The following is a 288358-nucleotide window of genomic DNA, read 5'->3' as shown; positions in this document are numbered from 1 at the left end:
ATTGTAGTTTGTAGAACACAGTTTCCCTAAAATTCAGCAGACTCTGTCCCTAACAGGATTGAGAAGAGATCGTAGATCAGGATTGAGTGCAGATTCACCCCACCCCCCACACAGCAATATCGATTGTAGTTTGTAGAAGACACTGACCCTATAATTCAGCAGACTCTATCCCTAAAATGCCTACAACTCGCCCTGCCTAAACACTCCGACCTGTCCCTCAATTCTATCCGGACACAAATGGTTTTTTCCTGCCTATCTTTCCCTAATCAGCAGCCAGCACATTGATGTGTGCTCTGTCCCTTAGCTAAGCAGCAGAATGACGCTGCTGCGGCGGCTGCCTCGAACTTATAAAGACTTGGTCACATGCTTCAGACGGCCAATCACAGCTACTAAGACATTTGCAGGCATGGCTGGGATGGCTTAAGGCACACCAGTTAAACGATTGTTGATTGGCTGTTGAAAGCCCGCCATGAAAAGAGCGCCAAAGCATGCAAAACCCGGAAATAAAACGACCGAACACGGATTTTTACACGAACATACAGTAAAGTGTCCGTGTCCGTGTTCGGGTAAAAAAAATCCAATTATTCGGTACGAACACGAATAATACAGTCCGTGTTCGCTCAACACTACTTAGGACCATGTGATATTTCAGTTTTTCTTTTTTAATAAATCTGCAACAATGTCAACAATTCTGTGTTTTTCTGTCAGTATGGGGTGCTATGTGTACATTCACGAGGAAGAAGAATGAACCTAAATGATTTTAGCAAATGGCTGCAATATAACAAAGAGTGAAAAATTTAAGGGGGTCTGAATACTTTCCGTACCCACTGTATATATATATATATATATATATATATATATATATATATATATCACAAAATGTGTAATCTGTGCCCATCAATGCAGCCTCCACTTTGCCCATCAATGCAGCCTCCGCTTTGCCCATTAATGCAGCCTCACCTGTGCCCATCAATGCAGCCTCCCCTTTGCCCATCAATGCAGCCTCCCCTTTGCCCATCAATGCAGCCTTACCTGTGTCTATCAATGCAGCCTCTCCAGTGTCCATTAATGCAGCATCATCTGTGCCCATAGATGCAGCAAAACGTGTGCCCTTCAATGCAGTCTCACCTGTGCCCATCAATGCAACCTCACCTGCACCCGTCAATGCAGTCTCACCTGTTCCAGTCAATACAGCCTCACCTGTGCCCATCAATGCAGCCTGACCAGGGCGGAGAGAGTAGAGGAAGAGGAAAGCCAGCTGGATAATCAAAGAGCGGGGATCGCCCCGCTGTTACAGCTTACGTTTGAATTGCCGGCCCCTTGCCATCACACACAATCCCGCCTCTTGGATCGGCTCCTATGATAGATGTCACACGTCACGGCATTAGACCAGTGTTCTGTCTATCATAGAAGCCAGGCCAGGAGGCAGTGCTGTGTGTGATGTTGAGTGTCGGGCAATTCAAATGAAAGCTGTTACAGCGGGGTGATCCCCACTCTGTGATTATCTGACTGGCTTTTCTCTTCCTCTTCTCTCTCTTCCCCTGGGCAATCACTGGGAGAACAGGTCCTGAGGCAGGCCCACACTTGCCCTCAATTATTTTCCACTTGCAAAATGTGAGCAGACGAGTGGAAAATTTGAGGGCTGCCATAATGTGCTAGTATGCACCACATAATAGTGTCAAGATATGAAAATATATGAAGAGCATATCTTTATATAGTCAAAGAGTCCCCTTTAATATACTAAAAAAATATATTCTTCTTAATGCTTAGAATTCTAGTTGGTATGTTTTAAATACTGTGTCTCACGTTGTCCCAGAGGATATGAAATGTTCTGCCAAAGATATGATAAGATTCCCAGAAAGAGATGTTTATGAAAACAATCCCCTTATTACCATAAAATGTTATTTTCCCTAACATATTCAATCTTTTTATTAATTGTCAGACTAATCTGTCACTACGCCCTTGCTGGGTCAAAATGACCCGATGTGTAATTGGGATTTTCCACAAGGAATGTATTGTAATCCGCCTAGACTGTATTGTGAAATCTTGTGAAACCTTGTGTAATCTGTTACTTGGGCTTGTGCACGTTTATGTACTATAAAAGCTGTAACCAAAATGTAATCTGGGTCACATTTCTGTTGGAAGATGTGGACCCGCTGTATGGCGTATATTCTGAGTAAACATATGGAGACGAATGCAAACCTGATTGGCGTAGATGTCCGTTATTTCAACTTAACAATAGCACATTATGACTGACTTATCTTTGAATCAGAGCCCTCCACTGGCATGCTGTCACCGCTCCTGGTGCTTCCATCTTCATCTTCACCTGGTCTTCTGGGTTCATGCTCTCTGGCCAGTTTGCATGGCCAAACCAGAATGATGTAACTTCCATGCATTCATACTGGAGTCATGTTCGTGGGGCTGGACTCTCTGCATTCACAGCACACTAGGGTTGATTTACAAAAACTGGGGAGCGCGAAATATGGTGTAGCTCTGCATAGAAAACAATCAGCTTCCAGGTTTGTTTTCATCAAATCCTAATTGAACATGCTGAAGTTAGAAGCTGATTGACTGCCATGCAGAGCTGCACCAGAATCTTCACTCCCCAGTTTAGGTAAACCAACTCCCTTGAGTGTGCCCTGAATGCAGAGCACACTGCGCATATGCAGTGATGCTGTCCACTTGAGCCAATATGAATACCTCTTAAACAGTGCCGGTTTAGGAAATATTAATGGTACATACAGATAAAATTTAATATAAGCTTAAGTTTAAAATCAGAGTCCACTATCACTTTATAATGCTAGCTGCCTGGCTGTCATGCTAAGCAAACTACTTTTTGGTGTTAAGGAGCTGGAACAAGGATGCAATGCAGAAGTTTAGCATGTAATGTGACTTTGCTTGCTGTACGCTTGTTCCAGGTCAATGCCTGAGGAAGCAGTCAGGCTGGAGGCAATCAGGCAAATAGAATCATCAAAATGAGATCAGCCCCAAATTTCTCTAAATATTGGTTGCTTTTAATATAAATAATAATACAAGAACAGAATTATGTCATATATCCTAGGAGACTTTATGAGCGTGTTCTTTGCTTTCAACTGGAGGAGGGGCTTTCTCAGCTAAGCACATGCTCCTATCTGCATGCTTGAGCCAAGGACTGATGGATTCCAGGAAGTAAATGTTACATAAATCATCTGCCCTTACTCAAGATGGCCATGGCTAAAAATGCTTAAGTGATATCTCAACAAAATAAAGTACATGGATGGGTAAGCTTTCTCTGAATATTAAATACAAGTTAACCACTAAGATTTTACCATCTTCCTGACCAGGCCATTTTTTGCTATACCACAAATAGAGCTTTCTTATGGTGGTATTTGATCGCCTCTGCATTTTTAATTTTTTGTGCTGTAAACAAAAAAGACCAACAGTTTTGAAAAAAATAATTATTTTGTTTACTTTCTGCTTCAAAACATATCCAATAAAAAAAAAAAAAAAATGAAAAATCGAATTTCTTTATCAATTTAGGCCAATATCTATTCTGCTACATATTTTTGGTAAAAAAAATTCCAATAAGTGTATATTGATTGGTTTGCGCAACTGTTATAGCGTCGACAAACTATGAGATATTGTTATTTATTTTTAATTTATTTTACTAGTAATGACGGCGATCAGCAACTAGTAGCAGGACTGTAATATTGCGGCAGACATTCTGACACCAACTGACACTTTATGGGGACCAGTGACACTAATATAGTGATCAGTGCTGAAAATATGCACTGTCACTGTACTAATGACACTGCCTGGGAAGGAGTTAACATCAGAGGTGATCAAAGGTTTAACTGTGTGCCTAGCCTACGTTTTTCCTAACCTTAGGATGTGCTTTTACTAGAGGAAAACATGGATCCTTGTCCCTGCTTTGCAGAGATACAGGATCCATGTCTTCCTTCCTGCCAAAACGTCAGTCTGCCTTGTTTACATACTGCCGTTCTGTCTCTCGGGATGATTGGTAGGTGCCAGCAGACATCAAGTCCGGGGACCTGCTGATCAGGCGTGTATATACATATATGTGTGTATATATACCACTATACACAAGTTCAGATGTTTTGCCTGCCTCCAAAAAGTCCAAAATAATGCCTGCAACAACACACCTGGGCGTTTTTTTTTTGACGCTAGCGTTTTTTTTGGCATTTTTTGGGGTTCTTTGGAGGCAGGCAAAACATCTGAACTTGTGTATAGTGGTATATATACCACTATACACAAGTTCAGATGTTTTTCCTGCCTCCAAAGAACCCAAAAAATGGCCAAAAAAATGCTTGCTACTAAACCGGCAATGTGTGAAATGCGAGAAACCACTAACCTGTTCTATAAGTGACAAAATACAAACAATCTTTTTTTTATGGTTCTGGACATGCTACAGAGCTGAAACTTCACAGGTACACTTTTTAGACCCCCCCCCCCCCCCGATACTAAATCCAAAGAAATTTCTTTTTTTTTTTAATTTTTTTTTTTTTTTCATTAATTGGCTCTCTATCAAAAATGACACTTTTTAAGAACTTTTTTTGTGTGATTAATTGTCCCTGGGGTATGACCCAGAACTCTAGGCACTTTTTAGGGGCATTTATTGGGTTTTAGGGCTTACAAATTGTGTTTTTTGATTACCGAAGTTTGGGTCCCATTGATTTCAATGGGGTTCTGAAATCCGGGCCGAACTTTCGGGAAGTTCGGATGTTCTGGCCGAACCGAACTTTTGAAAAGTTTGATCATCCCTATATCAGACCACCGCAAATCTACGAAGACCTGGCCGTCCCTCTAAACTTTCAGCTCATACAAGGAGAAGACTGATCAGAGATGCAGCCAAGAGGCCCATGATCACTCTGGATGAACTGCAGAGATCTACAGCTGAGGTGGGAGACTCTGTCCATAGGACAACAATCAGTCGTACACTGCACAAATCTGGCCTTTATGGAAGAGTGGCAAGAAGAAAGCCATTTCTTAAAGATATCCATAAAAAGTGTCATTTAAAGTTTGCCACAAGCCACCTGTGAGACACACCAAACATGTGGAAGAAGGTGCTCTGGTCAGATGAAACCAAAATCAAACTTTTTGGCAACCATGCAAAACATTATGTTTGGCATAAAAGCAACATAGCTCATCACCCTGAACACACCATCCCCACTGTCAAACATGGTGGTGGCAGCATCATGGTTTGGGCCTGCTTTTCTTCAGCAGGGACAGGGAAGATGGTTAAAATTGATGGGAAGGTGGATGGAGCCAAATACAGGACCATGATGGAGTCTGCAAAAGACCTGCGACTGGGACGGAGATTTGTCTTCCAACAAGACAATGATCCAAAACATAAAGCAAAATCTACAATGGAATGGTTTACAAATAAACATATCCAGGTGTTAGAATGGCCAAGTCAAAGTCCAGGCCTGAATCCAATCGAGAATCTGTGGAAAGAACTGAAAACTGCTGTTCACAAACGCTCTCCATCCAACCTCACTGAGCTCAAGCTGTTTTGCAAGGAGGAATGGGCAAAAATGTCAGCCTCTCTATGTGCAAAATTGATAGAGACATACCCCAAGTGGCTTACAGCTGTAATCGCAGCAAAAGGTGGCACTACAAAGTATTAACTTAAGGGGGCTGAATAATTTTGCACGCCCAATTTTTCAGTTTTTTATTTGTTAAAAAAGTTTGAAATATCTAATAAATTTCATTCCACTTCATGATTGTGTCCCACTTGTTGTTGATTCTTCACAAAAAAAATACAGTTTTATATCTTTATGTTTGAAGCCTGAAATGTGGCAAAAGGTCGAAAAGTTCAAGGGGGCCGAATACCTTTGCAAGGCACTGTATATATATAAAAACGTTCATTTGAGTGTACGTTTTCGCTGGCAATTGAAGATTCACAACAGTCACTGTACGCATTTGGAGCACCTTATTTGTTTATTTGCACCTTTGCACATGGACACCTTTACTGGATGAATGTTCACTCATCATTTAGTGCAATATTTTATTTGTCTACTTCCGATTTCACGCATTTGAAGCACTTTACTTATCTCATTGCACTAATTACGCATGGACTTCTTTTGAAGACTTTTTCATTATTTGTGCATTTTGTATTATCATTTGTTTGTATTGATACATCATTTCAAGCAAACATCATTTTTATTTTGCACTGTGCACATTGGATTTTCAACCCCCTTTTTCCCTGCGATATTTGCACATTTTTGATCATTGTTTAGTATGCGATTCATGGTGATTTAAGTTTTTGGTATTAATATTTTAGTAGAGTTGTGTTACATCTTATTCATTTGCTTTTTTGCACATGATATTCTCAACCCTTCCTTTGTGATATTCTCACAATTGTGATGCACATGATCACTGTGTAGTGTGCGATTCATGGTGAATCAGAGTGTTTAAAACAAGCTCAATGGCTCTTCCTGTCCTACAGGGAGTTCAGGACCACAGTAAACTCTTTCAGGAGTGCAACAAACTTTGTCAAGGGTAATAGCCCTTATATGTCTCCATAAAGAGAACCTGTCACCTGCCCATCCTATCACATAGAGAGCTTGTTAAATTAAAAAAGTGCTTAAAAATTAAATGAGAATAGTATATATATTTGTATATTATATTATAATTATATTATATTATATTACATTAAAATAAATCTATTGCATAAATATAAATGAAAACAAGTACCCTTTTCCGAAAAAAAGTAGTACTCCTCGCGCCTAGGAGTTAATTTTGTTGGATATAAATATATAAATATGTGAAAAATTGTGTAAAATTATAAGATATAGCAGCAGCAGTAGTATAAAATGGTGGAAATGAAAGAAATAGTCCTAAAAATAGGGCTATCTACAGCGCTTGCTAAAATATATAAAACATAAATCTTTGCAATAATAATACATAAATTCGTAAATTCACAATAAAAGTGCAAATGTGCAAACTATTTGTGCCAATCAATCGTCCAATGTTATCAAATCCGTGTATAAATTAATTAGTAGATAAAATTTTATGAATAAAAGTCCATCTTGTATATAAAAATAATCAAAATATAAATCTGTGAAAAATATTGAGTAAAATATCCGTGAAAAATCCTTTTCTCAGAATATAAATCTGAATAATCAAATAATTTTTGAAAGAGCACTATTTATATATTTTTGAAAGAGCACTTGCACATCTTCTGAGAAAAGGATTTTTCACGGATATTTTACTCAATATTTTTCACAGATTTATATTTTGATTATTTTTATATACAAGATGGACTTTTATTCATAAAATTTTATGTACTAATTAATTTATACACGGATTTGATAATATTGGACGATTGATTGGCACAAATAGTTTGCACATTTGCACTTTTATTGTGAATTTACGAATTTATGTATTATTATTGCACAGATTTATGTTTTATATATTTTAGCAAGCGCTGTAGATAGCCCTATTTTTAGGACTATTTCTTTCATAAATATAAATGATTTGTTTTTTTATGATAGTTTAATTCTAAAAATGCTATAAACATTTTTTAAAAGCAACCCTGTTGCCCTGCACACAAAATGGAATTGTGAGCATAGGGCACGCATGTGTCAGCAGCAGGTATTGCCTACATGTGAGGCATCACCGCAAACAGCAGAGTGAGTGCAGTAACATAAGTCACAGTTAGCTCTAAATTGTTAAAATGTAAAGGTTTTGAAATGGTTGCCTATTGACAATTATGGGCATGATAGCTTTTTGCAATTTCATGGCCATGCAAAATTTTAAGCCTTGACATGTTTGGTATCTATTTACTCAACACAACTGCATATTTTAACTTTTACTAAAAACTGGATATTACATTGTATATGTGTGCACTAAAATTCATAAGTGCCCACAAACACAAAGGATGCGTTTCGTAAAAGTATGCATTTTGACATAAATATCTTAATATTTTATTGTAAGTATATTAACATGTTGTATTCCAGCTATGTCTGTTCATTGGTAGTTGGGGAGATGATCAGCTGTGGACACACACAAAAATAAAATGAGGTGGGGAAAATTCAGCAAATTGGTCACAAGACAACACAATCAAGGTAACGCCTAGAAAATGGGGAAATTAGCACAGAGACATTGAATGAGGACAGGTTGGGAAGGGCAATATTTTTGTCCCATGCTGTGAGAGCCTGAATCTGAGAACTACTATGCATTGTAAAGCAGGCCAGCGTTTTAGGAAGCCAGTTGTTATATGTACAATAATGTAAACTAATGCATCCCCAACCTACCTTACAGTATATATTACCTGAAACCAGAGGTGGGGGACTTGAGTCACATGACTTGACTTAAGTCAGACTTAAGTCACCAGTTTGAGGACTTGAGACTTGCTTGACTAAAATGAATAAAAGACTCAACTTGACTTGGTATTCATGACTTGAGACTTGACTTTGACTTGAGACATATGACTCGAAATGACTTTACTTTTTTAAGTTATTAAATTTTTGCATTTTCTCAAGATGTGTTAAAGTAAAATTAATGTGACTGTTATGTTTCTGACACCACAGTCACTTAAAACACCTCAGTGTGTTCGGATTTTTAGGACACTGGCTGTTTAACAATGGAAATACTTAACATGTTTTTAGCGACTGTGGTGTTGAAACATGACTGGAAGAAGGATTTTGAGCTGTTTGGGCATTCAAAGTGTTTATTTAATATGCCAAGAAAAAAAGCACTAAGCAGTTTTGTTAATGTTGAAAATAAAACAAAACCTTTCCTGACCACTGACTTTTAACTGATTTAAAGGTGAAAATTGGGGTAGATCAGTATTTTGACTTGATTTGTGACTTGACCAAAATAAATGACTTGACTTGACTTGCTTGACTTCTAGCAGGGACTCGACTTGACTTGCTTGCTTTTCGCCACAGTAACTTGGAACTTGCTTGAGACTTGAAGGTTAAGACTTGAGACTTGCTTGTGACTTGCACATGTGTGACTTACTCCCATGTCTGCCTGAAACAAATGAACACTTTACAGCCTCAACCCCTAAACCTATCCCAAATTCTAAAGTGAGTCCTAAACCTAAATGCAAACCCAATCCCTTAAAAGGTATACAGTCTAAAACGTATTAACATACGTCAAAAGTTGTTTTACATCTTTTTAAATCTGCAGCTTTTATAAAATTATACCTAATGATCCTGCATGAAGGACCCTATCCAGCCACTTCCTGTTATTGAGGGACAACTGTCTCCCATTTGTGATCCCCTTTTGTCATCCTGTCACATATGCCCCTAATGGAGACCACAAGCATGCATACACACATTGCACAGACATGGTCCACCATTGTCACTGTGAGGAAGTTAGTCCCGTGGAATAATGTGCTGCCAAAAATGAAGCAAATACAAGTCGAAAAGAAGTGGCTGAAAGGGGCTAAAGAAAACAAGCAGCACTTAGATGAAAAATATATAAAAAAATAAAATAAATGAGGCACCATATTTTATAAAAATAATGTATGACAGTTGTTTAGAATACAGACTGCTTTGGCACAATCAGGGCTACAGTTAGAAATGATGGGGCCCCATACAACCTACCTGACAGGTTCCCCCCCAGCCAAAACTGACTGAGGACATAGATTAAACAGTCACTTTCTCGGCAGCCTCAGTTGCACAAATGAATGAATAGGGAGCACTCTGAGACTTCCTTTTTTTTTGGAATTCCTTTATTGAATCAAAGATTGTGATACAATCAGGAGAAATGGCAGATCATGAGATGACAAGGTACAGAACACATAATGTTAAAGAAAACATATCAAGCTGACCACAAACATTTGAGATTTGAGGCTTCCTGCTCATTCACAACCTGAAGCATAGTAAGAGCAGTTTACTATGCTTCAGTGATAATTGAACTCAGGAGTGATTGGTACAGATTGATCACTGTGTTCATTCAGGAAAGGAAGGGGCCAGTAAATGACATATTTAGCAATTCCTTCCCCAGCTCTCTATCCTGGAACATCGCCCTGTGTGCCCATAGCAGCTGCCAGGGGGAGAGGAGAGGAGGGAAGCCGACAGTGCTGTAGGGGAAGGGACAAACAGGGGGTCTGGACAGAAAATGAAAGGGGCACATGTACCAGGACCAATTCCCCTGCAGTGAAGTCCGGGGGGATAAGAGGAGGAGAATCTGGCAGTCCTGCAGGGGGAGGCAGAAGAGGATTGGCGTCTGTAATAAGAGACAGTACAGCTGGCCCTCCTGCTCAGCAGGTGCCCAGGCCCCCCTTTTGAACTAATAGGGCCCGGGCCCAGTACAGAAGGGCTGACTGTACTGCCTAATTAGCAGCTCTGGGCACACTATATAACATCCAGTGTTGGGGGTAACTAGTTACAATGTAACGGATTACAATAACTACGTTACTTTTTTTGGTAACGTAGTAATGTAACGAGTTACATTTGTAAGATCGGTAACTACATTACTTTACACGGCTTGAGGAGCGCGCTTTCCTGCGTTACTCAAGCCGTGCGATCATCATACAATCAGGGTAGCTTTATTGCCTATATAATAAAACGATTTTAATAGCTTCAGCCTCCCACTCCTGCTTTTACTACCCAGGGCCTTAAATAAGTTAGTTTCCCTGGGCCCCATCTGCTCAAAATAGGGTCCCAGGAGGCAAACTTTTTTCCATTTTCGGGCCGCGTAGGTATCTATCATGAAGAGCCGTGTCGCATGAACCGCTGCACATTATAGTTCCAGCCGGGCGCCGGCCGCCCACTGCCTATGCTCTGCGGCTCTGCCCTCCTCTTCGGCAGAGTGATTCTCCACTCCCTCCGCAGCTGCCGTGGGCGTGGACTCGGAGTGAGGGAGAAGAAGTTTCTGTGAGGTGGGCGGCTGTCTGAGACTGAGAGGGCACAGAGATCACCAGAAATCCCAGTGGCGGATGGCGGACCTGGCGGTGCAAGCGGCAGTCACACAGTGACACAGTGACAGACTGAGACAACAAAGGAAGGTAAAGTCCGCAGACTGAGACTCCCAACGAGGAGACGCGGGGAGTAGGAGGCGGGAGGACCCAACGAGGAGACGCGGGGAGGAGGAGGTGGGAGGACCCAACGAGGAGACGCGGGGAGGAGGAGGCGGGAGGACCCAACGAGGAGACACGGGTTGGAGGAGGCGGGAGGACTCGAGGAGAGTGGGGGACTGAGGAGAAGACGCCCGCCACTGCAGGTAAGTGCACTGGTGGTCAATCTGGGACACACTGACTGTGGTCACTCTGGCATTAAAAGGGGACACGCTGTGGTCAATCTGGGGGCACACTGTGGTCACTCTGGCATTGAAAGGGGGCACACTGTGGTCAATCCTGGGGCACACTGTGGTCACTTTGGCATTCAAAGGGGGCACACTGACTGTGGTCACTCTGGCATTCAAAGGGGACACACTGTGGTCAATCTGGGGGCACACTGTGGTCACTCTGGCATTGAAAGGGGGCACACTGACTGTGGTCACCCTGGCATCGAAAGGGGGCATGCTGTGGTCAATCTGGGGGCACACTGACTGTGGTCACTCTGGCAATGAAAGGGGGCACGCTGTGGTCACTCTGGCATTGAAAGGGGGCACACTGGGGTCACTCTGGCATTGAAAGGGGGCACGCTGTGGTCATATATATATAAATAAAACAATAAATATTGTATTGTTTTTTTGTGCACTACAAATAAATATGCGCATTGGAATTTGTTCATATTTTTTTTAAAAAGTAAAGTAATAAGTAGTGAAGTTACTTTTCAAATGCAGTAACTAGTAAAGTAATCTCATTACAATTTACAGAAGTAACTAGTAACTAGTAACTAGTTACATTTTTGAGTAACTACCCCAACACTGATAACATCCAGTTAGAAGCCATCACTTCCAGCGCTCAGAGGTCCTCCACAGTTAGAGAGGACTATGGGACAACAAATCAAAATGCTTGGCGGATGCAGCCCTCCTCGGATAGGGAAATCCAACGTGAAACTACAAACGAGCAAACAGGAAGGCACAAGCACCAAGTTCATTACCAAAGATTTGTTTAAGAGATAAAAACTGGTATAGGTGGAAACACAAAAGCACAACTTGTGGCATGTAAAATACAAGATGCCATGCAGTGCAGGATACGCGTGATCCAACAACACCCTGCTATGCTGGCAAGCTCACGCATTTCGGGGACACACCCTCTTCCTCAGAGCTAAGCATATCTCTTTAATAAGTCTTTGGTAATGCACTAGGTGTTTGTTCTTTTGTAATAACATCCAGATAGGACTTACATCTACTTAACCACCACCATTACGCATATTGGAAAAAAAAGAAAGGCAGGTATTTAAAAATCCGTCTGCCGTGGTAGTAGACAAGAATTTTCGTTTTTTTTTTTTTTTATCACACATCTCTGTGAATGAATGACATGGCTGTGCAGGTGGAGCAGAGATGATTTCCAAAGTGACAGAGAGAAGAACCCCTGCATGTTGTCACGCGGAGTAGGGAAGTCTAGTGGTGGGTTACCATAAAGGTGTAACATGTTCTTAAACATGGTGAACCTAATCTTTAACCGCTTCCCGACCACCCGCCACCTTTTTACTGCGGCAGGGTGGCTCTCCTGCGCAAACTGACGTAGACCTACGTCGGTCGCGCGCAGCAAGCTAGGGGACAAGCGCGCACCACCGGCGGCGAGCTCCTGCCCCCTCTCAGGCGCCTCCGATTGCCACCTGACACCCACAATCGCTCCCCGCTGAGAGAGAAGAACGGTCAGCTGATGTAAACACAGCTGACCGTTCTTCTCCCTGGAATGATTATAGAGCCAATGTGATCCTTCTATATAGGATCACATGTCTCTATGGTAATTTCAGAAGCCACGCCCCCCCACAGTTAGAATCACTCCCCTAGGTTCACATTTAACCCCTTGATCATCCACAGGGCTAACCCCTTCCCTGCCAATGGCATTATTACAGTAACAGTGCATATGTTTAGCACTGATTACTGTAGTAATGTCACTGGTACCCCCAAAAGTGTCAAAAATGTCAGTTAGGGGTCCAATCTGTCTGCCGAAAAGTCGCAGTGCTGCAAAAAATTGCAGATCACCGCCACTTACTTGTAAAAGAAAAAAAACAATAAAAATTACAAATCTTTCCCGTAGTTAGTAGACGCAATAACTTTTGCGCAAACCAATCAAAATACGCTTATTGCAATTTTTTTACCATAAATATGTATCAGAAAACAAATTGGCCTAAAATGTTAAAAAATTTTGATTTTTTAATTTTTTTTTTTTTGAGAATGTCATATAGCAGAATGGGAAAAATATTGTTTTTTTTTTTTTCAAAATTGTCACTTTTTTTGTTTATAGCGCAAAAGATAAAAATCGCACAGGTGATCAAATACCACCAAAAGAAAGCTCTACTTGTGGGGGAAAAAGGACATCAATTTTATTTGGGTACACGACCGCGCAATTGTCCGTTAAAGTAACGCAGTGCTGAATCACAAAATAGGGCCTGGTCAGGAAGGGGGCCAATCCTTCCGGTCTTAAAGTGGTTAACTAGATAACCATTACAATTACAAGACACAGGCAACCATGACAAAACAAATAGTGAATGATGACAATTTGCAGGCAATAAACAAAAAGATACTTATTTATCCATCTCAGCAAGACTGTTGATATAGCTTCATATTATCTTTCCTGTAAAGGTCCACTGTAAGCTGGCAGTAACCCTGTAATGTTTTATGGTAAAGTGTCAGAGTGCACCATTATGATAATTAGTTTATTATTTCAGATGATAAACAGGCGCACTTGATGGAAAAATGGTTTTTCTGTCCTTGTTATTCTATAGCCTGTTTTCCTCATTGTGCGCTAGCGCTATTATTTGATAATTGTTGATGTCATCTAATGAATGCTGCAATCTCCTGTAAACATTTTGTCTGGGCTCCTTGCTTGCTTTACACTGATTAACACATTAACATTTATAATTATTCCCAGCAAGGAACACATGAGAAAGCGTTGTGCTTAATTGATTACAGTGTGAACGTAATTATTTTGTCCGTATTTATTAAATTCCAAGAAGATAATTAAGTTTTGTACCAGCTCTCGGTGTACATTATAGAGTCTGTTCATAAATATATTAAACATATGTCAAGGAATAAATAGAGCCCTTCTTTGGTTATCAGAATAAAACTATTACAGGAAAAAAAAGAGAAAATGATTACTGTATGTTTTACAAGAGACATCCACAAATTGCAAGTAAGAAATATGGCTTTAATTAACAAGGGTTATACAGCAATTTATTTGGTATGATATATATGAATATGAAAAATCAATTTTTCAAAGCCGTCTCACAAAAATTGTCTTTTATTGAGATTATCTTTCAATGTGCCCTTTCTTTGACCAAACCATGCTTTGTTGCTTTGAGCAGCCTTGGCATAGAACGTTTGTATCCCATGGTTCATCTCGGAAATTAAAAACAAAAACTACTATTCAGAGAACTTATGTATGTTCAGGAAAGTTAGAACTTGGCCCCCAAGGTCTACCTTTAGCTGTTTGGAACAAAATACAACACAAGTGTTTGTGTTTTCTTCCTTTCAAAAAGTCAGGCTCATCGACAGATCACCTCCACTTATAGCTCTACTTTTTGTTTCCATGACAACCAACTCAAAATAATAAAATGTGGCTGAACAATACAGTACAGCAGGACTGTAAAACTAGGGAAAACAAATGTGTTGTACAGTATGTACATTTTTATTTTTTTGTGTGTTAATGGGATTAAATATCAGATCACCCAGGGTTCTAATGGATGCAGTTTGAGGGGCTCTTGAGAGGCTTTTTACCAACCAGATTGGGTTCGAGAGTCCAGAGGCTTTGAAGAGTCTCAGGAGGGTAGAAGCCTCCAGCCATATGTCCAGATTTTACTGGGGACCAGCAGACTGTGTGTGCAGAGCCTTCATATGCAATGGCCTGGCAGTGGTTCAATGCTCCACCTGGGAGAAGAGAGGTCCCCTGCCCAAAGGCCAGGGTGTGGGCCAGTGCAACAGGGAGCTGCAAGAAAGCTGAGAGAAAGACAGTATAAAGTTTGGTGAGACAGCCTGGAGGACCAGACAGAGACCAGCAGTATGAGGCCAGAGCAGCAGCACTGCCAGGATAGGTCAGGAGGCTGAAAGAGGCATTTATGTTGCTGTATAGCATTGAGAGAGGAATGCTAAACACCCCTGCAAGGGTAAGCTTTTTTGTTGTGCCTGTTGTTGAACCTTTTACCTTCTTTTTAAATAAAAGTGGTCCAACAAGCCCTGAAACATTTTTCCTGGCTGGTTTGAACTTGATGGAAAAGCACTACACCTGAGTGAATCCCCCCTGTAATATCACATGTGTGTATGTACGGTGTATATATATATAGCTCATAGAAATGGTACAAAGAAGATCCAGATTCATCTGCTTTCTAGTGGAAGCAGAAGGCATAAATCAGATACTTCATCCTCCAATGCTGTTAATATGTTTTAGGTTTGGTTCAACCCCATTGTGAAGGTGTTTATTATGTTATGTTTCATTATGTTAAGTTATGTAAAATAAAAACAGGTCAATAGGTAATGTTATCTGTACTAATCTCCCTAAGAGCTACCATTGACACATGGCACGTCCACAGCCATGAATACGGCACATCTTTCTCAGGTCACCTGGCCTTTAGTGGATTATTTACATATTTTGATGCTGAAATAATTGCTCAGAATAAAAGTCAAATAATAACAATAAATGTGTCCATACTGGAATCTGGGTTACTTAAGTATTTTGTAATACCACTATTGCCACCAAAGATCATACCTGAGAAGTTTGTAACTCCATGGGCCTAAAAATTGGGTGCATGGCCAACATATCGGAGTTAATAAGTGCATGGTTTGATAGCAACAAGCCTGTAGGATAAAATTATAGTATTAATGTTCCTCATAATAAACAGAATTGACCCCATACTCACACAGATGACACAATAGTAATACATGGGCATATATGACAATCTGCAGGGAACACACTGGTAATTGTAGCAAAACCTGCCAGTACAATGGCAATTGTTGTGGAAGAACCCAGAGCACTGTCTTGTGCTGTGAAAATCTAAATCACGTATATATTTTACACTCTGACAGCAAAAGGAAAGTGCTTGATTTTTTTACCTTTCAAGGATATGATTATACCATTTGCAGTACATCATTTATGCAAAGAAGCTGAATAATAAATGACATAGCCCTTTTTGATACCAGTCAAGCCCACTTATATAACCCTCTACACTTCCAAACTTCTGTAAGTTTCTACAAGACTGTTGACTGTTGAACTTGTTATGGCTCAGCCGTAACAAGTTCAACAAGTTCAAAACCCAGAGTCTCCAAGAGTCTCTCTTGCTTATTCCCATATAATAAACTATACATTTCACATGTCCACGCATTCCTGTTAAAGTGATTCTAAACTCAAAGGGTTTTTTTTTTTAATTTAATGCATTCCCTGCATTAAAGTAAAAAACACCCCACTACCTCTTCTAGCCCTCCCCATCGCTAAAAATGTACCTGGCTCATCTCACCGCTCCAGCATTGTACCAACTGCAGCACCACTCCTCTCTCTTCCTGGTCTCACAAGAGACACTTAGAGCAGCGGGAGCCATAGGCTCCTGCTTCTGTCAGTCAAGCTCCAGTGAAGAGATGCGTGGATGTAGTTTGCTGGCTCTGTGTGTGTCTATGGACACACACAGCCTTGCTCAGGATCGAGCGTGCGCTGATGCCCCCATAGAACATGGCTTGCTAAGGGGGCACCCCTAGAAAGAAGGAAAGGGCAGTGCTGGTGAAGGAATACCAAAGAAGAGGTAAGCAACTGTTAAGTGCAATATCACTGCACATAGCAGGTAAGTACAACCACTTTTTTTTTATTTTATCAAAAAAAAGGAGGTTTTAATGTCACTTTAACTCTCCACAAGTTTGAAGAACAGGACCATAACCACGAGGACTGTAGCCTGACAGAATTTCCCAACACAGTCATGGCACACTGACATTCAAAGTGGTTATAAAGTCACTTGTATTAATTACTTTGATTCTCTCTGTTTTAGGTCCCTGATTAGTGCAGTTTATGTGTTTACCTAAAATTATAATGCTAAATACCTTCTTTGAAGAGCCCTGCTGCCCTGCCATGTGACCTCCCTTTGCTTCCCTTCCCGCTTCCCATGAGTAAGTGAGTACAGTGGGAGGGGCTGAGATGTCCCTTTAATGTATGCAAGCTAGCAGAGGGAGGTCACGTGTCTGCACAGCAGGGCTCTGCAAAGTAGGTATTTAGCATCATCATTTTAAGGAAAACACACAAACTTTACTGAACCGGGACCTAAAACAGAGAGGATCAAAGTAATAAATATATGTTTCTTTACTTTACAAGCACTGGGGTAGCTGCAGGGAATAGAATTACGAGGGGAGGAGAGGAGAGGAGATTGGCTCTCAAACAGACGAAGAAACTGACAGGAAGAGAGGGAGGGGGAGGGGAAGATGCAGAGGCACTGAGGAGATAGCTGGATTAAACAGGCAGCAGCCATGATAAACATGGTCAGTTTACAGAGGGGAAGACAGGAACAAGCAGGATTAGCCAGGTATTGTACAACATAGAAAGGGACAATTGACACGGCAAAAGCACTGTGCTATATCTTGTGCCTTAAAGGGACAGGTGCATTTTTTTAGGGTTATAACCACTTTAAGTCAACATGTGGGCAACACAATAACAATGAAAATTCACGGGGAGCTAAGGTGAGCAACACACTGGAAACTGTGACAGGAGGTGGACAACTCATTTGAGTAAAACGCTGGCAATCATGGTAATAACTGTGCAACAACCTAATAATCCTGGAAAACCAACTGAGTAATCATGACAATACTTGTGCAACAAACAGGCAATCATGACAAATATATGGTCAGCAAAAAGGTAGTCTTGGCAATACATGGGCAACAAATGGGTAATCATGACATTTACCTAGCAATAAATGTGCAATCCTGACAATATATGGGCAAAAAAATACTTGGGTAACAAACAAGCTATCATAACAACACATGGCAACAAAAGGACAACCATAACAATGCATGGGTAAAAAAATGTGCAATCATGACAATGCATTGACAACAAACAATAAGGCATTGCAATAAATGGTAATGGCAATATTAAATAAGCAATAACCTGCAGGAAGCCCACTTTGCCTTTGCCTAACTTTACACCAGGCCTTCAGTCTATTATGCTCTGGCTAAGACAGCTTCAGTGGCCAGTGGAAGAAACTGGAAGAAAAGAAAGAACAGCCCACACCCCAGGGTGCATCCGCTTGGCCACTCTGGCTGCTGTGTGACTGGAGTAATCTTGTCAACTTCAGTATTCTAGTGAGCCAATTAGTAGTTGAGCAAGAGCAAGTTTCCACCAGCTTGGAGACACTTTGATGTTATTGATTAGTCTCAGAGCCAATTGTGCAGAGTGTCCATCCAGGTATGCCATAATCAGTTGAATGGGTGTAATATTTAGAACTTTAGCTGGCTACTAGAAGGCAGGTATAAGTATATTGTATGACCATCTATTAGGGTTCTCAGCTCACTAATCTAAAAAAGCTAAGCTATTGAACAAAACCAGTGTCGCTGCACTGCTTCCTGTCATGCTGTCCGCTGTCAGAGATCAGGCAATGAAGCATGTCTGTGGGAAGTACTCACTTATGCCCAGTGCAAATATCATAAGCATACAGATGAATAATGGTATAAGCCAAAGGAAGAGGAGTGTCAGTGACTGGAGCATTGCTCTCTCAGGCCAAGTGAAAATGGTCCCGGAGAGTCTCAGTAGAAATATACAGTGCCTTGAAAAAGTATTCGTACCCCTTCAAATTTTCCACATTTTGTCATGGTACAACAAAAATGTAAGTGTATTTTTATTGGGATTTTATGTGGTAGACCAAAACAAAGTGGTACATAATTGTGAAGTTGAAGGAAAATGAAAAATGGTTTCCCAAAGTTCTGTCCCCTTTACTCTGATACCCTAACTAAAATCTAGTGGAACCAATTGCCTTAAGAAGTCACCTAATTAGTAAACAGAGTCTACCTGTGTGTAGCTTAATCCAAATATAAATACAGCTGTTCTGTGAAACCCTCAGTGGTTTGTTAAAGAACCTTAGTTAACCACTTAAGCCCCGGAGGATTTGGCTGCTAAACGACCAGAGGGTATTTTGCGATTCGGCACTGCGTGACTTTAACGGACAATTGCGCGGTCGTGCGACGCTGTACCTAAACGAATTTGGCGTCCTTTTTTTCCCACAAACAGAGCTTTCTTTTGGCGGTATTTGATCACCTGTGCGATTTTTTGATCACGCGCTATAAACAAAAAAAGAGCGTAAATTTTGCAAAAATAGCAATATTTTTCCCTTTTTTTTATATGAAATTCCCCCAAAAAAAAATGTAAAAATCAAAATTTTTTAATATTTTCGGCCAATTTGTTTTATGCTACCTATGTTTGGTAAAAAAAATCGCAAAAAGCGTATTTTGATTGGTTTGCGCAAAAGTTATTGCGTTTACTAACAAAGGGAAAGATTTTTGTCATTTTTGTTGTTTTTTTTTTTAACGCGTAATGGCGGCGATCTGCGATTTTTTTTGCGGTACTGCGACATTGCGGCGGACAGATCGGACCCTTGACTGACATTTTTGACACTTTTGGGGTTACCAGTGACATTTCTACAGTAATCAGTGCTATATATATGCACTGTTACTGTAAAAATACACTGGTAGTGAAGGGGTTAACTTTATTTGAGAGGGAGGGGCTGTGTGTGTCCCTAGGGGCGTGATTCTAACTGTGATTGGCTGTGGCTTCAACTGTATGCAGAGTGATCAATGGATCTACATAGTAGATCCATGTGATCATCTCTCATACAGAGAGGAGAATGACAGGCAGCTTGTTTACACAAGCTGCCTGACTTTCTCCCTCTCCCCCGCCGATCGCAGAGTGGCCGGCGGCGATCGGGTCCGCCGGTCACACGCGCGGGGGGGTCCGTGACCACGCGGGAGCGGGAGCGCGCCTCCGGCGGCGCGCGCTCGCTCCCTAAACCCTCACAGGCGAGCGACGTAGACCTACGTCACTTTGCCTGTGAGGGGCTGACCGCCGCCGTAGATAGTCGTGCGGCGGTCGGCAAGTGGTTAACAAACAGAATCAGATGCTTTTCTTCAGCATGGTGGCCAGAGAAGCTGGTCAGAGTTGATGGGAAGATGGATGGAGCCAAAATGTTAGAAGAAAACCTGTTAGAAGCATTTGAGACTGGGGCAGAGGTTCACCTTCCAGCAGGACAACAACCCTAAACATACAACCAGAGCTACAATGAAATGGTTTAGCTCAAAGCATATTCATGTGTTAGAATGGCCCAGTCAAAGTCCAGACCTAAATCCAATTGAGACTGTGTGGCAAGACTTGAAAATTGCTGTTCACAAACGCTCTCCATCCAATCTGACATAGCTTGAGCTATTTTTCAAAGAAGAATGGGAAAAACTTTCACTCTCTAGATGTGCAAAGCTGATAGATACATATCAAAAAAGACTTGTAATTGCAGGGAAAGGTATGTATACAAAGTATTGATTCAGGGAGGGCTGAATACAAATGCACGCCACACTTTTCACTTATTTTTTTGTAAAAAAATTAGAAAATCATTTATCATTTTCCTTCCATTTCACAATTATGTATCAGTTTGTGTTGGTCTATCAGATACAAGCCCAAAAAAATAAATTTTCAACCTCTAGAATCAGCCAAAGAAAAAACTTTACAAGGTTACCATATCAGCACTTGTTCATCTTTCTTCACAGTGGAATAGAGCAGTAGGAATCACAATATACAACCTTAACTAAATAGTCATTTTTCTTTTATCTATATTACTAAAAAGATGAATGTGCATTACCATCACCATATATGTGCAATCTAATTTATTATATGTGTCTTCTTTGTAATGATGAAAGTGCAGTAAAGGCAGAATAACAGGCTGTGTCACTGAGTAAATATCTTCAATATTTAGACTGATGTCAGAGCACTGAATCCACACTATGTCACATACCTACTCACCTGCGAAGATGAATGTGCAAACTTCATTTACTATGCAGCAAAAGTCAACTGAAGCATGGAACTCCTGCGGGCAAATGTCATTTTTTTGCATAGGAAAATCATTTATGCTGTTGATATGGTTTATCCTCCACACAAATTATTGATTTCTCTATTGTTTTCTATTTCAGTTGTAGTCATAGGGTTCACATTTATGGAGCAATGAATGGTTGCTGAATATTTACTGCTTTTCTGTCACTGTAAGGTTCATATTTAACCACTTTACCACCGGAGGATTTTGCTGTCTTACGTCTGGGCCACTTTTTGCGATTCGGCACTGTGCGACTTTAACTGACAATTGCGCGGTCATGCAACGCCATACCCAAACTAAATTTACGTAATTTTTTTCCCCACAAACAGAGCTTTCTTTTGGTGGTATTTGATCACCTGTGCAATTTTTACTTTTTACGCTATAAACAATATTTTTCAAATTTTTTTAAAATGAAATTCCCCCCCAAAAAAATGTAAAAATCTAAATTTTTTATCATTTTAGGCCAATTTGTTTTCTGCTACATATTTTTGGTAAAAAAATCGCAATAAGCGTATTTTGATTGGTTTGCGCAAAAGTTATCGCGTTTACTAACTAAGGGAAAGATTTCTGTAGTTTTTGGTGGGTTTTTTTTTAACGAGTAATGGCGGGCGATCTGCGATTTTTTTTTGCGGGACTGGCGGACAGATCGGACCCTTGACTGACATTTTTGACACTTTTGGGGTTACCAGTGACATTACTACAGTAATCAGTGCTATAAATATGCACTGTTACTGTAAAAATGACACTGACAGGGAAGGGGTTAATTTTATTGGAGAGGGAGGGGTTAATGTATGCCTGGTGCTTACTGACGTGTGTGGGGGGAGGTGACTATGTGACACAGGGACAGATCGCAGGTTCAGCTATGCTGAACCCTGCAATCTGACCCTGCCTGTCACTTAGGAGATCCGCCCGCTTTGTTTACACAAGCGGGCGGATCTCCAGACTCGATTCCCCGACGATCGGGGAAGAGCAGCGGCGATCGCCGCTGCTCCTCCCCTGGCCCAACTCCCGCTGTGTCTGAATACAGCCGGAGCGAGCCTCCGGCGGCGCACGCGCGCCACAGAGAAGGTGGAGTGTCTGCCGACGTAGGTCTACGTCGTCAGACCTACAAGAGCCACGTTGCCGCAGTAGAGCTCTAGTGAGCAGTGGCAAAGTGGTTAAAGTGCATCTCTAGACCCAACCTTTTTTCTACTTTCTAATTTAGCAGGGAAGAGTTAGTACCTCTGTATTTTTTTATTTTTTTATTTTGCTGTTTGTGTCCCCACTAAGTAGAGTTACCGATCTTTATTTGTCATCAGTGGGACAGGAAGTGAAGGGGAGTTTCTAACAGTAAAAAAGAGAGGGTGTTGTATTTAACTATACCCTAACCCTAATCCAAACTCTAAAAAAGGTTGTTGTTATAGCTAGACTTTAATAATCTTTCTCTTTTTTATTTTTACTTAGCTCTTTCAATTTGTTCTATAAACCTGTCAAGGTTTGTTGGTTACCTATTTGTACTAAAGGCCTACTGTAAATGCTACAAAAGAGTATACCTATTTTTCTCTATTGTGCAGGTACAGTTGTGTTTATTTTAATATTCAAAGCTTACAAGATAAATTAAAGTGATAAGATAAAAGTAGGGTCTACTGAAAGTTTGCTGCTTAGTTAATGAGTTATATAGCGTCCTAAAATCTAAGGCTGGTAGGTTAGTCCAAACCTGCGTATAACCTATTATAAGAGGCTTTTTCCTATTCTTATGTAGCACCCTCCTAGGTAGGTGCTAGAGACTTATCAGGAAGATCGCCAGGTACATTTATAGTGCTCTCTGCCTACCAGGGAGCAGAATCCATTGGTAGGGTCTGCTCATGGTGCTCAGGTACAGCTCAGCTTGTCTGAATGTTTCACACTGATCCAATAGGAAGGCATATTGCACAGTGGGGGGGGAAACCAGACAAGTGAGAGCACAAGCATTGTTACAGCCCTGGTACTTGGCAGAGGAAAGTGCCTTGTGCATGCTGGGTGACTGTTTAAATGCCAAGGGCACATGTGCTCGGGGTCTTCGGCTGGAGAGCGGAGTCCCGGAGTGAGAGGAAAGCTGTAAGAGCTGCCATGCGGCCTTGGATAGTCAACCTGAGGGCCTGAAAGTCAGATAGGAGCTGAACCCAGATGTTCTGCAGAGCAGACTGGAAGGGTGACACTGAAAATGATCTCATTCTGCCTACAGTGAGTACCTTTTCTGTGCCATGGGGCCTGTCATATGAGGGCCATCCCTTCAGGTGGAAGAGTTAATGGACGGGTGTCACTCAATGGGAAGCTAGAGAGTGTCCTAAAGATAAAGTAGTTGCATCAAGTTTGCTGCCAAAGAGAGCAAGAAGAGTTTCATACAAGTGGCAGTATGGTCAAAGCAGTGTGTCTGCTTCCACAAAAAATCAGTTGAGGCCAAGTGAGAGTTGTCCTTATCTACTGTTAATAGTTCATTTGGAGTATCCCACTATTCCCTTCTGCCATCCAAGTTCCACAATAAATACAAAAAAATACCCTGGACTGTTTATTGAGTAACAAGCACAATGGGAATAAGGAGGGATATGTGAAAACCACCAGTAACTGTCTTCAGCTAATCAGAGGAAGGCCTAAGAAGTCAACACACAGCAAGCTGTATTGGGACAGTGCTACACCTACATATCTATCAACTGCTACGCAGGTTGACAGCTGAGTTGTAGCACACACAGACACCAGAATGCAAGCAAGACATGGACATTTGGTAAAAGGAGAGAAAGTGCATCAAAGTACAGTATACAGTATATGATACAATTTTATTAAAACAATGGTTATAAATACTCACAGGATCTAAAATGAATACAGGACCATCCAATCTCCAGGAACAGCTTGTGGCAGATGGAACTGTCAGATCTGGTGGGGGGGGGGGGGGGGGCAAGGATGATCGATTTTATCCCAGGACTGCCTTACACCGATCTGGAGCACATCTGGAACGCACTCACAGGTGGATGTGACGTCAGATGGAGAGAATGGCTCGGTGTGACACATGCAGGCTACATGCTCGGAGCCGACTGCTCCTTCTACAGGCTTCCAGGAATTTCACATGGGACTATGTCATACAGACTTTTATCAGCCTCCTGCTTTGCACCCATAATATCCATTTTTTCAGGCATGGACATTTAAGTATTTACATATTCCTATCAAGCAATGAAATTTAAAACAAGCCATTGCTGGCCTCTACTGCAAGAAATCTAGAGCAATTCATCCTCAAAGTTCAAAACAAAAGCACAGAAATCATTTCAGTCATTCTCTCAGGCAACTCTTCGTTGTCTGCTTACCTGTCTCAGAGCTCCTGCTCTGTGTTAAAATATACACAAAAACAAAAATGGAATATACTGTAGCTTACCAATCCTTAGATGTCTTGGATGGATTTGTTTTCTTTTCTTAGACTTTTTTTCCATTTAGTTTCACCTGTAGTAATCCTGCGAATAACACACTTCCTGTACCTGGATGGCTACGCTCACTCCTTTACTGTATTTGTGAAGGAAGCTAGGGTTTCCACTTAGATACGATTTCAAACATGTCTGCCTTTGTTTATTTCCATTACATGTTGGATTGATGGGAGATTAGTAGTTTACTGAATAAAGATAAAGCTGTTTAGCTTCCAGGTCAGCTTGTGGGCGGGGCCACTCATCTTGCACATGGAGATAACTTTCACCGTGAACGCGCTCACCGATGCCTGGGACCAAGCGAGGACTGCGGAATGTGGAAATCAAACATTGAGGCAGTTCCCCGACTTAGAGATGAGCTGTGTCACTGTGTGCAGTAATAAAAATCCAGAGTTCCTCTAAATATTGCTGTACAATGTCACTACATACTGTTGTCTGATGTTGCAATTGGGAGAGACACTGCTGAGCCCACGCCCTCTCCACCAATCCAGCCTACCTCTGCCACCTCAGTCCTAGTGACAGAAAGGGGTCCTCCCATGCACCTAGCGCAGACCTCATGGGTGCATTTGTTAACTCCCTCACTTTCTGTACCATGGGGCTAGCCTAAGGGCCTCCATAACACAAGTTCAGTCCTGGTTGCTACGGGAGACTGACCACTGGGGAGGGAGCCAGACTGGTGGGGATCACCTACACAGGTACCATGTTTCATGACTTGCTGCACCAGTCCTTGGTTACCCATAGCAACTGCATTACTCCTCCTGTTTGCTTTGCCAAGTTGAGTTTTTGTAGTGGCTTTATTTCATACCCCACATGTATTTTACTGAGCCTAGTTCTTTTATACTCCTGAAACCATCATGCGCCCCTTTAGCCACTTGTCCAGAAAATGTACCCCATTCCTGGCCAGGCCATTTTTTGCTATACGGCATTGCGTGACAATTGCACGGTAGTGCAACCCTGTACCCAAATAAGATTATTGTCCTTTTTTTTCCCACAAATAAAACTTTTTTTTTGGTGGTTTTTGATCACCTGTGCGTTTTTCGAATTTTTTGCGGTTTAAACAAAAAACTACCGACAATTTTGCAAATAAACAATATTTTTTACTTTCTGCTATAAAACATGTCCCATAAAGAAGTAAAAAATCAAATTTCTTCATCAATTTAGGCCAATATGTATATTCTGCTAAATTTTCTTGGTAAAAAAACCCCCAATAAGCGAATAATGATTGGTTTGCGCAAAAGTTATAGTGTCTACAAACTATATTATGGATTATAGATATATTTATGGATTTTTTTTTATTCGTTTTTTTTTACTAGTAATTGCGGCGATCAGTGACTTATAGCGGGGCTACAATATTGCAAGGGAAAAATTGGACAATTTTGACACTTTTACGGGGACCAGTGACACTAATACATGATTATTATGTTACATGATTAGTGCTTGGAGGTTCATGGAGGTTTACACACATATACTGTATATATATATATATATATACGTGCTGCTGTGCAGCGCAGCCGCCTTGTAGCAGTAAAAGTGCCATAGGCCAGTCAGCAACTGGTAAAATAACTTCAGATCAGGCTTAGAACAGTTGATGCAACATTTACTGAAACACTTTAGCAATACAGCCCAACGTGAACCCCCAACTATCTAGGAGAATCCCCCAACTATCTCTACTTGGCTACCCAGGCATACCTCAACAAGGTAGTAGTCCATTGTTGTTGCTCTCCAAGGCAGACTCCCATGTCTCTGACAGATTGAAAGGTGCAGCTGTTCTCCTCCATAGCGATCACACCGTCCTCTTCTTGAGCGGGCTGCTGACTCCCCAAACCCAGCCTTCTCCTTATTTATATCACAGGTGGATAGAATGGATTTAAATAGCCCAGAAACAGCACCACACACATTATTTATTTCCAGGAAAGCACAAAATGTATTTCAGGTCTCCCCTAAGGGGGAGAGGAAAAGGGGGAACTCTGGAAGATGGGGATTTGTGTGCCCAAAAGTAAAAAACTATGTTTCATGACTAAAAGGAATGTATTTTTTTTGTTACATACAAGAAATGTTAAATCAGCAAACATATGTTTTACATAAAAGTATGTCATATTATACATACAGTGCAATGCTTTGAGCACAATGTTTGGATCCACACGTTTCACCCGAAATACGGGCTTCTTCAGGATCTGATTTTCAATATGTGTAAACCTTATAGCAGATAAACAAGGAAAATATTATTTCCAAAGTGCATCCATACAACTGTTATTACATATACAAATATTTTTATTGTAATACACCAAGGGTGAGGAAAGAAGGAAAAACAAGTAGTCCTTATATCAAAAATATACAACTTAGATGGAAGAAAAAAAAAGAGGGGGGGAGGTGGAGGGGAAGGGAAAAGGTGTGTGAAGGACCATCCTGTGTCAGCATACTGGGGGGGGACAGAAGGCTGGAGGAAAAAGAAGGAACCCTGTGGCTGATAATAAGTCTTATCTCTAAAACATCATCCACAAGAAATGTATAATAAGGTGTGTTGTAAACATCTATCCTAAAGGATATAAAAGCTTCTGATCTAAGATCGAACATCAATCTATAGTATTGGATCAGTATCTGATGCTCCCCCATGGGAGTGTTGTTAGATCTCACCCACCCTTTCCTCTTGTTGTGCATTTTACTGATTTGGTAAGTTGAACACTTACATGGTTTTCTAGCACTATTTTAGTGTGATTACATTGTAGTGAGTTTTATTTGTGTACATGTTTGGTTTACTTTTATACTTTTTTTCTTGGTATATACCTATACCTTTGTGGATGTATATATATATATATATATATATATATATATATATATATATAATTTACATGACAATTGGAATTTATTTATTTATATTTAAGTAGATGGCTGTTAGCGTTTATACACTTTTTAATTTATTATTTTATTAATATTTAGTGGAATTTTATCTTGTAAATATTTTTGGTATGTGCATTGGGAAATTTTTTGTATCAACATTTCACTTTTCAATTTTGAATTTTTGTTTATTATTTATGTCCATTAGATGTCTACTTTGTTGATGGGGACTTCACCTACAATTTCTGATCCGATACTATAGATTGATGTTCGATCTTAGATCAGAAACTTTTAGATGCTTAAATTTAGTTTTATATACTTTAGGATAGATGTTCACAACACACCTTATTATACATTTCTTGTGGATGATGTTGTAGAGGTAAGACTTATTATCAGCCACATGGTACTTTCTTTTTCCTCCAGCCTTCTGTCCCCCCCAATATGCTGTCTTAGGATGGTCCTTCACACACCTTTTCGCTTCCCTTTTCCCCCCTCCCCCCCCCCCCCTCTTTTTTTTCTTTCTTTTTTTTCTTCCATCTAGGTTGTTGTATATTTTTGATATGAGGACTACTTGTTTTTCCTCTTTCCTTACCCTTGGTGTATTACAATAAAAATATTTGTATATGTAATACCAGCTATATGGATGCACTTGGAATTGATATTTCCTTGTATTGTTTATCTGCTATAAGGTTTACACATGTTGAAAATTGGATCCTGAAGAAGCCTGTATTCCGGGTGAAACACGTCAATCTGAACCTTGCAGGATTACCCAATACTCAAAGCATTGTACTATATGGTGGTATGAATAACATGACATACTTTTATGTAAAACATATATTTTGCTATTTTAACATGTCTTGTATGTAACAATAAAATGACATTGCTCTTAGTCATGATACATGGTATTTGACTTTTGGGAACACAAAAATCCTCATCTTCCAGTGTCCCCCCTCCCCTTAGGGGAGACCTGGAATACATTTTTTGCTTTCCTATTTAACTAGGGGGTTGTGCCAGAATTTATTATGCAGGTGTCCCCCACCCACATTAATTAATTATCACATTAATTATTTCCTTCAACCTGGGCCAGCCACTGTAAGCAACCTGCACTGAATTTTTGCTAAGATCATCAGTTTTGTTTCTGTACTTGCTAAAAATGTTCTTAGCCTGTCATAAACAAATGCAGTCATTGCATTTCAGGATTGCAAAGCTACAATATATGTTTTTTATATTTTAGTAAATATTTAACATTAGAGATTGGAAGATTGCTGGGCTACTGTTGGGAGAAGGAGCAGGATGAGCTAATCTGTTGAGAGAATAATTTAAACAACTTCCACACTTCTGCTGTGAAATATGAGGATGAATTACTCCACAGTGCCTGAAGCTACATAAGTTAGCGGTGGCTCATTGTAAAGCTCTTTTATTGCTTATTAAGAATATGACACTATTTAGATCTTCACAACCTGGCCACAGTCAAATTTCAAAGGGAGGGTCTATAAGAAAGGGTATCAGAATTTAAGAAAGATGGAGACTGATTAATGAGATCTAAAAAAAAAAAAAAAAAAAAGGGTTTGTTGATTATAGCAAGCAAGGAGAATTTATAACTATAAAAATGTAACCTACTTAGTTGCTACAGGTAACAACACAGATTTTTCTCATTCTTTCAGAAAGTCAGCAACATAAATCTGACTGGTTGGGCATATGACTTTGGAAACAGCATCAATTTTCCTGCATTTTTCAAAAATAAGTCTGTGTGAATGTAAACATATTAACTGCAATACACCTACACTAATCCTCCATTGATAAGAATATCCATAAATGACCTGAAGGAAGTAAATTATTACTTTCAAACGACTGTTTTATACGGCATTCCAGAGTCATTAATCATCTGAAGACATTTTGCCTTTGTGGGCCTCGGCAGTGCTGCTTGTGATGACAGCTTGCTATTTGAGAATTGTGATTAGATAGCAAAACAGGGAGAAATATTAATAACTCTTGACCTTTTCCGCTTTATTTTTTTTTTTTTTTCAGAATTGAGACATTCTCAGTCAGGGAAATAAGACTTTGGTGGAAGGTTTTAGAGCAAAAACAATAAAAAGCTGACATTAGTGAGTTGTTAGCAAATGCTGGTGACAGACAAGAGACTGCGTGAGTCAGAATTCTTACCAAACTGTGTAATTTTGTGCTAGGCTTTGGGAATTGCAGAGATTAAAAAAAGAGCCACATAGGTGTGTAGAGTATAAACAGGGTGATCTATTAAAATTCAGTAGAAGTAATGTTTTCAGCAGTGCCTTTTAAACTATAACCGGTGGGAAATTTACTCCATTTTATCACAAAGGTACACAGCCTGGTTGAAAACATTTTAAAGAAGATTTTGCAGGGAAGTGAAAACGTCCTTTTTGTTTGGATCCTCGCAATGTAGCGTCACTTATTTTCCACTCTCCCTAGAACAATAGTACCCATACAGAATCATAGTATTTGCAGCCTAGTGAAAATCTCTAAATGTTGTTCTTTTTTTTCCCCTGTTCTATTATATGATTTTTAACCACTCCCCATCTGTAAGTTGTCATTTGACGTCCTTAGGTTGGAGTGGTGATATCTAAATGATGCCTGCAGCCACAAGCATCATTCAGATATATTTGTTTTCAGCCCACGATTCCCTGTAATGTAAAAGCCACCCTAGCAGCTATTCAGTCACTGGATTGCTTTTACAGGCAGTGGGAGGGGACACCCCCTCCACCTTCTGGTGCTTTCTGGCCTTTCCCATGCGATCACTTCCGGCCTCCTGGGGTGATAGATATGGCCGAGACCATCTGGTCCATGGCAGGCTCTATGGTGATCCGACGACGCCACCAGGTCGTTAATCCCACTTACTGATCACACAGGAAAGCCCAGAATATCACCAGAAGGTGGAGGGGGGGGGGGGTCCCCTTCCACTGCCTGTAAAATAAACCAAGCAATTGAATATTGTAACAGGAAGTCAGCTAAATCTGGGAATGTAGTCACAGGAAGGAGATACATTTCTACCTGATTTAGAAAGTCCATTAATTAATTTAGGGTGTTGGCTACAGAGCTAGCCAGCAGGAAGTTGAAAGGCCTTCACCTGTTCAGAATGAGGGAGTTAAGGCTCTATAATTTGTTCAGAGAAAGACCTATTGTTTGCTGCCTCCAGAAGCTGTGTCCTGAAGCCATGTGGGCTGGGAGCAGGAGGACAGTCAGCGTGTGCCTCCCGACAGGATGTGTGGGCCTGGGAGAAGACCCCCCGGAGTGATGTGTGCCCGGGACGGTAACCAAGGGTGAATACGTCTCAAAGGTGAGAAGACGAACTGTTGATGTGAAAGAAACAAAAGGACTGTGTTGCCCTGTGAAGCTATTATAAAAGGACTATTGAGTGTCCGCTGTAGGACAAGGAAGTCTGCCCGACGGTAGGTTGGAGACAGACACTTAGGCAGGTTCCAGTTGTGAGAAGGTAGCCGCCCACAGAGGCAAGGATTTATTTTCTGTTTTATTTTATTTTGGATGTTTTGCTGCATACAGCCTGGTGAAGAAAACACCATTTAATAAACCACACTGTTTGTTTGCAAGCACTTGTCGGCTACCTCTCTGGGAAAACGCACCCCCCAAGGGGTCATCCACACCCGCCACCGAGCTAATCCCTCACATATGGTGGAGGTATGCAGTGGGCATAAGCAGAGATCCCTGCAATGGAGTGCATATGTTTGATGAACTTTGTCTGGTGCATGAGATTGCACAATCTATGTGTGCAGGAGAGAAGATCCTGACAGAAAAAAAAAAAAGTGTTTTAAAGAGACAGCGGTCTCAAAATTATTTGATGAACTTTGTTGTGTCTGGTGCAAGTGACTGCACAAACTGTGTGTGCAGGAAAAGAGATCCTGCAAGAGAGAGAAAAACTACATGTGTTGAAGAGACAGTGGTCTGAAAATTGTTTGCTGGACTGTGAAAAATTTGTTTGTGGAGTTATTGAAGATGGGGCGATCTAAACGCCTGAAAAATGCAAAGATAGATGAAATGAGAGACCGGATTCTATGGATGGAGGGGATGTTACCGTCTGAACCAGCCCCATCCATGCCTAAAGAGAGTCTACTAAAGAGGAAGGTTGTTGTCCCTAGCAACACTGATGAAACTGCTATGGAGACGCAGTGTGCTCAGATGAAAAGTAAACTCAAAATGGAGGAGATGTTGAAACATCTGATTATATCAAATGCAGCTCAACAGCAAGCAAATGCAGCTCAACAGCAGGCAAATGCGGATTTTCAGCGGAGCTTTGCAGCTCAACAAAAGGCTCATCAAGAGAGCATGGCAGGCTGGAAACAGAGACGCCAGCAGCCAATGGAGGCCATCGGTTTGGAAGAAACCGAGTATGTGTGCAGGGCTGAGTTGGATGCCTTGCAACGGAAAATGGAAGAAAAGGAACAAGCCTTGGAATTGCTTAAAATGGAGCATAGAAACTCGCAGGAAACGAATGAACTACTCAAGTCTCATGTGTTACAGTGGGAAGAATCCACTGCTCTTCTTTTGGTCGAGTTGCAAAAACGCAGAGAGACTATAATGGAGAAAGATACCATCCTCATGGAAAAGGAAAGTGAAATTCAGACTTTGCAGAAGCAAAGTATGGCTGATATGTTGGAGTTGCGTAATCAGCTGGAAAAAAGTCTTCAGTCTTTGGGAGCTACAAAAATAGACCTGCAGGAGTCGCAGGAACAGAATGTTGCTCTGAAAGCGACATTGTCTCTCAGCGACAAAGAGAAAAGTGAAAGAGAAGCTAAATTACTGAGTACTGTGTATGAGCTCACTACTTTAAGCAATGTGGTAGATGAATGGCGTGCGGACTGTGAAAGTTGGAAAGGGGAAGCCCAACGTGTCCAGCAGCAGTTAAAGGAGAAAGAAGCCTGTGTGGCAGAATTACATTCTTATTCCCAGATGCTAGCCAGTGAGGTGAAAGCTCTTATGCAGGGAAAAGGAGAGTCTGAACACAAGAGAAAAAAAGTAGAGGCACAGCTTCTGGAATCGCAAGTCAAGGTGTCAGAAGGTGACCGATTGTGTGCTAAGCTGTCAGAGAAGACAAACCGACTGCAGGTTGAGTTGGACAATGTTACAAATCAGCTTTCTCAAGCAGACAGCAAATCTAGAGAAATTGCGGAAGATTTTTCTATCTTGGAATCGCAGCTGCAAGACACGCAGGAACTCTTACAGGAAGAGAGGTGTCAAAGGCTGAGTTTTAGCACAAAGCTCAAACAAATGGAAGATGAGAAAAATGGCTTCCTGGAACAATTAAAAGAGGAGGCGGAAGCAAAGAAAAACCTATCAGAGCAAGTCGCAACATTGCAAGCTCAGATAGCGGATATGAAAAAACGCATGGAAGAAAGCGTTGGTTCATTACAGTGTGTTGAAGATGTGAAAAAGAAGTTTGATCAGATGCTTGGTGAAGAGAAGACTGTGTCTGCAAAATATGCAGAAGAACGCGCACGTGCAGAAACGGAGGTGCGTGATAACGAGAGCAAAGCCCTGTTCTTGGCTCGCTCTTTGGAGGAAGCTCTAGAGTGTAAGGCTGAACTAGAAAGTGTTAAACAGCTGCGTACAGAAATGGAAGAATTGGTCAGCTCCAAGGATGATGTTGTGAAAAGCGTTCAGGAGCTAGAAAAGTCTAAGCGAGCCTTAGAACAGCAAGTAGAAGAGATGAAGATTCCGTTGCAGGAACTGGAAGAGGAATTCCAGGCAACAGAGGATCTGTCCCAAAGAGGGGATAGTGTGCCTGATGCAGTTTTTAAAAGGATCAGTGTTTTGGGGTCTGTCCTGAGTGAGCCTCAGAAATGTGACGACATGTGGCTTGAATCACCCCTTTGGAATAAACCGTTCCTTCAAAAACTTCAAGCATTGGAAAATGTATCATTAGAACTTCAGCAAACAAAGGAGCTGAGTAAGAAATGTGGTGATTTCTCAGTTCAGGCTGAAAACCTAGTGGAGAAAACTAAGGCTGTTGGTGAAAACGTGAAGCAAATGAATAAGTACCTTTCAGGGAGTGTTTCCAAAATGGAACTGGTGAAAGACGGGTGGCAGAAGTTTGATCGTGATCTTGAGATGCATTCCATGTGGAATTCAGATAGAGAAAAAGAACTAGGTGACCTTGAGCGGTCAAATAGTTCAGCAGAAAGTGCATTGAAGAAACCTGTAAAAGAATGTGTTGCAGTTCCATGCTTCTTCACTGATGCAGAGAGGAGGTCTATAATGGATACCACCCAGATCGCTGGGTTCAACTGTGTTGTTGCCTTTGACCCCTATGTTGGTGGAAGGAAAGTTGATGATGTTCTGGTTGGCTACTTCTGTGAAGAGTTTGGCAAGAAATATAAACTGAATATCAAATCAAATAGTAGGCCTTTACTGCGACTCGCTCAGGAGGGCGAAAAGTTTAAGAAGTTGATGAGTGAAAATGCTTCAGATCCGCCTATGAATATGAAATGTTTGAATGATATTGATATCTCTGGGAAAAGGAACAGGGGTCACTTTGAAGAAATGTGTGACAGCCTGTTGTCTCAATTGGAAAATCCTCTGCACAGCATCTTAGAGCAAGCAAAGCTCAAGAAGGAAGATCATTCCCTTTTACAACAAAAAGTCAATGATTGTGTACAGCTGTATGGAGAGGCAACTCAAGTCACAGAGGGATGTCAAGAGTCCCTACTTGGAACAAAGCTTAGTGAAGCAAAGGTTCTCAAAGTTTTGTGGAAAACATTTATGGATTGCAGAGAGAGGCGTCTTAAGAATGTTGAAGACATTAAGACTAGCCCAATTGAGTTGCCTATGGATCACGGTCCTCCATGGTGGATTGGACAGACGGTTATGAGGGACAAGCTGTCTGACATTTATGAGAAAGCTGTCAATGAAGATGACAGAAACGAGAAGGAGCGAAATGATGCCAAAAATGCAGTTGAAGAATGTGTATATGAGATGAGAGACAAACTGTGTGGCATTTATGAGAAATCCGTCAATGAAGATGACAAAAGTTTCATCCGGAAGCTTGAGGATAATAGGAGGCTTATCAGTGAGTCAGCAGTGCTTGACACATGCGTGCCTGGAAATCTGTGTCCCAACCCTAGGGTTGAAACAAGAGGGGGGGGTATGTAACAGGAAGTCAGCTAAATCTGGGAATGTAGTCACAGGAAGGAGATACATTTCTACCTGATTTAGAAAGTCCATTAATTAATTTAGGGTGTTGGCTACAGAGCTAGCCAGCAGGAAGTTGAAAGGCCTTCACCTGTTCAGAATGAGGGAGTTAAGGCTCTATAATTTGTTCAGAGAAAGTCCTATTGTTTGCTGCCTCCAGAAGCTGTGTCCTGAAGCCATGTGGGCTGGGAGCAGGAGGACAGTCAGCGTGTGCCTCCCGACAGGATGTGTGGGCCTGGGAGAAGACCCCCCGGAGTGATGTGTGCCCGGGACGGTAACCAAGGGTGAATACGTCTCAAAGGTGAGAAGACGAACTGTTGATGTGAAAGAAACAAAAGGACTGTGTTGCCCTGTGAAGCTATTATAAAAGGACTATTGAGTGTCCGCTGTAGGACAAGGAAGTCTGCCCGACGGTAGGTTGGAGACAGACACTTAGGCAGGTTCCAGTTGTGAGAAGGTAGCCGCCCACAGAGGCAAGGATTTATTTTCTGTTTTATTTTATTTTGGATGTTTTGCTGCATACAGCCTGGTGAAGAAAACACCATTTAATAAACCACACTGTTTGTTTGCAAGCACTTGTCGGCTACCTCTCTGGGAAAACGCACCCCCCAAGGGGTCATCCACACCCGCCACCGAGCTAATCCCTCACAATATGTAGAGATGTAAACACTGCCATTTTTGTTTCCTGAAAGGCCTGAGATGGATGTTGTTTTTTTTTGATCTCATGCTTTCCAGATGCCCAGATGTCTCCATAAAGAGGACCTATCATGCCTTATTCTTATTACTAAGGATGTTTATATTTCTTGTAATAGGTATAAAAGTGATACAAATAAAGGTAAAAGTAAATAAAATAAATAAAAATATAAAAAAAATTTAAAATGTTGCTCCCACACAGAATTGAATGCATTCGTAGGTTGCGCCCACATATGTAAACGGAGTTCGAACCACACAAGAACTTTAGAGTGAGATCAATTCTAGATTTTAAGTACCGAAGTTTGACATCATTCCACGAGTGTGCGCAATTTTAAAGCGTCACATGTTAATTACAGTATCTATTTACTCGGTGTAACATCATTTTTCACATTGTACAAAAAAATTTGGGTATGTATTGTTTTATGTTTTAATTTTTTATTCACCAAAGTGTATTTTTTCCAAAATAATTTAGTTTGAAAAATTGCTGTGCAAATACCATGCGGCATAACAAATTGCAACGATCACCATTTTATTCGCTAGGGTCTCTATTAATATATATATATATATATATATATATATATATATATACCGTATATATATTTACAGTATATGATGTTTTGGGGGTTCTTAGTCGTTTCTAGCAAAAAAAATGATGATTTTTACATGTAGGAGAGGAATGTGGTTAAATTCTACGTAAACACACAAAGAAAAATAAAACGTATAGCGTAAAAAAGTTAAAAAAATATTTAAAGAAAGATTACATAAATACCAATGTTATACACAAGAAAAATAAAACACAAATATAAATAATACTAATGAAATAAACAAAACTACTATAACTGAACTATTTCCCACATCGTCTAAATAAGAAAAAAAACACAAATCGGAGAAGAGAGGAAGAAATGGATGGAGGGTTTGCATGACTAGAGGGAAGAGGTTGCGGGTCTTACTGGATTAGTGATTGAGGGTGAGGTGGAAAGGGTGTAGCCACAAGGGTTTTTGCTGTGAACATTGTTGGTTATTTATTCTGCAAAGTTCAGGCAAAGAGGAAAGTTTTTGGTTAGAGTTAAAAAAAAAAGAAAGGACTTTCACAGCAGCTTGGAAGGTCAGTGGGTCTTTGGGGATCAGCAAATAGTTGTGCTGTTCCAAAACGTACTGCTCCTTTGGGATACGGTGCTTCCAAATCTTTAATCATTGGTGATCTCTCAGGAGGCACAGTATGTTTCCTGTGAAAACCTTTGAAAATGTGAGTTAAAAACACCTTTATGCAGATTCACGTTTATGAACGGATCATGGCTGCTAGGGAAGGTTTAGCCAAGTAGGTGGCTACAAACTGGATACCCTGGTGTCAATACCTTAAGTCAGGACACCCTGTGTAATATATGACTTATACTATCCTCTTGATACACTGTTGCCTTTTTCTTTCTGTTCCTATACCCTCCTAAACGGGGTTGTTCTCTGCCCGAGTGCCTACACTTTTTTTTTCTTGTTCCACATCCATGTTTTCTACAATCAGATTTTGGCAACTGTGCGTACTATACAGTATGTATGTTATGATGACATTAATATGTTGCTGACGTTGGATGACACTGTTTGTAACTGTTGTATAAGTATGTTATTGAATGTACTGTTGTTCTTTTGTATTTCTGAAAACCCAATAAAAAGTTAATTCAAAAAACACCTTTAGGCAGGAGGACATGGGCAATTCTAGTTATAAGCTGGGCCTTTAAGGACACCCAAAGACCCTCTCCTGGTTGCATTGACAAAACTGTCTATTGTTTGTTGTTTATATTATTTATTTTGTTTTACGTTTGTAAATAAAAAGGCTGCTGTGGCCATTTAGGCCCCGTTCACACTGGGGCGACGCTACTTTGCCGGGCGACCTCATAGGTCGCGGCGCGCTGCTCGCACCGCAACCTCGGAGCGGCCGGCACGGACTTTATAACATTGAAGTCTATGCAGGTCACTCCGGGTCGCCCCAAAGAAGCTCCGGACACTTTTTCTAAGTCGGAGCGACTTGTGTCGCTCCTATTAGAACGGGTCCGCAGCTTCTCTATGGAAGGCAACCTACGGCGACCTGTCAGGCGACCAGGTCGCCTGACAGGTCGCCCCAGTGTGAACGGGGGCTTAACCCCATGTCATGCAATGTCTGTTCTTTAAATGGTTTAAGAAGGACCAAACTGATTAATTCTTTAGGCAAGTAATAGATTGTTATTTTTTTTAAGCAAAGTTCCCCTAAACAGTTCAATGGCAATAAAAATGTAAAATTTCCACTTTGGTGCGCTTTTTCTGATGGCAAAATCAGTAGCTTTGCACAGATATAACAAAACACTTTCAAGGGTTTATTTAACAGAAGGGCAAAAATAAGAGGTTATGGTTTACAACTTTACATACACTTTATGAAGCAGCAAATCTGACATTCAGAAAACATTCTCTCCTGGTTAACCTTCCAAGTTCATGTATTTTAAATGATAGTGATAGACAATATGGGGTTGGGATGTACAAAAGGATTATGGGTTTTATTATGACAAAGCGCAGTAGAAATAATTCATCTTTAGCTTGTAAATTTCAGCCTGAGCTATTGACCTCTGTAAAAAATAGGCTTATTTCCAGTGGAGGATCCTGGAAGACATGTAAAATGATTTGAGAGCAGCACCTGTTGGATATGAGAATATAAAAAAACGGTTGAAAGGCAATATTTGGTATTTGCTTGTCAAAATAATACTGATCAAAAATGTGTTCTTGGATTTAATTTGTTTTTATGAAAATAACTACATGAATTAGTATTGCTTTGCTTATAGTCTACTGTCCTCTGCACAGCAGCACATACTGGAAAGGGAGGGCCAGCGCTCAACCAACTAAGACGTTGCACAGTAAAGTCTTGCTTGAAGGACATGCTAATAAATTAATAGAGCACTAGGCAGACCTCATACTGCTGCTCCTTTATTGTCCAATCACAAACTGAGGCTCATCCTATCCCAAACGGTGTTGCAGGCAGTATTGCATGGCAGTAAGAAATACCAAACTTGCCACAGACTTGGTTTTTAGAGATGCAGGCTTGTAAAGCCAAGTAATGTACAGTAGATTCACGCCTTTGCTCTTTTAAGATAAAGCACTTATGAATTTTAATACAATGCAGAAAAAAAAAAACTTTTCTATGTCTTTTACATAAGTCACGGTGTTCTTTATTAAAAAGAACAAGTTGTCAACGCTGAATGCTAACAACTACCTAGGTTATTTCATCTTATTATTCCTCATATAGCAATATATCTACATACATTCCCCTCGAAAATGGGAAAGTAACATTTTTGTGAAAGCTCTGCAATTATCCCCCAAAGTTGTCGCCACAATATTTAGCTGGAGAATCACAGCATGTTGACTCTGCGTGAGTGCGGGAAAAAATCATTCAGCACCAGCAGAATTGCTCAGTCTTGGAGAAATACAACAAAATCGCAATTAGGAAAATGTCACTGAATTTTAGATGCATGTCAACTACACAACACACAAAATAACTTTTTCTACTCTCCAGACTAAACATCTTGAGTGGAAAAGGAAAACATTTCTTGCATGCAGCAATAATTTGCAGACCTGTAAAGTGTCCAGGGAAATGTGGTATTGATTACAAATTTAGAGCTGTTTTATCTGTAACTTAAAGAGACTGCCACTTTGCTCATGCAGGGCAAATGAACATTTTTCAAAAAACTGTGCCTTTTATCATTAAAAAGCAGTCCTTGGACTCAAGGCAGTGGCTTTGCCTAAGCTGTACTGATTGCAGCAGAGGCATAAGTGTGTCAGAAACTTGTAAACGCCACCATGAATTTCACAGGCACCAGGGTCATCTCTGATATAGGATATCAAGTACATAGTGACCATAGATAATCTACATAGATTCTCAATTCCTCTGCAGGGAATAGCAGATGAAATCATTGTCTTGGGTAGACATTTCTTTGAAAGGATATAAACACAGAGATTTATAATACATTACTTTGCATTCATGTATTTGTGCACTTAACTTAAAGTGGAGTTCCACCCAAAATTGTAACTTCCGCTTATAGGCTTCCTCCCCCCTTCTGGTGTCACATTTGGCACCTTTCAGGGGGGAGGGGGGAACGGGTACTTGTTTTTGACAGGTACCCTTCCCCACTTCCGGGAGATTGGCCGCAGCACTGTCCCTCGGAAGTTCGACCCCCCTCCTTCTTCCTCTGCCGCCGGGCCAATTATAAAGCGAAACACGCTTCGCGCATACGCAGTTGAGAACCAGCTGTAAAGCCGAAAGGCTTCACTGCCGGGTTCCCTTACCCTGAATGGCGGCGGCGGCAGCACCCGAGAGCTGATGCGAAAATCGGCTTCGGGTGCCGACATCGCGGGAACCTTGGACTGGTAAGTTCTAATATTTAAAAGTCAGCAGCTACAGTATTTGTAGCTGCTGACTTTTATTTTTTTTTTCCTGGGGGACTGAACTCCTCTTTAAACAATGTATTTAATGCTAGATCCACTTTAGGGTACATTCACACCAGGTGCGGTAGGTCTGCATTAGGGGGCTATTCCAGCACTGTCCCTCCACAGGGTCAGAGGTTGTGACATCATCATCCCACCTCTCTGTCTCTGCCAACTATAGGAAGCTTTGTATTCATTGCTAGAATATACAGTATAGCTTTCTCTGAACGGCAGAGCGCCGCTGTGATAGACTCTACTGTGTTCCGGGTATGAGACAGAAAGTCTTGGTTTGAACCCGGAACACAGTGCAGTATCCTATATGTAGCCTGGGCTACATACAGTTTATACCGCACATCCAGCGACCTCACATGTTAGTGAGGGATATCGTTTGGGCTAAGCTTGCCCAAACTAACTATACAAAGTGTATCCACAGCTGGAGTTCAGCTTTAAGTAGTGGATGTGTATGGGTTATTTTTGGGGAAAAAAAGGATATCGCTCAGTGTCACTTTAAGTGAGTACAGTCTGGACAAGGGTTCACTTTAACAAATGAAAAAAAACTAAAATGGCAGATCCAGGGAGGGGGGCAACGGGTCATAAAATATTACCCACTCCAGTCCCAAGTCCAGTGTCTCTCCAGCAGCGGTGCCGAGAGCCCCTTTTGTTGTAGTACCGCCTATACATCCCCTGCAGTGCACTGGTTGCTATCGCCGCCTGGCGTCTAGCAACCAGTGACGTCACGACGCCCTGGGGAGGAGGAGAGCGAGGCCCCAGCATTCAGGGCAGGGCCTCCTTCTCCTCTGCAGCGCGCCTAGTGGAGTGTTGGCTCAACCCACCTCCTCCCTCCAGCTTCATCTGGCTCCAGGCCAGGCCAGCGAGATGAAAGATGCAAGCAGATGTCTGATGCTGGCTCAGCCTGGCTGCCTCAGAGCCTCAGTTGCTCTTCCATGGGAGCTACTTCCTAACTATAAAAGTAAGTACAATTAATACACTCTAATACACTCTATAGTCTAAAATCACACAATACAGTCAGGTATGGTTCCCATAGTTATGAAAAAAAGTACTTATGAAAATCATATGTAGAAAACACAGTTGCAATTTATTATTTGTCTACCCGCTATTCTGTGAAGCTGGACTTGATCAATAACCACTTAGGGACCAGGCCTTTTTCTGACACTTGTATTTCACAAGTTAAAATCATTACTTTTTGCTAGAAAATTACTTAGAACCCCCAAAACATTACATTTTTTAGCAGAGACCATAGAGAATAAAATGGAGATTGTTGCAATATTTTATGTCACACCGTATTTGCGCAGCGGTCTTACAATTGCAATTTGAAAAAATACACTTATTTGCATAAAAAAATAAGAAAACAGTAAAGTAAGCCCAATTTTTTTTTCTCTAATGTGAAAGGTAATGTTATACCGCGTAAATTGATATCAAACATGTCATGCTTCAAAATTGCGCACGCTCCTGGAATGGCAACAAACTTTGATACTTAAAAATCTCCATAGGCTTTAAAAATGTCTACAGGTTACCAGTTTAGAGTTACAGAGGAGATCTAGGTCTAGAATTATTGCTCTCGCTCTAACAATTGCGGCGATACCTTTTCGGGCAGTGCCCCTCCCGAGACTAGACTTTGGATCCGCCCCTGGTTGGGATCTGCCACATTCCTGGGCCAGCACCTGGCTCAGCCTCTCAGCGAGCCGCTGAGAGCCAGAGCCAAATGCTCCTACCCCCTCCACAGCCCAGCGCTCCAGTGAGCACAGGGGAGGGGGGTGCAGAGCAGACAGCAGTGACTGACAGTCAGCAGCTCTTTGTTCAGGGAGCTGTGAGAACGGAGCAATCAGCAGTGTTTGATCGCTCAGTTTTCAGTGTTAGAGGCGTCGGGGGACAGATGCAGCATTGAACGGATGCTGCATCCATCCAGGTGTGTATGATTCTGAAAAAAAACTCTATTTGTTCAGGTTAGTGTTTCACTAGGCAGTGACTGTGCATGCACCTTTAAAACAATTTAGCAGTAACCTCTTCTATATACTTTTATCTTACTTTTATATTTTTACTTTGCTGACATTTCATGCACTTGAAAAAGCTGTGTGGGCTTTTTTTCTTCTGACTTCAGTGCTAGATTATATCTGACACAAATGAGCACCTATGATCAAAGCACGCTATGTTTTGAGCTGTTCTAATGCTGGATCTTAGTTCTGTTATAAACTAAAATACCTAGCACAGGCAGAAAAATTAGCTGTCCTAATAAATGTTGATTTGTATGCATTCATACAGATGTGTACAAAGAGTAAATCTATCTTGTATGCTCAGTGTCTGAGTTTTATGAACACCTTACATCCAGGATACTAATGCATACATACTTCTGTAGGGATCTGCTCCCCTCTACTGTCAGTATTTGTAAGTGGCTGTGCTATCTAATATCACAGAGTTATATATATATATATACACTATATTACCAAAAGTATTGGGACACCTGCCTTTACACACACATAAACATTAGTGGCATCCCAGTCTTAGTCCGTAGGGTTCAATATTGAGTTGGCCCACCCTTTGCAGCTATAACAGCTTCAACTCTTCTGGGAAGGCTGTCCACAAGGTTTAGGAGTGTGTCTATGGGAAGGTTTGACCATTCTTCCAGAAGCACATTTGTGAGGTCAGACACCGATGTCGGACGAGAAGACCTGGCTCTCATTCTCTGCTCTAATTCATACCAAAGGTGTTCTATCCAGTTGAGGTCAGGACTTCATGCAGGTAAGTCAGGTTCTTCCACCCTAAACTCGTTTATCCATGTCTTTATGGACCTTGCTTTGTACACTGGTGCGCAGTCATGTTGGAACAGGAAGGACCATCCCCAAACTGTTCCCACAAAGTTGGGAGCATGAAATTGTCCAAAATCTCTGGTATGCTGACGCCTTAAGAATTCCCTTCACTGGAACTAAGGGGCCAAGCCAAACCCCTGAAAATCAACCGCACACCATAATCCCCCCTCCACCAAGTTATCTGGACCAGTGCACAAAGTAAGGTCTAATGGGCCATACACACTATAAGATTTTCTGAAGACTTTTCCTTTAGACTTACCAAAACCATATAATATGAGGTCAAACCTAAACACTTTCGATTTGTATGCAATCTGGCAGGCCCTTGCACTACATAGAAAAGGTAAATCTGAAGGAAATCTAACCACAAAAGTTGGATAGTGCCGTATCCAGCTTTAGACTAAGACTGGGATGCTGTTAAAGTTCATGTGCCTGGTAATATAGTGTATATATTTATTTACTGTATATAGACGTATATCTGTCCCCTTGTTGTTATTCCACATGCACTGTTTCAGCTAAGTCTGTGATACGGTGTTCGTCTGTAGTGGTCACCGTGCTGCATGTTAGAAGGTGAACCTGCTTATTGCAATAGAGTTTTCAAATGGCTCCTATTATTTCATTTAATCCTGTCCCTTCTGGTCTGGGATTCTATAGCTAGCTTTGGCTCAGGGCTCAATAACCAGCATTGGCTAGAACCAAGTTATACATAGATTGGCTTATTAGGTAGTTAAAGGTCTGGTTGCATGACAGATTAGAAGTTACTGGGGAATAAGACACTGCTATATACTCTGTGTCAAACCATGGTTTCTGAAGGCCGAGAAGCTGCATTCCAGGTCAGTTGGACAATAGTTGGAGAATCTCCCATCATTGCTGATCTTATCTTCAGGTCTTCGGCCTTAAGTTGAATGCTGCATAGTGATCATCCTCAGGGGGCCCCTGCAATAACATTTTGCTGCAATATTCATCTGGCGATATCTCAATAATACCTTTATATACCTGGGTATATGTGCACAATTTTATTAGGACTCCTGTTGGGCCCTTTGCACTTTTGCAAAGGTCCTGGTTCTCCTATTTACCTACAGGTTTAACACACTATCCTGTCTGAGGAGGGTAATTTCTCATAACCCCCCTAAAAGAGGGGTACACCTGAAAATGCCTGAAGTACCAACTGACTCTCGAAGCCCAGAGTGCTCTGATATCCAAAAAGATATATTTTTTTCTCTCTCAAAGCCTTGTTTATCTAAACCCTTCCATGTTTCCCTGTCAGCTAAAACAAAAATGTCTTGATTTAGGAGGAGGTGGGTTAGCCATCAACTTGGTGAAGAAAAGCTGACACCTATTAAAGTTTCTTGGGGCTTCTTGGTTCTTGGGGGCAGGGCCGGACTGGCCTACCAGGATACCTGGAAATTTCCCGGTAGGCCAGCAAGTCCCCCTGCCCTGGGGCCAGGGCCGTCTTTAACGCAGGGCAAAAGGGGCAACTGCCCAGGGCCCAATCATTGTCATGGGGCCCAATGCAGCTGCCCCTTCTGCCCGCAAATAGCATACATCCTTATGATGACTTTGTCTCGGGATCGCAGCGTTGGGCTCACTAGTGTTGCTTCGGTTCCCAGACCCTCACTCTGCACCTTTGGCCAGCAGTTCTGTGGCGGTGGTGGGAGTACAGCTCTGCTGCAGCGAACCCCTCTCTTCACCTCCAGCAGCTTATGCTATACTATACAGTAGGAAGGAGCGTCTTTGTACTACTAATAAGTGTACTGAACCGGCTCCACTGTCGGAGGTGAAGAGAGAGGTTTCGGGCATCAGTATTATCAAGACTCATGACCCAGCTACACAAGGTTCTGTGTGGGCACCGCCCTCTGTGTACTCCTGCTGCCACCAAAGAAACCACAGTAGTCTGAGGAATGGAACAGTATGTCTCCATTGGGCTTAAACAGGTTGCAAAAGTTAGGAGGGTTACAGAAGATGATGCAAGATACAGAGGGGTGAGGGTGCTGTGGATGCAGGAGGGGGGATGCAGAGATGTACTGGGGGGCAGGGGCATACTAGAAGTATGGAGACTTACACGGGGGGCCAGGTGTTCTGGAGGTGCAGAGATGTGCAGAGGGTATAGAGAGGTGCAGAGGGAATATAAAGGTGCAGAGGGTATGGAGGCATGCAGAGGGAATAGAGAGGTGCAGAGGGAATAGAGGTATGCAGAAGGTATGGAGAGGTTCAGAGGGTATGGAGGGGTGCAGACAGGTGCAGAGGGTATGGAGGGATGCAGGGACATGCAGAGGGTATGGGGGGAGTAGTGGGTATTGAGGAGCACAGATGGTATGGAGGGGTGCAGAGATGTGCAGAGGGTATAGGGTTGCAGCCCCTGCATCTCCTGCACCATGTCCGCAGCCTCTGCATCTCCTGCACCATGTCTGCAGTCACTGCATCTCCTGTACCATGTCCTCAGCCTATGCATCTCCTGTACCATGTCCGCAGCCCCTGCATCTCCTATACCATGTTCGCAGCCTCTGCATCTCCTGCACCATATCCACGGCCCCTGCATCTTCTGTACCATGTCCGCAGCCCCTGCATCTCCTGTACCATGCCCACAGCCTCTGCATCTCCTGTACCATGTCTGCAGCCCCTGCATCTCTTGTACCATGCCCATAGCCTCTGACATCTCCTGTACCATGTCCGCAGCCTCTGACATGTCCTCCTGTACCTGTCCACAGCCCCTGCATCTCCTGTACCATGCCGCAGCCCCGCATCTCCTGTACCATGTCTGCTGCATCTGACATGTCCTCCTGTACCATGCCCGCAGCCTCTGACATGTCCTCCTGTACCATGTCTACACAGCCTATGACCACCTCCTGTATCATGTCCGCACTTTTACCACTTTTAACCGGGAATTTGCTCTTATATATATATATATATATATATAAAGCCCTATGTGCTTTCATATCTGTCTTATCTATATATACTAGACTCTTCAAATGAGCTTTAAAATGCATGGTTTTTCCCTTTTTGAACAAGAAAATAATGACGTTATGCTGTTGGGCTGGTATAATGGTGCTATGGGGCTAGTATGAAATTATTTCCCAGAGCTGAATTTTCATCCCAGTCCAGCCCTGCCTGGGCGCACTTGAAGAGGCATTTGCAGCCACCTGGGGATGCCTAGTTTTTATTAAGTCTTGCTCCCTGTGGATGAAGGGCTTGTCAAAGAATGCAAAGCTGCCGAGTCTTAGAAGTTTTAACTTTTATACAGATTGGCTTTATTATCATATCATAACTCTTTGACATAATAAAATGTGACTTTTTAAACTTAAAATAAACTATTTTATTCAGAAGTGGTGCAATTTTTTTGCATGTGTTTACACAGCCTTTCTGGTAAAAATCCCTGAAGGGAAAACGTCAATACCTAAACTATCCTAATGACTGGTGGCATCCAGCAAATAGAGGCAGTTCTATTTCCATCAAGAATGCAGATTTGTTTCCGTGTAGATTAAACTGACTCAGCAATGATATCCAGACTGCCCAAACCAGTCTCATTCCTCCCAGTAATAAGTCACAGGATATTTTAGCAGTAGTAAATCAAATGCAACTTGACTTGCTCACTGTTCCTTCAACATTGATTTCATTTCATGGTAGGGAAATCCATGGCATTTAAATACATATGAGACTCTACAGGGAGGAATTGGGAAAGCAGAGCTTTAAGGACTCTTTGGGCAATAGTAGTGGGTCACTGGGGGGAGTGTATAATATGGGGGGTCCAACTGTGGAAAACAAGGTACAAGCCTTTGAAATGTTCATGGTCCTACATGTTCCTGTGTGAACTAACATGCATTAACCACTTGCCGACTGTCGCACGCCTATCTACGTCGGCAGTCAGCCCCTCACAGGCAAAGTGACGTAGGTCTACGTCGCTAGCCTGTGAGGGTCTAGGGAGCGAGCTGTGTAGCTCAACAGACAGCCAATCACAGCTAGAATCACGCCCCTAGGGACACACACAGCCCCTCCCTCTCAAATAAAGTTAACCCCTTCACTACCAGTGTAATTTTGCAGTAACAGTGCATATTTATAGCACTGATTACTGCAGTAATGTTACTGGTAACCCCAAAAATGTCAAAAATGTCAGTCAAGGGTCCGATCTGTCCGCCGCAATGTTGCAGTACCGCAAAAAAAATTGCAGATCGCCGCCATTACGCGTAAAAAAAAAAAACAACAAAAATGACAAAAATCTTTCCCTTTGTTAGTAAACGCAATAACTTTTGCGCAAACCAATCAAAATACGCTTTTTGCGATTTTTTTACCAAACATATGTAGCATAAAACAAATTGGCCGAAAATGTTAAAAAATTTTGATTTTTACATTTTTTTTGGGGGAATTTCATATAAAAAAATTTGAAAAATATTGTTATTTTTGCAAAATTGACGCTCTTTTATTGTTTATAGCGCATGATCAAAAAATCGCACAGGTGATAAAATACCACCAAAAGAAAGCTCTGTTTGTGAGAAAAAAAAGGACGCCAAATTCGTTTAGGTACAGCGTCGCACGACCGCGCAATTGTCCGTTAAAGTCACGCAATGCCGAATCGCAAAATACCCCCTGGTCAGGAAAGGGGTAAAATCTTCCGGGGCTTAAGTGGTTTTAAAGAGCAGAAACTTGGCTGATGAGGGTACAGGAGCTCCCCTCTACTGTCCAATATCTGTTTCCTCTTCTCACTAGAGGACAAGAGCTGGACAATATTAGAACCCTGCCCCATGAAGCTTGGCATAGTCTGAGGTCTCAGGCAGTGTTAATTTTGGCAGCAAATTTCAATTTAGTTTTAGTCTTAGTCTTAGGACTAAAATGGCATTTTAGTTTTAGTCCCATTTTAGTCTTCTGCAAGTGTTTTAGTTTTAGTCGTATTTAGTCGACTAAAACTCCAGTATATTTAAGTCGACTAAAACGCCCTACATTTTAGTCGACTAAAACTCATTTTAGTCATCTATAATCAAATGGGTGTAGTTTAATTGTAATTTGTAATGCATTATTTAAGCATTTCTCTACAATTTCCAAACTCATTATATACTACTGCTGGTCCTGGAGTGAAAAATCTAATATGTTATTATTTATGCTTTGAGCATGCACCGGTGTTAATTTTTGGCAGCAAATTTCGATTTAGTTTTAGTTATAGTCTTTTGACTAAAATGCCATTTTAGTTTTAGTCGTATTTTAGTCTTAAGACTAAAATGCCATTTTAGTTTTAGTCGTATTTTAGTCATCTGAATTGTGTTAGTCGACGAAAACGTTTTAGTCGGTTTTAGTCGACGAAATTAACACTGGTCTCAGGGAAACCTGGATTTTTCAGAACACACATTAAGGTGTTCAAGTGTATTCTTTTACCTAGCAACATGTTTATACAAAAGGAAGTATTTGGTGTGTTTTTTGTTTTTTGTGTGTGTGTGTAACAACATCTTACACCTTGTTAAACACCTCTGGCTATTGCCTACTTCTTTTATCTGACATTATGGTTAGTAGATTGTCCATCAAGGTTTGAAAAAGAGCTGTCCAGCATAGTATCTGTGTTTGGCTAATTTGGCGCATATTACTGGCTGTCATCCTTTACTACTTGGTGAGTCATGAACCCAGAAAAAGTGTGACATAGCCATATGTTGTTCTAAGCAGTGAATTTGGTAATTGCAGCTCTTTTACTAATTGATTTCTTTATTTATTGTAATTATTCTACAATTAGATGAACAAGCAATGGCACTTGGTTTTATTATCAATACATATGTCCCTCTTTAAAATTACATTAGAACTACATAGGGAATAGTGATTGTACAAACCCAGCCAGTTTGTAAATAAAAAAGAAAAGTGTACACCTCTCCACAGATTGGGTGTTTGTAAGGAAGTCATGTATAGCTTGGAAGAAAGAAGAGACAGAGGGGATATGATAGAAACTTTTAAATACATAAAGGGAATCAACTCGGTTAAGGAGGAGAGCATATTTAAAAGAAGAAAAACTACCACAAGAGGACACAGTTTTAAATTAGAGGGGCAAAGGTTTAAAAGTAATATGAGGAAGCATTACTTTACTGAGAGAGTAGTGGATGCATGGAATAACCTTCCTGCAGAAGTGGTAGCTGCAAATACAGTGAAGGAGTTTAAGCATGCATGGGATAGGCATAAGGCTATCCTTCATATAAGATAGGGCCAGGGACTATTCTTAGGATTCAGATATATTGGGCAGACTAGATGGGCCAAATGGTTCTTATCTGCCGACACATTCTATGTTTCTATGTTTCTATATGTAAGTCAAGGAGACAACTTTTCCCTCTTTATCTGTGCTTTAAGCCCCGTACACACGAGAAGAAATTCGGCCGGGAAATTTTGTCCGACGACCGATCTGCCGATTTTTGGCTTGTTAGTATGGTGCTTCCAACAACCGACTCCGACTTTTCGGCCGAAAAAATCCTGGTGTGCAGGCTATATAATTTTTGTCGACCGTCGACACACGTCCGATTTTTGTCTCGTTAGTACAGATTTCGACGGGGAAAGATCTTACGAGCAAGACTAGGCATGCTCAGAGATGAAAGAACACATAGAAAGCAATCCTACACATGACATCACTTCTGAAGTAGAATTCTGTCATACGGGAAAATTTGTGTGCAGTCTAGAGCACATTCCGACCAACAGACACCACTCTGGACAAAAGACGGACGACCGGTCGGCGGAAATTCGTTCCGTGTGTACGAGGCTTTAGTCCATAGGGTTCAATATTGAGTTGGCCCACCCTTAGCAGCTATAGCAGCTTCATCTCTTCTGGGAAGGCTGTCCAAGTCTGGTGATAAGAAAAAGAAAAAAGAGTGCACATCTTATAGCGCAGTATAGTTGAGGAAGGTTTATTGAAAAAATCAAAGCAATAAAATAATGCACTCACAAGCAATAAAATAATGCACTCACAAACAATAAAATAATGCACTCACAAGCAATAGGATAATGCACTCACAAACATATGAGAGGGGGTGCAGAGTGTGACATATGGCTGAGAAAGATTTTTGCGTACCTAATCTTGTATTGCGCAGTAGCTATATGATGTTCAGGTAGTAAACAACCATTTAAATCCTGCACGCATACCCAGAACCCAGACCTCACAGCAGGTCCATTCATCTCTGCCTACAGTATCTTTTCTATGAGCAGCCTGCGCTTTTCCCTGGCCGGTGGCCAAAGCGGGGGTTCAAGCATCTCTCACACAGACTCTGTTACGGTCATACCCATCTGCCATATTCTGTGTGACAGACCCAACCAGGACAGAGGTTTTTGGAGGGGACTTCAGGGTAGCCTTTTGCCTACTGACTATAGTCCCTGACATTTATGGGAGCTACGAGCATTAAGGAAGATGTCCTTAATATAAAATGCAAGAGGACATGTTATAAGGTGACCAGATTTTTAAAATGAAATCCAGGGACATATTGTTTTTATTGGCAAATGGTAAACTATTTTATAAGCATATTTTCTTTAAATGATAAATGCAGTGTATGTGGTATGTGTTTACGGAATGATTGTATGAGATATACGTTATTTGTCACATTTAGTCCATGCAAATTATGGTAAACCCCCTACATACAATAATAATAACAGAGATGCAAATCAACCAGTGTAATAGAACATAGTAGTGATGGTGTCACCCTCTCTGCAAAAGGTAAGAAATATCACAGAGCTGCAATGTGCAAATAGTGGTGAAAATTCCTATATATAATCATAATAAAATGTACTATTGATGTACATATTTTAAATTTTATTAATATAATATATAAGGGGGGGGGGGGTTCACCACTATTTGCACATTGCAGCTCTGCATGATTTCTTACCTTTTGCAGAGACGGTGACACCATCACTACTGTGTTCTAATACACTGGTTGATTTGCATCTCTGTTAATATTATTGTATGTAGGGGTTTCACCATTATTTGCATGTTGAAGCTCTGCGATTTCCCAAAATATTTTTGTTGAGGGGTGACACCATCACTACTATTTTGCAATACATTGGTTAATTTGCACTAGATATTCATTTATAGGTTTTACCATTGCACTTATATGTCCATTTGTACTATTTTATAGATGAATTGTAGGGCGGTGCTGCATTTTTTGCTTTTTATTGATTCGCGTTAGATGAGAGAACCAGCTAACAAGATTTTTTAGTTGCATGGTAGTTGTTTTACTGGTGTACTGGTAACCACTGGTCCTGCATATTGGTACTGGTACTGGTACTGGTAGCCTCTGTATATTAGTAACCACTGGCCCTGCATATTGGTGGTCAGTTTGCCCCTGTATGCTGGTGGTCAGTTGCCCCCTCTATGCTGGTGGCCAGTGTGCCCCCTTTTTGCTGGTGCTACTTGCAAGATTCAGGAGGATTTTACGTGCAGGGTTCAGGAGAATGCTACGTGCAGGGTTTGGGAGGAAGCTACGTGTAGGGTTCAGGAGGATGATACGTGCAGGGTTCAGGAGGATGCTACGTGCAGGGTTCAGGAGGATGCTAAGTGCAGGGTTCAGGAGGATGCTACATGCAGAGTTCAGGAGGATGCTACATGCAAGGCGCAAGGTTCAGGAGGATGCTACGTACAGAGTTCAGGGCTCTGGAGGATGCTACGTACAGAGGGCAGGGCTATTAACTATTCTTTTTTTTTCTTCTTTATGTAATGATAGTATACATATGATTTTTATTTGTGGGTGTATGTTTTGTTAGTATATCTGTGTATACGTATGTATTTTTTTCTGTGTGTGGATGTGTCTGTGTAATGTCCCTCACATGCAGCCTGTATAAAATCATATACACCTCACATCACACACCACAGAGACACTACAAGAGATGGTCAGAGACTGCAGACACATTATTACAAGAGATGATCGGAGACTGCAGACACATTACAGGAGATGGTCAGAGATTGCAGACATGATACAGGAGATGGTTAGAGACTGCAGACATGATACAGGAGATGGTCAGAGACTGCAGACATGATACAGGAGATGGTCAGAGACTGCAGACACATTACAGGATATGGTCAGAGACTGCAGACACCTTACAGGAGAGGATCAGAGACTGCAGACATATTACAGGAGATGATCAGGGATTGCAGATACATTACAGGAGATGGTCAGAGACTGCAGACATAGTACAAGAGATGGTCAGAGATTGCAGACATGTTACAGGAGATGGTCAGAGATTGCAGAGATGATACAGGAGATGGTTAGAGATTGCAGACATGATTGATTCAGGAGATGGTCAGGGACTGCATTTATGGCTGAACCCAGTGTAAAAGTGTGTAGTATCGCAGGGCTGCTCCACTTAATTTAAATAAACTCTGCAAGATCAAGTCAGTAATCCTCCTTTGAAAGTACAACCAAGTGACAGAAGACAGCAGCACATCCAATTTCCAAAACAAAAATTGCCTAAAAATCTGCCTTATAAACAGTTAACTTATCAAGATTAGTGGAGGACAGTAAACAGTTAATGGGTATGTGAAACTTCTAGCCTGAACCAGCAGAAAATCCTCCAAAAAAACATAAAAAAATCCATGCAGCACACACAGAGCTGTGGCTAAATAGCTAAATGGAAGCTGAAATGGTAAACAGCCTTTTATCCCTGGTCTCATAGAATGCCACTGCAGCATCTTCTTATGAGTGTATTCAGGCAATGTGCAGATAAAAAAAAGTAACCATTGAGACAAGAGGAAGAGGAGGCTGATCAGTAACCTGCACACTGCCTGAACACATAGATATCTGGAAAACACTGCAGCCGACCAGCATTACATGTGACAGTGCTCCCAGCGAGCCTGTTGTTTCCATTCAGCTAGAGTTCTGTGCGCTGCATGATTAGTATTGCTGTAGTGGTCATACTTTCTTGTATCTCCCTCCCGGCGCCCCCATTCAGCCACGCTCCAGCACCTGTTTACAGTCAAATGTGGTGGGCTGGCGAGGGGCGGGGGGGGTTATACTGCCTCCTGAGTGGCTTTGGATGAAAGGGAGGAGGAGCTCTACATATTGGCCCGCCCATCCCCGACATCAGAGCTTCAATTTGACAGCTCTGCTCCACTCACTCTCACTGTCACTGCGTCCGTGGATGTTTACACTGCTGCAGGTCCTGCTAGGCTGCCAGCAATAGGTATGGGCACCGCTCCTGAATCTGGGGACAGAACCAGGGACAGACTTGGTCCAGGGACAGTGTCCTAAGTCTGGGGACTGTCCCCGGAAACCAGGGATGTCTGGTCACCCTATGTTATTACCACATTTAACAGTCAAGGAAGCCATGATGGTCTCTGGCAACTTGAAACTCAGTGAGCAGATGGAAGTGAAAAGAATGCTGGTTAATGAGATTTGGAAAACCCTGGGTCTTCTTGAATTAGAGAATTGTTGCCAGATAGTCTGGGGTGGGTAGATAGTCTGGGGTGGGGACTAATCAAAGCTGTCTGGGTGTCTGGCTGTTGATTAGCTTACTATTAATTAGATCAGTGTTTAAGAAGGTTACTGTTAGCTGCTAACTGTTTATTAGATATACTATTAGATGTACTGATGATATTACTGTTTAAAGTTGACATTGTTATGATAATGTAATCAAGCTCTTAACTGATTTTGTTTGGTATAAATTGTGAATTTTCAATATTGTTCCAGTTTGCACCTGAACTAGTGTCGTCTAGTTCTTGGGTGCAAATCTCAGCTATAATAGCTGGTTTCTGGTTCAAGAGTGGAGGAAGCTGTATCTTGGCGGAGGCATCCAGGCGGGGGACCAAGTGGCTCATCGCATTTAGTGGCAGCAGTGGGATGCTTCCTGCAGTCTGGGATATCCAAACCACCACGGATCTGAGGTCTGGTTAGCAGAGGAGAGGTACAGATACAAGCCACCATGGATGAGGAATTTAGAAGAAGGCTGTGAGAGATGCGGATGCAGCATAGGGGACTAGATTCAGTGCAGGTTCTGCTGGGATGGTATGATTCTGTTCGTGGCAAATTTGGAAGGAAGCACAAGACTGTGAGCAGCACCATAACGGAAAAATGATTTCCTCCATCGAGGAAAGGTACTGGTCGCAGTACAAAGTTCAGGTGCTGTTATTGGGGAAACAACCGCACAAGGAGTGGATAGCTGAGTTATATAGGCTGGTGCAGGCAGAGATGTGGCTGGACGAGAGCTACAGAGCCCTCCGCTGACATATAAAGCCCAAGTGAGCCCTTGGACAGCGGATGACAGCCTGTCAAAAGGCTTTGGCTATGGCGGCTTGGGACTGTTGTACTGGAGGCTGTCAGAGGACCCTGACTTCAGGAGCGATCTGGGCTGGCGTTTGGAGGAAATCATGAATTACAGAGACCGAATGCTGAAAATCTCAGAAGTGCTCTGGGCACAAGAAGAGTTGGTGGTTCTAGCCATTCAAGAATAGGAGTTTGAGATCGCATATAGATGGCTGCTAGACTCTGCTCAGCAGAGAGGAGGTGATTTTCCTCCCTCCCCAGTGGCAGTGCAAGGGCTCGGGAGCAAAGGAAGTCCTCCTCGCTCTACAGCGGGAATCCTGGAGTCCAGGAGATGGAGTGACCGGCTCATCTCCCCAGCCGCAGTTCCACAGTCCAGGAAAGGAGGTAGTCTTCCTCCCTCCCCAGCAGCAGATCCATAGTCTAGGAGCAGAGGAAGCCATCCTCCCTCGCTAACAGTTAGCCAGAGGGGAGGATGTGGGGCCCCCAGGTGAAGCTCTGGCAACCTGATAGAGGGTCCAAGACCTCTGCCCCAAAGCAGGAGCAGTTTCCCAGGGGCCCAGGGAGAGAAGCTGGTGGTTTTTCCTCCCCAGCAGCAGGCCAAGGACCCGGAAGAGGAGGTGGTCATCCTCCCTCCCCATTGGCAGATCCACAGTCCAGGAGAGGAGGTGGCTGTCCTCCCTCGTCAGTGGCAGATCCACAGTCTGGGAGAGGAGGTGGCCGTCCTCCTTCACCAGCAGCAGATCCACAGTCCTGGAGAGGGGGTGTTGGGACTTGTGTTGGGACTTGTGAGCGAAGGAAGTATTCTCACCCCTCATTAGGAGTCCGGGAGTCCAGGAGAGGGAGCAACCAGCTCATCCACCCAGCTGCAATTCCACAGTCCAGGAAAAGAGGTGGTCGTCCTCCCTCCCCAGCAGCAGATCCACAGTCTAGGAGTGGAAGAAGCCATCCTCTCTCCCCAACAGTCATCCAGATCAGAGGAAACTGTCTTCCCTCCCCAGCAAGGATCTATGCACCTGGGAGACAGTAGCAGAGAAAAGTTGTTCCAGCAGCTGGATGAGAGTATGGGAGATGGAGCAGCCGACTCATTTCCCCAGCAGCATTTCAAGGACCTAGGAGAGGAGATGCTGTCCTCACTCCCCAGCGACAGATCCACAGTCTGGGAGCGGAGAAAGCCTTCCTCACTCCCTAACAGTCAACCAGAATGGAGGATGTGGGGTTCCAGCTGCAGCACTGGAAACAGGGCAGAGCGCCGCTGGCCTCTGCCTAGGACCTACCGTGTCTTCACAGCCATGGGGAGTCTGGGCAGTCGGCCCCTCTCCCCAGCAGCAGACTGAGCCCCAGAATAGGAAAGCCCTTCCAGCTCAAGCCCTGGCAGCCAGACAGAGGGTCCATGACTTCTGCCCCACACCTACTGATAACAACTCTTCCTGGTGGCCAAGAATAGAGATCATGTAGACTGACTATGTGGGTTCGCTCTGTCTGACTAATGCAGGTCCAGATCAGGTGGAGGTCTGGGACCTGGTTAGTCTAGCTTTGATGGGAGAGAAATGTGACAGACCCAAGCAGGACAGGGGCTTTTGGAGGGGACTTCAGAGTAGCCTCTTGCCTACTGACTATGGACCCTGGCATTTGAGGGAGCTACTAGCATTCAGGAAAATGTTCTTTTATATAATGCAAGATTACATTTTATTACCACATTTACCAGTCAAGGAAACCATGATGGTCTCTGCCATCTTGAAACTAAGTGAGAAGATGTAAGTGAAAAAAAGCTGGTTAGTGAGATTTGGACAACCCTCGTCTTCTTGAATGATGGAGAACTGTTGCCGGACAGTCTGGGATGGGCACTCCCTGACTAATAAAAGCTGTCTTGGTGCCTGGCTGTTGATTAGCTTACTGTTAATTAGATCATCCACTGTTTAGGTAGGTTACTGTTAGCTGCTAGCTCTTCATTAGATGCACTATTGGATGTACTGATGGTAATACTGTTTAAAGGTTGCATTGTTTAGGATAATGTGATCAAGCTCTTACAGTATCTGATTTTGTGTGGTATAAATTCTGTGTGAATTTTTAATAAAGAGAGTACCAGTTTGCACCTAAGCTAGTGTTGTCCAGTTCTTGAGTGCAATTCTTAGCTATAAGACCTGGTTCCTGGTTCCAGAGTGGAGGAAGCTGTATCTTAGTGGAGGCACCTTGGTGTGGTGCAAGATGGTCCATCACAATCCACACCCCTTCTCATATGTTTGTGAGAGCATTATTTTATTGCTTTGATTTTTACCTTCCTCAACTATACTGCACTATGAGATGTGCGCTCTTTTTTCCTCTTTTTCTTGTCCCATACAGGTTTGCAGCGCTTGCCCGAGCAGCCCAGCAGCACTCTAGCACTCTCACGGTTCAGCATCTAGAGGAATGAGTTAAAGGAATTGTAAAGGCAGGAAGGTTTTTTTATCCTAATGCATTCTTTGCATTAAGATAAAAAGCCTTCTGTGTGTAGCAGCCACCCAAGCACCCCCTAATACTTACCTGAGCCCCCTTTCTGTCCAACGATGTACACCTGTCCTTCGGCTGTCCTGGCACTCTCCCTCCTGATTGGCTGAGATACACCTGCGGCGAGATTGGCTCCCGCGGCTATTAATCAATGTCAGTGAGCCAATCAGGAGAGAGAGGGGGCGATACTGAATGGCAGCTTTGTGTCTGAATGGACACACAGAGCTGCAGCTCAGGTCAGTTCCCCCCATGGCAAGCTGCTTGCTGTGGGGGCACTTGACAGAAGAGAGGGGCCAGAAGCAGAAACGAGGGACCCAAGAAGAAAAAACGAGACTTTACAATCACTTTAATTTCTAGAGGTTTCTGCTTTTTTAGATTTTTTTTTTTTTTAGGCTGTATTTAGCTCTCTACACTGTTTTGGACATTGTGTCATCATTTTTTGTCAATGTATTTTTGGTGTATTTATGTCTTCAAACTATATCCCTCTGATGGTTTAATGTACACCATTTTTTCTTTAGTCTAGGGCTCATCATACAGCTTATCTGAAACCCCTTATATCACACACAAAAAAACTGTGCTAAATATAATAATACAAAAATAAAAAGCTGCAACTTCAAAGTGAGATAAACACCATACAGACAAATACAAGAACAAAAGTTGCGCTAAAGTGAAAAATGAAAAATACAAAATGACAAAAGTGACAAATATTGAAGAGTGATGAAATTTAATTCACCATAAAAAGTTCAATAATGGGTGAAAAATATATATTCAAAGTCCAAATAATTGAAAAATTGATTAGGAAAATTTATTGAAATCCAATCATAAATAGAATAAATATGTGAAGTGAACTTCCACCACCAACGTCAGGTATCCACCACCACACGGATAGCTTGCTTACCAAAAAGAAGGGACCATTATGGGTCAAAACGGCTGGGGATAGGTTGAAATTATGGTGGCAAACGGACCTCTCCTCAGCAACCCTTCAGATGGTACACTACTTGGCACAGGATGTTAGTTTTTAAAAAACACAATAAAGATGCGCCATAGTGTAAAATTGTAAGGTGATTTATTATAAGAAAAAAGTATTGCACTTACAACAAGTTAAAAGCAACAAGCATGAAAAAAGCCAGTTGGCTTTACACTAGGCCCGTCCTTCCTTGATCTCTGCACACCAGATGACGTCAGCACATTGTGAATCCGACGCGTTTGGTCACAAAGGAAGACGTCCTGGGGCATGCTTGTGTCATCCTGGGGCATAATTGTTTACCAGAACACTGATAAACAACAAACTGGCAGTCATGTTCCCCCATGAGTTTGGGCCTGAGCGTGCTATAATTTGGCTTCTTTACATAAGGCTTGCTCACTATGGTGCAAAATGTTGTTATTTCCATCCAAACTCTGCAAAAGAGACACCAGAATTTACCACAAAATCTCTAATCTTGTTCTGAGTGCACTAAATTGTGGCCTCATCATACGGACTGGCTCCCCAAACCATTGCTTGCAATTTACAAAATAAAGAAAGCTTGCAAGGAAAATCTATTTAAATGTCTTTTTTTTTCTATTTATATATGTCAGTTTTGCTGCAGCAGGTTCAACACATGGTACAGGCGCGCCACTTTACAGGCAGACTAAGGGGACCCCCCAGGCACTATATTACAGGGAATTTTTCATTTTTATTATTTCATTGCAAGTATCAGTAAATCACTGCTTAAAAAATATGTTTTTAACAAACTTTTTTTTCATTAATACATGTCAGTACCCAGACCCCCATACCCTTTGTATGCCTAGTAACTTGCATCTAAGCCCTCAAAATGGGCACTTTTGATTTTTCTAGTTTAGGTTCCAAAGACTTCAATGGGGTGCATTGTTCTGCATGGAACTTTTGCAATGTTCCAAAGTTTTAGCGCAACTGAACAGGGGGTTGTTTGGCCCATCTCCACTGGTATGTTAGCGAATTCTGGGTCAGTTCAGGGCAGGTCATCACTGGGAGCTGCAAGAGGACCCAAACCCTGTCCCGTAGTTCTTGGAGAGGAGGGGTGTAGCACTACATTTATATCTTAAAAGAGAATACAGTTTACAAGGTAGATAGGACATACTTGAACGTATATCAACACCAATTTTTTGTCATGCATGTGCAATTCGATGGGACATGTTGAGCCAAAACATAAACTTTGCACAGGTCTTTGATGCAAAACCCTGCAAAAATCTAGTTGGAGACAACTTTTCAATATTTGCACTTTTGCATTTTACAGTGTGTGGACACATTAGATGCATGTTTTATTTTTAACAAATATGTACTAGTATACAGCCATGTGTTTTTTAAACATCTGACCTATTTATAAGGTGTCTGAAAAGAACTGTCTGATGCCAGAAACAACCAATCAGGTTCTTTTCATATCTGAGCTTGCAATGGAATGAAAAGATAGATTGTTCTGGACATCTCATAGCGTGATGGTGTCGTCAGACTGCACCATTTGACAACTGTTCTTATTTATTAATGCGTTTCCATGAAGTATTTGCTGTATTGACCCATAACCACAAACTACATTTAGGCCTACTCAATTATTTAGGGAGAAGTGCAGTGTGTACATGGTGGTTACCTGTACCAACACATTTAGTGTAACCGCAAACAGTCCCTTGATACGTTTATCAAATCAACAGTGAATACATTAGGTGCACTTTAACCAATGGACTTAGATGGCAAACTGAGAGTATATAGCGGTTGACATCTGCTGAATTTCAAATCAAATATTTTTTCAAGACTAAAATATCCCAAGAGGGCTGGATATTTTTCTATCCCCCAGACCAATTTTCCCAAAAGGGAAATTTGACTAAGTGGCACTATAGATACCAAGTAACATTTTGTAGAGCTCATATTGAGGTTGCTCATATTTTTCTGGTTGGAACCTTGACAAAGTGGAAGTTTTACTATGTAGCAAGTTAAAAAGAGTTGAAAACAGAATAAAACAAGAGTCTTCCACCTGATTTTGGCATAAAATGACTTGGTCCTCCTCCAGTTCCTTCTGTAAAATTTGCTGACCCTCGCTAACACCAAGGGATCTGTTCCTATGGATGCCTGGTCCTGGGAGACCCTCTGCTGTCCTGCCTATGATCCCTCCTACCATCATCTGACCCGGGTTGATTCTTGGGTCAGAGATTGAGGTGAGAGGCTATAATTTGAGGTGGTGGTGAATTGAAGCACATTCACGGAGGTGCAGTGTTGGACATCTGTGGGATTATTGGGACTCCTTTATCACTATTCATTTTATATCACTTGGACACATTACATTGTTTAATTATTTGAGCATTTTTTGGATTTTTCCATCTGATATTTGAATATTTTTGCATATTTGGGTATTTTGTGGGTATTTATTGCACATTCATGTTTATTGCACATTTAGGTTCTGGCGCAGTGATGCAATATTAACCCCTAATATTGGTGTAAGTGAACTCAATAATAACTCACAACACTATGCAGACGACGCACTCCTGTATCTCAATGATACCTCGTAATCTCTTATTGCGGCTCTCTCCATTATTGATAGACATGGTGTGTTTTCCGGGGTGCAGGTGAACTGGTCTAAATCTTGCATGCTCCCTCTCACGGCTGGTGGGCCGTGTCGATATACTAAAAATGAATTTTCTCTCTAAATTTGTTTACGTTTTTAGACACACCCCGATTCCCATTCCTGCAACCTTCTTCCGTAGACTGGGTGGGGATATGGGCAGGGACGATCCCCCGCATACCCAGATGGAAACTGCAGTTGCCACTGTCCTTGGGGGGGTTTGGCATTGCCGTGTTTCAAGAAATATTACTGGGCAGAGGTACTAGTTAGGGTTAGGTGGTGTTTTGCCCAGCCCAGGTCTAATCCAGCGGTCACCCTAGAGGCGGCCATTATGGGCTCTTATGCGGCCCTGTCGAATTTAGTCTACAGGGCACCTAGGGCTGCCATCCAGGCAACACCATCTATGCGTACTGTGGTACGGGTGTGGGAACAAATGCTGGTGGCTACTGGAGGGGTGGGGACTGTGTCACCCCACACTCTGCTGTGGGGTAACCCGAAATTGCCTCAGCTTAGGTCTATCCCGGATCCTAGTGTTTGGGCTTGACATGGGGTGACTAAGCTACAGCATATACTGCCGACGGGCTCTCTGCTACCCTTTCCCGAGTTGCGGGAGAAATTCCAGCTCCCGTCTTGGATGTTATTCAGGTACTTACAGCTGAAACATGCGGTGCAGGCGCAGTTTGCGGCTGTGGTGGTGGTTGCCCCTCATAGGGTTGAGAGATTCCTCACCACACGTAATGCGGACAAGATTCTGTCTTCTATCTATCTCTGTCTTACGTGTGGTCGTTTAGATAGGGACCCTCTCCTGTTTGCGCAGTGGCAGCAGGACGTTCCGACTCTTTCGTAGAAGGATTGGGATCCTGGGATCCAACAATACCTGCCCACAGTGATCTCGGCATGGATATGTTTATCCAGCTAAAATTTATGCATAGAGCGTATTACACCCCGCAGCGTTTAGCCAGGATATATCCTCCGCATTCGGAATTGTGCCCTAAGTGTCAGCAGGCGGTTGGGACCTTCTTTCATGTGGTATGGGAGTGCCCGAGAATTCAGGAGTATTGGACGGAAGTGGTGAATGAGATGAGTGTGGTGTTGGCCCTACACGTGCCCCTTGACCCTAGGGTACTTCTTCTGGGCATGGGTGGATTAGTAACGCAGGCTAAATACTTGAAACTGTTATTGTTTTACTTGTCCTTTTATGCCAGGAAGGCTCTTTTGTGGAACTGGAGGGGGTCTGCTCCCCCCACGGTCCCTCAGTGGCGAGCGTTGGTGGACTCAGCTCTTCCGTTATATAAGCTGACCTACATGGGACGTCAATGCCCCCAAAAGTTTTAGAAGATATAGGATGCATGGATCGTGGCTAGGTCTTTGCAGATTTAGATATTCGAGGCTTACCTTGGTGGCAATGAGGTTGATCTGCCACTCCCTGATTTTCCTGCACTGATGCTGTTGTAGACTGCCCTGGGGGACGGGGGGGGGGTGCTGTCGTGTCTTTCCCTGCCCTGGCCCTCTGGAGTCCCGCGCCCGCTTCCCCCCCCCCCCCCCCGGGGGACCTTGGGTATCTGTTGGCCTGGGACTTGACTACTATTTGGTTTGATATCATCTAGCATTTTTTTTTGTATGATATACTGTTCTGGACTCTGACACTTACATGCAGTATCAATTTTTTTGTTCTCTGGTATTGTACCTTGATAGTTGTGTTTGACTTGTTGTTTTATATCAATAGAAAATTTCTGTTAAAAAAAAATAACTCCCAACACTGGTGTCAGTGGACACAATAGCAACCCCCAACATTGGTGCCACTGGATGCAGTAATGGCCCCCAGCACTGATGTCAGTGGATGCAATAATAACCCCCAACATTGGCGTCAGTGGATGCAATACTAACCTTTAGCATTATATCAGTGGAAACAATAACAACCCCCAGCATTGGGGTTAGTGATGCAATATTAACCCCCAACATTGTTGTCAGTGGATGCAATATTAACCCTCAGTATTGGTATCAGTGGACAAAATAATAACCCCCAACATTGGTGTTTATGGACACAATAATTCTCAGCACTGGTATCAACACTATTAATCCCCTTCCCCACATTGGTGGTAAAAGCAGTGAAATTGAGATTTAATCCTCCCATCTCCCTGTATCGGTGGTCAGTGACATTAAAATGACCCCCCTATGACCACCAATGCAGGGGGAGTGGAGTTATCTTTCACTGTTGTGACAATAACTGCAGGCTGTGAAAGTTAAACCCAATCCTCTCCTCCTGCATTGGTGGTCACATCAGTGCAAGTAAACTCTCCCCCCTGCATTGGGGAGCATGGCTTTAAAAATTAACCCCTCTAGCATCCCCCCCATTATTGGTGATCACATACATGATCACAGGCTTCCGCCCAGTTCTTTCTCTCCCCCAATGCCAGGACTTTACTTATATTGTGGGCAGAGTTATCTTCATATTTTAATTTCAGCGTCGGGTGCTGGGACACAGAGAGTGTTGAACAGAAGATCCCAGGAGCCAAACATCAGAACAAGACCTGCTGTGTGTAGACAAGTGGCAGTCTCAGCCTGGATCCCCGCCAGGCCAAGACCCAGATGCGTTTCACTCTGCCCACTGAAGCTTATTCATGGGGATGGAGTTTCCTGTTGGAGGTGGCAGATTATATTCATCATCGGCTCCCACTAAGTGGGTAATGAGGTGTCAGGTGTGTGAGATAGCATATCAGGCTGGTCATGGCGATTGTATCATTAGGAAGGCCTATGAGCAAAGCAACTACAGAGAATCTATTTTCTTGACTGGCCAGCCTCCAGCTTAGTCTGCGCGTGGATGAAAAGATGTGGTGGTTTAGCTAAGATTTAAAATACTTAACCCCCCCCCCTTTCCCCCTCATAAATGTGCCATAAGCTTTACTAGTATACAGTGCCTTGCGAAAGTATTCGGCCCCCTTGAACTTTGCGACCTTTTGCCACATTTCAGGCTTCAAACATAAAGATATAAAACTGTATTTTTTTGTGAAGAATCAACAAGTGGGACACAATCATGAAGTGGAACGAAATTTATTGGATATTTCAAACTTTGTTAAATAAAAAACTGAAAAATTGGGAGAGCAAAATTATTCAGCCCCTTTACTTTCAGTGCAGCAAACTCTCTCCAGAAGTTCAGTGAGGATCTCTGAATGATCCAATGTTGACCTAAATGACTAATGATGATAAATAGAATCCACCTGTGTGTAATCAAGTCTCCGTATAAATGCATCTGCACTGTGATAGTCTCAGAGGTCCGTTTAAAGCGCAGAGAGCATCATGAAGAACAAGGAACACACCAGGCAGGTCTGAGATACTGTTGTGGAGAAGTTTAAAGCCGGATTTGGATACAAAAAGATTTCCCAAGCTTTAAACATCCCAAGGAGCACCGTGCAAGCGATAATATTGAAATGGAAGGAGTATCAGACCACTGCAAATCTACGAAGACCTGGCCGTCCCTCTAAACTTTCAGCTCATACAAGGAAAAGACTGATCAGAGATGCAGCCAAGAGGCCCATGATCACTCTGGATGAACTTCAGAGATCTACAGCTGAGATGGGAGACTCTGTCCATAGGACAACAATCAGTCGTATACTGCACAAATCTGGCCTTTATGAAGAGTGGCAAGAAGAAAGCCATTTCTTAAAGATATCCATAAAAAGTGTTGTTTAAAGTTTGCCACAAGCCACCTGGGAGACACACCAAACATGTGGAGGAAGGTGCTCTGGTCAGATGAAACCAAAATCGAACTTTTTGGCAACAATGCAAAACGTTATGTTTGGCGAAAAAGCAACACAGCTCATCACCCTGAACACACCATCCCCACTGTCAAACATGGTGGTGGCAGCATCATGGTTTGGGCCTGCTTTTCTTCAGCAGGGACAGGGAAGATGGTTAAAATTGATCGGAAGATGGATGGAGCCAAATACAGGACCATTCTGGAAGAAAACCTGATGGAGTCTGCAAAAGAACTGAGACTGGGACGGAGATTTGTCTTCCAACAAGACAATGATCCAAAACATAAAGAAAAATCTACAATGGAATGGTTCAAAAATAAACATATCCAGGTGTTAAAATGGCCAAGTCAAAGTCCAGACCTGAATCCAATCGAGAATCTGTGGAAAGAACTGAAAACTGCTGTTCACAAACGCTTTCCATCCAACCTTACTGAGCTCGAGCTGTTTTGCAAGGAGGAATGGGCAAAAATTTCAGTCTCTCGATGTGCAAAACTGATAGAGACATACCCCAAGCGACTTACAGCTGTAATCACAGCAAAAGGTGGCGCTACAAAGTATTAACTTCAGGGGGCTGAATAATTTTGCATGCCCAATTTTTCAGTTTTTTATTTGGTAAAAAGGTTTGAAATATCCAATAAATTTCATTTCACTTCATGATTGTGTCCCACTTGTTGTTGATTCTTCACAAAAAATTACAGTTTTATATCTTTATGTTTGAAGCCTGAAATGTGGCAAAAGGTCGCAAAGTTCAAGGGGGCCGAATACTTTCGCAAGGCACTGTAGTTCCTAAAAACAAAAAAAAATAAAATTGAAAAAGGGAGAAATAACCTTTAAGATTCGGCTACATAAATAAAGTAGTTAAAGGAGAACTCTGACAAGACACTCTACAAGCTGAGTACAGAGATTAAAAAAAGATAATAGAAAAAAAATAAACGATGGAAAGTAAAATAAAAGATGAAAATATCCTTGTTCACACGTATGCGACGTGGGAAATGCAACTGATCCTGTGCATCTTACGCATCGCAATCGCAGTGTCCATGCAAACCTATCACGGGTGTCAAATTTGTGTAATGACACCCCGAAATAGGTCACAAAATTCAGCGCAACTGCCAGAATTGCAAGAGAAGGACACACAGAGAACTCCTTATGGAAATAAACAGCATTGCCTTAAAGTGGATGTAAACATATGAACAGTGAAGTGAACAATATTGTAAAAGGTAACTGATGCTAAAAAACGTCAACCACCCGCCCGGCGCTAAAATATATATATAAATCAGTGTAAGGTATAAAGAAATAAATATATCTACTCAAAACATGAATAAATAGTAAATAAAATCATGTAGATAAAATCATGTAAAACATGTCACTCTGTGCATCCTTTTAATGCACTAGCTGCCACTGTAAACGTAAAACTTGCAAAATCAAATGTATAATAATAGCCCAATCTGTGCGTCTCAGTTCGTTATATCATACATTCAGCGGCGCTTCAGCACACACAATGTATGTGTGCAAGTATATTAGTCAGTTCCTGCAGTGCTTCAGAGCCTGCAATTGCAAACTAGTCCCAACTCCACAGGATGTGCAGTCACAGCCAGCAAAAAGATTTCTCCTCTGATGTTCAGCACCAGTGATTGTACACACAGTATCACTAATCCTTCACCACACCGACTGTGCACCCCTATGAAGTGGCCACTCACCGAATTGCCCTTGAAATATCGCCTTTATGCATAAGCTGCATGAGCCCTTGCTTCTAGTCGGTCTGTCGTCTCTTAGGCACGTCCAGATCCTATCCGTCCACCAGGGGTCACTATCAGGCTGTATATCTCCTCAGTGCAATTTGTAAGCAAACGACATGAAGTAAGAGAGTAGTGTAATACTGTTTCGACTTTATTAATTAAATAAAACTTCCCTCCCCTTCAGCGTATATGCTTACATTTCAATCACCCTTTGCACGCATATCATAAACACAGAGGCTTTGAAAGGTACCGCCGCTCACCGACCGCGAGCTAGTCCCTGCTGTGGATTACAGCGCTCCTGCGGCTAACAGGCGAGATCCAGAACAACAGCGGTATCCTCCCTTCGTCTCCTCAGCAGCAGCGTACGTGCATCCTGACCGGTTTCGTCTGGTAGACTTCAACAGAGGACTAACGTGCGCTGCTGCAATCAAGATTAATGTATGCAGCCGGAGGACCTCCCTCCCATCATGATTGGTTTACACCACTGATGGGTTCAAACACCTCTTCATTGCCATTACCTGGCCTGAAGGAAATTCAATATGGACATACCATAGAATCATTTTCTAAATACCGGAAAAACAAGATTAATCGATACAAAACAAAGTTTAATACCGCTATTAACTCTCTTATTACTGCAACCAGTATCTGAATGGGTATTCCCCGGGTTTGAATCACATAGAACCCCAGTTTTTTTCAGATTGGCCATCTTTGCCCGATCTGAGCATGTATGTTCAAAATTTCCAAACCTATCGATTTGTAAAAATTGGTCATGGAGTTCTTTCTACCCCTAATTCTACATGCCATCTTGCCCTATCCGGATGCATACATCTTAAGTACTACTAATATTTAAAACGGTTATGCTAAAATCGATATAACCAAAATTTGACACAAAAATAAACCTACAGCACCTGGTATTCCCAGGTGGTCTCCCATACAGGTACTAACCAGGCCCAACCCTGCTTAGCTTCTGAGATCAGATGAGATCGGGCATGTTCAGGGTGATGTGGCCATAGGTAAAATGTAAAGTGCATTCTAATGGTGAAACCATCATGTATGACCACTGTCCTCAAGATGTCATACTTATTACATAATTAGCACATGTCATGTAATTTTTGATATGTTTTAAAACCAGTAAATGTCAAATCTTAAATAAATCATTTCATAAATAGTAGATACATAATAAATAAATACATTAACTTCATAAATAATAGGTACAATTCATATGTTGAGATTACAAGAAAATGTTGTTCATAGAGGCCAAATCGCAAATATAATATATAAAATTCGCTCTAAAATATCTTAGTCCATAACCAATGGTACTAAAGGTTAAAATATATAAAAAATAAAGGCGTGTTGCCATAAGGAATCAATGGTCGAGGCATAATCGTAAATTCGAGTAAAATTGGAGAAGGATAAAAGTATATATAAAATTTTGTATATAAAAATCTATATATAAAATGGAATCCATAAAACGTCCTGTCTAAAAAATATACTTAATAGTTGCTTAAAAAACAGTTCAGGTCAAGTTCTATATTTAACCCGTTGGGTGCCAAGGAGTTTGTCTTGTAAATCCATTCAGTTTCCTTTTTGGACAGTTCTCTTACTCTATGCACCCTCTCCAGTTGCTTGGCATCTTTTCTATACCCCAAAATTTCAGTGCTGAGGGGTCTTTATCATGCTTTTCCCTGAAATGTAGTGGGACACTGTGTTCCTTGAAGCCTGTTGTTATTTTATAAATGTGCTCAGAAATCCTGATGCCCAATTTTCTCTTTGTTCTTCCTATATACAACATACCGCAAGGGCACTCCATTCTGTATACCACGTGGGTCGTGATACACGTGATACACTCCTTTATTTCAAAGGTCTTCCCATTTGCTCCTGAAGTGAACTCCGTTAGACCCCGAAAGTGTGTATTCACTTGTCTGCAAGCCTTACACCTTCTGCATGCGTGAAATCCAAACAAGTCCCAGAACATCTTTGGTGGTCTGGGAGGGTCCAAAACTTTCCTCACCACTCTGTCTCCAATAGTGGGAGCCTTTTTGTATATAAATATTGGGTTATCCGGAATCACGGGGCCCAGAACCTTATCAAGCTTCAATATTCCCCAGTGCTTTTTCATGATAGATTCAAATTCCCTGAACTGGACATTATAATTTGTTATGAAGCCCCATTGGTGCGATTCATTTGGAATCTTATTAGTTGGAGCCAGGCAGGACTCATGTGAAACCGCCAGTACTTCTTTCACTGTCTCCTCCAGTACCTCCGGTCTGTATCCCTTATCGGTAAATTTGTCTGTTATCACGCGTGATTGTTCCAAAAAATCCTCCTCCAAGGTGCAATTCCTCCTTATCCTCAGCAATTGCCCCTTGGGGATGTTCCTTAGCCAGCACGGGTGATGGCCACTGTATACTGGAAGATAGCCGTTTCTATCTGTAGGCTTAAAATACGCCTTAGTGATGATCCGTCTGTTTTCGATCCGCACAGATACATCTAGATAGTTAATTTCTTTTTTGTCCCATGTACATTCTAATTTGATGTTGTGTTTATTTATATTTAAATGCTCAGTGAACTCTGCTAGCGATGTCTCTGTACCAGCCCAAATAAAAAATAGGTCGTCGATGTATCTTTTGTAGAAGACCAGCTGCTCTTTTCTGTGGGCATATATACTCCTATCTTCCCACTCGCCCATAAATAGGTTGGCGAGGCTGGGTGCATATTTTGCACCCATCGCCACACCTTTCTGCTGTGTGAAGAATTGTCCCCCATACCAGAAATAGTTGTGGGTTAAGCAAAAGTCCATAACTATCCCCAAGAATTTTTTCTGGGTATGTGGTATGTCCTCTCTCTTACTTATTGCCCAATTGAGGGCTAGTAATGCATCCTCGTGCTGGATAATCGTGTAGAGAGATGCTACATCAGCTGTTACAAGATATATCTCAGGGGCATCAGGCAGAGTTAGATTGTCCAACAAGGTTAAAAATTCCTTCGTATCTTTCAAATACGCTTTTAATTCAACCACACTTTTTTGAAGGAATACATCCAAGTATTCCCCAATTCTTGAGGTCACTGATCCGATACTGTTTACTATCGGTCTTGCTGGAGGGATTTTTGTGGATCTTCGGGAGCGTATATATGGTAGGTACGCGATTAAAACTAGGGAATAAATATTTTTTCTCCTTCATAGTTAAAATGCGTTTATTAAAACCAAATTCAACCAAATTGCACAAATCCCTTCTATACATCAATGTGGGGTCCTTAGGTAAAATCCTGTACGTGGTGACATCATTAAGCATGCCTATCAGTTGCTCGTGATAGAATTCTTTCTTTAAAATAACCACTCCCCCTCCTTTATCTGCTGGTCTGATCACGACCTCTTTTCTGTTTTCTAGGGCCTCAATGCCCTCTTGTATGTATTTAGGATTGGCATTCCTTATTGGTTTTATTTTCTCCAAGTCTGTTGTTATTAATTGTTTAAAAACCTCAATGTTGTGGTTGGACGTCTGTGGAGGATTAAAAAGCGAATTGTTTTTGAGTCCACTATTAACACTTGTTGTTGCCGATGGGACAATATTCTCCCGATTTTTACCTGGGTTTATATTCAAGAAATACTTCTTCATATTCAATTTTCGTGTGTATTTTTGAATATCCATGTAGACATCAAATTTGTTTAGCGACTTTTTAATACCGCATTTGAGTCCCGCATTTAATACGTTGATTTCTTTTTGGTTCAGCTCTATTTCAGCCAAATTATAAATCCCTTTTAATCCTGTCCCAGCCTTCTTTTTTTGGATTTTTCGTCCAGCTCGGCAGCCCCTACTTGTTGATTGTTTGTTGGCATATACTGGTTTGTTGGTTGTGGGCCGTAGTCCCTCATGTCTCTGGGCGCTTCCCTGTTCCAGGGTCGACCCCTCCATGGTCTCCCTCCTCGTCCCCGACCCCTCCCCCTCCCACCTCTCCATAAAAAAGGACGGAAACCATTCCCTTGTTGTTCGTTTTGCCTCCAGAGGGGTTCAAATCTATTCATAGTTGGTACCCTCTGCGGGGTATGATGCTGGAATCCCTCTTTTCCATTTCTGGTGCCCTCCTTGTTTATCTGCTGTGATGTAGGGCCACCTGGCCTGATGGTGTTCACAGTGTTCGCTGGTTTGGGCTTCTTCCATGCGTTTTTGGCCTGCTGCCAATTATTTTTCCTGGGGGTACTTACTTTGGCCATTTCTTTCATCTGACCTGCACTAGTTGATGGTCCCTCATCATCCATAGTCCATCTGACTTCAGTATCATTCGCCCCTTCCTGCATTGGAATTTGCCATAAATATATCTGCTTGTTCCTGAAATCGTTAATATCCCTCTGATATTTCTTAACTTTCTTCTTCTGGGTATCATTGTCCAATTTCTCCAGTCGTTTTTTAATATCTGTATTGAATTTTGTCACTAATGGTGTGTCTTTATGTGCCTCTAATTTCTTCTGTAAATCTGCTATTTTTGCCTCCAGATACAACATTTTCTTACGTTTTCTCTTCAGTACTAACTCTTGTAATTTAAGACTCGATTGGTTGAAAAAATCCAACATTCAGTCATAGAATCAATATCATCAAGCCCGTCTTGAGGGGCCACCTCCCACCTGAGGCTCCTCATGATGATTTTGTCCTTACTATATTGCTCAAAAGTGCTAATGTCCCACCAGGTCCTAATTTGTTTTTCAAGGACATTGGATAGGGCATTAAGGGTACTTGAAATATCATTGTCAATCTGAGTGGTTTCTTGTCCACCAAACACTATTTTCAGGTCCAAATGCCTGTTTTTCAGATATTGCACTGCATCCATAGCTGCCAGGTGAAAACTAGAAAAATATTGTAAAAGGTAACTGATGCTAAAAAACGTCAACCACCCGCCCGGCGCTAAAATATATATATAAATCAGTGTAAGGTATAAAGAAATAAATATATCTACTCAAAACATGAATAAATAGTAAATAAAATCATGTAGATAAAATCATGTAAAACATGTCACTCTGTGCATCCTTTTAATGCACTAGCTGCCACTGTAAACGTAAAACTTGCAAAATCAAATGTATAATAATAGCCCAATCTGTGCGTCTCAGTTCGTTATATCATACATTCAGCGGCGCTTCAGCACACACAATGTATGTGTGCAAGTATATTAGTCAGTTCCTGCAGTGCTTCAGAGCCTGCAATTGCAAACTAGTCCCAACTCCACAGGATGTGCAGTCACAGCCAGCAAAAAGATTTCTCCTCTGATGTTCAGCACCAGTGATTGTACACACAGTATCACTAATCCTTCACCACACTGACTGTGCACCCCTATGAAGTGGCCACTCACCGAATTGCCCTTGAAATATCGCCTTTATGCATAAGCTGCATGAGCCCTTGCTTCTAGTCGGTCTGTCGTCTCTTAGGCACGTCCAGATCCTATCCGTCCACCAGGGGTCACTATCAGGCTGTATATCTCCTCAGTGCAATTTGTAAGCAAACGACATGAAGTAAGAGAGTAGTGTAATACTGTTTCGACTTTATTAATTAAATAAAACTTCCCTCCCCTTCAGCGTATATGCTTACATTTCAATCACCCTTTGCATTTTTTAGACAGGACGTTTTATGGATTCCATTTTATATATAGATTTTTATATACAAAATTTTATATATACTTTTATCCTTCTCCAATTTTACTCGAATTTACGATTATGCCTCGACCATTGATTCCTTATGGCAACACGCCTTTATTTTTTATATATTTTAACCTTTAGTACCATTGGTTATGGACTAAGATATTTTAGAGCGAATTTTATATATTATATTTGCGATTTGGCCTCTATGAACAACATTTTCTTGTAATCTCAACATATGAATTGTACCTATTATTTATGAAGTTAATGTATTTATTTATTATGTATCTACTATTTATGAAATGATTTATTTAAGATTTAACATTTACTGGTTTTAAAACATATCAGAAATTACATGACATGTGCTAATTATGTAATAAGTATGACATCTTGAGGACAGTGGTCATACATGATGGTTTCACCATTAGAATGCACTTTACATTTTACCTATGGCCACATCACCCTGAACATGCCCGATCTCATCTGATCTCAGAAGCTAAGCAGGGTCGGGCCTGGTTAGTACCTGTATGGGAGACCACCTGGGAATACCAGGTGCTGTAGGTTTATTTTTGTGTCAAATTTTGGTTATATCGATTTTAGCATAACCGTTTTAAATATTAGTAGTACTTAAGATGTATGCATCCGGGGGCAAGATGGCATGTAGAATTAGGGGTAGAAAGAACTCCATGACCAATTTTTACAAATCGATAGGTTTGGAAATTTTGAACATACATGCTCAGATCGGGCAAAGATGGCCAATCTGAAAAAAACTGGGGTTCTGTGTGATTCAAACCCGGGGAATACCCATTCAGATACTGGTTGCAGTAATAAGAGAGTTAATAGCGGTATTAAACTTTGTTTTGTATCGACTAATCTTGTTTTTCCGGTATTTAGAAAATGATTCTATGGTATGTCCATATTGAATTTCCTTCAGGCCAGGTAATGGCAATGAAGAGGTGTTTGAACCCATCAGTGGTGTAAACCAATCATGATGGGAGGGAGGTCCTCCGGCTGCATACATTAATCTTGATTGCAGCAGCACACGTTAGTCCTCTGTTGAAGTCTACCGGACGAAACCGGTCAGGATGCACGTACGCTGCTGCTGAGGAGACGAAGGGAGGATACCGCTGTTGTTCTGGATCTCGCCTGTTAGCCGCAGGAGCGCTGTAATCCACAGCAGGGACTAGCTCGCGGTCGGCGAGCGGCGGTACCTTTCAAAGCCTCTGTGTTTATGATATGCGTGCAAAGGGTGATTGAAATGTAAGCATATACACTGAAGGGGAGGGAAGTTTTATTTAATTAATAAAGTCGAAACAGTATTACACTACTCTCTTACTTCATGTCGTTTGCTTACAAATTGCACTGAGGAGATATACAGCCTGATAGTGACCCCTGGTGGACGGATAGGATCTGGACGTGCCTAAGAGACGACAGACCGACTAGAAGCAAGGGCTCATGCAGCTTATGCATAAAGGCGATATTTCAAGGGCAATTCGGTGAGTGGCCACTTCATAGGGGTGCACAGTCGGTGTGGTGAAGGATTAGTGATACTGTGTGTACAATCACTGGTGCTGAACATCAGAGGAGAAATCTTTTTGCTGGCTGTGACTGCACATCCTGTGGAGTTGGGACTAGTTTGCAATTGCAGGCTCTGAAGCACTGCAGGAACTGACTAATATACTTGCACACATACATTGTGTGTGCTGAAGCGCCGCTGAATGTATGATATAACGAACTGAGACGCACAGATTGGGCTATTATTATACATTTGATTTTGCAAGTGAAGTGAACAGCCTCAGATAATACACAGAGAATAAACAAATCTCCCTACATAAGTTTTACATGTGTATCTGCTGTTGTCAGGTTTCTATATTCTGGGAGTGTTGTGTTGATATACACTGTATGACAGCTGATTGCAGGAAAGGCACACACATCCCACATTGGCAGAGGGAGGAAGGAATGTGCTGTGAATAGACCAGCTCTCTGCTAATCTATTTATAGCACCCACCCGACACAAAATTCAGCCTGGCTTTATCTTAGTTGACAGAGAACTTGGCAGAAGTTATAATGATGATAACAGAGGAACGGCGCAGGAGAAAGCTACGGGACTTAGGTCTTTGGAGAGAGATGAGAAAACACTGCAGATATATGTGCCTAGGTCAAATTTCATAAATTAGATCAGTTTAGTGATTGATTGCTTTAAGTTATTGCATTTTCACTTAATCACAGCTCTTTGCACAGCCATATCTAAATGTGTTCTGAGACATAAAACTAATAAACATAAGTATAAAAGACACATTTTTTGACAAATCAAAATATAATCTTAGGGAACACTTGATAAAAACGAATTACTTTGGAGCGGAATAGTTACATAAACTTCTTTACCTTGAAACTAAAGTGGCAATATTTCTATCATGTTATTAACATCATTAGAGACATTGCAAGGGAACTAGGATAATAAGCAACACTTGTATTGCTGATCTCTTTATAAGCAGTCTCAAACCTCAGAAGCCTACGGTTGAATTTTCCGCTAAGACAAAACTAATTAAATCTGTCTCTGCAGAGCTGAAGCTCTATTTTGTGAGGGATATGCTTCTTTTACAAGGTAATACAAGATGTTTAGCTGAATCCTTCTGGTAACCATTGTCAGCACTTTAGGAAGATTGCAGTAAGACATCACTTATTATCTATAGAAAATTGCATTAACCATTCACATTGGTATATATTTAATAGAAATTATTGCAGGAGAGGTATGAAAAAGAGAAATCTAAATGCAAAACAATTTTGGGGGAAAGTGATTCTTTAAAGTAATAACTTATCAGACACTAGCAAACTTTAACTTGGGCGCAAATAGGCTTTGTAATGTCACATGCAGAAGTGCCTATTTACATTTAATGTTAATGGAAAATAAAACCAATGCATTAAAAGCTTAGATGAACAAGAGACGTGAGCTGAGATTACATTGTCGGTATGAACCCATGAAGCAGTCCTTATTCCTTTTAGAGCTTAACTCCAGGTACATTGACAAACAGACCATTAAATGTATTTAACTTACTATATGTACTATATGTACTGTACCCTAAAGTGTCTGGATATTAACCTCTTCTGGTCTTCTTCAATTTCTGTGTGGGATTCTCTATCCTTTTTGCAATCCTTAACAATGTGAATCCGGGACACGGGAAGGCCAAACCTTGCCCTTGCCTAGGGCCCCATAGTTCTTTTATCTTTAGCCAATGTGTGGTGTGCCACCCCTGACAGACCTGCCCAGGGCTGAGACAAGGGCTGGACAGGAGGGGTGGCTGCCCTGGGCACAATGGTTTATTGTAGGGATGGGGCACCGTGTGTTAAGTTCCTTCTGTTTCAAGTCTGAAAGGTGTAGTGACATTAGCATCACTACTCCTGTCAGCCCAGTGCTAGGAGAAGTTAGAAGAGAGCCAGTAGGAGGTATGGATTGCGCTGTCTCTTTCCCCTATCCTTCCTGCACCTGTATTACAAGCTGGCGGTGGTATTCTGTTCACAGACATAATGGGTTGTCGACCAGTGGCAGCTGATGCTTGGTAATTCGGGGGGGGGGGCGGCAAACCAATGCATCCCCCAGTCGGTCGGTCACTCTGTCAGTCATTCACTCAGTCAGTCAGTTAGTCGGCAGTCAACACATTCCCTCCCTAATCATGTGCTTAAAAAAAAAAATATCCCCTACATGCAATCTACATGCATCCGGTGCCCTGCATGTAGATTAGAGGGCCGGACGCATGGATAGGGGGGCGGCGCCCCTGCGCCCCCAATGGACGGGCCGTCACTGGTTGCCGCACTGTCAGGAAGGAGAAGGGGAAAGGAGAGTGCAGGGCCCACATCTGACAGCAGTTTCTGAGGGTATGAATGGCTTTAAATACCTTCACAATCATTGATTATATATGAATGGGTTTGACAGTAAACAAAGCCATTCATATGAAAGTAGAAAGCTGAAGTGAGGACAATAATGGCTGACCACTGTACCAACTTCAGAGATCAGAACTATGAATGGACTTGCTGACAAACACAAATCCATTCATAAAAACAAAAGAAAAGATATTTAAAAAAAGGAAACATAAAATAAATGTTATGGCCTTTAGGGTACATTCACACCAGCAGCTGAGTAGAATTTGTGGCTGGTGTGCAGTGGGATGACAACATTGCGCCAATTCTAGCACATCATACAGTTCACTTTCTTTTAAAAAAAACTTTATTGAAATGTCACACTGTGATATTTCATTAAGTTTTTTTGGCTGTAGCACAATGCGAGGCAGTAAAATGCCTTGCGCTGCACAAAACAAAAAAAAAAAAAAAAGGTCGTGCAATGCAGTCAAAATAGCAACTTTTAAAAATGTAAGCCTTTGGCTGCTAGAGCCGTTTTTGCTTTTTTTGCACACATGCTTAAAAAATCATTTTATGCTTTGAAGATTAAATATAACCCCTAAAACTTTATACAGTATATTTTCTGAAAGCAGACATCCTAGAGAATAAAATAGTGGTAGTTCCAATTTTTTATGTCGCACAATATTACTATAAAGGTTATACACTATAGTTAATTGTATGGCACACAAATGCAATAAATTACCCAATTTGTTTGGTAAAATATAAAAGACAAGATTAGATACCCAACATGTCAAATCCTAAATTTGCATGCGTCAGTGAAATGGCGACAAACTTCAGTACTCTTTATTTTCCATTGGCCAAACCTTAAAGGCCCCCTATAAGTCATCAGTTTACTGTTACAGAGGTGGTTTGGTACTAGAAATATTGCTCTCAGTCTGGCATGCACAGCGATACGTAACGTGTATCGCAAAAGGCATTTTCATGAGTGGGCGTCCCCGACACGTATGTTTATGTTCATATGCTTATAGGTGGGGTGGAGGAGCATCAAAAATCTTTGGGGTGGATTTTATGTGTTTGGGTGTAACTTTAATTTTTTACAGTTTAAAAAAAAATTTTTTTGCTTTTACTTAAGTTTTTTTTTCATTACAAAAGAATAGAACAAAAGTCCCCCATGTGATGTTTTTTTTTTGTGACAGGTTCTCCTAAATGAGATTTAAAGGGTCTAAAAGACCTTGGATGATTCCCCTGTGCTCCACTGAATGTAATGCAATGCAGATCGCATTGAATTACATTCTTTCCTGGGTATGCTGGCCAGGGACACCGAGAGGCAGACCTGGTAGTGATGTCAAACATGTCGCTTTCTGAATCAGCAACCCAGAGGGGAGGAGAACAGACATGTGTCCGCTCTGCTCCCTCCCCTAAACCTGGCAGGAACCGCTATCTCTGTCCTGGGCCTACACCTGGGCAAGGTGTACATGGGGGGTGCAATGGGGCAGCAGCGCACCTGCCCAAATGCTTCCATCTGATAGGCAAGAGTGTGCTTGTCAGATTTACACACAATCCGTTTTATCTAACGTATTAGCTACTAAATAGCTAGGTGACATATACAACCTATCACTTCTCTCTAACCAGTGCAACTGCATACTTTCCTGTGACTGGCATGCACGCTCTGCCTTTTGTTTTGGCTCTGGTACAAGTAGACCAACAGAAACAGAGAACACAGCAGGAAGGTCCCACAACATCACTGCATACTTCCAGGTCCATGCAAAACCTGATTGACGGATCAGGAGCTGGGTAGTAATTTTGCTGGGCGTGGGATTCCCTAAGCTCGCCAATTGCTTTGCAAAATTACTGAATGAACGTGAGTTAAAGTTACAAGATAAGAAGCCCAACCTGAAAAGAAAACACATTCTACTGAAAAGGATTGTAAAGGCAGAAGGTGCATTCTTTGCATTAAGATAAAAAAGCCTCCTGTGTGCAGCAGCCCCCCTCAGCCCCCGAATGCTTTCCTGAGCCCATCTTTATCCAGGAGTTTCTCATCTGCCCGGGACTCCCATCCTCATTGGCTGAGACAGCAGCGTGGCATGATTGGCTCCTGCTTCTGTCATTCAAAGTCAGTTAGAAAATTAGGAGAGAGAGGGGGTGGGGGTGGGGGTGGGGGCGGGGCCGGCTTCATGTCTGAATGGACATAGGGAGCTGTGACTCGTTTTGGGTGTATCCATAGCAAACTAGTTGATGTAGGGGCACTCAACAGCAGAGAGGGGCCAGGAGCACAGAAGAGGGACCCGAGAAGAAAACCGAGACTGTACAATCACTTGAACTACATATTGATTCCCCTGGATGTATGTGGACAGTTCTGTTGGAAGTGCATGGTAGTTCCTTTGTGCCCACATGCTGTAGCTGCATACCTGATGGCAATCACTTGAGGTAGGCAGGGCAAGTCCTAGAGATCTGCAGAACTGATACAATTACATCTGTGATGATGCAAAGACATCAAAGCAGACCAATAGGACTATACCTGGGATGCAGCATGACTGGTTCTGTGCACAATAGGTGGCTGGACATCTTAAAGTGGCACATCTTAAAAACTGTCAGTACATGCTGTATTACTTCCTGTTCATACTTACTCAGTTAGTATAGGATTTATTTTCTGGATTGTGCAAAAAGCTTGGTTGATTTCCGCTTTTCAGTGTCCCTCCCTGCCATTGGCTGTGTCCCCACTGCAGGCTGAGATTGTGTAGACCAGCCGTTGCCTTTGGTATGGTTACTGCTCTTCCCTTCGCAGACTCAGCTTCGTGTATCCAGAAAGAAAACTTGTGACAAGATGAGCTGGTGCTTTTCTTCAATTGGAGATTCATCTTTGTTTGATGAATTGTATACATGAGGTCCAGACGCTAATAAATAAGACCCCCTGTGGAGGGAATAACCATGAAAACACTGGATGTCCAAGAGAAAATCCCTGTGCTGCCAGTCCCAGGCATAGGATGTGGAAGCAAAGGAGTTGAGCAACAAAACTGGACAGTGCACAGGAATGACAACGTTATATCAAAGGGAGGATCAGCAGGCAAGGGTCCATAGGTAATAACGATTTATTGGACATGTGTTAAAAACAAGGATTGCAGGCACATTACCACATATGGTCCGGATGGCAGTGAGGACATTGAAGAATGACGGATGTCAAATGTCCAATTCCGGGATAACCCAACGCAAAAAAAGAAAAAACTTCTGCTGGTCTTTCTTTTTTTATATTTTGTTTTATCTAGTTGCAAAGTCACTACAAATGTTTTCTATTACTATACTACCACCTATGTTAACCACTTAAGCCCCGGAAGATTTTACCCCCTTCCTGACCAGGGCTTATTTTGCGATTCGGCACTGCGTGAATTTAATGGACAATTGCGTGGTCGTGCGACGCTGTACCCAAACGAATTTGACGTCCTTTTTTTCCCACAAACAGAGCTTTCTTTTGGTGGTATTTGATCACCTGTGCGATTTTTTGATCATGCGCTATAAACAAAAAAAGAGCGTCAATTTTGCAAAAATAACAATATTTTTCAAATTTTTTTATATGAAATTCCCCCCAAAAAATGTAAAAATCAAAATTTTTTAACATTTTCGGCCAATTTGTTTTATGCTACATATGTTTGGTAAAAAAAATCGCAAAAAGCGTATTTTGATTGGTTTGCGCAAAAGTTATCGCGTTTACTAACAAAGGGAAAGATTTTTGTAATTTTTGTTGTTTTTTTTTTTAATGAGTATTGGCGGTGATCTGCGATTTTTTTGCGGGACTGCGACATTGCGGCGTACAGATCCGACACTTGACTGACATTTTTGACACTTTTGGGGTTACCAGTGACATTACTGCAGTAATCAGTGCTATACATATGCACTGTTACTGTAAAAATTACACTGGCAGCGAAGGAGTTAACTGTATTGGAGAGGGAGGGGTTAAGTGTGTCCTAGGGGCGTGTTTCTAACTGTGATTGGCTGTGGCTACTAGTGTAAGAACAGAGATCAACAGTCCTACATAGTAGAACCGTCTGATCTCCATTCTTACACAGGGAAGAATGACAGGCGGCTTTGTTTACATTAGCTGCCTGCCTTTCTTCCGGTGTAACGGACGATCGCGAGTGCTCGTGGACATCGGGTCCGCCGGGCACACGAGCAGGGGGGTCCGTGACCGTGTGTGAGCGCGCCTCCGGCGGCGCGCGCTCGCTCCCTAGAGCCTCACAGGCTAGCGACGTAGCCCTACGTCGATTTGCCTGTGAAGGGCTAACTGCCGACGTAAATAGTCGCGCGGCTTCGGCAAGCGGTTAAAACTCAAACTTCAGAAAGATTCTGATTGTTTGCTGTGAACAAGACAGCCATTAAATGCAAATAGTAAATCATTTTGTGGAGTAACTCACCAATTATTTTACTTATATGTAACATAAATATTCTGATTTAGATGTAGAGCTTATATCTTTTAATTATGTTGCAAACATTCTTGATGTTGCAGAGTATGTGCTGATGTCCTGGAGCGTAGCTTTGAAGACAATAAATTGCAAATGAGCAGTGGACAATTTTCTTTATTTATGGTTGCTCTTCCTGGTGAGCCTGTATTTGTACACTGCTGAGACTCATTAGGCTCAACTTATGTTTTCAGCTGGAACTTTTATGTAGTAATTCTTATTAAGAGAAGAAGTGTGGCATGTTCCATATTCCTATAAATCTAATTTCATAATTTGCCATCAGACTGCAGAGTTGGACTAAAAATATTCGATTTTCTATTCAAATGTGGTTCTATATTAATGTAAAATACAAACATGTTTATTATATCTTCTTATGACCCTCCTGCCCATGAAAACTGTCAGCACGTTCAAAAGGTATGAAGCTTAACCCTTTTGTGACTCAAGATCATTGGTACCTAGATGCCCAGGCATGAGTCAGTTAACTTGACAGTAGTTCTATAACCAATTTTCTTATATATATAAAAAAAGGCTATATACAGTATATTTTTAGGGACATATAAGATTTTTTCTTGGTACACTGTTTTAAAAAAAAAAGAAATTCAGTTTTGCTTGTTTAAAATAGGCTAAAAAATTAGCAAAAGTGTAAAAAGGAAGTTATTTTTCTAACAATTATGGTATTAAATAAATAAGCACTGCCTTTTTTCAACTGCAGCGGCATCTGAATTGCCACCTGCAGGCTGAAGGCCTGGAAAAATCAGAGTGGTTCCTATTGATCAACATGGCCATGCGATTGGCGCTGACCAATCAGAACTGCTCTGATTTGTCCCAGTGTCCCTTGGGAAAGAAGAGGATGAACAACATGGTTTTCAAACCCCAGGACCATTGTACCGGGCTGCATGGATGGTGAAACTGTATCACCCACGGAGGTTACGTCTTTCTGAAAAGGTGAACTATCCTTTTAAGGAAATATTTAGATTATATGTTTTTTATTTGCATTTAATTTTACATCACTAAAAGCAAAATCCACTAAATAAGTTCCAGGGAATAAGTGCATGTATCTCCCGCTATAAATGGGCTGTTCAATGTGTATTCAATTAAATCTAATCTGCTCTCAGTGCTTTCTGCTTAGTGAGGCATGATGGCTGGTGTTGAAGGCTGCAAAGTGTCAGGTATTTATGGATCACCGCAGCTCCTCTTCCTAAGGAGGTGAGAGACACTGACTTATGGTGGTAGAATTATGTCAGCAGGCTGCATAAGGTGAATGTAGAGATGTGGAACTCATGATACTATTAAACAGCCTGTAAGACAATAAAAAGACTAATTATAGGCTTATTATAATGGTGCCATGCAGGTATTTTAATTAGTCGAAGACTCCAGTAATTTTAGCAACAGCTTTTTTTTTTCTTGAGAGTGAGGAGGATGTGGGAGCTTCCGTGGGACAAATGACTTGGTCCAAGTGGGTGGTTCTTGCAGTGGTGTATTAAGGTTTTGTGCTGCCCTAGGCCTAACTAAACTTGGGCACCCCTAATTTAAATAAGACCCACCCCTTCCTGTAAACCACAGACCACAACCACAGTCTATCAGTGCCCATCAGTGCAGCCTCATCAGTTCCCATAAATTCAGCCTCATCAGTGCCCATCAGTGCTCATCAGTGCAGCCTCATTACTGCCCATCAGTGTCACTTATCACAGAAAATCAGTGCTGCCTCATGAGTGGCCACAAGTACAGCCCCATCCGTGGCCACCAGTGCAGCCCATCAGTGCCAATTAGTGCAGCCTATCAGTGCATCATATCAGTGCCCATCAGTGCTGCCTTATCAGTGCAGCTCCATCAGTGCAGCTTATCAGTGCTGCCTCATCAGTGGCCATCAGTGCAGCCTATTAGTGCCCATCATTGCAACATATTAGTGCCCATCAGGGCAGCATATCAGTAGTGCCCCATCAGTGAAGCGTATCAGTGCCACCTCGTGCCCATCAGTGCAGCCTCATCAGTGCCCCTCAGTGCTGCCTCATTAGTGCCCATCAGTGCAGTTTATCAGTACCCACCATCGCATCATCAGTGGCCATCAGAGCAGCATATTAGTGCCCATCAGTTCAGCCTACTAGCGCCCATCAGTGCAGCATACCAGTGCCCATCAGTGCAGCATATCAGTGCTGCCTTATCAGTGCAGCCCCGTCAGTGCAGCTTATCAGTGCCACCTCATCAATGGCCATCAGTACAGCCTTATCAGTGCCCATTAGTACTCAATGCGCCTCTTAGTGCAGCATTGACAGTTTATTGTGACACACAAGGGTTAAAAACACTTACAGAAGATCCTCTATGCCCAGCATTGTCCTATGTGGATGGGATGAAGGGAGGGAGAGCCGGCTCGTGGCTGTCTATCCAGGAGAATGCTGGCGTGTGTAGGAGCAGAGAGACAGCAGTGCGGCCGGGCTTTCTGAACCACGCTGGAATGCACGCGGCCGATGTCAGGTGGTGGTAGGCGGTAACGCATTTCGGAGCATGCGTGGCTTCTTCGTCAGTGTGAGGTCTGACGAAGGAGCCACGAATTCTCCGAAACACGTTGACGCCCACCCCCACCTGTCACCCGCCACGCGCGTTCCAGTGTGGATCTGGAAGCTCGGTCGTGCCGCTGTCTCTCTGCTACCGCACACACCAGCGTCCTCCTTTCTACAAGACAGCCGCGAGCTGCCTCTCCCTCCTTTCATTCCATCCACATAGGACAATGCTGAGCATAGAGGATCTACTATGTTACATGCCTTACCAAAATGGAAACTTCTGTGAGTGTTTTTAACCCTTGTGTGTCACAATAAACTGTCAATGCTGCACTTAGAGGCGCCTTGTGTATTTATTACTTTTTTTTACTAAGAGAAGGTTGAAGCCTGGGGTTTCAAAACATAAGCCCCCACAGTGTAATGTATTTTACTAAGCGCCATCACCCACAACATTTACTGGGTAGCTTGCATGCACCCAAATGGCAGAAACATAGAATTAAAGGCATTACAAAAATATTTTTTCTGTAACCTTCATTTGAGTAATGCCTGGAGTTGAGCTTTTAACCGCTTGCCGACCGCCGCAAGTAAATTTACTGCGGCGGTCAGCCCCGGCCAGGCAGAGTGACGTTAATTAACGTCACTAGCCTGGGAGGGTCTGGGGAGCGAGCGCGCTCCCGCTCCCGCGTGGTCACGGACCCCCCCGCGCGTGTGACCGGCGGACCCGATGTCCGCCGGTCACTCGGCGATCGTCGGGGGAGAGGGAGAAAGTCAGGCGGCTTGTGTAAACAAGCTGCCTGTCATTCTCCTCGGTGTAAAAACACTGATCACACGGATCTACTATGTAGAACCGTTGATCAGTGTCCTTACAGCTCAAGCCACAGCCAATCACAGTAAGAATCACGCCCCTAGGGACACACACAGCCCCTCCCTCTCAAATAAAGTTAACCCCTTCACTACCAGTGTATTTTTACAGTAACAGTGCATATGTATAGCACTGATTACTGTAGAAATGTCACTTGTAACCCCAAAGGTGTCAAAAATGTCAGTCAAGGGTTTGATCTGTCCGCCACAATGCCGCAGTACCACAAAAAAAACGCAGATCGCCGCCATTACGCGTTTAAAAAAAAAAACAACATAAATGACAAAAATCTTTCCCTTTGTTAGTAAACGCGATAACTTTTGCGCAAACCAATAAAAATACGCTTTATGCGATTTTTTTTACCAAACATATGTAGCATAAAACAAATTGGCCGAAAATGTTAAAAAATTTTGATTTTTACATTTTTTTGGGGGAATTTCATATAAAAAAATGTGAAAAATATTGTTATTTTTGCAAAATTTACGCTCTTTTTTTGTTTATAGCGCAAAAAGTAAAAAGTGCACAGGTGATCAAATAGCACCAAAAGAAAGCTCTGTTTGTGGGAAAAAAAGGAAGTCAAATTCGTTTAGGTACAGCGTCGCACGACCGCGCAATTGTCCGTTAAAGTCACGCAGTGCCGAATCGCAAAATACCCCCTGGTCGTTTAGCAGCCAAATCCTCCGGGGCTTAAGTGGTTAAAGATAAAATAGGGACAAATGTTTTTAGCTAACAATGTTGATGAAAAAAAAACAACCCCAAGGAGCGAAAGTTTTTTGCAACCTCAGCCTAAACTCCAACCAGGCCACGCCCCAAATGCATTTCGCTCCTCGGAGCTTAATCATGGTGATGGAGATCATAGGCATGAGGGGGAGTTTTATACATTATCGGCTGTCACACTGGATGAAAAAAGAATGTCAAGTGTGTGCAAGTCTGCTACAGAGCTCTGTGAAGAACGGAGCAAGTATGTAATCATTATAATCAGACTGCAGAAACCTTAGGAATTGAAAACCATTAGTACCTAGAGTGAGCTAAATGCAAAATAGAGGAAGCAAAAAACAAAATTGAAAAAAACGTTTTGCTTTTTTGTTATTTGCTTCTGCTATATTGCATTTGGGTCACTTTAAGTACTAATGGTTTTCAGTTTCCAAAGTTTATGCAGTCTGATTACAATGCTTACATACTTGCTATGTTCCTCACAGAGCTCTATAGCAGACTTTTATACACCTGACATTCCTGACATTCAGAGTGAAACATGTTGGGGGCGTGACCTGGTTGGAGTCTGGGCTAAGGCTTCCACAAACGATCGATCTGTGGGATTTTTCAGATGTGCGGCTACAGGGAGACTTTCTTTCATACATGTTACATGCAGCTACATTTAAATTGCAAATGCAGCATTTGACAAGAAAAGCATGCGTTGGACTTTCTTTCACTGCACTTCAAATGCACCCCAATAGAACATGCTGCCTCCAAAGAACTGCACTGCAACCCAAAGCAGGTCAAATGCAGCCTCTAATCTGTTTAAAGTCAATAGGATTTTGCAACCGCACTACGAATGCAGGAAAACCTGTCAATATGAGCCCATGCTCTATTTTTTTTTTTTCCAGTCATTTTCAGTCTGGCATCAATCCAGTCCAGTTTTCAACAGTATGTCTTTTTCATATTCATGATAAAGTGGAAATGTTTAGACTACTAACCACTGGTGTACTGCTCCTTGTCCTCTAAGTCTCTTAGCACAAGAGTATCTAACCTTTTCCCATTTTAATAAAATATTTTTTTTTTATTGATGCTTGTGTCCCCCTAGAAAATATTTCTCTTATTTCAAGTCTAAGGCCTCTTTCACACGGCCGCTCCGATTTTTTCTTCCGCTCCGGCACTTTTTTTTTTTTTCAGGGACACGGATGACACTTGTGTCATCCGCTCCGTATGTCTGCATATCATCCCCTCCGTTTGCAGATGATATACGGACATAATGTATGTCTATGGGGATTGCGGATGTCAGCGGATGACACCGCTGACATCTGATTTTGCATCCGTTCCGTTTTTTAAACGGAAGAAAAATAGGGTTCTGTTCCGTTCCAAAAAAAGGAACAGAACTGAAAGGACGAAAATCGGATGTCAGCGGATGGTCATCCGCTGACATCCGCAATCCCATTGACATGCATTATGTCCGTATATTACCCGCAAACGAATGGGGTGATATACGGACATACGGAGCGGCCGTGTGAAAGAGGCCTTAGTGACCACTCTTCCTGTGACAGCAAGTAGGAAGAAGTTCCCCCAAAGGGGATGCAGACACCAGTAAAAATCTGACAAAGGCTGTAACTTTTTCCCACTGTATACACTTTACCCAGCATTACATTTACTTTCATTATTTGCTTTATGCTTGCGTTGTATGACATTCTGTTTTTTTTTTTTTTTCTTTCTTGCCAGTTCCCAAGTGCTATCCATTATCAAGCATCAAAACTTCTAGGTGTGAAAGCGTTTGGATGGCACTTTCCACTGACTGCAATTCAAAGCTGTTAGCTTTTCCACTTGACCTCTCCTGCCTTTATTATTACTTACATTTTATTAAAGATAAATTCATATTATTTACATTGAATATTATAAAACAAGTTATTCAGTCAATGAATACAGCCATAAATAAATGTTGAAGACACTGTCTTTACCATACTAAATTGCCATTACAGCCCATCAGCAGGCACCACAACAAATTCCTTTTGAGGGAAATTAGATCAAGTGATGGCTGCTCAAGGGAGGTATTAAAGGATTGTCCTAAATGAGACCCATTGTTTTTGATGTATTAGACGAAAGTGAAAAACACAAGAAACAAGTGAGAGACTGAAAGTGAAAAAAAATACAATGCATCAGGATAAATGTATAATGATTCTGGACAAACAGCAAACACCAATTACTAAAAACGCAGGAAATAAATAAACTATGTAAAAGATAGAGCTATATATAAAGGCAAGGCTAAGGGCAAGATGAGGTTGGAATCAATTCAGGGTTAGGTAATATTAGGAACCACAAGTAGCCAGAGCAATAACATGGATAAGTTGTTTGTTTAGGTGCCAGGTTGATGCCTACAGGCATTCAGCATTGGCCAGACATGCATGCACCATCTGGCTACTGAACATTGAGTATTATAAACAATCATACCAACATGAGACAAACAAGTTTCTGCAAGGGAAAGGGAAATGGGGCGCTGCAAGGGAAAACAACAGCAATCGGCTTTCTATCCATCCAACTGATTCTTTCCTCCAGCCAGTTTGGCCATCATGCATCCAGGAAGGTCTACAGACAATCCTTGTTTCATCTGAGGGATGATTCTACAATGGTTGGAGAAACTTTCAGGATTCTATTGGTTGTAGAAATCTTCATAAGTGTTAATAGAAAGCCTTCTATAAACCAGAAGCAGGTAGTGAATAATGCAAGGCACTTCTTTTGGTCTTCGTTGGTAGTGCATCTAAGCATATTCCGAGGTACAGCATTACCTCCAGGGCTAGGTACTAAAGGTACTGACTGAAACATTACAGACAATGTCAACTTGGATAAAGGTCAGACTTCTTGTTAACCCAACCCCCAAGCAACCCTGTGCATCACTGACCTCAGGCTCCGTTCACATGTAGGCGTTTTGGGGCGTTTTGATGCTCTAGGATCAGCTCTCAAAACACCCATCAAGACAAATCCTATTCATTTCAATGGTCCCTGTTCACATTTGAGCATTTTGACGCTGTGAGCAAAACGCCCAACGCTCAAAAAAGTACATGAGCTTCTTTTTGGGCAGATTACAGGCGTTTTCCATTGGTCTCTATTCAATCTAAAAACGCCTGCACAAAAAACGCCTGAAAAAACGCCCATAAAAACGCCTGTAATATCAACGCCAAGATGTGAACGTAGCCTAAAGATCTGTTCACTTTAATGTTTGTTTGTTTCTTTTTCTAAATCTTCATCCTAATGTAATAGTAAAAACAAATGAATTAGGAGGATTATCTGTCTCTTTAGTATGAAGAAGCATCATTGACAAGACATTTGTTGGCTACTATGGTAATTAAAGGGTTTACATTAGGGAAAAAATTGAATATATGGTGCTAATATTGGGATTTTAAAAAGGATGTATTTTTATAGTGGTATATTTTTATTTGAATGTTTGTATCTTTTAGGTTTATGTTTATATATATATATATTTTTATTTCTTTAGGGCTAGTTGTATATAATTTATTTATCTTTTAGGTTTATTTTAATGTATTTTATTTATTTTTTAGCTTTATTTGTTTATATTTATTTATCCGTAAGACTTAGGAATAAAAATACAACTAAAGATAAAATGTTTTAGTTTAGTCAGGAAAATATTTAGTACTGTATTTTAATATTTCACATTTGCCAACTGCAGTCAGCGGTTTTAGTTTTCCATCATCTTTGCCAAATTAATATTCTTCTTCTTCTTTGCTTTGAATAACACATTGTTTATTCTGCTATTCAGAATATACACGGCTGACAAGAGACAAATATCCCATTCCTTTCCAGCTCATATGTCTGTAGGAAGTTTCAATTAAACAAGGAGAGAGTCAGAAAGAAAGCAAGCAACTGCTGGGCTTTCTTATTAGAAAACCCAGTATAGAGCCCTGCTCTACAAACACTATATAAAAGAAGCAGCTTGAAATAAATGTTTACTTGTAAAATACATTTTATACAAGTATTGAAACAAATACACATTAAAGATCATATTTTAACTTGTAAATATTTAAACAGTTGAAATGAAATGGACCAAAGACTATTGTAGTTTCCTGTTAAGTTTGTTTTTGACTCCAGGTTGTGCTGGTGGTTAAGTCCTTTAGTCCAAAGGGTTGCAATGTTTTACAGATCTGAAAAGTTTTCTTCTCTTAACTGAACTCTAATAGAATATTCCAACACTATCATACAATGCATGGTCTACATTTATACCATATTTATCTGTCACACTCTAATAGGGGAAGACTGCTATGAAACAAGTCTTGTGTAACGCATGGCATGGTCGTATTATCAGCAGCCTGCCCTTGTGTCTAGACCATAGGAAGTTCTAATAGCTATACCAATAACAGCTTAGGAAATGGACAGCAGAATGCCAAGTATTTTTGCTGTGTTCTCCTTGATGAAATAGCATAGCAGGTGGGAGCAATTGGTGCATGACTCAGTTCTTGTTTGCGTGACCTGAAATCAGATTGGAGGCATCTATCGCGAGGAGATGCTCAAATTTAAAACCTATTAGGTGTGACAAGACATGAAGGTTAATAGTGCAAATCTCAGGTAATGTTATTTTACTGAAGGAAAAATTCCCCAGACATCCAGTTGCTCACACCAGGCTAGATGACCTGGATTTAGGCTTGGTAAGGAGTTGTATGCAGGTACTTTGCTGTATATTAGTGGATATCATTATATGAGAACAGAGCGCAAATAAAACAGTTTTAAACTGTGCCAGAATGATCTGCTCATGCAGCTGAATGCTTTGGGAGTTTCCCAGTCTTAGCTTAGTATGTATGTAAAGTGATATCTTTGGTAAGAGTGAAGATACTCTGTTTCTCTGATGGAATAATACAAAATTAAGAAACTATTGCACCTGGGCCCTGGAGCAGAGATTGCAACAGTCCCTTGGTGGACTAAGAATAGGGTTTGTCCTTGTTACCCCAGTAATCAACTCCCTAAAACCAATGGCCAGGCAAAGCTTGAGCCACTTGACCTCCGGAAAGGTTTTACCTCCCTTCATGACCAGGCCATTTTTTGCAATTTAGCACTTTGCTACTTTACCTGGCAATTGAACGGCCATGAAACACTGTACGCAAATTAAATTGTTATCATTTTTTTCACAAAAATAGAGTTGGGTTTTTATAATTTTTTGCTAAATAAACAACAAAAAACCTAGAACATTTTATAAAAAAAACAAAAAAACAACAACAATATTTTCCGCTTTTGGTATGAAACATATCCAATAAAATCATATTTCTTTAAAAATGTAGGCTAAAATGTATTCTCCTACATGTCTTTGGTGAAAAAAAGTCCCAATTAGACCTGGTTCACACTAGCGCGACTTGTCAGGCGACTTGTCAGCCTGACAAGTCGCGCTCCCTCGCAGTCCATTGACTGCTACAGGACCCGTTCTAATAGGAGCGACGCAAGTCGCTCCGACTTAGAAAAAGGGTCCTGTACTACTTCGGGGTGACTTCGGAGCGACTTCCATAGACTTCCATTATATGAAGTCCGCCGAAGTCGCGGTGCACGGGACTGACAAGTCGCCTCCCGAAGTAGTACAGAGTCGTGTCGCCTCAGTGTGAACCGACTCTAAGTGTTTAATAATTGATTTGTGTGAAAGTTATAGACTACAAACTATGGTATATATTTGAAAATTGATCAATCCTGATGTACTGACAGCCTATATAATTTCTTGAGGTCCTTAAAATGCCAGGACAGTAAAAATACCCCTGAAATGACCCTTTTTGGAATGTAGACTGTCTGTATTTAGCAAGGGCTATGATGAGTTTTTTTAAGTAATTTTTAATTTTTTATAAATTTGTGGGGGTTTTTGGAAAATGAAGAAATAAATAATAAAAAAAAAAAAACAATTCAATTTTTTTTACATACTGTCGCCAGTGCAGTATGACAAGTGACACTTGATAAAGGAGCGCGAACGCTCAGTACGAGCCTCAGGCATGCTCAGAAACGTGTCGTGTCCTGGATCCTTGGGGACGTCTCACGCTCCTTCGGCGCTATGTTCCACCCTGCAGCTCAACACAGAACCCGGAAGGATCAGGATGCTGCCGGCATCTCTTCCTGTCCTGACCGCAGTCTCTGCAATGTTAGATCAGCGTGGCTGTACTCTTTACCTGTAGGAGATCCTTCCATCCTATCTGATGGGCTTTTTAACTACTCTCATCTCGTGAGTTGCCAATTGTCACTGCTCTTCTCTCTGTATAATAAAGTAAAACACTTAGAGGCGTTTTACTTTTTTTGTATATTCACTTTTAGAGTTGGCCTTCACTTTTACGTCAATACATGATCCTCCACTTCCGGGTAGGGGACGCGATTGTGAGCTGCCGGCTGCTCGCTCTCGCTGTGAATATACGCAGCGGGAGCGGATCAGCGGGTAACGCAGACTCTATGTCTGCCGGCACCCGCCGATCATCCTGCAGAGAGGCAGAAAGGCAGATTGCCTTCTGACAGGTGGGAACACAGCAGGGGACTAGGATCCATGTCTTCCCCTAGTAAAAGTACCTCCCACACTGTAATTAAACACAGGCTAGGCACACAGTTTACCCTTTGATCGCCCCTGATGTTATCCCCTTCCCAGCCAGTGTCATTAGTACAATGATAGTACATATTTTTTGCACTGATTACTGTATAAGCGTCACTGGTTCCCTATAAGGTGTCAGTTAGTGTCTGATTGTCCATCGCAATATAACGGTCCCTCTATAAGTCGCTGATCCTCGCCATTACTAATAAAAGAAAATGTAGGTGCTAAAACTTTTGTGCAAACTAATCAGTGGGGGAGATTTTCTAAAACTGGTGCACACAGAATCTGGTGCAGCTCTGCATAGTAACCAATCAGCTTATAGATTTTATTGTCAAAACTTCATTGAACAAGGTGTAGTTAGAAGCTGATTGGTTGCTATGCACAGCTGCACCAGATTCTGATCCAGTTTTAGTAAATTTATCTCATATAAGCTTATTGGGATTTTTTTACCAAAAATATGTAGCAGAATACATATTGGCCTAAATTGATGAAGAAGTTTGATTTCTTAAAATTGTTATTGGATATATTTTATAGCAGAAAGTAAAAAATTTTGTTTTTTTGGGGGGGGGGGGGTAAATTGTCTTTTTTTGTTTATAGCGAATAAAAAACGCAGAGGTGATCAGATATTACCAAAAGAAAGCTCTATTTGTGGGAAAAAAAGGACATACATTTTATTTGGGGACACTGTCGCATTACAGCGCAATTGTCAGTTAAAATAACGCACTGTCCTTTCGCAAAAAATGACCTGGTCATGAAGGGGGGTAGATCTTCCAGAGCTGAAGTGGTTAACTCCTGCAAGGCAACAGTCCTGGACTAAATAGTACCTATAATAATATCAATAGCAGTGAGTTTACGCCATCATATATATCCATGGTAAACTTCTCATTAAAACTAAAACCTTGTACCTGTATCCAGAACCATTAAAATCAGGACCTTGTACCTGCATCCAGAACAACCAAGACCTTGTGCCTGTAACCAGGACTACTTTAACGTACCTGGAGATGGAGTCTGAAGCGCAGAGGTAGGCCGGTCTTACAGCTCTGGCTCAGGACCCCCGGTAAGGTAAGGAATCGCCGGAGCACAGAGTGGCATGAGTGCTTGTAACGTCTTCTGCCAGCAGGTGCAGATGTGCGTTGTGACGTGTAGAGGAGGCTGGTGAGATGCACACAGGTGGAAGGCTCAGGCTGGAGACAGGCACAGTCAGTGAGTGCAGATGCAGGTATGCAGGCCAAAGACACGGTCAGACAGTCAAGCATGATATTGTTTCAGTAGATAAAGGCTCAGACAGCAGGCAGTGGCATAGTCGGGAATCAGGCTGGGGTCGGTAACTGCAAGACAGATAATCCAGGGGAGCAGGCAGAAGAATAGTCCAAAGGCAAACCAGGGTCAGTACGGGCAGTGTTCAGGCAGAGTCAGGTTCAGCAAGGCAACAGAGAATCAGACACAGGAACAGATGCACAGATGCTCAAGAGCGGATAAGACCAAACAGCACTGACACAATGACATAGTGCAGTTTAAATAGCCTGCTTGGTGCCAATACGCACTTGCGCATGCGCACATGCACCTGTTTGCGCTTGCATGCATGCACCAGTTACATGGCCATGGGCAGGAGTTCTCTGGTTACTGTGCATATGAAAATGCTAATATCTTTTCTGACAACTACCAAGACCTTGTACCTGTATACAGAACATACCAAGACCGTGTATCTGTATCAAGAACAGCAAAGGGACTCTAGTTAGCTATGAAGAAGAGGGCATCACTATAAAAATGTGTAAGGCACCTATGGATGGACACTTTTCCAGTGATGAGATGGGATTTGTTACATGCACTTGATGGTGTTCATTTGTGAGTACATTGGCATTTTATTTTGTTTATTTCAATAAAGAGTCTTCTGGTAATGCATTAGGCATCTTCTGTTGCTTGAATTTCAATACTGGGTTTCCCCAAACTGAAGTGGGCAGCAAGGGCGAAATAGTCTGTGTCGTGGAGGTCATAAGTGGTGGTTACCCTATCCCCATTGACAAGTTTGAAGAAGAGCCTGCTCTAATCCTACACATGAACTCATTTTCTTGAGGTCCTTTCATACCAGTAGTGCTGACAACAGTGCTAGTTTTCTACCACTGTTATAGTGATCATTGCTAGCTTCCAGGTGCCATGCTAACTGCTGCCCTGCTGTTTACTGAACAAATGAGGTTGCTCTTTAGCAATGAGCACCATTCAGGGAACACTGCATTTTTTCAATCAATAGAAAGCATTCTCTTCCTGGAAGAGGTGCAAAGTTTGACTGTGAGTAAGTGAGTAACCTCCCGTTTTTATAATGCAGCAGGACAGCTGCTCGGCACAAGATCTGAAAGCTATTGGTGATCACTGTAGTTGTTGTGCCTACTGCATTAATATCCAGCTTCGAGGGAGATCAGTCAGGTATGGCACATACCTGATAAATGATATGCAGTCCATACCTAAACTTCACCTTAAAGAAAAACATAAAAAATAATTGACATTTCCTTTAAGATGTCATCTAAACCTTGCCTACAATAGGTTGTCATTGCACAGCATCCATATATTTGAGAGGCTTTCCGCTGTGTTCTGCAAAACAGCTAGGCATGAACACAGAGATAGCATGCCCACTGCTTAAAGGATTAAAAATAAATATTCAGCCACATTATTTATTTTTTATTTTTTTGTACAAAGCGATTCACCCTCCCTATTTGCTATGATGACCTTTGTCACTACTCCCAATAATGGCATTTGTCAGTAATCCCAATAATGGCATTTGTTCTAGTGAAAGCTGTCTGATAACGAATGTCCCCACACCTGTTGTGTCTTCAGGGCAGGAAGAGAAGGAAAATCTCTCCAGTGGGACAAAGACAACATACCTACCTCTGTCAGGAATTTCTGAGGTTAGTGAACCACACAAAAGGGTACTGAGTTTGCATTGCTTTTTTTTTTTTTTTTTTTTTTTTTATAAAAGGTGTAGAATTATGAATAGTAAAGTTACAATTTACGGTTTTAAACCGATCCACAGGCTTGTATTCTATTTCCTATTCCTGCACATTAATATGATCCCTACTTCATCATCTATTGACATATGTGTGTGGAAAGAAGTCAGGGGAAGACTAATTTAAAAGCTGGTAAAAAAAATTGAAAATTAAAACTTTACTAAAAAAGCTTGTTTAGACTGCAAAATTCTACTTAGAAAAAGGTGGAATGGAAACCACATGTGTAGCAATACTGCCATCTACTGCCAAATATAAATAATACATCAGAAGTGGCACAAGTATTTTTCATGGAATTCTTTCCCTTATAAAACATATTACTGATCTCATAATAAGCATGGTATCTATGCTAAAGTATCAGGATCCACTGCTAAAGTTTATACTAAAAATTTCTGCTCTCCTTCTGAAACTGCACCTCCAAAATTGTAATGATCTCCTGTGCACAATCCTGGAGATCTACGCTGAGTACATGACAGTGCCTCTCTGATACAGAGAAGTTATCTATTACTGGGTCAAATGAAACACTGACCCCCATAGGAATGAATGAGATTTGTCCATGTATGCATTACTTTCACCCGAGCCCTATTTAAACTGTTAACTGCAATCCTCCATTGAGTACGCTCTACTATATAAAACCATACAAAAAGATATTAGCGACGAGGAACGGATGTGTAGAAAACCAAGATTTATGTCCCCGATAAGCTCCCTCATGGATCTAAGACCCAGACCATTACCCTCTGCGTGCACCAGCAATATGTCAGGGGCCCAGTCAAGGCATGCAAAGTGGGTCATAAAGGCCACCACACACTACAAATATTATAAAAACAAAACCCACCCTCCCAGGTGTTCACACCAGATGAGGATGGATATACCATTTATAATGCAGAGATTCCCATCTGCCAATACCCCAAAATAGTATGAAAATAGTGAAATGGATGCATAATCAGAGACAAAACACCCCAAGACTGAAATTTTTTTTAAAAAAAACAGAAATGAACTTATAGCATGGGTCAAAGCTGACCCATCTGCATGATCAAGGAGAAGACACCCACCGGGCCAAGCTGCCCAGATCAACACTTCTTCAGAAAACAATGAAGCATTAGAATGCAGCACCAGCAACAAAGAACATAACAAATTAAAGGACACCGGCCAACGCCTATCCACGTCCTGCCAACCCAATCTATGTCATCGCATGGAATGCCTAACCAAGAAGTCCTTGGTATAATTACAACAACCCAACAGTTAGAACAAAAAGGGCAAGCAAGCCAACTTATGATTCAGGTAGGACACGGATACCCAGTCAGCTACATTACCCACAATAAATAAAAGAACCAGCAGCTGTTCCACTTCCTCCCCAATAACACCTCCCACACTCTTACTAAACTGAACCAGTCTTCACACATCCAGGAATAAACCAAACACATATGAAAGACAACAAGGTGCGCCTATTCTGCTTTGTCTATAAACCAAACACATAGACTCTCTCACAGGCCAACAATCAGCTCCAAGGTCAATCCAAAGCAATCTACCACAGTCATTCCAGAAAAGGATCTCCAAGGTACTCTTACTGGCTCCTGAAGCCAACATACAGAAACTTGTCCCACTGAAAGTAAGAAAGAGGATCCGCAGTAGAGTAAGTACAACCAGGAACATGCACAGCATTAGCAAAAGGATTGAGATGCAAATAAGACAGGACTAGATGCCGAAGCATGCGTACAACTGGTGTAGAAGAAATTATCACAATTAAAATAGACCCTCTTATTACAGAAACACTTCTCCACAGGGCTTTTTTTCTCAGAAAAATGGTGCAGGAACTCAACCACGACCCCCCTAAAACCCCCTCCCTAAACTGGTCAAAATTTCACTAACAGTTGGAGGGTCTTAAAGGGGCATCAAATACCAGGAGTGCATTATGTACAGAGTTTCAGAGTTCAGGGGTATGCTACGTTCAGAGTTCGGGAGTGTGCTATGTATACAGTGCAGAGTTCTGGGGTGTGCTACACACAGAGTGCAAAGTTCAGGGGTGTGCTACGTATACATTGCAGAGTTCAGGGGTGCGCTACACACAGAGTGCAGAGTTCAGGGGTGTGCTACATTCAGAATTCGGGAGAGTTAAGCCTTCTTCCACAGCTGCTTAGTTCTGCATCCCCCATCCACATCTCACTTTTACCCCACTTCTTCTCTAGTACCTCCCCTCACACTGTAGATGGCTTCGCCTCCCTCAGTTGCAGGGAGATCATCCAGTGGGGGTGTCAGCATTCGCACCACACCCCAGGCACCGGCATCTCCTTTGTCCCCATACTGCACTTGGAAAACACAGGAAGCAAGACCTCTGTGTTTACAAGTGATAGTGATGAGCAGGGAGCAGAGGGCCTGAGCCAAAGGTGGTGGAACTCAGTTCCACCAAGTTCCAGCTGAAAAAAAGCCCTACTTACCCCAACACCCCACCACATGCAGTAGAATCAAGTTTCTTAAAAAAAAAAAACTGCCACCAACGACTCCAGAGGCCAGGGGCCAGTGCTTCAACCACCCTGAAATTATGCACCAGAGCCTGCTGACCTCACAGCATCTGTGAAAAAATTGACAGTCACTTTCTCCATCCACACTCACCTATCATTGTAAGAATCCAAAAACCTTTTAGACATGCAGTGCAGAACAGATAAATTTGTTTCAGATAGATTTTTTATGTTACTAATTTTGTTTCGTTATGGAATTCATTTAGTTTGGTTTCATAATTCATTTATTTTCGTTTTCGTTTCATTTCATTTTCATTAAAATTAATGTAATTTATACATTTTCTAACGAATTTCAACTTTTCAAAAGGATTAGAATTCGGATCAGTCCAAAAATGATCAACCGATTCAAATTCTGTGTTAAGAACTAGCTGGTTTTTAAACAGCGGGCTGGGAAGCTGGCCGCCCGCGTCCTTAACAACTTTGAGTTATCATCTGTCAGCGGGCTTCCCCACTGACACATTAATGTAGAGATAAAGAATGATGTTAAAAAAAATAGATATCCGGCAATTACCCGGCAATAGAAAAATATAAATAAAAACGGCATGGGCCCCCCCCCCCCCAAACCCATACCAGACCCTTATCCAAGCATGCAGCCTGGCAGGTCAGGAAAGGGGGGGCGGTACTTTGGGGCAGGGGGGGCTCTGCGCCCCCACCCCAAACCACCTTGTCCCCATGTTAATTGGGACAAGGGCCTCTTCCAGACAACCCTGGGCTATAGTTATCGGGGTTTGCGGGTGGGGGGCTTATCGGAATCTGGAAGCCCCCTTTAACTAGTGGGCTCCCAGATCCCACCCCCCCCCCCTTATGTAAATGCGATTGGTATCCATACCCATTCACCAAAAATGTTTCAAAAGTAAAAACCACAGGAAACCGTTTTTGACAAGTCCTTTATTAAAAAAGAAAAAAAAATAGTGTCCCTCTATGTATATCCTCGTCAATCACGATTTCCGCCAATCCAAAAAATAGAAAAAAACTATTCTTATATAGGCAAGGGGCAGGGACACCAGTTACGTCACCTGCTGGCACCACCCCTTTCTCATGTCATGTGATGTCAGAAGGGGGCAGTGCCACAGAGTGACATAACCGGGTAGCCTATATAAGAACTGTCAAAGCTGAAGAGTGGGCATACGGCAGGTAGCCTCTTAGGAGGCAAAGCGTTGTTTGCAATTTTTCTATTTTTCGGGTCGGCGGGTGTCATGATGGACAATGGATTTACATCAAGGGACACTATTTTTTTTTATTTTTGATAAAGGTCTTGTCAAAAACAGTTTCATGTGATTTTTACGTTTTGACACTTAGTGAATGGGTACGATGTACCCGATACCCATTCACATGGGGGGCCGGGATCTGGGGACCCTTTGTTAAAGGGGCTTCCAGATTCCGATAATCCCCACACCTGCAGACCCCAAAAACCACAGCCCAAGCTTGTCAGGAAGAGGCGCTTGTCCCCATTAACATGGTGTTTTGGGGTGGGAGGCGAAGAGCACCCCCCCCCCCCATGTTGAGGGCTTGTGGCTTGGTATGGTTCAGGAAGGGGGGTGAGCAAGCGAGCGTCCCCTTTCCTGACCTGCCAGGCTGCATGCTCAGATAAGAGTCTGGTATGGTTTTTGGGGGGGGACCCTACGCCGTTTCTTTTTGTTTTGTTTTTTTCTATTGTTGAGCAATTGCCGGCATTCTTTTTTTTTTTTAACAGCATTCTTTATCTCTACATTCATCTGTCAGTGGGGAAGCCTGCTGACAGATGATGACTTATGGTTGTTAAGGACTCGGGCGGCTGGCTTCCCGGTCTGCTGCTTAAAAAACAGCTTTTTCTTCACACAGAATTCAGATCAGTCAATCGTTTTTCGAATAGTTGTAATTCTTTAGAAAACAAATAAACAAAACAAAATTTTTATGGATTTCAACTAAATTCATTACTATTCATTACTATTTCATTCGGAGATTTGGATACATCCAAATCTCTGAGTAACCAAAAATTCAGCCAAATTTGTATTTGGACCAAAACGAATATCACATGTCTAGAACCTTTCCCACACCAACAAATTCTCCTTGTGCGCCCGGTTCAACCTAATGTGGTGACTTGATGCCGCATGTCCACCATGGCTGCTGTTAAACACCCTTGTTATAGTCAAGGTATGAAAAGTAAAATTAAACTTTTTAAACAGAGACAGCAGCTGTCAAAAAGTAACTTTTTTACTCCGCAGAGTGGCCTTTACCATACAGTTGCTCTCAAGTCCACAAGCTTATCACCTGGGAGTCAACATTCCATGGCTACAGTGTTGTAAAATATCACCAGAATGCTGAGAACTGTAGAAGGACCTTCAGTTCTAGGGAACTCTGAAAATCTCAGCCACATGCTGAATGGTGACCAATACATTAAGAGACATCACGGACAACCCATTACAGAAAGGAACTGAAGGTTTCAAACAATGAACAAAAATTCAAACACCCCATCAGCAAACAAAATAGGTGGCACCCCAATAAATTAAAACTCTGTGGATGAACAAGGTAACAACCAAAACGTGCACCCTGACCATAACAATGAACCCAACAAACTGCTGCATCAAAAGACATATACCATACTGAACACAATCTGGGATTGATAGCTTCATTAACTGATCTGCCCTTCGGGTAGGACAAAAGATTAATCAAATGGATTGTTAGGTTCCTTCCTGGGAAAGACGTCCAAGGGGGAAACTACCAAATCCTTCAACGAAGGGGTCCAAAACAAACCATCCATGCATCCCAATTCAATTTCTTTGAACAGTTTGGCAGAAACCATATAATACTGCTGACCATAAATTGTCAGCCAGGGGAGGCCCAAAATCAAGCTTACCAGAAATTCCAAACCCCCCCCCCCCCCCAAAAAAAAAAATCCCTGACAAAAAATAGGAGGGCCACCCTGCAATCCGGATATCTACTTAGAAAAGGATGCACCTTCCACCTTAACTGATGTCCTCCCTTTTTTCAGAAGACTCCCACAAACATTCCTTTCCTTTGTTAGAGAACCTACTGAACTAATGGGAACCTCTGCAGCTGGAGCACTCATTTCTAAAGCGGCAGGAAGTCCTGAACTTCTCTTGTTAAACTGCCAAAAATACAGTACTCTATCCTCTTAGTGCCTGGTTGTCCAGAAGTAGACCGCTGGTCACTGCCTGAAAAAAACAGGTTCATGGACATTATGAGTTTCATCCAAAGACTGATGTCTTTGTGATCCCAGTGCAAGGACAGATGCACTGTCTTACTCTGGTGGAATGGTTCATCGCATCGCAAGCAAGCCAATCCCCTGTAAACCTAATGAGCCTCTACAATAACATCCAAATAACAGAACAAGATGGAATAGTGTTCTGGGTTTGTCTTACTGATAACACTGGTCAGGATAACAAAGGCTTGCAACCAATTTGTAAACATCCACGGAATCAACCAATACCTGCTTTTTCCTCCTCCTCCTTCTTGCCCTCCTCAGAATTTCCCTTATCCAAGGTAAACTTTTCCAGCGGGAGTAATAAATATATTTCTGCATACTTACCATTCCAGATTTTGTTCTTCACCTCCTGCTTGAGATGCGCCCCAAGAGTCCCTTGAAGCACACGTACATGTCGCACTTGGCCTGAATAAGCTAAACTGACCCAATCTGCTTCCATATCCCCCTCCTTACCTTTGGTATGCAGCTTGGCCCAAGCATTCACTGCAGAGGCCATGGCACCTGGTGCTGCCATAGGGGGCGGTGCCCAAAACAGGAGCAGGGGCGGGATCCAAGATCAGATGGGAGTCCACCACAGTGGCCATAACGCCAGACTCAGAAGAAGACAAACCCACTACCCCCACCAATGCAGAGATAACTCCCCCCCAGATACCCATGCCGTTGTGGGTAAACTGCTTGACCTGGATGACTCCAAACATGAGCTCAAATCCCAAAGACCTACCAACAAAGTACCCACTGGCTCACCCATACACAGCCCAGAAGAGGGCTCTGCCTCAAGACTGCCCCCCTTGCCATCCCCAAACCCCAGACTCTCTAGTAGCTCTCTCTCTCTATGCCCCAACAGCCTGCACTAAGCCACTAGCCGATATTGCATGAGAAAATAAAGATGACCCACCAGGCTGCCCAGGAAGCCTTGCTCCACCAGCTGCTGTTCCCGAATCCACTGCTACCGAATTATACAGGGACCCTTCCTTGCTAGTCGCTTATCTCCCCTTCCAAGCAGATGACATTGGCATTATCTTCAGTGCCAGCAGCCTCAACCCGATGCCAACCCTCCGTCTGTCTTGGAGCCCGCCCCTCCATAACATCACTGATGGCACCATTTTGTCCATGCCTCCTCCTTCTAAGTGCTGTGCAGTGTTGGACTCTCACTCTCCCGGACAGCACCATCCGCCGTCTGCTGGATGCCTCTCTGCTACTTTCCCCCTGCACAGAAGGGACACAAATAGGCATGTGCAGTCTACTTTCTCTACTGCAGGTGACGCTCAACTGCAGCGGCATTGCAAAGGGAGAGGAAGTCAAGAGGAACATGGTTCCTCTATGGTTTCCTGGGTCACTAGAAAAGCTATCAAATCTGATGCTGCTGCCCCATATGACTCTGATGGCCATCTTGGTTCAGGCAGAGACTATTTAAGACCTTGGCTCCCAGGTTTGGTGCTCATTTCGCGAGTAGGTAGTATAGAGAGAGGTCACTTAACTGTCAGGGACAGTATTAGCCATAAAGAGAGGTTCCAGATGTGTAGGGCCACACTATCATTCCTGGAAATCTCCCCATTTGGGCACAGATTGGCCAGGCTGCATTCCATGCCTCCAGACAGACACTGTTGGTGCCCCAGAGACCAGCTGTTACACTGCTCGCTGCAACATTCTGTGAGTGCACCCAGTTGGGTTGATTTCCTGGCCACGTAGTTGTGCTTCTTTGAACTTTAACTACAATACAGTTCAATTACTACATCTGGACTCTGAGTTTTTAATACCACTGCACCATGCTGCACCTCCCTACACACTGGCCACCCCAGGTAACAGGTTTGTTCTTACTGACTACTTATCCCTATGCTGAGCCAGTGCCACCCAAGTGGCCTGTTCAATGGTCCCACTGGGATTTGGAAGCAAGAGAGAAAGAGGGCACACCAGGCACTGATAAATCTCTTCCCTAAAGGTTCTGCCGAGGATGAGGGTTCCATCTGATCTGCTCCTGTAACCCACCAGACCGGAGCTTAGGAGATGGTCCTGGAGGGTCCCTAGCGAGGCTTCTAGAAAAGTGCCGAACCCTGGGAGTCATATCAGAACTCAGACACTACGGAGGCATTGAGCTTCAAGCACATGTGGAGGTGTGAGGGGTATCAGCCTGACTCCCTTCAGCAGCTGGCTAACCTGGGTCGGCAGCCAAGCCTGGTCCTGACTTGCAGCAGCAGCCTTCAGCTGTGATAGCAGTTTTTCCAAATCACCCATTGGTAATATTTTGCAGACTCAGAAGAGAGGAATCCAGCTGCCACAGAAGTTGTACGACGCAGTCCCTCTTCTGAGTGAAAAACCTCACCAGGATCCTCCTACTGATCATCTCCTGAAGTCCCACTTGTTCCTTCTAATCCAACAATCGGGTAAGTATCCCTGACCCTATTTTCTCATAACCTACCTAAAACTCCTCCCGAGTCAAACCCCCTTTAACCCTGTCATGCCGGCTATACATCTAGGCTTCCTATTCCTTACTCCGGGCCTAATATTCTTTGGAATTCTAAGAATGCTAGCAATAATAGAGCATTTGCTAAAACCTCTGCCAGTTTATAAATAAAGGGTTTTTGCCACTTTAATCTAAGTATATATGTATCGATCATCCATAACTTTATGGCTACCCACCTAATATGGAGTAGGTTCTCTTATGCTGATAAAACAGCCCTAACCTGTCGAATCATAGATGCCACTAGACCTCTGAATGTACGCTGTGAAATCTGGCACTAAGCTGTCAGTAGCAGAGCCTTTAAGTCCTGTAAGTTGCAAGGTGGAGCCTCCCTGGATCAAACTTGTTTTTCCAGCACACCCCACAGATGCCCAGTTAGATTGATATTTGGAGAACTTGGAGTCAACACCTCAAACTCGTTGTTGTGTTCCGTTAGCCATTCTTGAACCATTTTTTCAGTGTGAATTATCCTGCTATTGCCATCAGAGAGTACCATTTCAATGAAGGAGTGTACTTGGTCAGCTACAATGTTTAGGTAGGTGGTAAGTGTCAAAGTAACATCCACATGAATGGCAGGACCCAAGGCTTCCCAGCAAAACATTGCCCAAAGCAACACACTGCCTCCGCCGGCTTGCCTTCTTCCCATATTGCATGCTGGTGCCACCTCTTCCCTATGTAAGTGACACATATGCACCCAGCCATCCACATTGATGTAAGAGAAAATGTGGTTTATCAGACCCGGCCACCTTCTTTCATTGCTCAGGGGTCCAGTTCTGATGCTTACATGTCCAAGTAGGCACTTTTGGATGGGATGTGGGTCAGCATAGGCATCCTGACAAATGTGCAGCTATGCCCCATACACAGAAAAGAACCTTTACCATACTGTTGTCACAAAGGTTAGAAAGACATGATTGTCTAACATGTGTTCGTATGCTGCAGGCAGCATACCCAGCCTTCCGTGAAAACATCTTAACGTAATCTTTTTGAGGGTGCATATAGGGAGATGTATTGATAACGTATCAACAAACGTTTGATCATTTAGTGTACAATTATAAAAATACAGGAAAGGAAACACAAAAAGATGAAAATCACATCCAAAAATACTCTTGTATACTCTTATTACAAAATATTAATTTAAAATGTGTTTATAGTGTAAAAAGCTGGCTTTTCCCCTTTTAAACACAGTTTCAAAAAGGTATTGAAAAAAAAAATATTCTTCATAGACTGTCTTTTATGCAGCAGGGATTATTTAAGAATATCAGAGAAGTCTGCGGTCCATTGTTACATAATATACCTGTGTGTTTTCTAACCCCATTGAGACAACATTCACAAACACTCCATCTCCCAAGTGCATTCTGCAGCATAACAGAGATCAAAGCTGAGGATCTATTAGTGTTAACAAGTGCTTCAGCTGTCAGGTTCATAGTGCCTTATACCCTTGCTGTGAGAGGCGAAGATTTCACATACAAAATGACCACATAAGGTCCAACAGACTGATGCAATGTTTTCACCTGACATGTCATCCAATGCTGAAATAAAAACACTACCCATTACCATCTCCTGTCTAGTTTATATTATTTGTCTTCTTTTTTTTTACTGAAAGCTTACAGATAACTCTGTTCTGCAATGTAGGAGTTACTGTACCAAGAGCGACTGCCAAAGATCGTTATGTCCTGTGTACCTGCAAGGCTGGTTTTCTTGCTGTGATAAACTCAGAGAAGCATGAAGGTTACATGCTGACCTAAATTGTACATGCAAGAAACACAAACCTTAGGCAGATCATGACATAAAGCACTGCGTTCTATTGTCTGAAAAAAGAATAGCATTCAGACAGCAGATAGGATGTATTGTTCCATATCAGGATTATGGGTGTTATGCAACAAATGCAGAATACGGGCAGTCTAGAGGAAAAGTCATTTTTCAAATCAATTGTTTCACTCATGTTACTTGTCATATTATGCACCTTCTCTGAGCAGTCGCAACAATTCATTGGTCAGGCAGCTATGGGTCCTGCCATTTTGTATATGGTACAATAAAATAAAATAAAACAAAATAAACTGTCTCTCTTCATATACAGGTTGATTTTAGCTCTTGCCATCTTGAGCTCAGCCACTCAAAGGACACAAAGATGTATACCCCCATTTAATAGGTACCTCCCAGCTTAAGAAGTTTGAATAAAAAGAAGTAGAGTGCCAAAGTTCATATCAGCTCAAAGGTCCATATAGCTTTATTCTTAACAATGTGGTAGCAACCTGTATAACAAAACAAAATAATGAAGAATTAAAAAGACAGTGCTAAAACCACTAACTCATCAAAAATAAGAAAGAAAGGAAACAAAATATGTGCTATGAAATCAGTAAGCCCTATGTAATCAGCAGCCTAGTACATTAGCCTAGCTTAGGGATGGCAAATAATGAGACGCATTTAGTTCCTCACCTCCTACTCAGTCATCAAGCTATCCTTGTGACGTCCACCAAGCTCCTGTGTGTCTGCCAATCCAGCAACTGATCTTTTCAAACCTGCCTCTGAACTGAAGAAATAAAGCGAAATCCTACCTGACACATACATCTGCTTTGGTGTGTTCATTTACCTCCTGGCTGGGAGTATAATAAGGATTTGGAGAGGAGGTGAACTGTTGCTTCAATTCAGATGACACGGTGGATTTCTGATCCAGCCATAGATCGATCACATTGGCTTTCTACATACTTGTGTTGACTTCTTTATAATTTGAGGGCCAATACAATCTGGTAAGCAGGACCCCCTCCTTTTTCACAGTGGTGATGTGTGCTTCTAGGATTCATGGTATTTGGTGTGGGGACTTCCAGATACAACAGTTTTTTTATATATAGACATTCCTTTATTGGACTGATCATTGGTAATAGTGGTGCTGCGCCCTGCTGTTAATATATTGTTGTGGGTGCACAATCTTACCTATTGGTGCTGGCTGCCTATGAATATTCATTTATTTAGTTTTATTACCGAGCCCAGATATTACTTGTACATATATATGAATGTATGTGCCCTAGTAGGGGGTACAATATGTGTTAGCAAAATCAAAAATTGTGTGATATTGCCTCCTCTATATTTTAGGATGATGATATATAGCTGCTGGCTGAATGTTGCAGAAAATTCCTCAAAGAGGAAATCTATGGTAGAATATGTTCCAGAGCTAATTTAGGGTTCAATGTTATACAAAGTCCAACAAGAGACCTTCTCATAGATTAGCAGAAAAATCCAAACCACTTGTGGACAATGTTGCCCCTGTGTGGCCAACACTGTTTGGGCCGTAGTGTGGGATCTACCCAGCTGAGGGTGATGCAGTGGGCCACTGCATGTTGTTATTGACCTTTGAAAACCATAAGGGTATCCTATGTTGGATCAGTCCTTATGTATCTAGCTTGAAATGAGAGTGAAATGGTGGCTTATATGGTGAGCATCAAGTACTACTGGAAAACTCCCAGGGAGGGATGTCCTTGTTATCACATATAGTGCCCTTGTAGTTCATTAGCAAGGCATCTGCTGTCCTCCATTAATTGGCAAATTAATCACACATGAAACTTCTCCATTTGTGTGATATGTGGTTTATCATTGTTCAGTGTGGAAGCCATCAGTATGATTTGAAAAGAAACCAAAAGCCATTCAACACTCAAGTAAAGGAAATGTACATCCAGAAGGATCTTGAAAAGTCCAAGCTGTATTTGTGGCAACTAAGGTTTATCCAGGATAAAGTCAGTCCCTTAAAAGAATGGAGGAGGTAGGGGAGGAGGCATCCCAAAAGCTTACTGCATGGGACCAAGCTGGAAGCCTGACCAGTTTAGCCAGACACGCCGGCTGCTTTAGAGGCACTTGTCGGTTGTGGTGGCTGGAGCTGAAGGCGATTTAATATACTGAGCTTCACAAGTGAATGCACTTTTTGAAATGACCTTTGGACTTTTTCTGTGGACTTGTTTATTAACCACTTCTTGATCCTGTATTGTAAAATATGTTAACTAGGAGTCCCTGTATATATGCTGTTGGCTAGAAGAGTGTCATGCAGTGTGCATAGGGTTAATTGAGAGTGTCAGGTGTTAACATGTGGCCAGAACTCCCTAGAACCCTTCTATGTTAGATATCTGTATGTTGTTTGGATTTCAGGTAATGGCATCCCAATTCCAAAAACTGATTCTCTTTAAAAAAATAATCCACAAATAAGTGAGCAGTTCAGTTGCAAAAAAGTAGCAATGCAATTATGGGCTGGTGGGGAGGAAAAATTTAAAACCACTGTCTTAGAAATGTATTATATGAGTCCCAGAGAGGAATATGAAGACAGAAAAGGCTTCAACCCACCTTGTACCCACCTAAAACCGAAATATGAATTTGAACTGCTAAAGTCTTTTTGAATCCTTACCTTGTAAAACAAATGGGCTAAAACAGCTATGTAAACAAAAAAAAAATAACATCTGCTATCGCCCAGTAATGTATGAATGTGAGCTTAAGACTCGTCAGTAATTGGCAAACAAGATTAACCAAATGGGGAGGACTATCCGGAAAAGAAAAGAAAATAAAAAAGGAGGGAGTGAATGTCTGAAGGTCTGCTTCCATCTATCTTATAAGTCCGCCTTTATGTATATGATAGTTGTAGGTTCGAGAGCTAGGGGTTCCATACCTTATTTTTTTTTCGTAAGGATTATCTATGTTAATTTGAGCTTCAATAAAGATAAATCAACCACTGCACTCTTCCAGGCCATGGCAATTGCTATTTTAGCCACTGAGAATATAAAGTGGATCAGTGCTTAAGTATGCCTGGGAATATTGTTGACTGACTGGTTCATTTAAAAGGGGAACCCAAGAGTTATTGGTGATATTTACCATGCTTACTGAATGTATCAGGGAATGAACTTACATCTAGAATTGCTTGACTTTTGGGCAGGTTCACCATATACGAAGAACCGTTCATACTCTGTGGCATCTACGGATGTTAGAAGAAGCAGATCCATGGTACATTTTCAAGGGCCTCTCTGGGATAAGTGCCATCTGGAATAAACTTTATATCAAGCTTCAATCAGAGTCCCATTAATTGTTCCTTTAGGAATATGAGTGGTCCAGGCCCCTCAATCCACCTCCTCTATTTCTTTACCTAGATATCTTTCCCAACAGACAAGACAGCTTGGTAGGCAAAATAACAAACATCTTGTAAAATTTTGAGATACCACCCCTCTGCTTCAAATGCATCTATTTTCAAAAACTTAATATCAGGAGTCACATTCCTTATTTCCTTATTCCTTCATGAATATGAGAGGTCCAGGCCCTCCTACCCTCCTCTTCTATTTTTTCAGCTATATCTCTTTCCCATGCTAACTGGTAAGACAGCTTGGTAGGCAAGCTAACAATCATCTTGTACAACATTGAGATACCACCCCTCTGCACCGTATCTTGAAAGCATCTATTTCTCAACATAATATCAGGAGATTTTTGGAGTGATTGTAGATATTGTAAAATTTGCTGTAGTCTGAACAGTTTTCAGTGAAGTAGGAAGATGGACATATACCTTTATGGTAACCAAAGTGCCTTATACGATATAAACCTTTCTTTAACCACCAACGGAATTGATAAAGTTTTAAGCCAGGTGGGAACGCAGGGTTATTGAATAATGGGACAACTGGTGTGTGAGGGGATCCTAGAGACCATATTCTACAGGAAGAATCCCACAGATTCAAGGAATGAGATAATAGGGGCGTAAAAACATTTTATGAATGTCAGAAATATCAGGTATTTCCCACAAAGGAAGCAATACTAAGAGAACAGTATACCTTTTTACCACAAGTACATGGTAATTCTAAAATTTAAAAAATATGTTACCCCAGCATTTCATATTACTAATATGTCATTGAAAACCAAATAAATGTCAATGACAACGGCAACTAAGGTAGAGAATTATAGAAGACCCCAAATTTTACAGGAGGTGAGGCGGATACTTTGAATGGAAACATTTGTTCCAGTAACTACTAAAATGATATGTCTGTGCCAAGGGGAAATCCCTGATACAGAACAAAGGCTGCAAAATAAAAACACATTCCAAAAGGGATTTTAATCTTTCTCATTTTGGCACTAGATACATTAATTTCCTGTTCCCCTAGGCCATGTTTATGATGCCACCATATAGCAGCACATACAGTATATCACAAAAGTGAGTACACCCCCTCACGTTTTTTTAAATATTTTATTAAATCTTTTCATTTGACAACAACACTTTGCTACAATGTAAAGTAGTGAGTGTACAGCTTGTAAAACAGTGTAAATTTGCTGTCCCCTCAAAATAACTCAGCACACAGCCATTAATGTCTAAACCTCTGGCAACAAAAGTGAGTACACCCCTAAGCGGAAATGTTCAAATTGGGCCCAAAGTGTCAATATTTTGTGTGGCTACCATTATTTTCCAGCACTGCCTTAACCTTTGGCATGGAGTTCACCAGAACTTCACAGGTTGCCACTGGAGTCCTCTTCCACTCCTCCATGATGACATCACAGAGTTGGTGGATGTTAGAGACCTTGCGCTTACCCCCCTTCCGTTTGCGGATGCCCCACAGATGCTCAATAGGGTTTAGGTCTGATTACATGCTTGCCAAGTCTATCCCCTTTACCCTCAGCTTCTTTAGCAAGGCAGTGGTCATCTTGGAGGTGTGTTTGGGGTCATTTTTATGTTGGAATACTGCCCTGCGACCCAGTCTCTGAAGGGAGAGGATCAGGCTCTGCTTCAGTATGTCACAGTACATGTTGGCATTCATGGTTCCCTCAATGAACTGTAGCTTCCCAGTGCCAGCAGCACTCATGCAGCCCCAGACCATGACACTCCCACCACCATGCTTGACTGTAGGCAAGACACACTTGTCTTTGTACTCCTCACCTGGTTGCTGCCACACACGCTTGACACCATCTGAACAAAATAAATGTATCTTGGTCTCATTAGACAACAGGACATGGTTCAAATAATCCATGTCCTTAGTCTGCTTGTCTTCAGCAAACTGTTTGTTGCTTTCTTGTGCATCATCTTTAGAAGAGGCGTCTTTCTGGGATGACAGCCATACAGACCAATTTCATGCAGTGTGGGGCATATGGTCTGAGCACTGACAGGCTGACCCCCCCACCCCTTCAACCTCTGCAGAAATGCTGGTAGCACTCATACGTCTATTTCCCAAAGACAACCTCTGGATATGATGCTAAGCACATGGACTCAGCTTCTTTAGTCGACCATGGCGAGGCCTGTTCTGAGTGGAACCTGTCCTGTTAAACCGTTGTATAGTCTTGGCCACCGTGCTGCAGCTCAGTTTCAGGGTCTTGGCTATCTTTTTATAGTCTAGGCCATCTTTATGTAGAGCAACAATTCTTTTTTTCAGATCCTCAGAGAGTTCTTTGCCATGAGGTGCCATGTTGAACTTCCAGTGACCAGTATGAGAGAGTGAGAGCGATAACACCAAATTTAACACACCTGCTCCCCATTTACACCCAAGACCTTGTAATACTAATGAGTCACATGACACCGGGGAGGGAAAATAGCCAATTGGGCCTAATTTGGACATTTTCACTTAGGGGTGTACTAACTTTTGTTGCCAGTGGTTTAGACATTAATGGCTGTGTGTTGAGTATTTTGAGGGGACAGCAAATTTACAGTTATACAAGCTGTACACTCACTACTTCACCTTTTAGCAAAGTGTCATTTCTTCAGTGTTGTCACATGAAAAGATAAAATAAAATATTTACAAAAATGTGAGGGGTGTACTCACTTTTGTGAGATACTGTATGTTTCTGGTCACACAACATTGAATATTAGATGAAGTTATATACAGTACCTGTCAATTAATTAAATGGTAATGTATTAAAAAAAAAGAGGGGGCATAACCTAATGAATCTAGGAGCAGCATGCTACCCCTTATAATGCTGTCACCCTATAGACCAGTGGTTTTCAACTTATGAGCTAAAGGGGGATTCAAATGTGGTCCAATATACGTAATGCTTGAGAAGACTGTCAGAAATGGCAGACCTAATAGAGGAAATGAGAGTCAGGGATTGTGGAAATGCTACATATTTGGCGGGAGACATGCTGCAGAACACAATACAAAACTGGGAACATGTTACATGATACTAGTAGAGATCAGTGCTATTACCCCAACAAAGTTCCCACTAAAGACTGCTGAAGTCCGATGGCTGCAAATCATATACCAGAGGGCTGCAGGTTGGGTACCAGGGCTATACATGATGATCTATATGACTTAACCATTATTCTAGGCTTGACTGCACTGCACTGCACTGGGCATATTAATCCCACATTGAAAAGTTGCATACATTTTCCTAAAATCAGACTTTACATTCAAGTTTTTTCCATTTTTTCAAAAAACAAAATATAAATGAACTTGTATGAAAGACATGCCTCATTCTTTAGGTTTTTTGTCATCAGAAAATAATTGAGTTGTTGACTCTGAGACGTTCCTGAAGTATTCATTATATAACTGTGTTTTTTCCTTTTGAATCCTGTTCACCCAGTATTTCTCCGAATGCAAGTACAGCTTGCAAGAGTTAAACAAGCGAATACCCACAGCAACCTTCTTCAGAAACAAGGGAGATTTGAGGGTGTAGAAGATGAAGATTTGAAGTCCCTGGAAGGAAGGAAACATCTCATGCTGATGCAATAGCAATATACAATCAAGAGATTATAAAGAAAGGACAATTAAATTTGGTAAAAAAAAAAAAAAACGTACATCTATAAAGTATTCCAAGAGGGAAGCTCTAGTCAAAAAAAAAATTGAACCCCGAGTTGCATACTAATGAAAAGTCCAAGGCTTCTTTTCATCATCTAGGCATAAGTGTAAGGAACCATGCCAACATATTGCTTAAAATAATCTTTTCTTTTTTATTAATAATGGGGTGTTCAGGAATGTGCAGGCCAAAAATCTTGTCTATTACGTTTATGACATTTAGGTGTACTGTAGTTCTGTCCAGCAACATGTGAGAACAAAGTATTAATAGTAGTGATTGACCGATATCATTTTTTTAATACCTATACTGATATTTTGGTCATCGGATATCGGTATCGGCCGATATCGGCCGATATTTTTGGACATGTAAAAAAATGTTTTGTTTTTTTTTTTCAAAGGTACTCTTTGTGGAGAGATCTGGGGGTCTAAAGACGTCAAATCCCTCCCCGGCACTGAAAAGCATTCAAAACACCAAGTTTGGCTGTTTTGAATGCTGTCAGTTTTTTTAATTCGGCGCGAGCACCTGGAAGTGATCTCATGACATCACTTCCGTGTTTTTTACATGGAGACCCGATCAGAGCTGAATGCGGCTTTGATCGGGTCTTCTCTTCGGCAGCAGTGGGGGGAGGATGCCCGAGTCTCCCGGTGGGATGGGAGACCTGGGCGAGCCCCGGAAGGCGGCGGGAGGGGGGGCGTCCCCTCCCGCTACTTGTAATGACAGCCGAGAGGCTTCTCAGCCGCATTGGTTGTCATTACAAGTCAGCCAACCGTCGGCTATGGATGCCAGTACCGGGGTGATGCCTCTAGCTGCAGGCATCACTCCGGTACATGCACTTTCCCTAAATATCGGCAATATCAGTAACCTCAGGGGCCGATTCCGATATATCGGGGAAAGTGCATATCGGCCCCCGATAAATTGGTGTTGCCAATAATCTGTCGATCCCTAATTTATAGCATTTCAAAACTACAGATTTTATGTACTGCTTTGTTTGTTTTTAAATGGACCTATCATAAAAGCATACTTCACATGTTACTGTTATAATATTTTGAGTAAAAGTTTATTTTTCCTATCAAAAGATGTAAAAAACTTCCCGCCTAGAAAGCCTAAAACACATGATCTCTAGTGACCAATCATTACTGCAGAGGAAAAGGCTGCCTATGACTGATTAAATAGTTTTCTAATAAATAACCTTATCCTTATAGCAGCACATGGGGACATCACTTCCCGCAACAGTGTGTCCCTACCCTGCTGCTGTGTTGCTATACTAGAAATCTCAGGTAGGCACCGGGAGATAACATCTGGAAATGATAGCTTTGGGATCAGGGAGAACTGATATGAGATGAGACCCCTACTACATATAAACAGGACAATAAAAAAATCTACTTTAATAGTTTCTGACACTCTTCTAAACAATATCAACTAATACACCATACCTGAGTTGCACAGCATAAGCAGAAGATGTAGCTGAAAACAATCTGTGTGGTCTTTTTGGTCTCTATAAGCACCAAGAAGCCAACAATCCAGGTGACACCAAGTAAAGTTGAAACAGAAACTGTAGCCAATGTCTTCTTTAACACTGAATTTCTTTTGGTGCTAAAAATGGCATAGTAATATACAATTAAGAAACACATTAAACACACAAGCTATAACAAGAGCAGGGTCAGATTCCAGCCACTACCACCAGTATAAATATAGGGTAAAAATCCCATGCTACCATACTTTCTTTAATAGGTGACTGAATTCAAAGTAAATCAAGTGTCAATCAAAATGAACGTACAAAAATGAGCCCAAAAAAATAATAAAATATATATTAGGTGGCTGCAAACAAATACATTTGTTCCCATAATCTATCAATGACTGAATTCAAAATTTTTTTGCTGCCCCCCTCCCCCCCCCCCCAACACAATTGTGTGAATTTTTAGAAAAAGATTGCAATACCAATGCATATATATCATCATACATACAATCATCAAACATATTAGGTGATAAACATCAATGTTCCATTTTTGTGATTTTCCCTTTAAATGAACATGATATTCAATTCACCACTGTAGGTAATCTTCTGCTAATGGTTAGTGCAGTGACTCCCACCAGCAACACACTATTGTGCTCACCTCCAAAGGTGGACCTGCATGCAATCAGCTCATACACGCTTTCCCCTCTCTGGGACTGTAATCTGGTTCACTCCTCCAAACTCCTCTCTACTTGTTTCCTTCTACTAAGCCCTTTATGGTGAATATTACTTGACCAAAATAGGTGTATGTCCCTTTAAAAGATCACTATTACCACCAGTATGTGATAAATGACGTCGGGTCACTAATCTGCCGCTGTCACCAATATACGATGGCATTCTCAGCCTCATCCTGGATAATAATCTATATACCAGCAGAGAGTGATGACCACTGAGGTGAGTTAATTCCACAGTTAACCCTTTACAAACATAAAACCACTACCTCCATGTTTTTTTAATGGAAAAATTTACATTTATAGTATCTATTATACCAAATTTGGATTCTAAGAAACATCTGTAATAAACTCTGTCACACCAGACAGGGATATAACAGAAGTTGAAATAAAGTAATGCTGTTCAAAGAGCAACAACCTATTTAGGTCTCCGGAACAACAGAGATAAGGCTTAAAGTCGCAGTAAAGTCCAATATTCAAAGTGATTGTAAACAATCACCTTGTAAAGCAACCCATTCAGTTTAAAACTGAAATGAAAGGCCCAACATTTGTGTATAGATATAAAAAAAAAACAATTATAAATACCTTTTTTTTTCGTTTTTCATAACTGATCACATAATCTCTGTTCTCAGCTGCATATGAGCTGAAAAAGGAGAAGCAACAGCACACTGAACTCTCCAGTCAATGGATGCGCAGGGGGGCGTGTCAGGACAAGTCTGATCATTGGAGGAGAGCAGCTCGAGTTCCCAGCATAGCTAGAGAACTGACCACAGTGTGTTCACCTGCTAAGTGTGGTTAGTTTCTAATAGGAAAGCAGAGGGACTAGCAGGAACACAAGATATGTCACACAAAGAAGAAATATAAATAGAAAAGGATACTTTTCCATACAAGTACATGGCACAGCAGGCACATATCAGGAATATGAAATGCTGGGGTAACAAACACTTTAACTTGTATTTACAGGTAAGCCTAAAATAAGGCTTACCTGTAGGTACAGTGAATATCACCTAAACTTGCACTGTTTATTTATATGGGATGCAGCCAGTGACGTCACTGGCGCATGTGCTCTAAAGGACATCGTCCCGCACTCCGTTATGCCGTTATTACCAGAGATGTGTGCCGCGGCTGTACCACCCGCGTGCATGCGGGACAGTGACGTAATCGCGGCTCAGCCATTTATACAGCAGGAGTCCATGAAGCCAGAAGGAAGACTGAGTGAAGAAGAAAGCCCTGTCAGTGGTGACAGCACGCCACTGGAAGGCTTTGTTTTAAGATAAGTATGCCATAATGTGCTAGTATGCAGTGCTTGTGGACTTTTTTTTTTTTTTCCGGTACGGACTTTACTACTGCTTTAATACTTTTACAATATCATTGTAATGAAAGAAAAGACAAAAATAAGGTGAAAGCAAAACATTTACAGAAAATGACAGTGCAAAATAGACAATAATACCAATATAAATTGGAATACAAATGAAAAGTATCTAATATGATTTTCCAAGTTTTTCATTCTGGTAACTGGCTCTCAGAATTTGAGTGAAAATTGAGTGCTGACATGCTACAGCTACACGGGCTTTTTGTAGACCTGGGGAGGGTGTTGCAGAAATGATATAACCATTTAAAGGGTCTGAGGGGGGATGAGGGGTGTGAAAGTGTTCTATGGTAGTCAGGGCCTCCCGCCCTGTGTGGATTACCATGATTTGGATAAGATTACAGTTAAGAACCGGTATCCCCTTATGTTGGTTCCAAAATTGTTCCAGAGACTCAGATCCACAACAGTAATTACTAAGATTGACTTGCGGGAGCTTATAATCTGGTACCCATTTGGGAAGGAGAGGAGTGGAAGACGGCCTTTCGTACCAGGTTTGGGCACTTAGAGTATTTAATGATGCCCTGTGGGCTATGTAACGCAGCAATCTTTCAACATTTTGTTATAGATATTTTCAAGGATTTTCAGGACATTTTTGTTATCGTTTATCTTGACGACATTCTGATTTTTTTCAGTTTTTTTGGAACTTCACCAAAATCATCTCAAGAAAGTCCTCAGTCGGCTCAGGTTACATGGATTTTGAAGTGAAGTGAAGTGCAAGTTTGAACAGCAAACCATTCAATTCTTGGCTTAATCATCTCTACTGGGGGTATTGAAATGGACCCAGAACATGTTTCTGCCATACTTCAGTGGGCTGCGCCATCAGCAAAAAGGTAGTCTAGCTCTTTGTGGGATTTGTGGGAATTTTCCACCAATATTGCCCCCATTACCTAATTGACCAGGCAGGGCATTTGATTCTGTTGGTCACCTGAAGCTCAAACTGTTTTTGAAACTTTAAAACGACTCTTTACATCAGCACCCATTCTGAGCCATCCAGATCCTGCTTTACTGTTTGTCTTGGAAGTTGAATCATCTGAAAACACAGTAGGGGCAGTTCTGTCACAACCTCAGGGCTTAAAGACTCTGTTACACCCAGTGGCATTTTTTTCCTGTAAAATATCCCCTGCTGAGAGAAACTATGATGTGGGCAGGCACATGCGGAAAATCATCGTTACTGAGGCTAGGTAGAGGGTCATGAATGGGCATCATGACTTTTGAATGGTGTACAGCCTAAACCATTCACAGCCCTGCCTCCATATATTCACAGTGGATTGTTCATGAGTTGGACAAGTGGGTCCTTAGGGGAGCTAAATGAATTATAGCACATGAGCCTGGTTATCTTGTTTCCCCTGGATCTATGAACCAGGAAGAGGAAATAAATTCTCATTAAGGACAAGATGGAATAATTGCCACTGATATATGGGGGTTCTCTACTACCTACTTAGGAGAGTAACATAGACAAAATTCGACATTCATAACCATTATCTAACTTTAGGGATTGTGATTTTCCCTACCTGTCATCTAATCTTTGTTTACAGCAAGAAATATCGGTATTGCATGGTCTCTCTGGCCCTGACGAAGCCTGATGCGAAATGCGTTGGCTCACAGGGACCCACAAACCGAATATCATCTAAGACTTCTTGCACCAACATCAGCTTGAAGCATGTATTGCTCCCATATTAGGGAAATATTTCTTTGCTGTGGTTTTTAACATATGTCTTGCATATAAGGGATGTTTTATATGTGCCTTTACACATCCCTGTGTGTATACTAATTTTGTTTTAAATACATTTAATAAATTAATTCTATTTTAATGTATTGGTTCTCTTGTCTTCCTTCTCCCAATCAGCCTAGAAACCCCTACTTTATCTCTAGATAGTTGTGGTTATACATTATTGGGGCATGGGCCTATCTTCACGGTAATCTTTTTGATAAGATGTGGGCGATCGGGAACTGCTCGCAATCAAAAAAAAAAAAACAAATCTGCTCTGGAAGAGTGAAATTACTTCCTGGAGGGGGCAGCACATCCCATCCTGATTTACACAGATCACAAGAATCTTGATTATTTGAAGGCAGCCAAACATCAGAAGCCATGTCACGTCGGAAGCCATGTCAGGCCACGTGGGCACTTTTTTCTTTTTCAAGAATCATGTTTCACATAACTTATAGACCTTAAAAAAAGGATCAAAAAAGGACAAATCTGATACCATGTCCAGAATGTTTGATGACTCCAAAGATCCACCTACTTCGGATACTGTGTTATCTGCAGCAAACTTTTTGTTGTTACAAATAGATCTTCTGTCACAAATCAAGCAGGTCCCATTGGGGGTTCCCTCCCCACCTGGGACAACTCTATCTGCAAAAGAAGGCATAATGTGGTCTGGGGACAAGATATTTGTACCAAAAAGTGTTCGAGTAGCAGTTCTGGGACTGTGACACGTTCATCCCTTGGTGGGACATTTCGGAGTTCACAGGACAATGGATCTGGTGTAGTGCTGTAGTGGTGTGCCCCTTTATCCAGATGCAGGCGCAAGTCCCTTTAACTCAATTCCCCACAATCCTCTGGGCTCCCAGCATCCCCTGAGTTCCTGGACACGCCCAGGGAGTATAAATGCCAGCTCCGCCCAGCTTCCTGTGCTCAGAGAGATGCTGCCTGATGGGACAGCAGTGACTGGGCAAGTGAGCTATCCCCAGGTGCTGGGTCCTCATCTGATCAGTCTGGTGTGTGGGCCACCAGCAGTGAGCAAAAGAGCACGCAGCATCTATCCAAGCCCCAGTCACTGGAGAGGACTCTGTTACAGTCCATGTGGAGAAGCTGTCCAAGCAGTGGGGTGGTCCTATCTACGGCCCCCAGAGCCTCCTGACCGAAGTCAGCATCAGCAGTGCCAGTGTGAAGTCTGTGCCAGCAGGAAATCCCCTCAGCTCACAGTCTGCTGAATGAACGATTATCATCTTGGAACACATGAGAAATCTTCAGCTCTCTATCCTATCAGTAAACTGAACTCAGAGCACTCTGCTGCCATCTAGTAGCCATTAGTAGAACTGCAATATACTTGTTTTCATATGTTTTATGCCTGTTTCCCCCTTCCTCATATTGCTGTTTTGTACTGCAAACCCCTGTCCACATGATCTCCTGTGTAATCTACAGTGGTTTCCATTGTTAAGTAAAGTAGAAATTGCACATTACCACTGGTCTGATCATTTGGCTGATACCGTTACATAACAGTGCCTTTTCTGGTGGCCTAATATAGACAATAAAAAGATATACGTGAGTTCTTGCACCATTTGTATCCGTATCTGTATCTTGTATTTGTATCTTGAGAAATACGTGAGTTCTTGCATCATTTGTATCCGTAAGACTTGGGGTTTACTTAAACCCCTTCCAGTCCCCGATAGGCCCTGGAAAATGATATAGGTGGATTTTGTTGTAGAACTACCACAATCTGTAGGGTGCTCAGTCATCTTTATCATGGTAGACCTGTTTTCTAAGATGGCTCACTTCGTTCCCATGAAAGGGGTACCCTCTGCAATAGAGATGGCCTGAGTCTTTATAAAGGAGATTGTGGGGCTCCATGGTGTTCCTGGTTGAGGAGTGTAATTTTCCGGAGAGCTCTCTGTGAAACACTTAAGGTTGAACTTGCTTTTTCCTTTGCATATCACCCTTAGACTAACGGTTAGACGGAGAGAACTCAATAAAAGCAGTGATATGTCAGCGCCCTAATTTCCAAAAGCAAAAAGCAGCATGCAAACATTATGAGGATACAAACACTAACAAAATAAAATAAAAATATGGTTGCAGTGCTGAAAGTTGTGATCTATAGTGATATCATAAATAAAAACACGTGATTGAAAAATATAAGAATGAATATATAAATCAAGTCCATAAAAAACATGATGATTTCCAGTGTCTGCGTTGATTAAAGTGTTACCACCGTGTGATCCTCCACCAGTATAGAAAATGCAAACTCACCAGACCAAAATGCTGTCTATATTATAGGACAGCACATACGTTTAGGCATAAATATCCTTTCCTGGATAAGATCTAGCTGATCAGGCTGAATGCGATCCTTGCTCACAGAAAGGGTGTCCTCCCACCAGGTGTTCCAATCAGTCAAATTTGGTAATCATCAGACATAAACAACAATAGGTGCAGCGCTCCAATCAGGTTAACAGTTCTCATAAAGTCCACACAATAGGGTGAGATCAGTATTCAGCCACTCCCAGTAGAGATATCAATCCAGGGGTCACCACCACAATTCACCCAGATATCAAAGCCTCTTACCGGAACTGACCGACCCCCATTACAAAGGTCAGTCAAACGCACATCAGAAAGTCTCCTTTAAGTCCACACGCAGTCCACAGCGATTCTTGGATCCCAGCCAGATGTTATATAGCAACAGACCTCAGATCAAGGAGAAAGGAAGGACTCCTCATAGTGTAGTAAATACAACAAGCCCTTTATTGTAAATAAAGGTGGCAACTTACACATTCTTCAATGTACAAACGCTCATCTGATGTTAAGCAGTGTCCTGATAACCAATAAGATGGCCGCCGTGTCCTCTGGTGTGTCAAGCGTCATGCCAGCCAGGCTCCGTGGAGCCTTCTCAACTGCAGCTACCTTTACCAAAACTGCCAGGCACCCCTGCCACTCCAGGCTCTTGTACCTCCTGTTACCTTATCAGGGGTACCGAGTCGGAGGTGTAAGAGATCTCCTTCCTCTCCACGTTGGACTCCATCACCAGCTAAGCTTGTAAATTTGAGAACAGATTGCCCTATGTTTTCCTACTCAGCTTAGGGGTTCCTCAGATCTCTCTAGCTTCACACTGACTATATATATTTTAAATCTGAAGCAATTATTGTTGTCAATTGCTTCAATATTTGCTATTTAACAGTTGATGATGTATTTTATGTAAAGAGGTAAGCTGTGGGGTTCCTCTTTGAAGCTACATTGTATGGCAATGGGGAAATTCGCAGAAGACTTCCTGTCCTTTTATTGGTGCAGTGGCAGGAGTGTTCTTTCCCTCCAGGGACCTCTACCCTGAAACAGCCTTGGCTGTACTTGCAAGGTTATTAGTACCATTATCTAACCAGCTGCAAAATTAGATACTAATTGATCAAGAAATGGACAGCATGAAGTGAGTTTATTACATTTATTTTGGTGCAGCACTACCAGATACTTTTGTAATGGTTTTAACCCACCTGCATATTTTATTATAATGGGAGTGGATTTATTTATTTTTTAATTTTTATTTATGCCTTTGAAATGGTAAGTGATTCTTATGCATTTTTGCGAGTGCTGATTGAATTTTATTTAGGGCTGGTACACGCCTGAATCACACAGTGCATAAGATGAACACAGAATATGGGTTTCGAAAGAGTCCTTTCTGTAATGCAGTTCATCTGCTGCAACCTCGCTTTCAGGGTTCTTTTTCCTCTTTCTTGTGCTGTACGAATACCCCCCCCCCTTTTTTTTTTTAAAGAAAATGATTCCCCAGCGTAAACATTTAATTATTCATTTATTTACATTTCTATCATTATTTACACACCTGGTTACATTTGGATTCTTCTTCCAAATTGACACTGCAACTGCTATAAAAATGCAAATATTTGCTATAAGGATGATTCCCATCGGCACCAGAAAAGACCACAACAGGGGCTTTGAGAGATCCAATTTATAATCCTCGCTTACACCAGCAAGCCAACAGCTACAATGAAATAAATACGTGAGTTTTTGTTTATCATGCTTTGACTAATATCAAATGTAGAAATAATTTATAAATCTAAAGTTTGGGTGCAAGTGACAAATACATTATCATCAAACATCAGATTCTACTGACCTTGACAAGATAAGTAGGTTTGGTTCAAGAGCCAAAATCAGGATAAGTCAAACTGAGCCATTTCCATAAATGTTCAAATCTGTTAAATATTGTTCTTTTCTTGTCTAGACTCCAATCGTTCTCATTCTTTTCTTCCCTGAGAAAGCCCACCATGTCTTATCATACAGCTGCTCTATTCTCTAAATTGTATCTGCTAACTATGAAGATTTTTAAAATATAAATAATAGTAGCGCAAGAGTCAATGTATAATTGTCTCAACAGAACTTTAAGTGACTAGTGAACACTGTATACATATGATTAATATAGCACTACAGTCACTAAAAATCACTAAGAACGTCCCATATTCCTCTGAATAAAATGTCAGAAAGTCCAATAAACAGCCGACAATTCGTGAAGTTTACCAGGATCACCTCTTTTTCCACCACCAAGTGCCGGGGATAAAATCAGAAGAAGTGGTAACTCACCAGACCCTATTGCTCAATTGTTCTCACAACTGAGCGCAAAACGCAGGGGTTTTAACTGAACCAGCAGGAAAACATGAAATGACATGTACAGTCCACTCTGCTTCAGGATCGTTGTCCACTCCTTTCAATATTATCCTCATAAGCCGCACCACCCAAAAGATCACGTCCAACTTTTCTAAGTGAATCGAAAGACGGGTGGGAGATGGTAGTCCTAAAATCAGGAGAATAGTAAAGGAAGTGACATGACAGGAAAGGATACGAGGCTGAATAACACAGAGGGTACAGTATGGGGAGCAGACACTAGATGGTGCTGCTCCAAATAATTGGAAAGCTATCGGACATCTTGAATACATCCTGTTACCATTCCTGGAGTATTCTCCTGATTTTAGGACTACCATCTCCCACCCGTCTTTCGATTCACTTAGAATAGTTGGACGTGATCTTTTGGGTGCTGCGGCTTATGAGGATTATATTGAAAGGAGTGGACAACGATCCTGAAGCAGAGTGGACTGTACATGTCATTTCATGTTTTCCTGCTGGTCCAGTTTAAACCCCTGCGTTTTGCGCTCAGTTGTGAGAACAATTGAGCAATAGGGTCTGGTGAGTTACCACTTCTTCTGATTTTATCCCCGACACTTGGTGGTGGAAAAAGAGGTGATCCTGGTAAACTTCACGAATTGTCGGCTGTTTATTGGACTTTCTGACATTTTATTCAGAGGACTATGGGACATTCTTAGTGATTTTTAGTGACTGTAGTGCTATATTAATCATATGTATACAGTGTTCACTGGTCACTTATAGTTCTGTTGAGACAATTATACATTGACTCTTGCGCTACTATTATTTATATTTTATGGTTTCTATCAAATATCTCCGTTATTTGGTCAAGTAGCAGCATTTATTATTACTCGTCATTACAGTGAATAGCTGGTTCCTCCTGAAGCGCAGAGGTACTTCTATAGTCAGGGTGTGACTTGGAAATGTATTCTACATATGAAGATTTTTAATTTTAGGATGGTGGATAGACATGAAGGCATGTTTTTCACCACCACCAGCCACTATGGTGTGCAGAGAATTCATGTTTTTAATTGGGAGAAAGGAAGGGGGAAGAAGATGCCCCAATACAATGCTGGCACTTTGGGATGAAGAATTGATTGATGATCTGTTGTCTGTGGGACAGCCCAAAACAGCCTTAAATGGGAGTTTTTGGAGAATAAGGCAATTGGACATAACTAAAGGCTTTTTTCAGCACAGCACACTTTGACACAGTCTACTGCATCACACCACACTGCAGGCAGTAGAACCGAATTAAAAAAATGCCACAAAGTTAAATTTCATTAAAGTTTGAGAAAAAGAAAATCTTGCCATGCATTGTGCTGTTTCCAGCACATCAGCATGCAGCCTTCTCACCACACGTTCTAACACAGCTGCTGGTGTAAATGGGCCTTAAAATTTCTCAGCTCCTAAAATGAAACATATACAACAATGAATAAAATGAGAGCAGGCTCACCTTGGTGGTAGCTCAGTACCACCCAGTAACCACTTAGTGACATGGGACTGATAATTCCTTGTAGTTTAGACCAAAACACAGCTAATGTTTCTAAGGTGGTTACAGGCAATCGGCAAGTAATACTCCCTCCCCCTGAATGCCTATTTTTTTTTTGGGGGGGGGGGCTCCAGTCGAGCAGGGATTTTGCATTGAAATGCTGCAACTGAGAGCCAAGTGCTTGTCTCAGAGCTGCAGTGCAGTTCCATTGACTTTGACAAACTGAATTTAAAAGCATCACGGCCTCAGCAATGTTTATTCACCTCAGCAGCCACTATGTTCTTGTGGAGGTGGGCAGTATGGGGGTTGTAAAAATGCTGATTAATACCTATTCTACTGTCCTTCTGCTGGCCGTGTGAACCAAGCCTAAATCTTCTAAATAATTGTAGTTAAAGGAATATATGCACCAAACAAGTACAGTAAGGGCCTGTGTTGATGGACTTTTGTTCACTTTAGGTGGCTTTTGTATACTCTTACAATCAATGTGAATGCAAAACCTGCTTGAAGCAGGTCAAATGCAAGCCAGAAGGACAGCTCCCAGTCAAGCATACTTGTCAATCAATTTGAATGATCTTAGAAACGTCTCAAACAGATGTCAAACTGATGCCATCGACACAAGCCTAAAGCCTCTTGACACATCCCCTAAGGCCCGCCGTAGACATGACATGGAGGTGATCTTTATGTAGAAGAATTTTGAAATAAACATGCATAATTATTTTGGCTAAACTTGCATGTATATGTATCAAACTGACACAAACTGACATGGTATTGTCCTTATTTTGTGAAAACAATTGTGAGGTTTCATCTGGGAAAATCCAATTTATACAATCATGAGTAGAATGTCTGCAGAGGTCACAGTCTGCTCAGAGACATGAGCTGACTGCTGTTAGCTGAATTAAGCAATGGTCATCCAATATCTATGGGTAGGCCAAAGGTTAAAAAAGTGACTCACAAATCTTCTCGATGATAATTGTTTTTCTGTTTCCCAGTTTTATATGTTGCTCCAAATGCTATTAAGACAATTATAATTGGAAGCCCTAGTGACAAAATACAAAAGAGATTCATGTTAGAAAAACAAAAACATGTTTATGATGCTATAGAAAAAAACTTAAGAACATTTGGATGTGGTTTAAGTTTGTTTCACAGAATGCAATCGAATGATTTATTGATTCAGTCCTCTTTAATTCATGTTCTCCCGCACTAATATCTGTCAACCAACAGCAGTTAGAAGATGTTATTGTGTAGTCTACATCCTACACCTAGAGGACACTGGGGCAAATAACACAACGTTGATGGAAAACTAAACCTCTCTAGAGTTCAACTAAAACTGATTTTTTTTATCTAAACCCTCTTCCCTTAACAATAAGTTGTCATACACACAGTACATTATTTTTTTGTCAGCAACACTCCAAAGCAGGTAGCATTTAGTTCAGGACATTATGTGCCAAAGACTACGAAAGACTGAATGACAGTCTCTAAAAGATTCCATAAGTGTCCCAAATATAACATTTGTTCATAATACTTAAAGGATAAGTTCCCCTTTGGGAACATGTTACATGTTCTACCCGTTTTTAGGGTGGAACATGTAAAATGTTCCCAATGCTGCAGCCACTGCCCCCTACCATGGCAGCAGTACAGGAAGAAGATTCCTATACTTGCTGTCATTTTTTAAAATCAGCGCAGCCGTCATGGGCGTCTGCAGATGTTTTTTCAGGGGGGGCATCATTTTAAGGGCACCATGCTCCGCCCCTTTTTGGAAATGTAATGAAGGGGAGGGGCTTAGTGATCATGTTTATTTAGAGTATTTTTTCTAAAGAGGAAACAGCAGACTTTATTTTTAAAGCGTTTGTTAACCTAAAAATATATATATATATATATATATATATATATATATATATATATATATATATATATATATATATATATATATTGATCCTGTTCCCTTAAAGCATGATATACAGCACAGTGCTTGTGCTGTGTAATTTGGCCCCTTCTGTCACCTAAAATAGCTGGCTGATCCTGCCTGGCTATACCCTCTCCTCTGTAAACTGACACCGTGGTTAGTCTACGGGCCTCTGGCATCGGCAGCCCTCCTGTCCTCCTCTGTCTAGTGCCATCTTAAGAGCATTAAAGGGCCCCGGGCAATGCAGTGCACTGGGCCCTGCCTACACAATCACCCACGAGAAAAAAAATGCAAATTATCGATAAGGCGATTGTTAGGGTGCTGGTGGTAACCTGACGACAGAGATAGGCCCCGATGTCCGCTAGAGGGCGGAGCTTGGACAGGAACCCCCAAGGTAAGTGACACAGGCTAGCCTGAGGTGCGGAGTCTAAGTATCCACCGGTTTTCACCAGAGTCTCTGGTGGTGAGGGTGGGCTTCGCTGCGTGTGGATACCAGGTCGCGGTCCTCAGGGTCGCCCCACCAAGGGAGAACCGATCAAGGTCCGAAGGCAGGTAAACAGACAAGGGAGATCCGAGAGAATGGTCAAACAAGCCGGGGTCAGGACGGGCAGCAGACGAGCGGTGTCAGGAACAAGCCAAAAGGTCAACAGGAAATCAGCAGTAAACAGGTCACAGATTCAGGAACAACAGCAGGAGCTGAAGACAAGACAGCACTGAACCTGTGTGCTGATCCAGCTTAAATAGAGCTCTTTCTTGATAAGAAGGGTGGAGCCGGGATTAGCCTGTGATTTTTAACTCATCCTGTGCCAGAGCCTTCCTGACAGGTTCCTAACAGCGATATTTATTGGTACCATAGTGCCAGGCTAATGACAGCTTCCAAGTTCAGCGGCTGGGTCCGTTGAACACACACACGGACGGAAGACAGACTCGACTGTCTAGTGTGTGCCTGTTCCCTTGGAGGCAGACAGGCATTCCTGCAGTTGTGGGCTCCCCCTCCACGGCCAAAATGGCCTGACAGTAGTGCAGGGTCAACAAACGCTTGCCCCCTAAGTTCGCCGGCGGGATACACACAGGAATCTGAACTAATGCTTGGCTGGGGCTGGGTCGCTGGACAGGTGGGACCCCCTGGGCAAGTGGGGCCTCCAGGCCCTGCCTCTGTCCTATCTCCCCCCTCCCTCCATGCCAGTCTGCTCCTGTTTCAGTCCCCGCCTCCTCCCCTCTCGCTACTGTAGTTTCCTTTAAAGTTTCATATCCTGTCTACAGTCTGTTTAATATTCCTGTGTGCCTATGTGTCTGCTGCAGGCAGCTGTCAGATGGGGAGAGGAGAGAGGTGACGGGTCACGTGAGCGGCGATCAATGCTCTGAAAGTTGGTAAAGAATGGCTTCATTTTTTATAACACATACAACTACGACAGTGCTGTGGAGTGCCGTTGTAGTTCATTGATTTGTTCCTGTCAGTTTCTCGGCCTACCCGCACCAGATGTACGGGTATACAGATATACTGACAGATCTGAAGGAGACATGCATGGCATCAGCGATCTTCCATCTTGTTGGCCAGACTTCTAGCATTGGCCTCGTAATTTTGTCCGGTTGTATACTAAATCCTTGTTAGATGTTATGAGTCTGCACTTTCGATTTGTCAGCCTATCTTGGGTATTGGATCTCTGGACACCGTACCGCTAATGCCCCCATTAATGCCCACTGAACCTTGTTCCCGGCTGGCTAATTCTACATTTGGACCTTCCTCCCCTTCACCTAGTTTAAAAGCCCCTCTAACTTTTTGGCCATCTTCTCTCCCAGTACGGCTGCACCCTCCCCATTTAGGTGCAGTCCAACCCTACTAAAAAGCAGGTACCCAACTGAGAAGTCGGCCCAGTTCTCCAGGGACCCAAACCCCTCCTTACTACACCAGCTCCTCAGGCCATTTTTTAACTTCCCTAATCTCCCGCTGCCTCTCTGGCATGGTTCGAGATACAGGTAGTATTTCTGAGAATACTACCTTGGAGGTCCTTCTACTTAAGTTTGCTCCTAAGTCCCTGAAATCGTTTTTTAGGACTCTACACCTTCCACTAACTTTGTAATTGGTACCCACAAGTACCATGAGAGCTGGGTCTTCCCCAGCCCCACCCATAAATCTGTCCACCAGATCTGTGATGTGCCAAACCCAACAACAAACAGTTTGACGCTTACGGTCTTTTTGACAGATGAATATGTATATGTTGAAGTAAAGATTTACAGTGGTGATCGAAAGTTTGGGCACCCCAGGTAAAAATTTGAATTAATGTGCATAAAGAAGCCAAGGAAAGATGGAAAAATCTTTAAAAGGCATCAAATTACAGATTAGACATTCTTATAATATGTCAACAAAAGTTAGATTTTATTTTCATCATTTACACTTTCAAAATAACAGAAAACAAAAAAATGGCATCTGTAAAAGTTTGGGCACCCTGCAGAGTTAATATCTTGTACTGCCCCCTTTGGCAAGTATCACAGCTTGTAAACACTTTTTGTAGCCAGCCAAGAGTCTTTCAATTCTTGTTTGAGCCATCTTTGCCCATTCTTCCTTACAAAAGTCTTCCAGTTCTTTGAGATTTCTGGGCTGTCTGACACGCACTGCTCTTTTAAGGTCTATCCATAGATTTTCAATTATGTTGAGGTCAGGAGATTGTGAAGGCCATGGCAAAACCTTCAGTTTACGCCTCTAGATGTAATCCCCTGTGGATTTTGAGGTGTGTTTAGGATCATTATCCATTTGCAGAAGCCATCCTCTCTTTAACTTCAGCTTTTTCACAGATGGCATCAAGTTACCATCCAAAATTTGTGAAATTTTATTGAATCCATTTTTCCTTCTACTCGTGAGATGTTCCCTGTGCCACTGGCTGCAATACAACCCCAAAATGGGAATTTCTGGCTAAGAGGTGAGTCGGGAGGAAGTAGAGGAGACATTGCTGGCAGCAGAGGAGGAATACGTTGTGTGGGCCAGAAAAACCGGTGACATATCCTGATGCATACTCCCTTTTGTGTGTGAATATCCCCCAATATTGATGTGAGAAGGAAGAGGCTCCCTGCTTAGTGGATCCATCCATCCATGCCAGAAAGAGAGGCTGCCACCAGTTTGAGTGATTTATATCACAACACGCTCTTTTGAGTGTGCATGGAGGTGAGCGGCCATTGCACCTATTGGTTTGTTTAGCTCACTGGAGTGACACGCCATTTCTTCAGACAACACGTGTTCAATCACTCAGAGAAGTCACTTGTTAAGTTTTTGTATTCACATTACAAGTCACTATTTATTTGGAATCATCACCCTCCACATTGCTCACTATATGGACTCATTTTGGAATTAATTTTGTGGATTGCTTTTGGTCTCATTTATTTTGTTTATGTATCTTCATCATTGAGCGTATGTCAACAATCTGCTGATTCACTTTATATTTATCTTCACCTATACTTTTGCACTCAGCAACTTTGCTATTAGCATGTGCACTTTTTTATAGCTATTTAAGATATTTTGTTCTGGATGCTATTCACTTTTTCACTTCACCAGTGAATTTATATTACTGCATTTTGCATTTATATGTTCATCATCGGATTCTTTTTTGTGCATTTATCCATCTGTACCTTGCATCATTACTGCATCTTTATCTTCTCTTACTTATACACGGGGAGGACACTGATCAATATATTAATTGTTTATTCTATATTTGATTGGATATTTTCTTTGTCACTCACCCACATTTATCTACTAATATCCATCTGTACCCGGAATTAGCGCTGATTTTTTTTCTTTTTCACAATACATCCCCAAAGCATGATTGATGTTGATCCACCCCCATGATTAACAGTTGGACAGAGGTTCTTTTCATTAAATTCTGTGCCCCTTCTTCTCCAAAAGTACCTTTGCTCATTCCGGCCACAAAGTTCAATTTTAACCTCATTGGTCCACAGAACTTGTTTCCAAAATGCATCAGGCTTGTCTATATGTTCATTTGCAAAGTTCAAATGCTGATTTTTGTGGTGAGGACGTAGAAGAGGTTTTCTTCTGATGACTCTTCCATGAAGACCATATTTGTACAAGTATCTCTTTATAGTGGAATAGTGTACCACAACTCCAGTGTCTGCCAGATCTTTCTGGAGGGATCATGCAGTCAAACGTAGGTTTTGAATTGTTTTTCTCACAATCCTGCGAGCTGTTCTGTTTGATATTTTTCTTGGTCTTCCAGATCTTGCTTTAACTTCCACTGTTCCTGATGACTGCCATTTCTTAATTACATTCCGAACAGAGGATATTGACATCTGAATACGCTTTGCTATCTTCTTATAGCCTTCTCCAGCTTTGTGAGCGTCAACTATTTTCAGTTTCAGTTTTCTAGGCAACTGCTTAGAAGATCCCATGGTGCTGATTGTTGGGGCAAGGTCAGATGAGTCTGGGCATTTACAACCTTTGAGATTGACATCACCTGGTCTTCCCAGATGATGATTGAGAACAATCCATGACACTGGCAGGTCTCAGCCTGTAATTTGATGCCTTTTGGAGATTTTTTCCATCTTTCCTTGGCTTCTTTAATACAAATTTTTACCTGGGGTGCCCAAACTTTCGATCACCACTGTACACTATACTGAATATAGGTACGTTAAAAATTGTTTGGTTGCACTGCATATATTTTTTTTTGGTCTTAATAAACTGTACTCTTCTGTTCCAGATACCTGCTGTTTTAGCAGTATGGCTGCAAGGCCGAGCTATTGGCAACTTGGAGTATAAGACTAACTGTGCTACACCTATCTGAGACTGTGTGTGAATTTAGTGTTGCCCTAAGGAAGCTGCCATTTGCACTGGCTTTGAACTATATTACGGCAAGTGTTGTGCTGGGAAGTGTTGTGTTGCACCCTGGCCAGGTACTGAGTAACAGTAGATGCAGTGTGGTGGTACTGCAGAGGAGATTATGAGGTAAGGACTGTCACCGGGAACGTTAATGTGTTATTTGGAATGGTTTTCCTGTTTTACATAATAATCACCCCTTTGATTATAAATATTCCCAAATTTGGAGTGAGCGCTCCAACAAAGATACAGGGTCCCAAACCCAGCCAACTGTGTTCACAATCCAATAAAATGTATATCTGGACACAAATTTGTCAAACAGGATATCTCTGCGCTTGTTGGAGGAGTCAGTTCATTAACTGCTAAACTACAAACTGCTGCTACTTCACCAAATAACGATATATATTGGAAAACATAAATAAAAAGAATAGTAGCGCAACAAGTCACTAGATGTGACTATAGAAAAGTAAGACAATAAAATCATACATAAAAAGGGGTGTTACTAAAAACACTCTTATAAGGGTATAAAAGTCCTTTAAAGTCCATAGACCGTCCAGGAGTAAGATCGACGGTCGATTCCGACCCCTCCCCCTGCCCCTGCCCGCCCCAAAAAAGGCTGCCTGGGTGGGTTTAAGGGAGTTTTTGGGCCAGTGTCCTCTGTCCCTCCATTGGATCTATTGGCAAGGGCCTGGTATTGGTTATGGGTGGGGATCCCAGTTCCCTGGAAATTCCCTCTTGACAGGCCCCTCTTGGTTTTATTTCCCCTATTAGTACCCTTAATGGGGGGTCCTGTCCATTCTAGCACAGTTCTAATAGGAATATGTGATACCCCTACCCTAGGGCGCACCACTGGGGTCTGATTTGAGGGAGCAGGTCCTTGTCCGCCAACAGCTCCATTACTCACAGCCTCCATAGGTTCCTCTCTTACCGGGGCTTCCGCAGGAATAGGTCCTGGTAACGATGCTTGCCAGCAAAAAACCTGACCATTATTAAAATCCTGTCTGTCCCTCGTAAACTTTTTAACCTTTTTGAGGTGTGTTTCTTTGTCTATTTTATCTAATTTAGATTTGGTGTTATTACTAAATTCTCTCACCTCAGGGGAATCACTTTTGGTTTCTATTTTGGTTTGTAGATCCTGGATCTTTTTGTTCAAAAGATCCATTTTCCTTTTCTTTCTTTTCAGAACCAAAGATTGTAAATCAAGCCCCACTCGATGGAAGAAGTCATACCACTCTGTCACAGAGAGGTCATCGTTTAAACCATCTTGTGGTGCTACATCCCATCGGAGACCACAACTAATGATCCCCTCTGCTATATATGCCTCCAGGGTGGTGATATCCCACCATGCTCTCACTTGCTTTTCCAAAGTGAGAGATAGTGTCTTAAGTGTTACACTGATATCCTCATCCACTGGCGGTAAAGTATTGTTGACAGAAAAAATACTTTTAACATCCAAAGTTCTAGTACTTAGAAATTTGATTGCCTCCATAGCTGCAAAGTGAGTAAAAAGAAACAATAAAATGTATATCTGGACACAAATTTGTCAAACAGGATATCTCTGCGCTTGTTGGAGGAGTCAGTTCATTAACTGCTAAACTACAAACTGCTGCTACTTCACCAAATAACGATATATATTGGAAAACATAAATAAAAAGAATAGTAGCGCAACAAGTCACTAGATGTGACTATAGAAAAGTAAGACAATAAAATCATACATAAAAAGGGGTGTTACTAAAAACACTCTTATAAGGGTATAAAAGTCCTTTAAAGTCCATAGACCGTCCAGGAGTAAGTGATGCTGCTACTGGATCACCTTTTTTGACCACCACCAAGTGTCACACCAAGGGGTCAGCAGAAATGGCAACTCACCAGATAAAGTGGCTCAGGTGTTCTCACACAAGAGCAAAATGAGCGGATATCCAAGATACAGATGATGGCTGTAGACAAACGACCTGGGTATGTCACCGCTGCATACACTTAATCAGACCTCCTTTCCACAAATTCCACTCAGCATAGTGTGCACATGCAAGGCAAAATAACCCCAATAGTGAAGTATTGTAAAACTCAACTTTATTGAAAGATAGATTTTAACTTACATTAGTGGGAAAAGAACAGGCTTCTAAGCAGTAGCACAAGCGGCCAGGGAAGGATCCACACTCGTATAATCACCCGGGTTGACTCCAGGCCAGCCCCGATACTTCCGGGTGGGTTCTCTTCCGTGCCACGTGATGTCGGATGCGTCGTCTGGTCACGCCCCGATGCGTTTCGTCATTTCCGACTTCAACTGGGGGCGTGACCAGACGTCGCCATCCACCATCTAAATACCTCCGCTGGAACGCACCACGACCAATCGGCACAGCGGTTAGACGTCCGGAAGATGACCAGCGCTCACAGCGGCGGAAGTAAACAAACACATCCGACTTCCGTATATTCTCTGCATAGGGACAAACAGCACGGCAATGCTCAAAACTTAAACAGCGCCAAGAATGTCCGACCTAATGTGCAGAGGACACCAAAAATACTCATATGTAAATCAAACTTGACAGTGACAATAAGCACATGCAAAGCATTAATTTAAGGGTCTCCCCTGTGCCGATCTTATGTCTGCGGAGCATTACCAGCCACATAATACACATGACAAAATATCAGCAATTGAGCACAAATCAAATAGCATAAAAACTTACATAAAAACAAATCAGTATATGTTTATATGGAAAAACCCATATCATATAAACCCCACATATACAGAGATAACACCCATATATAAAAGTATATATATATAAAATATATTACTAAAAAGTCACATTCATATAAAATTCATATAAAATTGTAGTAAAGCTACATGAAAAATCATTAACACCAAATATTGGTGATACTGATAATAATCCACAACCCAATAATGAACTGGGGTACAAAAAAGTGACCCAAAAATAGGACAAAAGAATAAAAGAAAAGGATCTCGGCAAAAAGTCTCATGAATTACTAATATAGCAATTCAGATCCAATTCTATATTCAACCCCATCGGGGCGAGAGCCTGGGTGAGGAAAATCCATTTGGTCTCACGTTTGGACAATTCCCTCACCCAATTCGCACCCCGCCACGACGGGGTAACTCGCTCAAGGAGGTCTGATTAAGTGTATGCAGCGGTGACATACCCAGGTCGTTTGTCTACAGCCATCATCTGTATCTTGGATATCCGCTCATTTTGCTCTTGTGTGAGAACACCTGAGCCACTTTATCTGGTGAGTTGCCATTTCTGCTGACCCCTTGGTGTGACACTTGGTGGTGGTCAAAAAAGGTGATCCAGTAGCAGCATCACTTACTCCTGGACGGTCTATGGACTTTAAAGGACTTTTATACCCTTATAAGAGTGTTTTTAGTAACACCCCTTTTTATGTATGATTTTATTGTCTTACTTTTCTATAGTCACATCTAGTGACTTGTTGCGCTACTATTCTTTTTATTTATGTGTTCACAATCCACTGGCTAGTTTTTTATAGAAGGACTTGTGCTTATTTACAGTATGGTCACATCTGTGTGTTGTGCCCCTCACATTTCTGTGTTTAACATAATTGTATTATTCTGCAGTGAATGAGTGTCTGGTTGTGCCTAGAATACATTGTGAACCCCAGGTGTGTTGGTGAGTACAGGTACTGCCCAAGTGGGTCATAAAATCTGAAAACAGAAGGACCCAATCAACCAGTGGCTCCTCCAGGGGTAGCACTTTATGACTTCATAAGTTTTTGCTGACAAACAACTACTATACATGTCTGATATCACATTTTATCTCTGTGTGTACACTGCTGGCAGTCCACAGTATATTCCTGGCCCATTCTGCCATCAGTAAGATGCTGAGACTGAAGCTGGGAGCGTGATAATGTAACTCCAGCATACATGCACAGGATATTTATCATTAGTGGCCACTCAATGGCTGAAGTTGGACAATGTTGGATACAGGAGAAGATGACAGCAGCAGTACACAAAGTAACAAGGGAGAGTACAGGCCTCACAAAGCTAGATGAAAACACACTGAGGGTAAAGCTATTATAATGTACAAGTATTTGTTGCATAGAGCTGGGGGAACTCACAGTGGATTACAGCACATTCTGTTTTACCACTAAAATCACCAGGTTAATGTCTTAGCTTTTTTTTTTCTCCAACACTAAATAATTGATACCAACATCTCAACTCTAAGAGCCGGTTCACACTGAGGCGACACGACTTCGGGGGGGCGACCTGTGAAGTTGCGTGCACCGCTGTGCACCGCGACTTCGGCGCGACTTGCAGGGGCTTCACATAATGGAAGTCTATGCAAGTCGCTCCGAGGTCGCCCCAAAGTAGTACAGGACCCTTTTTCTAAGTCGGAGCGACTTGTGCCGCTCCAATTAGAACGGGTCCTGTACTACTCAATGGACCGCGACCGACCGCGACTTGTCAGGCTGACAAGTTGCCTGACAAGTCGCGGCAGTGTGAATGGGCTCTTAACCTTCTTTCTAAAAAACAAAACAAAAAAAAAACATGTAACAGGATTTCCAAGCATTGGGCCTGATGTGGTTCTGCCATGGTTACTGGAAATGCCAGCAGCCCCTTTAAGCTGCATACCCAAGGGTGAGATTTGAGTCAAAGACCAGTCCGGCATCTTTGGTTTGGTTTGTTTATTTTATATTGAGGATGGGAGAAGGGAATGAGTGGGATACTCCTTTGGCTCAACTAGGTACAAATGGGACACTTTGAAGAAAAATGCCTTTCAGCGCTGTCTTGATGCCGGCTGGATGCCAACCAACGCTTGCTGGCGCTTGAAAAACACTAACTTGCTGAACTGTACTTGAACTTGACTTCTGACACTCTGGTTAGCTCAAAAGTCCCGGACTGTACTGAGAACTGACTCCTAAAGCTCTGGTTAGCTCAAAAGTCCCGAACACTGCTCCCTCAAGTCCTTGCTGACTGAGGTAGCCTCTGTATACTGCTTCTGCTACTGCAACTCTCCACACTGTACACTGCACACTGTACACTTTAACACTTCACGGCCCAACCACTGGCGCCCCCTCTGTACTTCAGGGTCCTCTCACTAGGCATTCCCTCTACACTTCAGGGTCCTCTCACTAGGCACCCCCTCTACTCTTCAGGGTCCTCTCACTAGGCACCCCCTCTACTCTTCAGGGTCAACACTGGCACACCCTTTACACTTGCTCCTGCCCTGCTAGCTCGCGCCGCAATCCCTATGACCTTCACCGGAGTGGTCCCCTCTCTCTAGGCAGACCCCCAGGGGCAGTTTGCAGTACTCATGAACTGGGAATGCTTTCCTGAAACTGGACCCCTCTCAGCTCCGCTGGTCCTCCGAACCGGATCCTCTCTGCAGCTCAGCTCAGCCTTCTGTCCCCTCTCACGAGGCAAGCTGCCTGGGACACCCGATTCCTCTGACAGGAGGAGAGACAGCCGCACTCTCCCTCCTGGGACTCTGCTTCCCACCAAAGATGCTGCGTCATGTGTTCCCCTCAAACTTATACCCACTCCCAGAATCTGCCTTTCTGGGGTAGATACAGGCCTGAGTTTGCCATTGGCTGGGTTTCCTCCACTGCCCAATAAGAACCCTCTCATAGAGCACAGTGGGGAGACTCCCCAGTCTCAACAGCCACACCTGGGAACCATGACAACCTGACTGAAAACATGGCCCTGCTGTTAAGCAGACAAGGCCCACTATACTTTTACCCAGCACCTACTTTGTAGGGTGCTACAAACATAATTGCAGAGCTGGCATTGACACCCATTGATCAGAAGGCAGACACCCTTCTTACTGCAAGTAGTAGCATCTTCAGGATATGTAAAAGAGTACAAAGTTCATTTCAGGGAGGTATTGCTCCCCCTTACCTCACCAATTTGCTAAAAAAAAAAAAGGCTGGGTAGGGGAGTTTGGACTGGCTCTTGTTCCTAGCAAAATGCTTTGGATTTGTTTCACATCCTCTACAATGGTCACCATGAACAATAGCGGGTGAATCTCCCCAGCTGGGATACAGAAAGCATTAAAAGCTGGACAGAGGTTTTGACCCTTCCACACTCTGTCTAAAACTAAAATAAAACATTTTGGCTTCATATGCACATTAAAGTGACTCTGTTATGAGGAATGTGTGGGACCTGCCAATACTTGCCCTTGAAAATGCTATTTGTCATGCTATGTCTGTCTTGAATAATAGAATAGAATAATAATGGAAAAGTATCATAATTCATTATTTCTTTGTTTGTTCCAGGTCAGAGATTCAGAAAGTATAAAAGTCAAAGTGTCAGCATGGCAGTGATGGAACATTCTAAAAAGGAGAGGTTGGCTAAGGCAGCCTCCATATCTTTCCTATGATAGAGTCACTTTATAAGTATACTGTGTATATTATATGAATGTTTTACAGCAGGGGTGGGGAACCTATGGTTCGGAGGCCGTATGTGGCCCCCAAAGTCATCTGGTCCGGCCCCCCATGCAGCTGAGTCTGTGTCTCTCAGCTGATCTGTCAGAATGGAGCCGATGCTTCATGTATAGTTCCTGCTCCATTATGACAGTCTAAGTGAGTCACAGTGATATCAAATGCACTCCGCCTGTGACCAATACAGGAAACATTACCTCTTCCCTCCAGCATGGCGCCGCTACACTTCTCTTAGCCAGCATTTCCCGCCAGCAGCACACACAGCAGTACCAGCCAGAGTCAGCAGTACCAGCCAGAGCCAGCAGTACCAGCCAGAGCAAGTAGTACCAGCCAGAACCAGCAGTACTCACAGCAGTACCAGCCAGAACCAGCAGTACACACAGCAGTACCAGCCAGAACCAGCAGTACCCACTGCAGAACCAGCAGTACTAGCCAGAGCCAGCAGTACCAGCCAGAGCCAGCAGTACCAGCCAGACCCAGCAGTACCAGCCAGAACCAGCAGTACCCACAGCAGTACCAGCCAGAGTCAGCAGTACCTACAACAGTACCAGCCAGCAGTACCTACAGCACAGTACCAGCCAGTAGTACCAGCCTGAGCCAGCAGTACCCACAGCAATACCAGCCAGCAGTACCAGCCTGAGCCAGCAGTACCCGCAGAAGTACCCGCCTGAGCCAGCAGTACCAGCCAGCAGTACCCACAGCACAGTACCAGCCATCAGTACCAGTCTGAGCCAGCAGTACTCACAGAAATACCAGCCAGCAGTACCTACAGCACAGTACCAGCCTGAGTCAGCAGTGCCCATAGCAGTACCAGCCTGAGCCAGCAGTACCCACAGCAGTACCAGCCAGCTGTACCCACCAGCAGTACCCACCAGCAGCTCTTTTCAAAACTTACCACCGCAAAAAAGTCGACTGCGCTCCAGACTGACCGACGCAAACCTGTAAAACCAGTTGCGAGTATCAACATCATCAATACCAGCTAACATCACACACCTCACCAGAGAGAAGCAGTTGCAGCCATAACATTAGGGGTGAGTTAAATAAATGTTTGAACAAATATAACAGGATAATTTATAAGGTGATAATTTTGTACGGCCCCCGAATGATTTTATAAATACCCAAATGGCCCTTGGCAGAAAAATGGTTCCCCACCCCTGTTTTACAGTAACAAATGTTTTGTATGTGTTAAGTTCAGAGACATCTAAAATAGACTAAAGGACCTTACCCCATCCAATGATGAGTGCACTCCTTTTGAAGCATTCCGGAGTAAAACGGTAGACTAGAACCAGACGGACATACAGCTCCGCTGCATGCATTGCAGACAATGTGAACGTTGTAAGGAGAAAATAGTGCAATAGAACAGCCAAGGCTGCACATAAAGGTTGTGAAGGATCAGAATATTCATATGGTATAAATGTATTGCTTGAATTGTCAGTGTCTGAGTCTTTATTTTTAAAATGTGGGTATTCCATTGTACCAATAAATATAATATAGAAGATTAGCATGGCTGAACAAAGGCTCATCAGTATCCATGATGTTTTCTGTTTCTTTCTAAATCTGTAAAATAGTTACATTAGTAATGAACAGAAACATTACTCATTCACAAACCAATTTATTGATTTGTCAAAATAGTAAAGATTGACAGGTATATACAGTAAGAAAAAGAGCAATGTAAACCATAGCATCCAATCACCATTTACTTCTATATAAATGTAATGATCATATATATACATTTACAAAACAGGCATGAAAAATCAGTACAAAAGTGTCCATAAAGAATCCCCATTCCAGAAAAGTGCTTTAAATAAAGTGCTTAACCGCTTGCCGACCGTCGCAAGTATTTAAGGCAAAGTGATGTACCGGTACGTCACTAGTCTGCGAGCCAATAGGGGATGAGCGCGCGCCGCCAGGGGCGAGCGCGCGCCACCGGAGGGCGCTCCTGCCCCCGCTCGTTCCCGGACACCTCAGCGCGAGTGACTGGTGGACCCGATGTCCGCCGGTCACTCGGGATCGTCAGTTACAGCGGGAGAAAGGCAGGCGGCTAATGTAAACAAAGCCGCCTGTCATTCTCCCCTGTGTAACAGCAGAGATCATACGGTCCTGCTATGTAAGACCGTTGATCTCTGCTGTTACACAAACAGCCACATCCCTGCACAGTAAGAAGCACGCCCCTAGGGACACACTTAACCCCCCTTCCCCAATAAAGTTAACCCCTTCCCTGCCAGTGTCATTTTTACAGTACCAGTGCATATGTATAGCACTGATTACTGTAGTAATGTCACTGGTACCCCCAAAAGTGTCAAAAATGTCAGTCAAGGGTCCGATCTGTCAGCCGCAATATCGCATTCCCACAAAAAAAACGCAGATCGCCGCCATTACTCGTACAAAAAAAAAAAACAACAAAAATTACAAAAATCTTTCCCTTAGTTAGTAAACGCAATAAGTTTTGCGCAAACCAATCAAAATACGCTTATTGCAAATTTTTTTACCAAAGATATGTAGCAGAAAACAAATTGGCCAAAAATGTTAAAAAATTTTGAATTTTACATTTTTTTTGGGAATTTCAAAACATTTGAAAAATATTGTTTTTGCAAAATTGTCGCTCTTTTTTTGTTTATAGCGCATGATCAAAAAATCGGAGAGGTGATCAAATACCACCAAAAGAAAGCTATGTTTGTGGGAAAAAAAGGACGTCAAATTATTTTAGGTACAGCGTCGCAGGACCGCGCAATTGTCCGTTAAAGTCACGCAGTGCCGAATCGCAAAATAGGATACCAATGGTCACCAACGTGACAATCACATCACCACGCATAAGGGTATTGTGCTTACCAGAAGCTGTGGACCCAGGTACCATATGGTAAATGAGTCACACATGCAGGGATAGTTAACAACTTGGAAGTCCCAATTGCTCAGGAATCTTCAATATGGATATTCCAATGTATCACCACAGTTCTGAAGGGAATGGACCTCGTCGTAGATGAACCATGTCTCCAGGTTTAAGTCTGTGCTAATCTCTGTAGGAGTGTCCTCCTCTATAAATGTCTCCATTATTCCATCCTCCTCCATAGACTGCTGATCATCCCTCACATACCTCTCTTCTTCTTCTGCTTTAACCTCAACTTTTGTATCTATCAGATCTTCACCCTCTTCTGCTGCCAGTTTCAGCAATGTCTCCTCCGCGCCCACTCGCCAGAGGGGAAGCTGATCTGCAGGGTCGAGGGCCGCGATTGCTGTCAGGCTCCTGCGATCGCTCCACGTGGAGACAGAACGGTGGTCTGCCATTGTAAACACGGCAGAGCGCTGTTCTGTCAGCAATGAACACAGGGATCCTGTGTTCCTCCTATTAAGGAACACAGGTCCCTGTGTTCATTCCGTAAGTCCATCCCACACAGGGACACATTTAACCCTTTGATTGTTCCTAGTGTTAACTCCTTCCCTGCCAGTGTCATTAGTACAGTAACAGTGCATATTTTTAGCACTGATTACTGTAGTAATGTCACTGGTCCCCCCAAAAGTGTCAAAAATGTCAGTTAGGTGTCCAATCTGTCCGTCGCAATGTCACAGTCCCGCTACAAATCGCTGATCGCCGCCATTACTATTAAAAAAATAAATAAAAATGACATAAATCTTTCCCCTAGTTTCCCCTAGTTTGTAGACACGATAATGCCCCGTACACACACGTCGAAAATTGGCAGGGAATTTTCAGCCAACGTCCGATCTGCCGATTTTCGGCTTGTTAGTATGATGCTTCCGACAACCAACTCCGACTTTTTGGCCGAAAAAAATCTGGTGTGCAGGCTATAAAATTTTTGTTGGCCGTCAACACAACGGCCGATTTTCGTGCAGTCAGTACAGATTTCGACAGGGAAAAATCTGATGAGCAAGTCTGGGCATGCTCAGTGAAGAAAAAACACAAAGAAAACAAAGCAACACATGACATCACTTCTGAAGTAGATTTTTGTTGGCCGAGAAAATTCGTGTGCAGTCTAGGCACATTCCAACCAACAAAACACAACTTGGACCAAAGTCGGACAATCGGTCGGCCGATAATCGTTGCGTGTGTACGAGGCTTAACTTTTGAACAAACCAATCAATATACACTTATTGGGATTTTTTTTTTTACCAAAAATATTTAGCAGAATACAAATTGGCCTAAAATGATGTAAAATTTTTATTTTAATTTTTTTCTTTTTATTGGGAATGTTATATAGCAGAAAGTGAAAAATATTGTTTTTTTTTTTTCAGAATTGTCGCTCTTTTTTTGTTTAAAACGCAAAAAATAAAAATCGCAGAGGTAATCAAATACCACCAAAAGAAAGCTCTATTTGTGAAAAAAAGGACATCTATTTAATTGGGTACAGCATCGCACGACCAGGCAATTGTCAGTTAAAGTAACGCAGTGCCGTATCGCAAAAAATGGCCTGGTCATTAAGGGGGATACTCTTCTGGTCCAGAAGTGGTTATATTAGCACTTGCAGTCCAGTACCTACAGCAGCAGAGTTACAGAGGGCAGAACCAAGCCTCAAACAACTTTTTGTGACAACTGTTTTTTTCCGCATTCTGGACATCCCTAGGCATTTGTGAATAAATTCAGCAACAAAAAATTTGAGGGAGAAGGAGGTACGGGGAACATTGAGAGGGGCCTCAAGATTTATTACGTTCAAGAAATGGGATATCATCTCTCCTTTCTCATGTTTGGTGGTCTATGAAATAAAAGTTAGCTCTGCAAGTAAAACAGACTCCATGCTGCATTCACTAGCTCATTCTAGTACTGCTAGTAATGTTTTTGCGAAAATAATAACAAGGTGCAAGGCAAAGTTTGTAAAAAAGGGTGCCACCATTCATGCGTGCCTAGGACGGCATGATGTCTCAATATGGCCCTAAGTACAGGAATTTATATAAAGAAATAATCCAACTCAACACAATAATCCAGCACATTTTTTTTTGGGGGGGGGGGGCTAGGCTGTGCTCCCTTCACTGTGGCATAGAATGCTGTGTAAAGTGGAGGATAGAGTTAGGCAAATGGTTTGACCCGCGCATGGGTTTGAGCTGATTATTGGCTGTTCACCCTGGTCAGGGAACACCCAATTTTGAATGGTGTTTGGTGGGTGTCCACCCAGCGGAATGCCGTGCAATGCACTTTTGCGCTGCACAGTGCATTCTGCACTCTGATTGGGCAAAGCTTTGCCCAATCAGGGTACAGTAAAAGCTGGTTGTAAAGGAGGGGGGCCGGGATCCTTAACAACTGATGAGTAATCAGCTGCCAATGGGCTTCCACACTGATAGCTGAATAATGGTGTAGATTTGAATAGTATGGATTTTAAGGGGAACACTGCTTCAAAATGTAAAAAAAAAAAAAACAGTGTGCCCCCCCAAATCCACACCAGACCCTTATCTGAGCATGCAGCCTGGCAGGTCAGGAAAGGGGGGGCGAGCTACCACCCTCCCCTATTGTGAACCATACAAGGCCACATGTCCTCAACATGGGGGGGGGTGCTTTGGGGCAGGGGAGTGCTACCCTCCACCTAAAAGGACCTTGTCTCCATCTTGATGGGGACAAGGGCCTCATCCCCACAATGGTGGCCGGTGGTTGTAGGGGAATGCATGCAGGGGGCAGTGCCACCAGGTGTCCCTGCTCTTTCCTTTATAAGAACTGTCAGATGGTGTAGGAGGCAGTAGGCCTTCATGGATGGTGGAAGTGGGGTTTTTTTTCTTTTTCGTTCGCGGTGGGCGGCGTGATTAATGATGGATTTACATCGGGGGACACTGTTTTTATATTTCATTTTTAAATAAAGGAATTGTCAAAAAACCGTCTCTGTGTTTATATTACTTTTTGACACTTTTGTGGTGTATAGGTAGGGGTACCCCATACTCATTCACTAAGAAGGGGGACGGGATCTGGTGGCCACTTGTTTTTTATTTATTTTTTTCAATAGCCAGGTGTCGGCAATTGAAACTACAAGTCAATTTTAAATGTGATTTAACTTTTTTTTTTTTTTTTTTTAGAAATGTCATTTTTGCTGCAGCATGTTCCATACACTGTACAGGTGTGCCACTTTACAGGCACATTAAGCGGACCCCCCCCCCCCCCCAGGCACTATATTTAAGGGAATTTTAATTGTTGCACTTTAAGCTTAATTGAAATCACTGCTCCTGAAAAAACAATATTTTTTAAAACATATTTTTGCATTGATACATGTCCCCCAAGGCAGTACCCGGAACCCCATACCATTTTATGGCAAATTACTTGCATATAAGCCTTCAAAACAGACACATTTGAATTTTCCTGATCGGCTCCCATGGACTTCAATGGGGTCCGCCGTTCAGGTTAGAACTTTTCCCCTAAACAGGGGGGTGTTGGCCCATCTCTAGTGACTTAATCTCATGAAAGTTTTCTGTAGGACAAATCTCTATAAATCACTACCGGAAAAATCCCACTTCCAGTGCTGGAAACATTTAAAAATAACTTACTGATGATTGATACCATAGGCTACGGTAGAGTTATCTCAGTGAAAGGTAACGCTAGAATTAATCAAGCATATGCTGCTTTATTTAGGGTACATTCACACCTTTTTTTTAAATTAACTTTTTTAGAAATGTGTGACATTTTATTACGTTCGATTGGTCGCCGGACGGTGCAAGGAAGTGGATTGCCTTGCACTGCTCTGGAAAAAAATATGGCTTGTGGTGGTGTGAACAGGCCAGGTAGGAGACAAGGCATTTTAGCTTGTCTTGCTGTGGGACTGTGCTGGAATAACCACCCAATGCAGTCCTACTGCACCTAGTGTAAATGTACCCTGAAGTAAGCATATTGTTAGGAGGGTACTAAACATGATTTCCAGTAAACACATGTTCAGTTATTAGGTACTGTTTACCTTACATAGTGGCCATTTGTAACTTGGTGCAATATCAACTTCCCTGATCAACAGATAAAATTTTAGCCACATGGAGTTCTTAGTTTGGTTTTAGTCAGATGGACTTGTATAGAGATAGGGAATTAAGCCCCGTACACACGTACCGATTGTCGGCCGCAAATATTCGGCCGCCAACCGATCGGCCGATTGTAGGCATGTTAGTATGATGCTTCCGACAGCCGACAGCACATTTTCGGCCGAACAGAATCTGTCGTGCAGGCATTAAAATTTTTGTAGGCCAACACCAGAACGGCCGATTGTTCGCCAGTCAGTACAGAATTCGGCCGACAATCAGCAGATTTGCAAGACTGGGCATGCTCAGAGAAGAAAAAACACACGGAAAGTTAAATATCACATGACATCACTTCTGCAGTCGGCTGTTGTTGGCCGACAAAAGCCGTGTGCAGTCTTTTGCACTTTTCAGTGGACAGGACAGCCCTGGACAAAAGACGGCCGATCGTTCGGCCGTCAATCGGTACGTGTGTATGGGGCTTTAGTAAGGCACAGCCATCGTGCTGCACCACTAAGTTGACAGCAGAGCCTACATACGTGATTAGTAAATACAGCTGCCCCTTTGTACATATACTGTAACAAATGTGTTTAAAACCTTAAAATACATTAAAAAAAAATTATTTACATTGAGCTGATCACCATATCGTGCTTTTGTAAAAAGACTATAGTGTCCCCTTCCCTGTATGTAGGTACTGAGCCAAAAAATTTAATATATTTGTTTCAGTTTCCAGTAAAGTCAAGTGATCAGCTTGCTTAATGAAGACATACCATATTATGTACATAAGATCTGAGGACCTGCTAAGAAAACAATGACTTACGGTATTCATCACATACCTGTATAACCATTACTGAATTGATCTTCAAAAAAAAAAAATGACCACAATGAAAGTAAAATGTTGTCATGTATCTCACCTGGCATATAGCAGAAATACTACAGTGACCGCTAATCCCACCATAGAAAGTACGCAGCCAGCGGTTGACACTGCACCAAGCTCTGGATGTGTAATGTTTTCTCGGAAATTCTAAAAACAGGAAGATAAAACCATTTATCATGTAAAGAGAAGGCAAAGGAAACTGGGATCCTGCTATGCCCTCAAGACTTCAGCTTGATTAGCCCATGCTGACATTTAAACCTTTAAAAGCCCCCTCACACCTGTGCACATGACTGTGACTGGTTCTCTTTAAGGATTCAATTAGAGTTTACATTTCCATGGGTTAGAGAAAGATACAGCAAAGCAGGCATAGCTTGCTTTGAGGCTCCCTACATAGGATTGAAACCTCGGAACAAGTCATCTTATACAAGATGGGTCAATGCTGTGAATACTAATTTGAGTTCTGTAAGCAACTGGCTACTTTCTGCATAACTGATAGCGATACAGTCTTCAAATGTGCAGAGTTTCATCTACTGCCTGGATGGAGAACTACATAATAGAAGTATGCAATATTTCATATTTTCGTGCCAAAAAGGAAAATATTTAACAACATTTTTTGCATTTGAATAAAGCAATGACAGGGTATAAAACCTACATAAATCAACTTTAATTAAGAGCTTTTTATGAAATGGTTGACAAAATCACTGAAAGGCCCCTATACAAATATACATCCTAAGGACAAACATTTATTTAAGGAGTAAAGCTGGCAATACACTGTGTAATTCACATGGTAAGTGGCCCAGTCAGGTGTTTTGCACCCAGTCAGTAGCGGCCTGTGCATAGGGGGCGCCAGGGCGCCGCCCCCCCTAAAAAAAAAGAAAGAAAAAAAAAAAGATTAGAAAAAGAACAATAAAGTTAAAAAAAAAATCGCGCTCACCGGCCTATGTGGTGGCTATGGGGGGGGGGGGGGGGGGGTGGGGTTTACGACCCAGCAGAAGCGCCGATTGGCTGCCTTCTGGGATGTAACCTGGGCGCAGGTCATAGCGCTAGGCCACCCCCACTTTCGTGATATCCTGGCTGTGATTGGTCCAGTCTCCAGCATTGGACCAATCATCATCCAGGACATCTGATTGCTGACCCCGCTGACATCGCAATGGGGGCGGTTGCCGATGCGTGCGTCAGTCACGCACCGTCACCGCCCGATCTCCTTCCCTCCGCCCGGACCGATCGGAAGACCCAGAGAGCCCGCCGCCGTCAAAGAAGACTGAAGAGGACGAGACGAGCAGCGCCGTGGACGGTTCCCGGAATCCCGCCGCCGTCAGAAGAAGAGGACTCGAGGAGAGGAGCAGCGCCGTGGACGTCTCGCAGGCAGCCCAGGAGGAGAGCAGGTAAGTGATTGAAGCCGACCCGTGACCTCACCTGTGCCATGCCTATACCATCACCTGTGCCATGCCTATACCATCACCTGTGCCATGCCTATACCATCACCTGTGCCATGCCTGTGCCATGCCTATACCATTACCTGTGCCATGCCTGTGCCATCACCTGTGCCATGCCTATACCATCACCTGTGCCATGCCTATACCATCACCTGTGCCATGCCTGTGCCATGCCTATACCATCACCTGCGCCATGCCTATACAATTACCTGTGCCATGCCTGTGCCATGCCTATACCATCACCTGTGCCATGCCTATACCATCACCTGTGCCATGCCTGTGCCATGCCTGTACCATCACCTGTGCCATGCCTATACCATCACCTGTGCCATGCCTATACCATCACCTGTGCCATGCCTATACCATCACATGTGCCATGCCTATACCATCACCTGTGACATGCCTGTGCCATGCCTATACCATCACCTGTGCCATGCCTATACCATCACCTGTGCCATGCCTATACCATCACCTGTCCCATGCCTGTGCCATGCCTATACCATCACCTGTGCCATGCCTATACCATCACCTGTGCCATGCCTGTGCCATGCCTATACCATCACCTGTGCCATGCCTATACCATCACCTGTGCCATGCCTGTGCCATGCCTGTGCCATGCCTATACCATCACCTGTGCCATGCCTGTGCCATCACCTGTGCCATGCCTATACCATCACCTGTGCCATGCCTATACCATCACCTGTGCCATGCCTGTACCATGACCTCAAAGTCACGCAATTTTTTTACCGCGTTTTTTGCTGCGAAGCAATACCTATTACATTTTTCTTTTTGCGCCCCCCCCAAAAAAATTTTGAGCGCCAGCCGCCACTGCACCCAGTATTCTTTGATTGAAAAAGTAAAGGAGTCGGACAGTCAATTCTCAATGGAAAAGCTGCTGCATCTATCGCACCGCATAACGTGGAGGGGGAATCAGTTAATCTTTTCCTTAAGCCTGCATCAGTCTAAGGCCACCTTTAGAAAGGAAAAAAGTGAGCAAAGGAAAGGAAGGAAAAAACAGGGGGAAATTATCCTGAACCCTCTCATGGTCTATGCTACAAGTGAGGACAATAGACATTCCCTTCATTTCTAATCCAAAGCAGAAAATTCTACAGTCTTAGCGCTGGAATGAACGAGGGACTCCATGCCCAACATCACTTGTATATTACAAGCCAGGAATAGAGTTATGGCATCTTGAAGAATTGGGTTTGTGTTGCTACAAGAGGCGTCTCGGCACCTGCATTACCCAAATATGGAATAAATAAGCCACAATGACTGTTTTTTTTGCCCATGTTCACATACATTCTATAGCAGATAGCCTTTATAATACATATGTGTCAGTAATAAAAGAAAGAAATTGGGAACGCTGGTGGAATTAGTCATTTTTGTAATTGTCTTCTAAGTGGATTATAGAGGTAGTGCTTTGGAGTTCCTACAATTTTACAGGTTACTGGTGATGCCACCAGAATTATGAGGCTGGAGAATTGACATTTTTGCGGCCCGCGTTTGCATGGGCATAGAGCCAATTCAAATGATTGGGCTGGTGTGCCTGCAATTGCCCGCATGCACTTTTTTCGAAACGCGGTCCACAGAGAACTGGCATGGTCATTCTAACCATACAATTTTCCTGCGGTTCCTGCACATGCACTTGCATTTTTACAATCAGAATGAATGGCAGCCCTGCGTGTTTTCACAGAGTAGCGCATTTTCACTGCAGGTGGTTGCAGGAATCGACCGTAGGGTGAAGCTATCCTAAATGATGATAACAAAGGTGTCTGACTGCTTGAGGTGCTATTGCCTCTGTATCGGACATAAGAAATAACCAAATTATCTCAAGCAATGGTCAAAATCAGGGGCATTATCTCCTTTTCCTTTACTTTGCATATATTAAACATGAGTTTGTGAGCAATATGCATTTTTTTTTTACCATTAATACTGCAAAGTTAGTAGTATGATTGCAAACACAGCGTAGTGGTGAGGGGTCATTCACGTCTGATAGCTTCTCACAGCCTTTGGTATTCCATTCACTCTTATCATAGTCCCAGTAAACACAGGCATATTGTACCAGGATAAATGATGGATCAGACTATAAAGAGAAAAGCAAATTACATCCTATTGTAGTAACTTAGATGCGTATATATTTTTCCCAGTAAAAAATTAGAAAAATTATACATTGTGTGTTTGTTGGTGCAAAGTTTGGAATTCCATCTAGCTTACTGGCATCCAGTCATTTATTAACAGAATCTGTAATTGTTTGAGTCAATTTTATTTCAATACAGTATATGAATACATACAATCTTTGATTTACAAATAAACATTTAAAGCCTAAGTTTAGCAAAAATCAAAAACATAAAAATCAGCACAATGGACATAACTTACAGTTGGCATCCCTTGTGCTCCTCTTCTTTTAGAAGAAATCTTCCTCCATCCACTTACCCCACCCCTTCTGAATAATACAGCCAATGAGCAGGCATAGTCAAGCTCTTTTGATGGTAGTTCCTTACAGCCCGTTAGTTATATTAACCCCTGCTGCACTGGAAAAATCAGCTTAAGGGACATATCATGCTAAATTTTTTTTAATGTTTTTGATTTTAACTAAACTTAGGCTTTAAAATAAGACAAAGGTTTCTCAGAGCCTATGGCTTGTATAAAGAGACAAAATAGCTTTCCTATCAGACCAGCTGTCTCTCAGGGAAACTGAGCCATCTGCCAAGGCAGGGGTCTCCAAACTTTCTAAACAGGGGGCAAGTTTACTGTTCTTCAGACTTTAAGGGGACTGTACTGTTACCATTGGGAGTGGAAAAGGTCCTGACATCAGTGGGAAAAAGCAATGCCCCATCTTTGGTGTCAATGGGAGGAATTGTGCCCCATTGTTGATGTTATTGGGAGGAATTTTGCCCCATCGTTGGTGTCATTGGGCCCAATTGTTGGTGTCATTGGGAGGAATTCTGCCCCATCGTTCGTGCCATGGGGTGAAAGTGCCATGGGGCTTCACTGGTCTCAGTGGGGGGGGGGGGGGGGGGGTTATGACCCTATTGTTGGTATCAGTGGATGAAATAGCACTCCATGGACCGAATAAAAGCAAGCAAAGGCTGTATCTGGCCTCCGGCTGCAGTTTGGAGACCACTGTTCTAAAGTATGAGTCTCTGTTTTTACTCATTTATTTGTGTGTGTAAATTTTTAGCTTAATGTGTTTGTAAAAGCTAACTTTTTTACCTTAATGTATTCTCTGCATTCCTATTTAGATCTGGAGCCCTATAATTATTGCAAGTTATGTTTTTCTGGTTATGATTGGAATGTAGAGTTCTGACACTGGGACTGGCCATATTTTTCACAGGACATATACATACCCTTTGACTGAAGCTAAATTCTACATTGGCATGTATTCCATTGGAAATGTTGGCAGAGATAACTCTTTTTCTATAGGTAAGGGCTCTTTCATGGTTAGACTTAAAAAGATTATCATTCTGGTAGAGAACAAAGCCAACAGCTATGTCATTATCCACACCTGTAAGGGAAAAACAAAGGGATGTGATGGCATTTTGGTGAAAACTTTTCATTCACTCATTGAAAATATAAATCCATCATGCAAATCATTTCATATTCACAGTTAAGGTCAGGGCTCTATACAGGCTACCCAAGTTTCTCCACATGAGTGATGAGCTAAGGGTAACTGTCACATGATAGCAGGACTCCAGCCCAATCAGCTGCAGCAGTAGAACTCCTCACCCCACAGGCGCACTTTACAAAAAAGCAGGGATACTAGTGACATTGACTAACATGGCCACATGGCCATATTTTATAAATTACATTGTCAGGTATGACCATGTGGTCAATGATGCCACCAGCATCCCAGCCACTTTGCTACATGCCAGGACGGGGCAGATAATTCCCTGGCTGCAGCTGATGTTGCTGGAAGTCTGATATAATGGTACAGTTTCCCATCTGTTTGGACCAAAAATGTTTACATAATGTTTCCTTACCGCTGGACGTCATATGACGTCCTGGGATTTAAGTGGGGATATCTGAGCGATGCCTGCAGCTGCAGGCATCATTCAGATATCATTTTTTTAGCCGGTGGTTCTCTGCGCAGTAAGAACAATCATAGCGGCTGTTCAGTCGCTTGATCATTCTTACAGGCAGCGGGAGGGGACAACCCCCCTCCCGCTGCCCTCCGGTGCTTCTCTTGGGTCGCCCGTGCGACCTGCGAGCAGGAGAAGGAATCTGCCAGTGGTGGAAGGAAACTATAGAGACTACTGAGTACCAGATGGTCCCCGGAAGTTTCTATGACTCTCGGAGGCCTGGGCGCGAAGTTATGACATCACTCCAGGCTTGGCAGTTGTCAATACTGCCGTGATCTCGGCTGGAAAGCCGAGATGGTTTTTTTTTTTTATTTTATTTCAGGCTTTTCACCCTGTAGGAGAGATATGTGGGCTGATTGAGCCCAGATTTCTCCATAAGGAGGACCTGTCAGGCACTATTCCTATTACAAGGGATGTTTACATCCCTTGTAATAGGAATAAAAGTGATCAAAAAAAATAATAATTAAAGTGAAAGTGTAAAAATAAAATAAACAAACAAAAGTGTAAAGTGCCCCCGTCCCCGCATGCTTGCACACAGAAGCGAACGCATACATACGTCATGGCCACATATGTAAACAGCGTTCAATCCATACATGTGAGGTATCCCTGTGAACGTTAGCCCAGGAGCTCCTCTGTAACTCTAAACTGGTAACCTGTAAAAAATGTTAAAACATTGCCTATGGAGATTTTTAAGTACCGAAGTTTGGCGCCATTCCATGAGTGTGCGCAATTTTAAAGCATGACATGTTAGGTATCTATTTACTTGGTGTAACATCAACTTTCACATTATATAAAAAAATTAGGTTAACTTTAGTATTTTAGTTTTTTTAATTCATAAAACAGTTTTTTCCCCCCAAAAAATGAGTTTAATACCGTGTGACATAAAAAGTTGCAGTGACCGACATTTTATTCCCTAGCATCTCTGCTAAAAAATATATATATATATATATATATATATATATATATATATATAATGTTTGGGGGTTCTGAGTAATTTTCTAGAAAAAAAATTATGATTTTTACATGTAGGAGCGGAGTGAGAGAATTGGCCCGGTATGAAAGTGATTAAGAACCCAAGAACATATTGGAATTAAACATAGACTAAATGAGCAGTTAGTGATCTGACCAGGACTATTATGTAGAACTTACTTTCAGATGGTTTTATGAAAATTTGAACATCTGCTGTGTCATTAAGCACAAACTCTGAAGTATTGTTGTCTACTATGACCCTGTTGGATATTAAGTCTTCAGTTCCTGATAGGCCTGAACACAAAGAGAAATGTTGTAAATTATAGATTTTAATGTTAGGTAAATTATTCATAGAAAATCCTCCTAGTTAGGTTGCTAGGATCTTAGGCAAATGTAGTTCTTTTTGACTCCTCTGTAATCAGTGGAGCGGTTTTTGATTGCTTTAGGCGGTTCTGTGTTTCACAGGCTGCAGGTTTGATTGCTTTTCCCTGCCTTCTAGAGGTTTCTCTAGAGGTTGAGTAAGGCAAATTATTATTTATTGTGCTTCAGCCAATCCTTGGGGAGGTGTACCCAATAGGTGGCTAAAGAGCACATAAATACTCTGAGGCCTGGAGCAGCCATGCGCTAGCTAGACCTTGGGTCTAATCCTGTAGAAGGTGTCTCCAGCCACAGGACCTCTGCCCCTCTGGGCAGAAAGCTGGAGTCTGCTGCATATTCATTGAGGTCCAGGCTGTAGCGGGAGGGGGGGGGGGCTACAAATACAGTTATCCATCACTTGTACACTTGGGGTGTAACAATTTGTATTGTGGCCAAACTGGATTTGGTATACGATATTGTCCATCATACAGCTTCCCCCCTTTTTGAATGGACAACTATTCCTGCTATGGGTTATAATTTTAGATTCACCTACCTGTTTTTATATAAGAAGTTTTTTGGGAGGCAACTACCCTTGTCGAGTTTCACCCACTTTCCAATTTTCATTATTGATTTCAAGAGGAGATCTCTATGTTGTCTCTTCCTCAATTGGGCATGTCTATTTATATATTTTCTCATATATTTGGGCGACGTCAGCTGGCGGCACTGCCCACCTTGTGACATCACAGACCGGTGCATTTTGGGTCAGTATTGTCACAAGGGGGCAGTGCCACCAGGTGGCCCCACCCTTACCCATATAAGAACTGTCAGATGGCAGAGGAGGCAGTAGGCGGCCAGCCTTCATGGGCGGTGGGAGCGTTTTCTTTGTTCTTTTTCAGGTACGGCGGGTGACTTGATTGATGATGGATTTACATTGGGGGACACTGTTTTTTTGTTTTGTTTTGTTTTTTATAATTGGATGTCAAAAAATGTCTATGTGTTTTTATTAATTTTTGACACTTTTTTGGTGAATGGGTAGGGGTACTACCCCATATATATTCACATGGGGGGGCGGGATCTAGAGTGCGATAAGCCCCCTGCTTACATACCCCTAAAACCCCTGGCTATGGTTGTGGGGATGAGGCCTCTTCTCCATCAACATAGGGACAAGGTGCTTTGGGATGGGGAGTGCAGAGCCCCCTACCCCAAAGAACCCACCCCCCATGTTGAGGGCATGTGCCCTGGTATGGTCCAGAAGGGCTCGCTCGCCCCCCCCCCCCCCTCCTTTCCTGATCTGCCAGGCTGCATACTCAGATAAGGGTCTGGTATGGATTTCGGGGGGGGCCCACAACGTTTGTCGTTTTCAGTTTTGGCATGGGGTTCCCCTTAAAATCCATGACCTGACTGGGGGGCAGGCCATTTTTTTTTGTTTTTTAAATGTATTCAGCTGATGACTGCCCGGCCCCTCTCCTTAACAACCAGCTTTTACTGCGCCCTAAAGCTTTGCCCAATTAGGTAGCAGAATGTACTGTGCAGCGCAGTCTTCCCCCAATGTTCAGCCCGAACTCATGCTCAGGCTAAACTGTTCGCCCAACTCTACTGATTACCAATGCATCAGCGACCACTGGCAGTGTTGCAGAAACTGGCACCAATGCTGGGGGGTTTTTATTGCAGAAACTGGTTTTGAATTGACACTGAATGTTTCATAATAATTGAGGGGGGGGCGCACTTTGCCATTTTCCCCCTGGGCACCAGGTGACCTTGTGCCAGCACTGGCTGCAGCTATCAGGGAGTGTGCAGTGACTGTGCTATTGTAAGTTATCATCATCCTGTGGCCCTTTTGGGGGTACCGCTACATTTATTTTATCATTGCTAATAATGTTTCATTCAGTGTTGGACTAACCATTACATCTACTAAGGGTTCTTCTGCTGGGTTTCCTGGTCCAGGATCATTCAACTGAATTTCCTGGTCTTTGATCGTCCAGCTTTTCAATGAGAGCAACAAATAACAGTCACATGACTGAAAAAACTCATGTGGAAATAATACATATACTAAAGCATTCGGAATCAAACTAAAATGTGTAACAATTGCCATAGCAGTCTATTAGCTGTTAGGAAGAGGTGCCTGTTGGAGTCTGAAAATTCACCTTTAGATTTAGAAAAATTAAAGGTGGCTTTAAAAAGGAATCACTACTTTCTTGACATCTATTCACCTAACCAAACCACCTTTGTTCAGGATGGCTGCCATGAAACTGTAGAGAGGAAAACAGAGGTAGCTGATTCTACTAGTTACTAGTACTAAAATGGACTATTACTTGGTGTACTTTGGAATATTGCAGACATTTAACATGCATGTGTCTTCTATGTAGCACTCATCTACTAGACCTTTTATTGACATGAACTGAATTCCATTTTGATTTCTTGCAGATAGAGTACGTTTTTCAACTGCAACGCTTGGCTGCACCACTGAGAAAGTGTCATTGAGGACATTCAGAGAATATGCCTCCATGTGTCTTGTTAGACTGTTGTGAGGGGGAAAAAAAACACATGAAGAAAAAGTCAATCTCAAAGTCTAAAAAAATTAAATACAATTTACACAGACTTCGTAAATAAAGCAACTAAAAAGCACAATTTTGAGATGAAAACCGCAGTAAATCATACAGAAGCAATCGATCAAGTTTTATCTTTCTTCAGTTATGAGGTTTCAAAATCCCAAACATTTATTAAATGAAAGTGGAAAAGCGCCATAATGTAGCACTGTCCCTGTAGGGCTTGCTGTGTAATTACTTCTTGGGCCTTCCTTCCTTGGGCTTTTGCTTTCTCCCTTAAGTTTTTTCAGACTGACTCTCCGAGGTGAGTTCACCCCTAAATATGACAGTTGGTGCCCTGACAGCTGACTTACCATATGCTGTTGTCTTCTGGCCTCTAGCAGTCATCTATGGGTTTCTGATATTTAATAATGTTATGCACTCTTAGGCCCCTTTCACACGGGCTTTCCGATCCGTTCCGCCTTTCAGTTTTTTCAGGCTGACCTGATCGGATGCTCCATGCACCTCTATAGGGCAGCGGATGTCAGTGGTGACATGTCCTCTGACACCCGCTGCTCTCCGATCCGATTCTGTCTGTGAAATCCAGACAGACGGAAACCCTATTTTCCATCCGTCTGGAGGATCGGATCAGATAGGATCAGATGAAAATGGACAGGTGGTCTGTTTTCATCCGATTCCCCATAGAGGAAAGCGGGGATCTGACAGGTCTGTTTCTGCACACAGAGCGGAGACGGAGCTTTCATCCGCCTGCTCAGTGGGGATTGGCGTATCGATCCCTGCTGAGCAAAATGGAGTCTGCCGGGCGGAGCTGGGAGACAGCATGTTAGCAGCTTGGGTCTAGCAGCTGAGATTGCAACAACTCAGGGCACCTCAGCCCTGAGAGACAATCTTATGCTCAGTAAGTAAAAAAGTAATGGTAAAATATAAATATTTTATACGTAAGTAAACTCATGCAATTATATTAATTTAAGAATAAGTATTAAATTCTTGCAAAAACCTAGTTGCGACGAGTCCTCATAAACAATTTCTTTATTCTAGCTTCCCAGCAGCTAGCAGAAGGTTTCATGCAACGAATAATCTCTGCACAGCTGTGATAGTCACGTGACCATATACTGTAACTGTTTTTGCAAACAAATACCAACTTTCCTTAGTTTACACCCAATAAAGTGCACTGGCAATACAAACTTATATAGAGGATATCATACGTTTCTGCTTCATTTACTTGTACTTCATCATCTTTAAATTCTCTTTCGTTAGCATTTAGAATTTGGCTAACAGTGGCAACTGCAGACTGGCCCACCTGAGGAATAGAATGAAAGAGTTATATTTGTACACATAACTGGAAATCAGTTAGGAACTGGAAACATTTGGTTTGGAAGGCTCAAGTAGCTGAAGACTCAACCCACATGTGGGCACTATGGGCAACTAAGCAACATAAAAGAAAATGAAAAAGCTACAACCACAATTGCAATCTACAATGTTGTAAAAATATACTGTATACTGTATTTTCTGGCGTATAAGACTCCTTTTGAACCTCAAAAAAATCCCCCAAAAATGGAAGGTCGTCTTATACGCCGAGTATAATATCTCCAAGGTAACCTAAGTATAAGTATTACCGGTAGATCATGTACTAGGGGGGTCGTCTTATACGCCCAGCCGTCTTATACGCCAAAAAATACGGTACATTGTTTTGTGTTTTCATGGACTTTCCACTGGGTTAATAAATAAATGGCACACTAGGTTTATGTCTCTTTTACTTTTATATTTAGTCTTCGATAAATAGGGCAATAACTAGAACTGGGGTTGCACCGATACCAATATCAGTGCTAATACTAAGCATTTGCACAAGTACTCGTGAAAATGCTCTGACACCTGAAACCGATACCTTTGTTGTCCGATTTGAGCCAATACAAAATGAATAAGCTAAATAGCACTCCAAAGAGTCGCATGTGATTTGTACCGGAAAGCGGTGTGATTCCTGTCCGAATCACATGCAGTTTCCCCCACCGCTCCTGTGTGAACCCAAGCTTGTCATATTGACTTCAGGCTGGATGGAATATGAAACCACATGCGATTCGGACACCTCATTCCTGGTTCAAATAATATGCGATGCGATACTTTGCAGTGTGATTTGAGCCCATTCATTTTGTATGGGCTCAAATCGTACCGCAAAGGTATTTGTACTCGGTATTAGCGAGTACTTGACCAAAAGTATCGGTCCTAGGGTTGCCACCTCATCCCTTTAAACCAGGACACACATTAATTACACAGGTTCTGTGGCTGAGTAAGGGGGTAATTAAACTCACCCGTACCTTATGTGCATTATATTAGCCTTAGAACCTGTGTAATTAATATGTGTCCTGGTTTAAAGGGATGAGATGGCATCCTAGTCGGTACTCGAACTTGCAGGTAAGAAACTGGTATATATGCAACCCTAATTAGAAACTATACTTATTTTTTTGCTGACTTTGGCCACTTGGAGTATTCCCCCCTATCTTTCTATGTGGACAACAGATTTATTTTTTCACATGCTAACAACTAAAACCTGACAGAAATCCGTTGGTCCTCTTTAAATAACTTTTGTCAGTGTAATATGTATACTGCATTCATGTTCAGGAGAGTGTATAATGCTGAGAGTGTTCAGACTACATGAGTTTTCTGACACACAGCCTCTGCCAAAGGTTATATCACAGTCAGCTACTGATTGAGAATCACATAATTAACTGAATAACACTCCTATTTTTATAAAGCAAGAGTAACAATACTAAAGCATAAAGTATCTGCAAACTCAAAGGACAGTACATTATAATATTACAAACTTAAAATCTTTCTACACCATACTTTCTAATTGAAATAAACGACGATCTCAACACCTTATTTTTTATATTTTTCAAGTGACCTTTAGGTCCCGCGTACCTCCAGTACCAACGGCAGAGACTGAATATGAGAGATTTTGTGACTTCTGCTGATGTCACAGATCCTAGGATCCCTTTCGCATTAATGAGCCATTGTTAACACAAGCGGCGGAATGGCTGGGTGGGGAGCATAGCAGCATCAATCTGCCTATGGGACTACAGGGATTCCATGCATTGGCATGACATCCTGCAGTTCCCAAATAAGAGGAGAGGCAAGCTGGCAAGGCTAGGATGGATCTGCTTCTGTTCCTAGCTTGGTCATAAAGAAACACAAAGGGGTTCTTCATGAAGGCGACTGGCAGCTTGATCACTGGATTTTGACTTCTCTCCAGTTTGAAATCAGGCCCTACTCCTATTACTGAACTGAATAATGCTAGAGCCTCTTCTGTCCGCTGTGGTTTTAATTTTTGACATGTTATTGATAGGGCTTGGGTTTAGTGGCAGAAAGCTCTGGATCCTAACTAACTTGGAAAGAAGAATTTTTTTTTTAAATCAGATCAGGTTCACTTTAAAGGAATATCTAGAAAACAAAACAAGAAGGTTTTACATACTTCTTCCGTAGTGTTCGGTAGAGTCAGTAACCTATTCAGAATCCTAAGTGCATTTGTGATGTTCTCTGCCTGCAGATTTCCAGGATCTGAAGTCAGGATCTGAGTGGTGGCTGACACATTCTTGGCATTTTCTGTGTCTATTTGTGTCTAAGTGAGGAAGGCATGCAGGTTAAAAGTTTATATCACATTGTAATCAGATTGTAATCACATTGAACAACAAAGTCATGAACAAGAAGAAAGACTTCTAACAGCAGTTGTCAAACTAGTAGATTTTTGGGGCCTCACATACAAGTGGCATATCCTTCAAAGTGTCACAGATAATAATGTATCTTTTAGTTAGAAAACAGTAAATGTTATCTGTATTTTCATAGCTCCTTTCTCCCTGGGGACTCAAAGTGCTTTGGGGATGAGGCAGTCATCTTGGGCACACTCAGTTGAGCCAATAAACCTTCATGCATGTCTTTGGAGTGTGTAAAGAAACTGGAGTACCCAGAGGAAACACATGCAAGCAGAGGGAGAACATACAAACCCATGCAGATAGTGTTCTGGTCAGGGTTCAAACCAGGAGCCCAAGTGTGCAAGGCAGAAGTGATAATCACTAAGCCAGTATGCTTTGTGTACTAACAATCACAGAAGTGTCAGACAAGCCAGCCACTGAGCTGAAATGCCCCTTCACCTTTAAGGAGGAATGGGCTGCCTTTAGCATAACTTTAAGTTATCTATTGGCAGTGGCGGCTGGTGCTCCATGGGCCAGGGGGGCGGCAGACGGACTGCACCATACACCCCCCCTAGCCCCGACCAGGCCACACACCAGGCCCCCGGACCCCACCCCCCAGGACCCTGGACCCCCCCACGGCTCACTTACCCTTAGTAGAGGCGGTGGCAACTTCAGCTTCGGCTTTTTCCCCCTCAGTAGAAGCGTCTCCTCCTCCATGCCCAATGGCATGGCTTCTACTTTCGGCCAATTAGGAAACAGGTCTCAGGACCCGCTTCCTGATTGGCCAAGAGGCGGATCCATGTGACAATAATGAATATTCATTCGCTATTGTCACACAAGTGGGTGGACTTGGGGGGCACTGCTCTGCGCCCCGAGTCCACCCTTTTTTTTTAGCCTGTGAGAGCCTCTGGCTCTAGTCACATGGCTAAAAAAAAAAAAGCCCCATTGAACTCCATGTGTCCATCGCCCCGCATGTAGATTAGGGGGCCGGACACATGGATAGGGGGCGGCACTCCTGCACCCCCAATACACCAGCCACCACTGTCTATTGGTTTAAATTCTCCTATATGGAGGTTCTCATAAACTATATCTTGGACCACACTATAGGGGCCTTGATAAGACAGTGTGGTTTCCACACATATACAGAGTGTACCAAAAATGTATACACAATTTGAATGATTCCTAAGTCCGTATTTTCTACCATACAATTCACTTTCATTTTTTTTGTTTTAATAAAATACATAAATCTACTTTTTATACATATACAGTATGTTCTCAAACCAATGACCATTGTGGTCCAAACATTGCTGATAATGCAAAGCAATAGAATCAAAAACATTGAGAATAACTTAGTTTGCTATTTGGGTGCATTCTCTTTCAATGGCTACTCTTAATTCATCAACAGTTGCCGGTCTTTTAGAAAACCCCATAGGAAAAAGTCCAGTGGCATGAGGTCTTATGACGCTGAAGGTATTCTACTGAACCTCTTTGCCCAATCCATCTGTTTAGTAGAGTCTCATTAAGATTGGCACATACATCACAATGGTAGTGTGGGGGTGCCCCATCTTGTTGTTCTGGTGATCTGGGGGTCCCCAAGGAATTCCCTCAATTTGCAGGAATTTCCTCTCACTTCCTGTCTGGCTGTGGGACAAGAAATTAAGGGAAATCTCTGCAATAGGACACAAATGGCGAAAAAAATCTGACAGAGGTAAAACCCTTCCTTAATCTAGCCAAAATTAAAAAAACAAGTGTTGCCTATAGTTGTACTTTAAAACAAATCCCAGCTTGAAAAAGACTAATTAATGCTCCAATTGAAAAACAAACTGAATTCCCCATAAAAATACTCTATGTGTATGTTTTTTCACCCTAATATGTTGCTTTTGGACACTTACCTTGTTAGCAAGTGTCTCCAGATTTTCATCACAATTTTGAAGTCTGATAGGTCCAAAAGTTAAACTACTACCATTGTTCACACACTGAACAGTAGCCTGTGGAGTATTCGCTAGAGGGACATAAGAAATGATAGCATTTGACATAAGTTATGGTGAACAAATGAGTGAAATATAGAGATTAATGAGATAGATAGATAGATAGATAGATAGATAGATAGATAGATAGATAGATAGATAGATAGATAGATAGATAGATAGATAGATAGATAGATAGATAGATAGATAGATAGATAGATAGATAGATAGATAGATAGATAGATAGATAGATAGATAGATAGATAGATAGATCAGTTGTGGTTAATTTTCTTGATCAAGGGGGAATATATGGCCCCTGACATCACCAAAAGGCCTCACATAAATTTCTGTTGTAATGCTACAGAGATCTGAGATATTCAAAGACTGCAAACATGCTGGGGGATTTGTTGAAGACTGGGAACATGATTCAGGAAACAGAGGGCCACACAATAGGTGCCAGGGGTCACAATATATCAACTAGGTCATATGAATCGTCCATCTCACACATGACATAATATTTAACTTCTCTAAATAATTTTTCAAGGCCAGCTCTACCAAAAGCATATCATTTGAAAGTAGTAAAGGTAGCATGGCAAGGGGGAGGCAGGTTGTTCTTTAACAAATATATATATACACAGGTGCATCTCATAAACTTAGAATATCATCAAACAGTTCATTTATTTCAGTAATTCAAAAAGTGAAACTCATATATTGTATATAGATGTGTTACACACAGAGTGATATATTTCAAGCATTTCTTTCTTTAAATTTTGAATGTATCGCCCTCCTAGGTAGGTGCTAGTGAAAGAGTAAAGTTTTTGGCTCTGTCTGCCTATCAGAGGAGCAGCAGGAAAATCTATATTGCTTTTTCCCTACTAGAGAGCAGGATCTGTGAGTTAGGTCTGCTCAGTGTGTTCAGTAGTGATTCATTGAGTCTAGATAGTGTTTCCACACTGGTAAAATAGGAAAGCATGATGGACAGTGGGAGGAAACCTAACCAATGAGTGCACAGGCCTTGATACAGTCCCAGTGATTGGTAGAGACTGGCTGTCTCAGTGCATTATGGGAAGCTGTATAAAAGCCAGGAGCACATGTGCTGCGGGGGTCTTTGGCTGGTGAGCAGAGTCCCAGAGGGAGGGTGGCGGCTGCCTCCTCCGTAGCAGTGGCATGTGGTCACAGGCAGTCAGCCTGGGGACCAGAGGAAAGGAACAGAACCCAGAGGTCCAGAAGAACTGACTGGAGGGGTAGAGGCACTGGAGACCCTCTAAAAACAGTATTGTGAGTACATGGGATCGTGTCTAGGGGCCTGACTTGAGGGGGGCCACCCCGGTGTAAGATGGACCGAAGAGGAATGGGTGTCAGTCTGTGGAGTGAAAGGGGATACCAGGCAGTTATCCCAAAGATAATCTACCTAACTGAGTCGTCTGAACAGAGACTTAACCTAAATTCATCTAGTGGCAAGGTGAATCTGCAGCCTGGCTGCATCTTCAGATAGGAGTCCTCATCCATTGTGAATAGTTCTATTTGGAGTATCCCACTATTCCCTTCTCCCATCCCTATTTAAAATTAAACACCAAAAACAACTGCATACCCCTGGACTGAACATTGGCTGAGCCAAAGAAGTAAAGTGTTAATCTGTGAATGTTGCTAACGGTAACCCAGGGAGACCCAAAAGTGTGTTATTCAGAAGTCCTCAAGGGGGCAGTGCTACATGAAGATTATGGCTTACATCTAGTGAAAACACAAAATTAGAATATTGCATAAGACCAATAGAAAAAATAAAAGTATTTTTAATATAGAAATGTTGGCTTACTGAAACATAAGTCCATTTACAGTATAGTATGAACTCAATACTTGGTCAGGGACCATGAATTACTGTATCAATGCAGCGTGGCATGGAGACGATCAACCTGTGGCACTGCTGAGGTGTTATGGAAGCCCAGGTTTTTTTTGATAGCAGCCTTCAGCTCATCTGCATTGTTGGGTCTGGTGTCTTTCATCTTCCTCTTGGCAATACCCCACAGATTCTCTATGGGGTTTAGGTCAGGTGAGTTTGCTGGCCAATCAAGCACAGTGATACCATGCTCTTTAAACCAGGTATTGGTACTTTTGGCAGTGTGGGCAGTTGCCAAGTCCTGCTGGAAAATTAAATCAGCATCTCCATAAAGCTGGTCAGCAGAGCAAAGCATGAAGTGTTCTAGAATTTCTTGCTAGAGGGCTGCGCTGACTTTGGACTTGATAAAACACAGTGGACCAACACCAGCAGATGACATGGCTCCCCAAATCATCACGGACTGTGGAAACTTCAAACTGGACCTCATGCAACTTGGATTCTGTGCCTCTCCACTCTTCCTCCAGACTCTGGTACCTTGATTTTCAAATTAAATGCTAAATTGTCCATTCTGTGATGATTTGGGAAGCCATGTCATCTGCTGGCGTTGGTCCACTGTGTTTTATCAAGTCCAAAATCAGCAAGGCCCTCTGCCAGGAAATTCTAGAGCACTTCATGCTTTCCTTTGCTGACAGCTTTATGGAGATGCTGATTTCATTTTTCAACAGGACTTGGCACCTGCCCACACTGCCAAAAGTACCAATACCTGGTTTAATGATCATAGTATCCCTGTGCTCGATTGGCCAGCAAACTAGCCTGACCTAAACCCCATAGAGAATCTGTAGAGTATTGTCAAGAGGAAGATGAGAGACACCAGACCCAACAATGCAGATGAGCTGAAAGCCACTATCAAAAAAACCTGGCTCCCATACCATCTCAGCAGTGCCACAGGCTGAACAGCTCTATGGCACAATGCATTGATGCAGTAATTCATGCAAAAGGAGCCCTGACCAAGTATAGAGTGCTTGCTATACTGTACATGGACTTACTTTTCAGTAAGCCAACATTTCTGTATTAAAAACCTTTTTTTTTTATTGGTCTTATGTAATATTCTAATTTTCTGAGATACAGAGTTTTGTGTTTTTATTAGCTGTAAGCCATAATACTCAAAATTAAAAGAAAGAAATGCTTGAAATATATCACTCTGTGTGTAACGTGTAACGCATCTATATAAAAAACTTTTTGCATTGAATTACTGAAATAAAAAATAACTTTTCAATGATATTCTAATTTTATGAGATGCACCTGTATATGTATATATGTATATATATATATATATATATATGTGTGTGTGTATGTATGTATATATATATGTGTGTATGTGTGTATATATATACAGTATATATATATATATATATATATATATATATATTGAACTTTTGTGACTTGATTTTTTGTTGGTTTAAAATGTAAGTTCCACCAAACTGCCCAAAACATTACAATGCCACACCATTATAGTGTCACACTCACCTGATAGATATTTCCTAGACTTTAATGCGTTATAGGGAAGTAGCAACTGCATGAGTGAAAAATGTGGCATAACCTTGTAGTGAAACAAAAACTGCTGCTAGCAGTCCTTGCCACTGGAGCTTAAATATCAGTTAAACGTCTTATTATCCCAGGAGTGGAACAAATGTTCCTCTATTTCTGAGGCTTTCAATGCTACTGAGCACAATGCTTGGTGCCAATACCAATTATCCTATTTCCTTCATTCTCTCCCTAAACCATACCAATTTCTGAGAAAATTGGCATCTTTTGAGGATGTTTGTTGGGACCCCAGGCCATGCAACACTGTCTATCCTTTTCTTACCAAACTCTTGTGACTGCACACTCACGAGCTGACCCTGGATTTCTTAATAAATAATAAAGGACCTTCAGGTCACATTAACAGAAGACCAAAAGAGTAGAATATTGTTCTTTGCCCCTAAAGCCTCCATTTGTAATAAATATCAGGAGATCTCATACAAGATGGTGGCCAGGTGGAATAGGACCCCGTCAGTCCAAGCTCTTTCCACAGTCCTATTTGTTGGCATTATGGAACACATTCAGGCTCTCATTTTACATACCTTCTGGGATTGTCCTTTTCTAAAACCCTGGATAGTAAGGCAACTTACAGGATTCTATCTGACTGATAACCTGGCCACCATCCTTCTCAAGCTTACGCCCATGCCACGGAAAAGATACAAATATCCTTGTTACTTCATCCATTACATGTTGCCAGGGCATGCATTCCCAGTACCTGTAAACAATCTGTACCACTGACACTTCAACAGTGGTTCGCCAGGGTGAATGATATCTAAACTATGGAAGACCTCACTGCAGCCCTCAGGGATAAATCAGCAGACCATACTAAGAAATTGTATTATTGGGAAGAATTAAAATGCTCCTCCAAATTTCAACAAATGTATTCAAGAGTCTAGTTCCCCTCCTCCCCGACCCCCCCCCCCCTTTTTTCCTAATAACCCATACCTCCTTAGGTTGGAGTCCTCACCTCCACCCCTTCCTCCATTCCCAAACCCAATTCCTATAACCTAAGGCTTTTTCCCCACTTATAAAATGTAAAAATTTGAGTGGCTTCACTGAACACAATACACCAAAGTATACAGCTACTCCTTGCTGTATTATCTGTCATTGCATTTTGCATGCTTGGATTATAGCATGGGGTCAGCTGCCTTGTGTATTTTCATAGCTTGTTTCAAATTGTTTGTTATTTTATGTGGTTCTTAACTGCCTTTTCTTGTTCTGATGAAACTTTCAACTAAATAAAGAATGTTTGAAAAAAAAAAATCAGCTAAATAGGTATAAAAACTGATGCCCACCAAAAATTGAATCAGTTGGTCTTCATAAAGATTTAGCAATACTTGCCATTTACAGATGTATTGTCGCAAAGTTCCTTTGAATAACCATACATGCCAAGCAGAATTCTTTCAAATTCATAACATATACTGCTGTGATCACAAACATTCCTGGGTGGACAAAAGTTTTCTGAAAAGGAAAAGTACATTGAAATTGCCATTGTTAGATAAAGGGGTCTCTTTAAGAGTAATATGTTGCAGTTTTGTGTATACTGTATATATGGTGTATGGAGAATAGATGCACTAGACCTGGGGTGAAGAAGCGGCACCTGAAATTCCCTGAACCTTGGGAAATTAGAGATGTGAGCAATGTGAAGGTGCGCTAATTTTTACTCATAATAAATAAACAAATATTACACATTAATGAGTTATTCCAAAAACCATGTACTGTCACGCTGCTTGGTCCGCGCTGCAGGCGGTCAAGCTCTCCTGTGGCATACATGTACTTTCAAGCTGTGACCATTCCAATCTTATGTAAGTGCAATATTTTTTAATTTCAATAAAGGTTTTAAGGATAATGCACTATTGGCCGATTTTGTTACTTATGCTATGCTGTGCCAAATTTGGAATGTCCGGTTTCATCTGTGAGGAGCCCAGTGTCTGAGGGAGGTGTTAGCATCTGATGTATGCACTGAGGCTCAGCCCATCCAGTTTGGAGACATCCATCCACACTGATTCAAATCTGGCTTGGCTTTACCAGTGGGAGGTCTTGTGTCAGTATTTGTGGCGGCCGTCATCATCTGATGTACTCAGCGCGGCTTAGCTGATTGATACAGTATATACCTGCACTGGAGTCTGGTAAGCAGCCATCTATTTGTGTGAGCACCGTGGGGTTGCATGTAATACCTGAGGGTGTCAGTTGTGTGGAACTACTGCTCACCATTCCATCGCTGCCAGAATCCTTTATGAACTTTCCTTTCACAGTATCTACACATTCATTTTCTTTCATTTTGGACTTTGAGCACTTTGTTTCAGCTCTCAGCACAACGATTGATTGAGTACTCATCACCATTTGTTTTTGTGCACATTGTTTTGGTTCTTTTTTATTTTTAAAGTCCCATACATTTTGTATCCCAGTACAAAGTTTTTATTACTGACTTGATCATGGTTTTTGAAAAGCCATGTCCACTTTAACTCATATATGTGTAAAATGTGTTTATTTATTATGAGTAAGAATTAGCGCACCTTCACATTTCTCACATACAGTCAGGTCCATAAATATTGGGACATCGACACAATTTTAATCATTTTGGCTCTATACACCACCACAATGGATTTGAAATGAAACAATGTGTGCTTTAACTGCAGACTTTCAGCTTTAATTTGAGGGTATTTACATCCAAATCAGGTGAATGGTGTAGGAATTACAACAGTTTGTATATGTGCCTCCCACTTTTTAAGGGACCAAAAGTAATGGGATAGATTAACAATCATAAATCAAACTTTCACTTTTTAATACTTGGTTGCAAATCCTTTGCAGTCAATTGCAGCCTGAAGTCTGGAATGCAAAGACATCACCAGACGCTGGGTTTCATCCCTGGTGATGCTCTGCCAGGCCTCTACTGCAACTGTATTCAGTTCCTGCTTGTTCTTGGGGCATTTTCCCTTCAGTTTTGTCTTCAGCAAGTGAAATGCATGCTCAATCGGATTCAGGTCAGGTGCAGGTGGCCATTGCATAACATTCCACTTCTTTCCCTTAAAAATTCTTTGGTTGCTTTTGCAGTATGCTTCGGGTCATTGTCTATCTGCACTGTGAAGCGTCATCCAATGAGTTCTGAAGCATTTTGCTGAATATGAGCAGATAATATTGCCCGAAACACTTCAGAATTCATCCTGCTGCTTTTGTCAGCAGTCACATCATCAATAAATACAAGAGAACCAGTTCCATTGGCAGCCATACATGCCCATGCCATGACACTACCACCACCATGCTTCACTGATGAAGTGGTATGCTTTGGATGTTGGTCCAGAACTGTGAAGGCTTATTTAGATGTTCTTGATCTGGCCAACTGTTGTGAAGGGTGTTTTCCTCACCAGGGAAATTATTCTTCAGTCATCCACCACAGTTGTTTTCTGTGGTCTTCCGGGTCTTTTGGTGTTGCCGAGCTCACCGGTGCGTTCTTTCTTTATAAGGATGTTCAAAACAGTTGATTTGGCCACACCTAATGTTTTTGCCATCTCTCTGATGGGTTTGTTTTGTTTTTTCAGCCTAATGATGGCTTGCTTCACTGATAGTGACAGCTCTTTGGATCTCATATTGAGAGTTGACAGCAACAGATTCCAAATGCAAACCGCACAGTTGAAATGAACTCTGGACCTTTTATCTGCTCCTTGTAAATGGGATAATGAGGGAATAACACACACCTGGCCATGAAACAGCTGAGCAGCCAATTGTCCCATTACTTTAAGGTCCCTTAAAAAGTGGGAGGCACATATACAAACTGTTGTAATTCCTACACATTTCATCTGATTTGGATGTAAATACCCTCAAATTAAAGCTGAAAGTCTGCAGTTAAAGCACATCTTGTTTGTTTAATTTCAAATCCATTGTGGTGGTGTATATATCCAAAAAGATTAGAATTGTGTCAATTTCCCAATATATATGGACCTGACTGTATACTGTATATATACTGTACAAAATTATAAACGCAACACTTCTTTTTGCCCCCATTTCTCATGAGCTGAACTCAAAGATCTAAGAAAACTGGGATTCATCCGTGAAGAGAACACCTCTCCAAAGTTCCAGACACCATTGAATGTGAGCATTTGCCCACCCAAGTTGGTTACGACGGCGAACTGCAGTCAGGTCGAGACCCCAGTGAGGACAACGAACATGCAGAGATGAGCTTCCCTGAGAAAGTTTCTGACAGTTTGTGCAGAAATTCTTTGGTTATGTAAACCGATTGTTGCAGCAGCTGTCCTGGTGGCTGGTCTCAGACGATCTTGGAGGTGAAGATGCTGGATGTGGAGGTCCTGGGCTGGTGTGGTTACACGTGGTCTGCGGTTGTGAGGCAGGTTGGATGTCTCTGAAACGCCTTTGGAGGCGACTTGTGGTAGAGAATTGAACATTCAATTCACGGGCAACAACTCTGGTGGACATTCTTGCAGTCAGCATGCCAATTGCACGCTCCCTCATAACTTGCGACATCTGTGGCATTGTGCTGTGTGATAAAACTGCACATTTTAGAGTGGCCTTTTATTGTGGCCAGCCTAAGGCACACCTTTGCAATAATCATGCTGTCTAATCAGCATCTTGATATGCCACACCAGTGAGGTGGATGGATTATCTTAGCAAAGGAGAAGTGCTCACTAACACAGATTTAGACAGATTTGTGAACAATATTTGAGAGAAATAGGCCTTTTGTGTACAAAGAAAAAGTCTTAGATCTTTAAGTTCAGCTCATGAAAAATGGGGGAAAAAATAAAAACGTTGCGTTTATAATTTTGTTCAGTTTATATACAGTATCTCACAAAAATTAGTACACCCCTTACATTTTTCTAAATATTTTTTTATATCTTTTTATGTGACAACACTGAAGAAATTACACTTTTGCTACAATGTAAAGTATTGAGTATACAGCTTGTATAACAGTGTAAATTTGCTGTCCCCTCAAAATAAGTGCGTCTTGCCTAAAGTCAAGCATGGTGGTGGGAGTGTCATGGTCTGGGGCTGCATGAGTGTACACTCGGGAGCTACAATTCATTGAGGGAACCATGAATGCCAACATGTACTGTGACATACTGAAGCAGAGCATGATCCCCTCCCTTCGGTGACTGTGCTGCAGGGTAATATTCCAACATGATAATGACCCCAAACACACCTCCAAGATGACCACTGCCCTGCTAAAGAAGCTGAGGGTAAAGGTGATGGACTGGCCAAGCATGTCTCCAGACCTAAACCCTATTGAGCATCTGTGGGGCATTCTCAAATAGAAGGTGGGGGAGCGCAAGGTCTCTAACATTCACCAGCTCCGTGATGTCATCATGGAGGAGTGGAAGAGGACTCCAGTGGCAACCTGTGAAGCTCTGGTGAACTCTGTGCCCAAGAGGGTTAAGACAGTGCTGGAAAATAATGGTGGCCACACAAAATATTGACACTTTGGGCCCAATTGCGACATTCTTACTTAGGGGTGTACTCACTTCTGTTGCCAGGGGTTTAGACATTAATGGCTGTGTGTTGAGTTTTTTTTAGGAGGCAGCAAATATACACTGTGATACAAGCTGTACACTCACTACTTTACATTGTAGCAAAGTGTGACTTCTTCAGTGTTGTCACATGAAAAGATATAAAACTTTTTTACAAAAATGTGAGGGGTGTACTCACTTTTGTGAGATACTGTATATATATATATATATATATATATATATATATATATATATATATATATTAGTATTTATAAGCATTAAACGTTTAAAAACATTCCTTCTTTACAGGGGTCCATTTAAAATTCAGCAGTGTGGCCACTGCTTTAAGAACAGAAAAAAAACTGCAATGTACTTTGTAGATGTGTTTAGTATTCTGCCAGGTATGGGGACTCTAAAGTTGGCAGATTACTAAACAAAATAACTTAAATTAATGGAACTTAAAAAAAAAAGTAATGTCAAAGTCATATGATCACCTTTTCTCCAATCACAGCAGAGTTCCCTCAGCTGCATTAGGCTGCATTTATAAAAGGGCAGGTTAGGATATGCAGCAGTACTGCAAAGTATAACTCAGTGTAGAAAGCAATATCCGCTCTCTATTAGGAATGACCCCTTCGTGTAAATATGAAATGTTGCATACAAATATCTTGTATTTTCATATGCAGCCAAAAGGTGGCGCTTCCCAGTGAACTAAGCAGGGCCCCCAGGGGAGTCGTCTCTCTTGAACCCTTAAACCTTTTGGTAAGAGGAAATCTCCCTCATTCTTCAGTTGGAGGCTAGCATGTTAAGAGACCAGGATCAGGGGATTCTGAGCCCAACAAGAGTTGACTGCACACAATTTAAAAATAATGAAAAAAATAGAAACAGACTATTTTTTTTACAAAATCTGCTAATATACTCTAACCAGGAAAGGGGACATGGTAGGGAATAATAAATATGTTTACTTCCTAAGAAATGAGAGTGCCCCCAGCCTTATTGGTGTTATCAAGGCAGTAAAATCTAGGAAGCGCACTCCCTGGGATTACACTTAGATCTAACACCATACTGGGAATTTATATAATTGTTACTTTGTGTTACATCACTGAAGCCTAGCTCTATGCCCAATAATGCATAAAACTTCAGGAACGTTAAAGGGAACCCCATGCCTAGGGTCATCTTTATTAATGATTGGACCCTGGGCAAACATTTTCTTGGGCCCTCCTGAATCCACTTATTAACTATTTGCGGGCAGTGTGGGCTCCAGGGGCAGCTGCTTTGGGCCCCACAACAATGACTGGGCCCAGGGCAGCTGCCCCTTTTGCCTTGTGTTAAAGACGGCCCTGCCTATGCCCAGTTCCCTGCATTCACAAAACTGTAAAAATTGTAATAAAGTAAAAAAAGATCAGATTGGATTAGAATCATTGTTGGGTTTTTACGTTTTTTTAATTCTACCTGGGACCCCATTAAAGAGATTTACCCTCACTCTGATAACGATTTTACAGGAAGTAAGGAAAATCTGCAACAGGTACGCCGACAGCAATAAAAACATCAGAGGGGTTGTAGTCTTCCCCTTTAGTCTTGGTTGCTTTTGTGGAGTTCCTCTCACTTTCTGTCTGGTTGTCAGAGTAGGTGGGGGTACAGTAAGTGTGTACAGTAATTGTCTATAAGAGAGCCATGGGTAGCTGTAAAAACACAGGGTTCTAATCCTTCCAACAACAAAGAACATTTTTGGCTGGACATGCACTTTAAATCTGTCTGTCTGCCTGTCTGTCTGTCTGTCTTTAAATCTGAACATGTCTTAAGAAGAGTCTCCTAAAATGTCATTTTTTTCAGCATGGTTTTCACTTACATTCTCTTTTAAAACCAGAAGACTTACAGTATAATAAGCAATCCCATGGGATATACAGTACATAGATATACCTATTGTGCAGAGCTCCCCTGTGTAGAATTCTGTACAGCGGCATTGATTATTGATACATATTCCTTCATGTTGACATTCCAGAAGGCAGGGGGGTGGAGAGGATGGCTCAGGTGGTCCTATAAAAATATAACCAGTTTTTTTTTTTTTTTTTAAAGGTATTTATTTAAATTTTTGCATAACAGTAACAAAAAGAAAACACAAGGGCAACATCGCCCGTAAAACAAGTGTAAGGCAAGTATGTAAATTACACAAGGGTATCAGAAGACATCTTGACCTAACACCACAGAAGGGGGGGGAAGGGGGGAATAGAGAGGGACCAAACGGCAAAATATAACCAGTTTTAGTGAATTAGAAAGACATCATATTTTAGAGAACCAATAGTGTGAATATACCATTGCTGCTTTTTTTGTAATTAAAAATGATAGCCGATTTAAATCTATGTGTTTTATGGCAAAGCACATTACATGTATTGAGGCATGTGGTGGCTTTCATTTTGAATAGCGCCCCATGGACTAATTGCATACATGTTGCAACAAAAAATGTGGATGTTTTTGTTTGTTGGAAGCTGCTGTACCCCAGTTTTTAGCTGGCAGGAAACCGAGCTTTTATCACAACTTGGCTGGAAAACTACAACTCACAAGAGAAAGACTGCGTCCAGGCTTGGATATCTGTCCCAGAATGACAGCAAATCATTCTGTGTGCGGCTACAAGTGATCAGCAGCGGATGCTGTCAACTCACCATTAGTTTAAATGGGAGGAGCGGCTGATGCTAATCGCATAACCCTCTCGTTTTTGTCCAAGCCCTGGATTGATTCCGTCTTTACACTCAGGAGCCACTCAGATGACTTACAGTCACCAGCTCTCTAAAAATGAGAACCCAGCGATCAGCGGTCTTCGATCGCTCAGTTCTCTTAGACCCCTTTCACACAGCCGGTTCGTTGTCCGGATTCCTGTGGTAAGAATCTGTGTATTCTTGCTGCAGAAATGACCACGGGTTATGCGATAAGCATTGGCCATTCACCCTATTTAAACGAATGGAGGGCTCTGCGTGTGGCTACCTGCGATCAGCAGCAGCAGCTGTCAGCCCACCATTAGTTTAAATGGGATAAACAGCCGATACTAATCGCATAACCTGGTCATTCCTGCAGCAGGAAGCCACAACAAGTCGTCCGTGTGAAAGGGGCTTTAGAAGCAGCGGGGGGACATATGCAGCATCAGATCAATGCTGCATCCACCTAGGCGAGTATAATTTTTTTTCCACTACCCTATACATCTCTTTTAAAGTCAAGATATTTTGGTAATTGGAGGAACAAGTTGACCGCCCTGATGAAAAAGGACTACTGTGTGTGTTATGATCACAACCTTACTACTCTTTGCAGAACCCTTTATTATTTGTTCTTTATGTATGGTGTTCCTCTATTACAGCTAAGAATGTAGCACATTAACCACTTCTGGACCGGTAGATTTTCCCCCTTAATGACCAGGTCATATTTGGCGATTCAGGACTGCATTACTTTAATGGACAATTGCGCGGTCGTGCGACGCTGTACCCAAATAATATTGATGTCCTTTTTTTCCCACAAATAGAGCTTTCTTTAGTCTTTTGGTGGTATTTGATCACCTGTGTGATTTTTTTTTTTTTTTTGCGCTATAAACCAAAAAGAGTGACAATTCTGAAAAAATAAACATTATTTATCACTTTCTGCTATATGACATTCCCAAAAAAATTTATTTAAGAATCAAAATGTTTTAACATTTTAGGCCAATTTGTTTTCTGATACATATTTTTTGCAAAAAAAATGTAAATAAGCGTATTTTGATTGGTTTGCGCAAAAGTTATCCCGTCTACTAACTACGGGAAAGATTTCTGTCCTTTTTTTTTACTAGTAATGGCGGCGATCTGTGATTTTTAGTGGGACTGCGACATTGCGGCGGACAGATTGGACACATAACTGACATTTTTGACACTTTTGGGACATTACTACAGTAATAATCAGTGCTAAAAATATGCACTGTTACTGTAATAATGACACTGGCAGGGTAAGGGGTTAACACTGTGGGAGATACCTAGGGGCGTGTTTCTAACTGTATGGGGGTTGGGCTTGTGAAATGATCACAGAGACCTGTTTTCCTATATAGAAGGATCAGAGGAGCTCTGTGATCATTCCAGAGAGAAGAACGTTCTCTCTCTCTCAGCGGGTGGCAGGTGGCAATCGGAGCTGCCAGCCCCATGCATCGGAGTCCTCGCTGCCGAGTGGGGGCGGAAGAGTGCGCCAATGGCAGAGCGCGCTTGCCCCTAGCTGCAGGCGCGCAACCGACATAGCCCTACATCGTTTTGTGCAGGAGGGCCACCTTGCCACAGTAAATATGCGGTGGGTGGTCCAGAAGCGGTTAAAAGAGTAGTTTTAAAGCAATAAACATACATACCTAGGTGGATGCACCTGATCGTTCAGTTCTCGGTCTTCACTGAGCAGAGAGCCAGTGACTGTCAGAGCTTTCAAGTGAGCCAGACAATGATAAAATCAAGTTGACCAGAACTCTAGCTCAATTAAGAAACACTAAAAAGGTAAGGTAGGTCTCAAAACACAGTTTCACCAGCTAATATAATAACAGGAGAAGCCAATGAATCTATTAACCGCTTGCTATCCAACTGCCGTACTTATACTGTGGCAGGTCTGCTCTGTCCCACGAAATTACGTATCTGTACGTCGTTTCATGGGACCGCTAGCGGAGGCGCGCGCATGCGCAAATTGGCCATAGTGGGAGCCAATCATCGGGTCCGACGCCCACGACGTCCACCGGGCATCCGCGATTGCTCCCCGTGGAGACAGAACAGCGGTCTGCCATTGTAAACATGGCAGACTGCTGTTCTGTCAGTAATGAACACAGGGATCCTGTGTTCCTCCTATTTAGAAACACAGGTCTCTGTGTTCATTCAGCAAGCCCTTCTCCCCACACAGGTAACCCCTTCCCTGCCAGTGTCATCAGTACAGTAACAGTGCATATTTTTGGCACTGATTACTGTAGTAATGTCAGTGGTCCCCCCAAAAGTCTCAAAAATGTCAGTTAGGTGTCCAATCTGTCTGCCGCAATGTCGCAGTCCCGCTAAAAATCGCTGATCGCCGCCATTACTAGTAAAAAATAAATAAATAAATAAAAATGACAAATCTTTCCCATAGTTTGTAGACGCCATAACTTTTGCGCAAACCAATCAATTTACACTTACCTTATATACTAGCGTATAAGACGACTTTTTAACTTTAAAAACATCCCCCAAAAATCGGGGGGTCGTCTTATACGCCTAGTATAAAAATGTGAGGACTACTTTACATAGTTATTTGGGGGAGTATGTGAAGTGATTGGTGCTGCCTATGTTATATCAGTAGAGGTGTAATATATAAATAGAGTATCATCCAAAATACAGTATCATCCAAAAACCTATTTCCACATATTACTCGCAAATTATATTAAATAAATATTATCATATCTAACACATATACACAAAATATATATCATGTGCAATGGGTGCAATAAAGTGGCAAGTGATAAATATAAACAAGTAGATAATAGTAATAAATATATCAAAGTGTCTCAAAGTGCTAAGTGGTAGTGAATATTCTTTTATAGGGTAGGGGTTGAATAAATATTCTAATAGTAGTAAAGGTGAGTGTTGTAAAAAATTAATATAAATTAGAATTATTCAAATAAGGTGCAAATGCTAAAGCATACTGGTGATAAGGTGACGGAGATATTCAATGGCAAACCAAAAGCCACAGATATTGGTGAAAATAATCAAACTTAGTTAAAGTGACGTTTGTGAAAATACTCTGAGTCCACAAGTTAGTGCCTCAACATGAAAAATAAAAAGTAAAAAATTAAATATTAAAAAATTAAAATAAGTGCTGGATCAAATAGGTGGTTCAATTACTAAAAAATTCAAAATAGTCCATAAACAATTAATAAGTGCAAAGTCCAAAAAACTGTGTATATAATAAGGTGCTTTCTTGAGGTGATACGGAGTGGATGTGCGGGTGAGGAATCTTGTGCTCCCCTCTCAATATGGCCCACGCTTACCAGAGCTAAGTACCCCTACAGGGGTGGACAGCTTTTGGATAATGGGGTTCACTCCCATGTAGCAGGGGTCCAGGACCCTGGTCACCTTAGCTGTGGTCCTCCTCTCTGATCACTTCTCAGGGGTGTAATGTGGACTCATAAGCATCAATGGACATCAGTATTTCAAGGGTAATGTAAGGTAATCCCAGATCATGTGTAAAGGAAGAATGCTAAATTGTGTTGCTTTTCTCAGTGCAGGTTATATAAAGGAAGGATCCATAAACCACTCCGTCCAGCGGGGCCGATTGTTGCACAGGGCGGGGAGGATCTCCCGGTGACGCGGTGTGTCCGGTGTGGCAGTGCAGCCACTACAATGACACGTAGACGGGGAGCTGTGTGTACCGAGCGCTCACATTTTGTGATTATCTCCGTCACCTTATCACTAGTATGCTTTAGCATTTGCACCTTATTTGAATAATTCTAATTTATATTAATTTTTTACAACACTCACCTTTACTACTATTAGAATATTTATTCAACCCCTACCCTATAAAAGAATCTTTCACTACCACTTTGCACTTTGAGACACTTTGATATATTTATTACTATTATCTACTTGCTTATATTTATCACTTGCCACTTTATTGCACCAATTGCACATGAAATATATTTTGTGTATATGTGTTATATGTGATAATATTTATATAATGTGATTTGCGAGTAATATGTGGAAATAGTATTTTGGATGATATTGTATCACTTCACATACCCCCCCAAACATCTATCATATATCCCTTTTAGGGCTATATTTTGTAGTGGGCTGCAGCCAGTTTTTCTAATTCCTTTCTCCCTTTTTCATTACTGTACATAGTTAGTTTGGGCCAAGCTGGCACAAAACGAACACCCCTAATCTCTCAACCCGCTGGATGTGCGGTAATACTGAATGTACCGTAGCTTCGGCTACATACAGTATACCACGCTGAGCCAATCACGGTGAGAGCTATGTATTCTGTTAATGAATACAAAGCCTGCTCGGATTGGCAGAGTCAGAGAGGCGGGCTAATGATGTTACAACCTATGACTCAGCTAATCCGAGCTGGCTTTCAATCTATTATTAGAATACATCCCCCGCCGTGATTGGCTCAGCGCAGTATACTGCATGTACATACAGCAGGCTGAGAGATTAGGGACGTTCATTTTGGGCTGACAGATTAGTGATTGTAAACAGCCGAAGGGGGGTAGTCTTATACGGCGAGTATAGCCCAAAAATTATATTTTAACTGGAAAATTAGGGGGTCGTCTTATACGTCGGCATATACAGTATTGGGATTTTTTTTACCAACAATATGTGGCCGAATACATATTGGCCTAAATTAATGAAAAAATTTGATTTTTAAATTTTTTTTGGAGAATGTTTTATAGCAAAAAGTAAAAAATATTGTTTTTTTTTTCAGAATTGTCTTTTTCTTTTTTTTTTTTTGGTTATAACGCAGAAGATAAAAATCATACAGGTGATCAAATACCACCAAAAGAAATCTCTATTTCTGGGAAAAAAAGGACATCAATTTTATTTGGGTACAGCGTCGCACGACCGCGCAAATGTCCGGTAAAGTAATGCAGTGCCATATCTCAAAAAATGGCCTTGTCATCAAGGGCAAAATCTTCCAGTCCAGAAGTGGTTAAAGTATAACTGGGATATTTTTTCTGTAATCAAGATTACATATGTATTTTGCTTAGCTTGGTTCCATGTACATTCTTGTTACATTTTAAAAACCACTTCCCAACGGAAGTGCGCAGATATGCGTCTTCGTTGGGAAGTAGTGATATCATGATCCCGGTATCATTTTGTTCAGCCGGCTATTCTGCTATACGGCTCGTAACTCTCCATCCTCCCACCTTTACCAAGATCTCCTGTCCCACCGCGGAGCCTGGTACTAATGCGGCCAGTCACATTGGATGCACTTGACAGTCATCTCAAATTGATCTAGTGCTTTGGAAGGCAGAGAACCTGTTACAGCCTATGCCTGTTCATTCCTTGTGATAACAATAAAGTTCAACAAAAAAAATTATAGTAAAGAGACAGTGTAAAGAAAAATATTTTAAAAAAAAATATTTTTAAAGCACCCCTGCCCCCTGTGTTTAAGTGCAAATGTGAACGACAAGTAGGTCATACACTCATATGCAAACAGTGAAGGCACATATGAAATATCGCCACGAACATCAGAGCATAAGAAATAATTCTAGCACCACACCTCCTGTTTAACTCTAAATATGTAAACTGTAAAGGCTTTTAAAGCGCCGCCTATGGATAATTTAATGTACCATGGTTTGTTGCCATTCCACGAGTGTGCACAATTTTTAAGCGTGACATGTTAGGTATCTATCTACTTGGCATAACATCATATTTTATATTTGCTCAAAACAAATTGAGTATTATATTGTGTTTGTATTCACCAGTTCATTCAAGTGTATTTTTTTCCCTGAAATTTGTGTTTGGAAAACTGCTGCACAAATATAATGTGACATTAAAAATTGCAACAATTTTGCAGGGCCTTTGCTTTCAGAAAATATGTAATGTTTGGGGGGTCTAAATGATTTTCTAGTAAATAAAAATGCAGATTTTGACATGTTTGTGAGAAGTGTCAGAATTGGCTCGTGCAGCAAGTGGTTAAATGTCCCTCAATTTTGTTTATCAAAAGACAAATGCATTCTTTATCCCAGTCCAATGTTTCTTCAATTTGAATGTAAAACGTGCGGTGGGCAGCTATAATATATATTTCATCTTGTTTCGAAATTACAGTTCCCATAATTCTATTCGCCCCTTTCCTAACAGTTGGGCATTCCATGTGGGTGTCAAGTGCTGATTGGCTCCAACAAAAGCAGATGTTGCCTAGCTAAAAAAAAACAGGAGCGACGAGCAGTGCCATTGCAGGGCTGAATTACGGAGTTGAATAGGTGTGTTAATCAAAAGAAGAGGAGGCAGTGCTTTAAAGGATTTGCATCAAGTAACTGCAGACGGCTCAATGTAATGCTGTAACCATGTGGATACAAACAAGGACCACTTTGTTTTTTAAAAGAAGTGTAGAAGTGGGGTCAGTGCATCATGGATGTGCAGTAAAAATGTGTGGAAAAGGGGAGCAGTTTTTAGCACCCCTTTTCCTCATTGGACGGCGGCAGGAGCAGGCAGTTTCAAGTCCCCCCACTGACCTTTTAGCACAGGGCTCAAGGACTGACGTCATTGTCTCTGGGGAAGGTTAGCTGACCTTTTCCCGGGGTCAAGTGACCTCTTTCCCGCTGGAAAGATCCATAACTCCACTCCAGGGGTATTTAAGGGGGGTGCATCAAAAGCTCGGGCACAGTTTCCACAGAAACTGAGCTGTGGTGTTATAGGAGTCTTATGTGTATGGGTGGTTCCTGCGCTATCTGAGGTAGTGTATGTTTCCTTCTTATTGCTGCACCACGATACTGGTACCAGGAACCAGTTGATACAGAATTAAAACAATGTGGGTTTGTGGCGCGCTTCAGAAGTGAAATGTTAAAATATTAGATGATGTGATAGATATTTAAATTATTAAACTCAATAAAGTGCTATTTTTTTAAAATGACATATTCTTTTGGCTGGGGTATATTTCCACTTCAAATATAAACGTGATGACGTAAATAAATAAATGTATAAACAATCTGTGTTCCCTCTATACCGTGTTAAACATATTTAAAAGTGCTGAGTGCTTTCAATCTTCAAAAAATATTAAAGACAACCAATAAATACGTATTCCAATTGAACAATGTGCAAATAGTTGCTCCAAAAAATATAAAGTGCTTTGTGCTTTCACTCTTAAATCAATATAAATTAAATTAATAAGGTGCAGTGTTCATTAAGCCCCGTACACACGTACCGATGGTCGGCATACAAATGTTCCTCTTTTCTCCCCGGGATGTCGGTGTCTGCTGAAAAGTGCAAAGACAGCACAAGGACAGCACAAGAATTTTGTCCGCCGACTGCAGAAGTGATGTCATGTAATGGTTAACTTTCCCTGTGTTTTCTATTTTCTGAGCATGCCCAGTCTTGCAAATCTGCGGTCTGTCGGCCGAATTCTGTACTGACAGGCGAACAATCGTCCGTTCTGGTGTCGGCATACAAAAATTTTCATGTTTGCAAGAAAGACTTTTGTCCGCGGATTGTGCGCAGACATCTGTCGGAGGCACCATACTAACACGCATACAATCGGCAGATCCTTCGTCCACCGACGTTTGTATGCCGACGATCGGTACGTGTGTACGGGCCTTTAGTGTCCATTAAATATCATCCACAATATGGTGTAATTCAACTCAATCTCTTCAACTTTAAAAACCAAAACGTGCTTCTGTGCAGATAAAAGTGCTGTGACTTGCTGCCTCCACCAGGTGTCACATCTAGGTGCTCTAAACTCTCACCTTGATAAGGTGTAACATACGCCTGTGTATATAGGTTAGCCTTCGGGGTGATAATTAGGGGCTTTCACTCTTTCCAATATCCTATTCCTGCTTCCGGGTAATCCTGTTCTGTCCGTTATGTGGCTGTAGGTAGTCTTTTTAGGAGGTATGCAGGATAGTTCAATCCCTGGGTTTAGTGGAGATGGATGGTGGAGGTGGCTGCAGGCTTTATACAGAGCTAGAAGGACTCTTAATACTTTTATCTTCACTTTAAGTTTAAAGCAGGTTTATCAATTCCAATTCAGAATGCCGCAATCACTCCTTGCTGCAGTGCTTCTGTTTGCGGAAAGGAGGCAAACAGAAGCACTGCAGCAAGGAGTGATTGCGGCATTCTGAATTGGAATTGATAAACCTGCTTTAAACTTAAAGTGAAGATAAAAGTATTAAGAGTCCTTCTAGCTCTGTATAAAGCCTGCAGCCACCTCCACCATCCATCTCCACTAAACCCAGGGATTGAACTATCCTGCATACCTCCTAAAAAGACTACCTACAGTCGAAGTTGAAGAGATTGAGTTGAATTACACCATATTGTGGATGATATTTAATGGACACTAATGAACACTGCACCTTATTAATTTAATTTATATTGATTTAAGAGTGAAAGCACAAAGCACTTTATATTTTTTGGAGCAACTATTTGCACATTGTTCAATTGGAATACGTATTTATTGGTTGTCTTTAATATTTTTTGAAGATTGAAAGCACTCAGCACTTTTAAATATGTTTAACACGGTATAGAGGGAACACAGATTGTTTATACATTTATTTATTTACGTCATCACGTTTATATTTGAAGTGGAAATATACCCCAGCCAAAAGAATATGTCATTTTAAAAAAATAGCACTTTATTGAGTTTAATAATTTAAATATCTATCACATCATCTAATATTTTAACATTTCACTTCTGAAGCGCGCCACAAACCCACATTGTTATAGGAGTCTACTCCATTGAGCAAACAGTGGTTTCTGGGGCCAGAAGATGAGCCTGCTGAGGCGACTAATCGAGAGGGCAGGAGAAGAAGGCAGCCAAGATTGGGTCCGGCGATGTCTCGACTTACCTGGAACGGCTGGTCAAGAGGCTCCGGTGGGAGCTACATCAGCCACGGTTTCTTTCGGGGAGTCCACGGCCAAAGATAGAAACCTGGAGGTAAAAGAGAGTGCCTGGGCAGTTAGGTGCCGCCACTGGAACTGGAAGAGGAGGAGCGGTATGAAGTCTATGAGCGCAGGTGCGAAGAACACGTCAGGTCCAAGCCGCCAAAGAGGAAGCTCACTCTGCGCCAAAGGTACTCAGCGCCACGCCGGGTCTCAACAAAAGGCGCTGGGCGGTCTTCTCCGCACAGGCACCAGGAGGTCAGAGATCCGACGGGAGGGATAGCGGAAGGTGGAACCCCAGTCAGTGGGGCGGTGAGAAGACGGCCAGCTTTTAGGTCACCGAAGAGACAGGAGACGCCGGCAGGCGTCGGAAAGTCTACGGGTACTCAAGCAAGCTCCCCAAATGCAATGGACCGATAGGTGATCCTTCCCACGAATCTAGTTTCTCCATCACAACCGTTTAGACCCTCTGCACAGCAGCCTGTTACAGGTGGTGAGTGCTCTTCTTTTAAATTGAATACTAATGTAGCTGAGCTTTTAGAAATATTTGTCAAGGATTATCACTCCATTTGTAGAAATGATATTGCCAAGGCGCCTGTCACTACTTCTATTAACAGTTCAGCAGTTGATGTATGGTCGCCATCTAGTGACGATTTTTGAGAATAACACTCAGAATTTACATTTGGTTATGGTGATGTTAAATCCTTTCAAATAGCAAAATCTCAGAATATACCGGAAGTATGCTTTAAAGAATCATTACCTTATATATTGTCACCTTTAGGCTTTCACCTTTCAGAGTCGGTAAAAGAAAAAATCTGGCAGGGAGCATTTGTGGATATTTTGTCACTTTTGCCATCTGCAAAAGATTTTGTGGCTAAGTTGGATAAAAAGGAGGAAGATGAGAGGAGAAGGCCTATTACTAAATCTTTCAATAACTGGTTATAAGCATATATTTTTTCAGGTGTGTTATGTGAAAAGTTTCCTGGAAGAAGCGTAGTTTTTTTTTAACATTTGGATATTGTTTTAGAAGCTTACAAAAATTTTGGAGGTACCACTTGGTTCAGTTATGACGTAGCTTTTCGTCAGAAGCTGGCAGTTCACCCCACTTGAAAATGGGGTACTAAGGATGTTTGCCTGTGGTTGTTTTTTTTTTTCCCGAAAATATCCTTTTTCCCCAGACAATCATTTATTTCACAACAGACTTTCAGTGTTGCGCCAAACTATAGAAAAGGTATATGCTTTAATTTCAACGATTCGCAGTGTAAGTGGCCGGGTTTCTGCAGATACAGGCACGAATGCGCTTTTTGTGCAGGAGCCACCCGTTTTTAAAATGTTTCAAGCATATGTCAACATTTAATCAGCAGCCAGGGTATATTTCAAAAGGCTACAACCCCAGTGAGGTGGCAAGAAATGCTCCTGTGGCTCAAACTGAAGACCCAGCTCTTAATTGAGGGTTTCAGGGGTGGTTTCAGGGATGAATTTATTTTGCCTAAATTTAAAGGGCAAGGGTTGGGTTTTAGTAAATAATTTCAAATCAGTTGATAGTATGCAGGAGATAGTTTTTCAGAAAATTGAGAAAGAAGTCAGCGAAGGTAGGTTCGCAGGTCCCTTCAAATCCCCTCCTTTTATTCATTTTAGAGTCTAGTCCACTAGGTATTGTGCAAAAGAAAGAACCTAAAACTTATAGATTAATTCATCTTCTCTCATATCCCAAATGTGATTCCCTTAATGGTCAGATCGACAAGAGTTTAGCATCAGTTAAGTATGCAACATTTGAGGACACTTTGACCAAGCTCAGACATTTGAGCAAAGGGGTCCTGTTGGTGAAGGCCGACATTAAATCAGCATTCCGTCTTTTGCCAATACGCCCAGATTGTTTTAACTCTTTGGGTTTTTTCATTTCAGGTCAATTCTATTTCGATAAATGCTTACCCATGGGCTGTTCCCTGTCCTGTTTTAATTTTGAGTGTTTCTCTTCCTTTTTAGAGTGGGTTTTATCTTACGAAACAGGTTCTCAACTTGTTGTCCATTATTTGGATGATTTTTTGTTTATGGGATCGGCTGGATCTCTGGACTGTTTTTATTTATTAAACACTATTTTCAATATTTGCAAAAAATTTGGGATACCTTTAGCGCATGAGAAAACGGCTTGGCCTTCCACTTGCAGTACAGTACAACTGGAATTCAGGTTACCGGAACAAAAAATTAAAAAATGAAGAAGATTGCTGTTGAGATCATCCGCAAGAAAAAGGTTTGTTTGAAAGAAATCGAATCACTATTAGGCCTCCTTGCTTTTACAACAAGGGTAATGCCAGTAGGTAAATTTTTTTCTACAAGGCTTTATTTAGCAATTTCCGGCCTGAAATCCCCCTGGTCTCATGTTAGAATTTCTCATGATATGAGGGAGGATTTGTTAGTTTGGCTACAATTTATTTTTAATTTCAATGAAAGAGCTGTATGGCAGGAGGATTTTATTTTAGATAAAGAATTTTTCCTTTTTACTGATTCAGCTGGCTCTCGTAGGTTCGCCGCAATTTGGCGCACTCATTGGTGCGCAGGCAGTTGGTGCGCTGGGTGGCGGAGTAAAGACTATCTTCACAACATAGTTCTTTTGGAGCTCATTCCTATATTTTGTGGCTTTGGAAGTCTGGGGCCACAATTTTACGAATAAGCGCATTATGGTTAGAACTGATAATAAAGGGGTACTTTATAATTAATTGTTTATCATCCAAGTCTCCGCCGACCATTGTCCTTTTACGTTACATGTTTTTTAAGTGTTTGTCCTTAAACATCTGTATTAAAGCTACTTTCTTATCAGGTAGGAGCAATGACTTGGCAGATTTTTTATCTTGATTCCAGACGGAAGGTTTCTTTCATCTCTTTCCCGAAGTGGACTAGGTGGGATCTCCGTGTCTTCTTTAGCTATAGGATTTAATCTAGAGCTAGTTGCAAACAATATTAGGAGCTCCTTGGCCCCCGCCACTTGGGCTGGATATCGATCGGCCTGGCTATTATGGCTTTCCTTTTTAAATTCCATACAGCAACCCAGTGAGGCGTTTTCTGAAGATCTAATGTTACTATTTCTAAACTTTTTATTTTAAAAACATTATTTTTGGGCTAATAAAATTTTATCGGGGGTGTCCTTTTTCGCCAAGTTGCATAATTGTCCTCCTTGCTTGTCTTATATTTCAGTCAGGCAAGCTTTGAAGGGTTATAAAAAGAACAATTTTCATGCAGATTAGCATAAGCCCATTACTCTGGATATTCTTGCTGAGCTTTGTTTGATTTCAGTTAAAGTTTGTTACTCCAAATTTAAATCAGTTATGTTTAATGCTGCTTTTTCAGTCTCATTTTTTGCTGCCCTTAGAATATTGGAGCTAATCCCAACAGGTAGATTTAAAGATTTAGGGCTTCTGTTCTCAGATTCAGGGCTTCTGTTCTCAGACGTTAGAATTTCTGAAAATAAAGTTAGTATTTTTATCTGTCATTGAAAGACAGACCAGTTAGGTGAAGGTAGATGGTCACACTTAAATACTTTCTGTGGTTTCCCCATTTTCCCAGTTTTTCTTTTAAAAGAATATCTGCGAATATGACCTCCTTTCGAATCTTATTTTTTCATTCATGAATCAGAAAAACTACTCTCGAAATATCAATTTGTTTGCGTGTTTAAGAAATGTTTACCAATGCTAAATTTAGATCACACTAGGCTTACTTCACATTCATTTAGAATTGGGGCAGCTACAGAAGCAGCTAGGTTGGGATTAGATGGCAATTTAGTTAAAAAGGTGGGCAGTTGGAAGTCTAATAGTTATCTTACATATATTCGTCCTAATGCTTTTTCTTAACTCGTTTCGGGTAGAAAAAGTATTGTATGGATAATTGGCCACTCTTTCCTATTTTGAGCAAACAGCAAGGAAAAGGGTTTACTCAGCAAATCTTGGCCTGAATTCTAAATATTTTAAAGTTTTCTGGTGTAGTAAAAGGGGCATGTTATGGTCCAATTTATATTTTGAGGTAGGTAGGTTGTTACAATTGTTGCCCCATCTGGATATTTTAATTTTACAACTGGGTTGCAATGACATTGGGCGGGTGAAGACGTTGGATCTCATTTTTAATATTAGAAATGACTTGCAGCGTATTCAGTTGTCTTTTCCCAATGTTATTTTGTTTTTTTCTAAGGTCATTCCTAGATTGAAATGGCTAAATCTTCAAGTTTTTCGACCATTAGAAAAAATAATAAAAAAAAGGGAGTTAATAGGGTGGTTGAGAAGTTACTGAAAGTATTAGGTATTTTATCTTTCAGACATGTTGAATTTGAAGGTGGTATTCACGGTCTTTATAGAAGTGATGGTATTCATTTATCACACATTGGGTTGGATATTTTCAATACGAATTTGAGTACTTGTGTTGAACTGGTCACGGTGCAGGGTGTTGGGGACAGGTGGGTTTAGTCCCACCTGCCTTCTGGAAAAAATACATTTCTGTTATTTTGATGTTTATACAACCGTCGTAGTGACTAGGTTGGGTTTCCTGTATGTATTGAATGGTTATAAAAAGAATTTGTTGATTTTCATGATAAATTTTGAAACCAATAATAAACGGCCATGGCCTTATTTATTCCAACCCAATGTCTTTGTGGTTATTATAAAAAAAAAAAAAAAAAAAATTGTAAATTATGTTGTATATGTTTTATTATCATATATGGTTCTGGGATTAAATTTCTGCCTGCTGTCCCATGGGATTTAGGGAATTTTTAATCCAGTAGGTACTGCTGACATTAGATTGGGAAGCTCTTTTAAACATTATTTTTTATTATTTGACTTCAGAACATGAAAAGCAGGCTATCAACGAAAATACAACAAAATCAAAAAGCAGTGCAGAGAAAAATGTAATGTTGTCCAAGAAATTAGGCAATTGATATCAGCTAATGATACCTACCAATGTTTGATCAAGAAGGAAAATAATTACCTTTTTAAGCTAGGCGACCAGATAAAAGTAATGGAAAAAAAACCTTGTTAACCAGAAGAAAGCAAATAGTCACATGCTCCAAACTAGTTCACAATGCTCAAACAAAGGTCAGACCCCTGCATAATCAGCTGCAACACGGCAATGCCAGATTTGAAAAGATAGTAATGCAGAAAAACAAGAAGGATAACATTAAAGAGTTTTCAAATTTTCTTATATCTTATATCTTTTGTTATGGGGGAGCTACATTAGAGTACAGTATTGCCAGCCACATCGGTGAGTTGGATATGGTGGAGTGGAGAAACATTTAGCCCACGCATTGAAGCCGCCATTGGATACCTTCTATCTGGTGCATCCGTATAAACAAGAGTGGTTTATGCCTACCCTCTACATACTTCTGGTAAGAAGTTTGCAGTACCACCGACGTGTCACCTCACTTGATTTCATTTGTTCACATGTGGAAAGTGCCTATTCACCAATAAGGCTCACTGTTTAATGTTATCTGGTAAGTGTAACGCTCCTGCGTTTCTTATATGGTGTGGATTTTCAGATGCAGAAATAGTTCCACGTCAGTAGTCATGTAAGAGATATGCTGAGATACCATTCCCAACCTCAATGACTCATCATGTGTGGAAGGTCTTATTTCAGCCAGTAAATACACACAATTAGCAAGCTGGTTCCTAGAGTGACTTTATGTATGTGGTAACACAATGATGAAGGTTGAGGGATAGGTTGAGTGGAGGTGGTAGGTGATAGACACTTGAAGGTGAGACAGTAGCAGATGGATGCAGGAAGGTTTAGCAATGTTGTATGGTAGCAGATGACAGAATAGCAGGTGGACATACAAAAGAGATCAACCCAGTGCAGAAAAGTAGCAGTAGTCTCAAGAGCTAGCAATCTAGTTATGCAGATGTAATAAACAGTCTTTACTATGCAGAGCTAGATAGTGTAAGCTTAGTATAAGTTTATAGAGAATTCCCCTGCGGGGTACTTAGCACTATTAGCGATACAGCCGAAGGGTGGTTCAGGAGAGGCGGATGATCCAGTAGCGGGATACAGGGATCAGCGCAGCGAGGTTCCGTCAGCGAGGTAAGCTTGCAAGCATGGAAGCTTCAAGCAAGGATAGCATCCAGGTAAAGGTGTTTGAACGAACACATGTGAGTGAGAACCGGCGCTTTAAATAGCCATCTAGTCCGGCGCTGGGTGATGACAGCTCCAGTCTTAAAGGTGTATACGCACCTTTCCAAAAGTAAATGGTGGGGCGCATACACTTGTGGAAAGTGTAATTTAGGGTACCAAAGGTACCGGAACATTACAGTAAGAGGCTATTTCTTCTATTTCACCCTCACATATCGGTCTAAGATTAGCAAGATTGAAGATCAACTATTGATGGAAGCTTAATCTTTGACTATTTGAGATTATCTGGATCAATTGGAGGACTTTATATATATATATATATATATATATATATATATATATATATATTTTTTTTTTTTTTTTTTTTTTTTTTTCATGATTGTTATAAATTATATGTTTTTGCATAAAGAATTTTCACATATGGTTTTTTACACTGTATAAAGATCACCATAATATTTGGGTCATCCCAGATGTCATATGTTTAATATTTATGATTGTGCGCGCTATACCTTTTTTCACATTTATTTTCCCCATTTCAGTGCTGCTGCATAATTGTATGGTTACCGCGCCTTATTTTCTTTCACATATCTTTACACCATTGATGGACTGACATTGGTCAATTATAAAAATATATAAAGAAAGTCTGATCATGAAAATAAAATCCTAAAATCCATAGAGAAAACATTATTTAACCCCTCTGTGTTAAAGATTAAAAATGAGAGACTGAAGAGAAATGCAAAGACAGAGGAAAATAAATTAGAAGTAAAATTGGATAAAATCAAGCTTTACCAAGATGCATATTAAGCACTTGACCTCTGGAAAATGTACCCCTCTTCATGACCAGGCCAGTGTTAATTTAACTGACAATTGCGTGGCCGTCGACACTGTACCACAATAAAATTTGTCATTTTTTTCCCCACAAATAGGGCTTTCTTTTGGTGGTATTTAATCACCACTGCATTTTTATTTTTTTGCGCTATAAACCAAAAATTCCAACAATTTTCTGCTATTAAACAAATCCAATAAAAAAAAAAAAAATGTAAAAGTCAAATGTCTTATTAAATTTAGGCCAATATGTGTTCTGTTACATGTTTTTGGTTAAAAAAAAGAAAAATCCCAATAAGCGTATATTGTTTGGTTTACGTAAATGTTATAGCATCTACAAACTATGGTGTATATTTATGAAATTTTTCTTTTTATTTATACTAGTAATGGTGGCAATCAGCGACTTATAGCGGGACAGCGATATTGTGGTGGACAATCAGACACTGACACTTTTGACATTTTGCGGGAACCAGTGACACTAATACAATGATCAGTGCTAAAAAATATGCACTGTCACTGTACTAATGACACTGGCTGGGAAGGGGTTAGACATCTAGGGAGATCAAAGGGTTAACTGTGTGCCTAGCCAGTGTTTTTGCGTACTGTGTTAGGTGCTTTTACTACTGCTTTGCAGGAGCACAAAATCCACCCCTTCCCCCGTCAGAACGAAAATCTGCTGTTTACAAGTGCAGATTTTCTTTCTGTGTGTTTTACCAATGATCGGCGAGTGCTGGGGGACATCCAGTGCCCAACACCCGCAGATCAGCTTCTGCTGTGATTTTTCATAGCAGAAGCAGGCAGCCGGCAGTGCTGGTGGAAGGGCAGAATCACGTGTATGTATATATATATATATATATATATATATATATATATATATATACCTGATCCTGCACATAAGAGCCGTTCTGTAGCAGTAAATCTGTTATGGGGCGGTCTTAAAGTGGTTAAATATGACATTAATAGGGCTGGAAGCTCTTGATGCCATTATAGACCAGTTTACTAAAAGGCAGATCAAGAATTCTGAAGATTCTACTTATCTTATTGTTCTATTTAGTATGGTAGACATGCTTACACTGAATATCCTAATTCTTGCATGCTTGAGGATGATATCACTTTCCTGAAAATGCAACAGCAAAATGTGTTGGATAATAAAGAAAACCTCCAAAAAGAACTGAAGAAAAAGGCCAAAAGTCATCACAAGATGCTAAAAAACTATGAAGTTAAATCAAACTTGCTCAGTTGCAGACAGGGCCACTGATGGGGGGGGGGGGCTACCAGTCCTCCTTTAGAGGGCCCGGGCACACAGGGGGGCCCAAACAGCATAGGGAATCAGTGCAGTCGAGCGGAGGGGCAATTACAGAAGGAAGCCCTGTGCTGCTCTCTGCAGCAGCTGAAGGCCAGCTTTCAGCTGCTGTGGGGAGACACAGAGAGACACAGACACAGGGCATTGTTCCTGCCTCTCTGACACTGATTCCACTCCCTGTTCTGCCTGCTTCTGATCCCCCCCCCCCCACACCCGTGTGCCCCACTTTCACTGTGCCCCCCTCCGCTGCGCCGCAAGCTTCCCTGTCTTGTAAAAAAATAACAAATTGTTGTAGCACTCTCTTAGGTAGGTGCTAATGAGAGAGTAGCAGGCAAATCTATATTGCTTTCTGCCTACCAGAGAGCAGGATCTGTGAGTTAGGTCTGCTCATGGTGCTCAGTGTGTGATTAATTTGGTCTAGGGAGCGTTCTACACTGGTCCAATAAGGAAGCATATTGGACAGTGGAGGAAATCTGACCAATGGGTACACAGGCTTTGATACAGCCCCAGTGATTGGCACAGACTGATTGTCTCAGTGCATTGTGGGGTGTAGCATAAAAGCCAGAAGCACATGTGCTGTGGGGTCTTTGACTAGTGGCTGCCTCCTCCTCTGTAGCAGTGGCACGTGGCCACAGACAGTTGGCCTGGGGACAAGGAAGGAAGGAGCTGAACCCAGAGGTCCATGAGAGCTGACTGAGGGGGGTAGAGACACTGGAGAGCCTAAAAAAACAGTATCATGAGTACAGGGGATCGTGTCTAGGGGTCTGACATGAGGGGGGCCACCCCGGTGTAGGATAGTCAGAGGACAGTGTCAGCAGGTCAAGTGAAAGGGAGTACTAGATGTGTATCCCGAAGATAATTCATCCTAACAAGTAATCCTAAATTCATCTAAGTGGCGAGGTGAATCAGCAGCCTGACTGCATCTTCAGACAGGAGTCCTCACCTATTGTGAATAGTTCAAGTTGGAGTATCCCACTCTTCCCTTCTCCCATCCCTAATTTAATAAAACCACAGAAACAACTACATCCCTAGACTGTTCATTGACTGAGCCGGAGAGTAAAGAGTTAAAATTGTGCATGCTGCAGTTGCTAATGGTAACCCAGGGGGATGCCAAGGTGAACAATCCAGCAGTCCTCAAGGGGCCAGTGCTACGTTTGGGGGCTCGTCTGGGATACAGCCCTGGGTTACAACAACAGTTGCTAATGGCAACAGCTGGAAAATCTTGCAAAATAATGTCATGCTTTCTCAAGAAATGTACTGTCAGGGCACAAACACCAGGAGAAGGGCTCTAGGACCCAGCAGCGCTATCAGCACTTTGGCAGGAGAAGGACTTTAGGACCCAGCGTCACTACTAGCAATTTACCTGGGCCTATATAAGGAAGCCTGCCAGTGATTTTAGTTGCTGGTTGATCTTCGGCTCCTCCAGTGTGTTATCCTTGTGATATTCCAGTTCCTGTCTCGTGTTACTGACCCGGCTTGTCCTTGACCTGTCTCCTGATTGCTTCCTGTGTTGGACATCGGCTATCCACCTGACCACGCTTGCTCTGATATCCACCTGGCTCCTGATCTTGGCTATCCACCTGACCACGCTTGCTCTGATATCCACCTGGCTCCTGATCTTGGCTATCCACTTGACCACGTTCAAGTCTCAGCATAATCCAAGTCCTGCAAACACCTCACGGGCGCCACCTGTCTGCTGATTCCACTCCAGCACTCCAGCTGTACTCTGGATCCTCCTGCACACAGTCCAGCAGGCGACCCGTGCTACTTTGGGCCTGACCTCTCCTGTTCTCATCCTCAGGGGGGTCTGGAACTTACCTGCAAGGGAAGCACTCTCTCTCCATTGGACTCCAGCACCAGGTACGTGATAGTATCAACCAGCCAAGATGTCTGAGGCCAAGAGAGGTGCTTCCGCATTAGAGGCCCTATGTCAGCAGATTACAGCTCTTACACACGCAGTCCAGAGCTTACAAGATGGCTACTTTCAGCTGGAAGGACGCCTTCACTCTCCACTGCCTCCACTCCAACGGCCAGTTGTTCTGCTACAGCTGCACCTGCTATGGGTTTACCCCCTCTGAAGCCCAGAGTCCCCACTCCTGATCGCTTTTCAGGTGACCGATGGAAATTCAGAGCTTTCAAAAATGCTTGTGACCTTTACTTTGCCCTGCTTGAGACTGTCAAGGTGGGTTTCATCATTTCACTTTTATCTGATGAGCCACAGTCCTGGGCTCATAATCTCCTTGAGCAAAAGAACTCAGTCCTGGATTCAGTTTCCACCTTCTTTGAAGCTATGGCTACCCTATATGATGATCCACAATGGACTGCCACTGCAGAGTTGGCCCTTCATGCTCTTGTACAAGGCAGACGACCAGTGGAGGATTACATTGTGGAATTTCGCAAGTGGTCAGCTGATACTGGGTTGAATGATGTTGTGGAAATTTTGATAGACATTTTATTTAGTTTAAATAGTCATAATGTCTCCCAGTGTCAAGTTTTACTGATAATCGCTATTTACAGTGATTGTCGCTTTAACTGTCATTGTAGGAAAGACTTGCTGGTGAAAATCTTCCAATGGATGAGATGGCACAATGCTTATAGCAAAGAGAGTCCATCGCATAGGTCTATGTCTGCGGTTCAGGGCCCTGCGCTGCTGAGATGTGTCTGTGATATGGAAAACTCATATTTTACCAAGATTAATAGATGGCTCCTTATAGTCACATTCGATCGGTGTGACTGGGGGGGGGGGGGCTGCTGCTATTATCTTATGCAGATAAAACCTCATCAACTGGAACAAATAGAATGGTCACTATCAAAACTGGTTTATATATGAATCATGTTTGATGAAGACCCAACAACAAGTAATGGAGTACATGTTTATGGATTGACATGAATGAACAATGAAAAGCCATGTGCTCTTTCTAGCAGTTGAGCCTTTTGTTCATTCGTGTCCATCTATGGGCATGTACTCCACAGCTTCTATTGTGCTTTTTGAATGTATACGTATCTGTGATTGGTGGCCATGAAGCCACTCCCTGTAACTCCCTTTCTGTAAATAAAACAAGCCTGCCCAGAACACACAGAACACAGGAAGCACACTCACACAGACACAGACACACACACTCACACAGGCACACACACACACACACACACACACACTCACACAGACACACACTCACACAGACACACACACACACACACACTCACACAGACACACACAGACACACACAGACACAAGCTCACACAGCCATTTCATCCATGAAGAGACACATAAACTTTCACACACAAACACTTGCTCTTACACAGATGCACACACATACATATCCGGAGAGATACCTGGCAGATGGCATCAAAATGACCCAGTGCGTTTGTTCCTTTCTTTATCGCCGAATGCTTGGTAAATCGTTATACAGGAGAGCGGTGCATTTGTACTTTTCAGTACAAGCCCTTTTAATTTCCACGACAGTAATGGCGAGCTTGGTAGGCCTAACAAGTTCCTAGCGTTCTCAGCGGAAAAACAGGAGGGAAGTGAGTCCAGTTTGTTACAACAAAAAGCCGGCTTTGTGGTAAGACATTTCATTTCAGTTTTTGAAAATTTGTTGTTTTAAACCAAGGCTTACTTTCTTTGTCCACTGTGGAAGCTAGAAACAAAGCTTAGCAAAAGAACCTTTTCATTTGCAGCGTTCGCTCTTTTGTATAGCGATGGGGTTATTTCTATTAATATTTGTGGCTAGGGATCAGGTCTGTTAATTGGGGAGAAACTTGTATACAAAGGTTACCAGTTAATACATCCTGGGGTTGTGATATATGTGTTAAATATTGCCTTGTAACATCTCTGTTGTAATATCAGCTTTGTTCGATGAGATAACAATATATTATCGATCAATGTTGGTTTGGGTGGCAGATTGGTTGGTGTGTGTGCTGGATTGGTTTTTGGCGGGAACTCGTTTATTAGTGAAACTGTTTTTTGCTTTGGACTCTGAGGCTTGAATTGAGCATAGAGCAGAAAGTTTTGGACTAAGTCTCTTTAAGTTTTTAAGTAGCAGACTGTGTTGTGCAGCCTCAAAATCAGCATTTCACCAGGATAGCTATTGTCTCTGAAATACATCTGATCCTGTAAAACCTGTTTTTCTTGTCTTTTGTATATATCTTTGTTGTTGTGTACAAAGTACCACATGGTTGCTCAAACTCTTTGTTTTGTGCAACTGTTTTGTGTGGACCATGTGCTCGGATGGCAGCCATTTTGTAACATGTGGTTATGATGTCATTTCCTTTGTGTGGCAGCCACTCTGTTTGGAATCCAGATTACCATTGTGTTAAATGGAGTTGAAACCCATGTGGCTGAAATGCTATTTCGAGCTTTAAAACATTTTTCTCTTTTTTGGTAGTTTTAAAGGACAACGTTGTGATGTTATTTTTGCACTGTATTTCAGTTTAAAAGTAATGTTTTTTCATTTTAATTGAAATCCAGCATCTAGGAAGATTTTTTTTTACCGGATCATTGCAGTTGTTTTTCTAGCTAGCTTTGTTCATCTTTTTGTTCATATTTAGCATAGATACATACATATCCAACCCATCAGTTTTTGTTTTTTGTGAATTTGTCTGTTTTTCAGGGGTAACTATTTTTTTATTTTGTAAGTTTTTGGTTAAGCTGTTTTTGTGGTTTATTTTGTCTCATTTTTGTTGTAACTAAATTTTTTCCAATGATTAGAGTACATTGTGGAGTGACTGATATTGGATTCAGTTTTCAGGGTTGTTTTGTACTGAGCGGTTGTTTCTCACAGAGGTAGTTTTCGGTACTGCAGGTTGGATTTTAGGTAGAGAGGTTATACTTTCCAGTGTGCAATCAGTAACCGGCATCTTAATTTAAATTTTTAATGCAACATCAAGGAATAGACAGAAGCCAAGGTTTGTATAGGGAGGACTTTCATTGTGCTTTCGGGGTTGTTTGGCTGCATGGGTTAGGTCAAAACGAACGTGTGTACTTTGAGCCGTCTACGTGAAACGGGTGATTGCGACACGCTTGTTTCAGCCTTCAGCGTGTGAGGAGTAGATACCGAAACACGCCCCACATTAGGCCGTGTAAGATAATCGGAAGTTGAGGAACGTGTGGGGGTTGATGAGCTGTATAGCCGTACGAAGCCACCGGGTTGAGGTTTTTCTAGCCGACCGGCGCGTGAGTCCGGAAGCAGGCCAACACTGTCAAAGTTGGCACCTAGCAGTGTTGCTCCTAAACCAGGTGCAAGGAAGCGATTCGAATCGTCACGGGTAATGGTTCATCCGTGCAAGGGGGGGAAACGCAGGCCCCCTAAATTAGCCAAACAACTTTCGCGGTACATGAAGTCTGAGTTTGGGGCTCGGGCCATGAGACCCCTCAGGAAGGGGAATAACCAAGGGAAACAGCTGGTACATCCCTTTTGGAAGGTGTTTTTTATGTCTGGAGATGGGAGGAGTTCATTATTGAATTCAGAACTAGTCTCCAGGCAACAGAGATGCTAAGTGTAGCGCAATTGTGGCTTCAGAGATCTATTATGGTCAATCAGCAAGGCGTGCATGAGGCGGTTTCAGTCCGGAAGAACCGCATTATGTACACTTGGCCTGATGAGATAGCCGAGTCCAGCGATCTGGTGAGAGAAGTGGAGGAAGCTCTTCCTGGGCTAACTTTAACAAGACAAGCCAGATCCGCTGACACTGAACCTGCCTCTGCACTTTAATCTCCGTTTTCTTCAGTTCACGGTGCAGACTTTGATACTGGTAACGCCCTCCCACCTCACAGTATCTTTATCTCTCAACAGCCTGTCATAACAGCTAAACCCTCTAGTTCTAACACTGTGGCAAACTAGAAGTTCTTTTAACAGGTCTGCTATGGATGTGGAAAGTCAGGGTACATCAGGCATAATTGTTCTACCAACCCGGCTGGTCCGTGGGGTAAGTGGCAATTTATTCCGGAGGATCCGGAAAAATTCAAAGGTAGGTATGGTCAGAAACGACTATGACTTATCATAGGGCATTGATAAACCGGTGTCAGCTCACATCCTAGAGGAATTAAAATAGCCCCTCCCTTACCTCACTGACACCAATGCAGCCAACACGGTTTTGAGATCTCAAAAACCTAGAGGCAAGGTTCCCCTTCCAGGGGAGACAACTCCCACTGTAGGTCTCACAGGCCAGACAGTGTCAGTGACTGAACCTCTCTATTGCAGGCTAGGCCAGTTTTGCAAGGAGAAGCTTGTTTTTTTTTTCTTTTTTAGGTCATTGCATTTCTCTAGGTACCCAACATCTAACCACTCAGAGAATACAGACATTGAAGGACCCCCAAAGTCCTCATAACCTTAAACGATGCACTATTTTTGAACTCTGCGTCTCTTCTTCCTGTTAAGGAGGAAGAGAAGGGGGGAGAAGGCCGTGCAGAAAAATGGTAATTTTCAAAACTTTATCTTGCTCTCTTTCTTTCTTTCTCTTTCCTTCTCTCTCTCTTTCTCTCTCTCTTTTTTTCTCTCTCTCTCTCTCTCTCTCATCAATTTCCAACTTTAGTAGGGACAACATGATTGTCTTTCTTTGATGGAGTGGCAATCAGCGGCTGTCAGTCCGGTGAAGGAGACCCCCATTCCATTCCAGTTGCTAACCTTTTTTTTGTCGATGGTTCCAGGTACTACACCCCAGATGGTAAGACATAGAGATCAGAGGATCAATTTCTATACAGACTTGAGATACGCTTTTTGGGCTGGCACATGATTGTGGTCCTGTCTGGAAGGCAAGAGGGTTCTTGACTAGTTTGGGGAGGTTGGTGAAACGTGCAGGGTTAATAGAGCTGTTTATTGCCTTTTGCTTGCCACACGTGATAACCATTCTGAAGGTAAAGGCTCATACTACTGAGACGACTATGGAAGCCAATGGAAATGCCTTGGCAGATAGAGCTGTTAAGGAAGGTGCTCTGAGCCCGGTGACAGAGACCCTGATGCTAGCCATCCCCTCTGATGTGTTAAGAAGCTGCAGTCCCAAGCGGAAGTGCAGGAAAAGAGGAGATGGATGGTTTTGGGGGCTACACAGGGTCCAGATGACATCTGGGGTCTTGATGGTAAATGGTGTTTACCCAGATCCCTTTTTCCAATGATGGCCCACTCGGCTCATTACCCCGGGCACCAGTCAAAGATGGTTATGTGTGCATAGATAGAGGAGCATTGGATTAGCCCTGGCTTTACTACCGCAGCTGAAAACGGTAACGGTACCGAGAAGGCACTCCCCCAAACCGGAATATCCCTTTTAGCGCATTCAGATAGACTATATCACTTTGCCGGGGAACGAGCGTGTTTTGGTCTGTCCGGATATGTTTTCTGGGTGTCCAGAGGCTTGGCCTGTGCACAATGCCATTGCCACTGCCACCACGAAAAAGATCCTGTCTGAGATAGTTTGTCGCAAGGGGGCTGCCTGGAACGATCGAGTCAGATCGCGGATCACACTTCACTGGTCAGATCTTTGCAGAGGTATGTACGACGCTTCAGGGATTAGAGGTAAGGTTGAACGGCTGAATAGAAAGAGCCACGGCTCAAATGTTTTCTCATTGCTCTTTACCCCAACAGAAATGTCCCATGGGTTATCACCCTACAAAGTTTTGTTCAGGAGTCAACCAGAGCCTGGATTGTGCTTTCCTCAGCAGCTGTCATTTTTGCATTCTCAGCTGATGGTGTGGGTGCAGTCTTGGCAAAGGGAGCTCCAAAAGGTCCATCATAGGGTTCGGGAGTCTCTCCCGGACCCTGACACGATAACCGGTGTACATTCTGTCCAACCAGGTGACTGAGTCGTTGTGAGGAAACGTCAAGGGACGGGATTGGAGCGGAGGTATTCTGAGGTATTACCAGGTTCAGCTGACAACGCCGACTTCCTTGAGGTTCTGGATCCAGGCCAGCCACTGCAAAAAGTTGCTCAGCTCCATCCAAGAATGATAATGAGGAGTATCATTTTTATTTACATATTTAGCAAGTGTGTTTTAGCAAGGGCAATGCATTTTCAGCTGGCCAAGACGGCAAACAGGTCTAATGGCTGGGTGTGCTCCAAACCCCCACCTAGCTATTACACCCAAGCAATGGCAGACGTTCGTATCATCATGAAGACAACCAAGAGACACTTGCCCACAGAACTTAATGACACATTCCTAGAGGGTAACATCAGTTATAGTTTTTATGTTAGCTCTGGCTCCTGTTCTTTTCTGGTCAATACAATTTGGGTATCGGGACAATCAGGTAGTCCACGGCTGGGCTTTAACTTTAGTTTTGGCACCGGAACTAGATTTGTAGGATCTACAACCTGTGGGACAGGTATAGCAGTCATCTCACCAATGAAACTCCGGGTGTTTTTACTGTAGGAGAAAATGGTACTAGATTTTCTGTTAGCTTCCAAGGGGGGTTTCGGTAGGGGAAGACTGCTGTTCCAGTATAGCAAACACCAGTGATAAGGTCCAAGCCCATATGGATAAGGTAACTTCATCGCAAGGCAGAGCCAGAGCTATAAATAGCGAGGGTTGAAATCCTTTTAATGCTTTGGGAGGTTCTGGGGATATTTTTGTTCTCCATTGGATCTTGGTTGAAGGAAATAGAAGTATATATACTTATGTTGTTCTTGTTTCTATTCCTCCTATATGATCCTGTTGTCTGGTCGACCGAGTCACCAAAGCCCGAGCAGATGACCTCGTCCTGATTGCTGAGATGAGACGCCCCAAGATTCCGCCCCTGCATCCGACGCCAAGGACTCCAGCCCGACCTCTGGTCAACGCATCCCATCGTCTCATGCCCTCCCTCTGAAGTCATCTCCCGAAGAACGGAACCCAAGTGTTGTTTCCTTTCGATGGATTGTTTTTACCCGTTATCTTTTTCTTTTACTTTTAAAACAATCCATTTCATAAACTTTTTGAAATGGATTGTTTTTATCGTGAGAAGAACTGTTCTGTTTTTTTGGAAGAAGAAGATTCATCAAGGGACACATGGGAGCATATGACAAAGAGGAGGAGCTGTTGTGGAAATTTTGATAGACATTTTATTTAGTTTAAATAGTCATAATGTCTCCCAGTGTCAAGTTTTACTGATAATCGCTATTTACAGTGATTGTCGCTTTAACTGTCATTGTAGGAAAGACTTGCTGGTGAAAATCTTCCAATGGATGAGATGGCACAATGCTTGTAGCAAAGAGAGTCCATCGCATAGGTCTATGTCTGCGGTTCAGGGCCCTGCGCTGCTGAGATGTGTCTGTGATATGGAAAACTCATATTTTACCAAGATTAATAGATGGCTCCTTATAGTCACATTCGATCGGTGTGACTGGGGGGGGGGGGGGGCTGCTGCTATTATCTTATGCAGATAAAACCTCATCAACTGGAACAAATAGAATGGTCACTATCAAAACTGGTTTATATATGAATCATGTTTGATGAAGAGCCACCAGCAAGTAATGGAGTACATGTTTATGAATTGACATGAATGAACAATGAACACATTACATAACTGCCATGTGCTCTTTCTAGCAGTTGAACCTTTTGTTCATTCGTGCTCTTTCTAGCAGTTGAGCCTTTTGTTCATTCGTGTCCATCTATGGGCATGTACTCCACAGCTTCTATTGTGCTTTTTGAATGTATACGTATCTGTGATTGGTGGCCATGAAGCCACTCCCTGTAACTCCCTTTCTGTAAATAAAACAGGCCTGCCCAGAACACACAGAACACACTCACACACTCACACAGACACAGACACACACACTCACACACTCACACAGACACACACAGACACACACTCACACAGCCATTTCATCCATGAAGAGACACGTAAACTCTCACACACAAACACTTGCTCTTACACAGATGCACACACATACATATCCGGAGAGATACCTGGCAGATGGCATCAAAATGACCCAGCGCGTCTGTTCCTTTCTTTATCGCCGAAGTCTTGGTAAATCGTTATACAGGAGAGCGGTGCATTTGTACTTTTCAGTACAAGCCCTTTTAATTTCCACGACAATGATGCCGCCCTAAAATACCAGTTCCTGCAAGGCTTATCTCATTAGAAAGTCTCATCCAAGTCTCTATCCAACTAGACCGACGGCTGTGGGAGCGAAGGTCCGAACGCACTCAGACCCTCCAACCCACATGGGTAATGCCAAAGATCCCAGGGCCAACACTCCCAGTCTCTGTTCCCCAGTCCATGAATACGTCCGACGGGGAACCCATGCAAATTGGCCTACTCCGCCCTGCTTTAACCCCCGAAGAGAGAGCACGCAGACCACAAGATAACTTGTGTCTCTACTGTGGGGCTTTGGGCCACTTCCTTCGCAGTTGTCCTGTTTGCCCAAGTAAGTCCAGCCTTCCACACCTCGTACCTCCACTTGTCTGGGACTATATCCACTCATTTAATTCTCCCCATCTCTCTGCAGGTGGATGGAAAGTAAGTAAAGCTGCGGGCGATCATTGACTCTGGAGCCTGTAGTTGCTTCCTGGACATCAACCTAGCCAAGAACTTGCGCATACCCCTGAAACTGAAGGAACAAAGACTTGATGTACATTTAACAGATGGCACTGCTCCTAGCTCTGGACCAGTCACTCAGGAGATTATCCCTGTCCTTGCCACAACAGAAGCAGGCCATCGGGAATTCCTCCGCTTTGATGTCATCAGGTCTCCTATATTCCCAGCCATTCTAGGGATACCCTGGCTACGAGCCCACAACCCGCAAATTGACTGGCCAAAGGGAGAAATAATCTTCTCATCTTCCTACTGTCATCAACACTGTGGCGTCCCCACGCCTGTCAACTCTTCAGTGTGTCTCTCCGTTCAACCTACACTGGATCCCTGTCATGCTGTTCCTTCAGCCTACCTTGACTTCCTTGATGTATTTTTACTTGTTACTATAAATGGTTATTAACTTTTCTTTAGTGTTATTTCAACTTAGCCCTTGCTGATTATCCAGGGCCTAGTTGATTAATACACTTTTTAAGCCTTCTTCCTAAGTAAAGTCAAGCTAAAGAGTTAAAACCGATCTGCATTGTGTCAGTGTGTCATTTAAAGGTATACACAACATGTCTGAACCTAGAGTGTCAGGAGGGCTGGACGATTCACGGGGTCAAATCGGTACAGAAGAACATACATTTACAAGCAACCCCCAAGGGGGCAGTGCTACACTTGGATAGCTTATTGTATTTTTAAATGATTAAAGTCAGACCAAACATTTTCTTTCCTTCATCTGTGGGTTGAAGAAAAGAAAATTGCACAATTTCCCCATCAACACAGTCACTGCTGATGTGGGAATCACTCCCGTAACACTATTGTGTTCTGCCAGTGGGACCCTTCCGCACCAGCAAAATACAATGATAAACAGTCTGTTGTACTGAAGTTGAAGGATAGGACGACTTCAGTACAACCATAAATAAATATGCCATTTACTGGTCCTTTCATTTTCTGAATGAAAACAGCAAGTGAGCGGTACCAATCACTCACTGTGTTCATTCATTACTAATGCATAGTAAACTAAAGCATAGTGAACAGAAAGCTGCTCAGCTAAGAGCACTTCCTGGTCATTCGTTGGCCAGTGCAGCTAAGGATGTAGAGAAAGGTACTTGGGAATCTATCTCCTCAGACCCTTTTTATGTTTAAAAAGTGAGACATCAGGGATCTGTTTAGACCCAAGATAGTTCACCAAAGCCCCCCAACAGGGGCTCATAAAAAAATGTGAAAAGAATAATATTGTAAAAAATAATATAAAACAAAATTAGTGAAAAATAATACAATACTAAAATAATACAAATAAAAAACTACTGATACCATCCTCTGCCCTACTGAAACCAATCTCTGCCCTACTGACACTGTCCACTGCTCTACTGACACCATCCCCTGCCCTACAGTCACATCCACTGCTCTACTAACTGACACCATCCACTGTCCTACTGACATGTCCACTGATCTACTGACTGACACCATCCACTGTCCTACTGACATGTCCACTGATCTACTGACTGACACCATTCACTGTCCTACTGATACCAACCTCTGCCCTACTGACACGTCCACTTCTCTACCAAAACTGTCCACTGTTTACATTTGTTTATAAAAGAGTGTGTGTGTATGCATGTATATATATATATATATATATATATATACTGTATATATATATATATATAGTAATGGCGGCTATCTGCAATTTTTAGCAGGACTGCGACATTGCGGCGGACAGATCAGGCCCTTAACTGATATTGTTGACACTTTGGGGGGGGGGGGGGACAAGTGACATTACTACAGTAATCAGTGCTAACAATATGCACTGTTACTGTAATAATGACATTGGCAGGGAAGGGGTTAACCTAGTGGGTGATCAAAGGGTTAAGTGTGAGCCTAGGGGAGTGTTTACTAACTGTATGGGGAATGGGCTTGTGAAATGATCATAGAGACCTGTGATCCTATATAGAAGGATCACTGGCGCTCTGTGATCATTTCAGAGAGAAGAATGGTCAGCTGTGCTTACAACAGCTGACCGTCCTTCTCTCTCAGCGAGGAGCGATCGCGAGTACCCGGCAGTAAAACTGTGGCGGGCGGTCTACAAGTGGTTAAAGTATAAGTTCACCTTTACTAACATGGTACACCTATACTTGGGGTGTAACATGTTACTAAATCACCTGTCACCACCCCGATCCAATCCTCCATTGTGACAGCGGTCACAATTCAAATACAGCGTGGTTATGTGGGGCTCCACCCACATGGTCACATCATTTATTCACAGGTCTGTGAATGAATGAACTACAACTACCGTCAGCCATTGCAGCAGATGGTGTGGAGTTCTCAATGAACTACAAGGGCAATAGTGAGCGCTCTCTTAGTTTATTGATCTTCCTGAATTTCAGTAACTGCCTACCCCATAGCCTTTAAAAGAAAACATTTATTATATTGCAGCTTACCAGTTCTTACTTGTGATGGCTGCATTTGTTTCCTTTCTTCTTTTCTTTCTATTTTTATCTGGTAATCCAGAAACTCTGTTGTTTTTCAAAGCAGAAACTAATTTAATCACTGATAAAAATGATCTGCTTTTCTCTATTCTTGGAAAACCTTCATCCCAAAAGGAAGAAAATCTGTTTTCTGTAACTTTTTATCATAGGTGAGTTGGAGTTTGACTTCAATTTGTTAAGCTGGTCATAGATGGTGCAATTTTCTTTCCTGCTGAACTGGCCTAGATGAAAACTGTCTATGACCAGCTTTAGTGGTTTTAAATCTGCTAATACATGTAACACCCCCTCCCCCCATCACCATACCCCTACCTAGCCTGGCAATGCTGCTGTCTGCTGTGTTCCCTCTTTATATCTCATATGTTGTACATATTTCATAAGCATTCCTTCCCAACTGTCCCTGATTTGGAACAAAGTCCCTCTGTCCCTCTTTCCTCCCCATTTGTCCCTCTGATCTATATAGTTGTATATAAAATGCATTATTTATCTATCCAAACATGTTTCCCAGTGCCAAATCTTTCATCCAATTTTTAAATTGCTGCATTTGTAAATTTCAAAAGCCAATATAAAAAAATAAATAAAAATAAAAATAAAAAAGCACTTGTGGGTTTAACGAATCATTTTTTTTTGTATATTTCTTCTTAAATGGGGCGTGGCAGGAGGTGAGTCCTCTGCCTACATACTTTTCTAATAGGTGTCCCTCGTTACCATCCCAAAAAGTTGGGAGGTATGTAATGCATAAGCAGGCAGACATTAGCTTTCCTAGTTAATAAAACTGTCACCATGCTTCGGTTAAAGGTTCAAGGAATGTGTCTTGTTGTGGTATGGAAAAGCTCTTCTACATCTAAACATATGTTGCCAATGGAAAATGAATAGTAACACCACATACCTTTATAAAACTCCCAAATTAAAGACCAGGTCAGAGCTGTGATAAAAGCAGCTGTAAGAAAGCAAGCAATAACCTTGAGAAAAATCTTCATATACGGCTGTTTTTCTAACATCCTGGAAAGGTTGATGCATCAGACACAATCACACACATTTCTTTTAGTTCAGGCTAATATTTAAGCCAATAGCTTTGCTTATCTGACTTGGATGTAATAAAAAAAAATAAACGGATGAACTTTACAGAGCTGAAGGTTTATTCCCCAGAAGAGAATGGCCAGGTATATATATATATATATATATATATATGTAAAGTGCCTTGCGAAAGTTTTCGGGCCCCCTTGAACTTTGCGACCTTTTGCCACATTTCAGGCTTCAAACATAAAGATATAAAACTGTCATTTTTTGTAAAGAATCAACAACAAGTGGGACACAATCATGAAGTGGAACGAAATTGATTGAATATTTCAAACTTTGTTAACAAATAAAAAACTGAAAAATTGGGCGTGCAAAATTATTCAGCCCCTTTACTTTCAGTGTAGCAAACTCTCTCCAGAAGTTCAGTGAGGATCTCTGAATGATCCAATGTTGACCTAAATGACTAATGATGATAAATAGAATCCACCTGTGTGTAATCAAGTCTCCGTATAAATGCACCTGCACTGTGATAGTCTCAGAGGTCTTTTTAAAGCGCAGAGAGCATCATGAAGAACAAGGAACACACCAGGCAGGTCCGAGATACTGTTGTGGAGAAGTTTAAAGCCGGATTTGGATACAAAAAATTTCCCAAGCTTTATACATCCCAAGGAGCACTGTGCAAGCGATAATATTGAAATGGAAGGAGTATCAGACCACTGCAAATCTCCGAAGACCTGGCCGTCCCTCTAAACTTTCAGCTCATACAAGAAGAAGACTGATCAGAGATGCAGCCAAGAGGCACATGATCACTCTGGATGAACTGCAGAGATCTACAGCTGAGGTGGGAGACTCTGTCCATAGGACAACAATCAGTCATATATATAATGCACAAATCTGGCCTTTATGGAAGAGTGGCAAGAAGAAAGCCATTTCTTAAAGATATCCATAAAAAGTGTCGTTTAAAGTTTGCCACAAGCCACCTGGGAGACACACCAAATATGTGGAAGAAGGTGCTCTGGTCAGATGAAACCAAAATCAAATTTTTTGGCAACAATGCAAAACATTATGTTTGGCGTAAAAGCAACACAGCTCATCACCCTGAACACACCATCTTCACTGTCAAACATGGTGGTGGCAGCACCATGGTTTGGGCCTGCTTTTCTTCAGCAGGGACAGGGAAGATGGATAAAATTGATGGGAAGGTGGATGGAGCCAAATACAGGACCATTCTGGAAGAAAACCTGATGGAGTTTGCAAAAGACCTGAGACTGGGACGGAGATTTGTCTTCCAACAAGACAATGATCCAAGACATAAAGCAAAATCTACAATGGAATGGTTCACAAATAAACATATCCAGGTGTTAGAATGGCCAAGTCAAGGTCCAGACCTGAATCCAATCGAGAATCTGTGGAAAGAACTGAAAACTGCTGTTCACAAACGCTCTCCACCCAACCTATCTGAGCTAGAGCTGTTTTGCAAGGAGGAATGGGCAAAAATTTCAGTCTCTCGATGTGCAAAACTGATAGAGACATACCCCAAGTGACTTACAGCTGTAATCGCAGCAAAAGGTGGCGCTACAGAGTATTAAAGCGGAGTTCCACCTAAAAAAAAAAAATGACATAAAAATACCCCCGGGACAGTCAGGGCTAGTGCATTCCACAATGGATAGCTTCTGAACTGTCCCAGGGTTGCACTTACCTGCAAGAAGAAATACTTACCTTGAAAATGTATTGTCCAGCGCTGCCATCTCAGGTGTGGGCAGCTTGAAGCCAGCGCGATCCTCTTCTGCATCCTCTTCCGTCCTCTTCGGTCCCATGATGCACTGCACCGGCTCCACCGTCACTTCCGGTGCCTGCGCGTCATCCCTCCACAGCTTCTGGGCATGCCCAGAAGCTGTTTAGAAGGGAATCACGCGCCCGCCCCGGAACTGACGTCGGGGCCAGTGCAGGCGCATTGATTCCTGGGAGCGATGACGTTCAGCTCCCAGGAATCATTGCAAGCCAGGAAGTGACGATGGCCGCCGAGGGGAGGAAGAGGAAGTAAGGTAAGTATATTTTCTTCTAATCCAAGGTAAGTAAAAATAATAAAAAAAATGTGATTATCCATTTCTTTTTAAGGTGACCCAGACCAAGAAGATGGACAGAAGTGCAATTTTAGGGTGGAACTCCACTTTAACTTAAGGGGGCTGAATAATTTTGCACGCCCAATTTTTCAGTTTTTTATTTATTAAAAAAGTTTAAAATATCCAATAAATTTTGTTCCACTTCATGATTGTGTCCCACTTGTTGTTGATTCTTCACAAAAAATTACAGTTTTATATCTTTATGTTTAAAGCCTGAAATGTGGCAAAAGGTCGAAAAGTTTAAGGGGGCCGAATACTTTTGCAAGGCACTGTATATAGCCATTCTCTTCCAGGGAATAAACCTTCAGCTCTGTAAAGTTCATACTTGTATTTATTTATTTTTTTCTATTACATTCTTTATACCCACTATATATACACACAAGTATTTGAGCACCTGTAGTAAATGTTTACTGGTCATAGTTAAAATCTATATATAAATATATATAGAGAAAACTTAAAGAAAACCTGGCAGAACCCCCCCATCCCCCCCCCCCCCAACTTGCTTTTCTAACCTGCTGCCATCCATCAGATACTGACAATCCCTATTGTTGACAATTGCACACTGAACTGCCCACTCCCTCCATGTGACAGTAATGGGGCTGCTCAGGCACCAAGCTCTTCTTTTTTTTTTTTTTTGGAGGGTGGAGGTGATGTGTCACATGTTCCTCCCTTCCCAAATGTAACAGAACTTTTGTTTAGTGGAGTAAAGTAAACGGTAAATGTAAAAACCTTCCGGTGTAGACAGAATGGATTGGTGGATTCTGCTTTATTTATTCTGGCTGAGAAACTGTCATCCTTTAGAGCCCATTCACACTAGCGCGACTTGTCAGGCGACTTGTCAGCCTGACAAGTCGCGGTATGTTGCGGTCCATTGAGTAGTACAGGACCTGTTCTAATAGGAGCGACACAAGTCACTCCGACTTAGAAAAAGGGTCCTGTACTACTTTGGGGCGACTTGCATAGACTTTCATTATGTGAAGTCTCTGCAAGTCGCGCCGAAGCCACGGTGCACAGCCGTGCACGTGACTTCACAGGTCGCCCCCCGAAGTCGTGTCGCCTCAGTGTGAACCGGCTCTTAGAGAGTTATGCTGGCCATACACGTACAGAATTTCAGCCGTTTGTAGACTGAACGATTATTCTTCGGTCGAAAGCGAATTGGCCACTAACTTACAGAATAAACTCTTTTACATAATCGTTTTCATGATCATAATGATCGTTTGATAACATGCACAATACGAGTCAGAATATTATTTTCATTTCAATTTTACCATACACATAAAAACTTTAGTAGAAACGATAAAAGTTTTCGCTATGGATCCATCGACATTAGCCGGGTACACGATCGAAATTGTCAGTAAACTTGTGTTCACTAACGGCCCGATTTTCGAACGATCTTTCCTGAAACGACCATTTTCGGCCGAAATTCTGTGCGTGTACGGCCAGCATTAGCTTCTAACACTTTGAGTAGCTGTTACTGACAGTTCAAGTAATGTTTGTAAATCAATCAAGAATGGTTCCTGATCATGTTATCACAATGTCAGCTATTATAATCACTTGTAGGCTGGAGGTTTCATTGACAGCCTGCAGATGACACTGCAAAACCTATTGAACCCTCAAGGTGGTGGTGTGCATCTGCTTAAAACTGTAATTGTCTGAGCCATAAAACAATTTATGAATTACTTTAAAAAATACAAAATATATATTTTCTTTAATATGTTTCTTTCATTTTTGCGAATTTCATAGCCAGCAATAACCAAAATAAAAAAACAGGCATGCTGCTGATAAGTCTTTTCTATTTTCAAGGTAAAAACTCTTTAAAGCTGAACTGCAGCTGTCCAAAAAAATGTACCTTGTGTAGCAGGTTTTCCAGGCATTGGGCCTGATGTGGGTCTGCCATTGTTACCGGTTACCTCTCCCGCCCATGTGAGCTGCGATCCTGGGTGTGAGAACTGAGACATGGACAACTCCGGCATCTTTGGTTTGTTGTTTTATTGTAGTTAAGGGGATGGGAGAAGGGAATGAGTTGAGCCTAAAGAAGTATCCCACTAAGTACAACTTGGGACTTTATCCAGAAAAATGTCTGTTAACGCTGCCTTGGCGCCAGCCGACGCTAGCCAACGCTCACTGACGCTTAGAACACACTGTAACTTGAAAGAAGTGCTAAATCCTCAACTTCAAGTCCAGAAGACTCAGGACTGTGGAGTATTGAACTACTGACACTGCTGTACTGCAAAGTCACTGACTACTCCCTCCAGCCTTGCACTGGCTTGAGGTAGCTTGTTGTGAATTCCTGTGTGACTGCAACTCTCAACTGGTACACTGTAAAATTCAGGGCCCAAACTGCAGGCGCCCCCTTTACACTTTTAGCTCCTCAGGGTCCACTGACTATGTACCCCCCTCTGTCACTTCAGGGTCCTCAATCTAGGTACTGGATCCCAGAACCTCTTCCGGAGTGGTCTCCTCTAACACTTCAGGCAGACCGCCGGGGGCAATCCTCAGGACTCTCGACCTGTGTATTTTTTTCCTGGGACTGGACCCCTCTCGCTCTCCGCTGGTTCTCGGCACACCGGATCCCCTCAGCACTCTCTGGCTTCTCAGACGACACCCTGAGATATCCGCTTCCTCATACAGGAGGAGAGACAGCCGTTCTCTCCCTCCTGGGACTCTGCTTCCCACCAAAAACGCTGAGGCATGTGCCCCCTTTAGACTTATACCCTCCTCCAGAATTCTCTGCAGCAGAATCTATCTGCCTTACGGGGTAGATACAAGTCTGAATGTATCTCTGATTGGGTTTCCTCCACTGCCCTATCAGAAGCCTCCGATAGAGCCAGTGGGGAGACTCCCCTTCTCAGGAGACACACTAGGGAGCCATGACAACCTACCTGACAGAAGAAACATGGCTCTGCTGTTAGGCAGACAAGGCCTACTATGCATTTACCTAGCACCTACCTGTAGGGTGCTACACTTGCTATGGCCGCCACTCCTGCACTAAAAGCATATATCCCAACTTTCTGTGATGGGAATGAGGGGCCACCTATTAGCAAAAGTATGAAGGCATAGGGCACACCCTCTGCCATGTCCCCTTAAAGAAGAATTGTAAAAAAAAAGACTGGTTAAGCCCATAAGTGCTTTTTTCTTTTTACCACTACTATGCCTTTATATTGGCTTTGGAATTGACAAATGCAGCATTTTGGAAATTGGGTGAAAAGTTTAGCACTGTAAATTACTTTTTGATAGATAAGTAGTGCATTTTGAATACAAATATATACTGTAGATCAGAGTCAGACCAAAATGAGGGACAAATGAGGAGGAAAGAGGGACAGAGACTTTGAGCTATGACTATAAGGGTAAATGCTGGTTTTGTCCAAGGAGAGATGAATAAGGTGAAATACTTATTTCCTTATTCCTAAAACCCCAGGACTTCCTTCACACTGTAAGACTGATCCACCAAATCCATATGACCAATCACAACTTTCCTACATCATATACAGTGCAGGATTAGCAGTTCTGCATTTCATTGTACACAAGAATTCCAAGGGCCAACTTACATTCCAAGGGGCGACTGCTGCTGGGGACCAAGAAATAATTGTATCCTAAACATCGCCCCTTCAACTAAATGAACCCTTGCACTGTAGGGGGATGGAGTAAAGAGGAGAGGTGGGTTACAAGGGGAATTTTTCAGTACAACAGATAGCTGCCTATTTATGAAGTCTGGAAGTTCCTGAACTTTAACCATGTTTTATTGCTGAGTGCTATAAACGTCTATAATTATTAGCTGTTTCAAAAGTCAGTTATCATTAGTGATTCATGACCTAAAGATGTTTGATCAAAATATTAACACAGAAATAGCTCAATACATTTTAAAGAGATCATGTACTGTGCCCAGAAAACTCAAACAAAGGGCACAAGGAGGGCAAAGGTTTAGTCACCATCACCAGTATTGTCTGTAATCTCCCCGCAGCTGATATTTTCCCCTCACTGACTTACCATGCCTGTTTTACAATGCATGTCTGTGTGAGGGTGGTATTCTTGTTAAGGGTGCAGGGCTTTGCTTCTCCCTGTCAGAGCTGCCCCCCCGGATTACTTGCAAGGGAATTTTTAAGAAACATCAAAGGAGGTGCAACAAATGCAGATCCACACACAATATACAAAGCAAGGGGGTCCTATCACTGCAGTTCCTTAGGTACAGCTTCCTCTCCAGCACCACTTAAGCAGCACTGAGAATAGTGACCGCCAAATCACACTAAATCTCATGAGACTAGCTGTTAAAGGAAGCAGTGCCTAAGGTGATCTCAGACTACAAATATACAGTTAAGAGAATACAGAACAGGTGTACCTAGGCAAATAAAGTGCATTGCCTTTTTTTAAGAAAACTTAAGACAAAAAAGGTATATCTTTCGGGCAACTTGTACTGTAATTTAAATTGTGAAAAATGAGTGTGCTAATAATGTTAAATTTGCTGCAACCAAAGATCCAACTATCTAGTTGGAAAAATTGAAAATGAAAAATAAAATGTTTGGTGCGCTAAACTTAAATGATGACACTAGTGAAGTGAAAATTTGAACTACAGGTACAACACCTGTGAAAGTGACAATAAGGTGAAAAAGGTGATATATCTTAAAACAAATATATGAGTAAAAAAATACAATATATATATGGAAATCCCCCAATGGGGGGGGGGGTGTAGTACCAAAAATTACCAATTACAAAATACACACCAACGTGATGGGTTATTGACCTATGTGATCAAACATAAATACACCCAAAATCAAAATAACGGTGCAAAGAAACCCTCTCGTGGGGTCTAATAAAGTCCATACAAAAATAGTCCCACAACACAATGACCAAAACCCTGCAGTTCTGGATAAATGAAAATGATGTGATTCTTCAAGTGATGAAGTGAGATCTCGTGATGAAAATTCACAATCAAACGTGTTGGATATGTGTACGTGAATCCCACCACCTTAACGGCTTGCTTCTTACCAGCAGAAAAATTTCATAAGGGCAAAACCACAGCCAACCCCCGAGTGAGGATTGCCTGTGCAGTGAGAGGGATAGTGCGTTGAATGTAGTTTAGAAGCCAGTATCTCCCCCTTCCTGGTTTTGAAAAATTTTAAACAATTTGAAAACCATTTACTCGCTCAGCCTCTGCTCCACTTCACACGTCGAGTGCTCTGACCACAATCCTTCGCTTGCAGATCAACAACAGAAACAAGATCTGGGAGGCAAGATAAAAGGAGCATAGGAATCCATTTGAGATCACCGACAAGGAACCTGAGTGCTGATCCACTGGGATTTATTGCGGAGACCCGGAAGGGGGAGATACTGGCTTCTAAACTACATTCATATGGAAAGAGGCTATTTGGTTTCTTTTCCACCGAGTGTGAAGAGGCGCACTATCCCTCCCACTGCACAGGCAATCATCACTCGAGGTTTGGCTGTGGTTTTGCCCTCATGAAATTTTTCTGCTGGTAAGAAGCAAGCCATTAAGGTGGTGGGATTCACGTACACATATCCAACACGTTTGGTTGTGAATTTTCATCACGAGATCTCACTTCAGCACTTGAAGAATCACATAATTTTTGTTTATCCAGAACTGCAGGGTTTTGGTCATTGTGTTGTGGGACTATTTTTGTATGGACTTTATTAGACCCCACGAGAGGGTTTCTTTGCACCATTATTTTGATTTTGGGTGTATTTATGTTTGATCAAATAGGTCAATAACCCATCACATTGGTGTGTATTTTTTAATTGGTATTTTTTGGTACTTCACCCCCCAAATGGGGGATTTCCATATATATTCTTGTATTTTTTTACTCATATATTTGTTTTAAGATATATCCCCTTTTTCACCTTATTGTCACTTTCACAGGTGTTGTACCTGTGGTTCAAATTTTCACTTCACTAGTGTCATCATTTAAATTTGTACTGTAACATTTCCCTATAATTGAGCAAATCTTTACCTTTTGTGTTTAGTCTCACTTTAACTTAATGTAGGCAGTCTGTTTTTAAAGTGTTCTTAAAAAACACTTAGGGTAAAATGCAGTAGGGTAAAAAATCCAGCAATGTGCACAAGAGCTAAGGCTCTTTCGGTTCTCTTCTTCGTCATTGGCTGATATATAGCAGCAGGAGCCACTGGCTCCCGCTGCTATTAATCACAACCAGTTGCCAGTGACAAGGGCGCTGTTTCAGCACTGCTCTGTGTCTCATGGACAAACAGAGATGGGCTTAGAAGCAATCATGCAAGAGTGCCCCCATAGCCAGCAGCTTGCTATGGGGGCAGGAGTGAGTCAGGACAGCCAGTAAAGGACCCAAGGAAAGGAGGATCAGGGTTGCTCTTTGCAAAACCACTGCACAGAACAGATAGGCATAACATGTTTTTTATTTTAATGACAAGCTTTACAATCCCTTAAAGCTCATTTTCCTCTGAACATTTCATCTCTCCAGTGGCATACCAATGGGGGGCGATCTGCCCCGGGTGTCACACATTGGGGGGGGGTGTCTGGCTGGCGCCACTTATTCACTGGGGTTATCTGCCACTTACTAACACAGGAGAGCGGGGCAGGAAGCGGCGGCTCCAGGAAGAAGGGGGGCCGTGACTCAGGAAAGGTTAGACAGATTGTGGTAGTGGGGGACTCAATTATCAAGAGGACAGATAGGGCAATCTGTCAAAACGATTGCGGTAGCCAAACAGTATGTTGTTTACCTGGCGCTCGAGTTCGGCACATCGCGGATCGAGTAGACAGATTATTGGGTGGGGCTGGGGAGGACCCAGCATCAAGTAAGAGGAAGGTGGAGGATCCTAAAGAATGATTTCCAGGATTTAGGGACTAGATTGAGGAATAGGACCTCCAAGGTGGTTTTCTCTGAAATACTGCCTGTTCCTTGAGCCACACCAGAGAGGCAGAAGGAACTTAGGGAACTCAACAAGTGGCTGAGAAACTGGTGTAGGAAGGAGGGGTTCGGGTTCCTGGAGAACTGGGCTGACTTCTCAGTCGACTACCAGCTCTTTAGTAAGGATGGGCTGCACCTTAATGGGGATGGTACAGCTCTTTTGGGGAGTAAGATGGCCACCAAGTTGTAGGGGCTTTTAAACTAGGAGGCAGGGGTTAGAGCCCAGGGGTAGAGTCGGTTAAGAGGGAGCTGAGGGAAGAGAGTATTATTGGGGCAGAAGCGACAGCAGATCCGTAGCGTCTAAAATTGGGGGGTCTGTGCGGACAAACCTCACACCAAACAGAAATAAAATTAAGCATTATGCAATATCAACTTCCACAAAACTAAGAGGCATATATGCAAAGGCCAGGAGCCTAGCTAATAAAATGGATGAGTTGGCAATGTTAGTACATGAGGAGGACATAGACCTTGTGGGAATAACAGAAACTTGGTTCGACTCCTCACACGACTGGCTGGCCAATATCCAAGGTTATTCTGTGTATCGGAAGGACAGGGAAGGAAAAAGAGGGGGAGGGGTATGTCTTTATGTCAGGAATAATGTAAGGGTGGTGAAAAAGGAGTGATATTATGGAAGGGATGAGTATGGAGTTAGAATCCGTGTGGGTAAAGCTCCGTGGGAAGGTGAAAAGGGGAAAGTAATTGTGGGGGTTTGTTATAGGCCACCTAACCAAAGGGAGGAGGTAGAGTTGGAATTTATGTCAATGTTGGGTAGCGTGGCAAAGCTGGGGCCAGTCATCATATTAGGGGACTTCAACTATCCCGACATTGGCTGGGAATAGGGGACTGCACACTCACTAAAGGCCCGTCTCTTTATGGAAGCCTTACAGGACAACTACATGTCTCAGTTAGTGGATTCTCCTACTAGAATGAATGCAGTGTTGGATCTATTAATTACGAATGACCCAGATCTAATCTCAGATGTAGGAGTCCGCGACAACCTGGGTTCTAGGCTAGCGATCACAGGACGATCACATTTAGCGTAAATCACAACATAGCAAGGTATAAGGGGAACGTAAGAATTGTGCTTAATGATAGAGGAAATAAACTGGGACCAAACCCTAGGAACACCGACCACAGAGGAAAAATGGGAATGCTTTAGGAACATATTAAACAAAAGCATCTCACAGTGCATTCCAATGGGAAATAAATTTAAAAGAGCCAAAGCCAAACCAGGCTGGCTTAGCCGAAATGTAAATATACGTATTAGGGGAAAAAATGGCCTTCAAGAAATATAAATCGGAGGGGATGTTATCGGCTTTCCAGCTATACAAGGAATTCAATAAGAAATGTAAATCCGAAATCAAAAATCAATTTCGAGAGACAAATAGCGGAGGATAGTAATTCTTTAAATATATCAACAGCAAAAAAACGAGATCAGAGCATGTTGCACACAAAATTAACGATGAGGGGAGGATAGTTACAGATGACACGGATAAGGCAACTGTGCGTAATGCTTTCTTCTCCTCAGTCTTTACACAAGAAAAGGAGGGGTACACTGACCATGACGGTTTGGTTAGCAGTACTTCACAGGACTTGCCACTATGGCTATCAGAGGGTGAAATAAGAGAAAGGCTAGATACAATTAACACAAGTAAATCACCAGGCCCGGATGGCGTACATCCGAGAGTACTTAAAGAACTCAGTAAGGTTATATCTAGACCACTGTTCCTAAACTTCGCTGACAGTATTTTGACAGGAAATGTACCAAGGGACTGGAGAAAAGCTACCGTGATACCGATATTCAAAAAAGAGCAGAGGCATGTCCCGGGAAATTATAGGCCGGTCAGCCTGACGTCAATAGTATGTAAACTTCTGGAGGGGAAGATAAGGGACTATATCCAAGAGTTTGGTAAAGAAAACAACATCATCAGCAGTAATCAGCACGGGTTTGCAAAGGGGCATTCTTCTGTAACCAATCTGTTAACATTCTACGAGGAGGTTAGTTGTGAGCATGACAGTGGGAGACCAGTGGATGTGGTGTACCTGGATTTTGCTAAGGCATTTGATACAGTTCCCCACAAACGCTTGATTTATAAGGTTTGCTCTTGGATACGGAACTGGTTAAAGGGGCGTGTCCAAAGGGTGGTAATAAACAACGCATACTCGGACTGGTCTGATAAGTGGGGTCCCCCAAGGCTCAGTTCTGGGACCAATTTTGTTCAATTTATTTATAAATAGCATTGAGGATGGGATCAGTAGCTCGACCTCAGTTTTTGCAGATGACACAAAATTGAGCAGGGCAATAACTTCACATTGTGAGGCAGAAATCTTACAGAATGACCTGAAAAAAAATAACAGAGTGGGCAACTACATGGCAAATGAGGTTTAATGTGGATAAGTGCAAGGTATTGCACTTAGGGACCAATAACATAAAAGCAATATACAAGCTAGGGGGGGGGGGGAACCTCTGGGGGTATCAAAAATGGAGAAAGATCTGGGGGTCTTAGTGGAAGATAGATTAGGCAATAGCATGCAATGTCAAGCTGAAGCTGCCAAAGCCGGCAGAATTTTGGCATGCATAAGGAAGGGGATGTATTCCAGAGATAAAACTATAATCCTACCACTTTATAAAACTCTGGTCCGACCACATCTGGAGTATTCTGTCCAGTTCTGGTCGCCAGTCCTCAGAAGGGATGTATTGGAGCTTGAGAGAGTACAGAGAAGGGCAACAAAACTTATTAGGGGATTAGAGGACCTTAATTACTAAGAGCGTTTAGAAGCACTAGATTTATTCTCCCTGGAGAAGAGACACGTGAGAGGGGACATGATAGCGATTTACAAATACCTCAACGGTGATCAGAGCATAGAAAAAAAAAATGATTCAGTCGCAAGGAATGCATGAGGACACGAGGTCATACAATGCGTTGAGGACAAAAGATTTAACCTCAGGCTACGCAGGGGGTTCTTTACTGTAAGGGCTACAAGACTGTGGAATTCCCTGCCACAAATGGTAGTAACTGCGGGGAGTATGGCTACTTTTAAAAGACTCTTGGATGTACATCTCAAGGATCGAAACATTCAGGGGTATGAGAAATGAATATGTCCACACACACCTACACAGGTTGAACTGGATGAACTATTGTCTTTATTCAACCTCACCTACTATGTAACTATGTAACGGGAGAGAGAATCAGCAGCACTGAATAGATAGCGAGAGCTGCCAGAGTTAACTTTGCAAGTTAACCAGCAGGTGATTGGTTGCTAGAGTGAGTGTATATAGTTTTTGGTTTCCGTGCCTGATGATGATTTTTTTCTTCATCCCCTCTGACTGTTACAACATATTATTGATTGTTTCAAAGAGAACAGGTTGTGAGTACACTAATTGACAAATGTGTAGCATCACTAATGAGGAAGATACACATACCAAATCATAAGGTTTGAAAACGTTTTACAAAACTTTAGAAAGGAGTGAGTTAAATATACAGTAAACATTTGGATTTTTGTATTTGCCTATAAAATACATTTCTTGAAGTACATCACAGGACACAGAGCTGACTATAATCATGAATAACTGGGTTATGCGCCACCTATAGGTGAATGGACACTGTCCGACCAAACAGACAGGAAGTCCTCCCCTACACATCCCCTCCCACTCCAGGAGCTGGGCCAAAATCCCTCCTGAGATGTGCACAAACCTGATAACTACAAGAAACCTCTTACCTCTCTGCTTGCTAACAAGGGTTTCTCCACCAAGTACGAAGTCATGTTTTGCTTGGGGTTCAAATACTTATTTTATTTACTGAACTGCAACTCCATTTATAACATTTGTATTGTGTTTTTTCCAAATTTTTGGTGGCTATTCTGTCTATATCATTGAAATACATCTATGATTACAAGTATAGACCCTTTATTTTTTACAAGTGGGCAATCTTACAAAATCTGCAGGGGATCAAATAATTATTTTTGCCACCATAGGTGGGTCCACTACCAGTGTATTCGGTCCCAGTACCTCCCTGTGTAGCTGGCTCTGCCTCACCATGCAGAGAGATCATTCTCTCTTTTAAAGGTCTGCCCCTGCCTTGAGTGCATGCAGGGATCTGTTGATCAGGGATTCGCTAAGAGGAAACTGGCCCTTGCAAACACAGAAGGCTTCTGTGTTTACAAGTGACAGCAGGGAGCAGAAGCAGAGGATGGGAGCTGGAGGTGGCGGAATGGAGTTCCGCCATGTTCCAGGCTGCCAAACAGGGCGTAAGGGCCACATGTCAGGGCCTGGCAGGCCAATCAACTATGGGTATTGAATAATGTATATGGAGGTCCTCTCTTTCTTTTTGGTTGAGCTTGATGGACAATTGTTTTCTTGCAGCCTGACTAACTATGTAACTATATTAGCACCAAAACAATGCAAGCAATATAAGGTGGGAAATCGCTGTCCAGCAAGACATGCAAGTCGTCTGGGTGTCATAGGATTTGGGATACCCAGCAGAAGACTGGGGACGTTTAACCCAGGTGTCAGGCTCTAGCAATGCCCATGGCCATGTCATGTTGTGTAATGGCTGCACACTAACAAGATGAAAACAGATCTCTGCAACTGTAACTTAATATTCTAGGGCAATAAAATATGGTAACCTGCAAGGAGGTGAATATTTTTTTAGGCAATGTAGATACCATATAACATATTTACACCAAATAACTGCACAATATATCGATAAATTCACATATTTATTAAATGTGCTGCATCATAGAAAAATTTTACATTGTACAATATCAAGGTACAAATCATAGCATTTAAATTACTAAAAGTTTACAAAAGGACATCTAAAAATAAATATATTGTGTGTATTAAATAAAATTTGTATTTTAGAAAGTGTGTGGAATGATGTGAAACATAGCAACATTTAGTCTACTTTGACAAAATAACGAGCTCTTCAAGAGTGTCCATGTTGGATTTTTTAGCATCTATCCTTTATTCTGCTTTTCAACCATAAAACAGTGGATATGCATATACAAGACCAGAAATCACTGATGTACATTAAGTATCTGTATTGCCTATAGTAATCAGTTAAATGTTCCCTATCTCCACTAGAAAGTGTATAGTGGAATATGTTTGTTTGGTTGGTCCAGTTAGCATCAGTATTTTCCCCTTCTTCCATTTTGGTTCAGGAGATCACGTGATCTAATTGGGGAAAAAGCCTTATAATGCAACGATAGATGCAGAAAGAGTTTCATGAGAATGGAATAAGTTCGTTATCATGAATAGTACAGTACAACAGTCATTGCTATGCTAGTTGCCTGGCTGTCATGATAATGACTTCTAATATTTCGGAGTCATTGACCAAGAGCAAGTATTAGAATAATGACCCCTGACCACTCTGAGGTTGATTTATATAAGGTAAATAGACATCTCACTTTGCAAGTGAATTTGTACTTTGCATGGGAATTTTTCCTTAGGCCTCTTTCACACTTGTGCGACTTGTCCTGTGACTTGGGACTGCAAAGTTGCATGACAAGTCGTACCCCATGATTTGAGTGTGTTCATATCTGTGTGACTTCAAGTCGCAACGACTTCAAAGTTATCCCTGCACTACTTTGGTCCAACTTTGATGCGTTTTGAGGTCCACAGACATAGGCATTGCTTCAAGTCCAGTAAAAATCGAGTCAAAAAAACTTGCGGTAAAATAGTGTAAGGCTTTAAGGCTTTAAGATTGGCTTGCAGGAAAGTGCATAGGGTTACAATGACTAGTCTGTGAATGTTTAACAGTTATCCCCAGGGAATCCAGGAGGAAGCGGAGTGTTAGAGGCAGGATCTGAAGAGCCAAATAGCTCAGCAGAGTTGTGCAGATTCCTGTGTGTTCAGGAACAAAGGCACATTAAACGAGTTTTAAAGCAAAACTTTACTCTCTCTCAATCAACATTGACCATTTTTAAAAGTACTTTTTTAAAAGTATATCATATTTACTTATTTTTTTTTTTTTAATTTTTTCAGTTACTTTCTGGTTCGCAGGCCTAGGCAAATGTCATACATCCCAGGAGTCTTCAGGAGGGGAGAAGAAGTTTTCTCAACTAAGCACACCCTCTTGCCTGCATGCCTGAGCTAAGGGAAGATGAATTCCAGGAAGTGAATACTACATAATTGATACACCCTTGCTCAAGATGGCCACGCCAAGCAATGTTAGGGGTTGTTTTTTTTAAAGTAATTTCTCTGCAAAATAAAGCATGGAGACGTGATGGATGAATTCATTTTCTTTGAATATTAAAAGATGAATTAAAATAGCATTTTATGTTTAAAAACAAAATAGCTTTGTTTAAGAACAAATTATGTTTGTGGTGCTCAGATGAAGCAAAGCTACACTTTAGGCATATTGCACAATAGGTTATTAAAACAAATATTTAAAAATATGTTATCACCATTTCTGAAGACCAGCAAACATACATTAGAGAAAACTAAAGCTAAACCATTTGAAGAAAAGCTGTAAACATTAAAGTGTATCAAGGCATTCTTTAACAAATTAATTAGCATATCCAATATAACAATTTATATTGCACCTATATTGTGTCCCATTTATACAATTTCACAAAATATACATTGCACTCCCATTCACTGTGGCCCTTATTCAATAAACCAAAAAAAAAAAATGCTAAATAAATATCTGAGTTACATCACAATGTCAGCATTTATTCTCTAGGTATGGCACATCAAAAAATAAAAAAGCTTATCCAATATTTGAAAGGAATTATTCTTCGAAATTCACATATAAATATATATATTTCTGACTTTTCTTGGCTCTTTGGCTAGATTTTACAGTATAAAAAGTTTTTTAACTTTAAGGTTTTTACCAGTTTAAAGCTATCGTGAAATGGTCACTATATCATTTATTGATGTACATTTCCAGCAACTGCTCTATGACTTAAGCTTAAAGACTTTGGACCATTTAAGCTGTTGTGCAGCTAACTCATTTCAAACTAGAAGAATACAAATAGAATATGATCAGAGCCCAGGAGCCCACCCTCACTCCAATCACCATTCAAACTCTAGAAGATGGGTCAAACACCAATTGATGTTTCAAGTATCCAATTGGTATTTTTAAACGAGCAAGTAAATGGCAGTACACACTATAAAACCTTCCAACGCGTTTCTCCTTTGACTTGGCTTAACCGCCTTAGCGGTATCCCCGAGCGTGACTCGGGGTAGGAATTTTCTGCTATTAGCGGTATCCCCGAGTCACGCTCGGGGTGAATGGCAGAGCTTTGCAGACAGCGCAGCGGAGCGTCTCTTACCTTATCCTGGCGATCCAGCGATGAGCTCTCATTGCTGTGACCGCCAGTGAGATCTCCGCCGCTCGTCTGTCGGTAGGAGGACTTCCTAGTTCCGTTCCCTGCAGCAGCAATGCTGCATGGGAGCGGAACTAGGGAGGGAAATTAAAAAAAAAAAAAAAAAACGTTGCACAAAACACATAACACATTTTATATTATATATATGCAAATATTATATATATATATATATATATATATATATATATATATATATATATATATATATATATATATATACACACACATACCTATATACACACACATATATATATATATATATATATATATAAAATTATATTATTGATTCGATTATAATTCATGCGTTTTATATATATATATATATATATATATATATATATACACACACACATATATATATATATATATATAATATATAACGCATGAATTAAAATCTAATCAATAATATAATTTTATTATATATATTATATATTAAATAATAAAATATTATTGATTAGATTAGAATTCATGCGTTTGTGTTTCAAATTTATCACATCTGGGATGTCTACTAGAGACTTGTTTTGGTCAGGTTTAAGTCAGTAATTACTAAGAATTGTAGGCCTATAATACATAACGCCAATTTTCCATGTAAAGAATTGTACCGCTTTTGGAACAGAATTCCTGACAGAATCATACCGCCAGGGAGGTTAAAGAATATGTAAACCCAACAATTCATATTCTTGATATGTGCCTGCTGTAATATGTACTTTTATGAAAAAGTATCCTGTTTTCTTTGTATTGTTTTGTGTGAAATCCCTGACGTTCCTTCCAGTCCCTCTGCTTTCCTAATAAAAACTGATCACACTAAGCACATGCAGGCAATCACTTCTGCGGGTGGTGGAAGGAGGTCCCCCCCTTGCTCCGCCGCCACCTTTCCTGGGCTCAGGCATCTAATTAAGGAACCCAGAACGATCTGACCCGCAGAGACGGCTGCATAGCACAGGGAGAGAGGACGGACGTTGTTCCTCCCTCTCCAATTCTGCCTCGGTTTACCTAGCCATTAGCAGCCAGAAAAGCAGCCGATCAGACTGATCTCTGTCTGATCAGTTGCACTGGAGGCCAAAAGGAGAGATTTAGGGTCTAATAGACCCCATATCTTCCCATAAAGAGGACCTGCAATGACCCATGCTGTCACAAGGGATGTTGTTCATCCCTTGTGATAGCAATAAAGTTAAAAAAAAAAAATTAGAGTGTAAAAAATAGAAAAAAGTTTTGGAAAAAAAAAAAATAATAATAATTTAAAGTGCCCCTGTTCCCCCTGTGCTTACGCACAAATGTAAAGGCATACGTTACTCCTGCTCGCATATGTAAACAGTGATCGTAAACATCAGAGTGAGACTAATAATTCTAGCTCCTGTGTATTTCTAAACTGGTTACCTGTAAAGGCATTTAAAGAGTCGTCTATGAAGAATTTTAAGTACTGTAGGTTTTCTGCCATTCCACAGGCGGGCGCAATTTTAAAGCATGACATGTTGGGTATCTATTTTCTCAGTGTAACATCATCTTTTATATTTTACATTATATTGTGCAACAAAATTCATTAAAGTGCATTTTTTTTTTAAAATTGCGTTTGAAAAACCACTGTGCAAATACCGCGTGGCATAAATTTCAATACCCATCATTTTACTCTATAGGGCCTCTGCTAAAAAAATATATATAATGTTTGAGGGTTCAAAGTAATTTTCTAGCATTAAAAAAATAGAAATTAACACGTATGTGAGAAGCGTCAGAATTGGCGCGGTTGGCAAACGGTAATCATGGAGACATGAACACACTGGAGCTGTGGCCAGAGATGGAAGGCTTTGTAGTGTGGGGGGGGGGGGGCCCATTTACCTGCTTGTTGAAGACCAATTTTATGCTTGAATTGTCAAATCGGTGAGCGTTCTTCTAGTGTTGGAAGAATACAAAAATGCATTACTAACCAAAGTAGAAAACCAACTGAAAAGTTTCAAGGCTATCAAAGCCAAAAGTAAGTACAAAGTTACTGGTGCAGAGAAGGACGCTCTAAAGTGGTCCTTACACAAACTCCCCCAGAAGAAATTACTCTGGTTTTCCTTGTAAACCTAATGTTAACCTTCCCTTTACCATTACACCAATCCTCCCTGAAACCCTAACGCTAACCTTCCCTGGGACCCTAAAAAAAACCCTCAGACATGCAAATGTAACCCCTTGATTGGGTACTCCTCTCTCCAGCTATAAGAACCCTTTTGCCAAAGACCAGCCCTTCTTGCTCCAAAAGATACCAGAGCTGAAGCCCCTATACTAGAATCTATAGAAACTCTTGCAGGCTGTTTTTTGCAGTTACAACTGTCACCAAGACAGGTGAGGAGAAATCTTTTTTACTGGGGCCCACAGACAGTTCTGGAAACAATTAAATCTTCATTTAGGCTCCAATTATGGTCTGTTTTGATGTTGGAGAATCCCAGTAACACAGGAAGTGAAAGGAAAGGGAAACCTTCTCATCTCAACAGAGACACCATTATAAAAAAGAAAGCTAAGCAAAAGTCTTCCCTTATGCTGTCCAAAAAATAAATAAATGTGTCTGCAGCTTAACTTTAAATTATAATTAAAAGCTAATTCAAATTACCAACTGCAAAATGTATGACTGGGCTCTGTGATTTTCTAAATCAGAAATCCATAAGCCATGCTATGCTGATAAATGTGCCCTGAGCAGGGAGATGTCATCAGACCACAAGTTATAGACCTCCTTCCTATGGGCACCATCCAGTCCATTCAAACAGGGGGGCCAGGATCAGATGCTCTGCTGAATTGGAGCAGAATGGGCCAGATGTCACTTTTGTGACATTTTTGCCCATGCGTTTTTTTCCACATTTTAAAACTGAGGCTTTCCATCTATAGGTGGCTGGATGAATATGGACTGAGTCTGTTTACAGCAAGCTACCTCCTATCTATCAGTTTAGGGCTGGAAAATGGAAAGAGCCACAGATCTTTTCCATTTTTCTTCCAGACTCGGAGGTAAGCAGATGTAAATGGATGCAGCACATCTGTTTACATACGCTTGCTGATAGTATCGCCCTTGTAAAAGGGGCCAACATTTAAAGAAATTTAGTCTAAATAAAATATTTAGATATCTGCATAATATTGTACATAAAAAGTAAAAACACATGTTAAAATCAGTTTAAAAAGCGTAAACACCATATTAGTTTCCCTTAAAATGAAGGTAGTGGATTTCGGAGGACGGTTCTGTAGTCTGGCAGGGCACAGAATACTCCTGTTATCTACTATGCTATACAGACATTACATCTTTAGCACAAGGATGTCTTTGGTCCTTCAGTCCTAACACTGGTCACCCATGGTCACCCACCCATCATACATTATTGCAGCTAATATCTGTAATGCAAATAACTATAATGAGGTCAGCAAACAATAGTATATCTTCTAAAGAAGAAAGCTACCAATTACCCCATAGGACCTTGCAGAAAGTTTTTTGGTTAACTTGAGTTATTGAAGATGCAAACGTTCAAGATGCCTTCTATCCCTTCTTCAGAATGCATTCATTTAAAAATGTATACTGAGTTGTGGCTTCTAATAATTCATTTCAAAATGTAGAAAGTCTGAAGAAGGGCTCCAAGGTATCCTGAAAGTTTGCATCTTTAATAACTTAAGTTAGCCAATCAAGGGTATTACCTAAATTCCAAACTTTTTGCATTAATTGATGGCCAACACAGTACAATTCTCTATGACTCATTGCATTACACCTCTCTAACATCTTATAGATTATACAATAAGCTGATTGTTATCAGAAAAGAAAAAGGCCTCAACAATTCTAAGTTTGGTAAGCATTTTTTCAGAATTTTGGGAGAATCCACGAGCTGTTACACACTGATGACAACAGGTACAGCATATTTAAAACCTCTGTCAAAGTTTGACACTCATCACTTGGACAGGAAGTAGGAAGAAATCTCATGAGTGGGGACAAAGATAGCAATAAAAACCTGACAGAGGTTCTTATTTCCCCTCACTCTACTAAAATGTTTTTATTTCTCAGTTTCCCAGAAGAGGAGTTTTGCCCCGATTTCCAGTTCTATATTTCTGTAAGAGGGACAGAAGTGTAGGAAAACCCCTCCAATTAGAACATAAACCGCAATAAAAATGTAGTTTCTAATCCTTTCCAACTCTTTCCACTATCGGCCATATACTATACAAATCACAATAATCAATCTCTGTACAATCTCCTTATATTTGCCAAAACTGTACAATAGGAGGACCAATCCTAACAATCCATTCAATTAGAGTCTAATTAGGCAGGTCCCTGCACCACATAGTGGATGAAAGATCTAAAGGGGTTTGTACAATCAGACTATATATTTTATATTAAGCCCGACACCTATTCTGTGCTTAGATGTTTTATCATCCAAGTCTGTGTGACATATTCAGTAAGTTAGTGCAAAAATGGAAATAAAAAGCATGCAATGTGCTGTAACCAACACTAACCACTTGAAAATCATAGATAATATGTATAGCAAAAACGGAAGTGTGGCTTCTACTGATTACTACTCTCTACAATTTCTGGCTGCTCTTTGTGTTACTCGATTAATTAATTGAATTAATAAAAATTTTCCAGTTTTTGACGCAAACTGTATAAAGATGTATATGGTCAAATCTACTTCTGAGAGGGAAAAAAGTAGTTTGTGAAAGGACTACAAGAGGTGGGGGCCTCTCCCTAATATTTTTTTATTGCAGATCCACATTTGGCAGGAGAGTTTTAAACGTGGGCATGTACTGTATGCAAACTTCCATATCCACCACTCACCAGTATTGCCTCCAATTTCTGCACAAAGATAAACTAGATGGGGCATTGAGGAAATGTAGTGTGGCTTACTATGTGCATCATAATTGGCTTATGTATGAAATATTTACCCTATATGGCAGCCATTGTGGTGCTACACTATGGGGTTGATTTATTAAAACTGGAGAGTGCAAAATGTTTTGCTTCTGAGTTTTTTTTGTCAAAGCTTATTTGAACAAATTGAAGCAAGAAGCTGATTGGTTACAATGCACAACTGATTTTGCACTTTCCCGTTTTAGTAAATCAACTCCTATGCAGTCCTAAATATGATGCATCTTGTAATTTGTCAGTGTATTGTCACTGTTCCATTGTAAAAAAAAATGTAAGTTGCAAGCCCGTGCTATTTCCAAAAATGAGGGCCATTGTGAAACTCTCTCTAAAGAGGACCATTCACGCTTGAAACATCAGCCACCAGTATGTTGCAAATTAACCGATTCTCAAATACCCCATAATGTATTTTAAGTATCTACTTTCAGAACTACCCAATTCTATAGGAACAGCTTGACTCTCAAGATTCTGACCTATGTCATCTATTTTAGGACATTCTTGGTAAATTACATTTTTTGCTTTTCGAACTAAAGTGGTAATTTAGTAATTAATAAAGTAATGTTAGTGTTAGTGAGGGGATGAGTAGAGAGATTAAGGCTGGGTTTGCACTGGTGCGAACACAGACATTGCACGTGATTTGCACCGCATTGCTGTGTGCATCGCATGCGAGGTCTGTGCGATGCAAATTCAGCCATATAGTTTGTATGGCTGAATTTGCATCGCATTCGCCCCAAAATGGTACAGGACCCTTTTTTTGGTTTGCACTTGAATCAGATCACATGGGAGTTCAGGATAGGATTCTTGATCTGGGGGTGTCAATAACTTTACATTAACACCCGCAGCAGTTCGAAGATGTCAGTCTAAACCAGCTGCGATACAGGTGCGATGCAGGAATTCGCACTGGATTTGCAGGGTTTCCCGCATCGCGCCAGTGTGACCCCAGCCTCAGATTTGGACCTGGAAGGTAATTTCTTTGCTAAAAAGGTTTAAGAAGTTAGTAAAATGAAGTTAGTAAAATGACTAATGTGCAACAGAGATTAGAAAAAGGGGTGTCCTATAACTGATACTTTAGGTCAGACTCTCACCTGAGAATCCAAGCCAATTGCTTTTTGTTTTTAAAAAGATATACCCCTGAAAACAATTAAAATTAAATAGAACATTTCATAACCTAAAGCTGAACAATAAAAAAATAAATTTTCTAAAAACGGTAATTGTACTTTAAATGAGATTGATAGTGTTCAGATGTTACCACTGACCGATGTCTAAGCATTCAACCATCACATATAGTTTTTCGCCACAGCAGAAGTTCACTGAAAGATCTATGATAGTCTTGTTTTACCATTAAAATATTGATCCCTAGTCCCCAGATAGATGTTATCCAGAAATGTGATAACATGATCTGTGTTGTATATACAGTGGGTGGAGTCAAGATTTTACCATTATTATCGGTACTTTTTTACAATATTACTTAATTTGGTCTATTATACAGTACAGATGATATGAAACAGAATGCAGAAATCCGCATAACCCTAAGCATGGTGTACTAGAAGTCATCCTCAGAGTCTTGATCTCTTTGCTGGCATTTTAATAGCTCCATTTCCATTGTCTGTGTGCTCTTCAGCTTTTTGTTAACCACCCTACAAGAAAGACACAGATGGTGATTTATAAAAGGTAACACGGAAACCCTTTTTGAGATTTATATTACAAGCGGAAGTAAAATGCTGGCCATAGATATCAGATGGTGATCAAACATGTATGCACAATCCCAACCACTAGACGGGGTTGATTTACTAAAGCTGGAGAGTGCAAAATTTGGTGCAACTTTACCCAACAGCTTCCAGGTTTTTTTGTCAAAGCTTTATTGAACAAGCCGACGTTAAAAGCGGATTGGCTACCATGCACAGCTGTGCCACATTTTGCACTCTCCAGTTTTAGTAAATCAACCGTTTCCTTTTAGATCTGTCCACACATTTGTATACAAACGCCCACCAAGCCAGATTTGTCCCAAGGGAAAAAATGTTCTTGGCTGAAAGCATCCAACATTTTCTTTAGGCTAGGTTCACACTGCCGCACAGAGCAGCTCACAGCAGGGGTCTGGTGCGTACTGTTCACTGTTTCAGGTCCGATTTCAGTGCAAATTTTTGGCTGAATTCGGACCTAAAACAGACCAGAAGACGCGCTGGATTCCTGTGCAATTCGCCCTGGAGCTCCAGAGATACGTGAACCACCTCCATAGAGAAACAGTCACAATCTCCTGACATGCAAATTGGATGCAGGGAAACCCGTATCCAATTCGCAATAGTGTGAACACAGCCTTAGGGAAGACCTGGAACCCTTTGTCCTGGAGGGCAAAAAGCATCAATTGGCCTTTTTGTGGTAGGGACAGATTTTTGTGGTTGAAGAAGAAAATTGTACCATCCACAGAGATTGATTGACATGGTGAAAGGTGGGTGTTACTAAAAAACATGGTTTATCATGATGAAATCCTTTTCACATCTTCCAGCATCAGATGTCTTTGTGACTTTTGCATTCTGTCACATGAAATCTCAGACCCCTAAAGAAACCCATGCAGGGATACTTTTCTCTGCCAGATGCTGTGGTCACAGTTCTGAACAGGAATTAGGTAGATATGTAATGCCCAGCATATGCCACTGATTGAGGGTCCTGCTCTGATCAATGTCTGATTGGTAAAATATCATCATACAGGTCTACAAACTCCACACATCATATTAGTAACCACCAGGAAGGGGGGCAAGTGCTCCTTTCTCTGTTCTCCTGTGATCCCTTCTATCAGAGGAAGTGCTGCAGCCATTAAAGACCTCACACACTTCTAATTCCCAACATATCCCCAACCTTGCAAATTGTTGCTGTAGCCAAATGTCATGGTGGTATGAGGAAGTACTTTAAAAAGTGGTTCTTCAGGCTGTAAACAAAAATTTTAAAGTCAGCAGCTAAAAAATACTGCAGCTGCTAACTTTCAAAAAACACACACTTACCTGTCCCAGGATCCAGCAAAGTCCTCACCCGACCCGGCTCTTTGCCAGTCTTCAAGTGCAGGCGCCGGTATCCTAACTGTGTGGCTCTATAGCCAGCTGCCCGCTGCGCTGCTCTCTGTGATTGGTCCCGCAGTCTCCTGGGACCTGTGAGGTGTTCCAAGAGGCTGCAGCGGGGGAGGATGGGGGGGGGGACTTCTGCTCAAATTTCAAAATATTGGAAAGGGGGGGGGGAGGAAAAGCACAACCTCCCCTTCTGGGTGAAGTTCTGCTTTAAATAGTCCCAGTATTTCAAAGCCTTTTGAAAGCTCTCCTGTAGAACTTGACTCCCTTACCCCAAATAGATGGCAAGCTCTTCCGCTTTCTGTATCCTCTATTACATCCTAATAGACACCAACCTTTTCCACCTTCTGTATCCTTCATTATACCCTAAGGGCCCTTTCACATGGGCCAGATTCGGTTTTTCTAAACAGGGGATCTGTCCACTGATCCCCTGCTAAGCTGAGCGGAGTGACTGGATGACAGGTTTGTGTCCGCTATGCTTATGCAGAGCTGACATGGACACAGCCTGCTCTGTTTTATGGACAGGCAGATGAAAATGGACTGGCTGTCTATTTACAACCGACTGCCATCTGATCTGATCGGGAAAGATGAAGGAGTACGGATCCCCCTTCCATTTGTTTTTGCCAGATCGGATCAGAGGTAGCTAGGTGTAATCAGCCACAATAAGTTTACATTTGACTGCTCAGAGGAAAATAGAGGCTCCAATTGGGTCCGCCTGAAAAACAGACAAGCAGACCCAATCAGGCCTCACGTGTAAAAGAGGCCTAACAGATACCAAACTCTTCCACCTTCTGTATCCTGAATTATACCCTAATAAACAACAAACTCATCCACTTTCTGTAACCTCCATTATATCTTAAAAGACACCAAACTCTTCCACCTATTATATCTTCCATTTTACCATAATATACACCAAACTCTTCCACCTTCTGTATCCTGCATTATACCCTAATATACATCAAACTCATCCACTTTCTGTAACCTCCATTATATCTTAAAAGACACCAAACTCTTCCACCTATTATATCTTCCATTTTACCATAATATACACCAAACTCTTCCACCTATTATATAATCTATTTTACCATAGTATACACCAAACTCTTCCACCTATTATATAATCCATTTTACCATAATATACACCAAACTCTTCCACCTATTATATCCTCCATTTTACCATAATATACACCAAACTCTTCCACCTATTATATCCTCCATTTTACCATAGTATACACCAAACTCTTCCACCTATTATATAATCCATTTTACCATAATATACACCAAACTCTTCCACCTATTATATCCTCCATTTTACCATAATATACACCAAACTCTTCCACCTATTATATCCTCCATTTTACCATAATATACACCAAAATCTTCCACCTACTATATCCTCCATTTTACCATAATATACATCAAACTCTTCCACCTATTATATAATCCATTTTACCATAATATACACCAAACTCTTCCACCTATTATATAATCCATTTTACCATAATATACACCAAACTCTTCCACCTTCTGGATCCTTCATTATATCCGAATATACATCAAACTCTTCCACCTTCTGCATCCTTCATTATATGCTAATATACATCAAACTCTTCCACCTTCTGCATCCTTCATTATATGCTAATATACATCAAACTCTTCCACCTTCTGCATCCTTCATTATATGCTAATATACACCACACACACACCACACATACACCACTGTTTGTGGATGAGCTGACCCTTTACATTACACACTAGCCCTAAGGAGCTGAGCAAAATGGGGACACACACAGACATGCTGCACTAGGTTCACTGAACCAACACATACACTGAGACCAATATAGATTTGTAAAAGATATGTTTACTAATTGCACTACAGAATGTGTATGTTTTTATTGATCATAGTTAATTAGCTCTGGAACAAATGAGAAAATTAGAGAGCTTATGTTGAATCAATATATTGAGAGGAGCTCTACTGCAACTAGCTCATTTCAATATACGTGTGCCCTTCTGATAAATGGCACACCACAAGGCAAAACCGTGTAATAATGGACTTTGTAAATAGCACTTCTTACTTATACCTAGACAGAGTAACCTAGGTATTATAAGACGCTTTATTATCCATTACATTCAGACTTTTGCTGATTAATAACCGTTAACGTCTCCCCTTAAAACAATGTAAAGGAATACTGCTTACCACATAACTACTCCATAATTTACGCCCACGATCAGAAGAGCAAAGGCGTAATGCCAGCAGTAGCACATTGTAATAAACATTATATTGCTGTGATCGTTCTGATTCCACTCAGGGCCACCACCAGGAGGGAACAGCACAAATCCGATCTGGAACACATAAAAACAATGCTGATTAGTAACATAAGATACAATGTTTCTTTAAAACAAACTAGTTACCCTATAATCTGGATCACTTGCATGAGAACAGTGGGCAGATCTCCCATAGCCAGCTCACCCTATTGGCCCACAAAGCAGCAAATCACACTTTTTGGCAAATAGGAAGGTTAGGGGAAAAGGAATGCATGGATTACATGGAGCCCATTGAAGAGAGACAGTCAATGCTACCATAGTAGAGAGACCTGGTTTTTCTGTGTACTGGGGTGGCCTGGCCATGAACTAAGGGCAGTACAGTGTCTTAGTGGTTAGCACCCCCAACTGGGGTCAAACCAAAATCATGACACTACTTGCATGGAGTTTTCCAAAGACACACTCATAGGTTAATTAGCTCCTTTCTAAATTGGTCCTTTTATGTGTATGTTTATGCATGTGAGTAAGGCTGGCCGTATACAGTGCAAATTTCTTTATTGCAACCACGGGTTGCAGGAAATAAATTCCCACAATTCCCCCATCAACACAGACAGTGCTGATAGGGGAAGCCCTCCTGCCGAGCAATTGTCTTCTCCAGGCGGAGTGGTGGTAAACTGTCCCTGCCGGGAAAAGACATTGATTATTGCTAGAAACTATAGCAGCCTATTCTGAATTAGCGCCAATTTTTTCTTTTACACATTGTCCTACACGGTGGAGACACCGAATAGAATTGGCTGCTTTTTCATTTTTTTTTTTTTTTAGTATCTATTACTTCACATTCACATTATCAAATACTATTTATCATCTTCTACCTCAGGTAGCGCATTGGTTACCCTTACCCTTGAATATAGCAGCCGCTAGCAATAATTGCAAGAGAATCCCGCAGGCTGGTTGTACGATCGGTCAATAAACGTGGTACATTCAGCCTGCCAATTATTGGTTAGAATCTTGGTCAGTTCAACAGGAACCGGCCAAGATTCCAAAATGTTAGTGGGTAGGCTGAATGTACCAAGTTGATCGATCTATTCAATTCGAATCATGTATGGCTGGCCTTAGAGATCTTAGATTATAAAATCCATGAGGGCAGGGAATGATGTGAAAGTTCAGTCTGTAAAGTGCCGTATAAATTGTTGATACTATATAAAAACCTGCAATAAATAATAAATAAGCAAGTGTAGAAGCAAGCATCTGGGTGTCATCAACCAAAAGCCAGTTTATATGGATTAATATGCACAGAGTTACAACAGATATTGTATTTGACCATTTGCAGGTCGTAACTGTTAAAAAAGCATAACACATAGGCATCGCCAATGCAATTCTATGCTTTTATGGAGTGTACAATACAGTGCTGCAATACAGCAGCTTGCACTACTACTGCCCCTGTATATTACCAGTTGGTAGGCACATATAATAGTGCTATGCAAATAATAGTGCTATGCAAAAAATAAACATGCTCTTTTAGTTTGTCTTTGCACAGGCTATGATGATGTCACTGCTACATTTTAAAGGTAATATCTGGATATGCGAAGACATTCAGTGCTTACAATGTGAATTTATATGCTTTATTGCTATTAAGTAAATAAATTAAAGTTTTTGTCTTCAGAGATCAGCTCTTTCCGATACATGTTAAAAAAAAAATACAAACAATGAAAAGTACCATCTTTACTACCTGAAATCACTAATCATAGTTTTCAAGTTTATATGTGGTATAACTAGCACATTTACATAGGGAGCGAGAGAAAATATATTTGAATAGCCTTATCTCTATCCAAACAAAACATTCAATGGCTGCCATTCATCCTAGATCATCTCTATTAACTATAGCCAGTGACAGTTACACAATTAGAACAGAAAATAAAACAGCATAATCAAGTGGGAATAAAATCTCCTGCTTCTCTATTCCCAAAAGAACCTAGACAGCACCTGATCCTGGCAGCTGCCAATGAAGCTTTGAAGAATGTGGAAGAACTGTTAGCACAGACACTACTGCATTCTTTCTAGTAAGTGCTACTTACTAGAGGCAGAGGGAGAGACTGCATACATCGTAATGACCACACGGGGGCAGCAGTGCTCCAACCAAAGTGAACACCGAGCTTTAAAAACTTGCAATTTACGATTTGCAATTCATCTAAAATCATAAGTTTTGGATAGGCTGGTGACTACATGAAAAGAAATGTGATGACCTTCTACATGTACTGAAAATGTAACTACTCGGAAAGAATCTTTTTTTTTTTTTTTTTATAAAACTATACCTACAAAATCGCACAAACACACTTTAAAGACTTAAAGAGGAACTATGAAAAAAACCCAAAAAAAAAAAAAAAAAAACGAATGCGAGCAGGCAGGCTCTTAAATGCAAAACAGGCATGCACTGTCTTTTTTTTTTGCAATAAAACAAACTTACATGCCTGTTCTCAATCTGCTGTAGAATGTACACTGAGCTCCACATGGGCAGCGCACCATGGTGCCGGCGATGGGAGGTGAGTTGTTTACGTTTTAAAGGAAATTGATACTGAAAGAAATACAGAGGGTGCCATTGTCGAACCTATTGCCAAAATGCTGGTTTCCTGGATGCCCCTGTCAGTAATTTGTGACACGGTTCTGAAATAGGCACACAGCTCAGAAATGTCAAAAAGAGGTCAGAATCCTTTTATAATACTTGTTCAGTCTGTGACCTAAAAAGTACCAAATCCATTGACTCTGCATGACAGCCATGGAAGCAGCATTTTCAGGAGGGAGAGGTCCAGAATGGCAGCCTCCATACTTTTCTGGGGCCTTCTGTTCAAATCTTAACTTAAATTATATTTGTAGCACACAACACAGGCTGAACACCAAGCAAACGGATACGCACAGAAAAAAAAAATGTGTCCTACCATAAAAGTACAGCCTAGAATTACAGTACAGAAGACTGGACCATGAAAGGGAGAAGATGCAGACCAATGAGCTCACCTCTCTCCCAGTGGCGGCTGGTGCTCAAAATTTTTTTTGGGGGGGGCGCAAATGGAAAAATGTAATAGGCATTGCTTCGCGGCAAAAAAACGCGGTAAAAAAATTGAGTGACTTTAAGGTCACACAAGTGTGAAAGGGCCCTTCAGTAATCAAGGTATTCCCTGCTATTGCAGTACCACCCCCCCCCCCCCCCCCCCCCCAGCCTGGCATGGATCACAAGCTTCCTTCCACAGGTTCTTGAATTCTGCTGAGCAACTCAATGATTTTCCCAGCAGCTCTCTGCCCCTGCAATGCTGTGCCTGTAGTAGGTAGATGACAGAGGCACACACACAGCTCTAAGGTTGGTGCAGGGCATCTGGACCTGGCACTGGGCACCTGGCACTACCTTCACCCAGCTAGACCAGTCCAGTCTCCTCCCAGTTCACCACCTTTACTAGATCACTGGTGCTCCCCCATCCTTGTCCAGATTGCTGTTTAGCATTGCATCCCTGCAACAGGTAAGCCTATTGCATGCATGTGATCTCCAGTGACCCCGTAGCAGGCAGTGCTAGCTGTGATATTGATCCCCTGGTAGTCAGGGCAGCAATCAGAAATTTTGGGGCCCCCTACACAGCTTTAGGCCTTGACCCCCCCCCCCCCCTCAGGGCATGACCACCAAAATTCCCCAGGACCCACCCACTGTCTATACCAACAAATCCTTCAATACATCCACTTTTAATTTAACACTCTTACAATATAATATATAAAAATTAAAAGTGTATTCCAAGTCATCGGTGCTTTCAAGATTTAACAGTGGTGAAATATATTTTGGCAGAAACATATGAAGCCTGCCACCACGACAAGATAGACTGTTTTGAGCAGAACCCTACATTAACATTAGCTGTACTACCTTTTCAATGCCCCTGACACCTACCGCCCTCTATATAACACCCTCCGACACAATGACTTCTAAAAAAGTCTACCTGAAACCTACCGGCCTCTATATAAGACCCCGGGACACCTACCAACCTCTATAGTAGACCTGTGGACACCTACCAACCTCAGATACCAACCTCTGTATAAGCCCTCCAAATATCTACCAGCCTGTATATAAGACCCCCCGACACTCACATCTATATAAGACTACAGACACCTACCTACCAGACCCCTGACACCCTACCTACCTCTTTAAAAGACTCCAGACACCCAACTACCTCTATATAGGACCCACTGACTCCCATAAATTTATAGATCCCCCATCACCATGAAGTGCAGGGAGGTAATTAGAGGGGCCCCTCTGTCCCATGCAGGAATACTGACCTCAAGAGAAGACGACCCCTGAACAAAAGGAGTGCATGGGGGCAAATAAAAAAGATCCCCTCCCATCCATCCAGGAATACAGACAAATATAGGGATACCCCTATCCAAGAAAAAAGAAAACCCCTCCCCTTGCAGTTAAAGGAGTCGCTCAGCTAAATAGACTGCAGGGGGTGACCAGAGGGGACCCCAACACAGACCCCCCTCTGCCCACCCACCTCCAGGAGAAGGACACCCTCATTTAGGAGGAATGCAGAAGAGTAATCAGAGGGGACCCCACAAATACCTCTGCCACCCTTCTCCAGTAAAATAAGACACCCAGCTAGGACCACTGCAGGGGTAATCAGGGAGACCCCCCACACATCCCCCCCCCCCCACGCTCAACCTTCTCCAAAAAAAGGAAACCCCCCCCTAGCTAGGAGGATTGCAGGGGGATAATCAGAGGGGACCCCCACACAAACCGCCCTGCCAACCCCCCTGAAGGAGATTACCCACCTAAGAGAACTAGAGGAGGTCTTTAGAGGGGACCTCCACACAGACCCCTCACCCACTTTTCCCCAGTAAAAGGAGACCCCCAGCTAGGACTGCAGGGGGGTTACCAGACATGACCCCAACACAGACTGCCCTACCCACCCTTCCCCAGTAAAAAAAGACCCCCAACTAGGATGACTGCAGGGGGTGATCAGTGGGGACCCCAAAACAGACCCCCCCTGTCCACCACCCCTCTAGGAGAAGGAGATCCCTAGTTAGTAGGACTACAGGGGGTGATCAGAGGGGACCCCAACACAGACCCCTCCTGTCCATCGTTCTCCAGTAAAGGGAGACCCCTAGCTAGGAGGAGCGCAGCCAGCTGCCTTACACCCCCCCCCCCCTGTTTTTAAACAAGACTTTATAATTACTTTATGTCCCCATTCATCATATGACTGTAAAGAGACGCTTTAAAGAGGAAGAAAACTTTTCTCTAATGTTTGTACCTATAGGTAAGCCTATAAAAAGGCTAACTGAGAGGTACTGTAAATATCTCCTAAACTTGCAGTTTAGGAGATACTTAATGTATACTGCACTGATGACGTCATTGTCGCATGCGCTCTGAAGGAACGGCCGCCCCGTGCCATTTCTTCAGAGCCCGGTGCCGAACCCGGCGGATCCCGCGCGCGTGCGCGGGAGTGATGTCATGCGGCTCAGGCCAGTCACACAGTCGCAGTCCGCAGACCTGGAAGGAAGATGGGCGAAGATAGATGTGGCCTCCAGCGGGGACGACAAGGGCTTCATTTGCAGGTAAGTGTCACATAATGTGCTAATATGTGAGGAATACTAGCACATTATGCCTTAACTTCACATGTAAGAAAACAAAAAAAAAAAAAAACCCCTGAGTTTATTTCCTCTTCAAGGCACAAGGTGTAACCCTGCCCACCCTGCACTTACCTGCCAGAACCAACTGCCTTGTAATATACACAGACTGCATCGGAAGAGCTCCAGGATGATATTTCCACGGAAGAAGACCTCTAGAAATATACACAACGCTCCACCAAACACCGCAAACAACAGGAGCAGATGAATGTGAAGGTCCAGCTCCTGCCTGCCATGGACATGATAGTAGAACAGGAATCCTAAATTGCAGAGAAAAAGCCTCTCTGATCAGAATGCATTTTACCACTACAGCGGTTGGAGAAATATATACATGCTGCAATCACTAGGAGATAAATCCATACTTATAAAAGACCAAACTCAACCATTGACCATTTTATCACAGAAAATAGCAATCTCAAAATAATTCTGCTATCCTAAACTTGGTTAATTAAAACTGAAGTAGGATTTAAAACAATTTATGCTGGGTTTACCTTTAATTAAAACTGCATGTTGAGGCAGTCACTGATCAAACCAGAGATAGAGGCATCTTAAGCTGGATACACACTATCCAACTTTTGTGGTTAGATTTCCTTCAGATTTACCTTTTCTATGTAGTGCAAGGGCCTGCCAGATTGCATACAAATTGAAAGTGTTTAGGTTTGACCTCATATTATATGGTTTTGGTAAGTCTAAAGGAAAAAGTCTTCAGAAAATCTAATAGTCTGTATGGCCCATAAGTTAATTTGCATATCTTATATTTCCCTTCAAGCATATCTAAAACCAAAAATGTAATATATTGCAGCTTTCTGGTCCTTAGATGTGGTGGCTGCATTAGTTTTCCTTTTCCAAGCAAAGCACAATTTCTGCCAGTACAGATATATACCTGCTTATCTTATCAGAATTCCAGTGTCCTTGTCACCTCCTGTGCACTGAACTGAAATATTAAACAATGTTATCAGTGTAGCACCCTCCTAGGTAGGTGCTAGGTAAAGCATAGTTATGGCCCTGTTCTGCTTATCAGGGGAGTCTGATCTCTTAGTTTAGCCTCTCACATGTTTCCAAGTGTGATTCACTGGGTCTGAGGGAGTGTCCCCACTGCAGCCAATGAGTGAGCTCATTGCACATTGGAGGAAACCTAGCCAGTGACACCCTCTGTTTTATGTCAGTTCAAGTGGGAGGGCATTCCTGCAATGCATCCTGGGATTGGACATAAATAGGAGGGGAGCATGTGACAGGGTGTCTTTGGGTGGGAAGCCAGGTCCCAGGAGGAGGGTGATGGCTGTCTCTCCTCCTGTTGCTAAGGAAGGTGGTACCGGCAGTCGGCCTAGGGACCAGGGGATGAGCTGTGCTGTGGAGGATCCAGTGTGTGCTGACCAATTGGAGCTGTGGGGCAGGATTCTTCTGGAAAACCAGTGGTTGCAAGTACTCAAGATCTGCCCAGGGGTCTGCCTAAGAAAGGGGACCACTCCAGAAAGGTCAAGGGGATCAAAGCGCCAGCTAACCCGGAGTGTTACAGTAAAGGGGTTGCCAAGTTATGAAGCCCTGAAGAATAGGGAATAAAGAGGATGCCAGAAAAAACACAGGATGAAAGAAAAACACATAATGAGCTAGTATGCATCGCATACTAGCTCATTATAAAATACTTACCTAAGAATGAAGCCCCGCGGTGCCGAATGCTTACCTGTCTCATGGGTGACATGTTCTGTCGCCCTTCTTCCGGGTTTGCGGCATCCGGCCATCTGATTGGCTGGAGCCGCAATGACGTCACTCCCGCGCATGCGCACGGGAGCCGACGGTAACGGCACGGGGCTCTGAAGGAACGGCACGAGCGGCCGTTCCTTCAGAGCGCATGCGCCAGTGATGTCACTGGCTGCATGTAAGGTAAATATCTCCTAAACGGTACATGTTTAGGAGATATTTACAGTACCTATAGGTAAGCCTTAATATAGGCTTACCTATAGGTACAAGTTGCAGAGGAGGATTTACTTCCTCTTTAATCTTTCACAATAAAATCTGGAAGCTGATTGGTTTCTATGCAGAGCTGCACCAGATTTTGCACACTCAATGTGTCTATTGGCCACAGTGCAGTGCAATGTGGTAGTTTGCACACCGTGCTGAAAAAAAGTACTGCACGCTGTAAAGTGCATGGTGTAACACCACAACGTGATGGTGTGAACTGGTCTAATAGGCATTTTGCGTTTCCTTGCACCTACTGTGAACAGGCCCCAACACTCACCATTGGTTGTGCCTCTCCCGCTTCACTATTATTTAACATTGCAGGCAGGCTCAAGACCAGTAAGGATACTTACAGTTTATGGTAAAAGTCAAAGTGTATGCATTACTTTCATCTCCTATGGGTCTGAATTTATTAATCAGCAAATGTCACTGGGATAGAACGGAAGGTAAATCTCCCATAAGCTCACCACCAGGGGCAGACTGGCAACTTTCGGCCCAGGGGGCAAGTACAAACCAGAGGCCCATGGTGCAGTGACTCAGCCCCCCTCCCACTCCTCCTCCTGATCCCCATTCCAAGCTGATGCCCTGTTCCAGAAACTCTCTACTTATCAGCTGAATCCAGGATTCCGGGTGGTTGGGGGAGCTGGGACAGCTCGGTTGGGGCTGGCCAGGGCAGAAGAGTCTCCAGTGGGGCACGGAACCGACCTCTGCTCAGACATAGTTTACACCATCCATGCTAGTGGGGGGGGTGTTGTAAGCTTGCTTTGTCCTGGTCTTCAACCCGCACTCAGGAATCCTTTAGGCATGTCTGTGGCACAAGCGGTGCAGTCTTTTTTTGGGGCATCAGAGCAGCCCAGGCGGCAGGCAATTGCCCCCCTGCCCCCTTGCCCAGTCCTCCCCTGCTCACTACACTTTACAATCTGACAGAAGAATTTCTGTTAGATCTACCAACCACTCTCTAAGGCCTTCCTGATTAGATCGTTTAGGTAGGTCCTAATATTACAAAGTTTTGGTAAATCTAAACTTGATTGTACAGTCAGATTTAAATGTATAGAGCAGGGATGTCCAACCTTTGGACCTTCCTTGGCCGCATAAAATATACTATCAATAAGGATAGCGAATGAGCAGAAAAAGTCGGGCAGATCACAAATTCATGATCACTGGTATAGGTAAGGTACCCGAGTAATCAAACTTCATTTTTTGTAATATTTTTTATCATAAAAGAGAGCAACATAAAACTAGTCTGATATTAGACACGGTTTTTGATAAACGAACACATCAATATCTGGTTGGATGATTGTAGTAGAAATTCTCAATGTGCTCATCAGATATTTTGGCTCTAAATTTGGCCCTTTGTGTGCTTCATTCTTGAAAATAATTGCTAAGAAATATAGGTGCTGCTGAAAACTGATGATGTGAAAAAGGTGTGAATAGGGAGATATGTTTCTTTGGGAAGATAAAACTTATAAAAGTCCAGTAAAGAGACACTGTCAAATTTGTCTTTGGGCACGCGTTTGCTATGTGTAAAGGCATTTAAAAAATAAATAAAAAAAATTTTAGATTTAAATTTTGTGTTGGGTCACATTCAAAGCCACCTTGGGCCACAGGTTGGACACCCCTGCTGTAGTATGAGATTAATAACACACTGAGGTTCTAACCCTTATTCTCTTTATACAATTGTATTTATTACCACGCTGAGGTTCTAACCCTTACCCTCTTTATACAAAGTTTTTTTTATTAAAGGTTTTGCTTGGAGTAAATGAAGCAAATCCATCGCTCCCTGTTGCCAAATTCTCTGGCCAGATATAACTCAATGCACATATTAAGGCTCCATGTACACGGGACGTTGTTAAAAGTCCCTTTGATTGCTGGAATTTTTAGGACGTTTGAAACGTCCGTTTGGTAGCGTTTGTACCCGCGTTTAGCGGGCGTTTAGCGGCGTTTGCGTTTAGAAGCGTTCCTAGAGGTCAAAAAAATTATTCCCCTTTAAAATGGAAAAACGCGAACGCTAAACGCGGGTCATCGCGTTCGGACGCGTTCAGACGCGTTCAGACGCGTTCGGACGCGTTTCTGCGTTTGAAACGCCGGGAAACACACGTTCGAACGCAAATAATTGCGTTCTAAAAACAGTCCCTGAACGCAACTGCCTGCAAATGACTGTAAACGACCTGGTGTACATGGAGAGATAAGATAAAATGTAGATGGGTTCAGGGGCTTCTGAAAAAAACGCCCAACTGCTCCTAAACGGCCATTTCCAGCGTCCCGTGTACATGGAGCCTTACTGAGCGCATCACAGGGCTGTGAATAGTTAGTGCTGCAATAGTCTTCACTAGAGTGAAGCACGGGACATTCAGTTATCCCCTGCCTAGTATATAACAGGAAGTATGTTCATATTACATATACTGGACAAGACTAATGTAAAATACCTTCAACAAATACAGCAATGGCGAGCATCATTCTATCCATGGCAACAGGAACAGCTTTTGTGGTGTGGGTGATGATATCCACCACCCCGGAGATGCCATAGAAGAAATACATGGTGGCGTGCTGCCAGTTCATAAGGTGGTCCCACTGCTTCTCTTCATGATTGTACAGCTTGAGGTGTGGACCATCCGGCACAAACTGTTCAGCCAAGATTCCTGAGGACAAAAAAACTTCATTTACAGACAAGCAGTGAGTTTTTTTTTTTTTATATATACACTCCACTTTATTAGGTACACCTGGCTAGTACCGGGTTGGACCCCCTTTTGCCTTCAGAACTGCCTTCATTATTCATGGCATAGATTCAACAAGGTGTTGGAAACATTCCTCAGAGACTTTGGTCCATATTGACATGATTTCATCACGCAGTTGCTACAGATTTGTTGGCTGCACATCCATGATGGGAATCTCCTGTTTCACCACATCCCAAAGGTGCTCTATTGGTCTGTGATCTGGTGACTGTGGAGGCCATTGGAGTACAGTGAACTCATTGTCATGTTCAAGAAACCAGTGATGAGATGATTTGATCTTTGTGACATGGTGCATTATCCTACTGGAAGGAGCCATCAGAAGATGGGTACACTGTAGTCCTAAAGGGATGGACATGGTCAGCAACAATACTTAGGTAGGCCGTGGTGTTTAAACCATGCACAATTGGTACTAAGGGGTCCAAAGTGTGCTAAGAAAATATCTCCCTTACATTAAAACTACCACCAACAGCCTGGACCATTGATAAAAGGCAGGATGGACGCCAAATTCTGACCCTACCATCTGAATGTTGCAGCTGAAATCGAGACTCATCAGACCAGGCAACATTATTCCAATCTTCTATTGTCCAGTTTTGGTAAATCTGTGCGAATTGTAGCCTAAAGCCCCGTACACACACGCAGATCGTCGTCATACAAATGTTCGTCTTTTCTCCCCAGGATGTCGGTGTCTGTTGAAAAGTGCAAAGACAGCACAAGGACAGCACAAGAATTTTGTCCGCAGACTTCAGCTGACTGCAGAAGTGATGTCATGTAATGGTTAACTTTCCCTGTGTTTTTTATTTTCTGAGCATGCCCAGTCTTGCAAATCTGCGGTCTGTCGGCTGATTTCTGTACTGACAGGCGAACAATCGTCCGTTCTGGTGTCTGCAGACAAAAATTTTCATGTTTGCAAGAAAGACTCTTGTCCGCGGATTGTGTGCAGACATCTGTCGGAGGCACCATACTAACACGCATACAATCGGCAGATCTTTCGTCCGCCGACGTTTGTATGACGATGATCTGCGTGTGTGTACGGGGCTTAAGTTTCCTTTTCTTAGCTGACAGGAGTGGCACCGGGTGTGGTCTTCTGCTGCAGTAGCCCATCTGCTTCAATGTTTGATGTGTTGTGCATTCAGAGATGGGATTTTGTATACCTTGGTTGTAACGAGTGCTTATTTGAGTTACTGTTGCCATTCTATCATCTCTGCCCATTTTCCTCTCACATCAACAAGGCATTTTCCTCCACACAACTGGCACACACTGGATATTATCTCTTTTTTGGACTATTCTCTGTAAACCCGAGATAGATGTGTGTGAAAATCCCAGTAGATCAGCAGTTTTTGAAAAACTCAGACCAGCCTGTCTGGCACCAACAACCATGCCACGTTCAAAGTCACTTAAATCCCCCTTTCTTCCCCATTCTGATCCTCATTTTGAACTTCAGCAAGTGGTCTTCACCACGTCTAGATGCCCAAATGCATTGAGATGCTGACATGTGATTGGCTGATTAGCAATTTGTGTTACCAAGCAATTGAACAGGTGTACCTAATAAAGTGGCTGGTGAGTGTATAGTACATCTCAGTCAAACATAGGATATAAAGTACACAAGTATATTGAAGGAGTATAGGCCTATCCATTAATAATATTCAAACCACACAATGCAAAAGGTGCCTATTCAACTGGACTCTAAGCTCCGCACTAAAATGTTAGTTGGATAAATTGCATCCTTGCCCAAGAGAATCAAAAACACCAAAGAACAAGCCAGGATTTTATTTGTGGTGGATCTGGACAATGGTCTGGGAAAAAAAAAAAAAACATTCTTTTTTTAAATCAGTTCACTGTAAATACAGGGGTGGATAAATTATATGTATGTCAGGAGCTAGTCTGTCCAATCCAGGAGCTAGCAGGATGACTTTAAGGAGCCAACACCACTGACAACTAGAAAAATAATAGGTTTCAGCTGTACCTTTTAAGGACCAATGGCTACCTGGCTTCTGGGATATGTCCAGTCCTGTGCTATTATATGCATATGTAATATATGATCATCAGCTCCATTTAGTGGCCATAATGTGGCATTTTCCTGATTGCAATTTTTTTTTAGGATATTCCTGCATTATGGCCACTAGATGGAGTCGACAATTTTTTTTCTTCTAAATAGACCTCATAGGTTCATACCTATGCAAAGACACATTTCTCTTCATTTAATAAACTGTGCAAGGAGCCGACTGCAACCACACATAAATCACCCTACTGACATTCATCCCATATAAAACAAACAGATTAAATAAACATGACTGTATGCTTTTCATAAAAGAGCCTTATCACCTTGTGTAAAATATTTCATTATATATACAGTATCGCACAAAAGTGAGTACACCCCTCACATTTTTGTAAATATTTTATTATATCTTTTCATGTGACAACACTGAAGAAATGACACTTTGCTACAATGTAAAGTAGTGAGTGTACAGCTTGTATAACAGTGTAAATTTGCTGTGCCCTCAAAATAACTCAACACACAGCCATTAATGTCTAAACCGCTGGCAACAAAAGTGAGTACACCCCTAAGTGAAAATGTCCAAATTGGGCCCAATTAGCCATTTTCCCTCCCCGGTGTCATGTGACTCGTTGGTGTTACAAGGTCTCAGGTGTGAATGGGGAGCAGGTGTGTTAAATTTGGTGTTATCACTCTCACTCTCTCATACTGGTCACTGGAAGTTCAACATGGCACCTCATGGTAAAGAACTCCCTGAGGATCTAAAAAAAAGAATTGTTGCTCTACATAAAGATGGCATAGGCTATAAGAAAATTGAAACTGAGCAGCTGCACGGTGGCCAAGACCATAAAGCGGTTTAACAGGACAGGTTCCACTCAGAACAGGCCTCACCATGGTTGACCAAAGAATTGAGTGCTTAGTGTCATATCCAGAGGTTGTCTTTGGGAAATAGAGGTATGAGTGCTGCCAGCATTGCTGCAGAGGTTGGAGAGGGGGGGAGGGGTCAGCCTGTCAGTGCTCAGACCATATGCCACACACTGTATCAAATTGGTCTGCATTGCTGTCGTCCCAGAAGGAAGCCTCTTCTAAAGATGATGCACAAGAAAGCCCACAAACAGTTTGCTGAAGACAAGCAGACTAAGGATATGGATTACTGGAACCATGTCCTGTGGTCTGATGAGACCAAGATAAATTTATTTGGTTTAGATGGGGTCAAGCGTGTGTGGAGGCAACCAGGTGAGGAGTACAAAGACAAGTGTGTCTTGCCTACAGTCAAGCATTGTAGTGAGAGTGTCATGGTCTGGGGCTGCATGAGTGCTGCCGGCACTGGGGAGCTACAGTTCATTGAGGGAACTATGAATACCAACATGTACTGTGACATACTGAAGCAGAGCATGATCCCCTCCATTTGGAGACTGGGCCACGGGGCAGTATTCCACTATGATAACGGCCAAAAACACACCTCCAAGACGACCACTGCCTTGCTAAAAAAGCTGAGGGTAAAGGTGATGGACTGGCCAAGCATGTCTCCAGACCTAAACCCTATTGATTATCTGTGGGGCATCCTCAAATAGAAGGTGGAGGAGCGCAAGGTCTCTAACATCCACCAGCTCTATGATGTCGCCATGGAGAAGTGGATAAGGATTCCAGTGGCAACCTGTGAAGCTCTGGTGAACTCCATGCCCAAGAAGGTTAAGGCAGTGCTGGAAAATAATGGCGGCCACACAAAATATTGACACTTTTGGCCCAATTTGGACATTTTGAAATAGGGGTGTACTCACTTTTGTTGCCAGCGGTTTAGACATTAATGGCTGTGTGTTGAGTTATTTTGAGGGGACAGAAAATTTACACTGTTATACAAGCTGTACACTCACTACTTTACATTGTAGCAACGTGTCATTTCTTCAGTGTTGTCACATGAAAAGATATAATAAAATATTTACAAAAATGTGAGGGGTGTACTCACTTTTGTGAGATACTGTATATTACCTTATCTTAAAGCAAAGCTTTACCCAAAAGGGAAAGGCCTCCTGGCACATTTCTTTTGGGGTGGGGGGATTCGGTACCTGGTTTTGACACATTGCAGAGGACTGCGGGACGATTCACAATGCGCAGCACAGCTTGCGCGAGCGCAGTGGGCAGCCGGTGCTGCATCCTAGGACAGGTGAGCATCTGTTTATTAAAAGTCAGCAGCTACAGTTTTTGAAGCTGCTGATTTTTTAATTATCACAAATATGAGTGGAGCTCCTCTTTAACCACTTTACCACCGGAGGATTTTCCTGCTAAAAGACCAGGGGTTTTTTTGCGATTTTTTACTGCGTGACTTTAACGGACAATTGCGCGGTCGTGCGACGCTTTACCTAAACGAATTTCACGTCCTTTTTTTCCCACAAGAGCTTTCTTTTGGTGGTATTTGATCACCTGTGCGATTTTTTGATCACGCGCTATAAACAAAAAAAGAGCGTAATTTTTGCAAAAACAACAATATTTTTCACTTTTTTTTTATATGAAATTCCCCCCAAAAAAAAAATGTAAAAATCTAAATTTTTTAAAATTTTCGGCCAATTTGTTTTACGCTACCTATGTTTGGTAAAAAAAAAAAAAAAAAAAATCGCAAAAAGCGTATTTTGATTGGTTTGCGCAAAAGTTATCGCGTTTACTAACAAAGGGATAACTAATGGCGCCGATCTGCGATTTTTTTTGCGGTACTGCGACATTGCGGCGGACAGATCGGACCCTTGACTGACATTTTTGACACTTTTGGGGGTACCAGTGACATTACTGCAGTAATCAGTGCTATATATATGCACTGTTACTGCAAAAATGACACTGGCAGGGAAGGGGTTAACAGTATTGGACAGGGAGGGGTTAAGTGTGTCCTAGGGGCGTGATTCTAACTGTGCAGGGACAGGTCTACTAGTGTAAAAACAAAGATCAACAGTTCTACATAGTAGAACTGTCTGATCTTCACTTTTACACAGGGAGAACTGACAGGCGGCTTGTTTACATAAGCCGCTCTGTCTTTCTCCCGCTGTACCGGCGATCGTAGTGTGACCGGCGGACATTGGGTCCGCCAGTCACACTCCCGCACTCCTCCGTGAACGAGCCGAGGCGGGCGCGCGCCTCAGCGGGCGCGCGCCCGCTATTGGCTCTAGAAGGAGTGACAGGCGAGCGACGTAGACCTACGTCACTCTGCCTGGCCGGGGCCGACTGCCGCAGTAAATATACTGTGCGCAGTCGGCAACCGGTTAAGCAATGACAAAGTTACCGCCGAACAAACAGGTCCATAGCAAAATTGTAATAATTGCTCTGGTCCATACGGGGTAAAAAAAGGATGTGAGAGGGGAAGTGTGTTTACATTTTAGGTGAATAATGATGTGTCCCTGCTCTTGTAGCCCCCTGGGTTATCTAGGAGGCTACAGGAGCTGGAGGTTGAACCTGGTGGAACATCATTGGGGGGCCGGCTGCTAGAACCCAGAAGTGACAGCCAGCTTCTGATGACACAGGAAAGGCCGATGGAAGCTTGGGATGTGACGGAGAAGTGGCACATTGCAGCAAGATAATGCAGAGTTGCTCAGTTTACGAACCTGTTTTTTTTTTTTAAAGATAACCTGGAAAAAAAAAGGTAAAAGGAGATAAAAAAAAATTAAAAAAAAAAAAGGACAGAAGGAGGTGTGAACATAGGTGTGCGCAGCCTATTGCATTAGGGTGCGCACCTCAGAGCTCAAATGCACTGAAGAATAGTAAACTGTGTTTACTATGCTTCAGTTTGTGAATGAACACAGTGAGGGAGTATGTTCATTTAGAAAAGGAAGGGGTTGATAAATTACATATTGACTAGCCCTTTCCCCCGCTCTCCATTCTGAAACATGCCCCACAGCAGCCAAGAAGGGAAGGGAAGCCAGAAGCACTGTGGAGGGGGGGAAACAGGGGGTGGGTGGAGGGAAGCCCAGGCAGTAGGGGGAGTTGGCACCGCACAGAGTGATTAGGGTGTGCCCAGGCACACCCCCTGCGCATGCCTTTGGGTGTGAAGTTCTTTAAGTGGTTCACCCAGAATGGGCATTCACATTTGGGAAGGTGCTTTGTTGGTTTAAATTATTAAAAGCTTTATATTTAATGGACTCGGATGAGATATCTGCACATATTTACAGGTCTTCTAATTTGTTCTACCCACGGGTTAGGGTCTTTTCACATGGGCTTTGTGCCCGGCGGACTCCATTTTGCTGAGCGGGGATCGATCCGCTGATCTACGCTGAGCAGGTGGATGACAGGTCAGTCTCTGCTCTCTGTGCTGTGAGGGACCTGTCAGATCCCCGTTCTCCTCTTTGGGAGATCAGATAAAAACGAACCACCTGTCCGTTTTCATCTGATCCTATCCGATCCAATCCAATCCAGATGGATGGAAAATAGGGTTTCCATTCGTCTGGATTTCACGCATAGGATCGGAAGTGAATAGCAGCAGGTGTCAGCAGAGATGCAAAAAACAATGTGGCGCTACTCCTAAAAACATCCAAAAGTAACTGGACTGAAAAGTCTGTACAATGTCCTAAGCCGCCAGGAAAGGTGCAAAGCTGTGAATCCGGGAAACCACCACCAGACACCCTGTTCACACCGCCTCTTACCAGATGGGGTGATCCCCATAACAGAGATCCAATGCGCCCAAATCTTAAGAAAGCCCAAGGCGATCCTCCTCCCGATGCACCAGGATTCAGAAATACAACCATGGATTGGTATGGAATAAAGAACAGAACACCATCATAGCGCAGACCATAATATTTTTAATCATAGCAAATAAGGATTAAGAACACTTACAAATTGCAGATAAAATCAAGCATCTCAGCAAGTTCCTAGTGCTCCTCTCCGTATGTCCCGCTATGCTCCACAGACCACCTAAAAGATGGCCGCCGCGTCTCCTCCGTGTAGGCGTGCGTCACCGCTGACATCCGCTGCCCCATAGAGGTGCATGGAGCATCTGATCAGGTCCACCTGAAAAACTGAGAGGTGGACCGGATCGGAAAGCCCATGGGAAAGGACCCAATGTGGGCTCCAATTTCTCATTTTACTAAACATAACAGAAAAAATACAGCAACCTATTTTGCAGCAGCAGAAGAATCCATGGCAGGACACCCAGAGCCTGGAACTACGGGGATCAGTCCTGCTGTCCCTGAGAAATATGGGACAATATAGGTTTAAGGTGAAATGTCTTCGATTCCCTTTACACAATATCATTATGACTGCCAAGTACAAAGTACAAAAATGAACAGAAGAGAGACGTCATTAACAGTTCAGTGTACAGCCAGGAACACGGCAATGCCTCTCCCTGTCCCAATGTACACAGCCCTTATCACATGACAATACACGACCTAACAACTCAGATTTATAGGCTCACGTCCGGTCAGCGTGACACAAACACAATGGCTTCACTTACCTATCAACGCAAAGATTGCTTTCACCGCTCCTTCAATCACCTCCACTCGCTGGAAACCAACTTTGGAACCAAACCAGCAAATCTTCTTATGTTTTCGGCAGGCATATTTCAGGGGGTATTTCACAGACCACCACAGGCCAAAGAGGAGGAAGAAACTTCCTGGAAGGGCATGGCCCTTAAAATTCGCCATCAATTCAGGATTTCAATTTCTGTAAAAGGAACAAAAAGGATTATATAAGAAAATCTGAAAACAAGAGCTAGTGAGGAGACAGCTGAGCATTATTTCCTACATTCTTGAAAAAGAGGGGGATACAGATACGCATTGCAGGACAGGACAGCCTTACATATTTGCATTTGTATCATAGGAGTGCATTTGAAGCCTTACAGCTCATTCACATGTGAGGTTGGGGGGAGGGGGTGCAGTAAAATCCTGCGGTTGAGCCATACTTTTAACACCCCACCCCTAACTGTTACCCCCTTTAGCTACAGAGGCAGCAAGCAGGGTGTACACATGCAGCGGCCATGATGCTTTGTAGGCTACAGCAGGCATTATACCCTCTGCCGCGTCAAGTGATTGCAATGTGCGTGGTTGCGGCACAGTAATGTGGTGATCAAGAGGTTAATGCAGGCGGTGAGGAGCTGATACATTGGGTTGATTTATTAAAGGCAAATAGACTATGCACTTTGCAAGAGCAGTTGCTCCAGAGCTTAGTAAATGAAGAGAAGTTCTGCTGACTTCCATCATCCAATCATGTGCAAGCAAAAATGCGTTTGTTTTTTTTTTTTTTTTTTTAATTTTCCTTGCACATGATTGGGTATTCTTTACAAAGTGAAGCTTTATCTCATTTACTAAGCTCTGGATAAAATGCACTGTGCAAAGTGTACAGTCTATTTGCCTTGAGTAAATTAACCCTTAATGTCTCCTCATCACCTGTCAAATGCTCTCTGAAAAGCGATCCACATGTGGATGGACAATGAGGGTGCTCTTATTGGACAGGGGAAGTCCGGTCTGGAAGGTAGGGGATATAAGAAAAAAAAAAACTAAAGATTACAGTATTCCATAGCAACCAACCTGAAATCAGACCAGTACAAGGTGGATTCTGATTGGCTGCTGCAGAAGTTTACATGCTGTACTACCTTTGCATTAATTGAAAAACTTTGTGTCGCAAAAGGAGTTGTAGCAAATTGTATTTCCACCACAAAACAAAAGCGTTAACAGTCCCCAATTCCTCTTCTGAGCGAACAGCACTGGCTATATGAAAATAATTGTTGCTTAACAACTCTTTACAACAAATGCAAACTTTGAACATAAATTAGGATCTATAAAAAGCTTATCTCAGGCTAATAAAACAGGAAATCCATATTGTCTCATCCCTTTTACTGCTACAAATTACCTATACATGTGCTGATCAAAGAGCAGCTGGGAGCTCAGGAAGAATGGTTCTCAGTAATGAGCTGCAAACATCACTTGGGGAATACAGAGAGAGAGCAATCAGAATGGGTTTAGTCCCTTGGGGCCATGGACAACATACACTGACATCACCGCCCACCCTCTATCTTTTAATATAATTTATATGTTAATATCTGCAAAGAATGACACAGAACTGAATATAAAGAATTATGCACTGTCATATAAATGAAACAAAATGGAATATAAAGAATTATGCACTGTCATATAAACGAAAAGGACAGATAAGAGAAAAGCCACTTCCATTGCATAGCTAAGTTCGTATCTAATAATGTCGCTGGACTCCTCCCCTTGTGGGCGGTGTTCGCGCGCCGCCGGAGGCTCGCTCCCGCTGTATTCAGTCACTGCGGGAGTCGGGCCAGGGGAGGAGCAGCGGCGTTCGCCACTGCTCTTCCCCGATCGTCGGGGAATCGAGTTTGGAGATCCGCCCGCTTGTGTAAACAGAGGGGGTGGATCTCCTAAGTGACAGGCAGGGTCAGATTGCAGGGTTCAGCATAGCTGAACATGCGATCTGTCCCTGTGTCACTCAGTCACCTCCCCCCACACACGTTAGTAAGCACCAGGCATACATTAACCCCTCCCTCTCCAATAAAATTAACCCCTTCCCTGCCAGTGTCATTTTTACAGTAACAGTGCATATTTATAGCACTGATTACTGTAGTAATGTCACTGGTACCCCCAAAAGTGTCAAAAATGTCAATCAAGGGTCCGATCTGTCCACCGCAATGTCGCAGTCCCGCAAAAAAAAAAAAAAAAAAAAATCGCAGATCACCGCCATTACTCATAAAAAAAAAAAAAACACCAAAAATGACAGAAATCTTTCCCTTTGTTAGTAAACGCAATAACTTTTGCGCAAACCAATCAAAATACGCTTATTGTGATTTTTTTTTACCAAATATAGGTAGCAGAAAACAAATTGGCCAAAAATGTAAAAAAATTTTGATTTTTACATTTTTTTGGGGGAGAATTTCATATAAAAAAATGTGAAAAATATTGTTATTTTTTCAAAATTTACACTCTTTTTTTGTTTATAGCGCAAAAAGTAAAAATCGCACAGGTGATCAAATACCACCAAAAGAAAGCTCTGTTTCTGGGGAAAAAAAGGACGTAAATTTTGTTTGGGTACAGCGTCACACAACCACGCAATTGTCAGTTAAATTCGCACAGTGCCGAATCGCAAAAAGTGGCCCAGGCATAAGACAGCAAAATCCTCCAGTGGTAAAGTGGTTAAGGACTGGAAAGTTTTACCCCCTTAGGCCCCTTTCACACGGGCTTTCCGATCAGGGATGCTTATCAGTTTTTCAGGCGGACCTGATCGGATGATCCATGCACCCCTATGGAGCAGCGAATGTTAGCGGAGACATCTCCGCTGACACCCGCTGCTCACCGATCCGATCCTGTCCATGAAATCTAGACAGATGGAAACCCTATTTTCCATCCGTCTGGAGGATCAGAGGGGATGGGATGAAAACTGATAGGCGGTCCATTTTCATCCGATCTCCCATAGATCAGGGGTCTGACAGGTCTGTCTATGCAAAGTAAGCAGAGACGAAGCTGTCATCCGCTTGCTCAGCGGGGATCGGCAGATCAATCCCCGCTGAGCAAAACGGAGTCCGCCGGGCAGAAAGCCCATGTAAAAGGCCCCTAATGACGAGGCCAATTTTTGTGATACGGCACTACGTTACTTTAACTGACAACTGCGCGGTCATGCGACGATGTACACAAATAAAATTTATGTGCTTTTTTCCCCCACAATAGAGCTTTCTTTTGGTGGTATTTGATCGCCTCTGCGATTTTTATTTTTTGCGCTTTAAACGCAAAAATGTGACAATTCTGGAAAAAAAATTTAATTTTTTTTTTACTTTCTGCTATAAAACATTCCCAATAAAAAAAAATTTTTTAGAAAATCTTTTAGGCCAATATTTTAGGCCAATTTGTATTCTGCTACATATTTTTGGTAGAAAAAAAATCCCAAAAAGTGTATATTGATTGGTTTGCACAAAAGTTATCGCATCTACAATCTAGGGGAAAGGTTTATGTCATTTTTATTATTATTTTTTTACTAGTGATGGCGGCGATCAGTGAGTTTTAGCGGGACTGCGACAATGTGGTGAACAGATCAGACACCTGACATTTTTGACACTTTTGGGGGGGGGGGGGGTACCAGTGACATTACTACAGTAATCAGTGCTAAAAATATGCATTGTTACTGTACTAATGACAATGGCAGGGAAGGGGTTAACACCAGGGGCGATCAAAGGGTTAAATGTGTGCCTGGGGGTGCTTTCTAACTGTGTGGGGGATAGGCTCACTGGATGAACACCGAGACCTGTGTTCCTAAATAGGAAGAACACAGGATCCCTGTGTTCACCACTGACAGAACAGCGGTCTGCTATGTTTACATCGGCAGACCGCTGTTCTGTCTCAATGGGGAGCGATCGTGGGTACCCGGTGGACACCGCGGCCGCCGGACCCGCTGATTGGCGCCCCCACTAGCCAATTGGCACGTGCCCACACTAACCCTCCCTCCCTCCCTTGTGTTTGTCGCGGCCAGTATTATTATGTTGTTAGTGTCACCTTTGTGTAATGCAAAGGGGGACTTCATTGTTTAATGTTTCGATTTGATATTTGCGGTGTTATCATTTATTGTTGGATAAAATTATTTGAGTTAATTCTGTTTATTTTACAACCTGGGTTGTAGTGGGTTGGTTGCATGTTTTTGTATGAATAACTTATGAAATCAATTGTTTATTTATGTTTGGTTTGAAATAATAAAACAAATAGTAAAACGGCTGCGGCCTTCATTTTTATTCCAACACAAAGTCGTGTTGTGTTTTATTATTTATTCCATTTAGTTATCCGCTCAATAGTTTACGGTAGAAGATTCCTGTCTGCTGTCCCATAGATTTTCAGGTCTTCCCTGCTGTTTAGTATTTCTTTGTACCCTCAAATATTGTCTAACCAGTAATTTAGTGGATTGTGGTTTAGTGTCAATTTGTTTATATGGTAATTATTGGGACTTTTTATCAGTTGCATTGTACTGTATGTTTTCTTTGTTATCCATAGTAACCCTATTGGGCCTGGTATGGCCATGTACCCCCCTCTTACTAGGGGCTTATTTGGCAATTCACAGCACATGCAGTCCAGTGCCTTCTCTTACTGCATCAAAAACGCATGTAAAGTAGGTTATATGGTTTCAAATGAAGTCGTTAAAAGCGGAGTTCCAGCTGAAAACACTTTTTTAACCACTTTACCACCGGAGGATTTTGCTGTCTTACGTCCAGGCCACTTTTTGCGATTCGGCACTGTGCGACTTTAACTGACAATTGCGCGGTCATGCAACACCGTACCCAAACTAAATTTACGTCCTTTTTTTCCCACAAATAGAGCTTTCTCTTGGTGGTATTTGATCGCCTGTGCGATTTTTACTTTTTGCGCTATAAACAAAAAAAGAGCGTAAATTTTGAAAAAAATAACAAAATTTTGCACATTTTTTTATATGAAACTCCCCCCAAAAAATGTAAAAATCAAAATTTTTTTAGATTTTTGGCCAATTTGTTTTCTGCTACCTATGTTTGGTAAAAAAAAAATCACAATAAGCGTATTTTGATTGGTTTGCACAAAAGTTATTGCATTTACTAACTAAGGGAAAGATTTCTGTCATTTTTGGTGTTTTTTTTTTAACTAGTAATGGCGGCGTTCTGCGATTTTTTTCCAGGACTGCGACATTGCGGCGGACAGATCGGACCCTTGAATGACATTTTTTACATTTTTGGGGGTACCAGTGACATTACTGCAGTAATCAGTGCTATAAATATGCACAGTTACTGTAAAAATGACACTGGTAGGGAAGGGGTTAATTTTATTGGAGAGGGAGGGGTTAATGTATGCCTGGTGCTTACTGACGTGTGTGGGGGGAGGAAATTGTGTGACACAGGGACAGATCGGATGTCCAGCTATGCTGAACCCTGCAATCTGACCCTGCCTGTCACTTAGGAGATCCGCCCGCTTTGTTTACACAAGCAGGCGGATCTCCACACTCGATTCCCCGACGATCGGGGAAGAGCGGCGGTGATTAACGCCGCTCCTCCCCTGGCCCGACTCCCGCTGCAACTGAATACAGCGGGAGCGAGCCTCCGGCGGCACGTGTGCGCCGCCCACAAGGGGAGGAGTCCAGCGACGTAGGTCTACGTCGCTGGACTGGAACTAACCACTTCGCCGCAGTAGAGCTTGAGTGAGCGGTCGGCAAGTGGTTAAACTAAAAATACCTCCTTAGTGCCGGTTCACATTTGTGCGATCACAGAGATTGCATGTAATTCGGAGTGCACTGCTCCTAAAATTACATGCGATCTCTGTTCGGTGCAAATTCAGCCGTACACTTTGTATGGCTAAATTCTCACCGCAATCGCACTAAACACGCACAGGACCCTTTTTTTAGTCTGCAGCAGAATCGGATCGCATGGTAGTTCACACTAGTGCGATCCGATTCTGTGCGAACTTTCAGATCGCACTGCGATATGCGATCTGATCTGGGGGTGTCCTTAACATTTAATTGACACCCCCAGCGTATCGCATATGCCAGTGTGAACTGCCAGGGGTGCGGATGCGATGCGGGAACGTGCTGTAAATTAGCAGCGTTCCCGCATCGCACAAATGTGAACCGGAACTTGATACTAACAAATGGCCAATTTCACACTATCCTCACAGTACAGTTTTTAATTGTTGATAATCTTACATTTAAAGCTGATTGCAGAGCGCGGCCATAGTTACATAGTTACATAGTTACATAGTAGGTGAGGTTGAATAAAGACAATAGTCCATCCAGTTCAACCTGTGTAGGTGTGTGCGGCTGTAATCATCTCACATACCCCTGAATGTTCTGATCCTTGAGATGTAAGTCTAAGAGTCTTTTGAAAGCCACCATACTACCCGCAGAAACCACCTCTTGTGGTAGAGAATTCCACAATCTTGTAGCCCTAACAGTAAAGAACCCCCCACGTTGCCTGAGGTTAAAACGCTTCTCCTCTAATCGCATTGTATGCCCTTGAGTCCTCATGCAATCCCTTCGAATAAACAGCTTTTTTTCTAAGCTAGGATCCCCATTAAGATATTTATAAATTGCTATCATGTCCCCCCTCAGACGTCTCTTCTCCAGGGAGAATAAATCAAGCGATTGCAGACACTCTTCATAGTCAAGGTCCTCCAATCCCCTAATTAGTTTAGTTGCCCTTCTCTGGACTCTCTCCAGCTCCAACACATCCCTCCTGAGGACTGGCGACCAGAACTGGACAGAATACTCCAGATGCGGTCGGACCAGAGTTTTATAAAGTGGAAGGATTATAGTCGTATCTCTGGAATACATCCCTTTCTTTATGCATGCTAATAATCTGCTGGCTTTGGCAGCTGCCGCTTGACATTGCATGCTGTTGCCTAATCTATCATCAACCAAGACTCCCAGATCCTTCTCCATTTTTGATTCCCCCAAGGGTTCCCCTCCTAACGTGTATTGTGTTTTTATGTTTTTAGTCCCCAAGTGCAAAACCTTACACTTCTCCACGTTAAACCTCATTTGCCATGTCGTTGCCCACTCTGTAATTTTGTCCAGGTCATTCTGTAGGATATCTGCTTCATGCTGTGCAGTTATTGCCCTGGCCAATTTTGTGTCATCTGCAAAAACTGATATCGAACTACTGATCCCGTCCTCAATGCTGTTTATGAATAAATTGAACAAGGTTGGTCCCAGGACTGAGCCCTGGGGCACCCCGCTTACAACCTCAGACCAGTCTGAGTATGCGCTGTTTATTACCACCCTTTGGACACGCCCTTTAAGCCAATTCCGTATCCAAGAGCAAACCCTGCTGTCGATACCTGCAGACCTTATTTTATAAATTAAGCGCTTGTGGGGAACTGTATCAAACGCCTTAGCAAAATCCAAGTACACCACATCCACTGGTCTCCCCCTATCTAGCTCACAGCTCACTTCCTCGTAGAATGCAAAGAGATTGGTTTGACAAGAACGCCCATTTGTAAACCCGTGCTGATTACTGCTGATGATGTTGTTGTCTTTAGCAAAATCTACGATATAGTCCCTTATCATCCCCTCCAGAAGTTTACATACTATTGATGTCAAACTGACAGGCCTATAATTTCCCGGGATATGCCTCTGGCCCTTTTTGAATATCGGAATCACGTTAGCTTTCTTCCAATCCCCTGGTACATCTCCTGTCCTAATACTGTCAGCAAAGATCAGGAACAGTGGTCTGGATATAACCTTACTGAGTTCCTTGAGTACTCTCGGATGTACGCCATCCGGACCTGGTGATTTGTTTGTGTTAAGTTTATCCAGCCTTTCCCTGATTTCACCCTCTGTTAGCCATAGTGGCAAGTCCTGTGTATTACTACTAACCATACAGTCATGGTCAGTGTACCCCTCCGTTTCCTGTGTAAAGACTGAGGAGAAAAAAGCATTCAGCACGGTTGCTTTTTCAGTGTCCTCTGTAACCATCCTCCCATCATCGTTAATTATGTGTGCAATATGCTCTGCCCTCGTTTTTTGCTGTTGATATATTTAAAGAATTTCTTTGGGTTTTTTTTACTATCCTCCGCTATTTGTCTCTCAAAGTCTATTTTAGCCATCTTGATTTCGTGTTTACTCTTCTTATTTGCCTCCTTGTATTGCTCGAAAGCCAATACTGTGCCCTCTGATTTATATTTCTTGAAGGCCAATTTTTTTCCCCCTAATAAGTTTTTTAACGCTACGGTTTAGCCAGCCAGGTTTGGCTTTGTCTCTTCTAAATTTATTTCCCATAGGAATGCACTGCAAGATGCCTTTGCCTAATATGTTCCTAAAGCATTCCCATTTTTCCTCTGTGGTCAGGGATCCCAGGGTTTGGTCCCAGTTTACCCTTTCCATCAATGAGTACAATTTTGGAAAGTTTGCCCTTCTGAAATTTGGGGTACTTATGTTCCCCACTTGCCTTGTTATATTGTTATTTATACTAAATGTGATCATCCTGTGATCGCTAGAGCCCAGGTTGTCCTGGACTACTACCTGCGAGATTATGTCTGGGTCATTAGTGATCAATAGATCCAGGACTGCATAAGGTGTGGTCAGGTGTGGGCGTCTAAAGCCGCTGCTTCCCGCGCTTTGTCCTTCTTCCTGATTTCTGGCTACCCAGAATGCCGATCACAATCTTGCGCATGCGCTGTAGATTGCGATCTGCAATCAGAGGAGCGGCCGGCCATGCCCATTGCCTCCTAGGATTGATGACACACATCTCCCAGGACGCAATGCGAAACCAGAAGTGACGTCCGGGGCCACGGCCGCAGAAGGAGGAAGTCGGACAAAGATCCCTCTAAAGTAAGGTAAGTGACCCCAAAAAAAGAGGGTGGAACTTCGCTTTAACACCAGTGTGGTCAGTTCCAGGGCATTCCAGTTCCAAAAAAAAAAAGAACATGCTGCATTTTTCTGCACTGGAACGCAGTAAAACGCATCACAAATGCACCAGGATGCACTGGAACGCATGCATTAGACCCCAGGAAAGTGGGGAAAAAAGAAAAAAAAAAGCATCTGGAATGGATCTGGAGTGCGTTTTTGTGGTGTGAATCAGCCCTATAGGTGCTACGACGAAAGGCCCTGTGAGGGCTGAAATATGCCAACTTCTTGATGGAATTCTAACAAAGACTACAGGATTTTATACCGAGTGGCCGGACAGGACCCAAACTGGCAGCCCAACAGCTGTTACATAGCGAGTTGAAAAAAAGACATCAGTCCATCCAGTCCAACCTATGTTGCAGAACTATAAGTCCCATCATGCCTCTGCCTAAGGGAGTCATGCTTGTAACTGTTAGCCTTGCAATGTCTCATGGGAATTGTAGTTCTGCAACAGCTGGAGGGCCACCAGTTTGAGACCCCTGGCTTACATGGATGAGACAAATGATTGAACACTGACAGGGGTAAATAAAACAATCCGCTTTTATTTATTGATGTAAAACCTAATAGAGAAAACCTGTTTTCTGGAACTGATTATAAAGTGTAACCTGGAGTTTGGCTTCAATTAGTTAGTGTATGTAAATCTGCTAATACATTTAATACTACCCCTCAGACAGGCAATGTCTGCTGTGCCTCCTGTGCTGATTCATTAAGAGTTGTGTCCCCGAAGGCTAGGTTCACACCTAAGCAGCTCTGCGAGCGCTGTTTGTGTGGGCACAGTAGCCCATTCATTTGAACAGTGCCCGCGTTTCATGCAGGAAAAAGGTTCCTGCACTTTTTTGTGGACCATGTTATTTTCCGCAAGAGAAATAGCACTGCGTTTTCAGATGCATGGGGGGTGCCATTAGGAATGAATGGTAGCCCCATGTATCTGCAAAGGAGCAGCGCAGTTTGAGTGCGGTTGTGGGGATAGGTGCGATTTACACGCTGTCCTGCAACCACAACCACCTGCACAAGTGTGAACCTAGCCTAATACAGGAGGCGTGTTACTGACCACAGGAGGCGTGTTACTGACCACAGGAGGCGTGTTACTGACCACAGGAGGTGTGTTACTGACCACAGGAGGCGTGTTACTGACCACAGGAGGCATGTTACTGACCACAGGAGGCGTGTTACTGACACAGGAGGCGTGTTACTGACCAAAGGGGGCGTGTTACTGACTACAGGAGGTGTGTTACTGACTACAGGTGGTGTGTTACTGACCACAGGGGGTGTGTTACTGACCACAGGAGGCGTGTTACTGACCACAGGAGGCGTGTTACTGACCACAGGAGGCGTGTTACTAACCACAGGAGGCGTGTTACTAACCACAGGAGGCGTGTTACTAGCCACAGGAGGCGTGTTACTAACCACAGGAGGTGTGTTACTGACCACAGGAGGCGTGTTACTGACCACAGGTGGCATGTTAATGACCACAGGAGGCGTGTTACTGACTACAGGAGGCGTGTTACTGACCAACGAGAGCATGTTACTGACCACAGGGGGTGTGTTAATGACCACAGGAGGCGTGTTACTGACCACAGGAGGCGTGTTACTGACCACAGGAGGCGTGTTACTGACCACAGGAGGCGTGTTACTGACCACATCACCAGGGTAAAACCGAGGGGGAAAAAAAGCCTAAGAAAAAAAAGAATGCCGCCACCACATCTAATGCTTGGTAATCTGCAATAGAATTAATTTTTGGTTTTTGGATTTTAATACCGCTTTAACTGCTTTAAGACCGCCCGCTGCACATTTACTGCGGCAGGCAGCCTTTCCAGCATGAACCGACATAGCCCTATGATGTCCACGCACTTGGTGCTGGGAAGCGAGCATGCGCCGCCGGCAGCATACTCCTGCCCCTATTAGGCAGCGGGGATGCCGATGCACAGGGGCGGCGGACGCGATTGCCGTTGGCCACCCACAATCGCTCCCCGCTGAGAGAGAAGGACGGGCAGCTGTTGTAAACACTGCTGACCGTTCTCTCTGGAATGATCACAAAGTGAATTTCACAAGCCTCTCCCCCGTACAGTTAGTAAACACTCCCCTAGGCTCACACTTAACCCTTTGATCACTCCTAGGTTAACCCTTTCCCTGCCAGTGTCATTATTACAGTAACAGTGCATATTTTTAATTTACTGTAGTAATGTCACTGATCCCCCCAAAAGTGTCAAAAATGTCAGTTAAAACAAATTGAAAAGGATTAAAAGAGGTACATGGAAGCCAGCCAGCCCCCAGTCTGATGTACTCACCCTCCAGTCTGCCACCAACCAAGTAGACCTGTCTCAATATAAATAAAGAACAGGGGTTTAGTTGACACGCATTTGCAAACGCATGTGTAAGCTGCAGAGCCACGGCACGGCACCCTGTTTTATCTGCAGTCCCTAACACTTTTAAGTTTGAGTGTCTCCACTCTGGGAGCACATGGCTGCTAATGGGTGGATAGGAGGCAGGTGGGAGGGAGCAGCCCAAACTTCCCCCAACCCACCTCCATCCACGACTGGTATGGTATCTCAATGCTCTAATAGCAATGTTCTTAACCACTTTAATACAGGGCACTTCCCTCCCTTCCCGCCCAGGCCAATTTTCCCCTTTTAGCGCTGTTGCATTTTGAATGACAATTGCGCGGTCATGCAACACTGTACCTTCACCAAATTTATGTCATTTTCCCCCCACAAATAGAGCTTTCTTTTGGTGGTATTTGATCACCTCTGCGATTTTTACTTTTTGCTAAACAAATAAAAAAAGACCGAAAAGTTTAAAAAAAAAAAAAAAAAATTTTGTTTATGTTATACAATTTTGTAAATAAATAATTTTTTTCCTGCACTGATGAGCACTGATGAGACTGCACTGACAGGCACTGATGAGGAGGCACTGATGGGGTGGCACTGATGGGGTGGCACTGATGGGGTGGCACTGATAGGTGGCACTGATAGGCGGCACTGATATGCGGCACTGATAGGCACTGATATGTGGCACTGATAGGTAGCACAGATATGCAGCATTGGTGGGCACTGATAGGCGGCACTGCTGGGCACTGATAGGCGGCATTGATGGACATTGATAGGTGGCACTGACGGGCATTGATAGGTGGCACTGACGGGCACTAATGGGCACTGATAGGCGGCACTGGTGGGCACTGATGGGCACTGATGGGCGGCACTGATCGGCACTGACAGGCGGCACTGATGGGCACTAATGGGCACTGATAGGCGGCACTGGTGGGCAATAATGGGCACTGGTGGGCGACACTAAAGGATGGCAGTGATGGGCACTTGTGGGCAGCACTGATAGGGAGGACACTGGTGGGCATCACTGATGGGGAGGGCAATGGGGGGCTCCCTGAGCCCTGATTGCCATCCCTGGTGGCCATAGTGGGCATCCCTGGGGTCATAGTGGGCATCCCTGGGGTCATAGTGGGCATCCCTGGTGGATCTAGTGGCATCCCCCCCCGAGGGTCTGCACTGGTAATCAATGATCTGATTACCAGTGCCGACCCCCCCCCCTGTCAGGGGAGCCGCCGATCGGCGCTCCTTTACTCGTGCCTGTCAGGCACGAACTAAGGAAAGCCGATCAACGGCTGTTCCTATTTACTATGTGACCAGCCGTGATTGGACACGGCTGATCACATGGTAAAGAGCCTCCGTCAGAGGCTCTTTACCGAGATCGGAGATGCAGGGTGTCAGCGGGGGGCGCCCAGAGCGGAGTTATCCTGCCGCCGTCATATGACGTCCGGTCAGGATAACTCAACCACATTCCCGCCGTCAATCTGTAATAGGGCGGGCGGGAAGTGGTTAAGATGGTACAAACTGAAAACGACCAGCTGAGAAGCATACACCGCCAATCCCATGGCGGATGCAGTGTAAAACACAGATTGGGACTTTATATGAGGCAATTTGCCTGTATAGCTCAGTGCCTCCAGCCCTAATTTCATAAAATATTTGGGACTTTACATGAGACAAGCAGGTCATGCTATGATCTTCATCCCTGTATATGAAAAAAACTGGGGTCAAATTAGACTGCATCCACCAAAAACGCACGAAAATCGCACGGTGGGACTTTAAAAAATGTCAGTTAGGGGTCCGATCTGTGAGCCGAAATGTTGCAGTCCCACTAAAAATTGCAGATCGCCGCCATTACTAGTAAAAGTCTTTAAAAATAAATAGAAAGGACATACATTTTTCCCCCTAGTTTGTAGACGCGATAACTTTTGCATAAACCAATCAAAATACACTTATTGTTATTTTTTTTTTTTTTTTTTAACAAAAATATGTAGCAGAATACAAATTTGCCTAAAAGGATAAACAAATTAGATTTTTATTTTTATTTTTTTGGGAATGTTATATAGTAGAATGTGAAAAATATATATATATATTTTTTAAAAACTGTTATTTACTGTTACTCTTATTTTGTTTATAGCGCAATAAATAAAAATCTCACAGATGATCAAATACCACCGAAAGAAAGTATTGTATACCACTTTGGTTCCTACAATTCACTGCCTCCTCACTTTCTCTTCCATTCCTCCTCATGGGTTATGTCACTCTTCCTATCACTATTCCTTTTTCATCTGTCTCCCCATTCGGAGACACTCAATGCGGTTTCACCACTCTCTTTGCACCCTTCATAATCTGGATGTTCACATTTCCTGGCAATTCTCTAGATTCTCTGGTTCTTATTTATTCTTCAATAGATCTGGTGGTGGTTTTAAATTGATTAGTTTCCTTACTTTGAAAGGAATACATAATAAAATAAGTAATATATATTTATAGATCCTATTGATCCCAATACATCTGCCATATCATCAACCACCTACCGGTTTTCCACTTCTTTGCTGCTTTTTCCCCCCATGTGCTGGATGATGTCTATTGCCTCGTACACACGTGCAGATTGTCGGCCGAAAAGATTCGGCCAACGACCGATCGGCCGATTTTCTGCTTGTTAGTATGATGCTTCCGACAGCCGACAGCGCACTTTCGGCCGAAAAGAATATGTCGTGCAAGCATTAAAATTTTTGTATGCCGACACCAGAGCGGCCGATTGTTCGCCAGTCAGTACAGATTTCGGCCGACAGACAGCAGATTAGCAAGACTGGGCATGCTCAGAAAAGAAAAAACACAGGGAAAGTTAACCATCACATGACATCACTTCTGCAGTTGGCGGACAAAATTCGTGTGCAGTCTTTTGCACTTTTCAACAGACACTACAGCCCGGGGACAAAAGACAGCCGATCGTTCGGCCGACGATCTGCATGTGTGTACGGGGCATAAGCCTCAGCCCCGGGTCAGGCATTTCTCGTATCAGCCTTCGTTTCCTTTTTCCCTAATTGGAATATTTCTGGATACGTGACACTATCTCAGGTAGTGCCCATTCCATTGATTATCAATTTATTCCCCTTTTTCCCTTTTTTCATTTAATATTACTTTGGTATAATTGAGATTCTTTATTTATTTTTAGATACCCTGTTTTTCTCTAAGCTCCTGATGAGTGGACGGAGGTCCACGAAACGCGTAGAGCCTATATTTACTCAGCTATATATTCAAGTGTTTTTATGTTTCCAGACCATGTATCTATAGAGAAATTGATGTCATATGTAACCTACTATTTTTACAGATTTTATTGCATATGAAATAAGTGTATTTATCCTTATTTGCAATAATTGTATATGTGATTAATAAATATGGTTTAATAAATTTGTACAATTGATATTATGTCAGCTCTTTATGGGTCCCCCTCCTTGTGTGGGGGTTTTTTACATGATACTCATTTGGAAACACATATGCCTGGTTGCAAACTCATTTAAAGTCCGGCATTTCTTCTTCTTTTACAATACAAATTTAGGGATGGAGGCAACCAGACATACATCAAAACTTTTTTGTGGCAGATCTCTTCCCCCCTTTTTTCTTCACCACCGAAAGAAAGCTCTATTTGCGGGAAAAAAGGACATCAATTTTATTATAGAGCATCGTATGACCGCGCAATTGTCCGTTAAAATAATGCAGTGCCAAATCGCAAAAAAATGGCCTGGTCATTAAGGGGAAAAAACTTCCAGTCCAGAAGTGGTTAAACATGTTCAATCAAATCGCTGAGCTGGGGCATCTACTGCTGGAAGAGATATGAGACCCCGCTATAGCAGAGAACAGTGACCAACGTTACTACCACTACAAAGCTGATAAAGATCCTTGGGTCCAGCCAAGACTCATCATGATCCTAACAGCCCCAGACTGTCGGTGTGTACAGAGTACATATAGTACATTATATACATACAGAGTACAGTGTGTGCCTAGAGGAGTCTTCACCACTGAGGAAGGAAAGTTGGTGAAAGTTTACTGAGTGGAGGAAATACTGAGCACATCACACAGAGAACTTTACTCAGCTGCCATCGCCTACGTGACTGGGATCATCTACATCACTCACACACCATCTGTACACAGCCACAGCTTTCCTATCATTCAACCAACTAATCCAGAATGTGACTACAGAGAAGTCCCAAGAGTCACAAGGTCTCAATGACAGAATAATAAGTATCACTGATCTATGGATTGGAAGTGTATGAAACACAATCACTGATCTGTGAAGAAGTTACTCACCAACTTTGTCTGATAGCAGCTGAGTAGTGGGGAGATCAGAGGAGGAACACGTCACCACCTCCCTGTGTACTTCCCAACACACACATAGGGAGCGGTTCAGAGAGAAGTGTGCGATGGATACAATGTAACACACACATAGGGAGCGGTTCAGAGAGAAGTGTGCGATGGATACAATGTAACACACACATAGGGAGCGGTTCAGAGAGAAGTGTGCGATGGATACAATGTAACACACACATAGGGAGCGGTTCAGAGAGAAGTGTGCGATGGATACAATGTAACACACACATAGGGAGCGGGCATATGTCAGGGATCAGAGAGAAGTGTGCGATCCCCACACTGTGCTATAGATACAATGTAACACACACATAGGATGCAGGCATAGGTAGGGATCAGAGAGAAGTGTGCGATGGATACAATGCAACACACACATAGGGAGCGGGCAGAGGTCAGAGAGAAGTGTGCGATGGATACAATGTAACACACATAGGATGCGGGCAGAAGTCAGGGATCAGAGAGAAGTGTGCGATGGATACAATGTAACACACACATAGGGAGCGGGCATAGGTCAGGGATCAGAGAGAAGTGTGCAATCCCCACACTGTGCTATAGATACAATGTAACACACACATAGGGAGCGGGCAGAGGTCAGAGAGAAGTGTGCGATGGATACAATGCAACACACACATAGGGAGCGGGCAGAGGTCAGAGAGAAGTGTGCGATGGATACAATGTAACACACATAGGATGCGGGCAGAAGTCAGGGATCAGAGAGAAGTGTGCGATGGATACAATGTAACACACACATAGGGAGCGGGCATAGGTCAGGGATCAGAGAGAAGTGTGCAATCCCCACACTGTGCTATAGATACAATGTAACACACACATAGGGAGCGGGCAGAGGTCAGAGAGAAGTGTGCGATGGATACAATGCAACACACACATAGGGAGCGGGCAGAGGTCAGAGAGAAGTGTGCGATGGATACAATGTAACACACATAGGATGCGGGCAGAAGTCAGGGATCAGAGAGAAGTGTGCGATGGATACAATGTAACACACACATAGGGAGCGGGCATAGGTCAGGGATCAGAGAGAAGTGTGCAATCCCCACACTGTGCTATAGATACAATGTAACACACACATAGGGAGCGGGCATAGGTCAGGGATCAGAGAGAAGTGTGCGATCCCCACACTGTGCTATAGATACAATGTAACACACACATAGGGAGCGGGCAGAGGTCAGAGAGAAGTGTGCGATGGATACAATGTAACAAACTACATCTCTATGAAACACAATGGACCTCCCCCACCCATGTCCCTGATGGCTGTGTGTTTAACCCTTTCCTATGTACAGGTCTAATGAGAACCAGCATTCAGCCTTACAGTATTATTACATCCCAGGAGACGGCATATCATTAACCCTTTCATTGCTAGTGTGTCCCAGGTGGCTGCAAATTACTAGCCCCCTTCATTATCAGTGAATCCCCCTAGCTGCTACATGGAAGTAACCCTTTACATAGCATAGTGGATTGTAGTACTATTGAATCCCTGGTGCCTACATGTCATTAACCCTTTCATTACAAGTAAATCCCAGTAATTACTTCTTTCATTACCAAGTCATGCCTAAAGGTTACATGTCATTAACCCTTTCATTACTACGTAATCCCTGGTGCCTACATGTCATTAACCCTTTCATTACTACGTAATCCCTGGTGCCTACATGTCATTAACCCTTTCATTACTACGTAATCCCTGGTGCCTACATGTCAGTAACCCTTTCATTACTACGTAATCCCTGGTGCCTACATGTCAGTAACCCTAACATTACTAGAGAATCCCCAGTGCCTACATGTCATTAACTTTTTCATTACCTTGGAATCTCTGGCACCTACATGTTATTAACCCTTTCATTACTAGAAAATCCCAGATGCCTACATGTCAGTAACCCTTTTATTACTAAAGAATCCCTGGCGCTTACATGTCATTAACCCTTTCAATACTAGAGAATACCTGTTGCCTATGTGTCATTAACCCCTTTCACTACTAGAGAATCCCTGGGGGCCTACTTTTTAGTAACCCTTTTATTACTAGAGAATGCCTGGTGCCTACATGTCATTAACCATTTCATTACTAGAGCATCCCCGGTGACTACATGTCATTAACCCTTTCATTACTAGAGCATCCCCGGTGACTACATGTCATTAACCCTTTCATTACTAGTGAATCCCTGGAGGTTACATGTCATTAACCCTTTCATTACTAGTGAATCCCTGGAGGTTACTTGGTAAATTAACCCTAACATTAATAGAGAATCCACAGTGCATACATGTCATTAACCCTTTCATTACTAGAGAATCCCTGGTGCCTAAATGTCAGTAACCCTTTCAATACTAGAGAATCCCTGGCTCTTACATGTCATTAACCCTTTCACTACTAGAGAATACCTGGTGCCTACATTTTAGTAACCCTTTCATTACTAGAGAATCCCCGGTGCCTACATGTCATTAACCCTTTCATTACTAGAGAATACCTAATGCCTACATGGCATTAACCCTTTCACTACTAGATAATCCCCAATGCCTAAATTTTAGTAACCGTTTTATTACTAGAGAATCCCTGGTGCCCTTATAACATTAATCCTTTCATGACTAGAGAATCTCTGATGCCTTCTTCTCCTTAACCCTTTCATTACTAGAGAATCCCTGGTGCCTTAATGTAATTAACCACTTCATTACTAGTGAATTCTTGGTGCCTTCATGTCAATAATCTTTTCATTACTAGAGAATCCCTGGTGCCAGTGTGTGATTAACCCTTTTATTACTAGTAAATCCCTAGAGCTTACATGTCTTTAACCCTTTCATTACTAGTGAATCCCTGGTGGGTTCCTACGTGTGATTAACCCTTTCCTTACCAGTAAATCTCAGGTGGTTGCATATAAACCTTTACATTAACATTGTATTTCAGGTCTCTTTGTGTAATTAAAGGCCCTATTCACATGGGCGTACTTGAAAGTGGTTGTAAAGGCAAAACTTTTTTTACCTTAACCTTAAAGCATTCTCTGCAATAAGGCAAATAACCTTCTGTGTTCAGCTCCCCCAGCCCCCCCCCCCCCACCCCCAAATACTTACCTGAGTCTAATCTTAATCCAGCACGGTGCCTAAGAGCAGTGGCTCTCTTCTTTCTCTTTCTCCTCACTGGACATGGAGGATGCAGAGAGCCGTTGGTTCCTGCTACTGTAAATCACAGCCTGTGAGGAGAAAGCAGCTGGTGGGGCCAAGCCATGCATTGTTCATGGGGTGGGGTGGGGCCAAGCCGTGTTCATTGACACACACAGCCTGGGTCAGGATCAAAGATGGAGATGCACAGGTGTTCTGTGTATCTTAGATTTGCCAACCCCCAAGGATCTGACAATACTCCCATATCCTAGCTAAAAAGCCTGACAACTTTCCAGGTTACAGGAATATCACTGTAGGGTCTTGTATACACAAGCATCGGCTTGTATAACGGCAGTGTGTACAACAAACTTTTACAAAGTATTTTCAAAGTTTTCAGCCATCTTTCTTGAAGCCATTAGGGACCTTTCATACTCTGCAATTCTTCTGCATTGCATTAACACACATTGTGGGACATTTATCAAGCATTTTAGCAATGTAATTAGATGCAAATCAGGCTGCGTAGCAGTTAGAGGGTTGGGACAAATTATTCAATACTGACAGGAGTGCTAACAGATTTCATCTTTTATTATTGTAAAACCTTTATTCGAAAAACAAAAACAGAAACAAAAAAACGGTTGCTTTAACTGCTTAAAAAGTGTTAGGGTCCTTTCACACGGCCGCTCCGTGTGTCCGCAAATCATCCCATCCGTTTGAGGATGATTTGCGGACATAATGTAAGTGAATGGCATTGCGGATCTCAGCGGAATACCATCCGCTGACATCCGATTTTCCTCCTTTCAGTTCTGTTCCGTTTTTTCGAATGGAACAGAACCCTATTTTTTCATCCGTGTAAAAAACGGAAAGGAAGGAAAATCGGATGTCAGCGGTGTCATCCGCTGACATCCGCAAAGCCATATACTTACATTATGTCCGCATATTATCCGCAAACGGATGGGATGATATGCGGGCACACGGAGCGGATGACACAAATCCGTGATAAAAAAAAAAAAAAAGTCTCGCAGCGGACTTAAGCAGCGGAGCGGCCGTGTGAAAGGACCCTTATCTGGGGTTCAGCTTTAACATGTTACTTAAAAGTTATCTAACGTCCATCTAAATCTTCTAGTCTGACACTACCCTTTCCAGAGATTGCTGCTATATAAGGGTGGATAGCGGAACCTCCCTTAAGCCAGCCATAGAAGGTGCCATTTTCTTTCCTGCACCCACATTATTCTGTGATAGTGTAGGATACTTGGGGTCTAGCACATAGTTGGGTGGGAGAAAGGGTAAATCCCATGGAGCACAGACGATCAGCTGGTAATTAAAGGGTTAACCATCCATGGAAAGCAGCAGGGTGGATAAAAATCGATTTTTAAAAAAAAAAAAAATAATAAATTAAAATAAAATTAAAATAAATAAAAAAAGTCAGATTTTTTTTATTTAAATTGGATTATTTGTTATCACATTTATTTTAATAAAATGCTTTTGGTGTAAAAATCTATCTAAATATATGAATGTATCTTAAATACAAAACTAATTTAGTTTATTCAGCATGAAATGGAGCTTAGTTTTGTAGCATGAGGCTGTATATTCTGCAATATTTACATTTTTGGTAAACTCATTAAATGAAAGTTCTGCAAGCTGAGATAACATTCACTGCATTGATGCATTCACACTAACTACCAGGAAGTATAAATCCTTACATTTAAAGAGCACCTGTCATTTCAGATCCATCATGGCAGCGCCTGTTAGCGGGTATCCATTCACCTGCTGCCACCACATCCACCACCTTGCCACATCACCAGCTGTCCCATTAAAGTGAATGGGACAGTCGGTGAGCCAACAGCAGGTCAGAGATGACAGTGGCTTTTTAAAAATGATTTAAATCAAACCTTTTTACTAGTGGTTTAAATCGTCTTGATTTAAATCAAACCCACCCTGAAAAAGCAGGGAGCCTGGGTCTAGAAAAAAAGGTAAAATGCAGACATCAGGAAGGGGGAACATTGTTGCAGTAGGAATTGGGTTTGTTACATAGTTACAGCTGGGTATGAACAGAGCGGAGGTATGCACCAAGCACGCAGCATCGGCATCATGTACGTGACTGAGATCAGAGCCTGCACTGATGAGTAGACGGAACATACCTTCACCTACAACTCATAACTCCTTTTACACTGCCGAATGAGTCACCGTGCATGGAGAGATTTAACCATGAGATGCCCATCATCATATCAGCACATTGCTTTAAATGCACTGCAAAGGAGGATACTTCCAACAAGTAGTTAAAGTGTACAGTATCTCACAAAAGTGAGTACACCCCTCACATTTGTGTAAATATTTTATTGTATCTTTTCATGTGACAACACTGAAGAAATGACACTTTGCTGTAGTGAGTGTACAGCTTGTATAACAGTGTACATTTGCTTTCCCCTCAAAATAACTCAACAGACAGCCATTAATGTCTAAACCGCTGGCAACAAGTGAGTACAACCCTAAGGGCTCTTTCACACAGTCCGTCTGTCAGACGGACTACGTTTATCTCAGCTCGGGATCGATCCACCGATCCCCCGCTGAGCAGGAGGATGACAGCTGTCAGGTCCCCATGCATCTCTATGGGGGAAATCGGATGGGAACGGACCGTCTGTCCGTTCTCATCTGATCCGATCCGCTGGACGGATGGAAAATAGGGTGTACATCCGTCCAGATTTGACAGATCGGATGTCAGTGGGCATGTCTCCGCTGACATCCAATGCCCCCAGGGATGCATGGGGTGACCGTTCAGATCCGCCAAAAAAACTGACAGGCGGATCTGAACGGTGAAAGGGGCCTAAGTCAAAATGTCCTAATTGGGCCCAAAGTGTCAACATTTTTTGTGGCCACCAGCATTTTCCAACACTGCCTTAACCCTCTTGGGCATGGAGGTCACCAGAGCTTCACAGGTTGTCAATGGAGTCCTTCTTCACTCCTCCATGACAACATCACAGAGCTGGTGGATGTTAGAGACCATTCACTCCATTTGAGGATGCCCCACAGATGCTGAATAGGGTTTAGGTCTGGAGACATGCTTGGCCAGTCCATCGCCTTTACCCTCAGCTTCTTTAGCAAGGTAGTGACCGACTTGAAGGTGTGTATCATGTTGGAATACTGCCCTGCGGCCCAGTCTCCGAATGGAGGGGATCATGTTCTGCTTCAGTATGTCACAGTACATGTTGGCATTCATGGTTCCATCAATGAACTGTAGCTCCCCAGTGGCGGCAGCCCTCATGCCCACACCATGACACTCCCACCACCATGCTTGACTGTAGGCAGAACACACTTGTCTTTGTACTCCTCACCTGGTTGCCACCACACACACTTGACACCATCTGAACAAAATAAGTTTATCTTGATCTCATCAGACCATAGGACATGGTTCCAGTAATCCATGTCCTTAGTCTGCTTGTCTTCAGCAAACTGTTTGTTGGCTTTCTTGTGCATCATCTTTAGAAGAGGCTTCCTTCTGGGATGACAGCCATGCAGACCAAATTTGATGCAGTGTGCGGCGTATGGTCTGAGCACTGACAGGCTGACCCCCCACCGCTTCAACCTCTGCAGCAATGCTGGCAGCACTCATACGTCTATTTCCCAAAGACAACCTCTGGATATGACGCTGATCACATGCACTCAACTTCTTTGGTTCATGGGAGGCCTGTTCTGAGTGGAACCTGTCCTGTTAAACCGCTGTATGGTCTTGGCCACCGTGCTGCAGCTCAGTTTCAGGGTCTTGGCAATCTTCTTATAGCCTAGGCCATCTTTATGTAGAGCAACAATTATTTTTTTCAGATCCTCAGAGAGTTCTTTGCCATTAGGAGCCATGTTGAACTTCCAGTGACCAGTATGAGAGAGAGTGAGAGCGATAACACCAAATTTAACACACCTGATCCCCATTCACACCCGAGACCTTGTATCATTAACCAGTCAAATGACATTGGGGAGGGAAAATGGCTAATTGGGCCCAATTTGGACATTTTCATTTAGGGGTGTACTCACTTATGTTGCCAGCAGTTTAGACATTAATGGCTGTGTGTTGAGCTATTTTGAGGGGACAGCAAATTTACACTGTTATACAAGCTGTACACTCACTACTTTACATTGTAGCAAAGTGTCATTTCTTCAGTGTTGTCACATGAAAAGATATAATAAAATATTTACAAAAATGCGAGGGGTGTACTCACTTTTGTGAGATACTGTGTGTAAACCTGAACAATTAACTTCCTTTATTTGTTTCCTTTTGGACTTTGAAAGCGCAGAAATCCGCTGCTGTCCTGTTTATTCTACAGGGTTATTGCAAGAACTGTTTTTCACCAAATGATCCTGTCAATAACACGCTTCACGCGCTGAGAGGAAACGGCATACCGTGCCTTTCCTTCAGAGGTCTGTGCCGTAAACAGAGACTCCCATGCGCATGCGCAGGAGTGACATTATCAAGGCTTGGGCGGTAAGGTGGCCAGAGTCTGCAAACCCGGAATGAAGACCAGGTGAAGATGGAAGCCTCTGATGTGGTGACAGCGCACCGCGGGAGGGCTTCGTTTTACGGTAAGTCTCTCATAATGTGCTAGAAGGGGATGCATACTAGCAGATTATGACTGCCTTGCAGGAGGAGTTTTTTTTTTTTTTTTAAATCAGAGTTCCAGTCATTTTTGTGTTTATTAAAAGTCAGCAGCTATAAAAAAAAGTGTAGCTGCTGACCTTTAATAAACAGACACTCACCTGTCCTACGATCCAGCGGTGTCCTCGTCCCAGCCACGTTCTCTCCCGTGTCCTCCCTTGGTGGCATCTTCACTATAAGCACCTGGCTGTGACAGCTTGCGGCTTCACAGCCGGGTGTCCGGGGCGCTGCGCTCTGTGACTGGTCCTGAAGTCTTCTGGGACCTGTCAGGTGTCCCAGAAGCCTTTGGGAAGGGGAACTTCCACCTAAGGTGACCAGAACACAAGTGGGAACCTGTTAAAACCGGGTACCCGCTCTCCCCTCCTCCCCAAAAGCTCAGTTTCACAAACAGGAGACGGGGAGGAGGCCCTAAAGCTGAACTTCCCCTTTTGGGTGGAGCTCCGCTTTAAGTTTACTACCCCTTTAACACAACATACAGCAGCGAAGAAGCGTGAATCCAAACTCAACCAATTTCTGAAACTCATATTTAGGGCTTCGTACACACACCATTCCTGACGATAAAATGCGTCCATTGTGTGGGGGTGGTACGGTTGTTTGTTACAACGCATTACGCTTTTTTTTTTTTTTTTCTTTACTGCAATGTCACAAATTGACACTTTGTCTATTCAATGTTGCGTCGTGCTGCAGTAGAGCTGCACAATTAATCATTAAAAAAATTGCGATCTCAATTCACCCACCCCCCGCGATCTTAACCACTTCTGGACAGGAAGATTTTCCCCCTTAATGACCAGGCCATTTTTTGCGATTCGGCACTGCGTTATTTTAATGGACAATTGTGCAGTCATGCGACGCTGTGCCCAAATAAAATTAATGTTGTTTTTTCCCACAAATAGAGCTTTTTTTCGTGGTTTTTGATCACCTGTGCAATTTTTATTTTTTGCCCTATAAATAAAAAAAAAGAGCGACAATTCTGATTAAAAAAAAAAAACAATATTTTTTACTTTCTGCTAAATAAGATTCACAAAAAAAAATTAAAAATTAAATTTTTTCATCATTTTACACCGATTTTGTATTCTGCTACATATTTGTGGTAAAAAAAAAAATCCCAATAAGTGTATTTTGATTGGTTTGCGCAAAATGTATAGCATTTACAAACTATGGGAAAGATATATGTAATTTGTATCTATTATTTTTACTAGTAATGGCGCCGATCAGCGATTTTTAGCGGAACTGCAACATTGCGGCGGACAGATCGGACCCCTAACTGAAATATTTTACACTTTTGTGTAAAACCAATGACCAATGACCAAAGGACCAATGACATTACTACAGTAAATTATCAGTGCTAAAAATATGCACTGTTACTGTAATATTGACACTGGCAGGGAAGGGGTTAACCCATGGGTGATCAAAGGGTTAAATGTGAGCCTAGGGGATACTTTCTAACTGTGAGGGGGATGGGCTTGTGACATCAACAAAGAGACCTGTGATCCTATATAAGAGGATCACAGGCACTCTGTGCTGATAGCAGGGAGAACAAGGGTCTGCTGTGTTTACAACAGATGACCGTCCTTCTCTCTCCACGGGGAGCGATCGCAGGTGCCCAGTGGCAATAGCGGCCGCTGGCCCCGTGAATCGGCTTCCCCACTAGCAAATAGGGGCGCGCCCCCAGGTACAGGTATGGCGATTTGTGCAGCCGAGCCAGCCAGCCGCTGTATATCTGTGGCGGACGGGCAGTCGGCAATCGTTAAAACAGCATTTCCTCGATTCATACAGAGCCGTTCTCTGCTCACTCACAGCTGTCAAAAAAAAAAAAACCTCTGCAAATGTTTATCAACATTGTTAAGGCTGCTAGATAACTATAAACACAATGTTTTACAAAGTATCATTTCATTCTTTTAGATCAAAGGAATGAACTTCCATCTGTAAGGCCCCTTGCACACGGGTCGCTGTGCCCGGCGCACTCCATTTTACTCCACCGATCCCCGCTGAGCAGGCGGATGACAGGTCCGTCTCCACTCTGTGTGCAGAGACAGAGCTGTCAGATCCCTGCTCTCCTCTACGGGAGATCAGATGATAACGGACCGCATGTCCATTTTCATCCGATCTTATGCGATCCGATCCTCCAGACGTTTCCATCCGTCCGGATTTCACAGACAGGATCGGAATGGATAGCGGTGGGTGTCAGCGGAGATGTCATCGCTAACATCCGCTGCTCTATAGGGCTGCATGGAGCGTCCGATCAGGTCTGCCTGAAAAACTGACAGGCAGATCGGATCGGAAAGCCCATGTGAAAGGGGCCTAAGTGAGGGCAGTTTAACCTCCTAAAGACTATGGCTCCATTCACATATGGGCATCTCGGATCGTGGCAGAATCGCAGCAATTCTATCCCGAATCATTGCAAATCGTGGGACGCCCGTGCCATTTCCGTGACTTGAAAATGGCACCACAAACGTGGCACGATTTTGCCACCGTTGTCGCCCAACGAATCGCTGTAAAATCGTGCAAATAGAATCGCGGGACGCCTGTCGCCCAAAAAAAGTTCTTGTACGATTCTGTTTGCGCAATTTTACTTGCGCCGCATTTGGGGTACCATTGCAAGTCAGGGGAATCGCACAGCCGCCCCACAATTTGCAATGATATGGGATCGTGGGCAGAATCGTGGCGATTCTGCCCGAGATGCCCATATGTGAATGGAGAATTAGCCCTTTTCTGACACTTGTTGATTACAAGTTAAAATCAGTATTTTTTGCTAGAAAATTACTTAGACCCCCCAAACATTTTATATATATATATATATATATATATATATATTTTTTTTATTTTTTTTTCTCTAGCAGAGACCCTAGAGAATAAAATGTTGATCGTTCCAATCTTTTATGTCACAGTGTATTTGCGCAGAAGTCTTTCAAATGCATTTTTTTGGGGAAAAAATACACTTTAATGAATTAAAAAAAAAAAAAAGCAGAGTTAGCCGCATTTTTTGTATAATGTAGATGATGTTACGCCAAGAATCGTGATCTTTATTCCAAGCAAAACAAAATTGTGATTCTGGTTTTATCCAGAATCGTGTAGCTCTATGCTGCGGCGAGTTTCGCGGCGTAAACCTCCATGTCTGCATTTTTAGGTATCATAATATGAGCGAAGCTCAATGCAAACCATTGTTTTCGAAGTGTCATTGCGTAGATTTCTGAAGATCAATGATGGGAATGAGCCCTAAATGTACCATAGCCATGTATAGAGAAAACCTTTCCATCCACTGACCCAGGAAATGAGAAAGTGCATGCAGGGGATAATAATCCGAGATCTGGAAGTCACTATGGAAAGTAGAAGGACTATGAGGACTGATCTATGGTAATCTGTGACATGCAATCATTTATTTACTCACCAACTCTGAGCTGAGTGTTGGAGACTGAGATGTGTGATCAGAGCTGGAACACTTCCCACCATACACACACACGATCCACAACGACACCAAGTCACAGATCCCAAGGCATCCCTTCTAACTGTCCACTCCAGCAGCACTGTGTGATCGGCACCGGACATTGGTAGAATCAACACAAGGCGGGGCACAGCTCTAGTCACTGATTGGCTCTCTCTGCTGTCAGTTGTATGGTCCATACGTTCCACGTGTACGTCTTTCACTCCCTAGTGGCAGGTATTAGGTACTGCAGGTGAGCTATAGAGCGAGCTGGAAAAAGACTTTGTTTTCGGGATTGAGAAGTCAATGTACTTTCTGCAATGGAGAGGAAGGCTGGACTACGCCTAGGAAGGAGTTTAGCAATCCTGTATGGTTTCTGATGGGAAAGAGGGACAGCTGCCCCCAAATATAGGGAATGTCAAGGGAAAAAAATGTAGTACATTTCTTCAACATATGCACATTTTCCCATGTTTTATTACTTTAAAGTATTACTAAACCCATAACAGTAAAATCAGTGTGTATCAGTGGCGGCTGGTGCTCAAAATTTTTTTGGGGGGGGGCGCAAAAAGAAAAATGAGTGACCAGAAAGCCCCCATCAATACACAGTTCCTCAGCGTGCCCCCATCAATGCAGAGTGCCGCAGAGTGCCACAGCGTGCCCCCAATCAATGCAGAGTGCCACAGCGTGCCCCCAATCAATGCAGAGTGCCATAGCGTGCCCCCATCAATGCAGAGTGCCACAGCATGCCCCCCATCAATGCACAGTGCCACAGCGTGCCCCCATCAATGCAGAGTGCCGCAGCGTGCCCCCAATCAATGCAGAGTGCCACAGCGTGCCCCCACCAATGCAGAGTGCCACAGCATGCCCCCATCAATGCAGAGTGCCACAGCGTGCCCCTATCAATGCACAGTGCCACAGCGTGCCCCCATCAATGCAGAGTGCCACAGCGTGCCCCCAATCAATGCAGAGTGCCACAGCGTGCCCCCCATCAATGCAGAGTGCCGCAGAGTGCCACAGCGTGCCCCCAATCAATGCAGAGTGCCACAGCGTGCCCCCAATCAATGCAGAGTGCCATAGCGTGCCCCCATCAATGCAGAGTGCCACAGCATGCCCCCCATCAATGCACAGTGCCACAGCGTGCCCCCATCAATGCAGAGTGCCGCAGCGTGCCCCCAATCAATGCAGAGTGCCACAGCGTGCCCCCACCAATGCAGAGTGCCACAGCATGCCCCCATCAATGCACAGTGCCACAGCGTGCCCCTATCAATGCACAGTGCCACAGCGTGCCCCCATCAATGCAGAGTGCCACAGCGTGCCCCCAATCAATGCAGAGTGCCACAGCGTGCCCCCATCAATGCACAGTGCCACAGCGTGCCCCCATCAATGCAGAGTGCCACAGCGTGCCCCCATCAATGCAGAGTGCCACAGCGTGCCCCCCATCAATGCAGAGTGTCACAGTGTGCCCCCATCAATGCACAGTGCCACAGTATGCCCCCAATAAATGCACAGTGCCACAGTGTGCCCCCATCAATGCACAGTGCCGCAGTGTGCCCCATCAATGCACAGTGCCACAGTGTGCCCCCATCAATGCACAGTGCCACAGTGTGCCCCCATCAATGCACAGTGCCGCAGTGTGCCCCCATCAATGCACAGTGCCACAGTGTGCCCCCATCAATGCACAGTGCCTCAGTGTGCCCCCATCAATGCACAGTGCCACAGTGTGTCGCCATCAATGCACAGTACCATAGTGTGCACCCCATCAATGCACAGTGCCACAGTGTGCCCCCAATCAATGCACAGTGCCACAGTGTGCCCCCCAATCAATGCACAGTGCCACAGTGTGCAGAGAGACCAGCACTTACCTGATCCGGTGCGGCGGCTTCTCCTCAGTCCTGCGCGTCTCCCGAGTCCTCCTCCTCCTCGGCCAATGCCAAACGTTCGCCTTTCAGGCCAATCAGGAAACGTGTCTCAGACCCGCTTCCTGATTGGCCAGGAGGAGGATCCGTGTGACAATAGCGAATTTTCATTCGCTATTGTCACACAATGGGTGGGCTCGGGGCGCACTGCTCTGCGCCCCGGGTCCACCCTTTTCTGAAGCCTATTAGAGCCTCTGGCTCTAATCACGTGCTTCAGGGAAAAAAAACCCATTGAACTCCATGCGTCCGGTGCCCCTGCATGTAGATTAGGGCGCCGGACGCATGGATAGGGGGGCGGCGCCCCTGCGCCCCTAACACACCGGCTGCCACTGGTGTGTATATGCAATTAAAGCGGAGTTCCACCCTAAAAATAAACTTTGCAGCATCAGTTAGCTTAAAAAAACCTGAAAATGGTTTGGATAGTTAATATTTTTTTTTTTCACTTACCTTGTTTTTAATGAAAATAAACTTACCTTCCTTCCTCTTTCTCTTCCTCCTTGTGCGGCCATGGCCCCCGACATCACTTCCTCCTTTGCATTGCGTCCTGGGAGATGAGCGTCATCAATCCCAGGATGCAATGTGAACGGCTGGCTGCTACTCTGATTGCCGATCTCAATCAACAGCGCATGCACGAGATTGCGATCTGCATTCTGGGTAGCCCAGAAACAGGAAGAGGGACACAGCGGAGGACACCACGGCTTCAGATGCCCACACTGGAGATGGCCACACTCTGCAATAAATTTTTATGGTAAGAATTTATCTTTATTTTCTAACTGTAATGACCTGTAATGTGGGGTTAGTGTTTGGGTAATTGGGGATAGCTTAGGATTAGGGGGGGGGGGGGTATTTTTAGCTCAAAATTGTGTATGTGGCCGGAACTCCGCTTTAAGCATGCTTGTTATACTTACTGTGGAACCTAAGGGGTTAATCCTCTGCATTGTGTAAAAAGGCTGTTTGATCCTGGATGCACAGATCCTCCTCTTCTTCCACTGTCCCCAATCCATCTCCTGATAGGACAGACTCTATGAAGTCAGGCTGCACATGCTCAGTTTGGTGTGCATTACTAGACAGTTTTTGTTTTCTTGGGAGGGTGCATGTGATCAGCATGAGGCCAATCAGCTCTGTCCAGACAGAGGGTCATGAGTTTTGGATCCTAATAGGACAGCTCAGTGGAGTCTGAAAACTCCTCCTACAAGCTTTACCAGGAACTGATAGAAGTCACAAGACCTCATATACATTGCTGATAAGAAAAGGCATTTAACAGTTTATATTTACTAAAATATTTGCATTTCCATGTTCTGTGTACTGTAGGTGACCAGATATAGTGAATGTAGGATCTTGGGTTTAGTAACACTTTATCTCTATAGCGCTGGCACCTCATGGCCCTTTAAGAGGTTTCAAACGCGGGAAGCAGGAATTTCGGTCATGTGACCGCCATATTATTATATCATATTTTTTATTATCATATCATAAATACGCTGTCATAAATACACATTTTTTATTATCTTATCATATATTTATTGGCCTGGGGTCACTCATCCCCAGGAATTACCGTACATCTGGGTTGTCCATCGGAGCCACCTGTCACACGCACTGGCTCCCTGGCTGACGAGTGGCACGCGCTCGCCCCCTAGAGCCTCCTGAGTGAGTGACATAGTACTACGTAGGTTTGCCCAGGAGCTGTCGTCAAGTGCTTAATAAAACTCTCCATTTACGGTGCAGAGATAGCTTCCAATATGTATGTATAGAAACAGGGCAAAGGATCCACAGCTTTTTATTGTATACAATTTATGTGTATCTTCTATGGCCTACCATTCCTTTGAATATTTCTTTTAATCTGTAGTTAGTTGTATAGTTATTCTAAGTAAAGGACCCAAATATTGTATGTCAAAGGTCATGCTGATATCATTTTTCATTATTTTTACACAGGATTTTTTACAGCACAAACAGTTTGCCCAGCACTTTACAACATGAGAGCAGACAGTACAGTTACAATACATTTCAATACAGGAGGAATCCGATAGAATATCAATAACTGCATATAATGCATGGAAATTTGTAATGTGCTTACAAAAATATATAATGTTTAGGGTTTCTAAGTAATTTTCTAGCAAAAAAAAATGATTGTTACATGTAAACAAAAAACGCCAGAAAAAGTCGGGACCGCAAGATGGAGGAATTGAGACTATATTGGTATTTTATTATCTACTTTTCATCATCAAATGCAACATATGTGTCCCTTTGGCTGCTGAAATAGAATTTTGCCTTGAACCACACTTGATTTTCTAGATATTTATTATTAATTTACCAGGACAGAAATTTAAACTGGGGAGGGGTATAAATATTCAATACGGCACTACTGTCAGTTTTCTGGCACCATGGCCCTATAAAATGGCCTGTGCCAGATTCAAAAGTACCTAACACCCATTTCAGTAACTTTACAGACACATGTGCAGATGCAGGTAGTTCCAAATAGTGCTGCTTTTACTAATGCGCTGAATTCAGAAATAATTACCTCCAGTTTGTAGATGATAAAACTGGAGGTACAGCAATAAGAAGGAACACTAACTTGGTATACAGAGACAGGCTCACAGAGTACTTTTCTGTGTACGCAGGGTAGTAGAGCCAGTGCTGTATGTTGGCCTAGGCCAACAAGGCCCAGGCCTAGGACGGCACTTTGCAGGGGGGCAGCAAAATAGCCGCCCCCCGCCTCCACCTGAGATTCTATTGGCCACTGTTTGCTAGAGCCAGCTGGCGTCTAGCAACCAGTGATGTCATGACTGTGACTTACTGGCCCTGCCAATAATTCAAAGTGGAGGTGGATTTAACTTCCTCCTCCTCCGTGCCTAGTGCTCGTGGGGCCAAAGAGTCCCACCGGTCCGGTGACAGCGGGGCACAGGGCAACAGAGCAAAATCTGCCAATCCAACGCCAACAGCAGCTGCTGAGCTGCAGCGTCTTCACACAGCGAGCGGGCAGCCGGCCGACCCTAGGCTGGCTAGAACTGAGAGCCTGGGAGAGAGAAGGCCTTCACTGCTACGGCGCAACCCTTTCCTAAGCAGCAGCGTTTGCAGCATCCCTGGCGCCTCCCAGAACCTGCACTCCTTCTCAAACCTCCTTTCCGTCCCAGCTGGGACCTCAACAGGAAGAGAGGCTGACGAGGGCCAAGCAGATGAGGATGGGTGGGAGGTAGGTGCATCACACACCTACCCACTGACAGGGGGCACAGGAGGGACTGCAGGCCGGACTAGGGGGTCTCCCACCCCCTCCCTTTCCCCCTCTCCCCCCTCTCTCTCACCTCCCTGTCTCTCTCTTCCTCTCTCTCATCCCCCTCTCTCTCTCCCATCCCCCCTCTCTCTCTCCCATGCCCCCTCCCTCTCTCTCATTCCCCACCTCTCTCTCTCATCCCCCCTCTCTCTCATCCCCCCTCTCTCTCTCTCTCTCTCACCCCCCCTCTCATCCCCCCTCTCTCTCTCTCTCTCACCCCCCCTCTCTCATCCCACCTCTCTCTCATCCCACCTGTCTCTCTCATCCCCATCTCCCCCCCCTCTCTCTCTCTCTCTCTCTCTCTCTCTCTCACGTCCCTCTCTCTCTCTCTCTCATCCCTCTCTCTCTCTCATCCCTCTCTCTCACACTCTCCCTCACCCATCCCCCCCTCTCTCTCCATCCCACCCCCCCTTTCTCTCTCAATCTACGATCCCCCTCACCCTCCTGTACCCACCCCCTTTCTCTCTCTCTCTCCCTCCCTCGCCCATCCCCCCTCTCTATCCTACCCCCTCTCACCCCCGCTCTCATGAGATCTCAGGTGTTCTTGCTGGGACTTGTAGTCCTTCAATTTTGGAGGCAGTCACATCCATTAAACAGGAAGGTGTGGGCAAATTTACATGGGGGGCGCCAAATTTTAGTCTTGCCTAGGGCAGCACAAAACCAAAATACACCAAGCTTAAAGGATAACTCCACTTTCATGGGAAAAAAATTAGCAAAAAAAGAATAAACAATATAGCGAATACAATTGGACACAAATCATATTGTGATTGAATGTTATTAAAAATGACCTCTCCTTTTCAATCTGCAGCTGCTGTAATTTTCTGAAAATGCAATGCAATATGGCTACCTGGAGCTGTTCTGTACACAGAATGTATCACAGAAACATCATTTCCTGCTTGTGTGATTGGCTCACCAATTTTCCCAGAAGTCTGCCTAAGATACAAATCAGATTTCTGGCATCCCCTGCAAAATAAAATGTCATTTTTGATTATATACTCCCAATAAGAACACGTCTAAAGGGATGCGGGCCCAGCAGATTTCCTCATTAGAGCTCTGCAGCTGCAACAGCTGATAGATAATTATGAAACCACTCCCATTTAACTCACTCAGCGCAGAGGAACAACCAGGGATTTCTTCAGGTAGGAATATGCTTTGTTAAACGCCTTGTAATGTACAGAGATCACCCGGAAGGGAATGTTTTTTCTCAACAAAAGTGGAGTTACGCTTTAAATACCAGTTCCCCATCAGGTCCACTCTTGCCTTGTAATAGACAGCAGGCTGCAGGCAGTGGGTAGATTTTAAAGCCAATAGCAAGCTACTGTCCACTGTCAATCACAAAGAGAGAAGACCTAGTTGAACTAGTGTCTGTGAATCCCCATCAGACTCGCCCCCCACCTTCAGGTACAAAACTACCCCCCATTGAGCTCTCTGACAGGTGCTGTGGCAAGAGGAAGGACAGTTGCACTTAGGATGGAGTGTCTGTGTGTTGTGGACACTCTGGCCTAGGTGAGCCTTCACACTCGGTGCTGTCCCAGATTTATGTACCTCTTTACAACAGGAGAAAGAGTGGGAAGCTGTGACTGGCTGCAGGCAGCAGCTTGGGGTGGAATGGCCACACCCTCCTTGTCTGATGACTGCTGGGAGGAGTAAAGACTTGTTGGGGAGGTAGTACCCAGAGAGACTAGTGTTGTGGAACTGTGTGGGACTACAAATGCCAGAAGCTGAGGCAAAACCAAGTCTTAGGGCAGTCTTGTTGGGGACAGGGAGAGGCAACCATCAAAGAAGGCTGTTTTATTGGAGAGCTGCCTGCTGGCTCACTTACCGTGGTGTTAAAGAGAGAGAGACTATGCTGCCACATCTACACTGAGGTCACAGCTGAGAGAGAACTCCACTGAGAGCAGTGGCGGTTCTACATTAAATTGCTCCCTGGGCAAGACTCCCTCCCGGCGCCCCCCCCCCCCAAAAAAAAAAAATAACATGACAACATAACAATTAATTTAGAGTGCCACAGCATTGCCCCCAATAAATGCAGAGTGCCACAGCATTGCCCCCTTTCAATGTAGAGATGCCAGCGTCACGCGTGCCACCTTTCAATGCAGAGCGCCAGCGTTCCCCCCGCGAGACCCGTCCGTGCACTTACCTCACTTCTCTTCAGTTCAGTCCCCGGATTCCCCGCGTCTCCTCAGTCCTCCCGCGGCGCCTCCTCCTCGGCCAATGGCGTGGGGTTTGCCTTTCGGCCAATCAGGAAGCGGGAGGACCCGCTCCCTCATTGGCCAGGAGGAGGATCAGTGACAATAGCGAATTTTCATTCGCTATTGTCACACAATGGGCGGGCTCGGGGGGAGCAATGCTCTGCGCCTCGGCTCGGCTGCCACAGTGAAATTATTCAAAGTTCCTCGGGTGGCCCGGTACCATTTGATGCACGGACCGGTACCGGTCCGGGGGTTGGGGAACACTGTCATGCCGCCCCCCGCGTGTCATGAAAAAATGCCGCCCCGGGCGGCTGCCCCATTCGCAGATGCCTAAAACCGCTACTGACTCAGAGGACCTAACCCGCTGCTGTAATCAGCGGTTCTGTGGGAGATACCACTGCCACCAATATCATCAGTACCAGATACTGGAGAGCAGGAGGAGGTATAATCACAGACCATTGATGGTAAAAGGCTGCTGGCCACAACTTCCTTGCACACTTCTAAAAGGGACAGTGTCACTTTACTTTAGGATACAGTTTGGGTACTTTATGCCTGGTACGGTGGGATCCACTCAATCTAAACACTACAATGCCAGAACTTTGGGCCCTAACAATTACAAATACATTAGCCATTGAGATGGGTTTGGAGAGGCTTTCAGCTTTCAATATGGCCTCATAGTTAGGACCTCCCTAGTTTTAGGGTACAGGCGTAGAGACATTTGGTCCTCCCATTGTCTGTGATGTCAAACAAAATTGGTATCTGTTGTTGTTTTTGCTATTTTGTTTATTGCTTTGTTGGGTGTGTTGCGCAAATATGCATTCACTCTTCAGAGAAAAGTTTTCTAACTTGTCCCTTTAGTGCCGGTTCACATTTATGCGATGCGAGAACGCTGCGAATATACAGCGTGTTCCCGCATCGCATCCGCACAACAGGCAGTTCGCACTGCCATAGGCGATACGCTGGCGGTGTCAATTCAAAGTTAATGATACCCCCAGATCAGATCGCATATCGCAGTGCGATCTGAAAGTTCGCACAGAATCGGATCGCACTAGTGTGAACCACAATGCGATCCGATTCTGCTGCGGATGAAAAAAAGGGTCCTGTGCGTGTTAGGTGCGATTGCAGTGCGAATTCGGCCATACAAAATGTATGGCTGAGTTTGCACTGCACAGACATAGCATGTAATTTTAGGAGCAGTGCGTTCCGAATTACATGAGATCTCTGTGATCGCACAAATGTGAACCGACACTTAGTGGAAGTCGATCTAACAATCAACTTCTGTTGAACAGGGACAGCCACACACTAATCAAACTGAACTGGCAGAATTTTGCTCCATCTATGGCCAGCTTTAGCATGTCAGTCTGTTAATGGTTAACAGTGGTTCTGTTTGGTTTAAAGGTTACTGTATATTCATCATTAAACTTTATGTAAGCATGTTAGATGATAATGCATGTGAATGCTTGTGTCAATATTTACATGCATTAATGCACTCTATTGGAGCCGCCTGCATCCTAGCAACAGAAGGATGTTAGGTGGCAGAAATCATCTGTATCATAGCAACAGGCCATTTAAGCTGTCCACATGTAAATGTTGTTCAGACATTACACGTGCACAATGTACAGGGCACTTTTTCACACAGATTTTTGCTGCCAGTTTCTACCAGCAAGATCTTGCGTACTAGCTGCCATATTTTCATGCAGTCATCTGTCAGTACCCTAAAACATCTACCTTAATATTTTAGCACAGAAAAGTCAATTAGTTGAGTGGAATTACAATGGAGATCAGTGCTTAGTATCATTATTAAGAACATTAAGGATGGAAATTCTCCTGCTCTTAACTATACCCAGGGTCGGCAAGGTGTTCACACAGTGAACACATGTGCCTGTGTGCGGTCCTAGCTGGGTCTGCCGTGCTGCCGTGAACTTTTTTTGTCTCTGACTCACTGCAGTGAGTCTCAGAGACTAAGACCAATCCCCGATGCAATGGCTTGGAGACAGGGCCTCGGACCTCCCTCGTATCCCCGCTAACGCCTCCCGCTTGGCTCTATCTTACGGGCGCTGCCCACAAAGTGGAGTGGTGGTGGCAAGAGACCTGCCTGCGCCACTGCGCGGCCGCGGAGTGATCTCTTTCTGGACTCTGGCTGGCGGAGGGACTGTCTCTGTCTGTGTGTGCAGCGGGAAAAGAGAACAGAGAAGGAGAAAGAGGAGGATGGCCGTGGTGGACAGTGGACTGGACTAGAGGAAAATATTATTATGCTAAATAATATATTCTTGCAGGGGGACTGGGGAAAGAGAGGCTGGAGGAGAGAGCCTTAGGTAAGAGAAGTAAAGTAAGAAGTCAAGTAACTAAGGGGGATCTATTCTATGGGGAACCTGCCCTGGCCTGGCCTGGCCTGGCCTGGCCTGGCCTGCTCTAAGGGGGATCTATATGGGAGGGGGACCCTGGCCTGCTCTAAGGGGGGATCTATATGGGGGAACCCTGGCTGGCCTGCTCGAAAGGGGATCTATGGGGGCAATCAATTCAGCCAAGCGCTCACTCCGAAGGGGAAGACCGGCGTGCTGCTCTCCTCAGGCGGGGAACTCCAACTAGGATGCATAAAGGAAAGAGAAGGAGGCGCAACACCTAGTGCATTACCCGTGGTCACCGTATAAAATGTTTTATTAAAATGCCAAATGCATACTCACAGATGAGAAGAATGTAAAATCGCATTAAAAGATTCCACTACACATGGAATGGAACACGTCCTGTAAATGAGACCGCTAACGTGTTTCGGGAGTCAAGCTCCCTTCATCAGAGCTCTGATGAAGGGATCTATGGGGGACCTGCCTGCCCTTGCCTGCTCTAAAGGGGGATATTTATGGAGGACCCTCACCCTGGCCTTGCCTGCTCTAAAGGGGTATCTATGGGGGACCTGCTTGGCCTTGCCTGCTCTAAAGGGGGATCTATATGGGGGACCCTCACCCTGGCCTGCTCTAAAGGGGGATCTATGGGGGATCTGCCCTGGGTTGCTCTAAAGGGGGATGTATATGGGGGACCCTGGCCTGGCCTGCTCTAAAGGGGGATCTATGATAGGAACCTGCTCTTGCCTGCACTAATGGAGGATCTATGGGGGACCTGCCCTTGCCTGCACTAAAGGGGATCTATATGGGGGACCCTGGCCTGGCCTGCTCTAAAGGGGCATCTATATGGGGGACACTGCCCTGGCCTGCTCTAAAGGGGGATCTATGAGGGACCTCCCCTGGCCTGATCTAAAGGGGGATCTATATGAGGGATCATGGCCTGGCCTGTTCTAAATGGGATCTATATGGGGGACCCTGGCTCTAAAGGGGGTTCTATGGCGGGGGACCCTGGCCTGGCCTGCTCTAAAGGGGGATCTATATGGGGGACCCTGGCCTGGCCAGCTCTAAAGGGGGATCTGTGGCAGGGGACACTGGCTTGGCCTGCTCTAAAGGGGGATCTATATGGGGGACCCTGGCCTGGCCTGCTCTAAAGGGGATCTATATGGGGTACCCTGGCCTGGCCTGATCTAAAGGGGGATCTATGGGAGACCTGCCCTGGCCTGCTCTAAAGAGGGATCTATATGGGGGACCCTGGCCTGGCCTGCTCTAAAGGGGGTTTTATGGTGGGGGTCCCTGGCCTGGTCTGCTCTAAAGGGGGATCTATGGGGACCCTGGTCTGCTCTAAAGGGGATCTATAGGAGAACTGCCCTGGCCTACTCTAAAGGGGGATCTATAGAGGAGACCCTGGCCTGGCCTGCTCTAAAGGGGTCTATATGGGGGACCCTGGCCTGGCCTGCTCTAAAGGAGGATCTATGGTGGGGGACCCTGGCCTGGTCTGCTATAAAGGGGTATCTATGGGGACCCTGGTCTGCTCTACAGGGGATCTATGGGGGACCCTGGCCTGGCCTTCTCTAAAGGGGGATCGATGGGGACCATGGCCTGCTCTAAAGGGGGCCATGTTGGCTAAATACAGTAGCTCACAAAGGTGAGTACACCCCTCCAATTTTTTGTAAATATTTTATTGTACCTTTCTTCTGTGACAACACTGAAGAAATTACACTTTTCTACAATGTAAAGTAGTGAGTGTACAGCTTGTATAACAGTGTAAATTTGCTGTCCTCTCAAAATAACTCAACTCACAGCCATTATTGTCTAAACCGCTGGCAACAAAAGTGAGTACACCCTTATGTGAAAATGTTCATATTGGGCCCAATTAGCCATTTTCCCTCCCCAGTGTCATTTGACTCATTGGTGTTACAAGGTCTCAGGTATGAATGGGGAGCAGGTGTGTTAAATTGGTGTTATCGCTCTCGCTCTCTCATACTGGTCACTGGAACATGGCACCTCATGGCAAAGAACTCTCTGAGGATCTGAAAAAAATAATTGTTGCTCTACATAAAGATGGCCTAGGCTATAAGAAGATTGCCAAGACCCTGAAACTGAGCTGCAGCATGATGGCTAAGACCATACAGTGGTTTAACAGGACAGGTTCCACTCAGAACAGGCCTCACCATGGTCGACCAAAGAAGTTGAGTGCATGTGATGAGAGTCAAATCCAAAGGTTGTCTTTGGGAGATAGACGTATGAGTGCTGCCAGCATTGCTGCAGAGGTTGAAGGGGTGGCTTGTCAGCCTGTCAGTGCTCAGACCATACGCCGCACACTGCATCAAATTTGGTCTGCATGGCTGTCGTCCCAGAAGGAAGCCTCTTCTAAAGATGATGCACAAAAAAGCCCACAAACAGTTTGCTGAAGACAAGCAGATCAAAGACAGAAAGATTACTGGAACCATGTCCTGTGGTCTGATGAGACCAAGATAAACTTATTTACCGGTAGTTCAGATGGTGTCAAGCGTGTGTGACGGCAACCAGGTGAGGAGTACAAAGACAGATGCGCCTTGCCTACAGTCAAGCATGGTGGTGGGAGTGTCATGGTCTGGGGCTGCATAAGTGCTGCTGGCACTGGGGAGCTACAGTTCATTGAGGGAACCATAAATGCTAACATGTACTGTCACATACTGAAGCAGAGCAAGATCCTCTACCTTTGGAGATAAGGCCGCAGGGCAGTATTCCAACATAACGACCCCAAACACACCTCCAAGAGGACCACTGCCTTGCTAAAGAAGCTAAGGATAAAGATGATGCACTGGCCAAGCATTTCTCTAAACCTAGACCCTATTGAGCATCTGTGGGGCATCCTCAAACTGAAGGGGGAGGAGGGCAAGGTCTCTAACATCCACCATGATGTTGTCATGGAGGAGAGGAATAGGACTCCAGTGGCAACCTGTGAAGCTCTGGTGAACTCCATGCCCAAGAGGGTTAAGGGCAGTGCTGGAAAATAATGGTGGCCACACAAAATATTGACACTTTGGACCCAATTTAGACATTTCCACTTAGGGGTGTACTCACTTTTGTTGCCAGTGGTTTAGACATTATTGGCTGTGTGTTGAGTTATTTTGAGGGGACAGAAAATATACACTGTCATACAAGCTGTACACTCACTACTTTACATTGTAGCAAAGTGTCATTTCTTCAGTGTTGTCACCTGAAAATATATAATAAAATATTTACAAAAAATGTGAGGGGTGTACTCACTTTTGTGAGATACTTTATATATATTCTTTGCAGGGAGAGCCTAGAGTACCTGGTGGTTCAGGAAAACCTGGTAGAACGGGGAATATAAGTGAAAAGGTAAGACTAAAGGGGAATCTATGGGGACCCTGGCCTGGCCTGGCCTGGCCTGGCCTGTTCAAAAGGGGGATCTATAGGGACCCTTGCCTGGCCTGGCCTGCTCTAAAGGGGGATCTATGGGGACCCTGCTCTAAAGGAGATCTATGGGGGGCCCTGGCCTGGCCTACTCTAAGGGGGGATCTATGGGGACCCTGGCCTTCTCTAAAGGGGGATCTATGGGGACCCTGGCATCTAAAGGGGGTCATGTTGGCTAAATATATATATTCTTTGCAGGGAGAGCCTGGAGTACCTGGTGGGCCAGAGAGTAGACAGAGTGTTTTTTGATGGTTTTAATTTGAAATGTACCTTGGTGTCCTTCACTATGGACTGTACTTTGGAATATGTCCGCCACAGCCTTGGTCCGTGCCTATCCCTGCCTATACTTTTACAGTATATGTTGTCTATGTCTGCATCTTGTCCTATTAAACATTTGAATTTCCCAGCATACATGTCTTAAAACACTGTACTGATTTCTATTAGTTAAAGAATATAAGTAAAAGTATTCTCCAAGACAGGAAATGAGAAAAGAAGAATTCCAATAAAAAAGAACATGCAGTGCTGATACAACCTACCTCTTAAATCTGCTCATTTCCTATGAAGCTACTTCTTCATTCTGTAGTTGTATAACCCTGAATAGTAACACTCTGTTTTATAAATCAATCGTCATTTTTCTGCTTCCTATCTTACCTCTTACACAGAATCTATTGAAGGTACTCTTACCCCTTACTGATATTTCAGTCCAAGGTGAAGATTGATGGGCAACATAAACTGATGACATCTTGAATTTGTTGTGGATTGCATAGGAGAGCTGCTCTGGAAATACATTTAAGTTCTGTTCCCAACTAGGGTGTATCAAATTGTTTCAATCATTGGGGACCCTTTACAGCTGTGGGAATGTAGTATTTTTACTAAATCTCAATTTGAAGTTTTGTGAATTCTGTAGCAAGAAGTGGGCTGTAGTTCTGCCACACTGTACCTCAGCAGGAGTGTTAGTCTATACATACAGTGTATTTTTTGTGCCACATGTTGTTTGAGCTTGCTCCAGCAGGGTGTGCTAGAGAGATATGATTCCGTGTTATGGATGTTTGATATCCTGGTAAAAAGTAGACATGTAGAATCTGCTGAAGCATGTTAGGAGAATTATTAAATATTTAAGCCACTTTCTGTTTTGTCTTTACTCTTCTACCCTGTGAGCATGTCAGCTTAAAGTGTACCTTTAACCTCCCCACCCACTTCCCCTTCCACTCCTCTCCTCCTTCCTCTCCATATTATTTTTGGATATTTTTTTTTTTTTTTTACATTTTTGGGGAACCTTACCTGCACATCCAGGGATCCTTGTTGAGTCCAGAATAACATGTTCATTGCCTGAAGCTTCTTGGGATACTCACATCAGGCATTCAAGGAGGCCTCAGAGTACTCAAAGACGCAGGCACCACAGTGCATCATTAAGGAAATGGCTGTCTCTTCCTGGTTCTTGCAGCTGGCTCCAGATGATGTCAGAGAATAAAATGGCAGAATGGGACTGGGTGTACTGTGGTAAATCCCTACAGAACACTGCTGGATTGCTGGGTGTGAGTATGTTTTTGTTCATAACCCAGTGAAAACGAGGGGGAGGGGATAAGGGAGGCTGGAGTTTCTCTATAAAGGATAAATTCATCTTTGGAAACATGTTACATGTTCCTAATAAAGATAGGGTAAACTAGCGCTGCTTCCACATACACAAAACATATGAAATATAATAATATTACATAAATAGTGCTATACAAAGTGCCAGTGCATAAATAAAGTCCATTTGTGGCCAGTGCTTGATAAATTATTCTGGTGGAATCAGTGTGCCACTCCTTGCTCCCCTCCTGAAATCCCCACTCACCAACAGTATGATTCAATCAGCATATAGTGCTTTTAAAGCACAATGGATGGATAAGACTCCTCCCCTTCTCCTTCCTACACAAAGGCTCTCAGCAAGATATATTATGGAAATAAAAGAGAGTTTCCCATAATACCGTCTCATTTATTGAAAGTTTAAAAGCAAGTACACTTACAAGTTAAAAGCAATTTCAAGCTGTAATAATCATGGTGAACACAGCTGCAGCGTGCGTTTCAACTACTGGATCTGACGTCACTCAATGGTCCCCTGCTTTACGTGTTTCGCCCCTCCTACTCGACATTTTCAGAAGCTTCTAGTTCGCGGCAGCGGAGTTCACCATGATTATTACAGCTGGAAATTGCTTTTAACTTGTAAATGTACTCTGCTGTCATCCACTCTGCTGCCATCCAGTGGACATTAGTAGAACAGCGGTAGAATTGTTTTCATATGTCTAGCTCTGCTTCCCACTGTTCATATTATCATTTTGTACTGGAAACCCTGGTTCACATAATCTCCTGTGTAATCTAAGTTGATTTTCATTGTTAAGTAAAGTAGAAATTGCACATCACCACTGGTCTGATCATTTGGCTGATACCGTTACATAATATATAAACACTTTAATGTTACATGTTCCACCTATTTTTAGGGTGGAACATGTAACATGTTCCCAATGCTGCAGCCGCTGCCCGATCCCCACACTCCCTGTGTCAGCAGTACAAGGAGAAGTTCCCTGTACTAGTTGTCACTTTTTGAAATCAGCATGGCCGTGCGTGGCTCCACCCACACGGCTGCATCATTAATTCACACAGCTTTGTGTGTAAATGAACTACAAACCCCAACATCCTCTGCAGCTGTCGGCTTGTAGTTCTCAATGAACTACCGTGGCGCTGTGGAGTGCCATGGTAGTTCATTCATTCTTCCTGTCACATTGTGTCTGCTTGCCCATACGGGATGTACAGGCACACAGATACTCTGACAGATCTGTAGGAGACCTGCATTGCATCAGCAATCTGCTCATTGCAAGTGCAATGCACATTTTTTTACCTGCAAAAAAATGTGCATTTATTATTTATTTCTAAAAAGTGAACTTATTCTTTAAGACATTAGCCCCTCCTAGCCCATTAATAAGGATGGGCGAACAGTTCAGCCCAAGCACTGTGCGGCCATTTGTCGAAAAACCCAAATTTGCAGGGTGTAAACCCCAGAAACATCATTTCCTGCTTGTATGCTTTTCCCAGAAGTCTGCCTAAGATACAAGTCAGATCCCCTGCAACAAAAATGACATTTTTGGGGGGATACTCCCAATAGGAACACGTCCAAAGGGATGCAGACCCAGCAGCTATTCACATTAGAACTCTGCAGCTGCCACAGCTGCATGATAATTATGAAACCACTCCTATTAGACCCACTTAGCACAGGGGCACAGAGGAACAAACATGGATTTCTTCAGAATAACAAAAGGTAGGAATCTGCAACAAAGTTTGCAATAATCCTTGCAATGCACATTTATCACCCAGAGGAGGGTGTTTTTTTCTCAACAGAAGTAGAGTTACACTTTAATAAAAAAGTGTCGGTAAAAAAAAATAAAGAAAAGAACAGCATGGCATCCCGCCCCCCAGTCCATGGTATGGATTTTAAAGGGAACCCCACGCCAATTTTTTTTTTTTAAAAGGGCATGGGGGTCCCCCTTAAAATCCATACCAGATACTTATCCGAGCGTGCAGCTCAGCAGGTCAGGAAAGGGAAGGGGACAAGCAAACCCCCCTCCCCCTCCTGAACCATAACAGGCCCAATGCCCTCAATATGGGGGGGTGGGTGCTTTGGGGTAAGTGACATTAGAAGAGGGCAGTGCCACCAGGTAACATAGCTAGGTGGTCCTGCCCCTTGTCTATATAAGAACTGTCCAAGTGCAGAGTAGGCAGATGGTGGGAGGCCTCCCAAGAGGTAAGAGCGTTCTTAATATTTTGTATATTTCAGATCTGGCAGATGTCGTGATTGACAATGGATTTACATTGAGTGACACTATTTTTGTATTTTTTAATAAAGGACTTGTCAAGAACTGTTTCTTGTGGTTATTACTTTTCGACACTTTTTTGGCGAACGGGTAGGGGTATGATATACCCGATACCCATTCACATGGGGGGGCAGGGATCTGGGGGCCCCCTTGTTAAAGGGGCCCCCTTGTAAGTAAGGTCCTACCTAAGAGCAGGCACATTGTCATTACCTTTGTTCATTTACAAAGCTTCTTCAGTGCATCCCTCTGATATTGGGTTTTTCTTTGTCACTATTACTTCTATTGTCTATGGCCAGCTCTACTCCTAAAGCAGGCCATACATGGATCGAAATTCAGCAGGTCAAGCAGGGACCAGCTGGATTTTGATCTATGTATGAGCAGGCTGGCTGTACACAAGTCAATCTATTTACTGACTTGTCTACAACCAGCCTGTTGGGTTTTTGCAAAAATATCAGTGCCACCAGCTATAGCTGGCAAGACTAATCATTGTATTATTATGGCGGGGAAGTCTCCCTGCTGATAAAATACAATAACTCAGCGGGAAGGATTCACCCATCCACATCGAATGTGTGGATGGGGGAATCAGATCATTTTTTATTTTTTTGTTAAACCAGCTGGTTGAGTGAAAAAAAACGAATCCTATATGGCTGACTTAAAGGGATTGTAAA

General features: G+C 42.6%; 2 protein-coding genes across 2 annotated transcripts; both read right to left on the bottom strand.

The window, feature by feature from the left end:
- Positions 1-109355: 109355 nt before the first annotated feature.
- Positions 109356-199657, bottom strand: ADGRG7 (adhesion G protein-coupled receptor G7; the record flags this gene model as incomplete). Its single annotated transcript, XM_082247968.1, is given in 17 exon segments — positions 109356-109580; positions 111114-111273; positions 118777-118935; positions 122030-122114; positions 135436-135767; positions 142049-142158; positions 145372-145530; positions 146795-146952; positions 148676-148784; positions 148787-148789; positions 151230-151371; positions 152604-152698; positions 154865-155011; positions 156974-157083; positions 161805-161924; positions 167837-167953; positions 199546-199657. Coding segments are annotated over 17 exon segments (2343 nt in total).
- Positions 199658-222240: 22583 nt separating this feature from the next.
- On the bottom strand, positions 222241-244152 carry TMEM45A (transmembrane protein 45A; the record flags this gene model as incomplete). Its single annotated transcript, XM_082245510.1, has 5 exons — positions 222241-222517; positions 226134-226279; positions 231929-232113; positions 236236-236448; positions 243963-244152. The coding sequence occupies 5 exons, from the start codon at positions 244150-244152 to the stop codon at positions 222424-222426; spliced, it is 828 nt and encodes a 275-aa protein (XP_082101636.1). The 3' UTR covers positions 222241-222423.
- Between the last annotated feature and the right edge of the window lie 44206 nt (positions 244153-288358).

This window comes from Pelophylax lessonae (genome assembly GCF_965119305.1).
Source record: "Pelophylax lessonae genome assembly, chromosome: 2".
NCBI lineage: Eukaryota > Metazoa > Chordata > Amphibia > Anura > Ranidae > Pelophylax > Pelophylax lessonae.
Note: the sequence above shows the minus strand (reverse complement) of the source record. Positions and strands in the feature narration are given on the sequence as shown.